This window comes from Centruroides vittatus, unplaced genomic scaffold (genome assembly GCF_030686945.1).
Source record: "Centruroides vittatus isolate TY-2023 unplaced genomic scaffold, ASM3068694v2 contig_5, whole genome shotgun sequence".
NCBI classification, from domain to species: Eukaryota; Metazoa; Arthropoda; class Arachnida; order Scorpiones; family Buthidae; genus Centruroides; species Centruroides vittatus.
In genome coordinates, this window is record NW_027122286.1 from 2,897,821 (window position 1) to 3,138,188 (window position 240,368).

Sequence of the window (240,368 nt, forward strand, 5' to 3'; positions counted from 1 at the left end):
TTAATATTTAACAAATTTCAGAAACTTCTTACTTGAACAGTAACGACTTAATTTTGTCTTCAAATATTAAAAATAAATCCATCCATTAAAAATAAAGCCATCGGACGAAAAAATTACAACTTAAACGGTAATTTTTCTTCTTTTTAGAGTTAAATTTACTACTCTATTGTGATTTAGATAATTTCGTTCAAAAACGCGATTTTGATCGCAATTTCCGACTGGCGTCCTCTTAACCCATAAGTCCCGGTCAGATCACACGAAAATGCGGCAGATAGGAAGTACCCCGGGGGCACCACGAGGAGGTAAGGCTCGGAGCATTTTGGTTTCCGCCCCCATTTAGTCCGGAGAGACGCGTATTTCGTCTCTCCGCATTAAATGAAGTCAAACAAATAAGACGCCCGATTGTTATATTACATTCTTATTATTTGTGTTGTCGATTGTTTATTGTTTCGTCAATCGGTTTATTGATATTTTCACAGAAATTTTTGCTATTTATAAATCAAATTCTTCACAATTATATTATTAATGTATAATTAATGAATTAAATTATTGCAGACAATTTGTAAATTCGTTTTAGCAACAACATTCTCCATTGCAACTTTTTACTTATCCTGTTTTTAATTTACATAAATTCATAAACATTCACTTTTTCTAAACATATTTCTTGTCATTGTCTTAACGGTAGCCACAAAGAGTTAATTATTTTACAGAGAAATCTTCGTTTTTGTCATCTTGAAACACGTTGTTTTGCACGTGGAACGAACAAGGAGAGGGTTTTCTCGTGCGAGTCTTACATTTTAATAAAAATATATATCATTCGAGAGAGGGGAAAGTATTTTTACTTTCTCGGCTGTTACATATAGCAGCGAGAAAGTATGGCGATCAGTCAAAGAATGACCCATCAAGATTTTTACATTTTTGGACTCGGGGACCTTGAAATTCGGGGAGGGGGTTCTGTATGTATGGATGTTAGTGTGTGTGTTGTACGATTTTGTTCACCCTGTTTGAAGCCTAATAACTCTTGCGCTTTTTGTCGAAGATTTTAGGAATTTTGCAGGAAGAGTTCGTGTATTACGGGAATTGATTCAATTAAATTTTGATGGTTAATACCAAGTAGATTGTCCGTCATTTGATTTCTAACTAATTCGTTTTAGGTCCCAGTGTCCACGAAAATTTCCAAAATTTACAACTTTTTAGTCACTCTCATTGAACTGGAAAAATTTGTCTTTATTATCTAATATTGCGAAGAAATCAGTCTCCACTGTACTGGGCTAGAGATTGGTTCGGTTAAGTTTTTGTTTAAGTAAAATTCTGGCTCTTTCGCCAGGGTTTTATTTATTTCCCTAATTTCCTAATCTCTTAATTATTTAATTACTTCTTAAGTAGAAATAAGTCGAAACCGGCTACTTTGTACTTGAATATCTGTAGTCTTGGGAAAGACAAATTTTTATGTCAACCGATACATAAATCGTAAATTTAAAGAAAATAAATTCTAGAGCTTTTTTTGTATCTTGTTCGTCTCATTCATTAAATTTGGTTGTAAATGATGCTGCCAAAGTAACAGTTAATTTTTTGTACTAGAATTGTACTAGAATTATACACGTTTTTTCTGCATCCCCTTACAGATGGGACATACTAAATCCTAATATCACTGGTTTAACATTGAAATCCGTAAGTAATATGGGAGAGCAGAATAAACGCAGAATAAATATATCAAATATTTTAATGGATTTTTTTAAATGGATGTTTTAAACATCGGTGGACAAATTTTATTATTATATGAATGTAAAATCAAAATTAAATAAGAAATATTATATTAATTATTTGAGTTTTTTATTTCATCGTATTTGTAATTTATTCGTACTTTGTCACTGTAGAAAGGAGTCCACAAATCTAATTTTAAAAGGGAGGATTGACAAAAAAAAAAAAAAAAAAAAGTGACTTCCTGATTTAAAGCTTTTAAAAACTAATAATTAATTAATAAGATAAATATTCCTTAATGTATTATCCGCGAAACAGTGTTCTAATGGAAAACTACAAATCACCACAAAAGAGTTTCGAGCGCTTCAGGCTCGTTAGAAGTGCTTAATGAGCTAAGTATTCTTGACGATGAATTGAATGGCTTCCGGGCTCTGTGTAGTAATAATTTTAGAGTTTTGAATTAGTGTTTTTGGATAATAATTCTTGGAGATTCATATCAGTTTTAAATTAAAAGACATTATTCACACAAAAACAATCGTTATTCTTTTATCTATATCATATATATTTTTATTTACAGGTGCAAATAATCCATATACATTTTTCGAGATTATATACTTTTATGACAAATAAATATGAGGTTTTTAAATAATGAAACGATAACACAAAGAACCGAAAACACTATATACATCACATTATGCATAATATAATACAAAAGAAATATTACAATAGATTCGATAATGGCAAGATGATTAAGAAGATAAACTCTTTACAGTGCATCTTTTTTTTTTTAATATTGTTTGAGCAATTTATATATATATTTATATATGTATATATCAATGAATACACGTTGCGAATTTAATACTAAAAAATATATCACGTACTGTACGTCGTAAAATGTGCCATAAAGCTGCGCGGTGAGCCGTTTCTAAAATACTTCAAGTATGCATTGAAGAACTGTAGGGGGTAACTGTAACGAGGGGCATATTGCGAGATCTGGCATAATAACCAAATCCTTATTCAAATTCAAATATACGTGATTTAAATTTCGATAGACGATAATAACAACAACAAAGTATCGAAATAATATAAATGGAAGCCAACGTTTTTTAAATATTATTTCCGTTCGAAATTTTAATGTTCGTTCGGTCTTAATAAATTTAATTCAATATGTAAGAAATGCGGGTCTTATTCAAAAAATGGCCTAAAACTTTAGTTTTCTGTCGATACAATTTGTCTCGAGGGACCGAATATCTCAAACTAGAATCGCCACTTTGACTGTCACGCTTGTTAAATCATAACTGTTTTTTGTACTTTGTATCAACTTCCCTGGAGAAAAACTTCATTCTGAGAATAACAATATGTATTCTTGTAAGGTACGTACATTTTACTAATTTTAAAGTATAAAAAAACATTTGACACCATTCTTTAGAGGAACTTACATTTAAATTTTGTTATAAATTCTGAAAAATATTTAATTTTATGACTTGTGATAACCATTCTATGACCTACACAATGACGTTTTTAATAATAATACTAATTGCAAATCTATATGATGCATCAGTAACTGTTCTCCTGTAGAGAATAGTCTGTGCAGTTCCGATTTGAGCAATATCAGATGAACGATTCTAACAACCACGACTATAACAGACTGTTTTTTAATTTAAAATTTCAATTAATTTTACTTTGAAGTTAGCCATATCAATGTCAAGCTGATCCGTTTTTCTCCTATTTCGACTTACAAGATCTCTGGCACAATTTCGAACCACGAAGTTTTTACTCGTAAACTGACGGGGTTGGCTGCATAATTTAAAAATTCAAAATGTACCGTTCAACACGAGCTGCTTTTGTATTTTCCGTCACCATTTTCTAATATAGCCATTTTGACTGTTGGCGGCGAACAGGATATTCCGTTTCTACCTTGCAATTGATACCTGTCCTTCAACAGTGTCAGAGCAGTCATGAGACGGGTATTGGCAGAATCTAGACTCTGTATCTTCCTTTCCTGTGCGTCGATTACTTTTTGCTTGACGGCAATCATTTCTTGCATCTCTTGCTGTTCTCGACGGAGTTCCTCTTCCACAGTTATTAATCTAATAGAATGATTAAATATTAATTAATTGCTGTAATCTAATAAAGCAGACTCTTGATAACATAAAGTGGAAAAGACACAGAAATTTTCGAATTAATGAAATTTTTTAGTTACTGAAGCTACCGTTATTTTAATGAGATTAAATATATTGTTTGTATTGTGATATTTACAGACTTAAATACAGTATATTTTATTATTTTTTAGATAGGTATGTATATACTGTATATACATAATAATTAATTAAATATTTTTATATAATATATATAATAATTAATAATAAATACTTTTTTGCAAAAGGCGAGCCTTGTTACATTTTTCAGTAATGAATAGTTATATCTTAAAATTAATTAATTATTATATAAAATAAATCTTGAAATCGAATGATATAATTATTTTTATTTTTTAAGTACTTTAATGCTTCCCACAACCTCCAAATAATAATAATATATAATAATAATAATAATAATAATGCTGTGTAAAATATGTATTAAAAATTACTTTTGAATTATACAGAAATTTTCACAAATAGAAAAATTTATTAAAGTTTGTTGGAAACTGCTTAACAACAAGAACAAAAAAAGAAGCCTTTGAACTGAGTTGAAAATTTAAAGAATAAAATGAACTTAGATCAAACTTTTAACTTAGAGGTAATTTTCATTTTTAAATAAAACATGATGCACATATTATTGTACTGTACATTTTTATAATAAGATTTTTGAAAGCAAAGATGGTCAATACTCTGATCACTCAGTCTGGTTCTTATTTTAGTAATGAAAAGTCCTGCTACTGAGAATGCCCTTTCATATTCAATTGATGTGAATGGAATCATCTTTAATGCATTTAAGAGAAGACAGATGTGTGTTTTTTCACCTGTAGCCTGGAAGATTTCTAATTTGTTTTCGAGATATGTTGCAGTACTTCTTTTACTGTCTAGTTTTCTTGATTTGTCTACCTCGGCTGCTTTAATAGCGGCATCAAGCTTATAGCCCAATAATTTGACAACTTGTTTGGCTTTAATAATCAGGTTTATGAAAATCTTTATACCTGCATACTTCATACTCATTTGTATCCTTGCCCAATTTGCACAACCTGGCATAATGCAGTTATTGAAACTACTGGGCATGGTTAAAAATTAAGACAGCATCAGTACAATTATTCATGATATTACAGGTTCCGACATCTAAAAAATTTTCAGAGTCTTGCCACAAATAGGCTACATATTGATTATTGACAATCTGTGACATGCCATAACAAGCAAAAATAATTCTAATTTCTTTGAAGTGTCAACAATTTGTTGTACTTGAAAGAAATTAGAATGAAATCTAACTTCATAAACAATTTTCAATGAAACTTTGCAGAACTTCATTCCAAGTTTTGTCATTAATATTACATGTAATAACAGGTTCACTTCAAACTTGCATGAACCATCTTCAAAAACATGCAAAATCTTTTGTATGATTTTCTAATCTAAAGGGTGTAATCTATAATTTGTAGTTAATGGTAAAAATTGAACTGTTAAACCTTTTAGAATGGAAATAATAGAATTAGCACTGCAATTATCAGTAAAAAATAATTTTTCTGTTTTCAGCAATCATGAAGATCTATCAGTAACTTTTTCAGCCAGTTAGAAAAAAAACTCTAACATCATGTATACTTTCTTATTTGCTGCATATTATATAGCTAATGTCTTGGCATTGTGGAAACATAGCACTTTAAAGACTTTCCAATTAATAATGATAGCAGTGTTTTTTAATGTAGTTTTTGATATAGCCAACAGGTAAATAGGACAAAGATGCCTAATTAAATGGCCATTTCTATCACTACACCTTACAAGTTTTTTGTGTGAAGCCGTATAAAGTCAAATATATATTAGTGCCCACAGAAACATTGACAAATTTAAGAGAGCAATCTGAGTGAAATGTTGCAAATTTTAAAAAAAGAAAAAAGTTGTGTGTCAGAGCAAAATTCACAAAAATTCAAACTCAAAATATTTTTAACTTTCAAATACTTTAAACACATATTCTATTAACTTTATTCTATGATGAATGACTTTTGAATTACTTTTTAAAGTAACTCACAATAATACAGAGAGTTTGATAAATAATGGATATCTTATTATAGTATAGATTTCTAAATTTTATGAAAATCTAAAATTTATTGCTAATTTTTACATTAGTATTTAAAAAGACATTTCTTTCATCATTAGATGTACAGAAACTACAGGAGTCCTCGAATTTGAATAACTTGTTCTTTTGTATATAATACTTTGATACCTCTAGATATACTTTCAGCCAATAGAAATTTTGTGATATGTGGCAATACTTTCTGCCAGTTTTAGCTTCAGTGACATCAAAATCATTTGTGAAAATTCATTTTTATTGTTTTCTGTTCAAAGGTGTAACATTTTAATAATGTTCTCAATTACTGTTATATTCAAGTTATTTTAGGGTTATCACACAAACAGACTTGAGACCATTATTTTATTATAAAACTATCCAATATAATATGAACATCCAACTCTGACATCTAAAATGCATTTTGGCACTTTTTGCTATGCCTTCTTCAGTTAGATTTCTTATTGGAGTTTTACACAATACATCCAGACTCAATACAATATCCTTATGACAACATACCTATTGAGAACTAATTAATAAAATAAAAGGGATAAGAAACAAATTGGGATAAAAAGTGAGAGGCATATAATAATTTTAATAATGTATTACACATTGTAACATATTTGTTTTCTCTCTCTCTGTAAAAACAGAACTTTTCCTATCTCAATAAGACATTTATAATTTTAGCTCTCTGGGAATGGCACTCCCTTTATACCATACAACTATATTATTCAACTTTCATGCATATTTTTAGGAGCATATTAGATTCAAAAGTCAGGACTCTTTGTATTTTGTACTTAATAAATATGAAAGCACTTGTTTGTCTGTGAGATAATTTCTGATCATCATCTTCCATAAAAATAAAACTTATTAAAATAATTAACAAACCTAGTAATGATATTTTTCATCTGTTGATCTTTTTCATCCTGTTGTTTTCTTATACGTTCTTCTCCTGCCTCTAAACGAGTCTTCCATTCAGATACAACTTGAACTGTGATATTTTCCTGATGAGTCAATTTTTGTTCTGTATCTGATAATTTATTTTGAAGTTTTTGCATCAAATGTTTCAGTTTTTCTATTTCATGTTCATACTAAAAGATTAAAAAAAGACCAAAAAAAAACAAAAATTATATTTCACATTATATAAAATATCACAAAATATTGCAGATTATTCTTAATTAATTATTTTAAATACAGTAATACATATATAGTGTGCAATTAGCTAATTAAATTGGACATAATGCAGCTTTCTGAGTTAGCAATAAAATTTTAAATTTCTTGATTTAAAAAATTAAACTTACATTTAAGATTAATTTTTTTTAACTTTTAAATCAGAAAAGTAAAAAAATAACAGCAAATAAAATTCAGTTGAAAGTTCAAAAGAATTGCCTAACCTTTTCTACTCTTATCTCTGGAAACAAATATGAAATGTTGAAAATTTGTGAAGTATTTGAATGAATTTTTGATCATAGAGAGACAGACAGACACAGACTTAATGATCAAATTTGTTTTTGATACAATAAAATTTAATTAATAGCCAAAGAAATATTATCAAGGAGAAATGCCAGTTTAAAAAAAAATTAAATAATATCAATATCATATTTTTAATCTAATTTTTCATAATATGAGCAAAATAATTTAATGGATTAACATAAAACAGATTACACTATATTCTTCTACTTAAGTTTTTATATTATCAAATCAAATCTTTATTAGCAAAAAAGGAATAATTCCCTGTTGCGGGGGTAATACATAGATGAGAAATTCACAAAAGTATTAGAACAATTTTTTTGTAAATTATTTAACACATACAATTATTTTTATAGTAAAAGCTGTATAGACCTACCCTAAATGTATACAATAAATACAGTTCTATCTCAAGTATCCTTACAAGAACTACTACATTTTATATACTGTTATTACACATTAGGCTTCATTATTCGTTATCTTATATTTCTTTGCATTTCCATAATTTTAATAAAGTAATTGTACAATTTATAAAGATCTTTTTTGTTCAGGTTGTTTAAAATATTTCTAAAATCAAGAGATGAGTTACACTAAAATATCTGCAAAATGTCATGAGTCAACATGCTTACAAGCCCTTGGCAATTGTATAACAAGTGAAGCATTGAAAAATTCTTAGATTTACACCAAAAGCACTTGGTGTTTGAAAAATTAATATATAAGTTACAATAAACAGTTAATATTTGGGGGGTTGCAGTTGAGCTATTAATCTTTTCACATTAATGTTACTGATATAGTTATATACGGTTGAGATGATGGTGTATTTAATATATTTAAGTACCACCGATGATAGTTACTTTGACTTAGGTTGTCTTGGTCTTTATTTATGGATTGTGAAATCGCAGAGTCTACAAACAGTGTGTAGCCATATTTCTAATCTTGTATATTGTTTTTTTTAAACAAAAAATCTGACACTCAAAATGAATTCAAAATTTTATTAAACTTGGTTTCCCAAAGCTGCTTGGTTTTTAACTTTTTACTTTGTTTGATTGTTTCCTGGTGTAAGAAGGTTATATTGTTGTCACTTCTGAATTGTAGCCAGTAATAAAATTTAATTATACGTTTTAGAAAAAAGGGAAAAAACCAGATGTGATTGGTTTCATGGCGAATGACATAACTAGAAACAGTTCTTTCTAAATGGAATAATCTTCGGAGGAAATAGATATGAAAACATTCTAATTTATATAATAGTCTAGACCCTAAATAGGGCTTGCATAATAAATAATTGGATTTATTATTGAATTGTATAGTTTCATGTATATGTTCAAATTTGGTGTTTTTAAAGTTGAGCATAAGAACAGATTATCAATAGCCTGCTTCACTTTGTTATTTATGCTGGAAATATGTGCTTTAAAAGTAATACTCCAGTCAAATATAACTCCCAAAAAGTTAGCTTCCTTTACTGTTTGTAGAAGAGAATTATCAAGATATAGTTTAGATTCTTTTTCTGAAATTTTATTACTGTTTCGAAAAATGATAATTTTTGTTTTAGTAGGATTTATTGTTAAGTGAATTGTTTTAAAGTATAAATTCAGCTGGTTAATTTTTCTTTGCAAAGAGAGTTTAGTTGGAGCCAGAATTACAAGGTCATCAGCAAATAAAATGTAATGAAAGACCTATTAGACAAAATGTAAAATGAGGTTCAGCTTCACTCATGTTAGGCCACTTTCTATATTGATTTATTATTACCATTGTTAATCAGATTAAAAGCCACAGTTTAGTTCTAAGTAAAAAAATAGATTTAAACCATGAGTTACTTAGATCTTGTTTCTGCAATTGGTCTATTATGTTAATCTAAAATGTTAATTTTAGATTAACATAATAAACAACTAGGCAAGAATTTAAAACTTCAGACTAATTAGATTTACTAGAATCTAATTAGCAATGCACTAAAAAATTGTTCCCAATGTGAACTGATATTTATTCATATAATAGTTCAATTTGAGGTTAGGAAATTAATTTTTCGAGAAAAATATATTTTTTATTTATTTATTTTTTTCAAACTTTTCTATTACCTCTTCAATTGACTTTCCATTTGAACTTTCACTTTTTGCTCTTCTACTACGATACTTTAGCCTTTTCTGAGATCTTCTTGAATTTCGTTCATTTGTTGTATCAGTATCTAGTTCCGAATCTTCGGTATGACTAATTATATTAAAATAAATTAATTTTGTAGCACCAAAATAAAAAGATATATGTTTATATATATAGTTTTTTAAGCATACTTTTGTTTGTCATTATATTCTTCAAACTTTTTATGAAGAGAATAATGTTTTCTTCCAGTTGTACCATAAAAATGATTATTTTCATTGCGGTTGCACCTTCTGGCAAAATGAGGAAGAGATCGTATCTGTAGATGAGAAGAATGAGATTTGGTTGCTGCATGCATTGGACTGGTTCTTAGAGGAGATTTTACTGGATTTCTCCGTTCTCTCATTGGGGTAGAACCACAACTAGAGCTATCTGTAGAGGTACTGAAGTTGGCGGCAGTATCTATTTACAAGAATATTGTTTACTTTAAAATATAAATTCAGTTGAAATATATTTTTAGAATGACAACTAACCTGAACATATTTTATTCATTTGAACTTTTTCCTTATTGTTTTCATATTTTTCTTCTTCGCTTTGACTATTGGAAGGGAAGTGATACATTGGGTTACTGAAGGCAAGAGGAGGAGGAAGGCAAGTTGCTGGCTGATGAGATGTCTCCTGTTGAAAAACGGGGTCCACGGGTGAACTAGATTGGCTGTATGCAAATGATTGGTAGCCAGAGGAGGCCACTGTGGACAGCTGCAGAAAAGAACAAACGAATGGAGTAGAAGCAAGGAGAGATGCAACCTAGAGAAGGCAAAGACAGAAGAAATTGCATACGAAAGAAAGTTTGTTTTATTAGAGACAAAAACAAGAATATAATTTAGGATAAACATGACATGTGGGCAATTACAAATGTAATCTGAGATATTTCTTCTAAGCATCATTAATGAACTATCACTATTAAGACATAAAGAACTAGGAATAAGCAAAAGTAATTTCACTGACTATTTGTAAAAGGCAAGACAAAAACAGAAAAATAGATTTTTTTTAAACAATAATGATTAATAACTTAGAGTAGAAATATGTTAAGTTATTTTATCTAAAATAATTTTGCAAGTATCATTTAGTATTAATTTATTGAAGAATATCAAGTGAAATTAGTATGTAAATAATTAATTTAAACTCATAAAAGCTTTCATAGTAAATTCATTTTAATGTTGTTGAAACATTAATTATTTTTTTATTAATTTTGTCTCTTGAGCCTAATTACATTTTTACCATATGAACACTTATACTTCAGACACTATCCCATATTATTAGCCAATAAGAAAATATAATCATTTTATTTCATAATTACTAATTGCAATCATTAACAACATGGTGTCCCAAAAGTTCTTCTACAGTGTTAAACTTTAGTAACTTAAAATGTATAAATATTATCAACTTACAATAAACACCATTTGAAAACTCAGGTAAGCTTCATCAATCTCAAGTGTGATACATTGTTGAGATGATTTTTGAACTGCAAAAACATTCATTGCTGCTGCTTAATGACTGTACGTGTACTGTACATAATGCATTTGTAATGTTAAATTTAAAATTTAAAAAATAGTTTTGATGTGATCACACACAAAAAAGTCTAATGGCATTAGATTGGTGGACTGAAGTAGCCAGGCAGCAGCAGGCTCTCCTCTACCAATCACCTTTTTTAAGAATTTCACAAAACTAATCAATAAGCGATTTTATTACACTTTTTGAGTGGTGTTTATTGTAAGTTTAATAATTTATGATTATGATTTAAAAATGCTAGAAAGTTTAAAACTGTAAAAAACTACTGCAGAAAACTTTTGGAATACTTTAAATCTGAAATTATTCTATTTTAATTATATATTTTATTCAAAAAGTTAAAAGTTTATATTTAAAGTTTATATTAAAAACAGATTTTATAGTCTTGAAAATAAACTAAACAATGAATATACCAAAAAAAACTTTTTTAGTGCACAAATAATACAATATTAAAATTATGGATTTTATTTTTTATATAAAATTTTATTGAAAAACTAAGCTTATTTATAGAAGTTCTCATGTGAATGTAATAAAAACTTTAAAGCTAGAGATTTGTTTATAAATGAAAAGTTAAATTCCTATATACAGAATTTCATTTTTAATTCTAATCTTGTGATTTATAACAGAATTAATGGACTTCTAATCTGTTATTCTAAATAAGTAACTTTTTTATGAATAACAAATTACAATTCCATTCACTGTGTGTATAGTTTTTTCTTTAAAGCTCTTGTGGTTTAAGGACAGATTTCAGAACTGTTACCACATGCTCATTATAAATCTTAAAAATTCTCCATATATATTTTTCACTTCTAGTGAAATTAAAATATTTAAAAAAAAATTTTCAGATCTATGATTATAACTCTGTATTTTCTGTATGTAGCACTAAATTCATATATTATAACAAATAAATTATAAACCTATTTTAATATATATATATATATATATACACACAGTGGAACCTCAGTATACATCTGCTTTAGAATACGTCCAATTCAGAATACGTCCTGTTTGGACGAAACAAATTTTGCTCGGTATACGACTTAATTCAATTATACGCGCCATCTATGAACAAGTAGCACTATCGGTGTACTAGACCAGACTAAATGTTCACGGTCCCACAGTTTATAACTTTGTTAAATTTCTTCTGATTTTAATTTGTAAGTAAAATTTTATTATTTTTATTAATCATGAATTGCAAAAAGGCAAATGAAAAGCAACAGAAAACTAAAAAAAATGACTAGAATCACAATGAAACTGAAAAAAGAGATTGTTGAGAAATATGAAGGTGGCATGGGTGTTCGAGATTTAACTCTTGCATACCGTATTCCGAGAACAACGATATCGACAATCGTGAAAAATAAAGACATTATTAGATCTGCTGATGTTGCAAAAGGGGTTTAATCAATTTCTAAACAGATTATTAGTATTAAGGAGAGTTTGATTTGATTTGATTTCGATTTAATGATTTAAATAATATAATACAATATACTGTAATAACTAAAAATCTATAATAAAATTTATTTTTTTATTAATGTGCTCAAACAGTGTTTAAATTATTTTACAACCCATTAATATATCATATCAAGAGGGTTTTTTTTACATGAGAACGGATTAATCATTTTTACATTACTTCTTATGGGAAAGGTTGGTTTGGTATACGTCCTATTCAGTATAAGTCCAAACATCAGGAACAGATTAAGGTCATATACCGAGGTTCCACTGTACATATATATTAAATAATTTTTACATTTTAGTTAGCGTATATGTTTATGGTAAAGTGTCTGGTACAGATTAAGAGGAGCTTGGATTGGCAAGAGTACATTACAGTATATAAAAGTGTGTATATTCAATGTATACATACATTGAATATTCACTAAATATATATTACAGTAAAAGTACATTGAATATTCACTAAATATAAATATATTATATTTTCACTAAAAATATATAAAAACCATATTCAACTAGAACCTATTTTTGTTTCCAGTACTGTTTAATGATGGTTAAATGTTTAAAGACAAATGGTTTTGATCTAGTCGAGATCTTCTTCAGATCTATGTGAAATGGAATGTGACTGGATTAAAAACGTTTGTCTTTAAACATTTAATTATCATTAAACAGTACTGGAAACAAAAAAGGCTCTAGGTGGATGTGATTTTTATTAGTATTACTTTCATTTTTTACGAAGTTATTTCTCCATTCACTAAACGCAATAAGTATATACATAAGCTGATTATCATTATCATATATACAATATATTTTAAAATATTACTTACTTGACTTATAGACAATTGACTGTCTTTTATATTGGGATGATCATTTTCCCCTGATGAGGTCACTGCTTCATCTTCAATACTTGGCATCCTTTCTGGAAAATGGTTTACTGGAAGAGGTCTATGATTTCTGTTAACTGGAGATATCTTGCTAATATTAGATGGATTCTTTATTTCATTCTTCTCTAAAAAGTTAACTCTTTGAAACATAGAATTCTGTATGTGGACTAGTTGGCTTTTCATTTTCTGGGAGAAAACATCTTCACTGTTGAAATACTTTGGATCATCAGATTTCATTGAAGTTTTTTCTTCATGAAAATGATCAGAATTCAGAGCACTGAAGAGAACATAATCGTCAGCTGTAGACAGGTCTGAAGCTGGTTTCTTGCTACTACCCAATAAGTAAGTATTTCTAGAAATATTTACACCTAAATCAGTTACTTTATTTACTTCCTAATGTATATAAGGATGCCAATCTATCATTTATTGAAAATATATTTTAAATGTTTTATCAAGTTTAATTTTTGAACTAAAACTGCAATTCATTAATCTTTTATTTTAATTTAGAAAAATTAAAACTATCACCATAATTTATAATAAGAATATTTAGTTATGATCTGGTATTACATAAATTACAATATAGAATTTTTTTCAATTTGTTAATATAGTTCAGTAAATTTTGAATAAGTTAAAACAAGCTATTTTTAAAAAATAACTGGCATCCTTATACATGTTATCCAAGACATTAGGCAATTAGAAATCCAGGGGAGTTGTATTCAATTCTAGATGATAGATGTATGGTAAATATTTTCCAATTAAAATAATACTTCAAGTTTTATAATTTTTAAAAAAGAATCTGTTTAACTTCTAAAAACATTAGCTAAATTTATAATTATTATACATGGTGGTCCATTTTAATCAATCCACTAGAATAACTGGTGAGTCCTACAAAAAAAAATGCATTAAACCTAAGATGTTAAACTTTAAGGGGCCACAAAAAAGCACTTGGCCATCTATGATAAAACTATCATAGATGGCATTACAATCAGTGGAAATAGAGCCAACTTCATTTTCTTATATGGAAACTCTCATTTTGCATATTATGATTATGCATAAAAACTAACTATTATCTGAAACATTTTTCCAAAAGATGCACTTATCAGAAGTTGGGCTTTTCAACTTTTATACAGTCACCACACTGTATATGCATCTGTAGATATCTATGAAATATCTAGGAAGATATCTAGGAAGAAAAATGACATGAATCAGTACAATGGCCCATACAATTGCTGGACTGTTTTGACTTTTATTTGTGAGGATATTTTAAAAATGTTGCCTGTGAACAGGAACTAACAACTAGAGAATATATGACTGTATGTTTCTACAATCTGTTCAAATTCTTCCAATGGGAACAAGTCACTAAAAACTGTGAGACATTTCCAACTGACAACTCCACTTTCTTGAATGCATGTCTTTGAATAACATTTTCAATAGGAGAAAACTCTGAGAGACAAGGGAACTCATGTTCATTAAGTTCTGCTAAAGGGTTAATAACATGAAAAACTTCTTGAGAAAATTTAAGGTAACCTAAAGCTGCACTTGAGGAAAAATTTCAAAAACTAACCAAGATCAACATCATCTTTTTATCACAATGTAGCATGAGTTTTTTGTATCAGTTTATTATTTGAAGAATAATTCCACCAAATAATAATAGTTTCTTAATGATTTTTCTTACTTTTTTTCAATGAACTTCAGATTTTGTGTGCATGTGCACACACTGTGTGATGACTATCTTGTATTCTAAGATATCAATTCATATCTAAAAATAATGGCCGTAATAAAAGAATTATGTCTGAATTCTGTTATTTTCAAAAGTCTAAAAAAATTCTAAGAAGTTTTCATTTATATGTATTAATCAAGAAAAATAAATATAAAATATTGCACAAAAATGATTGTGTGTTAAGACATATTTGTGCAGCATTTTCATATACACCTTGCAAAAAGTAATGAGAGAAAATAATTTTTAGACTAAATATTGAAATATATCTAGTGTACATGAACTCAAGTCCATTTTATTGTAAAATTACACTTAAAATTTACATTATAATAAACTAATTATTGGATGAAATAAAAATCTGTATAATTTGTACATTAAGCTAGCTCTACTTATATATACTTACAGTATACTATATAATTTATTCTACCTCAATTATATAGTATACTACATAAATTATATAGTATAGTAATAAGAATAAATTATATATTGTAATGATATATAATTTATTCTAGATTTTCATTACAAATTTACTAATAAATATACTATATTCTAATCCATACTTAAAACTTCTTAATTGTGAGCTTTGTCTAAGACTTGCCATATAACAAATCCAATTTATTTCATGCTACTACATAATAATTGCAATTATAATAAGTTTAAACCAGAACTTAATTTATTATTGTTATCATACTATCATAATTTGTCACTGCATGTAAAATAAAACTGAAATTCTTACCGTGAAGATGGTGCAACTTTGTTAAGTGATGAGCAATTCTTCTCACTATTATTATTATAAACATTCAATGCCAATTCATTATTGTTGTTATTGTTGTTGTTGTTGTTATTATGATGAATGGAATTTACATTTGTTTCTTTAGATTTGTTTTCCAAAAACGATTGATATATCTGATTATTGTTGGAAGTTGATGATAACGAGACTGTTATTTTTTCTAAAATATGCTGAAGAGTAGCTGCATGATCCTGATAACACTAGAATAGTCAAAATAAAAACTAACTTAATTTTACAAACCTTTAGCTTTTTCAATAGAAGTAGCTCTACCTTTTGATTGATTCGAGGTACACATTCTATTAGAATGCCATGAAGAATAGATAGCTCTTTACCAAGATCAATATATCCTTCATATTCTGTAGGACGATAACATTCTTTGGCTATTGGACTCTAATAAAAAAAATATGAGAACATTATTACTAGAACTATTCAATATGAAGAATTAATAATGTATGGTAAATATTCAGTCAAATATTGAAGATTAATAATTGACTGACTATTTAAAATTGAGAATAACGCAAAAAAAAAAAAAAAAAAAAAAAAAATTACAAATTATATTGTGTTTTAGATATCTAATTACAGTAGAGCATCGTTTATCCAAATCAATTGGTGACTGGGGTTGTTTGGATAACTGATTTTTCAGATAACTGATTATGTACGAAAAAATATATTAACCTATCTGATGTTGAAATTTTACTCCATTGTGTGTCACTTCATGTTGAATTTTCGTTGATTTTAAGCCTAACGAAAATTTTTATAATAATAAATCAAAGCTATTGTATCATTAAAAATTATTTCTTTATTTTGTACAAACAAAATAAATATATTGAAAAATATAAAAACAAAAAAATTATACTTTAAAAGTTAATCTAGTATCAAAAACGTTTGATTCAGGACGACACAGTCCGACTGGAAAGCTTTTAGTTGACCGGCTTTCAGATAAACGACACTCTACTGTATTTTGTTTTAAAAAATAAAAGTGAAAAATTCAAATTTTTTCCCCACTTCTAAAAGTCTTTAGATTAAAAACATTGCTTTTGAAATTATGATATTTCCATTGAACTTTCTGTACTTCTAAAATTTGAATTTTAATTCTCTTGTGTTCATTTAATGTCTTACGTATAATATTTCATTATTTGCATATGTACAATACGTATGTTTACAGGTAAATCTTTTAACAATTTTAATGATCTATTTTCTTTAAAACAAAACTGAATTTTGTTTTAAAGAAAGTAAAATGGATTTGAAAAATTGTCCTAAAAAGTTTAGAATAATTTCTATAAACATCTTACAGATATTTGTCGCAGAAATGCCTTCATTGTACTCCATTCTCTTTCTACAAATTCATTCATGAATTCCATGAAACTTTCTTTTCCACCAAATCTATTAAAGAAATATAAAACATTTCATTAAACAACATGCTAACATATCTTATGGATGCAATGAAAATCTTGAAATTAAAATTAAAATTACTATAAACTAAAGCTATTATAATTGTCAATTCTTTTTGAACTCTAAATCTCTTTATACATATCTATCAATGCATTTTGGTTATGGAAAAAGATGCATAAAAAATATATGTATTAACTTACTAAGAGTTCATATTAGCATATTAAATACAACCAAAGTTAAAATTTTTTAGCAAGTCAATAAAGATATCTGATAGGACAAAAATGGTAATTTGCAATTCATTTGACATTAGAAAACTATAAATGTAATTAAAAAATAGTCTCAATTATTAGCTTATGATTTGTCAAAATTGAGCTATTAAACATTTCCAATGTCAAGTTCACTATCAGACAAAGATATATAATATAGATGCTTTTTAGCTGAATCTTTATTTACTTTAATTTGATAGACAATATATCTCCTAAAAAATAATTAAATGTAGACAATAACTTTTGTTGTTAGTGAAATATAATTTGTTATTCAAAATTAGAAACTATTAAATCAAATTTTAAAAATTATTATTAAATTTTATTCTTCCAATTCCTTTTTACAGAACTTCTTCGGAATTTACTTTTGGGTTTTGTATAATTTAATCATTTTTAATGTTTGCAATCAATAATAAATTAATAATATATACCAGTGGTTCTCAATCTTTTTGAAGTCGGGGAACACTAAACTTTCACATTGTTTTTTTGCGGAACACTAAAGTTTGACATTTTTTTTCCGTGGAGCAGTTACAATATATTAGCTTTAAAGCAGAGGTGGCAAACCTTTTTGAAATCAAGTGCACTCGGTCTAGTAGATGATGACATTGGCATTTGCTAATTACATTCCTATGCAAAAGAAAAATCAATACAATGTAAAATAATTTTTGTAACAATTTTTAATTATATATTTGTTTTTTTGCAGAACACTTGAAGTGGCTTCACGGAACACTTGTGTTCTGTGGACCATGGATTGAGAACCACTGATGTATACTACTATATAAATTTTTCCATTTAGCATATATGATGAGTGACTGGTTAATACACAGTTTGGACTACAAACAAATCGGACAACAAACACCTGACAGAACAAACACAAGAAGTGAGACTACATTTAAGATTTGTAAAACTATATTTTAATGGCATGTACATGTGGTTTATTGAACGAGACTTTTGCAGTTGTATACATAACCTCTTTTGCACTAATTAATTTCTGTTCTCTGAATTTTTGTGAGTGCTTTTCTGAACTTTTTATTTAAAAAACTGATAATATTATGGGGCCTAAAAAGAATGGAGTGTCAAACTGTGTTATCTATAGAAACTAAGCAAGAGATAATAGCCAAGGTAGAGAGTGGGCAGATGTCTGATATTGTAGGCAGATGACTTCAACAGGTCTACAGTAGATACAATCTTACCTAAGAAAGATATAATCAAAAAAACTCAAGCAGATAAAGGAGTAATCAAAAATTGCACCTGAGAAACAAAGATGTGTTGTCCATGAAAAAATGGAGAGATTGTTTTTAGTTTGTTATTACATGTAAATAAACATAGTAAGAAAGTATATAAAGTTTTATTTATTTTGGGAGTCTCCAGAACGAATTAATCAAATTCCCACAAAAATCTATAGTAAGTCAATAATCAGTTAATGAACAATTCGTATAGCAAACATGGTCTTTGAATGGATTATGTTCATTACCCAATCACTCACTGTAATATTGATATTATTAAAATGTTTTTATATCTTATACAAAAGTAAGTGTAAAAGAAAGTGATACTTAAAATGCAATATAATATCATCAGTGAGAAAATTAAATTAGCAAAACAATTTCAGATTTAGTTTTCTTTCCATAAAAACACAAAAAAATTATTTTAAGGTTTAGTGCTTTAATGATAATGTATAAAGTTTATATACAAAAAAATAATTTAAATATCTTATCACCTTGTAAAATTGGCTAATGTTTGAATAGTCTTTGCCACTAGAGTTAGATTACGTGCAGCTCGTCCTTGAGGATATTCTAAGGATATTGTAATGAAAACAGAAATATATAATAAACCATTTTATTTAGTTTAGTCATTAATAAAAGAACTTTAAAAAGTTTACCTTGTGTTAGATTAAAAAGACTTGGTGATAAAATTGCTGGACAGAGAAATCTCAAAAATATTGAAGCACTAATCAAATTATTGCCCAGTTCTTTCTTTCCCATAGCTGATAATCTTAATTGATATTCATGGAAAACATCTTGTAATTCTCTGAAATTAAAAAATTTTCTTTTTAATTTCAACTTAAAAAATAAATTTTTAAAAAAGAAAGAATTTATAATCATAAGAATATTTAATAGTTTCACTATTGTTATTGAAACCGATACATTTAAAAACTAATTAAAAGTGACTGCAAGACATACACTGAGATAACTATAAAAATTATTAAATTAAATACAACTATAAATATATTTACTTTGGAAAGTAAGTAGAAGAATTGATTATTTTCACCCATGCCATTTCAACAAATGTCATCAAATTTCCTTGTTGTTTTTGAAGCACAGTATTGTTGGACACTTTCATTGGATCAACCTAAAATTATTTTATATTTAACATTATTTAGAGCATAAATACTACTAGTTATCATATTCATGTGGTATTTAACAAGAAGTGTTATAAAAGTTCCAATAATGAATCAAAAAATCTAAACATGCCAAATAAATTTCTATCCTAATATTTTTCAAAATAATTATTGAGTTTCAATACACTTTCTCCAATTAAAAAAACATTTAGAAAAATCAGCTGCTTTCAAGAATCACAAAACTTTCTTTGATTCATCTTGTGTGAGTTCTACTGACTCAAACCATTTTCCTTTTAAAATTGGAACTATTATTCTTCTGCAACAATCCTATTCCTCTGATCAAGTTACTAATGACTTTTTATTACCCAAAGTTGAAAAAAAACTTTCAAATGAAAATGGTTTGAGTCAATAAAACTCATATATGGCAAATCAGAGAATCTGCAATTCTTGAAAGGTTTTTTCTAAATGTTTCCTGAACTGGAAAAAGGTGTATTGAAGTTTAGTGTGATTATCTTAAAAACTTAAATAAAAATAATTGAACACAATAATCTAATATTTAAGAATACTGGAAAATTTTAGAGATTATAATAATTAATTAAAGAGGTTGTAGCCGAAGTTTTCATCTCTAAAACGTGAACATCGAACATTGAGTGTTTCCATCCTGTAAGCCTAGAAGTTTGACAATGGCGTTCGAAATGTCATTGGAATCATGCTCGACATTCCAAATGCCATTGCCAAACTTCTAGGCTTACAAGATGGCGGCGCTCATGTTTTAGAAATGAAATCTTTGGCCACAACCTCTCTATTAAAATAAAAATTCAAGTTATATATTTTATATATCCATAAACTTTAGAAATAAAAATTTGATATGCATAAATTTTAAAATCATTTAAAATGTTTTGATACATACAATAATAATAATAGAATATATTGTGAGACCGTGGATTTGGCGGGAAAATTTTTGTAAAATGAAAGGAAACTTTCACTTATTTCGATCAGAATTTTTTGTAAACATCTTCCTTCAACTATCAACAGTTAGGTGGGAAAATTGACACTTAGCTGGCAAGAACTGCAAGTAATTGTCAACAACAGACTGCTTTCCCAGGCTAATGCTATAAAAGCTGGCGCAGCCAGAACTCGAGCGCGTCCACACACGGAAGTTATTCCTATGCTTGTGCCCATTGATCTCCATGTCAAGGAATGGAACTCCGTCAGAGAAGACATATGACCGCCATACTTCAGTTTACCGTCCGATCTCGCATAGAGGTAACTGTTAGAACTCTGTAAACTCTCTCTCCCCGAAGACAGAATTAAGCTTTAAGCATAGCTGTCCTTATTAGAATTGTAAACTTATATTTAATCGCATATAATCGCATTTTATCAAGTAGTATCTTAGATGCATAGCCTTGTAACCAATTTTGTTGTTAATCTAGTTAATCAATAAATGTTTTATTTGTTATACACCTGTCTTCTGTCAATTTAAGGACACCTGTCCACTTATTGATGCACTCCCCCACTCGTTTTTGCCCTCCTAGTCATCCAAAGCGACATCGAGATCGGGTTTCGCCAACCCGTGCAGTGTAAGTGGTCAGCGAGGGTTAACCCCTGACCCTCTGCTTATCTCACAATATTATCCTTTTTAAAAGGATAAATCAATATATTTTATATACACTTTTTATTTGTGTTTACTGTGATTTTAAAAGAATAAATCATCCACTATTATTATTATCATCATCATCATCATCAATCTTTATAATTGGAAATATCAAATATGTTTGCAAAAACATGTATATATTTAATTTGCATCATTGTTAAAAACTAATTTTTATAAAATAATCTATGATATGCACATGCATATTGTAAAAAATAATTTTAATACATACTTCACAGTCATCATTTGATTCAAGTACTGCTCTCAGGAATCCTCCTAATGTATCTTGAAGATACTAAAAATATTTTCTCGAGTTTAATTTGGATAAACTTGAAATATTTTTAAAATCAAAATACAATTAATTTGAAATACCTTTTCCCCTAATAATTTCATAAATGCTTCAGTTGCCTTAGTTGCCAGAGTATTGCCCCGAAAAGTGAGATGATGGTCATCTGACAAGATTTAAAAAAAGTTAAATATCAATATTAGATTAATTTACATAACTTTTATTTAATAAATAACAAAGAAAATCTCATTTATTTAAAATATGTAAACTGACATTCAAATATTTTTATAATTAACTCTAAAATATTGTGTCTTAAAATTTTAAAATGAAATACGGGGTCTGGCAGAAAAATGGACAATTATAAACAGACCGTTACTAACTTTTCAAAATATTCAAATGAACTTTTATGTAAAAGATTTTGTGAGACCCTGGGCTGGGATGAAAAACATTCTTTTAACCAGTTAATATATCCAAACAAAAACAAATCTCGATCTTTGCAATTAATTAAAATTAAGGAAACTAAATTATAAAGGAAAAGGGGAAAAAATTAAAATATTTTAATATTAAAACTACATGGTAAAAAGGGCAAAAAATTAGTAAATTAAATTTTTTATAAGACAAGACGAACAAAAAAGGGAATGTCAGTTAAGGTATAAGGTTTGTTCAACACCAAACAAAAGACTGCGTCAAATTGTATTAATAAACAATTGTCTTTCTTGGGAACCAATCTGGTTCAATTTTACCTGGTAACAGAGAGAGAGAGAGAGACCAATCCGGGACTGAGAAAGGGGATTTATAACCAATAAAGTGACAATTTTGCGAGATGAAAGCTATTTAAGTCCAGGCTATAAGAACACTTCATTCTTTGCCGTAGCATCTCAGGAGGCAATGTCCTTTGCTGGAGTGCTCCACCTTCGTCCTTTGCCGATGTATCCTTCAAAAGTTATAGACCTTCATTGAGAGAAACTTCTGTAAATCTGCATTCACCATACATCGTTTCCTGTTTGAGAACTGGACTTGACTACAACATCTAGCAGCAATAGGAAACCACCCTCATTGCTGGACTTTGCTTCTTTTGAAGATTACGCACCAAAGTATACAAGGACTTCAGCCCTTTGTGACTGTAGAACTTTTTTAAATTGTCTAATAAACGGGTTGTTTTGTTTGTAAACGAGGCATCGATCTGACTCAACTGCTCCCACGACATTGGACTGATGAGCAGTAACAGTCAGACGGCATAGAGATAATAATGATGTATTGCAATAATTGATATTTTGTTTTTTAAATTTCTTCTCCCTGGCCCCTCACAATTTCAAACAACATAGTTTGCTATTTATGCTTTGAAGATGACTCATTGTATGTGATCCTCTCTCATGCACAAGCACTATTTGCAACTTATTTGAGGCAGAACATGTTTCCAGTTTATTGAATTCATGACAAAGTTTTGCCTTAAAAAGTTTTACTATTTTGTGGACAATCTTCATATATCCCATTCTTTGTCCACAAAATATTGAAACTCTTAGGGTAACAATCCAAAATGCAACTCTATGCGTGATATACTTTAAAGATGTAAAGAGTATTTGCACGTGAATGAGGGTAACTTGAGTAATGCATCTTCAAAACATAAATGGCAAGCTATGTTGTTTGAAATCTTCCACATAAAAATTTATTTTAAAAAATTCAAAGATTAATAACTGTGGTTCTTCTGTCAGACCTTGTATAAACAATAATTTCAACATTGGATTTTATTAAAGTTCAGCTATAATTTTTCTGGTGATAATCAAGAGAAGCATAACTGCCCTTTAGTTCATTTAGAATCTTACAAAATGTTTTCTACTAACATTTATAAAGTTGAAATACTGAGATGCTGCTGCTTTTGTTATTGAAAAAACTTCTCTATCTAAATTTTCAAATTAAGACATATGAAGATGAAGTGTTTCAACTTAAAATGCTAGTGGAAAATAAAATATTTTTATGAGTTAAAGAGCTGTTGTGTTTCTCTAACTTGAAATGCAATCTTCATACACTAAGAAAAATAATATTATTCAGTGTTTCAGAATTAAATTGTATAGGATTTCACATTAATTATTAAAATGTTTATCCATGTCAATCTAATACAATTTGTCATTTCATATTATCACAATATGGATATTCAGACAATCTCATATCATCAATACTGAACTAATGAGATTTTCCTACTTATTATTTTCAAAAATACCTAATTTGTCAATGTCAGCCATCACAACTTCAGCAAGAAATTCTTTCGCCATGTTTTCTTTATGCATTATGTGCACTAGAGCAGTAGCTATATCTTCCTATATAAATTTTTATTAATAAATTTATTATATTAAAATATCAGAACATAAATATTTAAAATTAAAATACATACATTAATTAATTAAAATACATACCTTAGCTCTAACTCCAATAACAGGTTCCAACATTTCACACAATAATTTTCCCTCAGTTTTTAGATACTGAAAGTTTAAATAAATATTTAAATTATAAAAGAAGATGACAAATCAATATTTTTATTTCATAAATATTTGTGAATAAATTTTTTTTACATTTCAATTAAAAACAAAAAGATTATTCTTTTTGAAATTCTATAAACGAAAATGTTTCTAGTAGCAAAATTCAAATTTGGTATCAAGCAGAATATAAAATAATATATCAAAATTATTGCTGGAAAAAGTCAGTTTTCATATAACATAGGTAGAAAAATTGCTAGTGTACAACAATAAAATTCTAATTTTTGATAATTATAATTAACTTAATTCACTATTATTTTAAGTGATCATTTTAAGTGATCACTATTATTTTAAGTGACATTAATGATGAATAGCATAATAATTCAATATATTTTTTTAACATAACAATTAAAATTTATTTTGATTACTATTCAGTTCCATAGCACAAAGCTAATCACATACAGTAGGGTCTTGTTTTATGCAAGATTGCAAAAACACAAACCCATTTATATCAATGACAAATGGTTGAGTTAATATTTGGATGTACAGGGATAATTCTGATTTTTAATGCAAATACTTATTTTTTTTAAATGAAATTCACTGTGGAGTAAAAGTAATGATAGGAAGTAGAAAATTGCTTCTACTTTTTTATATCTTTGAGAGAAAATTATCTTTCCATTACTATGTTCATCCATATTGATGTGTAACACTCTTAGTGCCATTCAATCTGACTCTTGTTAATAAACCATACTTTCCCAGCTTTTGACAATCCAAATACAGAGAACAATTGACTATTACTGTGGTAAATATCCTGCTTTGTGTGTATTTTTCTAAAACAATATACTTGATATGGTATAATAAAATTCTGTTCTGTATATCCAGACACATTGGACTAAAAGGTTATGCAACCATTTACAATTAACTGAATGAGTATTTAGGCATCTGGGACTATTTGGGGTGGAGCACAAATTTATACAAAATTTTGTTTTATGCAATACTTACTAATGTAACTCCCATATTCTATAATGTAATATACTACTATAAGATTTATAGTCAATTGCTCTTGGACTGATTTCCATACTTTTGTTTGAATAAATTACAAGTTAAAAAATTGCAAGAGTTAAAATAAAACGTTCTTCATAACTTATACCAGTGTATACCTGCATTTCCAAAGTAGTATTGAAAATATAATATTATCAGTATGAAATTTAAGATATTATCTCAAACATTTTCAAAAAGTCTCATTTAATTTACATTAACAATTTATTGTGGAAGTAATTATAAAATAAGTGAAGCAGAATATTTGACACAAAAATTCATAAATTTCATGTGTCTAAAATTGTTGAAAGTAATTGTTTATTCAAAAGCATATTATTGACTTCCACAATTTCTCCAACATACATTTTTTACACATTTTTTTGTATTTTATTGATCTATGAAAATTAGAAAGAAATAGTTGAAAAGTTTAAGCAAAAGTGAATAAATTTATTTTTAAACAAATATTTATTTTTATTTAAGAGATATGCATTAATTTAAATATGGTAAGATTTTTCATGTTTTATAAGAGGCTCTGACAACTTTGGAAAAAGGAAAAGTTGTTTAAATACTTTATAACAAACTGCAAAATCATCCAGTAAATTGGTCCCATCACACAATCTGCATTGGCTTTCAAACTGACTTTTTTACAATAACCCATTGGTAACTGCATGAAAATATAATAATATGTTGTAAGCAACTGATCATTGTCAAGCTTATATCAGAGCACACTACACACATGTAATTAAATGTCAATTATATCTATAATAATAAAAATTACAATTCAAAAAACACCAAAAATAATGTAATGCCTTAATGTTTTATAAGCAATGTTTATCAATAATTTTAATCTGTTTTGCTTGTATTATTATATGCATACATACATACATAAAGAAGAAAGCATCTATACTCCATTTGATTATTTTGAATAAAATTAACATTTTTTCTTATATGTTAAATAAAACATAAAATGTATATTATAATACAATATAAAATTATGAATATATAATAACAAAATTATTTAAGTTCAATATGTATAAATAATGTATATATAATAAGACAATAATAATTATAATGAATACTAACATGCAAAAAATCTCTATACATTGTAAGAGGTAAAATGTCAATTGTCTGGAATCGAGATTTGATCCTTATAGAAGGACAATCCTTTCCACTATTTCCTTTCTCAGTGATTACAGGATACCTATTTTCCAAACCAATAAATTATTATATTAAGCTATTCATAAAATTCATAATTTAATCATTTACAGATAAAGACAGAGATTTCAAAATTTTAGGTATTTCAATTAAAATATTTTGCTTGATTTTATTATTCAAAGAGATAAAAAATCAATGGGATTGGGTAATATATCCAATTCTTTTTAATTTAAAACTCTAAAAATCTTTCTAAAACTCTAACAAATTTTCAAAAAACCTTTAGGTTAAAATTCAAGTAAATATACTCTTTTATACTCCGATTTTGAGTGAATTAACTAGCGTGCAAACAAATAAACAATGAAAGGTGCTATACTTCAAGAAACTTCTTATTTATTAACATCCCAAATGCATTTCTCAAAAGCCTCATCAGTGGGTAATTGAACCTCGGCAACTCCCACTCTCTCAATTACCCACTAATGAGACTTTTGTGAAATGCATTTGGGATGTTAATAAATAAGAAGTTTCTTGAAGTATAGCATCTTTCGTTGTTTATTTGTTTGCACGCTAGTTAATTCACTCGAAATTGGAGTATAAAAGAGTATATTTACTTGAATTTTAACCTAAAGGTTTTTTGAAAATTTGTTAGAGTTTTAGAAAGATTTTTAGAGTTTTAAATTAAAAAGAATTTGATTTTATTATATAATCTGTTTCATCTAAAAAGAATATCGATATAAATAAATATTTCATTTAACATTAATTTTGATTAGTGATGATTTATTGCAGATTTTTTGTCCTAAGAATCTACAATAAATCATTAAGTTATCCACATTATTGGACTGCAATTTGAAAAAATTGTAAACCTATAAATTTCCACTGTCTTCTGTCTGTCCATCAGTGGCGTGCTGTGACATTTGATGATAGGGAAGCTGTGTTTCTGTAAGAAGCCGACTTTCAGGGGCAATCAATCACTTGCGCGTCAGGGCCCGTTCGTATTCGTTTGTTCGATAAGCCAGTAAAAACCGTATACTTCTTTAAATGTATTTTTAATAGATTATCCGACGTACTTAATAAATAAGAAAGTTCAATATAATTACCTCCGTTATTAGATTCAATAAATTCCCTACGCCCTCTAAATGCCAATTCTCGCTTTGAGAAAAAACATATAACATCTATTAATTTAGATATATCTATTAATCATAATTATCTCGTTATAATTTTCAATATTTATTTTATATTGTCTACCAATGTTAAATTCTATTCCTCTTTGATTTCCAAATTGCTTCAATTTTACGAAAGAATCGTCATTCGTCATAAATTTTATCGTCAAAATGTCTAAATTTTTTGTTGACGTATTTATATTTAATTTAGGCATTGGTCTTTCTCTTTTAATAATGTTTTCTTTTTCATTATATGGTCTTGAGCCAAAACTTTTTTAAAATAAATTATTTAATCACTAGCCACAATATAAAGGCTAAAATTAAAATTATCAGAAAAACTTACTTGGTAAAACATAATGTGTGACGAATATACATACCTAGTACAAAAAATTCTTCAATTGTATGAACATACTTTTAATGAAACTTATAATTAAATATAACTTTGTGAAGAAACGTACATAAAAAGAACAAAATATTCTTTACTTTTTAAATCTTAAAACAATCCACTTAGTGAAATAGCTCCCTACGAGTGGCTAATGAATGGAATCAGAAACGGTCCAGGTTGGTGTGTCCGTGCCAAATCCCGAGGGTGCCAATACCGGTCAATGTCAAATGCCTCTTTTGTCGCGTCACTAGTATATATCAAAGGACGCGACGGGGTTGTAGATTTTAAACGTTTCTCACCATAGCTGTAAAAATCTAAATATGTTAAACTTAACAGATTGTCCGTCGTTCGTTTTCTAACTAATTCGTTTTAGGATCGAGTGTTCACGGAAATTTCCAAAATTTACAACTTTTCGGTCACTCTCATTGAACTGGAGAAATTTCTGTCTTTATTACATCTAATATTACGAAAAGATCAGACCCCACTGTACTCGGCAAGAGATTGGTTCGGTTAAGCTTCTGTTTAAGTAAAATTTCGGCTCTTTCATCGGGGTTTTATTTATGTTTCTAATTCCCTAATCGCTTAATTATTTAACTACTTCTTAAATAAAAATAAGTCGAAACCGGTTACTTTGTACTCGAATATCTGTAGTCTTGGGGAAGAAGTGGAAAGAAATTTTTATGACAACCGATACATAAATCGTAAATTTAAGGAAAATAAATTCTAGAGCTTTTTTTGTACCATTGTATGTCTCATTCATTAAATTTGGTTGTAAATGATGCAACCAAAGTAACAGTTAATTTTTTATCACTGTACTAGAATTGTACACGTTTTTTCTGCATCCCCTTACAGATGGGACATACTAAATCGTAATATCACCAGTTTAACATTGAAATACGTAAGTAATATAAGATGAGAAAGCAGAATAAACGCGGAATAAATATATCAAATATTTTAATGGATTTTTTTAAAACTCCTGTCAACTATACAGAACTATCGTAAAAACATGCCAGTAAATTCCTATCGGTTGGGTTAAGTTATAAATCTAGTCTACGATGGGCGACCTTTTTTATAACGTGGGCCAGAATAAATTTTATGTTTTTTTTTCCGCGGGCCGTAGTAGTTAATTGACGCTTTCTTGTGACTCGTAATTTTTTTAGTCTGCAAATATGAAATAAATAAATAAAAAGTTAATTACTACATTTATTTCTCTTATCGTTTTCGAAAATTACAAAGAATTGGAAAAATAACTATTAATTAGTTATTTTTCCAATTTAATAATCTATTAAAGATCTCGCGGGCCGGATAGAAACTTTTCGCCAGCCGTAACTGGCCCGCGGGCCGGGGGTTGTCCGCCGTTGATCTAGTCTGCTCATGATTCGCATAATCGGGCGAGGGTGGCCGAATATCTAGCAGGCGGCTAACAGCCCAGAACCGCTCCGGGATATAAAGTTGGACTCTTTACGCGTGTGTCGCTTCTACCAGCTAAACCGTGACGTTGGTGCTCTGTAAAGTGCATGCACCAATGCCTATAATCTGGCTGCTTGGAAGTTGACAGGCAGGTGGCTAACAGCCCACAACCGCTCCGGGATATAAAGTAGGACTCTTTATGTGTGTGTCGCTTCTACCAGCTAACCGGGTGAGGTTGGTGCTCTGTAAACCGCATGTGACAATGCCTATATAATCTGGCTGATTGGAAACTGACCCGGTTTCGACACTCCTTCCGCTACCGAATTATTCGAATATACAATGGCAATCTTATCGTTTTTTTCACATGTAGTATAGAAATTTGTAAAAGATGCATAATGCAGTTATAATAAGATATTAATTTTAATTAATGCAAAGTACGTTAAAATATGAAAATTTATATTTTATAAAACACAAGAGAAGGTCATTGGAAGGTGGAATCGGCGCTTCCATCGCTTCCAATGACGGCACGCCACTGCTGTCCATCTTTCCTTAATCTCAAGAATGGAGTTAGATAGATGAAAGATAAGACCAGATATGGAAACCTTAGGGGCAGAAGACCCCGATTAACTATATATGAACTTCTGATGCAAACCAGAAGTCATGTTATTTCAATTCAAAAATTTCCCCTCAAAGGTGTTAGATAGATGAGGATGACTGGCATGACACAATTGTCAAAGGAAAAGTATGATCTACAGGGGTAAGCCATTACTAATTTGGTGGAGAGCATATATTTTAAATTAAATAAATTAAAAATATGATTAAAAATTGCAGCCTGGCATTGTGGTGATGCTTTTTATTATAATATTTGTATAATATTATTTTTATTATTTTAATAAAAAGTAATAATAAATGTAAGAATGGATTTGAAAATATAATTAATGATAGCATATAATGTTATAAATGTGCTGCTGACAACAGCACACTTATAACATTAATTATAAATCTCTAGACTGTTTATATCTGAAGTGAAGAGTCTTCTTAGATGAAACAGATTTATGTAAGAAAAATATAGATGTAACTAAAATAAATAGGTTAATAATATTTATTGTAAAAAAAATCTAAAATAATGATAAATAAAATTAAACATCTGTATAAATAAATGTTAGGAAACTCACCATTTTTCTAATAAATGACGATTATTTACACTATTTACTGGAATATTTACAGAACCTAGTAAATAAATATAAAAATTAAATTAATCTATTTCACTGACATATTGATGACAAATAGCACAATTTTGATTATATTGATGTTTATATGTACAAGACATAATTATATATTTCAAAACTAATAAATTTATATTCAGGAAACTTGTAAAATTTTAATTCAAAATATTTCCTTTTCTTTACAGAAAAAAATATTGTTTTAATTATGTATCACCTATGAAGAAAATAAGAAACAAACTTGCCATTTTATTATAATATACTAAAATATTTTAAAAAGTTTTTTACTAATATTTCATTATATTAATAACAATATTGTTTTTTATATTTGTAGTCTTTTGAATTAAAATTAGTACAGATTGTTTCAGATATCATGACTGAGAAATGTGCAATACTAGGTTGGTGCTCTGGAAATTTTAAAGTTAAAACACTTCTTTTTGGTAATGAACAGTGACCTTTTCACTGTTTACCAAAGACAAGGTCGCTGTTTGTAGAGTGGTCCCTGCTACTGTACTTTTTAGCCTGGACAAGATCCATGAAACATGCTATACAGTAGAAGTTTGTTAATCCAGTCTCTACGAGACCAGTGTGATGTTGGATTAACCCAGACATTGAAGTCTTACCAATGCACACTGCTGTATGCTTCTGATTTGTTTACACAAACACACCTTACACTCACACACTTTATGATACAATGCATGACTATACTGTGTTAAGATGAATGTTTTTTCAAGTTTTTCAATCAATTAACATGCTATTGCAAAAATAACATTCACAATAATTCATGTGCATGTAATATTTATTTAGTAGACATATGCTGACTGTATACATAAATTCACAAAGTTTACACATGCTCTGAGTATGATAAACATGCTTTTACATGTACTACCCTCACACCAGTCTGTGAGAAAGAAAATACACTTCTTGTGTTCAGTCATGCACATTACTGAACACAAACAAATACTAACAAAGTAATGTTCATTCATCAAAATATAATGTAAACTATGTATAGTTTACAGAATTACATAAAAGTTTGAGGTCCTAACTATTCTTGAGATGATGATGATGATGATGAAACTGTTTCACCAGGCACCCTCTGAAAAGTAACTGGATTATCAGCTATTTTTCAGTGAATGCCAGATTATTAAGTGCTAGATTAATGAACTTCTACTGTATACATAAAATACAAATACACTAAAATGTCGAAAGTGGCAAAATCAATTATATTAAACTATAATTGATTAATTAATTAAATCAATTTAATTTATTTTTATTTAGTCACCTAGAGATTGCTGGTTTAAGGCTATTACTGTAAATAATTTCTTACAAAAAAACCTGTTTTAATAGAATAGTTTTTATGATCTTTTTAACTAGTTAATCTTTATATGTTGTTTTATTCCGTAGGTAGCAGCTGTTATCCACTAAATAATACTGCAGATTAATATTTCATAAGGAATAATATATACAATACCTTAGAAATGTCAAGCACAAAGAGTTCAATGATTGAAGGAGAAAAGAATAAAGATGCATTAGATTAGAATAGAGATGGCAGAATAAATAATTTGGAATTAGATAAGAATCATGACTCTACAACAGAAACAGAACATTTTTGATTCAAAATAAAAGCAATTTTTATTTTTAGCCTTATTACTAATACTACTACTAACAATAATATACTTCTAACATTTGGAAATATTAAAAATATATGAAAGAAGAAAGTTAAAATTTTCAATAAATATAACAATCTATGAAACTGCTTATGTATGTATCAGTGATTCTCAAAATGGGGATTGAAAACAATTTTAAAAGGATTGCTATAAAATTTTTAATAACATTAAAAATGTATGTATCTGTATGATTGGGGTCACAGAATTCTTAATGATTAATATAGGGGCTATGTAGACAAAAAATTAAAAAATACAAGATCGTTAAAGTGTTAATATATTGATTAAATAAGAATTAATTTTAATGAAATTTGACAATAAAGCAATTTATAAAATTTTAACCAACCTATTAAAAAATTTTTATCACGTCTTTTCTTCTTATCAGCTTCTCTATACAAAGTGACTGTTATTGTATTGACTTTTGGCAGATTGCTAAAATATTTTAAAAAGTTATATTTGTTAAATTAAATAATAAAATTAAAAAGTAATGGAAAAATCTATCTATATGAAAAAATAAAAATACTTTTTCAAGAAAATAATAAGTGAATGAATTTTAAAATATAATAAGAATAAAAATACCTTTCACTAAATGAAGCATATGATAACATTATGTAGAGATTGAAAAATAGTGATAAGAATTGAATTAATTAAATGCTAGAAAATATTTTTACTGTATTTAACATACAGGTCTATACAAGTACTAAAGGTTTTGCGATGCCATACAGCAATTAATAGGAAATATTATGCAATTTATCTCATTTAAAAGAAAGAAATCAATTAGTTTTATTCAGAAAAATTTTTATATTTCCAATATCCAATATTATGTTTCTTATTCTTAATAAGCTGCTTACAATACACTTTACACAACTTTCACTTGTTTCTTAATGACAAAATTTTTAACTAAAAACATTTTACAGATTACTTCCATTCAGAAATTTTCCACTGGATAATTTCTATAGTAATTTAAATTTAAAATGTTTTGAATAAATTATTTCTATTCAAAAATTTTTGCTTAGGACAATTTCATATCTATTTCTCTATATTTTGTACTTATAAATAAATTGATATTCCCTGAAAGAATAATTTTATTTTTTATTTTTATTTATCTATTTCAAATAATAATATTAAATTTAATTAGTTTTTGAATTTTTTTCAATGGTTTTTAAATACTAATTTTGATTATTTTATGAAAAATTAAAATATAATTTTTATAATTCAATATTTAATTATAAATTATAACATCTGAAAAAGATTCCTATTATAATAAATAATTGTTATTTTTTTATAAATAATTGAAAAATGAAAAATACAATTGGCATACTAATATTTAAATATAAAAAGTAGAATAAAAGTTGTAATTAATTCTAGTCATTCATAGATACATAATAAATATCTTTTAAATAATAAAATGATTATATACTTTTTAATTCTGATGAAATATTTATAATGAATGGGATAGAATGGTATTAATCTAATTGTTATGATATATAATAATATGAATCATATAGAAATTCCATTTTTAAGCAATAAGCATTGTTATCCCTTAAATTTACTTAGGTTTAGAAATATTTGTTAAATTTACTTATAAAAACTATTCTATAAATAATTAATATTGAAAACAGAAGGAACCATTTGCAAAAATTCAACTATATGTAATCTACAAGGTAAATAAAACAAAACTATAACCATATAAAAACTACCTGTTATTAATTTGTATGCCTATTTTTGAATTATAAATTGTGCAAAAAAGAATTTCTGAAAAATAACCTTTCAGCTTTCTGTACAATTATTAAATACTAATTAGAATTTTATACTAATTAGAATTTTGATAATAAATATACAATAAGCAAAGAAAATAAACATGTATAATTTTGTTTAGATGTTTATTATTTAAATAGTAAAAAATGTAAAATTAAAATAAAATTTATTTGTAAAACAATAAAAAACCAATATGGAAATAATATAGGTATGTAAATTAAAAATCTGCACAATTTTGGCAATTTATTTGGTACTTTTTTCTAAAAATAAATTTGAGAATGTACTAGTGCAGATTGTTGCTTGAACTCTGTAGATTTAAATTAACGCTGTGAAGGGCAAAAATATTCCAAATGTAAACAAATGGAGCAGTTTAATGAACAAAGAACTGTAGTTGACAAATATAAGGAATTTTAATAAGGATGTTAAATTTTACAAATATAAGGAAAGCAGGAAAAGTTTCACAGTAAGCATTTTTAAATATGGGGATGGCAAAAGGGACAGTTTACAGCATCATAGAAAGGATGGAAAGTGGTAAGACTGTTTCTAGATGTTCAGGAAGTGGGTGAAAGAGAATTAAAATGACAGGTAACAAAAGAAAGTCATTGGAAAGAGAGGTGATCAGAAAAGTTGGACAGTCACAAAAAGAACTTGAAAGTTTGAAATAGCCCATCAGTATGTTGAAAGCATACTAATCAAGCAAAATGCCTTTCAGAAGTGAAAGTCAGTCCCAAAATAAAAATGCAAAAGAACAATTTCAAAGCTTCAAATGGATTGAACATTGTTATGGACGATGAGTTGTATTTTACGTTTAATAGAAGCAAATGCACTGGGAACAACATACTACTGTAAGAATGAGTGGTTTGCCAAAAATGAAGGACAGACTGTACTTGATATGCTGTTTCAGTTCTGCTTCAAGTCCAGTCTGCCAATTTAATTCAGAGCCTTTTTGAACTATGATGGCTGGTATCAAGGCTGAAATTAGAAAAGTAGCTGATTGCAAGATTCCAAGCACCAGATTCCATAATTTAGAGAGAGAAGAAATTCATTTTGTCAATTTTGTGTTCATGAATGATCATATTGTAAAAATTAAAAAATTTGATTTTTTTGAGCAGATGTTTTTGTTTACATACCTTAATGTATATATTTTTCTTAATATTCATTTAAAAGTTTACAAATATAAAACTTACTTGAATTCAAAGTTTTCTCCCCAGAAACACATATCACTCTTTAATTTTGAAGAGGTACGAGCATATAATACTTTATCCAGATACAATTCACAAAAGTACCTAAATATAAATGTTTGTCCTATTATTATTATTATTATTATTAATAAATATTAAACTAAAAGTAAGTAAAACTTACCTTTTTTTACCAGACACGCCTTTAGCTTCAAGTATCCAAATTTTCAAGGAATTTTCTGTTCTTCTAACATTATCTTGATTTGGATGAATAGTTCTCCTGAGACTATGAATCAATCCATTATAATTTTTAAACATAACATATATAACAATAAATAGATTTAAGAAAAGAATTAGAATTAAAAGAAATGTGAAGTTTTCTGATATAAAATTTAATGAAAAATTTTAAAACTTTAAAACAATAATTTTATTTTAAGAATTAATAATTTTACAAATATTTTAAATAATCAATTTAAAATAAAATATTTGAATAATAAGATATATATGTATAGCATAATATGTGAAAATGATAGAATAGAATAAACAAACAATTCTGATAAATAAATATTAGGAGCCATATTGTTCTAATTAAGCATAAGATTTAATTATTGTTAGCAAAAAATGATCAAGAATTATTTGCTTACAACATTTTTTTTTAATTTAAAAAAAAACACGAAATATCACTCCAAAGGATTAGCAGAGAAAAGTTTTTGGGATAAGAAAAAATGTTATAACCAAATGAGACTAAAATTAATGATAAAGTATAGTCTCATATAAAATCTTCAATAAATAAGATAAAGATAGAAATTTGTTACGATTTCTTTCTATTAACCTCCAAAAGGTTTTTCCAAACCTGCTTCATATAAAAAAATGAAGTAAAAAACAAGAAGTACTTCTTACAACTACAAAAATTGGCAGAATGAAATGAGAAAAATCAAGTTCAGGTATCATTATATAATAAAAAGTCTCCTGAAAATTACTGAACAATATCTATTTCAATGTAAAAACATTACAAAAAAATAACAGTTGCACTTCAAGAAATGAAATTAATTTTGCTCAGAGATAATGACAAAATAACAATTGACAGATAACTATAACTGTCAAATTATTTTTGATTTTTAGTCATTCTTATTAATGTTATTTTATGAAATCAAATGTATTCACTGTTATATCTTTTACAGAAAATACAATAAAAAAGAAAAATCAGTAGCGTAGTCCAGATTATTGAAGACAATATGGACCAAGGGTATCTTGTTAATCAAAAATTTGGATAACACAGAATGTTTGGAAAATTAATTAATAAATTGAATTTGGATGCATTAATATGTATGATATACTTTTTATAGTATAAAATTTTAAATTACACAATAAAACACTTTTAATTTTATTCACAACTATATCTATTAAAGCCAATGTAAATCTATGATTACAACAAAAATTTCCTTAGTCTTTTTCAGATTTTACATTGTTGAAAGAAATCACAGACTTCTTTTTAAAACTTGCTCTTTTAAAAAAACTTGACCAGGAGATGCATCATATTCAAAATGAGCTATCATGCATCTTCTGGTGAAGATTTGTGAAACAAAGTATTCTTTCACAATTTGCTATGGATAATGCAGAAGCTCAGTTAAATAGGTTATGGTTATTCAGGATTCTATCATATTTAATTTTTTAAATATTGACTTATTTAATATTAGATAAATATTCAAAAATATATACATAATTTTTCATAATGATTCATTAACAGAAAAAATTTACAAATAGGAATGTTGCAATTTGATATTAAAATATGTCCTTTCTATTTGAAACTGCAATAAATAATTGTATATCTATAACTAAAATAGTAATATTCAAATTATTTCAATAATATAGTCACACACATGATTTTATTGTTGCCATATTAGCATTTTGACCATTTTTGCAAGTAATCTTAACATTGTAATGAGAATATCTTAAATATATTTTAGTCAAATAAAATACATTTTACCTTAAATGGTTTAGTCAATATTCTGTTCAAATGTTAAACTAAGTTGAATATATGCTAATTATTATAATTTGAGTTCTTGAGTACAAAATATACATAAAATAAAAAAAGACAGTCACAAGATATAGAGTATGCTCATTACTGTGCATATTTATTTCTAAAAAATGCTGTGTCTTAACTGAAGTAATCTTCACAAAAAGTAACTTTCACTTTATATTATTTATCTTTTTTCATGACATAATTATGAATCTTTGACTTCTAATCGTCAAATCTTGCCTCTCAAGTTTTGATTGTGGATTATTTAAAAACAACACTACACCATAAATAATCCATGAAACTATATAAACTTGAAAAAACGAAAGTGCAAAAGAAGAATGGCAACAATTCCATTCAAACAATTTCATATGGTACAGAATCTGTCACTGCTGTAACCATTTTCATCACATCTATAAGGACACAAAATTGAGTACAAAATATTACATTAATTTTTATTGCAAATGAATATGCAGGTTTAACAAGTTTTAAAAATAGTAATTCTTTGTTTCTTTGCATAATTTCTTATCAAATTATAAAGCTTCTAGTGATTTTAAAATTTTGCAATCACTTATTACTTACAATTAAAATATATATTAACTTACCTATGAACCCATTTATCCCGTTCCTCTGCAGTTCTGCAAGTATAATATCTAGTACCTCCATTGGAGGTAAGTTGAAAACAATGATCTTGTCTTAATAAACTACTATGTAATGCAGTAACTTGAACATCTCCCTGGGATAAATCTAGGGTTGCAAGAGATCCTGGACTAGATTGTAATAATGATTCATGGGATCTTGATGTCCTTAATCTAGATGGTGGAACACTGTAATAAAAATTATGATTTTTTTTAACATATATATTTTTCTACTTAATAATACAACTGTAAAAACATTATACAATAAAACAAACCTATCTCCATCCATAGTGGATCGTTTCCTCTCTAATTTGGTAACACTTTTTGTTCGTTTTAGAGGGTTGGTTTTGAAGGAACGCTTTGAGAAGAAATTCTATTAAAATAAAAATAAATTTACAAAATTGTTACTACAAAATATAAAATAATTGATTTTAAAAGAAAATACTATTTTTTTAAATGTAATTTGTACATATACAAACACAATGATTAAATTTTTAAATAATGGAACAATGTTATTTTTTTATGGAATGTAATAAATTAATCATAAGAGAATTATTAGTTTAATTGAAGTAATAAAAGTAATAATAACCTGTTAGTATTATAGTTGCATTAATCAATTTGGCATTAAATCATTTATAGATATGATATATATCTGTTCAAAAATACAAACTTACCACTATTCTTGAAGGTGTTGTATCCATATTTCTGGGACCAAGAATAGGAGTAGTTGGAGCACTGCCTCTACGATCTGAACATGCTTTCTCATAAGAAGTTTCTATATATCAAAATAACAATGATTAATAATCTCATAGTAAAAACACTATATTAAAACTTTATTCAAAATTAAGATTTTTAAAATAATATTTTAACATAAAAATGTTAGTCTTTAAAATTTTAGAATCTTTATAATTGCAATCCTAAAGGATTTTAAAATAAGTTTTTTATAACTCATCGTGGACTGCATAACTTATCAAAACAACATACTCAGAACACCTTATAGATTTGCAGCTGTGTTTATTAGGTACTAACGAATGTTTTCGATCGTATTTAATGACCTTCTTCAGGAAATATCAAAAAATCGAACACAAAGACAATTTGCAGTAACGAACAAGCGTTTGGAACGTTTTTTAAAAATATTCTAAAGAGAATTGCATGCACCATCTCTACATTGATGCGTATTAAATAACACAATACATGAGAATAAAATAAAAAAGTTAAATAAGTTTTTTATGTGATACTTTTCACTGATTTCTCAAAAATCATCTTAAAAGTCATGTAAATGATATAATAATTGGTTTTTTTAATTTGAATGAATTACATTATAGTGCATGATATATGAAATACTTTTTTCAATGATTTGTTATTATTAGTAAGCAAAATTAACTGAAAAGTTTCATATATTATTCATTCAGATATAGTGAATTTGTTCACATCCTATTATTCTAATTTATAAATTATGTACTGTACATATTAATACTTTGCCAGAAAAAACAATGTACATGGTTTATAAAAAAATGAAAATCAATTAATAAAAAAAATATATTTTATAAGTTATTTTATACTGATTCAAACTTTATTAGAGAAAATTATCTTAAGTTTCTTTTTAATAAAAACATTGTTCTGATCAATTATTACTGCAATATAGAATGTTCTTTAATTATATATATTTTGGGATTATTATTGACTCATGATGGAAAAAATGAATAAATGAAAACAACTGGTGTTAAGTAGACCAATATCTATTATATTCAAAGATATCATGGTCAACTACAAAATGAACTTTGTAAGAGATATGATAAGAGATACAAATGGCCTATATTGTGATAAATATGAGAGGAACATCACATTTCCAAACAAGGGCATGAATTACAACTACTGACACACTGTTCAATGGACTTCACACATTAACAGCTATAGTATATATTCTCAAATATTTTGATTTCTTTTGACAGACTCCTTGGAACAAGCAATTTAATCTATTGTTTCCAAAACTCATTTATGGAGGTCACAAAATCAAGAATCAACCACACATTAACTTCTTTAAAAATATAACATCATTAAACATTATCTGATATATCTTTCCTCAATGACATTATTACAAAACAAAGTGAGGAGTTGCTATATATAAGTATATCTGTAATTATTTACAATTATCATTTGACTTTTCTTTACAAACAGTAAACTGATTGATGTAGAAAATGCAACCACCAGCATTTAAACACAATCCAATTAGAATTGTATCTTGTTCATATGATTTAGCTTATATGAGTTAGCTATAAGCTAACTCATATTTGAACTGGTTTTATTATATATTGTCTCTTCTAACATTGCAGTTTCCAAGAATCTATCAATAACTTTAAGCAGACTTGTATAATTGTTATGATTACTTGACATCTTGTTTACACAGAATATAATTTTTATCATATGGCATATGTTATTACTAAATTAATATCAAAATATCAATATTTAAAAATAAATTTTATAATAAGAATATTAGCATTAGATGGTAAATATTTTATAAATAACAACTAACTACTATTTGTTCTTTTCTTTTATAGATAGACAGCTTAAAAATACAATAAAATTATTATAAATATAAATATTTACAATAGGAAAAACCAAATAATCAATCATTCGTTATTATTTTTAAGTAAGTTCTTATGGAAGAATGAAACAATAATAGAAATATATTACTGCTATTTTTAAATAAACTTTTGCATTCATAACATTACATACAGTATATATATATATATGTATGTATATGAATATAGGCTCTATGCTATATATAATTCATAATATACAATTTAAATCTTTAAAATATATAATTATGATGACACAAAATGGCTTTGTATATTTAATTTTTAATTAAAGTGTTCATAAATGTAAAGCAAAGTGATTTAATAAGCTCTGCAAGTTCTTGAATTTTTAAAAAATTTACATTAAAATCAAAACAAAATCTGTAAAGATAGAAGTTATATAATTAACAAAAATATTTTAATTCAATTCAATTCAAAATTTATTCGTAATAAGGCGATAGCCAGTTACAAAGGATGTTTTTGACAACAATAATTGTTATTAATGTTAAAAAATACACTAGCTTTAAAATCATTTCAACCTATACTGCAACTGGTAACTTTCTTCATACACATGGTTCTATAACATACAATACCATTAATTTATATTACTTATATATTCAATGAATTTGTTACATTAAAAATTTGTGGGCATATTTATATAGTCTATAAATTATGTCTATCTTGGCTGTATGAATATTTCATACATTGCTCTTTCATTAGTGCACCTTGTTAACATATGCAAGTCAAAATTGGGTGCTAGTTCCTTTGCATCTTTACAGCCACAAAACATGTGAAATTTTGAAATTATTTTTTGGCACCTTGGGCAAATACTCTTTGAAAACTCAATGAAATTATTATTAATTAATATTAATTCTTTGTTTATTCTGAGTTGTATGAAAAATCTTTTAACATTAAAAGCCAGGTTAGTTAACATGTAGTTATTAATAAATGGATACTCAAGAATTATGTTATACTAATCAGTTTTCTCTCTTGTGAATATGTCTTCTATGTCTTGTGATAAAGAGATTTCGAGCACATTTTGTATCAACATTTGGAAATGTTGTTCACTTATTTCAGGTAAATCTAGGAATATTTTAATAGAATATCCAAAGCGCTTTAAAATTTGTGCAATTTGTGACACCCAATTTTTGCTTTGTACTTTAATCAAAGATTTTCGATACAATTGGTATAATAATACAGTTGAAAGATTTCGAGCGTCTCTTATTTTAAATAAAAATTTCATGTATCTCCTTATTAAAGTAGCACTCAATTTAAACCTGCTTAATTCCAGTCTTAACACGCTACCTGGTGTGTTGTAATCCAGCAAAAAAATCTTGCGTACAAACCTATTTTGGATCACTTCTAATTTTTGAAAGTTCGTAAGGCTCCAAATTGGGGCCGCATAGCCAATGGAATTCATTATTATAGAGTTAAACAGCCGGAAATGAACCTGGATGTTCTTTATCTTTGCCCTGAAAAACAATCTAACCATATTATTTAACACCGTGTTTACACGTTTGAACACCTCCTCGTCTTCTTTATTTAGATTAACAATCCAGGTTTCCGTGAAGCCACATATTGTTTGAGATATTATATACTCTTTTACTGACTTTCTATGCATTTTCCCCCGGAGACCTTGTATATTCTAAAAACTAATAAATAAGTTGTCTCTAACGTTATTAGTATATCTTATAAATGCAAAATTATTATTGCTATCATCATTGACTCTATCATCCAGACTTATGATAGAGTTTTGAACCACTGTAAATTATTTCCAATTGAATCAGAATTAGATGTATTACACCTTATTTCCCCTTCCTTTCCTAACTCTGCAGTCAAACATCTCCTAAAAAATGATTTAATTGGATGATCTTATTTGAGGCAATATCGTACGTATATACTAAGTTATCTTTTATGTAATAATCATCTCGTACTATTATTTTTTTCTTGTTTAACTTTTCTAGTTTAATTCTGGCCTGTAAATGTTTTTTCCTTATCCTCGATCTTCTACATAAATCGGCAGTAAAAATTATTTTTTTCACATTCTCACCAACTAAATTCGGTTTCGTTCTCCAAAATTCTTTAAGAATTAAATTCCTTATATTTACAGACTCTAGGATTACTTTAACAATAGGTTTATTATTACTGCTATTTAATTTAATTAATCTTTCTATTTCAACATTTTTTAATTCTAATTCATTATTAATAAATGATTTTATTTCTTGTAAATAATCTAGTGTTGCGAATGGATAATTTATAATAATTATGTTCTTTTTAGTCTTTTCATTTACTAATTTGTCAAACTCAAATTCGAACATACCTTTAAGATGGTCATTAGTTTCCGATTTTTTTTCCAATTCTTGTAGCTTATATCTAATTTCCGACAATTCCTCTTTATAACACTTATTTTCTTCTTTCAATATATTTACCTCAGATTTAATCGATTGAATCTCGATATTTAACCGACAAAAATTATCCTGGATTAGCTCGTAAATAGATTGCAATGTATATGGAGATTTAACTGCAGTTTGTAATTCCGGTTCATTTACTGGTTCAAAATAATCACGAATTGTTGGTTCTTTCGTGAATACAGATGGTTGTTTACTCTCTTCTTCTATTTGGTGGTAATCTATACTTAAAATATCTACTTGTTGGTTTTCTTTCTCCTCGTCCTTGGAGCTTTTCTTCCGAGGTCTCCCACGCCCCTTCTTTTGCATATCCTGATGACTTATTTGTTGTGGGGAACAGGGGAGAGGACCTGGATTGGGCTCAACTCCAGCAATTATTAACAATGTTATAATCAAATCCAGGGATAAACCATTCGCCAATTTCTCTATTTTACCGTCGAACATATTCCTCTTCCTTTGACACAATTGTATTTTAGTATACTAAGTATCAGCTACTTTCAAAAGTTCACTCACACACCAGACGAGCAACTCACATCCCCATAAATATTTTAATTATTAAAATTTAAATAGATAGAATTAAATTTGTATGTAAATAAAAATAAAGTATACTATAACTATCATTTTAATTTTATAAATATAACTCTCTAAAGGTAAAATGTTTTCAATAGTAACAGTTTATGTATTCCAAAGAAAGGAAGATTTATTGAAAAAATACAGATTATAAAAATAGACATTGTTATAAGTAATTACTACTATATACATTCTGAATTTTATTTAATATTTATTTCTTTTAATTTTAAATAGTTATTTGCTGAAAATTTCTAGTGTTATAAACCTCACTTACTGTATATATAAATCACAACATGAATAAAAGCCTGAATGAACAAAATAATTGTTTAATTCAGATAACCAACACTTTGGCTGAAATAATTTTTTAAAATAAAAACACCTGGTCATCCTCAGTTTAGAAGAACTTTATTAATAGATTCGGAATTAAGTGTAAATTAGCTATCACCAAATTTATTAAAAAACAACAAATTCAAATTCAAATTTACATTTTTCTCTAACCTAGAATGTAAAATTTAGTTCTAAAATATTTAACTTGTAAATCAGACACAAGTACAGTACATTCTATTCTATTTTGTTAAAATATATAAAATGATTATAGTACACACACTTCCTTAAATAATTATAGTATAACTTAAATTTTGTTCTACTATAAGAATTTTTGTTGTAAATGTTTTATTTCTAATTTTAACTATATTTTATATCATTCTAATCTGTTAATTGAACTGATGTAAGTTGATGATAGTTGGTTATTTGGCCAAAAATTTATTTGCAATCTAAACAAAGTTACTTTGTTTATTTACCAACCTAGTGCCAAGTTTTGTGAATTTTAATAATGATTAAAACTTCCTGAAATTATAAACTTTTTAAAGTTTCCAAACATTTAAAACGTGATTTTATTGAGCTAACTAACCATTGATTTATGTATTAAATAAATTGGATTAAAGAAAGCCTGATGATTATCAAATATTTAAAGTTAGATTTTATCATAAATTTGAGCTTGGTAGTAGTAGTAGTACATTTTTCAAAGCCTTTTTTTTCAGTAGAGTTACTAATGAACAAACAACTTGTATTAAAATTACTGTTAGAGTAAAAGAGCAATTATCATATTAAAGGAAAGTTCTGTATGTTCAATATATACAAAGTAATCAAATATCTATTTTCCACTAAATTTTTATATATTACAAGTTTACATTTATTAGTAAATATAAACTTAAAGATGTGTTTTCAATTATATATTTAATTTTAAGGAACTAAATATTTTTGGAAAATGAATAAAAATCAGCCAACACTTAATCTATACTTTTAAAAGTCAGCATCATTATGAAATTTATTTAATAGAAAGTATAAACAAAGCTCTTTTTGTATAAAGATGACTTGTTAAAAATTATGCAACTACATGTACTTGAAACAAATGAACTGCTTTCTTAGAAACAAGATCTAACTAATGACCATGAAAACACTTAGGTCAGGGATACCAACTTAAAAATTTAATCCACAGTTAATGGAGGAAATGAAAAATTTAACCACAAAATATATATTTGAATAATAAAAAATATATTTTAACAATGAATATAATGGACAGATTGTTAATATATTAAAATTGTTCTTTTAAGAAAATGTTTCTTAAATTATTTTGCCATTTTATTAAGATGATTAAAATTTATAACTATTACACATCTTTTCATAATTTGTTCTATAAATTTTCTGATATTTATAAATTTTTCAGTCATATGAAAGTTTAAATGATAACTTGTTATAAAATTGAAGGGTAACAAGTTAACTACAAGTAGAATATTAAAAAGTTGAAAAAAGTTGTTAGGATAGAGAAAATATCTCCATCCTAACAACTTTTTTCAACTTTTTAATTAGAGAGTATTATTTTTGTCACTTAATAAAATTATTTTGTTATGTTATATTTCATCTTGTATTAAATTTTTAAATAATAAATAAAACACTAAATAAAATGAAACTTTGAGTTCATTTTCCAATATTTAGCTGAATATTGAAATAAAGAATAAAATACATAAAAAAATAGTTTATAAAAGTGAAATAATTAAGTAGTAGTATACTTTAAATTACAAGTAGATTAATTTTAAACTTTTATATTATAATGAATTCAACATTCTGAATATGTCATGACTTGTTCATAATATATTCATATTGTTTAATTTTGAACTATAAATATTTATTTTAATGAACAAATCTATTTAAACAAGTGAAAAGGCCTAATTAAATTGCAATTTTAGACCATTCTCTAAAATAGTAATTTATTTATTGTATTCAAATTTAATTCTAAAAATATTAACGATATAATTATCATTATTAATTTTATTATTTGAATCATTAGTATCACAATACAGATTATTATTCCTATAAGGTTCCAGACATTAAGAAAATGTTTAAAAGATTTTTAATATTTACGACTTTTAAATTATGGAATTTAGCTTTAGATATCAGAATTTTGCTGAAATTATATGCTTATAAAAATATATATTCTTTAGTGTAACAGTATATTTTTAAAATTAATATGCATAATAATAATTTTCTTTAACACTAAAATGTTCACAATATAATTAAAATATTTAAACAATTAAAAAAAAAAAAAAAAAAAAAAAAAAAATAGTTAGATCTGAAGTAGATTTACAGCAGAATTCATTCTTCAATAACTTTGAATTCAAATCATGATCATTTCTGGTTATTGGACTTTAATGAGAATTATGGAAGAAAGCATATTACATAACTAACAAATTGAATCACTAAACAAACTAGTTTAAACTCGTAACAAATTTACTTAAATGACAATCCATAAAATTTTGTATAGTTCAAATTAGTAAGTTCTGTTTGCTTTTAAAAATAATCATTTATTTCAGTATTTATAAAGCAATTTATTAATATTCCAATAATATCCAAGTTAAGCCATAGATTATAAATTATCCATAGCTATCAAAGAAAGAGCAAGATTCAGACAAAAATATAACCATTCACAAATGAAATTAAATCTTATTATAAGAAAGAAAACAACCTGATAACTTAGAACAGTGAATGCAAAAATGAGGAACATAAAAAAATTTTTGAAGTATGCAAGATAGATTGATATTTATTCTTGTTTGGTTTGTTCATTATTCAACTGTTTTTAAGTATAAAGTGAGTTCATAATGTTATAATAATAAATAGGTCAATTGAATAATTTTTTCTGATATTTAGATATATACGTGTTAACTTTATTTTAAATATAAGTACAGTAAAGAAGGGTTCATAATAATAAAATGAATCATTTATTATTATTTTATAATACTGTATTTAGGGATATATGTGCTAATTTTATTTTAAATTTAAAGGACTAAAATTTTTTAATTTATGCTATAAAGGGTGTGTTATTTTTTTACTGATGTAAAGATGCATGGTTAAAATTTGCCAACCACTAGCTTAGAACATTTGATATGTTATTGGATATGAGTTTGAAACCATTTGAAGCCAAATAGACTAAATTTATTGCATCTGGATCACCTATATTGATTTATAAACTATATAATTTTCAAATTTTTTCATAGTTTGTTACAACAAATATTTTTAATTTGTCAATTATTGATTATTAATTATATATTAAATTCTATAGAATGTACACCATATTATAAAGTAATACTTCCTAATACTTGTACATTTTCTTTTAACATCATGATAAGCATTTAATATGGTATTCTAATGTTTCTATATTGCACAAGCAAATTCATTAAACTGATCCAATTAAAAAAAATAATCATCATCAATTGACGTCATATACAAATTAAAAATTTTTTGATTAAATAACATTTGAAATGTAGGAGGATAGTATTTTTTTTTTTGTAAAATGATAAGGTCAACTATTAAAAGTTATCAAATATTTCATGGTTAAAACTATAAATTAGAATTTTTCTAAAAAATTAACTAATTTAATATTTTTTGAATTGGATACAGTAATATTTTTATACAATAATAGTCTTCCATTTAAACATTTAAGAAACAATTCATTAATATCCAAATACTATTGATATAACTATAGAAGAGCATCAGGAATAGGTTTGTAAATAAAAATTATAAGTCTTATTAGATTTATCTAAAAAAATAAAATTAAACATTATTTTATATCTTTATTATAAGAAAATCATATGAATAAATTATTAAATTGCAAAATTCTTGGCACCATATTGTAAAAAGTAGAAATCTATACTGCTTTTTCAGGCTATAATTCCTATTTTTAGCAAATAGGAATCCACAATGTAAATTTCTATTTTTAGTAATTATTATCACAAATTTTCCTTCTGTATTTAGCTTAAATTTTTTAGTTATAAAGGGGCATATGCTCTCCTCTGCTCCTGAATATTTCTGTGTGAAATTAAATTTTATTAGATTACAATCTTCAACCATTCAAAGAAAGAAATCAGGATTCTAATAGAAAATATAACCATTTACAGATGAAACTAAACCTTATTATAAAACAATCCCATATGATAGCTCATTGCTTAGAATATTTGATATGTTACTGATTATGAGTTCGATATCACTTGAAGCTAAATATACATGTTTCCACATTTAAAAAGGGCATCATTTTTATGTATCATTTTATACGGGCTAGAAGCCTCCAAACCTAGTTTAAATCATGATCCAGTTTCGTATAAAAATATATTTAAAATCCTAAAAACTTTAAAGATCCATCTCTAATTGATTTTGAGATACTCAACAAATAACAGGAACTAGGAAAACTAACGCTTTTTGTTTTGTTCTTGATAAGATAGAATTAATTAAATTTTTCTATGTTTAACAAGTTATCGATTTCGAATTTTCCAAAAAGATTTACTTTGTATAAGTTAAAAAAAAAAAAAAAATTTAAACCTCTGACGTCTGGAAGAACCGTTGATTCTTATTTTGTTCAACTACCGTCCTATTTAATCTATCTATCTAAACATCCGGTAATTTCATAACGTGGTATTATTAAGGTCTCATATAAAGTCTAGCAATTATTTCTGGTGCAATTACTTGTCTACACAAACTAAAAATAACAATTTATCCTCTGATCTCTTAACATGATTATAATTCAGCATCTAGATACTTTCATGATACAAAATTAAGTTGTAAATTAAATATACTTTAAAATTGTGCGAAATAAGCGAAATTAATGTCTGAAAACGGCGTCGAACGAGCTTCCAGAAACACCGTTATTTTTTCTTTTCCTTTTTTAGCGCTATAAATCATACACATAAGCAATGAGCTAATAAATTAAATCGAGTGACGTCACAGATTAGCCAATGAAGATTTACGTTACAAACTAGTTTTAAAAATCAATATGTCGGCTCTTCCGGAATAAAATTTATAAGACCGAATTTTTTAGTCTTTATATTTTATTCTTTTTTTCTTAAATATTTTAAAATCGATTGACAGAGATTTATTACATGCTCGAAAATCATTTTTCTTTTTTAAAAAAATCGATTTACTATTAAATCAATTGAAATTGTTTCCCTCTCTTACAACAGTTTCGATATGATCTGCCATTTTATTCAATTATTTTTGCCAGTCGCGCCCTTAAAACTGCAAAAATTGATGGGATAAAGTCCGTAAAAATTTTAATTTAGTTGCGAATTATTTAATTGGGTAGTTCGAAATTTTAAAACAATATGATATATTAAAAGATAAAAGAAAACTATAGTTTATACGTAGGAGAATCTTGACTAATATTTATTTATTTTTAGCCTAATTTATAGAATAACTAGAAAATGATATTGCAAAACTGATCACTTATTAACCTTAAAATGTGTTTACTTATGAAAGTTTTGTTGTTTAAAAACTTTTCAATTGACTAATTCTTTACAATTTTAAGTTTCTTTTTTTTAACTTAGAAAAAAAAATATAAAGAAATTTTTTCTTTCATTGGATTAAAAGTTGAAGTTGGACTTCTAGTTTTAATTGTTCAGTCCGAAATTTAAACGAATTTCGAAATGATCAAGTGTAAACTCAACTTCAACTTTTTATCCAATAAAAGGAAAAAAAAAAAAAATGCCCGAAACTTCGTTCAAAAAGTTAAAAATTATAAAGAACTGTCCACACGACAACAAAACTTTCGTAAATAAAACATTGCGTAAATAAAAGTTTCAAAAAATAAATATTAAAGTCGGAACTCTCTTATATAAAACTATGAATTGCAATATGTTTTTCTGTTTATCTTTTAATATCGTATCATGTGTAAGTTACATTACAGAATTAAACAATTTTATAAACTGTTTATAAGTTTGTGACAAGTTCCAAGTTACAGAATTTAACTTTTGTTTTTAATGTATTTTAATTAAATTAAAGCATGTGTAGATAGTTAAACGGCATATAAAAATAAGCGATTACGGATAATTATTAAATAAAACTAAGGCTGGTCGCTAAACATTTCAAATATATTAAAATTTTCCAAAATTAAAATTCTGATACATAAAACATGGGATTAACTTACAGCCAATTCGTCGTTAAAATTTCAATTTAAACCAATAATTCTTCACTTTAGTAAATACCATAATGATAAAACGATAGGCACTTTTAATCTATTTTAAATCTAATTTGCTGGGATATAAATTTGAATTTAAAATAATCACATCCGCTTTTAATTGCATTTTAATTCTAAAAATATTTTGCGCATAATTAAACGATTTAACAATTAAAAAATAAGTAACATCTCTCCAGAACTTTAAGCTTAAAATAATTGCAAATAATCCGTATCTCTCTACTTGAATTATGTTTAAAATTCATATATTTATTCAAAAAAGTTTGCCATATTTTTCTTTGTATTAATTAAAATTTACACTTATGAAAGGTTAAAAATATTGAGTTTATAATTTAATCAAAGAAATATTATTAACAACGTATTTTTAAAAATTCCATAGAACAAATTATCAATGTAAGGCATAAAAATAGCTGATATATCAAATCCTGCTTTATAGTGCTTATTGATAAAAGGTGTTGCAAAATTTTGCGTTATAAAAACCTCAATTTTATCAATAATACAACAATATGAATACAGTAAAAACTAATTTAGATATTAGAAAATATTCTTTGGATATGCGAAAGGTATCAGTACCTTTTGAATTCTCCGATAAAATATTGAATAGAAGCTTTACTATACAATGGCATTTTATAGATTGGTAAATTTAAAGTTCATTACATTAAAAGCTCGGATATTCCATTAAAATTATTTTTTCAAAAAAAGGAAGAAAAAGAAAAGAACATTCCTTTACTTAAAAGTATGAGTTATTTTAAAATTTTAACCTATAATAAAATCATATGATGAATTTCTTTACAGAATAAACACGTGTATATTTATACAAAAGTTATATATTTATATAAGCTTGTATTACATGTCTACAAGAAAAATTTAAAGAAAAAAAGACCGGAATTCAATATTTTTTGTTTTTAAAAACTACCAGACTAAAGGAAACAGTTTAAAGCCTTTAAAAATAAATAAAAAAAAGAAATAACAGTGAATAGTGGCGGATTGGAGTTTCTGCCATTCATCAAGGTGTCACATTATATAACTAGTTATTTATATATTATTCTAAGTATTTTTTCAAAACCAGAAACATGACTGTCATGTTGCCGAATCCCAGATATTTCAGCATGTAAGACATGTTCAAAAAGAAGAAGAAAAAAAAAATACTGAATTTTATTGACTTTAACTTATACCAAAAATTTATTTATTCTCATGAAAAATGTAGCAGAATAAAATTTGCAAACATATCACTTCTTACTTCTTATTTGCATATTTTTAAAATGCTTATTATAATAATTACGAAATTTTTCGTTTAAAATTTTAATTAATTAATTAATTAAAACATTTTTTCCTCTAAATTTAGTAAACCATCCAAAGTTATAATCATTTAATCGAATTAAATTTTCCTAAAATGTTTCTAGAATATTAACGTGACTTTATATTCATGAATTGCTGCTTTATTATAAAATTCACCCTCCCTAAACAAAGTTAATTCATTCGAGAGGGGGGAAAATTGTTTAATAACTCTCAATTCTATTGAATAAAAGTTTAATATAAGCTATTCAATACTCATTGTGATATTGTTAAATATACATATCATTTCATAACATTTTTAAAATATTTAATAAATGATGAATGGAATATTTCAAAAAATTCTCTCCACAAATAATTTTATTTTGTATATATATATATAAATTCCACGCGAAATTATATAATAGTAATAACAACAAAAAACAAAAAATTACCGTAAAATTCCATCACATTTACATTAAAATTTAAATGTCTATAGAATAAATATCTTTATTAAAATTTTTTTTCTTTTTTTTTAATAAAAAACCTTTGTTTTCTGTAGCACTGATGAGGGATCAGGACTCATAAAACTGGTCCGAAATGCATATGTTAAAAAACCAATAAAAGAGTTTTTAAGCCTGTTTAGCTGTAAGACAGTCTACCGTTATTCGGATTAAAGAGACTACCACCTAATAAGAATAAATATCATCTTAAAATTATATTTTTATATAAATTAATGATTAAAATATATATATTAAAAAATATAACTAGTTTTTATACATTAATTTATTAAACTACTAGTTAAAATATCTCAGAGAAGTAAGAAATTAAATGTATGTATATAGCCTACAGCATATATCTATACTTGAAAGTAAAATCATAGTACTAACCCGTTGGCGAGCGTGTTCAATTTACAATTCACGAAAGATGTTCAACTGGTAAACAAACTACAAGTATATATAACATATATAATTTTTTTCCTCTTGAAACAAACTAATATAGAGTATTATAGAGTTAACGAGTTAACCACAAATGAAGCAACTTTCTCGACTGCAGCAGTGCATCAATTACATAGTTAGCACTTACCTTCTAATTAGAGGAAACGAAAGTAACGGTTATTCCCCTCTAAAAAAAAAACGCGCGCGCCTCCGGGCCATATACCGTACGTACTTGTCCACCGAAACCGGGAACGGTAAAAGCCTCACGACGCAATCTTTACCGCAAGCAACAAAATTTGAGATAAAATTCTCTTGCTGTGCACCCGCCATCTGGTGACTGACGGGAGAACTAAGTTTCGCCGTTATTCGTGTTCCTCCATTGTAGATCATTATCACTTTTCAATGCTGTCATCTATTATATCAATTACGTAGTGTGGTCGGCCATATTCATGTTTACTTATTTGTAATTAATAATGAGAAACAAACATTCGTATACTAATCTTCCAAATTGAAATTCATTAAGCTAAATTTTCTGTTTATTAAAATTATTATTAAGTTAAAGTGAACTTTATACTTACGTCTGTTTGTATCTATAAATATTTAAATGTAGGCTCATTTAAAAGTATATTTTTAAATTTAAAATTCCTGTACAAATGTAGAATGAAAGAAATAAACTTTTAAAACCATAGCCTAACTTAAACACTAACCTTTTATTTTATATAATAATGTAAAATAAGTGAATAAATACGATATTCACATACGGTACGTTATTTATTACTTTTTTAAAATTTATTTCTTATATTCTAGAATTGTATACGAATTGGAGATTTTATATGAATAAATCTTCAAAAATTCCCATTTAAATACTTTAAAACAAGACTAAATTTGGTTTATTTAAAATTGAAAATATTCTTTTCGAATATTTCCAGATTTAATATCATTCGAATCGTATTATCGATTTTAAGTTACCAACAAAAATTTTAAGTGAGGCATTAAATTTTAATTGGGATGTTAAGACGTATTAAAATGGATTTTCTCATTCACGAGTGTAAAATATAATAAAAAAGAAAAGTTTATTAAATTTTATATAAATCTCAATTTATAAATAATGTAGGTAATTAGCGTGAGAGTAATATTAACTACTAAACCCCAACGTAATCCAACGAGTAGATCGCGAGCCCTATTGGTTCTAGATTAAATTTCTAGGATGATGTCACACCGAGAGAGGTGATCAGTAACAAAAATTCAAAAAGGGGGTTAAGAAAAGAGTTTTTTAACTCACGGTTCAAATGAAAAAGAGCATGTCATATTTAAAATGTATTTAAATTCATTCATAAATAACAATCATTTTCCATCGTATCGGCTATATATCAGATATAATTATATCAAATTATTATTATTATTGTTTAAAATATAACTTTAAACCATATAATGGTCAAATTATTCACTCGAACGATGATACAAGGTCAGAATCGAGTAAGGATCATTAGTGTTATAAACTTTGCAAACTTTAACAGGAACTGCACTTAAATCACGAAATTGGGTCAAAATCGATGGACCAAAACATCCTAGGTACCATTTTTAGAAGAAGTTTATGTCAAAGAGAAGAAAAAATAAAAACAACAAATAATAATACGACGCCCTTTAGAAAACAATACAAATTTAATATTATTCGTCGGCGGAAAACATTTATTTTTAGAAAATAAATTGTTAGAAACCATTAGGTGTATTTCCCTATTGAAATATACGCCCTTATTTTTCACAATATCATCATTAGAAGCTTCCAGACATCATGTTAAAGTAAAAATTAAAATCCAATGAATAATAGATGATTTTATAACGATGTTTACCAAAAAAAATTAATGGGGGCACAGAGGTCGGCGGGCCATTTGGCTCGAGCATCACATTTACGGAGCTTCAAAAAACCAAATGGCCTGGGCCTCTCTCAATCTCCGAGACCCTGATCCGAATTATACGATACTAACAAAAAACTGGCCAACCGAATGCGATAATTTAGTTCCGATTTCAAAAATTCTTAAACTTAAATTATACAAATTCAGTCTTACCATTTTAAAATTGACGTTTGTTTATTTTCGCAGTGAGGGGGAATTTCGATTTACGTCACAGATAACGATTAATTTTATCAAATCACATGACTATTTTTGTCTTAGATAGTTTATTTATCTTTACGAGAAGTTGAGTCTACAAAGGCCACATGTTAAGAAGGAATCAATGTAGAGTATATATATATATATATATATTTACATATAAACTGCTCTCTGATACTATACTTTTGTATTATAACAAATTTAGGTCAGTCGATAACAACATAAAAAAGAAGAGGTCATAAAGGTAATGAAAAAAAAAACTTACCAGTATCGCGTATCAGCGTGTATACAGAACTATTCATATAATTTAAGCATAAAAACTAAAGATTACCGGAGAATTTATCTTAATTTTATTAAAAACTTTCACTTTAAAGAGGATTTCTTAAATGTGTTTGTTCAAATTTTAAATAATTTATTTTCTAAAAAGCAAAAAGTTAAATAGAAAACTATTAAATAAAATTTGAAAGCTGGAGGGGTCGATAGAATAAAAGGACTTTTTTAGAGTAATGATTAAATTTTCATCATGTATACACTAAACTATAAGGTCCGTTTTTCACTTGTGAAACTTAAAATTGAATCGGAAGAAATTAATGATTGCTACACGGATCGTTTCTATTCTTCTCAATAAATAATGAATAATTCAATTAAGTAAGTTCTGCTGAAGTCATACCCGTATATTAAAAGTAAATTATTTCTAAGACGACTCATAAGTCATAGCAATTATACAGATATTCTTGGATGTATTAAAAGTAATTTTTGAGATTTATAATAAGGAAAGAAATTCGGAAAAAACAAAATTCTTATTAAATTATCATTTTTAATATATTCATTTAATATATATTCAAAAGTTTGCCACCGGTAATCCTATGAGAATTATTGCATAACGTTATTGATTTCAAATTTTTAACACTTTTTTTTTTACTTATCAAGAAACATTTCAAGATTTAAAGCATAAAATAAAGAAATAAAGCACAGCAAAGTAAAGGTATGTTATGAAGAACATAGTTTAGAGCAGGGAGCACAGTTTAGAACACGAAACATGAATAAAATAGTTTATATAAATTATACGTACTGTACATTAAAAATAAATAATTAAACCTGTCTTACGTTAATTCTAGTTTTTAGGAAAGCTTACTTTTTTTACTTAAAAACTATTTTTACATTTTATTTTCTTATATAATTCTTTGTTATTTTTTAAGGATCGGCATTATTTATTTTTCTGCCTGAAGAACAACGAGGAGTGGGAATCCTCTAAATATGAATTTCTACTGATAACAAATTGCGAAGTATAACAAACCGGGCGGCTTCTTGAAAATCAAATTAAAATGTTTTCTGTTTTATATCCGATTTGGTAACCATCCTAGGCATTTTTATTTATTTATTGTTTTATTAACAGGAAATATCTGTCGAAATATGATTCCAATAGGAAATATGAGAATTAAATCAATAATAAACAATGTTTTGCACCAAATTCGACAAACTTTTACAAAATAATAAAATAGAAAAGATCTTATTTATGTCTATTTATCTTCAGTGTGTATTCGTTAGTAATACAGATATCTAGTTTGTATTTTTGATGCGTTGCTTTCATGGCAGCAATGATTATTTATCATAAGAACAATAGCTAACTGCAATCATAAAAGTATCACTTCAAAAGAAATATACCAAAAATTGAATGTTTATTGCTACGCAACTGCATATTATTGCCAACTGTTGCGATGAAAACAATATATCAAAAAAGAAATATATATATCGATATGTTTTCAGATAACAAGTATAATAACATAACAATAATTTAAAAATTACTTAGTTAAAATTAATATAAACTTACATTCAACACTTAAACTATTAAGAATATAAATGAAGGATAATTTAGAGAAATCAGGACGCCTTAAAGAAAAATCGATGCAGGAAGGTTATCAATAGATTCTCCAAATATCTTATTTGATATTTGTTAATTATAATGCAAAACACAGGAAAATATTTGTATAATAATAATTATTATTATTATTTAAGCCTTATTTTCCATAAAATTTATTAACAATATTCCAAATGATGCGCTCATATTACCCAAACGTTTGGGTAATATGATCACATCAACGACAGTAATATAATGTGTCCAGGAATTTCGCCAAATATTTTGGAATCTAAAAAAAAAAAAATGTAATAAAATGAAAAAAGACTAGCAGAAAAATTCAATATTTTCCAACAACGATCAAATATTTGATCGTTACAATAGGGCATGCCATTTAATGAAATCATTTTATATAATTAGTATTACAATTATTTTTCAAAGAATCAATACGTCCCGTCATAGATTTTAGACTTATACAACATTAGTTTTATTAATAGTCTAGCACTACACAATGCTAAAATTATCCGAAATCGGTCTAACAATATTATAGCGTAGAGAGCGATTACAGATCCTGGAATTAGGGCCTTCCAGGCCTCTCTAAACATTCTTTAGTGTAATGTTCTCGACTTATCAAATCTCCCCTCTCATTATGCACCTGAAGTTACATAAATTAACTTTTTTAAACTTTGTAATTAAAATTTTATTATACTGTATACATTCCGGCTTAGGTACTATATAGATAAAGGCTCCACGGATATTTCTCTAGGTTTAGTCGTAATATATTACACTATATAACACAATACTGCATTGAATATAGTTTAACAGCATGAATAGAATTATCACTAAAAATAATTTATAATTTAATGATATTCTTGAGAAGTTTAATTAATAAAATAAATATTAATTTACATTACAGTCGAAATAATTACAGAGGATAGTTTGAATGTTTATTATTATTTGTAAACATTTTAATTGCTTAAGATAATAATGAATATCTTGATTGTTATATCTCAATTAATAATCTTAATCCTAATGAATAATATTCTAATTGGAGTTTTATAAATTACTAATTATCAACAAGCATCATAATTACACTGTTTATTATTATTAATAATTTTAAAAATACAAAAATTAAATAAAACAAATAAATAAGAAAATTAATCGATACGAGTGACGTTTCTGCCCATTTTAATCCCGACGTGTGTTGCCCATACTTTCCCAAAATGCAATTCTAATTACAATTTACTCGTATACGAGATGCACATAATTTATTTAAGAGATTGAAATTCGTAAGCCGTATTATTTCGAATATAAGATCTCCATTTATAAAAAGGGATTTTCCGAAAATAATTGGATTATTATTAGAAGAACGTCGAAAAGACGTAGGTGGACTTTTAAGTTCAGAAACAGATAAAACAAGTGTATTAAATTCGAAATATCCGACGTATTCATTACACGATTTTCTTTCTGTATGAAAACTCATGTTTTAACTTTTATGTTAAACTTTCAGTTACACCTAAAAAAAAATAAATAACCATAGCCTACTTATGCTAACCTATACTAAATAATTAGATAATTAAGTAAAAACTTTACTTAAAAGCTCTTTTAAATATAACTAATAACGTAAAACGTCGTCCTCTCATAGAACAATCACTCTAACTTAATAACATTTAAATTAAACACATTTTTCTCGCTAAAATAAATAAGATTTTAATCTAATTGTTGTGGTCATACTACTCTATGATATCATACCATTATCACGAGTGTGAGAACATTCTTATTCTGTGCCATTATCCCAAATTGCCTTAAATTAAAAATAAGTAATTCTAAATGATAATTCGTCGTCTATTATACTTCTGGGTAGGACGAAATTATTGCCTTGAGAAATATCGTATTAAAATAATAATATGATACTGTATAACTAATTATATTTTTTGTATTTATTTACTTACAACTTCCAGACATACTTTAAAAAAAAAAAAAAAAAAAAAACCTAACAGCGTCAACATGTCTCTTCCCTTCTTATTGAGGTTAATGTTTACAATGTAAGCTAAAGGTAAATTTGATATTACCACTGTACAATGCTGAGTTAGGAGTTTTTGGTTGGGAGGATTGAAGTCTCGTATATACCAAGCGATTCAACAATTTTTAAAGACCTACTCTTCCAAAATGAATATATTTTATACAGTTCTATTTTGTCACTAATTTCGATTTTTTTTTTAAAGGCAATTTTCTATACGGAAATGAGATCAAATATAAAAATCTATTAACTTTTATACAATAATTTTTACACTATTCAATTTTAAACATTCTATTTTTAATTTAATTCTAATCAAGCGCTTAATTGAAATTAAAATACTTTAAATCGACGAACCGTAAATGCATAGGCGCATTACTTCAACGAGATTAGAGGAAATTTTATGAATTTTACGCAAAAGAATTCTATCTGTAATTTAATAAAATCGAGTATAATTTTAAACAATTCGAATTCTCGATTGTTTCTTTTATTTATTTTTAAAGTCAACAGCGAGTAAGTAATGTAGTCGTTCCCAAAATGTCACCAAGGACAACTCGAAATGACCTCCTAACAGCTAGTTATGCGCTCTGCTTACATCACTAATGCGAGCTTTTTCTCGATGAAGAGGGTGGAAAATATTAAATAATTATTTCAAAAATACTTGGCGATTTTTTAAAATATAAATCTAGTTTTTATTCTCCCGATCTAATAATTATAAACGCGTTTTAAAAAATTTTCAGTCGATGCGCGACCCTAAATCAACGCATGATTAATATCTTTCATTACCTTTTTAGTTTTATTTTATTTTTTTTTTAATTATCCGTCCGAATGATTTAATGTCAAAAATAATTGGATTTAATTTTTATATTTATTAATTTTACAATTTTTAATAGCTTTACAACATCAGAATTACATTACAAGATTTAAAATATACAACAGATTATTTAACTTTAAACACTGTAGAAATGCATTAGTGGAGAGAGAAAAATCAATTAATTATCATTACCAATAATTTTAGAACAAAATTTTTAAGTTAAAAATTAAAATCGGGATAAAATTTCAGGATAAATTACACTATTAATTTGTATTTAATGTGCACGCGTGTAATTGTAAGTTTGAGATTTTTAATTTATAGTTTTAATTCGCATAAAAATAACTTCTGAAACTATTTATTACTTTTAGTTTTATTATTAGTATTGAATAAATTATAATAATTTTATTATTAAAATATAATATTAATATACACATGCTCTCTGAAGCACACACTCATACTAATAATTAGTTATATTCATTAGTTTTCTTATTAAAACATAATATAATACAATGTAATAAAATATATTAAAAAAAATAATGGTAACTTAAAACTATTTTTATTAAATATCTAAATTTGTTTTAATTATTTTTATATATTTTACATTAATTATGAGCTCATTTTTTATCATTAATAGATGCTAAACACTTATTTTTAATCTCGTTTATATTTTTAGTACAAACATATTCTAAGAAATATAACATCAAAAAATGCATGGAAGTATGTTTAAAACAGTTATTTTTATTTTATAAAATAGCCTAGTTAATTCTCATTGAAACTATACGAAGTTCATACTAAAGGCGGATATAAAAATAGATATGTTCGAACAATTGAATAAGGGAATTTATATTCATTCAAAAAAGGAACCACGTGAGCAATTTTCCTAATTTAAAAACTTTCACGTGGCACGTTAAAATAGTCGTTCCATTCTCTAATTTAACCTTTCTTTTTCTATCATTACATAAAAGAATTTACGAAAATTTAATCTACTAACTTTATTTTATTCTCTATTTTTTTCTGTTTCATTTAATAAAAACGTTATATACTATCACAGAAGAAAAGTTGCTTTATTCCATCTCTCAATTTTTCCTTTTTATTTTTTATTTTTGGATAAATATATTGATTCACGACTGAATTCAGCAAAACTAAACAGATGTTTTGTATAAAAGCAGATTTCCTAGCATAGACAAATGTATTTTGTCTACCATATTGAATTTTACGGTAGAAAAATTATGTAAATTTATAAGTGAATGTAAATTACTTACAAATTTTCACCAGTTACCATGTTTTTAATCTTAAAGTAAGATAAGAACACCTTTCAATATAAATTTTTTGCTTCACAACAATTGAATAAATATTACAGAAAATATTAAAATACGCTTGAATATCGCAAATTAATTGAATGTTTTCTATATATAATAGGAAAAATATTAAAAAAATTACCAGTAAAGATATATTAGTCATTGTATACCTAACACAAATGATTCACAAGCTATTATGTCAGAATTCAATTCAGTTGTTTCCTTCTAAGTAAGCTCTACATTATCTAATTTCTTCAATAGAATACTTACTATGAAGAAAACAAAGCAATAAATCAGATTAATCAATGTTTAGAAATAAAATAAAATAATCTCCAAATTACGCTACAAAGATAGTTTTCGTAGAGAGGTCCAACGCTAATAAAAAGTATCGGGCATGATTATCAAAACGTACGTGTTTTCCATCCCATCTCGAGAACTTTGATAATTATGTATCCTGGAGCAGATGTTAACCACGTTAGCCCAGGTGAAGTTATACATATGATAAAAAGAGAAAAATTATCTTTGAGCAGAAAGGAAATACAACTTCATAGCAATTACACGCTAGACCTCATACCGGGGGATTGTGCAACTATATACGTATAAGTGATCAGTCTAGCATGCAGCATACTGCTGATGTAATTACTTAGCAGTTATGCATTTTGATGATTTCATTTTTTTGAAAAAAATGACAACATTTAATTCTCATTTATTAGTGATATAACAAAATAATGATGAAACGTTATGCAAATCTGTCATATATTAAGACAGGAAAAAATCCTCTAATTTAAAGTATATTTTTTAAATAAATAATGTTTAAAACTTAAGGCCTGACACTTATTAGGATGATGATGGTAAACTGTACATTAAGTAATTTGCTAATTAATAACTCTCTAGTTTAGAATGACTTTATAAAGAATGGATTATTCATTCTAAGATCAAAAATAAAGTTTAAATTCCTAGGAACAAGTTAAGATTTAAATAATGATTTTTATTAATTTAATTTAATTTATTATTTGTTTATTTAAATAATTACAGATAAATATTTTAATTCTTTAGGAATATTATAACAAATGTGGAGTCTTTTCTTTTTTAAAAGAAAGCAATTTTATGTTTAAAATTAAAAATATCTTTTTAATAATTTTTAAAATTCTTTTATTTATTTAAATGACTTAAAAATATTGTAATAATCACAAAGAATTTTAATAAGCAGACGAACATTTTTGTCTTTTTTAAATAATTTTAAAAATTTATAAGAATTATCAAGAAGCTATTTTTAATTTTAGAAACACGGAAATGTTCATTCTGCTTAATAAAATTACTAAATAATTTAAAATTTTTTAAAAATCTTAAGAAAATTTTTTTGATAATGATTAAACTAAAATATAAAACAATACATAATTTCTAAATTATCTATACTTTAAGGACACGAAAAGAAAAATGTTTTTAAAACAAATTATTCTAAAATTTATATAATAACGGATCATTTTATTGTTTCCAAATTGAATTTTATCTTATTTTCTTCGTTTTTAAAGAAAGGGGTAAAGTTTATGTAATTTATTTGCAATGTTATATAATGGTATTTTACTAAATTATTTCTTTAAAAATAAAACTGTATAAAAAAAACCATTTCAATTAATCCAAATGCCTATGTTACTCTTTTAATTAAAAAGTAAATAAAAATAAAAGAAAATTTGTTAAAATTTCATTTATTAATAGAGCGCCTGCATGTTAGAATTCCAAATCAAAACAAATTTTAGAGGATGTTTTTAAAAATAAATAAAACAGAATAAATCTTTAATAAACAACGTCAAAGACTATTGAATGATATTGGCTGTTATAAATAGAAAATGAGGTTTGTTCCATAAATTTCGAAATTTTATTAAAGTAATTTCAGATCCGTTCGGAAATTACCAAAGTTTAAAAGAAAAAAGATAAATAAGTAAATAAATTTTAAAATTTTAACATTTAAACAAGAATTTTTGGTAAAGTTATTGATTATAACTTCACATACTTCTATCTAAAATTTTTTAAACTAAGCCTGTCGTTTCTTATTACAATAAACGATAATTTAATGTCGTACTACTAATGAATTCTCATTAAAATTTTTGAAAGTTTAAATTTTTTTTTTTTTTTTTTTGTAAAATTATGATTTTGGCCATATTAAATTACATTGCTTAAAATTTACGAACGTTTAATTAAACTCGAAATATGTTAATAATTTTATTAGCAAGGAAAAATTTAAGCACGTATATTAAAATTCTTACATAGCTTCCGTAATGATTCCTTCTGTCCGTTTTCCACTTACTTATATCCTTCGTTACCTATTGTTTCTGTATTTTTTCCCCTTTTTTTTTAATTAGTTCATGCGAAAACTGGGCTTATAGATTTGCTTCGTTAATTATTTGCTCATAGTTCCGCATGCGAATAAGTATTTCTTATCAATTTAACCGTTAAGATAAAAAGCATCCTCAGATAAGGAGAGTTGCGTTAGATGCTTGCCCCTGATTATATATAATCGCAGAATAAACATTTATAATGTCAAAATGACAACAGAAATTTCCTTCTTAGCTTTTTAAAATATAAAGAAGCTCATCTATTTAATTATATTTAAACTTGTGATACTTAATGCAGTTGTGCGGAGCACAGACAAACCTTTGTCTTTTATATCGTTTTTTTTTAAGTCCTGAAACATACTTAATATAAACTATTCATTTTCTATTATAGATTGTATATTGGAGAAGTTTTTGAACATAAAAATCTGGTAAGAATAACTCATAAAAAGCATTTAAAACATTTCGCAAAATGATATTTGTTTATTTGACGTCTGTACAAATAGCGCCTTGCACATCATTTAACTGTAAATGAGTCATCTAGTTAAGCGACATAATTAATATACTGTATACGCTACGTTGCAACACGGTAATTCTAGTTTTAACACTAATAAATTAAATTATGGTAGAAAGTTTAACTCGAATTTATTATTACAAAGCAGGATAAATGTAGATTAATAAGCAATCCGTTACTTTTATGAATTTATAAAACCCTTCCTCCTTATGATAAAAGCTTCTTTTCTAGAGTTCGTCGACGCCTCCGAGTGACTTAACGTTCGTAACTATATGTATATGTTGTGTATGAAAATTAAAGGCGTAAAAATTAATAAATTTCATATATATTTCTATTTTATTTATTTATATTTCGATACCTTTCATGCTTAAGCATCATCATCACTAGTTACGATGAGGAGCGACTGTGTAACGAATTAAAATATACAACTGTTAAAGTATACAGTGTAAGTCGATTCGAGTTATTATATCGTGAGGGTAAAGGGCAAAAAAGTAACATTTAACGATTGCCATAACTACAGAAAGCATAAAAATACAAAGGAGTATTCCAACCGTCCCAAATTCCGACCACACCCATTCAGAATAAACGTATGACCTTACCATTTTCAGAACTCCAACTACTTGTACACAACATTCGGGCAACGGACCTCGGTAGCGACATGACCATACACTTAAATAACAAAACAGTTAGACGATCGCGACTTAACCGTCACAAACCTATACCTGTTACGCCATACTTGTACCATTTCCATCGCGTGGGGGAGCCACTGACGTCACACTCGGCCGTTACTATGAAACTAACTTTTCCTAGTTTGTGCAGCTGTTTTATAAAATTAACAATTTCTAAAAATTCCCTCGATTCTATTAAGTAAATTCCCTTTAAAATTCGTCCGTTTTAAAACGTTATTTCTGCAAGAGAAAGTTTTTAAGAGGGTGCATTTTTTATTGCTACATTAAACTTTTAATTATGTGAAAAATTCAAGATATCGCTTTAAACACTTTCTAATTAATTATATAGTTTTTACGCTCGCATTTAAGTGAATATATGTGTATATTTTTGTTCAGAAAAAAATATACATATACTAAAAATATTCTTAAAATATTCATGCTTTTTCTTTGCTAACAGATGACGCTTTAGCATCTCCTCTATTTAAATTTTTAGAATTTCTCAAGACTTTTAGGCAACTTTTTTGACATCAGCGCATTTTGTAATGCCGTTCACAGCAGATTAAAGGGATCATTTATCTCGATTTTCGAGCCATTAAGTAACTATAAAAGGGACGAATTAAAGAAAATATTATTTGTTTGACCCACTTTTAACTTTCTTTTTTTTTTTAATTTAATCTTCTAAAGTATCTTTGATACTTCTGAAAAGGTTAAAAAAGAGAAAAGTAAAAAAAAATCGATATTTCGTTTCAAAATATACACATAGTGCCATCTATTAGCGAAATGTATAGTTAATATTCACTTACCAAAAATAGTCTGGGGTGGGTTCGGTTTCTTAAGCAATTTCCATTCATTTACGCTAACGAAAAATCATTACCGAATTAACCTATCGATTAAGGAATGATTAATTCCACAATCGATACTTAAATGTGAAAAACGACCAGAGTGCCAATTGTCCAAAGAAGCTCTTTTGTGCGAGTGAGGGTTATTATTTAAGAATTTCAGAATTTGAACAAACCAAGGTTATCTAAAATTGTCATTTCGATAGGAAAAACCTCCCACGTCGTGGATGAATGGATTGGTTTCGGTACACGCACATCCGTTCCGAAAAATTGCGCTCGATGGAGCGAATTTTAAGCACTCTGTATCGATGTCTAGGACACCCGAATTAGTGCTCGATATTTAAACCAATGCTCCAAATAACGTAAGCATATTTAAAGAAAATATTAAAATCCTTCAACTTACCGAACGAAGAAAATCGCAACAGTCTTTCGTCTCGAAGTGAAGTCGTTTCTGACAACTCGCTTTCCTCATCTTCTTCGGGGAGGGGTGGAGGACCCGATATATCGTATCCCCAACGTCTTCTAAAAGCTTGCCTACCTCCATCTAGTCTTATTCTCGGTAGATCAACAAAAAGTCTGTCTCCAATCTAGAAAATAGAGGGAGAAAAAAATTGTAAAAAAGCTAAGAAGCAAGCCTTAAGCCTCTGAGGAAGACGAAAATCAAGATTACACTTTATAAAATAATTAATATAGAATAAAACTATAGTGTTTGTAAATATGGAATTGTTTTTAAAAGATAAAATCGGAGAAAAATAATTTTATGAGATTAAGTGCAGCCATCTATCGGATTATAGATATATAAAAGGCAACTTATCAATTAATCGATTCTCGTGTAAAGAATGTATAAGTGATATATTTCCTCCCTCTTATAAATACTTTCGTGTAAGTTCAATTAACTTTTTAATTTAAAAATAGCGTATATACAAAACTAGTTTCAAGAAAGGAGGGGAAAAATTTCAAATGATATAACTTATATTTATAAGAAAGTTTGGATATAAAATAAGTACTGTATAATACAAAATCATTATAAAGTATACTGTACTAATATAGATATAAAATAGCTACAAATTAGTACAAAATCATTGCAATGCATACTAACGTAGGCACAAAATCATTGTAAAGCAAGCATAGTTCAATTAAAACACACAAAAAAAAAAAAAAAAAATATATTAAAATAGTTAAAGATAATTTATCATTATTAACGAATTTAAATTCCTTTTCATTATGAAAATATATTTTCGATTAAACAAAAAAATATTACAAATCAATTAATTTGAATAATTTCTGTTACTAAATATTCTTTTAAATCGATTCGAGCAAAGGATAATTTAATAAATTCTGTTTCGTCCTTTTAAAATTATTAAATTATTTTCTAAAAGGAATTTAAAAAATTAAAATAATAAATAAAATACTATTTGTTTAAATAAGAGATTTTGTAAAGTTTAAAAAAATAAACAAAATTTCAAATATTTTTGACATTTTTTTTTAAAACCATTCAAAAAATTTATTTTATTTTATTTTATCCAATTATATTTTAAACGATTTTCTTTTAAAACTGCACAAAAATAAAACTGCTGTTTAAATTGCCTTATAATTCTTGTATTTTTTGCTGATGTTTATCAACTATTTTACAACATCATTATATTATATACATTTTTTGTATTTATTTCCTGCTTTATCTACGGCAAATTAAAGACTTCGAGCTATAAAATGCGGAAAAAATACACAAAACTTCATTAAAATGATCAAATTACTCTCGGGCTTCGATATAACGCCATCCTAAATAATGTCAATGAATATATTCGTGCATTAAACCACCGAATTCCGTGACTCAAACACTGAAATTCGTGTGTACACCTCATTACAATACACAACTCTCTTTGTATGAGGTACTTCGGTTTAACGCCACACTCGATTTGATGCTAATTTTAGAGAGGAACCGAGTGGCAGCACTAAATCGAAATGTGACCGTAAAATTTTTAAAAATACAGATAAATTTGAAAGAACAAATATTTAAAAAATATATATGAAAGCTAATGATGAATTTACTAACGAGCGAGTAATGATAAATATAATTTATCATCGTTTTAAATTGAATACCGGTTGATAAATAAATAAATAATTTTTAAAATTGTTATCTTACGTCGTCTCCACGTTGCATCATTCAATGTAATTCTTAAATCAAACAAGCGATTCTAGGAAAAGTAATCGTTTGAATTTACTGTTTTAAACACATTTCTTCGGTAAACAGTGAACGTACTATATATTAGTGTAACACATGTTTAAAAAAGTTAAACCAATTTTCAGGTATTTCCCAAGATAAACGCTATTTTTTAATAGTAAATCGCGTATTGAATACGGTTCAATCAGTATTAAACACGTTTCATCTGTAAACAATGAATGTACAGTACATTAAAGTAACACGTGTTCTGTAAAAAATAAACTAATTTTCATGTTTTTTGCGAAGGAAAAAACTATTTTTTATAGAGTAAATCGGGTATTAAGCACATCTTGACCAATACCCCTTCCTTGTTGCTGTTTATTTTGATATTTTTTCTAAAAATCTATTATTAAACATACAGTAGAATTAGTATAACACGTGTTCTTTAAAAAATTAAACTCGTTTTTAAATGTTTTGCTAGAAAAATTTAGTTTTTTTAAAGTTGAATTGAGTATTAAAAATATCTCAATCAATACTTCTTCCTGACGAATTGCTGATATTTAATATTTTCTTTAAAAAATTCCCTTATTAAATACACAATAAAATGAATTTTTTTTAAAAACGCTTTTCATCAATGAACAATGAACATACAAGTTTTTTAAAAAAATTAAATCAATTTTCATTTTTTTATAGCAGAAAAGAAACCTACTTTTTAATAGTAAATTGATTACATACATCTCGATGTTATTTATCTTGATATTTTTTTAAAATCTCTATTAAATGTACTGTACAGTAAGGTACAATAAAATGAAACTATTTTAATCTTGTTCACCTATAAACAATGAATTTATGTTAACGAAACACGCGTTTATTTTTAAATAAAATTAATTTACATTGTTTTTCCTCAAAAAAGAAAACTTGTTTTAATAATAAATCGGGTATTAAACACACTGTAATTAAACAATACTTCTCGTGTTCTTATCTCGATATTTTACTATAAAAATCTCTACTAAATAAAATGAAATTGTTTTAAATTTCATTTATAAATAATAGATATGTGTTAATAAAACACGTTTTTTAACTGAACTAATTTTCATGTCTTTCCCCAAAATCTATTGTTTTAATAAAAAACCGAGTGGTAAACACATTAATCAATACTACTTCTGGTGTATTCATCTTGTTATTTTTCTTTAAAATACCTATTAATTGTAAAGGTAAAATAAATTAAAAGCTTAATTTTAAGTTCATAAAATGAAATTACCTCAATTTACATGTCAAAAATCTATGTCAAGTTATGTAAGGAACATCATTTACTCGATAAAACGGAACAATATTCCTCACCAAAGCAATTTCGTACAGGAAAACAGGAAATTAAAGAAAGATAGATAATAAAACAATAAATTGCAATCTCTTTTTCTTTTTCCTAGTGTATATCATCAGATATCGGATCTCATTTCCATGTTCTACTTTATGATCGTTATTCGAAGCATTCATTTTCGTTAAGGAAAGTTTGTTAAGTTAATTAATAAAATGAAACATTGAACTTTTATAGACTTAATCTACAAGTTTTTCAAGAGATTTTATTTTCTTTCCATGATAATTTCCCAAACGCCTGTCTACTCGTAATTGTTTCTAGAATATAAAATAAACCTTCGACATTGAAACTTGTCAGATAAAACACGAAAATCTTTATCTTTTGTTTGTAAGGCACATAAAAGATATCTTCTTTTTTACTGGTTTGTAGGCCTCTACGTTCGACTGATAAAGTACTGTTTCCACGAGGATTAAGAAAAATCAGATAATTCGATTTGGTATACTTAAATGGTCGCTTAAACACGTTGAAGTTATTTTAATTTGTCGAAGCATGTGTTTAGAGTGTGAAGCCACGTATAACTTTTAAAGGGTAACGATCTGTGTGCTTGATGTTCAATGCCACTCCCCCACTATCTGCATCGCATCACGATTCACAGTTGGTGACACCGGTCGTGAGAAGGAAAGAGTTTTCCCATGCCTCACTTCACAGTGAGGAGAATAATGACGTAGTTTGGTCATTCCATTCGTGCTGTGCTTGAACACCTATTCTAACAATAACCAAAATAATAATTTTTCACACTTCAGTTGTTTTAAGCAACTATCTCCGTCGACGTTCACAGTTTTGTAAATATTTTTAGTGTCAATTTATAGTGAACATAAATACGACTTTAAAACGTATGAAATAATACGGCGAGTGAAAAATACAGTAAATAACTCTAACTTTCCATAAATTTAAAACATTTTACTGCTAATTTATCAAAATTAAAATTTTATTGAATAATAAGACATGCATTCTCACACGCTTAAAAACATGGCTAAATAGTCATATTTAGCCATGTTTTTAAGCATTAAATCCTGTATTAGGCTAGTAGAGAGAAGCTGATTTCTAGCTCTAAATGTATTGCAATTGTTCAAATCCTTATCAAATAAATCCGTCAATAGTTGGAAGTTAGAAGATTGCCGAGTTCAAGAATATCCTAAATCAATTTATTCCATCAAAACGTAATGAAGATACCATAGCAACGAAAGTGTCCTGTTCAAAGATTCCATTTTCTTTGTTGTTCAAAGTGCATTGACTTGACACTCATTATTCTCATGGTTGAGAGTAGAAGAACCGGATGCTTGGATTTCAAACCTTCTTCGACAATTTCATTTCCATACAATTTTAAAAAAAGAAAGAAAAAACGTAATGAAATTAGCGGGTTAAAAATGTAACCAATCTCGTAGGAAAGACGTGAGAGGAGGACAAAGTTTGTCATACAAAATTACAAAACATTTAACATCTTCGGCATTTCTTAACGATTACTGAATGATGAAACATATAAATTTTAAGCTTAATTACCAAGTTTAAAATTTATGCGTTTAATTAATATAGGTGAGTGGGATGGTGTGTAAATGGTTAAAGTTACAGTAAAGCGTGACCTTTGAACTTGATGTATAGTATAATTAATGTATCAAACTGTTACATTATACGTGAAATTCGATATCGTCAATGTAAGATATTATAAATAAGAAGGGCTGAGAAGAAATGGTTGCCATGACTGACACACAAAAACTATGAGCGAAGATAAACAAAATCCATATTTGATGCAACGCAACACCCCGAAAACTATTAAAGTAAACACAACAACTTACATGCACTTTAGCACTTTTGTTTTTCAGCTTAACTCTGGGTATTTGAGAACAGAATCGCTCGTCTAAAACGTAGCCACCATTCCTTCTTTCGCACAAAGTCTCCAATTTCTGATCAGCGCTACACGTGCACATCATGCAGAAACGTCGAACAAGTGAAACAGCACTTTGCTTCTCCCTTGCCGAAACGGAAATGGCAAGTGGTAACACGTGACTCGAGGGAGGAGTCAAAACACCTTTCAACTCCTCACTTTACCTGTTCCTTCAATGCACTAGTTTTCCTCTTTATAAAATTATATCGTTTAATTTTAACACATATTTCGATCCAGTTTTATCTTTTTGAGATTAAAAAATAAATAACTTATAACTTATTCACATAAAAACAAATCTTGTTATTCCTGCGTTTGTGCGTTTGATTTAACGCTATTTTAACAGCAAACATTCGAAATATACTCATAGATTGTAAATTTATATATATATAAATCTCAAATAATAGTTTGATTTAATAAAAAAGTTGATAAATATTTGCAATTGTATGAATTTTTTCTGTAGATGACGCGAAAATAATCGATTTTTTTTACTTGTTAAATAAGTTGATCGATTTTAATCTAGTTGAAAGGGTTTAGTAGTGATCTATTTGAGAAAATATCAAATAAATTTAATTTCTTAATCTAGGAAAGGATAAAAAAAGTAAAAAAATAAAATAAAATAAAATGATTCGCAGCTTTTATCCTTGTTCCAATCTACCTTAAAGTTGAATAGAGTAAGCACATAAAAAATTACCAGAATAGGCAATTGAGCTTCAAAAAAATAGAAGTAGAAAAGTAATCAAACGATAAAAATCTTTCATTTCAGCCCAATCAAAGTTAAAAATTATCATTCGGCAGGCAATTTTATTTAAGAAATGACAATTACCAGTTTTGTAGGCAAGTAATTTTATTTTAAGAACCATTTTATCAATAGATCAGTTTCCTATAATTTTAATTTTAATGGTCACACGACGCTGAATATTCCCCGCATTACGTTTTAAAACTGGCTATCTTATCGGTTTTCATTAGTCCACTTACACACGTATCTCGGTCAATAATATGAAATGATAAACCAGTGGTAGAGTTGCGGGTCCATTTTTACTTTTTGAGACACAGAAATTGAAGGCGAAGTATTCAAACGAGGAAAAAAACAAGTGACAGGTCGATGTACTATTGTCTTCCATACAAAAGAACTAAATTTATCGAGTAAAGTGCTTTAATTACTATCCAAACCGGAAATAATAACAATTTCCTCGATACTACATCACTTAATATTGTTCTACTCTGATAATACTGTATATCGAGTACTTACAGAAAAAAAAATAATTTGTGTAATTTACAGTTTTAATTGTACTGTTCGGGTTGTTTCTTTCACTCATTTTTTGCACAATTTTCCATTACAAACCCGGAATAAACGCTAAGTTTGGAGAGAGAAAACTTCACTCTTAAATAGAATTAAGAGTAAAGGTTTCATTCTAACTAATTCAGTGAATTGATAAGTATTAATATTTAATTTATTTAAGTTACTGTTCGCAGCAATTAAATTATATTATATATCAAATATTACATTAAGTCAACGTTCGTAATATTATAGATCATATCGAGTAAGTGCCTATGGGTTTCGAATGGCTTCATTGTTTACATCAGCATATCGTGGTAAGGTACAGAATTATGGAACATAACATCAATTCAAACTTACTCGATTACATAAAACGGAAATGTATTATATTAATAATAGCCTGATCAAGTGAAGCCATTAAGGTATATTTAATTAGATATGGTATAGTTTCATTAGACTTTAAAATAAGTTTACATGAGTTTGTGGAGCTGTAAAAACACAAAATGTCCCTGAAAATAATAAAAATTAAGCCACTTTTCGAAGAATTTATTAACATAAATAAAATATAATATTAAAGTTTCAAGGCTGAGCTAAATTTTACAGTTGATTAGTGTAATGTTTATTAATAAAAAAAATCGATACTTTAAAATAGTAATTCTCAACCGGTGTACCACGAATTTCAGAAAAATCATTTTGATTAAAGTGCTAATTTTTAGTATTAATTGTATATGTTTTTATACAAAAAAAAAACTGTACATCTTTAATGTCACGCTTTGTTTTTACATATAATATGCGACATAGCTCGTCGGTTTGTTACCAAAAATTGCATATGCCACTAGTTGAAAACCGGTAGTTTAGAAGTATAATTTTCTTGAAACTTTATATTTTAATTAAGATTAAAAACTAGGTAATGGATGATGCAGTAGGTGTGCGCATGAAGCAAAAAATTGCTTTATATGCAAACTACATCAAGTTATTGCTGATATCTGATGAGCAAGCAATAAGTAGGTTTATAGCTTAACTCAGAATGGAACTATAAAAATGTATAAAAGAGTATTACGGGGTAAAGTTGCGAGTGTCATTAACACGAAAAATTCTATATTTATTCCAGATCAAAGGGAAACGAGAACGAATTAAAAAGAGAAAAAGATCAATATGTAACAAATAAAGTACAGTAAACTCCTAAACAAATCGTGTTGTGAATAATTAGCACATCTTCGAAAAGAAAAACAAGAAGTTAATTAAACATTAAGGAAGGATAATTAGCCTAAATCAAGGAAATTAAGCAACTTCGATAAAACATAATTTGAATAAACAGATAATTTTTATAATTGCCACACTTTATCATTTATAATTTTACATATTTTATAGCCAAGTGTATGAAACCATGAACTGTAGAGGTATAGCGATAATTTAATTTCTAAAAATTCTAACTTAACTTCCATTTCCTCGAATATTTTCGTTTAAGTTCTATCAATTCTGTTAAGTGCACGACAGATAAAATGCTGATAAGGCAAGAACAGATAGATTTTTCGAGTAAAAAACCACATAATGTTTAAGTAAGATAATCAAGAATTATCTAAAACTTAAGTCTCTACCGGTATTGACTTTAATTATGTTAAGAATTATGAGTCCTTAAAAGTTGTCGTTATTTTCTTTCTTTTTATAATGTACAGCTACCTATTGTCATACTAACAATACTTAGTTTTTTATACGGTGTAGCTATTTCCCGACCATTTATTAACCTTGTACACAAGGAAGTTACTGGTGCTGTTTATATATATATATATATATATATTATAAATGAGAATAGGCTACATGAGTTTTGACCTTAGAAAATAAAAATACCAGGCGCTAAATTAAAAAGCACATATATTAAATAACTAAAAAACGAAAGACACAATATAAATAATTTTCTAGTTCAATTTCATTATGTATAATTTCAAATTTAGAAAAAAGTCAATTTAAATTTAAAATAATTCTTCGGCCATTTTTTCTATTATAGTCATTGATCTAATCTATATAAGAACATTTAAAATTATCATCGAAGTTTTATGTAAAACTGGATATTTTATGAGCAAATTCTACAAATTCTGCTTCCTGGAAACATAAGGAAAAATTCTCTCTTTTTTAAAATTATAACACGAAATCCTTTCAAACAAATTACTTTCTCTAAACAAACAGCCCTTGATAAGTATCTAAAATATGTGCCACAAATTTCCTATATGAAAAAGTATTTATTTCACTTGCCAAATTAAAAAAAGCAAGTAAAATAACACGTTTATACGTCAAAAATGTACTTAAATTTCATTCTAAAAGGAAAATAAATGAAATTTTTTAAATAATATTTCCAATATTCCTGATTATTAAAAAAAAACAAAAAGGTTTACAACTTTTATAACCAAAACAGTCAAAAACTATAATAAAATACAGGCCAACATATTAAAAAAAAACAGATAAAAAATTATTAAAATTTAGTTTAAAATATCGAGATGTATAAAATGATTTCTCTTCTTAAGAGCTGTAACCTTTGTATCTAGTTCAAGTGGACAACAAACTTGCTGTTCAATTTATATAGTATATGGGTTATATTTATTGATCTCTCGCTGAAGTGCTTTAAGTATTAAGTACTTCATTTCTTCCCTCCACCAGCAGGTTAATTTCTTTCTCGAGTCCATTCAAACTGGTTTCTATGACTGTAATCAGGCGGAAGCCGGAATAGAGCTTTTAAAATTCATAGGTACTACTGTACCTACTTAAGTTTACTTTAGAACTAAGCTTGAGGCTTGAATGGGCGGTTTGGAGAATAGGAATTAGAGAAACCAATTTTATTCTGGCTTCTTAAATTAAACCTGTCTGGATGAGAGAGACTTTTGATGAAAGCCATCCGCCGGTTGTTGAACTGAGATTGACTATTTTCAGACTACTCTGAGAGGTCAAACTACTACCAGCCATCAATGATCATTAAGATCCTCACGTGTTTAAAGGTTAATACGATTATTGCACCCCTTTTCCAAAGAAAATCAGTACTGTCCCGTTGATCTTTTCTACTTTGCTTACCCAGAAATTAAGCTAGATACACCATAAACACCTTTGTAGAATAGGATACGGTGTATAAGTCTCTCAAATGAATTATTGGTTAAACGAGTTCAAAACAGTAATGTCCTTTACAGAGCACACTTTCCTTTTGTAGTTATAAGAGTAATTCTCCTCTTTTAAAAGTCATGGTTCAGCTCTTTTTTAAAGATGCTGCGGTCCATCTCTCCTTTCACAGCTTGTGCCTTTTCATAGACTTCATTTTCTTTTGTACTTCGAACAATAAACTCCAAACTCATCCAAAATGGTTCAGCCCTTATTTCGAGGGTGTAATTTCTTATTACGTCACACTTTTACACGTAATTAACCTGAATCATCCATTTATATAAAATTCAAACCTCTTAAAAAATAAAACCAAAGAATTTTACGTCATAAAAAGATATATAACGCCCCCAAAGAAGATGTAAGGGCCCGCCTATCATTCTAAAAACTTCGTTGGATTGATTTATAGATAGGACACAATGTTTTTCATTTACAGAAAGAATAAGAGCACGTGATAAAACACCCCACTAATCCGATAGACGATACAATAAGGTTAATAAGGCAAATGCTTACCAAAGATAAAATATCCCCCTCCAAATTAGTAGTTATTGTGTGTTCCTCGATTCCTTCCTTCTATCGACGAGATGAATTAAAATAAATAAATAAATGTAGAAAGTATGTTCAAGTGGCATTCTTAAAGGGAAATGATTGGAATTTCGCTCTTACTTTAGTTATAAAATAAAATTTTACAGTAAAATATATTTATTTTACCTCAGAAAAATACAAAATAATTAATATTTTAGTTTTATATTCTTCGGGTTTTTAAAAGATTTGTACATTTCTGTATACATAAAAGTGTAATTTGATTAGATAGAAACAGATTTTTTTATGTAATAAATTAAAATAAATGTACTGTATGTACAGTACATATACAGAGTTTTCTCATTTTCTCTGTACATAAAAACAAAATTAATTAAAATAGTTAAGTTATGTAAAAAAATTATATTTTTATTTATAAATAACAAGTTTATAATTTCCATTTAATGAAAAATATATGTTATAAAAAAAATTTAAAGTTATAATAATGTAAATTTTAAACAATATATTGCAAAACTTTGGTTAATCAATATTACTTTCGTTCAAATTTTACATTAATTAAAATTTAGAACTTACTTGAAATTTTATATAAAGCTCTGATTTTTAAAATTTAAAATATTTTTTTAATTAATGAAAATATTTTACTTATTACATTTCAAAAAATTTACTTATAATCAGTAAATTAATTTTTAAAATTTAAACACATTTCAATGGTGAGACAATCAGAAATAATTAAGAGTATAATTGATTAATTACTCATTTAAAAATTTTATTTTATTAAATAATGAAAGTAATAATTATAATCTTATATAAGTTTTCATCTAAGTTTAGATCTCATTATGGATACTTACAACGCTTCAAAAATTAGAAATAAACTAAATATAGGAAAGCTATATTGAAAAAATAATAATAATACTTATTTCTGTACAAAAATGTTAAAGTACTGAGAAAAAAAATTAAAATTTATAAAATTTTATAAAGTTACATAAAAGATTTTAAAAAGAATTTAATGCAAGTATTTATTTCAAGAACATATTAAAAAGCTTTTGGCAGATCAAGGCAATTTAAAAACTTCATAAATAAAAACAATGTACAGTACATGTAATCTATTATATATATATTTAATGTATTTTATAGATAAGTATCTTATAATATTTCTAACAGCAAAAATAGTCTAGATATGAAAGAAAACAATTTCTAAATGTTATAAAATCAAAGTTATAGAAAAATGAAATTTGATACTTTAAATGGGTATTATGTTTTGATAAAAGTATAGTAATATATTTTTAAAAAAAATTTTTAAAATATATATTAAATAAAACAAACAATATATCAATATATTCTGTATAAAAATATTAATAATTAACATAAAAATGGTATTTTTTTAGAGTTTAAACTATAGCTTGTTGAAAGAAAACACTAAAATAAGATTGTTTAAATCACCTACTTCCTCATCTCTCCTCCTCATTACTGTCATTATCATCATCTCCTAAACCTTCCAAGTGTACAGATGTAAAATGATATATTTATATATTTCATATTATACACAAGATAATCCAAAAGTAAGTTAACCGCTTTAAAACCAAAATTGTACCTTTCTCAAATAATCATATTTTTTAATCATGTTTTCATCAATTTCATAAATTAAAAACTACATTGTTTTTAATTCATTTTACAATTTACATAAATATATATTACAGATACATTTGTGTATTTAAATATAAAATGAATACTTGCATTTTATTGAATGTGTAAGTTGAAGAAGAAGAAGAAGGGGGGAAAAAGTGTGTTATGTGGAGTGAAATAGAAGAAAAATGTCAAAGATAAAATAAATATATATATGTATATGAATCTGGAAATGAGATAAAAAATCTACATGAATAAGAATGAAATGTGAAGATATAAAAAGGAAGAGATTATGATAGATGAACATTCAAAGAAAGGGAAAAAAGTGGAATAACATAAAAAAAAAAATACATTTGATAAATACTGAAATGTAAACTCTAGCCAGCCAGAATTTTAATATTACAATTTATATATTTATAAATAACACTCTTGTATTTTATAAATGACAGTTTTATTATTAAATCAAGGATTAATAATAAAACTTAGAATAAAACTATCATTTATAAATAATAAAACCATTATTTATAAATTTAATATTTTATACATGATAGTTTTATTTTAGCTTTTATATCCTGTTTATTAAAACCAGAATAAACAGTATAATAAAAATTTAAAAATCACACCTTTATTTTTAAACTTTTTTATTTATTAAATTAGAATTAATAATAATAATAAAATTTACTAAATCAAAGTATTATTACACATAATGATAAAATTTATTCTTATAAGAGAAATTTTCATAAATAATTTGTAAATTAAATAACGAAAAGTGCATTTTCTTTTAACTAGTACCAAAACTATTTTATATCGCATTAGCTCATTATTCTTATTCTTGTAAAAAAACAAATAAAGTAACAAGAATTTGTTGATTTTATTTATCTTAATCTTTCTGTTCACAAATTTCCATGAGAAATTTGTAAATAAATAAGTGGAAAAAAATATTTTTCTGTTATATTCTGTGTATCTAAAATTGGAAAACAATTATTTGGAATTCAGTAAGTACAATAATTGAATAAACAGTAATTTAGTCCTTCAATGGTCAAGTGACTTTAGGCCATCTGCAAATATCTGCATTAATTTATTAATCCAATTCTTGTAAAATAGTTAAATTGAATAAGTTATTTTAAAATATCATCACACGAAAGTAGGCTTATGATGATGGAATTTAAGATAAATTTTTATGGAAAATTTACATTTTTTTGTGTTATGTTCTACTTCTTTGGAACTAGTAAAGTATTTCCTTTCATTTGTACTATTTTATTTGTCGAATTCTTTAAAGGAAAAAAAAATTATGAATATTTTGCAAGGACATCCGGTGATTGATTTTGTATTTCACGTCCTAAAATGAATACGTATAGACATATAATTTTTTTTTTTTTTTTTGTTTTCTTTTTTCAATCTATTGCTATTATATGAAATCAATCTTCGTCCTTGAATATATTCATAGGTAAATATACATAATCTGTAGTGAAATTTTCTGTAAAATAACCTACACTCATTTCTTCGGTTGGATAATGGGTGAAAGTACAATCGTCTTGAAGTAAGACGCAATAATGCGGTTTCCATGGTAACCCGTGGTCTTGTTTCGTTTGGACTGGAACGTTACGCCATCTGGAGTTGGTTTGGTCGGTTACAGGATTTTCTTTATCTAAAAATAAATTTTTTTATTTTCAATTAATTTAAATTTTTATAGCTAAAAGAAAAAATATATGTATTATCAATATTAATATTAATATTAATATTAATATTATTTCATTCGTTACATTTAAATTAACTATGTGCAATACAATTATAAAATAAATTACATAAATAAGCAATTTTGTTTTAGATTTATTGTAATTTTTCCAAGAATAATGATGATGATAATAATAATAATAATGTTTTTAAAAGGCCATTACAGAATTTTCTACTTTACTGAAGATATATTTGAAAATTGCTTTCTTTCTGACCACGGGACCGTTATAATATTTTTTCACGAAGAAACCATTTCCTATCCATTTCTATCCATGCCGAATTTATTCAGCATGAAGGGGAAATTTCTTTTATTGAAATTCTAGGAATCTCACTGCATCATTTGATTCGGTGATTCTATTCTTTCATGGATCAAGGTTACAATGTGGCATGTAACACTCCGAATATCTCCAATCAAAAATTTTCTTCCTGATAAAGTAACAGAGATTCCTTTGCAATTTCGGATTTCTGTACATAAAATGTAGTATATTTTATTTTTCTTCTCAACTCTTCGCAAACAGCTGCTCTCTTTAGTAAATTTACTATACATTGCTTTACAGCTGCTCTTTCCTCAGGGCTATTCTGCTTACAAATATCGTGGTCAGCTGTTCAGGTGCAGCTGACACACTGAACATTGGTAATTATTATAGTATGAATAACCCTCTTCGTACGACTTTAGACACAATCAATCAAAATATTTTTGAATTAATTATTTAATATATAATATATACGGTAATTCTCAACAGAGGGCGATAATAATCGAACAAGCCAAGACGGAAGTAATGAAACTTTCAATATAAGATGGAGCCACTATCAGTTGTTAGGTATCTTTTTTTCTTTCCTAATATTAAAACCTTAATAATAAATGATAATTATACGTTATTAATTTATCAATTTGTTAAAGCATCAGTAGTAAATTAAATACTTCGTTTAATTCATAAAACAGTGGAATTTTCTTTCTTACGTCATCGATTGGTAAACGTGAGAAGAAACGAGATGATCTCGAGATCTTCCGGGTTGAAGAATGAGCACCTGCATTGATTTCAGATCTTTTTTTTTCGTACTAAACAATTATATGCGAATTTTCAAGTAAATATTTTACATAACAACATGATAAAAGAGTATTTATTAGTTGTACGAATAGTAAATATGCTAAACACGCCATCCTTCACGCTCCATTCAAATTGCTAATGTCATTGTACTGTTCTGTGTTGTGAACCGCATGACGTCATCACGAGTAAATCTAATAAAGGAACGGTGTAACATAAACTATGTATAACAAACTAATTATGCATAATTACGAGGCTAAATGCTTTTATAAATAAATATTTTAAATTCTACTTAAGTTTATATTTACAGTACGCTATAAACAGAATAAGATTTTTCTCTTAATTGCATAACTCATGCTTTAGCGTGTTTGAAATAAATTATGATACGTCACATAAATTGCGATTAAAGTTGTGCTTTAAATTTGTAAATAAACAAGCGACATTAAATTTTATTGGATAAGCATTTTTATTACTGTAAATTCCTAAACCCTGATTGGTTAATTTCAAATTCAAATTTCGAACTTACTCAAAATATTTACTTTTTCTTCCAAATTTTTAAATTACTGGAATATTCATTTGAATTTTTTAATAATTTGGTTTGAAATCTTTAATTGTTCAAACTTTGGGTACACAATTCTCGGCCTTCAATGGTTCAAGTCTCTAAAATGTTTGGCTTTTAATTAATCATCAGATACTAGATGATTAATTAGCAGCAAAATGAAAGTTGATAAATTAGTAAAACATAGTTTCAGAAAGTGTAATTCGCTTTATCCATAAATCAACTTTTTCCTTCATCGAAGTAACATAATTACGCCATGTTGGCAGATCACATGTTCATGCTTTAGGGCTTTAATATTTAAGGCTGTAAGTTTTTCAAATACTGTAATTATAATAATCATTTTATCGTAAAACTAAAATCAGAATCAATCAATCGTTTAAATGACATCTTTCGATTTTTAATATCAAAATTTGAATAAATGGTTCTAAAATGTAAATACAGTTAAATATAAATAAAATAGAATAAAGTCGCACTAATTACTTTTGTCCCACGAATTCTCTGGAATATAGAAAATTTTTAAACAAAATTTAAATTCAAATTTCATTATGAAGAAAAGTTTTGAAATCACCCAATCGCGTAACGTAATACGTAATTTCAAATTTACAAAATAAGAATGCGTGTTGATTACTTTGAAAAAAATACATTTGATTTATTCCTTTGATAATACAATAATTTACATTTAAATTACTCTTATTGTGTAGCTAAGAGCATTTATATATATATACAACTTGACAGCATGATGAGAGATAGATACAATCATTTCAATTGGTTAATTAGTTTATGCAAATGTTTATTAATTCAAATAAATAAACCAATAGCAGTCTATTATTTGAATATCTTTAAACCAATCATATATAGGAACTCGATTTTTAAAAATAATGAAGCAATTCTTTAAAAAGAAATTCAAACAAACTACAGAAAAATAATAAAAAATTGAAATTTAATTTAATTTTTAAATTGGGATTAATACGTTAAAATTGATTTTTTTTCATTTGTTTTTCAACGTAAATTTAGCAGATTAAATTTTTTTTAAAAAAATGTAAATTAAATTGTGATTAAATACGAATAAATTAAATTACAAAGTAATCAACAAAGAGAATTTTTTCGTAACAATTTTTACACAGAAAAACCTGTTTTAAAATAATAAAAGTAAGAACTAGTCGAGTTAAAGAAATAAAATAACGTTAAAAAAATCCAGTTTTCCTGTTTCAGAAAGGTAACGGTCTTAAGAACCATCACTTTTGCATCAACAGTATACAAAAGCTACTTGAATAACATTAATCGTGTTTACTTCCTGGTCTCGTTGAAACGGTAAAAGCATAAAAGTACTAAAAATAACTTTTTAATAAATTTAAATATAAGGATAAACTTATATTTCATCGCTCTATTAACTCTACATGTAGATCAAAAATTGCATTTCATACACTTATATAAATCAAATAAGATTCATTTAAAATTTAAAATCATTTTAAATTCTTCAATATTTAATTAAAATTACTTTAAATTCCATTTCATCTAATTAGGTTTAAAATTTTAGCCAATTGCAAAGACAACTTTAATTCAATTAACGGAAAATTTAAACCTTTTTGTATGATTGGTTAAGAGAAATTCAAATTGTAAACTGTGATTGGTTTATTGAAATTTTTAAACATTAGCGTAAAGAAATGAACCAATAGAGAAGTCAACTTATTTATTTTAAAATATTCTCGAATTTAAATCAAAAAGTGGAGATCTATACATCTATTTTTGGTGTATATTTTACTGAATATCCACATTCTAGAAGGTTTACAGTTGAATATGATTCACGAGATGATAAATGAACTATATTTAACTATAAAAATTCTATTTTAATAAATATTTTCTTCTCGTCCATGAAAGCAGCTGCTTTGAAGTATTTAAATTAATTACATAAAAAAATACCAAATTAGTTTACATTATATTATTAAATTATAAAGCACGATTATTTAAATTTTAAAATATTATTAGAAATTAATAAGGTTTTATATATTTTATAAATATATAATGCATGTAAATGAATTTTTTGTATATATTTTAATATTTTAAAAAATTTAATAATTAAATTTATATTCAATTGGAGATTTAATTTAAAATATTTATTGATACCAGAGAATTGTCTATCATGCATATAAATAAATAGATCTAATGTTTTTTCAAAAAGAACTAATTATTCTCAACTTTTATCGTTTTTCAATATGGCTCTTATTTGTTTCTGTTGTTTTGCGGGTGGTCAAACTTTTGTAACTAATAATAAATAAATTAAATAACTAAAAATGAATGATTATCCCAAAAAACGGCAGATTATTTTGAAAGAATTGTCGATTATTCCCGAAAAACTACTAATTATTCTGAAAAAAGTAATGATTACTCTAAAAGTACTGACTACCATTAACTATTCTAATACAAACCTCTAAGAATATTTTCAAAGATTATCGAGTGCTTCCAAAGAAAAACTCAGATTTAGCATAGCCTAGTCTAATTGATAAAATGAAATTAAACAATTTAAAAGTTAACATTTCTTCGCACCAGAGTATAACAAGGTAAATGGTGTTAGAAGTTTACTTAGCGCAACTAAATGAAAAATTAGGCCACATTTACATTAGAAACAAATTGCATCCTTCTGTGAATCCTGTGCCTGATGCAAAGTATTGAAGCGTATTAAGTACTTCACAAACACAAATTAAACTTCGTATACAAACTAAACAATGGCGATCATTAGCATTGTTTAAAGTTTATTGAAGCAAATTCCGTTTACTTTAATCACTCCCGATGTATTAAAGCAAAAAATAAATTCGATCTGGCAAAATTTTATTATTTTATACATAATTCTACATTACATAAAACAGTATAGGATGTAAATTCTGCGTTAAGTCCTTCCTAAAATATTAATTTTGAAAAATAATAATGTGTCACGATGCGGTCTATTCACTAAAGAACATCAAAACCGCTTATCAAAGTTAATCATATGGATTATATATAATGTACTGTACTTTAATGTTTCTATTTAGAACACATACGGACATACATGAATCAAAATTAATGAAGCATAAATCCAAAATTAAGCTTAAAGATTTAATTATCATTTCGTGATTGATACCACGCGAAACCACGAATAAAAATCGTTAAAGATCGGTTAGTTTCATTAATTAACAGTAAAATATTTTAGTTTATAAATTTAAAAAATTGTGTTTAAATCTTGTACAATATTTAACAAAATTTTAGAATGAATAAAATTAAATTTGCAGTTTTTGAAGTGATTTTTCAAAGAAGCCATAAAAAAAAAAAAAAGAAGAAATAGCTAAAAATCTTGTTGAATCATGACAGTTATTAATTGATTCCATAATTTATATTCTCCAGGATTCATAAACAATATTAATATATATAACGATGGCTGTCATTCCTGTACAAGAATTTAATAAAACAAATGTCGATTCCTCTAACTTATAAATGCAAATTAGCTCAAGGATCTTGATGTAAATCTTCAATGACCTGTATTAATTTTTAAACTTAGTACGTCTTTAATATTCGAGCATACAAACAGTTAAAATTAAACTAGAAGACAATGCACCCTGAAGTAGTTTTAGAATAATTAAAATCAAATAATTCATTGGACTTCGAGTGTAATATTTGTTGAAGAGTTGTAACCAATTATTCGATTCGAAGATTTAAATTTTAGGATTTCCAGAAAACTTCTGTCTTAAATTAAATTTAATATATTTAAATATTTAAATTTAATATACTTCTGAATTTTTAAATTATATAAAGCTCTAAAAAGTAAAATAAAAATGAGATTTACTGAATATGAAAACTCAATCTTTATCTATGTAAGTGAAAAGATATTCAGGATTTTACTTATAAATTACCAAGTTTTAGTTGTTATAAATTCATAAATTTGTGTAAAATCTTATTCATTATTAAGTTTGTATTGTTTTACATTGTAAATTTTAATAATTTTATGAAAAACTAAAAAAAAAAAAAAGTCAAGATTTTGATGAGAAGATTGACATGAAATTTATCTTGCAATATGACAAAATTCAAAAATTTTGTTAAATAAAACAAAGTACGAGGAAAATTAATTTTCATATGAATTATTAAAATCCTAAAATTACTTTTGTGAAAACATGACAAAATTTTCATAATTTTATAATTCTGTAAGTGCAAGCGAGGACCTGATAAGTTACATTTTTTGAAGGATGAGATCATAAACCTAGAAAAATCTGTAATTTTTTATTTATTTTTGTATAAACTTAAGATTTTACATAAAATAACATTGTATTGTACAGTATAGGCGATATTCTACAATAACTGCCATTTATTTTTGAATAATTAAATAATTCTGAAATTCCATCCTGGAAAGAAATCTTGGAACATTCACTTCTTTCATGTATCCCACAAAATACTCCAATATATATAAGTACGTGAAGAAGTACGCTTATTAATTAATCAAGAGCAAAGTATCTGAATATATCTATTAATAATACCAAAATTAAAAAAATGAAAAATTATAGGAAATTAAGGCAAGAGATCTACAAGATGATGGTTGATGGTTATAAATTGAATAAATATGAAAGAATTGGGGATCACACGTAAAAAAATTATATAAATCTATAGAAGTATTAAAATAATCTAGAATTCAAAATATATACATAAATTCACTTACTTAAGTATAAAACTTTAAATAAGAGGCTTAAAATCGATAAAAAAAAAGTGTCCTTAATAACAAATGTAGCAATAGCAGTTCAATTAAATCCAGGATATATATTCTGGTACAAAAATTTTCATACAGGAAATTGCGCTGTAAATTATTATCATTAGTTGTCTTCGGGTAATCTGCTTTTCATTTCCATTAATTACGTTTTTTATTTTTTGTTTTAGCTTTATTTTCATCGAGATAATCACATCTGTTGAGTTTTCTAAACAAAGAAGTTGGTTTAAAAATGCGGGGTTAACTTTAATGAATAGAAAAGATTTAAATTAATATTCTCGTATTTAATTAGAAAGAGAAGGAAAAATAAATGACAAAATGAAGATTTGAAACTGCAGATAAAGTTTAAAAGTTTAATGGAATAACCGCAACTTAACTAATGAAAAGTGCCAAACGTTTTATTGCGCCTCGTCCTTTATAGTGCTGCTTTAGATATCTTCCCCCTCCCAAAAATATTGAATATTCAATAAAAATAATTTATATCGTTTAAGCTGCGCGAAATAGTGTGTAATAAATCACAAATATTTTAGAAAATTAAAGGAGAAATAAAATAAAGGAAAAATGTATTAAAAAATCTGGATTCCTTCAATAGAATATATTCTATAATGGATACTTTCATCTATAGTAAACAGAAATCGTGAATTTTAGTAACAATGATTGATTGGAAGTGAAAACAAATAATAATAGGCGTGATTGTTAGATAGGCGAATCGTGTTTGATTAGTGGGTGAGAGATTCAAACAATCACAGCGTAACGCTTTTGTCTTGACAATCATATTTGTTATTACCTGTTTCGCCACAACTAATTATGTTACGAAAATGAAGAGTCCATCTATTTTACATATAAATTCTCTTAAATTTGCTTGTCAGATCTCCGTTTGTATGCGCTTATTTTCATTAATGTTTTTAGTCCTTTAAATATTATTAGTTTATTGTGACCATAATCTATTAATAAGGCTTATTATACTTTTATTTAGATAAAAGTTTATTCTTTTGAACCAAGAGAATGATTCAGTCTTTCTAATTTCATCCACAAGTTAAATCAGTATAATAAGTCCTATTAATAGCTTATTTTCATAGTTTAACCTACTGTTTTCCGAATGTATTATATAAATAGTTTATAGGCGTATAGACATATTTTGTTTACATAACTCAGACCTACTTGCAAAAATTACGAATTTCCTGGTAAATTTTGATATATTAGGCTACATCATGGGCACTGTATCAATACAAAGATTCCATTATGCGTCCTCATCAAGGTCCTTTTAGTATCATGGACTTCCTGCCACGTGCCCTCTCTATCTTCCTGCGGGCGGCTATGATCTAGCATTCTAACGTAACAGGCCCACCAATGGCCAAGTGTATAAAATCACTGAACACTGGTAGCTGGTTGTGGAATCATGTCTGTTCAAAAGACTGCCGCGTGGAGTTGTCCGGGCCTTCATGTGTCTAACATTTAAATAAGCAGGAACCAGTTTCCCATAGAACGACCTCCCGGGAGGCGTACCTTCGCACATCGCCAAAGTTTTGCGTTGCCTTATTCCATCTGATTGATAGGATCGATCAATCTAAAGTAACGACGTAATCTCACATAATAGTGCCTAATATAACCTATGCAAGATGCCTAACATTTTAGGTGCTATACCTAACACACTCATTGATAAAGTTACTTACAAAGAATTGTCCGAGTATTGCAAAACTGCGTATAGCTTTGTTTCAGACACATACGTCGAACTATAACTGTAAATGATTATAAGTGGCGTTCGATTGCATACCAGGTAATCTCATTAGAGTGTCTTAAAATTGCTACTCCAAAGGTTTTCAGAAGCTCAGTGTTCAGAATTTTCAGTACCTGTTGTTGGTGGTCTTCGAACGCCAAGCGTGCCTGCACGATGAGTCAAAGACGAAGTTTGGATACACAGTTGATGGAGTTTGATAAAGACTGCACCATCGGACTGAGGGAAGCAGGATGGCCGTTTCGCCGAATTGCCTACTATTTGATCTTTTCTGATCTGACTATGAGATGTTAGGGCAATGGACTCGCGAAGACACACATATACGACAAATAGTACGCCGTAGATAGAATACCAGGACAGATGATCGTCCGATTGAGTCAAGTACAAACAGCTGCAACGGCATCTTTGTCCATCATCCAGAGACAGGTGATAGCGAAGCTTCCACCTGTCTCTGGATGAACTTACCATTGACAGGCAACTAGCCAGAGGCAAAATAGCATGCACAGTGACTGCTACGCGCCCTGCCATTAGTATCCTAACATCGTCGGCTTCGTTGGTGCTGTGACAGAGAAACATGAACTACTATGGACTGACTGGCAGCATATAATCTTTAGCGATGAATCTCGGTTCTGTTTGGGAACGGACGATCACTGGCGAGGACTTCAATCCCATCTTTACTGTTGAGTGGTACATTGCAGTCCAAGCGCCAACGCATATGACAGCCGGCCACGCTTAACACGAGAGACATTGATGGCTCAGCGATCAAGAAATTCTGTGCCTTGATGTGTTGCTTTTCATGGCACGGCTGCAAAGAGCCCTTTTCCAGCAAAGTAATGCTCGGCCACACACAGCTGGACTCTATCATGAATGTCTCCGTCACGTTCCGGATCCTCTAGCTTCGGACATCTATGAGTGTAAAGGATCTGGACCATCAGTTGCAAAAAGTGGTCAAATCTATCGCAGGAGGGCATATAGTGTCTATATGCCTCCTCGTTCAAGCATATCATTGCATGTATCTAGATAACTGGAGGTCCGACGAGTTACTAAAGGTTCTTTTAAACTGTACAGTTACTTCATAAGAAACTGTCCGTTTGCTGGGATACTGAAATCATTTATTATCATCGTCACTAATAGTTTCACTCGATTCCTACGCCTCCTTAATGCGTAACTTTTTTTTTTTTTTTGTCAATGAGAATATCTATTCATGTAATACAAAATAAAAATCTTATTTTAAATTCCTGAAAATATAATTTGCTGTAAAGGTAAAATGATTTATAAGAATTTTTCAAATAAAAAAAGATTACTATTAAAGATATATTTTCCCATTTTTCAATTTAAAATGAATGAAAGTATTTTTATAAAATAATTTTTTTATATCTTAAATAAGTAACTACTTAAATCTTACACAAAATAAATATAAAGAATGTTAGAAATTATAATAAATTCTTATATTTTTCGCATAGTTTTTCAATAAAAAAAAAACAAACAAAATATTTTCAAAGCAACTCCATTAAAACAAAATTCATTTGAAATTTATTAGATTTTTTTTCAAACAAATGTTTTTTTACCTCCTTCATTTTTATGTTTCAAACATATTGAACATTTCTTTCATTTCAGAAATTAAGAAGAAAACAAAAAGCCATAATCCACAGCAACAGTTTTTGAAATTCTGGAATTTTTTGCTATTAATACGAAGCAATTTAAGCCACAAAATAATCATCAGAATTAAAATAATCTTATTTTTTCTCTCAAAAAATTCCCGTTTATACAAAATTTTCCAATTATATTACTTTGATTTTATATACTTTTATTTTTTGAACGACAAGATATGATTTAATTTCGTATCTTTACATTTTTTCATCGATAGCCTTCATTTTATTTTATTTTTATTCAAAATTTTTATATTTTTTTTAAATAAAAATTTCAAATATAACATTTGATTGTTATAGGCCAGGGATGGTAAAGTCCGCGTGCCATATTGTAAGCATACTTAGCTTTAAAGATGTTAATGCGTGCCAAAGTCTTAGACTTCGAATAATGATATTTAAAGAAATTAAACAAATACCCTTTAATTCGAATAAATGTTAAAAATCTGATTGAAAAAAAGGATGATCAGGTGATAAACAGAAAGGATGATTGAAAAAACAGAAATCATATGATACATTACGTGCCAGATGATTTCTCTTATGTGCCACTTTGGGCACGCGTGCCATAGGTTCGCCACCCCTGTTATAGGCAATTAAGAAATATAAATCAATGTGGAAAATCTTTTAAGATTCGTCATAGATCCAGATTCTCTAAATGTCACACACCAGAAATTCTTAGATTATAATAAAGAAATTTAATTTTTACAACGTTCCACGAAAGATTCATTATAATCTTTTATGTAGGATAATATTTTACTGTAAAACTGCATCAATAAAACTGTTTTTTTACTAAATAATAGGAAGAATCATTTTCTAAAAATGCAAATTATTTAATTGATGAACTTTATTAATCCTTTCTAATGGTTAGATTCATTACAGAACCGTCAAATTCCTTGAAAGTTAACTACCTGAAATTCTTACATTATAACAAAGAAAATTAATGTTTTCACAGTGAATTCTTAAGAGACTTACAATGAATCATGTCTATAAATATATTATTTACTTTTCTTTTTCTGATCCTCAAAAAAAAATCAACATTTTTATTGCGAGTCATCGTCAATTTCTTCTTAGCGCCCACCGACTTGTAGTTTAGTCAATAGTAAAGTCTAATGTAAACATAGGAAATGGCGTGACATCAAATATTACAAAATTACAATCGTCATAACTTTATCGATCTTGGAGGTAGATTGCAATTTTCACTCGTCCATTAAAAAATCCGTGTTACAATTAACAAAACCATTCAAAAATGAATTTTTTTAACATCGTATATGAGAACATATCTAGAATTATTTGTATTTTTTATAATGTGAAAAACATTAAAACAATTATAGAAATTTATTTTTTAGTACTGTTTGGCTTAAAATCTAACAATAAAACTAAATCATAATACGTATTTTTATTAAAAAAAATAACCTAAAAGTACACTAACATCTATCCATTATTTTCTCGGTTGTTATATATAACAAAGGAAAAGCATGGCGATCGGTCGAAAAATGACCCACACCCAAGTTTTTTACATTTTTGGACCCAGGGAACTTTGAAACATCGACAAATGCAAAAAAAAAAAAAAAAAAATATCGGGGTTTTTTCTGTATGTATGGATGTTAGATTGTGGGGGCACGATTTTGTTCAATCTCTTTGAAGCTTAATAACTCCTGTTCTTTTTGCCAAAAACTTCTGAAATTTTTCAGGGAGGTTTGTGTGTTAGGAGGATTGAAGCTATTAAATTTTGGTGGTTAAAGATCGGGGGGTGGGGAGATAAAGGGAGTCGTGTGTATCTCCAGTAGGGCCGGACATAATAATGATTTTACATGTTATTAACATTTACAATTTTTTATAAAACCCATCCCTACCTTCAAAATTAAGCTTTTTGACATTTTATAATAGTTAAAAATATAAAAAGTTTTAAAATAAAATATGATAACAGATGGCACCACCAAATGTTGCCGGAAAAGTTAAACAACTCGTTGCTGGCTTTTTTTTTATTTACGTCAAACCGCTTAATTCTTTTATGACTAGTAATAATTTCTATCTGTTGCAATATAATTGATGATATCAAATTTACAATAGTCAAAGTTTATTCCTTATGAAAATTTTACGCAATTAAACCCATCCAGTTCTGAACAGAGTATTACAGTAAGAACGTTAAAAATCTTACTTTTTAGTACGATTTTACTTAAAATATAACTATTAAACTGAATTATCATTCGTACTTGAAAATCTAAAGAAACATCCAAAATTACCTACTGTATTTACATCAAACTACTTAATTCTGTTACATATAGTAGCAGTTTCTGTTAGTTGCAAAATGCAATAATCTGAAGTTTAGATTCAAACTAATTCAAATTCCTAAATTAGGAAGCTATTAAGAAATTTTCTTTTTTTTTTTTTAAAAAATTAGCTAAAATATTCTAGCGAAATATAAAAGTTTACAAAGGTCAAGGTTTATTCTTCACCAAAACTTCTCATATCGTTACAGCGATAATCAAACCCATTCAATTGTGATCAGGGTGTTCATAATAGGAGATGAAAAGCATCCATTTTACGGATCTCCGCACCAATTTGCTCATTCATAGCCTCTCCAGTTATCAGCCAAAACTTACAAAAGCTTATAAACCAACATTAATCTACATGATCGGTTCTTATGCTGTGAGGCAATTGGTTCATTTATACAAAAGATGGTATTTTTATTCTTTAAAAATACCATTGTTAAGGAGATTTCTCTTCTCATATTATTTTTTTTTATTTTAATAAACTTATCAGTTTCGTTAATCTATTGTTAGAAGAGGTCTTTGTGCTCTTTAAAAACGATGATATGGGACAAGGCAAATAAATCAAAATCCTGTTCGTCGACAATTGTAAATCAGTTGTGAGATCATTAACTAAGATACGCTCTACGAATCATGCGAAACAACCAATTTCTATGGAAAAAATGCTGTTTATAATACATAAAACATATAAAGCATCCAATGATAAATTGAAAGTTGTTTATTTCCAGTATATAATTTATATATAGTAACTCAGTACATACGTACTTAAAAAACTTTCCTTTTTTTAAAGTCTATTAAATTAAACCTTTACGAAATTAATTACATTTAAACTATAGTACAGAAAAATAAAAAAATTTGTTTTTTAAGTGTCAAACTCCGTTTAGAGTGAAAATCATGACCTTGGAGATCGCCAGCTACTTGTTAGGAAATTTAGGGTTAATAACTGTTAATAATTTATTAATTTTCCAGTTCTTTTCGCATAGATTTTTGAGAAAAATTAAGCGAAGAAAAAGAAATTACTTCTATATTTTTCAATAATAATTCTAAAGTATTCTTAAAAAATTCAATAATTCATCTTTCGATTTAAAAAAAAACCGCAATTTCCTCAAATACTTCTACATCCAATAATACTTAATTATTTAATAATAATTATTGTTTCGAGTGCATTAGTACCTTAGTACTGTACCTTAAAGGATTCACAAGGGAGTCACTATGCACTAGTTAAGTAATCATTAGTAAATTGGGTGAAACTACTGCATTTTGTCTAATTATAAATGTCCAATATAGATTTTCTCCTAATGATCAGTTATAGGGTGATCCAAAAATCAGTTAATTATTGTAAAGTCCAAAATTGTTTTACTCAAATGCTTTATTTCTCACAAACTTGAAAAAAAAATTGTTCAATGTTTTTTTAAACGCTTATTCGAGCGATATACACGGTTAACTGTTATACGTTCATTATTTTAGTATCCATATCTTGACGTTTGTTCAATAATATACTATTACGTAATATTTAATTCATTACTTTATCAGAATTTTATTTTTTATTTGATTTTTTAAATAAATATTGCGTTTTTTTAACACAATATTTACCTTTCCTGGCTGGCTGACTGGCTGATATTCTACCTTCTTCTGGCTGATAATATGGTATTCCTGTCACTTGCAATTATTTGCATACATACATATAAATGATTATTATGGTTTAAGAAAGATACATTTACTAACCACAGGTTAAACTGGAACAAACCACTTCTCTAGCAAAAGTCAAATATCAGTTAGCTTCTAAAGAGATAAAGATCTTTCCACACATAACTGGGCAATGTGGTTTGCGTGATGTGACTATGTTGCAAGTGTTTAAAATTGCTACGTTTTGCAAATGTTCTTGGGTAAATCTAGTGTTTATATAAAGTACGTTGACATAAGAACAATATCAATGATAGAAAATGATAATGGGAACAGTCGCAATCATCTTATCCACTAGTTTCTTACGCTTATATATGAGACTATGTATCGTGGTTTCGTAATGTCTACAGTTTGAAAAATGATCTTTATGAGAAGCAATTACGTCGATGAAGTATGTTAATTTGCGTTATTTACCACTCAAGTATGTCATTTTATGATGTTTCGCTTGTTAAGATGAATTGTCTTGGTTTAATTATTGCTTTATTCCAACAGAATTGATGTACGGGGTGATTCAAAAGCCAGTTAAAGAGAAGACTAACAGTTTTTGATGAATGTTTTTCAATAAACGTGTTTCTAACTATTGCGTGATTTTATTAAATCATGTTCCACGAATTTTATGAAAGAAAAACATGTTGTTCTAAACAAACTTTACAATTCATATTCACAATATTTTGGAACCCAAAATTGGACCACCCAATATTTTTACATCTGAAATTTAATTTAAGTTGTAGTACGTTTCCGTTTGAGAATGACGTTCGATGTTTTGCAATTCACTCAACGCTTAGTTTTGATGAATGATTTTGCTACATGATCTTATTTGCAATACATTTGCACGAGAGTTTGCAATTTGATGTAATATGATGTATTGTCTCATTACTTACGTGGCATTTCTTCACCTATCGTCCAATACCATATATTTTTAAAAATATGTTCCTACAATTTTTTATGCTGATGACATGATTTCAAATTGCAACCATGACTCTTCGATAATAAATCATCATAGATAACCGAGCCAAGAACGTGATACTTCCTAGTATTGTAAAATGCATTCTGCTGAACTCTTGACATATTTGCAATGCTTAGTATTTTCGTCTACAATTCTTGTTTCTTACATATTGTGATGAAACTTTAAATAAGAACAAATGGTTTCTGTAAAATCTGTGAAGAATTCACTAAAAAATTGTTTTCTTAACATGTTTATTTACTTTTTGTGGATGTCTGTAGTATACATGACACTTTTCTTTCTAAGCGAGGAGCAGTTAATCTCATAATGGGCCATTTGACACGATGATGTCTATCCTGTCATTGTTGTTTTTCTTCATCGATTGTTTTCGATGTTGATTTATTACATAATTCCAAAGGAATAAATAGCCCAAGTACCAAAATGATCTAAATTTTTTTTATTCTATCATTCAAGTGTGATTTTAGAACTGCTGTAATGATTAAGGAATTTAAAATATACACACTCTGTACTAGTAAGTGCAGACAATAAAACACAAATATTTTTAATGTAGTAACTGGAACTAGATGTATTACGAACAAATTTAAAAGGTAAGCTACTTTCTGGCCAATTTTATTTTCTAAGTTAATAGAAAACAACTTTTTTGACAAAAAGACTATCCAATTTAACGACTTTATACGTATTTCTTTTACATAAAAACGAATTTCTAGTACTTCTTGTAGAAGCTTACAAGCATGTCAGCTATAAGAAATGTTGAAATCAATTTTATTATTAATGACTTACTTGTTAGTGCAAATCTAATAAATTAAAAATGCTTACTCCTAAGCAATAAAAAAATCGAAATTGTCAAAGTGGCCCAACTGTCAGCTGCAAGATAGGTATTTCAACTTTGACAATTCGTCTTTCTTTCGGTGACAAAGGAATTTTTATAATTACAGCATTCTGAATTATAAAAAGAATAGTTAATTTTTAATAGACGTGTCACGAACACTATTCATACAAAGAGAATTTTAAAAATCAATTTAAGAGATAGTAGTTACTCAGGCTTTCATCAGAGACCCATTTGGCACAGACTTCACTTTTACGGGTCTCAAAACAATTGTTACAAATTATTCATTCCATACATATTTTATATACAGTATTAAGGAGAAGAAAACTTTTATTTTCGCAAAATTTTATTATTTAAAAAAAATGTAATGCAATTTTTAGTGCTGTTTCGGTTTTTTTTTCTTTTAATATATTAGGGCCTCAAAAGGTAAATAGTTCGGGCCCTTCTTGACATATGGAATTTGAAAGGTCTACAGTTATTTACTTTTACTCGAAAATATAATTATTAAATGTGTCCAAAAACATGATATATATTTTACTTTCGTCCTTTTATTATTTAAACAAATATTGTTGAGAGAGATCCTAGGTTTTTACCTTTTTGAAGCTTTAAATAAACAAAATTCTGCTGTATTCAAGCCCTCTCACGTGGTCTCCCTGTGATAGGGCCTGAATAATGGTACTATTTTTAAAATTAATTTTTAAAACGCTCTTTATATAAAAATAATTCTGCAAAATTCATTAATTAAATTACAGTTGAGAACAATACAGTTGAATTTATTTTAATCCAAGTGATTTAATGCAAAATTAATAACATAAAACACAATTTTAGTTGCCCTAAAGTATAAAAGTAAAGAAATTTGGAACTGTAGTGATCCAATTTTATATTATTATCTTTTACTTAAACTTATGCTCTTATCTGTACTCATAAGAGGGTTTGTATATCTATACGCTAACTATCCATACTTTAAAAAATTATCATTAAAAAACATCAAAGTTTTTAATTAATAAATGGCGTATAAAAAATGAAACATTACTTTACTGAAACATTTAGGGCATAAAAATTAGGTATAACTGGACTAATATGGCGCCGTATAACCTACGTCTGTTGATTGATATCTCCAATTATGGTTTTCGTTACAAAGTAAACAATGGTTAAGCCAAGAAGTCTGTATCAATGACCCGGTCAAATCTCCAAGAAAAGTCAAATATAAACTTGATTTCTATCAAATTTTCTATATTTTTCAATGTATTATGTTTTAAAATTTGAGAAAATATAAATTTTTCAATTTTCTTAATATTTTTTAGCTTCATCAATAAATTTTGATATTTCTTATTAATGCCAAGTAGACTTAAATAGAATATCTATTGTAGAAATTACGCTCAATTAGATGCTTTCCTTGTAATAAAATTAATGTTTAAATACAGTATTAAAAAAAAACTCGTGGAAATTTAATAGATTTGAAATTTAATTACAAATATATGTTTTATTCTTTTAAAAAGTGTGTAAATTAATCTAGATTTCAATACAGATCAACTGATTAAAACTTAATTTCTAATAACCTAAAATTTTAACTAGTGTCTTTAAAACGAACCAAGACAGATGGACAACAGGGTCACTTCGCCCAAACCTGAACAGAGAGGCTCAAAATTTAGTAATTACATAAGAAAGAACGACACGAAAGTGACATAAATTAAAGCTTCTTCTCATAAATGACGAAATAATCTGTTATTATCCATCTTATTGATTTCAATCATATATTTTATGGCTCTGAAAGAAGAATGAGGCCCCATTTCGTCTCTCTCTCAGATCTTGATAAATCTACTATAAGAAAGCATACCTTAAGAGAACTGAAATATAATTGAAAGTTTCGATTGTATAAATTCATATAAAATGTCTTTAGATACAAACGGGCCCAGACAGAGAGGGATCACTTGACCTGGGCTTCTACTACAAAGGAGCCCCAAACTTTAGCCTTTTGCACAAAAACGCGACACGAAAAATCTGCGAAAATAACATTTTTACTTCTTTACTGATTTAATTGATACATTTTTATAGCTTTGAAGACTCACACTGGTGACTAACCTAGGCTCATTTCACCTTTCTCAGGCCGTGATATCAAAATCTGCAACACGACAAAAGGCCTTGAGACTAAGACCTTCACTAAAAACAAAAAAAAGAAGCAAACAATTACTTTAGCAATAGTTTATGGTATAGATTCTGATCATTTAAATGATAGAAAGATATATTAGAATAGCAAAAAGTCTAAAGGCGCATTGTGTAAGATATCTTTTTATTCACTTCGTTACAAAGAAAGGTAATTACTCGATTTATAGTCAAGATAGAACGATAACGCCCCAGAAGAAATTATCACACCCTCTCATCATTGCATAGTGAGATTATCCAGATTAACGTCAACCATTTATCAAAAGCCTGGCAGGGTTTATTATTAGAATAGTTGCACGTGTACACGAAATTATACCAGAATGCTACCAGAGTTAAGAGGTTCTAGTTATGATAGTTATACATATATATATTTTTTAATTTAAAATTTGATATAATTAATTATGTAAAGGAATCATAAAAATAAATTAGTTTTAAATTACAATACACGGAGATAATCCAAATTGAATTTAATGCTCTTTTTTGTGTCAGAATTGTTTTTTTAATCCATTTTCTTCCTTTATTTTTTTCCAATTGTAATTAAATATTTTAAAAAGTAAATTAATTTTGTTCATTTAGTTAAAAGATTAAAACAATTTTATTCTACTTCTTAATGAAATGATTAATATTTTTTTCTTTGTTTTCTAGTTAATTTAATATTGTAAATCAGAACAATAATGGTGTTTTATCAACGAGTAGCTCACGTACTACTAGTTGGAAATTGTTTTTAAAACAGTACATGATAATTTAAGGGGAAAAGAGCGCTAGATTCTCAACTATTCGCTGGAAATTTCTTAAATAACTGATAATTTAAAAGTAAAAAAAGTTATTAATCTTCCAATCAGTATGGCACAGCTATTTGTTAAAAATTGCTTTTAAAACCTCTAATTATATGCTGTGGAAAATTTAAAAAATACTAATTAATAATTTAAGGATTGACTGGTACTGTACAGTACATTAATTTCCAACAAGTGGATCGCATACTACTCAGTAGAGATTTAATGCTAAAAATGCTAATGAATATCTTAGGAACGAAAAAGGAATTAATTTCCCAATTAGTAGCTCGCGAACTCTCTTGAAAGTGAAAACAGATATTCACTTAATTTTTCTTACAATTTTATTCAAATTTATTTTTAAAATATTAAAATTTATTGTGCGAATTAATGTTGATAAATGTAAGAACAAAAGGATTTTAACTGTTCGGAATTAAAAATTAAAAATTAATTTCAAAAAGGATTCGAATGTTTGTTTTATCTGTTAATCAGTTTCCTGTCTGTCCATAAAACTGCGCACGAACTAATAAAATTAAACAGACTCATAATTTCGCATCGCAGCTCGTCTCTGTCTGTACTAAACCAAGAATCATTAAAACTCATTCTCAGAAAATGAAATTAGAGGGTGGAAATTTTGTATTCACTTCGTTTGTCCGTAAAGTACAACTAAACTAATGAGAACAGTCTCTGATAATGTGGAGAAGCATTCGTGGTGACTCTCGATGCAGTGGGCACTCAAGAGATTGAGTAAATCATTTATTATAATCAGGGCCGTCCAGAGGATAACGGGGGCCTGAGGTAAAATATATGTTTGGACCATACAGGAATAAGGAAATAAACAAAAACATTTCTTCAGATAATTATTTTTATAAAAAAATAAACTTGTTTTGTTCAAAGTTGCAATGTAACTTTACGATATTAATAGAGAAAATAAGACATCCATAATCTTGAATACCTGCTTTATAATATTCTAACAAACAAATAAATGTATTATAATTAAAGGTATAGGGGTCCTAATTCCTTGGGGCCTAGCACATTGTGCTCCTTCCCTCTCTTATCGCCCTTGACTATATTAAGGATTTACTGTAAACAAAGAATAGGAAGGACCAATTTTTACATTACAATAAAAATTCGTCCTTAAAATAATTGAAAGGACTGAATTTTTTCATTACTTTCATCTATCTGTCAGTCTGTCTGTAAGATTTCTAAAATTAAATTAGTGGGATTGATGAAAAGGAGTGTGAGAAACAAGTACGTGTACCACCAACTCTCACTTTATATGTATTCATTTAATTGAATGTATATAATCATCTCTAGAATTGAAATTTTGCATTCCTTTGTCCAGCTGTCAGTCTGTCTGCAAGATTTCTAAAACTAAATTAGTGGAGTAATGGAAAGGGTGTGAGAAACAAACACTTGCACTATCAATAAATGTGAAAGTATATATATGTACAATAAAAATTTATCCCAAAATAAACGAAAAAACACATTTTGAATTCCCTTGGTCCGTCTGTCAGTCTGTCCCATGATATTTCTAAAACAACTAATAATTATTATTATGCACTATTCTCTCAATAATCTCAGTTCATTCACTCTTTAAATCAATATTTGCAAAACCCAGACGAATTATTTATCTATAATTTAGACTGCTATTTATTAACAGATAATTATTTTTATAAAAAAATAAACTTGTTTTGTTCAAAGTTGCAATGTAACTTTACGATATTAATAGAGAAAATAAGACATCCATAATCTTGAATACCTGCTTTATAATATTCTAACAAACAAATAAATGTATTATAATTAAAGCTAATAAAATTTAATTATTTGAAGAGCAAGAACGTCCGTCGGTCTGTCGCCACGATTTTCATAAAATCTGATAAATTAGTTTACTGATTAAAAATCCATTTAGACAGATTTACGTTCATGACTTACATTAATTCAAAATCTAAAAAAAAAAACAGTTTAAAACGTCAAAACAGTTTTTGCATTTTATGACACAAATAATTTCATTTTTTCAGGACAGAATAATAAATAAAAGTTTATTTGAATCAATTGTAGCATTAAATAACGCCATTGACACGTGACATACTTTTAAAGATAAATTCAAAAATATATAAATTTTTTGTGTGTTTTTCAAGAGAAAAAATGCATATTAAACTATATCAAAGATTTATTCTGCTAAATTAATTCATATTTTTGGATATTTTTAGAAAAATATAGTTCAAAAACCTTATGCATATACATATTAAAAAAATCCAAATATTGGCCTAAATTTAGCAAAGACATTGTCATGCTATGCAAATAATAAACAAACAATATATTTAAAAAAAACAAACAAAATTTAGGTTATTTTTTCCTCTAGTCGATCAACTTTCTCCGAAACTTCTCTAAATGAAAGTCTAGCGAATGTTTTTAGAAGGAACTGAAGCGTGTGTAACATAATTATTGAGCAGAGATGCACTCATACGCATCAAACAAATTACTAAAAATACATTCAAAAATCAGTTTTGATTACAAATTTTTCTTTTTTTAATTTCGAAAACTTCAATAAGATATCGAGTTTTTGGAAATTGTTTGCCTAACATAACTGTAAATACGGCATTTGATGTTCTCACGTGCGAACAAAACAAACCAATTTCTCCAAGCTGTTAGCGAATTTCGAACGATCACATGTTATTTTCCCACACCACACACACACACACACACACACACACACACTTCGTAGACGCCATGATGACCAGACATTCGGGTTTCTATGGCGACACCAATAAATATAATCGATTCGAATTAAATTGAATAATGAACAATCGAGTATAAAACGTAAAAACTAATTTGGTTTTCTCGTGAAAATTTAATTAAATTAAATCTGTAACAAAAATGAACATATTTTGTAAACGTTTTCGTGGTAACGAAGGTTGAAACATTCAAAAATCTGGAATATTTTTATTACAATTGTCTTGAAAAAGTCCAAAAGCCTAGGATCTTTAATCATAATAGTAAAAAAAAGATTTTTACTATTAGATTTAATTATAAATAGATCTTGAAAACTCTAAATCGAAAGTCCTTTATTACACTTAAACCATAAAAAAATATCCTGAAATCTTTTTGTTGAAATTAAACTAAAAAATTTAAAAATAACCTGACTACAGCAGTCGCCTGATTCTTTAATTACGATTAAATTATGAAAAAAAGAAATTCAAAAACTACAAATCCTTAATTATAATTGATATTTAATTGTAAGAAAATGTTACAAAAATCCGGAAAATTTTATTATAATTAAATTTTAAAAAATCCAAATATCTGGAACTTTCATTACTATTAAATCTTGAAATTCCAAAAACCTTGAATTTTTAATTATAACTACAGTATTTTTACAATTAAACAGTGTAAACTTCAAAAACCTGAAATCTTTTATTATAATTAAACCATAAAAAATCCGAAAATCTAGAATACTTTATTTCAATTAAATTCCACAAACATGTAAACATTTACTGTAATTAAATGTTGAAAAATCCAAAAACAATTCGTAATTCTTGTAGTAATTAATCTTGAAAAATTCGAAATTCTAGAATCTTTCTATTACAATTAAATCTTGAAATAGCCAAAAACTTGGAAACTTTATAATAAAATATTCCAGAATTCTGTACTCCTCAAGATTTAATTTATTACAGTTAAATCTTAAAAAAACCAGTATCTTTCGTAGTAATTAATCTTGATAAATTCAAAAATTGTGATGATCTATATTCATTTTGGTGGTAATTTTTGAATAATCCAAAAGTAAATTATTAACATCTTAATTTTTGGATCAATAATTTCTTTCCTAAGACTACAAAATAACGAATTAGCGAAAGTGAAATATAACCTCGAGACAATCTAATGAAAGTAACCGATTTCAAAAGTAAAACGGAAGTCTGAAACAAAAATTCCAAGATATAACAACTGCAATTATCATAATTTCATGAAATTTTCCACAAAGACTCTCAAATTTACTGAAATATTATAGTAAAAACTTCTTCCAAAACACAAATCCATTACTTCATAATGGAAACTAATGAAAATACTTTCAGAACAAACCAGTATTAACTATTGTAAGATATTAATGAAACTTAAAAGCGTACGTCTGTGTGTATATGGATGTAACATCATAAAAACAAAAAAACCTCAACAATGAACACTACGTGAATAGATTTTATTAAAGTGACCATGAATGGAGGATAATAGTGAATTTGCCCAATGTTTATTTAGGAAATCACGCATAGCGTGCCACGAGTATGCTTTAAAGAAAAAAAAATTATCTAGTGTTAGCACTATGTCGAGGTCATACGTTTGAGGTCCCGGAAATGGGGCAGGTTGTTTTGCTTGTTCTCCTAACACCACCACCTGTCTGTATTTTCGTCTCTGACCTTCTTCTCACGTTGCATTGTTCATAAACATCCTTTCTTCGTAATAAAGGAGACAAAAAAAAGGGACTTTATCATCCATCATCATTGACGATAATAAGGCGCATTGTAGTTATCTAAAAACACAATTTAACCCACATATTCTTTATTAATTACCACTTACTATTATTATTTCTTCTAAAAACGTTACTTGAAAGCAACACTGTTTCGTAATCAGTAGAGGGTATAATGAATTCGTTATTCTTTCTCTTCTGATAATAACCATTCTAAAACATCTACATGTATGTGAACTTTGTTTTTCTCACACGAGAAATACACAGTAATCGATACCCATATATTTCACATCATACGATCGATGTGAGTGTTATTAAACTGCACATTTTATACTTAAAAAAATAACACTCCAATTACATCTTTAACCTTTATAACATTCAAATATATAAAAAATATTCGAAATATTATAAATAATACCTTAAATTTTTGTGTTAATATTTAAAAGATTTATCATTTAACAATAAAAATGTCAATAATTAAAAGCGTTTTTAAATGTAATTAATATATATCTTTAATATATATTTTTTACTTTATAAATATACACCTAAAGGTATACATCAAAGCATATGTATATCTAAAATGTATATGTTTAGGTAGACATTAAAAACATGAAAGGCTTTAGGCATACATTTCTACTTACATATGTAATACATGTACTTACAAATTTTGTAACTACAGTACATATAAGCTTCAATAGATCATTTTGATTCAGATTTTGAAGTATAATTCTTAACCATTTGTTTAAATACATCAAAAATGCATTTAACAGTATTAATAATTAAAATAAATTTATTATTTTAAATCATTTTTATAAAAATTATTATGCAATACATTATATTGTAAATATGAATAAAAACAAAACTGTTATGTTCGCTAAATTCACATTTTTCTATCATTCGAAATATTTAAGAATTGCTTTTATACCTAATTAATTTAATATCTGGTGCTTTAAATCATTTTCTGAAAGAGTTAGTCTACAAATTTAAATCTGTATAAAAATAGTTCCTTTGTGTTTGTTAAATTTGCATTTTATCGTTATAAATACATTTAAATATAAATTAAACCTGTTTTTAGATCTCATTAATTTAGATTTTACGCTGTAAAATTCTACCTATATATAAGCCCTATATGCTTGTAGGTGTTTATTTACACATAATTTACAACACTGTACTCAAGAGATTGAAAATGTATATCTTTGATGTATACCTAATTATAGTAATTTTGTAAAGATATACATTAATATATATCTTTACACAAGTATCATGTACATAAAAGGTATGCATTTACATATCAATACATTCGAAAATAACCTCTTTGCATTTACTAAAATTATATATTTTTGTCATTTTAAATAAAGTAAAAATTGTTTTAGATAAAATTAATTTAGATTTAAACATGTTTTAAATTATTCGCCTAAAGATTTAAAAAATTATATAATACAACACTTTATAATTTAAATAAAAATAACTCTTACACAATTGTTATAATTACACTTTTTGTCACTATATATACGCATTTAAAGTAGTTTAAAAAAAGGTTTTTAAACCTAATTAAAGCATAATCATAACATCAATTAAAGTGAGTTATTTATATTCCATCAACGAGACGACCAAATGGTGTAAGGACATTAGCAGCCATAGTGAGAATTCGTGTCGTTCGAGTCGAAAATGAATTGGGAAAGTGGCTTGCTCACCTTCTGTCACATCCGGTCATAGATTCACTCGGTATAGGTTACCTGACAACTTATAGTTCCCACGATGAGATTGTCTGGGTGATTCTCCCCTCATAAAATGAGGGATAGAGATTCCCAGAAGACATTATTCACAAAGGAAACAATTTTAACTTAACAATCTAACAAAAACTATCAATTAATTCAGAATATACGAGACAGGATAAAGGCCGAAATGTTAGTTTTAAATTTATAAGGTGAATATAAATTTAAAACTATGTTAAATATCTTGTGTTTTTTACACGTTAAATTGCGTGTTGAAAGCTTTAAATTTATAATGTTTTAGAATTTAGTTGCATTCTCGTGTGACGATTTTAAATCAAAAAGCATTGAAACTTTGGTTTGTCAGTCGATTAATTAGGAGGAATTTTATCCTGTTTTCAATCACGAAAATAATTTTTTGAGAGGTTTTACGGCCAGACATACAAATATATGGATGTAGCGAACATAAAATTCCATCTTTTTAGCTTTGTAATTTCGTAGAAAGATAGATTTTTTTTTTTTTTTTTTTTTTTTTTTTGTGTGTGTGTGTGTGTGTGTGTGTGTGTGTGTGTGTGTATAAGCTGCTAGAAATAATTTTTCAAGAAGAGATGTAATTAGTTATGAAATTATTTGGATAATCAGGTGTTATTGTATTTGTATGTCAAATACAATAACACCTGAAAGTTTTAACTCTAGCGATTTTTGTACGCAAAAACTTGTGATTGGACAAACAGTCGAGCAAAAAATGCATAAAATCTTTAAACTATTTAATAATAAATATTCTCAAAGATGTATCCAAAAATTTAATTATGAAAAAGAAAAAAGAAACGATAACACAAACAACACATAACTTAAAAAAAAAAAAAAATCATATACGTGGAGATCGCGACACTAACACAATAACTATAACAACAGGGGCGATGTAGTCATAGCAACTAGTTGTTATGGCAATATTTTATAGGAAATAAAGGAAGAAAAAAAGGAAGAACGAAGGATCAATTTACTGACTTTCAACATCAATTTAATATTTTAAAAATCCTGAGTTAGACAATTAAGACTTCAATTAGTAAAATTCGAGAAGCACTTTAATGTTCCCACTTAAGTAATAAATAAGGTGGGTTGCTTAGTAGTACATACTGTGAGAATTACGTCATTGTTTCCGTTGGGTCAGGAATTATGGGCCAACTGGTGACTCACTAAACTAACATTACATATTGTCTCTGGAGAAAAACTCCAATTTGATTGAGTAAGTAACTTCGTGCACTTTTTCTTCGGTTTAATTTAACATTTTCAATTTTGATGTTAATTTTTTGTAAAGATAATTTAAATTTATTTATTTTTTAAAATTTCAAACTGGATAAGGAAGAGAAACTATAGAATTCACAGTATTAAAAGACAATTATTTTTTTTTCTACCTAAAACATTCGTTACTTAATCAATTATTCTCTTGAAAAATTAGAGAAAAATTCAAAATATTCACTCTTTAATTTTCAATTAAGGAAGATAAATTATCGAATTTACAGCACTAAAACCAGTTTTTCTCTACTTAAATATCACTTCACAATTCAAATTTATTTAATCTTTTAAATAATTTCTTATAAATTATTATTCTTTTTATTCAGGAGGTAATTAAAATAAAAAGATTCACGATAACGAAATATATATATTATATACGAATGACGAAATTATATATATATATAAAAATCAAATTGACTAAATGACGTACAGCACATCTTTTAAATTATACGTAATTAATATTTTTAAAATAAATTATTGTATTTTTATATTGAAGTATTCAGATATTGCCGCGAATTCTTTCGTGGTATGACAATGATATGACATCAGAAAGAAATGATTATTTTCTTCGCCAATTACCATATTTTTTCACGAAAACTGGTTTCTTACTCAAACATCGTCAGATGATTTCATTAAAGTACGAAAGTTTTGTATAAAATAAACCTTTTAAAGTGTTCTAAAACAACTTCAATTATGAAAAAATATTTTGTATTTTTATTTAAAATTATTTTATTGTATTTTTAAGAGGCGTGTTTCGTATTTTAAAATTCAATTTAGTTCATGAAGAGGGAGTATTTTTTAAATATTTTTTTCATGTTCTTTTTATCTAAATTAGAATCTAAAGATGATGTTTCTGATTCAGTTAACTCGTCTACACTCACATTTTCTACGTCCCAGTTGTAGCTCCAATGGTACATTACTCCTTGACCTACTTACAGACAGGTAGACACGCCCGACTGTCACAATTTATGCGGACAATACTGTCATAAGTCGGGCAGGGATGACAAAAGTTTGATATTTTATATTCTCCTTAAAATAGGAACTATGTCATTACGAAATTTAAATCCTGTCACGTGACACGGAGCGTCAATCAAAATCGGCGATTTTTTGACAATTAAATTGGTTAAAAGATTTTAAAAATGGTATTAAATTACGTAGAAAAGACTACTTAATGATGGTAATTAAATGTAATAATTTTATTTAAGAATTACATTATATAATTGGCGAATCTTTTTTTATATTAAATAAAAAGGCTTATTAAATGAACAATATATAAATTCTTTAAATGTCACCTATAACAATCGATCAATTTTCGATACGAGGAATTCCACGTGATTATCGAAATTATGTCCATCTCATTGTTTACTTAATCACGTGACGCTAAATGTTCAATTTCGCGTAACCATAGCAACATCACGTCACCGATCTCGTGAGAAATCGAACGTTGCGAAGAGAACGAAGAGAGTATAAAAAAAGTAAATCGAAAAATTTATTCTGTGCAAACGATTACGTAATTCAGCTTTAAAATAAATGAAAATAGTTACTCGTATTATTATTTTAATTGAAATTATATTATTAATAATTCATAAAACTTATTTATTCAGATTGTTTTAAAACTCTGAATAGTATGACGTCATCACTAAGCCAACGAATAGTCTTTTCTTTTTAATTTAAATTTATAAAAGCGCTTTTATAAATTTAAATTACTTTATAAAGTTTAATAATAATAAAAGTTGATTTTAGTTTCTGTTATCCGAAACGCATTTAAAATTTAATTATACAATCGAACCTAACCCGAAACCTTCAAGCAAACCATACGCCATTTTGAACGTCGGAATGACGAGCAGAAGATTAAAACAGACAATAGGAAAGGAGACTCTGATCGATAAACTTTGATACGACGTTATTAATGTAGGCAATTACACGGAAGGGTAACTGAGTGTGACGTCACAGGACGTGATTCATCGATTTCACTCGAGGGAAGGGAAAGGGAGGAGGAAGAAGCTCGGGAGCATGCAGCCACATTATACAATGTGGTAGGCGCTATCACGTGATTGCGAGAGCTCTCGCCTTTTTCTCGCGGGATTTAGAGATCGAATCACGCATCACGATCACGCGATAAAAAATCAAGATGGCGACTTGTTGCAGTACATAATTGCGCCATGGGACTCATTTTTGTAACCTAAAACAGGAAAGAGTTTAAAGACGATTAAAATATCATCACGTCATAATTTGAAAAAATAACCAAATAAATGATTAATGATACAGAAACACCACGAAAAACAATTAAAAAAAATAATAATACTAATATCACTTAATTCTACCGTTTATCTCTTCGTACGTTAACTCAGTTCTCAAAACTAATGAATGATTGTAGGAAATTACGTATCGCGAATAGATTTTATCGCATTTTTTCAATCGAAACAACAATTTTAAAAAGTTTTGAGAATTCCACGCTTGAAATGAAACGAAATGAAATCATCTCTCATATTCACTGATGTATATAGTTCTCTCTCTCTCTTTCAGGTAAGTGACTATCTCTGTCCTTGACAATATCCTGTTACCTCCTCTTCACGCAAATAATACATCTAAAATTCGGATACAAATTTTTCAAGCATTCGCAATAGTCAAATCGCTCTATTATCCTAAGAATCCAATTGAGTAGTTTATTTTTTCTATTACATCTCGGAGTATCTGATTTTAATAAAGCGAAAAGTCCAATTGTGTAACGAGTCATATCACTACTGTAGTACGTTAACTCTATTGACTAATAAAATAAATTTCTACACAGATGAACAATTTGTGATATTTTAGTTTACGTAGTTTTGATTGAAGCTTCTGTTTTAATAGTCCATGTCTGCGTATTCGTTTCAACGGTCCATGCTTATCTCAATGTAGAATATTGAAAAAGATATATTGTAGTACATACTAGTAAGGACTACTAAAACAGATACCAAAAAGTATTCGTTTAGATCAGCGGTTCCCAACCAGTGGTCCGTGGACCACCAGTGGTCCGCAAGAGCTAAAATATGGTCCGCGAAAGATTTAAAACTTTTATTTATTTTAAATTATTATTTCCATATTGATACAAACTGAATTTAATTTTTACTAAAAATGTCATGTTTTCTATTATAATGGTACGGTTAAAGCAAAAGTCTTGAGTTTAACGATTACTTATATTAAAAGTTTTGATTAAAGTTTATTTTTCTTAAATCTTGTGGTCCCTGTTAACAACAATGAAATCAAAGTGGTCCCTGGTCAAAAGAAGGTTGGGAACCACTGGTTTAGATAGTCCATTGTGGAGTATTAGCCTCAATAATTCTTAATAAGTTATCTGTTTTAATATTCCATATCAGAGTATCTGCTTCAATAGTTCATATAATACTACCTTCTGAACTAATACAAAGAAATATTTATCTCGCTTCAGTAGTTCCTACTGGAAACGTTTTAATAGTTAATATCAAAGCACTCGTTTCTGAAGTCCTTATCGAGATACCTATTTTACTACCACATTCCACTAGTCAATCAAGATAAAGTACACTCTTGATAATCCGGCATACTCCCATTATAATATGTTTGTTTTATTCTTTTTTTTTAAATGCATAACACATACAAGCTGTAATATTAAATTTAATAAAGAATAAAACTTAGATACCCTATCAATATACATAATTTCACAACAAAATCAGTACAGATTCTTTTTGGAGCCTAAAGCCAATGAATGACGTTACCTGTCTCTCATCGGTACGTGGCTTTAGGCCTATACACTCTCAGTAATGCGGCATGTTCGCTAATCTAGCATCCCTCTGTGCAAGGAATGGCCAGATTAGCAATGCTGGTCTGGTGTATATGTTTTATTAACGCAAAGGCTCCAATTATAAATAGAAATTCATTACACTATCTACTGTATCTATTTTAGTAATCCATATAATATTAGGAGTCCATACTGTTTTAGTAATCGAATGGTCCAGCTGTTTATTAGACCATTTCGTAAGTCCATGTTGAGATAATTATTTTAATCGTCTATAGTTAACGGGCTATCAAAACGGTCACTCTTCCGGCCACGTGATTAAAATAAAAAAAACCAATTTAATTTATTACCATAGTAGTTGTAGTACTAGTACGGTTATATTTTACTATCGTAGAAGAAAACAATTAAATTGTTTCTATAATAGCAATTAAAAATTGCTGTTACAGTAACGATTTTAATAGTTTTATGTGGTTTATATTTAACAACAAAGTCTTTGTTTAACTTCCCAAGTTATGTGGAATTATTTTATAATACACTACGATTATAATAAGCTATACAGTATTTTACAGTAAATTAAGCACGGTATACCTGTACCGTATTATAAAATCATGATAATAAATTGAACTTAAAATATTACTCAATAATGACAACAAATCATTAAATGATACGCGTTTTCGCGACTTTACATTTAAAAAAAGAATCTGTTAAAGGCATGTAAAGACATGCAAAAACATGCTAAAATCACGAAAACTATAGAAGAAAATCTGATTTCGTGACAGTTTCCTAAAATAATATTAAAATTATGGTTAATAATGACATTAAATTCTCAATCTAGTGACAGATTCTCATACATTTTCAATGAGATATCACTTGTATATCATTACTAAACCAACATATTGCGGCATGCTTTCAATGTAACATAATCTATCATATTATGTTACTATGTTAATATTTTATGACAATATATTTTTAATGTCACACAACATCTCGCATAGACGAATAGTACTTTTACATCTACATAGCGGCTTACTAACTGGACCATGTTTCAATGAGCTTTAACAACAAAGTTTCAGAGTTGTTCTGCAAGTTTTCGAACGATAACAAAGCTCCAGTTACTCGAAAATCTCGTTACACGTTTATGAGTTACTGATATTCGAGCGAAGATAATACGTTGTAGAGTTAATATAGTATAATGAATCGGATTACCATATATAAACCATCATCATGAATGGCTTTCTGACATTATGCGCTACAGAATACTAGCTTGTATGGTACGATAGTTAACAGTCTTGTCCCCCATGTGAATCGAATAAAGATGTTTTCTCATCCGAAAATGTTAATTTGATAATTACTGTACTCATCTACACAGTAAGCAATCATTGTTAAGCAACACTAGAGTAAAAAAGTCACAACTCTTTGTCTTCTTATATCACAGCTAATATAGTATATGGCATCCGAATCGATAATTACATGCACTCGAAAGAATAATAATAATACTATTCAACTTTATCGATCTATTCACACTTTCGATCACATTTATCTTCTTGAAAACTGTTTCTAGAAACGTTCTCGACAATTTTTATTCATTTATTCACGTTTGGATCGACGAAACAAGCGTGAAATTAACCGGGGCTCGCGGCTTACCGGTTAGGAAGTTGTAATTTATATAACGTGCCTTTCGAATAAAGAATTGTTGATATTCATCGTGTCTTTTAATCCAATAAACATTTTGTTATCGTTTCAAAAGAGATCACTTGTCATAATCTGTACACTTTGACATTTTAATAATGAGAAATAACGTAGTTCTTGTTTATCTAGTTCAAACATCTCATTCTTCATTAACCAACCGTACAATGTGTGTGTATTTAGCTTAAAATGTATTAATGACGATTTAAAAAGATGTATTTCAAAGTTTTATATAATTTTTAATATATTTATGATTAAAATGTTTTTTTGATTTCAATAAAATATTCATCGACTCGAAGGGTATAATACACATTTCTAAATTAATTAGTGAAGTATCATGAATGTTATCAATCAAATTTTTTTATAACATTGTTACGTAGAGCTTCGTAGATTAATTTAACTAATAAAGCTGTCAGAAAACGGTTTATGCGGGAGAGGAAAATAAAATTTGCTGTAAAAATCGATCCAAATCACTTTGCGATCTTTTATTACTACAGCAGCACGAGCTTCTGCTGCTGCTGCTGCTGCTGCTACTTATTCAGGGGCAATGTTATGTCAACGGCAACTTTAAATGATGATTAATTGAAGGAATGTAAAGCGTTTCTCTCATAAAATAGCACCGTCACGTGACTCATTAGTACATTTAACGGAATTTCTGAGCGTTTAATATTACCATAATTCTATCTTGTTATAATAATATATTGACGAGAAAGATGTTGGACTTACAGTATGTGTTTCGTCACCTAATAATAGCAAATATATTTTTCTTCGCCTAACAGCACGTGTACCCCCTGTAAAACGTGTTGTAGTAGATTCACTTTTTTCAACACCTAATAGCATCTTTACACGTTACTCTGCATCATTTCATGTTACAACTGGAGACAAGTGCCACACTGTTAATACAACAGAAAATGAGTCTTTCGTATACAAATATACTGTAGACACGAATTGGTGTTATAATAGTAATAAGAACAAATTTTATGTAATATTATAGTAGAAAACAGGGGAGAGGAAAAAAACCCGATAAAATCCAAACAGAAGCGTGTGTTATACTCGCTAAATCATAAATATTTAAACAACCTACAAAACAATCGGTTCTTTGAAGAGGTACAAAAATCTCCGTTATTACCATACTAGAATATAAAATAACCAAAAAGACGATTATATCAGAAAGAATCATCTTTGTTACTATAGGAGCAGAGAACACGTAGAGTCCACAAGTTCCCCCACTTATCAATGATTTAAATCGCACCTCGACGTGACGCGACTGCAAGAAAACAAGCTCAAGAAGTGCTACGGCAGAGGTGTGCAAGTTACAATGATGATGGAAAAGATTGGTCACGTGACCGTCGAGAGACTTCCCAAAGAACCGACCTCGAAGTGTTCGTGCCTAAGCGATGACTATAACCTCTACATGTTTCACCTTTACCGCGCAATTCCGGAAACTCCTAATAAAGCTATTCTGATCACACGACTTCCGAAATCTATTCTGATCACGTGACTGTTATTCTTATTAGTCGCGTGACTATATAAAACTTCGTAACCCCGTGACTATCCTTCTCTTGTCTCGCTTATCCGGATTCATCTTCGAGTAGACGAATCGGATAATCAAAATATCTTGGCTTAATATAATTTTTATAGAATGGAACCTAATAATCTAGAAAAAATAGCCTTTGTACAGAGCGATCAATATAAAGTAGAGCAGATAATCTTCCAGATTATTTAAAATCAAAGATTCCCCGTAACGATTTATCTACAGCTTTATATAAAAACATATAATTAAAATTTTTTTTGGTGCCTATCTTCGTTAAACTGGCCTAAAGATCTATACAGGTTTACACGTATAAATATTTTACACACGTCTACAAACAGTAATATTCATTTTTTACTTTATCTATCTTTAGATATAACAATAATAATAATAATAATAATCCTAGAAGAACGTTTTAATAGTGATTATCCGAGCGTTACAAATTATAACTATTTATTCTAGAATAAGCACTTATTCTAGAGTATTCTTTGAAAAATGTTCTATGATGAATTTATTAAAATCCTTTTATTCTATAAGAATAATAAAATATAAGATAAACTCATTGCAGAATATTCTTGAAATAATATTTTATAATTAATTTGTTCTAGAATAAATTTAGAATATTACTCCAGAAGATATTCTAAAATTTATTCTCTAGATTCTAGAGAATACATCAACATCTATTTCTAGAGAATATCTTCGAATCTAGGAATGAAAAACAAAAACGTAACTGTTCCAGTATGAGTAATATCAAATTAATTTATTCTCTGGAATATTGATAACGGATCATTTATTTTCTAGAACAAATATTCTACGATCGCATCTACAGAAATCTTTAATAAATAAATAAATCGGATTAATATTTGAAAATCACAGCTTTAAATGGAAATTAAATTTTGAAGATATTTAAATATTTTTGATATAGTAGAACCCGCATTTACGACCTAATTTTATCACAAAAAAAAAAAAAATAAACGCCGTAAATCGAACTCAAATTTTTCATGCTTTGAATCATAAATTGAAATTCTGCTTTTGGGAATAAATTTTGAATCGTATAAAACCACATCGAAATGGAAATATAAAATTATAATTACAGGAAATTCCATATCAGTCGTAAGAAAGGGGGATTGTAAAGGGAGCGATCGTAAAGCGGGGTTCTGATCTAGCATCTACACACTTTAAATGTGCAGATAATCGATAAATCTGTACTTTGCAGATAATAATTTGTTATTAATATGTGAATTATGCATAATCTGTATCATGTACCGATATATAATTTGTATAATGTGTATTATGTAGCCTACACATTATCAAACGCGCTCTGGAGCAACATAATAATCTGCATAAAAAATAAATGAAGTTCAACTGGAGATAATGAAACAAAATAATTTTTCTTATAAAATCCAGAAAAACGAGAAATCCTATTAATTATCAAGATGATAAATCTTTACTTTTTCTCGAGAAATAATGAATATCTACAGATTTACAAAGCACAAGATAGTAAAAATCTCGTAAAAGACACGCCAAAACTATTTAGAATTCAACATAATCTATGATAATGAAATAGGATGGGCGTAAATTTAATTGATTATCCACAACCTCTTTTTCTTCTATTCGACCATTTTAAAATGCATGAGATTGTTTAAAGAGGAGCATCTAGAAAACCTCATAATTCACAATTTTTCCTTCTCCGTGTATAAAATATTATCTGGAAGCATTATCCATTATCATTATCCATTGGTAAGGTAAGAGTCGCCTGTCTTCTTATCACATTATGAGATGCTCATGATATAGGAACGAGGTAGGATTTTTATTCTTCGAGTTTAGAAAAGTGATGAATGGCAAGAATTAACTCTAATTTTTTATGATTTACTTAAAATAATAATAATAAAAAAAATGTTTTTATATACAAAAATTGCTGGAATTTCAAAAAATTTAAATGTTTTTAAAGAAAAAGTCTTAAAATATTTTTTAAAAATACTAAAAATAGAATAATTTCTAAATTTTCAATTATTCTCTGTAAGATATATTTAAATTCTAATTTTAAGTCCATATTTTAAATCATTCTTTTCAAATATACAAGCACTTTTAAACAAAAATTCAAAAATTATATACAAAAATCATTATTTTCTAAATTTATAAATAAAATAAAATTTATATATAATTAAAAAATTAAATTTTTTTATTGATACAATCAATGTCCATCTTTTTTTTTTAGTTGAAAACACATTAATAAATTTAAATACAGCAAATACAGAAATAATAATATAAATAAGAATTTAAATTTTCTAAATATAAATGCATAAATTAATAATAAATTATTTTTGTTATTTTTTTTTCAGTAAATCTGTGTAAAGATATGAATCTTTATAATGAGATCCATATCTAAAATAATTTCTCTCATAGAAAACCTAACAAAAAAAATATATATATATATATTCATAAACAATATAACAAATGAATTTTTATATATAATAACTGAAGAATATCATTTATTATATCATAAAAATATTTTTATGTGCATTCCAAATTCCAAAGAAGTCAAATTTTCATGTAGAAATAGAAGAAAAGTGATGTTTCATGTAAAATGTGCTGTTTAAAGCAAGGATCAGATATATAATAAATTATTATAGAATTTTTAAAGATTAATCATTAGAAATTTTATGATTTTTTTCTGTTTTATTAATGTTTACATATATATATATATAAATGACCTTAAAAAAGATTGAAGATGTAAAAAAAAAACTGGAGAATGAAGTGTAATAATATATTCGAGTGGATCCTAAAAAATGCCGACTTATAATTAGTATGTAAAGTATAAATATAGTAGATTGAAGATATGAAGGTACTAAAAGAGGAAGTGAAGACCCACCGCGTTAGCCCACATGCAGGGTGATTGAACTGCTTCTACACAAACGTTTAAAAAGTGTACTTACCGCATATATTTAACCATCCTTCTACTCTACAGGGATATTCGCATCTTTTTCTCGACATACCGACACAAATCTGTGAAGTTTTGATCGATTTTTTCGAATATTTTTCACCCTAAACGCTTCCCATGCTTTTCTGTACGGAAGAACTACTTGACTGATATAGTTCGCTTCCTCCACGCCAGGGGCAATAATGCTTCGTGACGTCATTGCCGCTTTTACGTCTCTCTGACGTCAGATCGATATTTTATTTATTTATTTATTTATTAAAACGATCGAAACGTGTTTTAAGTTATTCATTTTAAAATATTTATTCGGTAATAAATATAAAATTAATGAATAACTAAAAACCTATATTCAGATTATAGTTTTATATTATAAAAATTTAGTATTAATAATTGTTTAAATACTAATAAACGATCAATTATTAAAAAATTTAAAATGTATTTAAATTTTATGTAAATAAATTCAAAAGATTTTATTAAAATATTTAAATATATTTTAAAAATTTTAAAATTATATAAAACAAAATTTTTGTATATAAGTGGCACCATCTTTCGACTAAAACCGTCACTAAATATGCATGAATTTTGTTAAAATGTTAAAATTTGCTTTAAACATAATTTAACAAAATCAAAGTATTATCATTAATTAAATTATATTACTAAATTAAACAATCTAGGGCATACGGAAGATTTAAAAAGAAAGAAAAACAAAATTTATTTTAATGTATGGCAGACCTACTTTAAGAGTTAAAATAGGGCAAAATGTTCTCGAGTTATTTTCCTCTAGATACAATTTATATAGATTAATTATTAATTATAAATTTAAAATGAAAAAAACCAAATTATTTCTATTAAAAATAATAAGGAAATAGAAAATAAATGTTGATATTTATCTAATTTTTTCCTTTATTTATTGAGTAAAATGCTATTGAAATTTTAATTATTCAAGAAATTTTAAAAATTTTGAATAAAAAATTTATTTTAAATAATATAAAAAATAATTTACATTATTTTTGTACATTTATGGCCAAATTTAACCTTTAATATGGCATATAAAATGCACATTAATTAAGTTATTTTTATATTTATTAATTAAAATGGCCTTAATTCATTTTTCTCATAAAAAATATATTTAAAAAATTTTTAAAATGAGAATAATATAAAAATCTTTTCTGTAAGATTTAACATTAAAATTTTATTTTACAATATTCCAAAATAATAATAATAATTATTATTATTATTTAATTTTAAAATTAAATATTATATTTTTACATAATTATGATTTAAAAAATTGATTTAAGCTTATAACAATAATATGGAAAATAATTATTTAAGTTTTAATATATTTTAATGATCCTTCCAGTCATATATTTAATTTAAAACCTTTTTTTCATACTGAACTTTATAAATTAATATACGTTATTATAAGAAAATATTTTATATAAACAATAATTTGTTATTATTATTTTAATTACAGTATAAATAATATCAGTTTATTATTTAACTGTATAAAGATTTATCTTCAGTACCAGTATAAGCAAAATATATAATTCGATCTTCCAATCTTCCACTATAAATATATATATATATATTACATGATGTTGATATATTTAAAATTGATATACAAAAGACCAAATAGGAGAAGCTAGCAGGGCCGTTTGGGCTTGATACCGCATATAGAAGGGTCTCAAAATATAATATTTTATGTAAAAATGTGATAAAAGTTAAGTTATACTTTCATTTTGATAAACAATGAAAAATCTGTTTTTACTTATTTTATTCACATATTTTTTTGATTTTCTAAGAACAAGATTCCACATTTGTAGAGTAGGATCAGTCACCACGAATGTACAGTACATAATTATCAGCACAATTAAAGGCATATAACAATCAAATTGCTTAAAAATAATCCTATCATCTTCAGTTTTCCTTATTTGTAAAGGATTTATAAATTGCTTAAATGTTAAGGAGTGGAAACTTCAAGAAATGTCTCTAAATTACAAGTTTTTGTAACTGTTTTATCAGATATTACAACTATTCATCACTAATTACCTTGACAAACAAGTCACAGAAGCTAAAATTGAGTTTTTTCTTATCTTGAATCTTTCATTTTATTTGATGGACTAAAAAATATCAAATATCATTAATGGAAATGTGCATAGCAACTTACAGAAAAATATGTAATTTATTTTATGCATCAATGCTTATAAATTTTTGTAGTTTATTAATTAAGTTCCTTTACATATGAATTACTTAATATACAAAAAAAACAACTAAAAAAATTGATGATATAGTTGATAGAAATTTATTTCAACCATATCCATTAGAAATATATCATCCATATCCACAACTTTATCATCTAACAAAATGCTCTTTCAAGGGTAGCTAATTTATATCATTTGCAAAAATAGCTAAGCATAGCAATTACAATATCATGATTAAATCAATCATTGCTATCCTCTTTACATGTTCTGATGGATCATTTAACTTTTAAATATGTTATTTGTATATATTGAAATGAATTATTTTCCTTAATGACTGTTAATTTAGGTTTATATTAAGATTATAAATATCAAATAGTAATTACAAAATTGTTACATTTAATAATCTTGTTAAATAAAATCTTAGATTAGTAGTTGTACAGGTTTACGTGATCATTAAATTATCCTTTAATGAGGACGTTAACATCTATTGATTTAGTTGTTAGCAAGTACAAATGCAACCATCTTCTGTAAAACGATACTGATACAAAATAGTTTCTAAGAGGATTTAATTAAATTCTGTTTTTCAAAATATTCTAATTAAATCCTAGCTAAAATCTATAACAAAAATGATACTGGTACTTTGTACTAACATTTCTCTTATATTTCATAGATGACATTGATAAATGAATATTTGTATAATTATATCCAAGATATTTATTTCAATTTTTTGTGACATTTTAAGTATTGGAATTTTATTTCAACACTTAATATTTTTTAATAATGGAAAAAATATACTTACAATTAAACTTTAGAACTTTAATATTAATTTTGGTGGCCAGATGACAAAGCATAATTTCAACCTACTACTCTGGGAAGGCCTGGGTGTCCTGGTCAGAATCTCAAATCTGCATAGTTTTTTCATATACACTACTTGGCAAATGGTCATTGGACACATGTGGCCATTTATTTATCACTGTCCCCTCAATAATCAGTAACACGTCCACCCTTAACAACAGTAACACAATGGGGCATACTTTCCACAAGATCATGCAGTGCTGATACTGGTATATTCTGCTATTCCTTCTTCATAACAACAGTCAATTTGTGATGGAGTTAGACTGGTCCAGTCTGTCCAAGATGCAACACTGTATAATGTCCCAAAGAAGCTGAGATCAGGCCACTGGCTGGCCAGTCCATTCTTTGTGCATGCTCCTTTGCCCATACCTCCAACCTGTATGATTTGATTTAGTAATCAATGGCTGGCCATAATAACTTTTTGTAACATTTCTTTTGTAACATCCTAGATGAGACAGATGCTCCTGTGAACTGCTGAAACCTGAAGTGGATGGTTACAAAGCTTTTCATCCTGTATTTTTGTAACCTCCTTTCAGAGAGCTTTATGATCTCTGTCCACTATTAACATAAATCTACCTGACTCTAGTTTATTCTGGACATCCATCCATATCCATCTTTCTTTCTACATTCTACAAGGACATAGAGGATTTTGCATATTATAGCTTGCTTGCAATGTGACACCCCACAATCATGCCCTTTTGAAACTCCAACAATTGATAGACCATAATCACATCAAAGCATGTAGATTTCTATATTTACCATTGCATGCATGGTATTTATTAAATAGGAGGAATATATAATTTGCATAAATGCTCCAAATCACTATAGGCAAGGATGTTCAATGACTTTTTTCCAAGTAGTATACATAATCAAGTTATCATTATCATAAACGGTCTATTGGTGCCCATGTGGTAAATAACAATTATTTAGAAAAACATTATTATACTATCATTTGAAATCTTTACCATTTATAATGTTTTTGTCATCAGTTATGCTATTTGTAAATTTTATTTTATTCAATAAATTTGATAATTTTGGATAGTTTCTGTCCAATTAGAAATATTTGAGAATTTTCAAAAATTAAATCAAATTATATCAATAGCAAAACAATTTTCTAGTGATCTACTTGGTGAATACTAAAAAATCAATCAGTTTTAAAATCTAACAATTTACAGAAAATATTTTAAAAATCTTTAAGCATACAGAATCTATATTGAGATGTATTTCATAATTCAACAGAACTTGATAATAATTACCGTATTTTACGGACTATAAGACGCACTTTTTTCTTCGAAAAATTGCCTCCAAAATTCAGGTGCGTCTTATAGGTATTTTTTTAAAAAATTGCTTAAAAATTAAGGTGCGTCTTATAGTCCGTAAAATACGGTATAGCAATTTAAATTTTTGTTCCTCTTGAAACTTTATATTATATAAAGTGTTTATGTATATTTTTACATAAGTGTCTTTTAAAAAGGTATAAAATACATATACAGCATATATATCCTAATATATGTGATTCAAGAAGATAGCCCAAATGGATGGCTGAGGACATTTGAGAAGAGATGATGTTAAGTTTGGGGTCAAAGGTGAGAGAAGGGTGTGGAGTGTGGGGATGAAATTGGAGGGAGATGTCGAGTTTGGGAATGAAGTCAGAGTATGTTGTGAAGGGCTGTGATGAAGTTGTAGTTAGACTTAGCGAAAGTTGTAAGCAGTGAATAAAGTATTTTGTTTAAGTTTTGTTGTATTGGTTAGTAGCATAACTTATATAAACACATATATAAACCAAATGGACTTTAGAATCAACAAAGTTTATGAATTTAATTTTTTTAAAATTCATAAAAAAATTTTGTCATAATAATTTGAAATCCAAAATTCATCGTTATTTGTAAAGAAATTTGAATATTTTTCATTCCTTCTTTTCATTTATTAATGTCTATACAATTTTAAATGATTAAAAACAAAAAAAATACATTTTAATAGTTAAAAATAACATTTTTATGTAAAAACTTACAATTTACATTAAAATATAGATTATTATTATTTGGCATGAATAACAATACTAATGCTTAGTATTAAATGCTCACTTTTGAATCCACTTTAAAAACAATCCTCTTACAGCTATTGCTTCTAACTTGAGAAAAATGTTTATGCTTCCAATACGCATTTATGACAGAAACTTTTGTTAAATGCGAATTAGAATCTATAAACATTGATCTTATGTTAGGTGCAATTGCACTCCTATATAGATGGAGGTGCCTTTGGGATTAATGCTTAATGCTTTCTTGCTTGGCAAGTTTTGATTTTATACACTTAAATTCCTGAAATATTTTTACTGATTTCTATTGTATTAGTATCATCAATCTCGCCATATAACAAATTAAAAAGCTGTCAATAAGACAATCTGACTGACTGTCTCTTAATACTATCCAATATAATAAAAGGATGTGATATATTATACATACTGTATATTCACTCTTAAAAAGCTAATATAACAACTTTCCATTAAACTGTGTGATAAAAAAATATATATTTAAAACACAAATTATCTTTGTTATCAGATTATATTCTCTATTTCTAAAATAAATAATTCATTTATTTTTAATCAATAAATTACAATAAACTCTGATGATAATTAATGGGAAATTGTGCAGGATTTTCTGAGCAAAATCCAATTATGGTATTATATATTTTTTAACATATATAACAGAAATTAAGGCAACTAGAGAAATTTTTTTAACCTGAACATACTTCTCACTTTTTAATTTTAAATGATTTATGGAAGAATTTAAAATTGGATGACTATTGTTTAAGATAAAAGCAATGCAAAGCGATTTTTTAACTTCTCCTCAGAATTGCCACTGCCACACTTTTCTTCCGTTGAAGGAGCCACTTTATCTTCGTCACTGCTACTATAATCTGTTTCCTCATTGACATTTTCTGGATCATCTAATGTTGATTCTAGTTTCTTCTCACCTTGAATTTTCATAATTTTTCCAATGTCAGAATGGCTGAGCCAAGTAGCTGTTTTTAAAATATATTAATTAAGTTATTAAAATTAAAAATATACATTTAATAATTATAAATATATTTTCTATACTTTAAAGTAAATATCTAATAAAAGTTTATTTCAATTAGTAAATTTATCTATTATAGAGTTATTTTATAATTACAATCTGAATATAACTATTAACAGTATACATGAATACTGTAAATAATTTGCTTATTTTTTAAACAGTAAACATTATATAATTTTATTTTATAACAATTAGTCATAACGACATTTCTATAAAGTATACAGAAGAGGTCTGACAAATTGAAATACATTTGTATAAGGATTAAATAAAAATTCAAAGTTTAACAATGGTTTTTGGGCTAGTTAGTCCCTAGATTTGTTCCTATCCCTTATTAACTTCAGTTAAGTACAAAACATGTTACTGAAAAAGCCAAGATTCCAAACCAGTAAAAAAAAAACTAATTGCTTTAAATAACAAGGAACATTAGAAATATCTTAATTACAGTATATAATTCCATTCAAGATGGATGCTTAGGTAAGGTAGGTAAAAATTTTCTGATATATATATATGTGAGAATTCGAACCTAACGGCAAAATATAAATGTAAAGTAGTCTTTCTTCTTACATCAATAACCAAATTCCAAACCAAAAACAGACCCGTCTTAGGGGAATGACTGTATACGTCCCCTCCCCTCGAAACTCGAAACTGAGTCACACTCGGAACTAAAGACAAAATTCGCTTATTGGCGAGAAAATTAACGAGGGGACGAAATAAAAAGGAGGAGAGCACGGACAGAGGGGTCGTCGTTCGTAGCTCCCGCCTATAGTCGGACATTCGCGCCTTTACGCCGAAAATCTACGAAGCCTCTACGCCGCCGATTGGATTGACTTCCGAATAGACTCTGTTCTTGGACTTTGATCACCTGTTGAGGTATGACGACCACTTATTTGTAAACTCTCTCTTGGGTTCGAACTTTCCTATGTTAGTACATAATATCTCTGTCAATGTTATTCGGTGTAACTGTTCTTTATTGTCTCATAATAAACTCTGTTTGTTATTTTAACTGGTGTCATTTACTCGAATATCGTCTCTGTCTTATCAACGATCCCTCTCTCCTCCTCCACTCGCCTGACAAGTAATTAGTTCCAGACTGGACTGCCATCCTTGACAGTGGGCAGGCCTTAACCGACCTGTTAACCGAGAAAAAGGAGGTCCGACTGCGTCCGACCTCCCGGTGATCCCACATACATATATATATATATATATATATATATATATTTAAGAATTTAACATTTACTTTTCCAATATAGAATTATACAATGGCACTGTAGATATGAAACATAAATGAATTATAAATATCATTATGTATACATTTATAATCATCTGTTTAGCTATTGTAATATACAAATAGATATAAGGTTATATATGCAATAAATAATATTACTTACATTTTTGTTGACAATAATTAGGTGGATAAAATGCAAGGCAAAGAGTACGACCATCTAAAGTCATACGCAATAAATTATTGGCAGCTCTGTATGTATCAAGACGAGCTGCTCTCGAAGTTAAGAATCCTCTCTTCTCAGCCCAAGCTATAATTTAAAAAATTGAGTATGAATTTGCTTGAGTACAAAAATAATTAAACAACATACATTTGCTATAATACTTTTAATGTAAAACATCCTTTACCTTCACAAATATCATAGGCAGACCAATTGACTGTACATGCAGCAATTCCCTCTTCTTCTGGATGTTTTAATTTAAGTACACGTGGAATTGATATACGTTCAGCAAGATATTTTACTGATGTATATGGTTCTTTTAACTGTGCTACAGGATATAATCCAGAGAGAACCTGAAGTTTTATAATTAAATATTACTTTTAAATAATAAAATAGTTTTAAATTTTCAATTTAAAAATATTTTATCAAAATAATAGCATGTGATTACTAGGAAAAGACATAAAAAGCAATAAAATACACATAAATCATAAAAACTAAAGAACAAGGAATAAAATTTATGAATGGTGTATAATATATAAACATCAAAAATATAAAACTTATAAATTATAAGAAAAGAGCTAATTGCAGCAGAAAAATTCATGATAATCTTTAAGAACAGCTTCTGAAATGTGATGAAAAAAAAATTAAAATAAATTAATTTTTTCAAGAACAAGCAGTATAAAAGTAAATCTGCTTGAAAATCTACAAATTTGAAGTATTGAGTGTGTAAGGCTTTATTCAAATTTGTTACTAAATAAAAAAAAATCAGAAAGAAAATTATGGAATATAATATGCAGTGCAAAACTAGAATTGTAACTTTTCATTAAGAGTTAAGAATATACCTGTAATGGTTTTGGTATCATAGATGGAAATACCAATCCAGGACAATCACACAAGCGAACACAATCTGTTATGAAGATTGTCTGAAAATGTTTTGTGTGACCAGGTGTACGAGAAACACTGACAACCTATCAATTAAGAAAATTAATTAATTTCAACTGAATATGAAAGTAGACTTCTTAAAGAAAAATCATACCTTTTTACCAACAATTGCATTCAACAATGATGATTTTCCAACATTTGGATGGCCTAATTAAATAATCAAATTGAAATTAGCATGATAAAAATTTAAAATATATATTATTTTTGTTAATTTGATTCACCAACACATCCGATAGTCAGTATCCCATCTTTATATTTTCCTGATTCAGATAATGATGCACTGGCTGTATATTCATTCTTTGTACTAGAATCTATTGTCAAATTATCATCTTTGTCACTATCACTTTTTGATTCTAAATTTTGTTCTTCATCTTTAATTTTTTGATGCCAACTTGATAAATCCACTATAAAATATATCGATTTATTGTAGAATAAAGTTTTAACTATTGATTTTTACTTAAATAATTAATTTAATAACAGAATTAACCTGAATTTTGAACAATTTGTTCACAGATCCCTAATAATTCTTTTGCACCATCTATAGCCATGTGAAGTTTTCCTCTCCGACGACCTATAAAAACAACATAAATGGAATCATTTAAAGAAACTAAATACAAAATATACTAAATTTTTAATTCATTACCTCGCTTTCCAATGGTGTTAGATGCACCAGCATAAGATGCAAAACACATTATATATAATTTAGGAAATAGGGATTTCAAATAGTGTGTCCAAGCTATTACAACAGAAGCATCAACTAAATCAATTTTGTTTAACACTAAAATTACTTCTTTGTTTAATTCTTCAGTGGCATATTTATAAAGTCCGGGTGGAAAATGTATAATCTGTAAAATAAAAGAATTTAAGAAGATTAAAATTTAAGAATTAAAATTAAAATGTTCTTATTCCATTTGCTGTCCTCTTTGTTTACCAGTTCCAAATAATATAAACAGATTCTTTTCCAATTTATACAAATTAATGAACAAAACGAAAAATTATTTTACAGATTATTTACAGTTCTCAAACAATCACTGAACAAAACAAAAACTCTGGAGGAGAGATCCAACACTTCTCAAAAGTAACTCTCTTAGTTGGCTTTTAAAACTAACTCATCAATTCAAATCCTTACCCTTATCTTCTGTTACTGTTAAAAATTTATGTAAAATTTTTATTAGATAAAAGCTAATTTTCTCAATATAGATTTGATATTTTATATACCAAAACTTAACGAATCGGAAATATATTTTCATTGATAGAATAATGGATAATGTTAGGAAAGACATGTATTCATTATATAAAAAAACCTCATTTACTAAATTGATTAACATTAAATCAAACTGGAGGAAATAGACTGCAATTTCTCACTCTCTCACAAAAATCCTGGAATTAAATTGTTCCCTAACTATTACTTTTGAAATAAATTGTATTATATATTACATTTTAAAGGAATATTCATATTTTCAATTTATCTTTAATTATTAACATATATTTGAAGAATCAATAATCAATTAGAAATTTTTTTTAAAATTATGGATACATTTCTAATCTTAAACTTTAAACAAAAACTTGTGTACTTTATTAGTACTTTATTAATACTTGTTTCATAGCATATTTAATTATAAAGCAGAACGGCAAATATATGGATAATTAAAATATAATCATTCAGAGACTAATGTTACAAAACTTAAAAAAAATTTTAGTTAAAAATAAATACAATTAAACCTTAATTTTAGCAATGAGCTTTTCATCCAAAAACATTTAAATTCAATATTAATGAGATGAACCATTATTAAATATAAGTTGACTGTATTTAATTACTTTTCCATGAAGAGAAAATTAATTGATTACCCAATACACTAATAAAATAAAATATTCAAAGCATTTAATCAATTTTTCAGAAACTATAAATATTGTACATAATGTACACTTAAATAAAATAATAAATTTAAATATTACCAATAGAAGATTAAAGTTTTATAGATAATTAAACTAAATGTAATTTTTCAAAACAAAATTATATATTTATTTTAGAAGATTTTCATTTTATATAAAGTAATAATTTAAAATTATTAGTAATGAAATAAAGTATAATAAAAATAATACATATTTTTGTTATCTTTAAAAAAAAATCTATTATTATTTCTGCTACTTTTAGCACTTTTCTAAATTATTTAAAAATGAAATAAATTTCTAATTTGATTGAAAGACAAATCTCTTCTATGGTGAAAATATAGTTACAGTAACTGATATGTTTTAAAATTACTTTAGAAATGATTAAAACCAGTTACAAATGGTACCTGTTATTTGTGATTCAGTTGATTCTTAAATAATCTTAATATCAGATGACATAAAAATGCTGATTTTTTTTCTTCTATACATTATGAAATAAAAAAGAAAAAATAATTAAAACACAAAATTAAAGTTTTGTTCATAGAGATTTTTCCATTAAGTGCTGAAAATGGTGCCTTTATTATGAGAATGTTAAAAAAAAATTGTAATGTTTTAAAATGTATCAGAGACTTTTATGCCACCCTGTATATATATATTAGTTAATTGATGTGGCCACCTGTATATCATTGATCAATGATTAGAATAAATTTCAAACAATTTACCTGTAGATAAAATTCATGTTTTATAGAAGTATATAGGTTTGTTTAGATATTTTATAAAATTTTCCATTTAATAAATAATTTAAAATTTACGGTTTTTATTTTATCTCGACACTTTTTTAAAATTTATTATTGAAACTAAAATCTATAGAAGGATAGTTCTTAATGTTTTTAGTATTTCTACTTTTTGAGCTTATTTGTATAACTATAACAACTTTCTTTTAAATTCAAAACAATAAAAGACCTCACAAGAAACAGCAAGTTTGTACATTGATATTTCCCATTACAAAATGCTTTGTTATAACTTTATAGACAGACAGTTATAATGTTGTAAGTATAAAAGAAGTATTTGGATATAAGTTTACATTACAAAGTAAGATCATAATAGTAGTCAATTGGAACAGTCATTTTCCTATAATAAAAATATTAAAATGTAAGGGAATGTCATAACTTTATCAAATATAAAAACTAAGATAAATAATTCTTAATATTTCATTTACTGCCAATAATCAGTGTTAATAATTTATAAATTACAAATATAAAATTATTATTTTATAGCAAATAAAATAAAGTATTTTTAATAGAATGAAAAATATCAGCATTAAATAGTTAGAAGATAAAATAGATAAAAGTTATTTAATTTAAAATGTCAACATTGAATAGGTAAGTAGATCACAGTCATTGCACAGTTAATGTTCTATACATTTAACGATGATACATTTTAACGAATATCACATTTTTATATGTTTACTAATTCTCAATTTAATAATTACAATTATATGTTCATTAAAGTTCATGTGTAGATTCAAACAATGTATATGACATGCCAAAAACAATAGCCTCTGTGCATTTCATGCATGTATAATATTGCTTATTAGTATCATATGAACATCTTTCCACAATATACATATCGAATCATTTTACAAACTTGGCGCTCAGTTTAATGTATAATAAAATACTATATTTTGAAATTTTCTAACAATTTATTAAAATGTTATTGATCATAGATTCTTATAGAAGACATGTCTCCTAATTGAATAATTAGTGGACAAATATGATTATTAGTAAAGCTTTTTATTCCTAACTTTGACATTAACTGAACAGTAACTGTAAAAATAAAAAATAAAATAGCAAAATTGTCAAAATTGAATATTCTTACAGGATGTCTAATATCTGCAACAATCAAAATAATGTCAGACATTTCTAAAACTCTCCATAACTGTCTCCAAGTCTCTAGATTCATTTCAAAATAACTGATATTTCTTTCTTTATATTTAAATTCAATTTCTTCTAAGTATTCCTAGAATTAAATTAAGATTTAAATTATTGTTAAATGATGACAAGTATCTTTTAAACAAAATATATTTACTCGAAAATAACTTTGTTCTTTAGCTTCAAGTTCATATTTTGAAATAATAAAATCCCAAGCAGGTCGCTTTGGAATATCTATTTTACAATCTTTATCATAAACATCTTCAAAACTGACTTCTAAAACTTCCTGAAAAAATTTTAAATTATTATTAAATTATTATAATAAGAAATTAGTAAAATTAATGACAAGTTTAATATATTTTTTTAAGAATGTGTCAATTTTAGTTTAAGAATTTGAATTCTGATAATTTTCCTTTTACTTTAAGATATTAAAAAAGAGAAGATCTAAGAGAACTAATTTAATAACATTATAATTAGAGCAGATGCCTTGCTTTATAAGTAGAAGATTATAAATTTTCTATCATAACTCTATTAAATGTACAGTACATGTATATTTAAATACTACAATTATTATTGGTCATCTTTGTATGACGTTATGCAGTACAATTCAAACTGAATTTTCAGGGATATAATCTCAACTTATGAGACTAATCTTATAGATGGTTTATTTTAAGACAACTTTCCATGAATCAATCAGCTATTGAAATGAGAATCTACTGTATTTGATAAAACTGCATGCTGGAATACATTTGTTTACCTTTCATATATACATATTAATAATTGTTTTAAAAAATGATTTTCAGGGATCAGATCAATAAAATCAGATTTGTGAACCAGAGGTAATGAGGAGAAGAAAAAATAACTGAAATAAGTATTTTATTCACATTGAATGTAATTTGATGAAAGGTAAGGAACAATATAGTTTATTGGTTTCTGTTTTTGTTCTGGATTGACAGTTATAAAACTGAGATAAAAACAAACATTAAAATGTAAGCCAGGAGAAGATAATACCCGAAAATCCACCCAATATAAATAAATAAATTTTTTTTTTGAGATTTTAGTGACATAATTATACTATACAAAAAATTGTTTTCTACATACAAAAAAAAAATACAGGGGGGAAAAAACCAAAATATTAATTGCAGCTTAAAAGATCTAAACTTACTTCTAACTGATATCTAAAATTTATTCCTATTGGGGCCAAAAAACAAAGATACAGATTGGTTAGTATAGACTATTTTGAAACAAGAGAAGCAAGAAAAGAATGGTTGGCAGCACTTCCACCAGATCCTCTTCTTTTATCTCCTTTAATTCTTCTTCGTAAAAAACATAAAAAAAAGGGTGAAAAGTTTGATTGATACTTAATGACCATGTGCTACATGTGGCAACACACACATTAACAAGATTAAAGATGAAAAGAACCAACTTTTTTTTTTTTTTTTTAAATCACATCTAGGCAACAAACACCACTCTCTTCCTTCCCATCCTCACTCTTCAGGGCCCTCCTTGATCTGCCCTATTCTCCCTCAGTTCAGGACCTGTCCCGTGACCTATTTTTCAGAAGTGCTATCTTAAGCCAACCAATACTAGCCAAGAGACAGATACACCCAAATCAGAAATAGTAGAATTTTCTAGAAAAAGGAGGGGTTTAAGAAAGGAAAAGAATAGAAAAATGGCTTGATCAAGCTACAAAAGTCTACATGATAAGAATTATTAATGGAATAAGAATGAATGAAATCAGAAATAGCTTAAACTGAATGCTGTTATTTCCATTAATTTTATCACAAATTAGTTTTCCAAAATCTTATCACAAATTAGCAAACCAAACTCTTCAAGTAACTAGAAATTATTATGTCATCTGTTGATTGTAACACCAAAAACCTAGGTCATATAAATAAAATTATGTTAGATTTTGAGTAAATTAATTTACTTTCAAATACAGTAATTACATTACAGTATTTATAGTTCATAAACTAAATGTACAGTGCTTCCTGTATCCAAAACACAAAAACAGACAAATTTCTAGATTACTCAAAATTTTATTTATCCAAAAGGCCCCTTCTCCCATTAAGTTCAAATAATCAACTTTCCAAGTATTGTAGAGTACATGGAATTATAAAACATTTCAATTCCAACACAGTAAAAAAATTTCCAAATGATATCAGAATATGATGTAAATATTACAAATCACTCATGATATAAAATCATAAATCATGTAGTTCTAATAAATAGAATTCAAGAACATTTCTAAATAAAAAATTTCTTTGATAATTCAATTTAATAAAAACTTCTTATTGTTTAACTTAATTAAATGAATGAAAAATATGAAAATTGAAGCAATACTAAAATGTTGTTTTATAATTAATAACAATCTGTATCAAACAATCAAAATAATATCCAACATTTCTAAAATGTTCCACAATTGTTCCAAGTCTCTAGATCCATTCCAAAATATATCATATGTTTTAAAAATGAATAAGGTATATAATATTTTTATAGGTATAGTTATAAAAACAACTTTTTACTTAGTTTTTCTTCTATTTTTATGAACTTTAACTATACTTGTCATCCTAAAGTTTTATCAATAACATATTTTTACCATTTTATTGACAGAGGAAATTTTTTTGAAACAGATTTTGCATATTGGGATAAATGAGAGCCTCAAGATAAAGGTAAATGTTGCCAAAAGACTTTGTTATGTTTTTAAGATGTAGAAAGAACAAAGTGAGAAGACATGTTTTACTTTATTTTAGTGTTTCTTCTATTTTTGTATCCAGTAGTATAAATTTTGACGTATTTTAAAAGAAATAAGTTAAATTTTGAGGGAAATTTTGCTAAACAGTTTGATTTGCACTAAAAATGTTCATTTTAGTATTTCTGCTATGATTTGATTATGACATGATTGGACATCTTTCAAAATACTCAGATTTGTATACCACACTTCTTGAAGAAGTTGAGGGAAAAACCCAGAAAGAAAAAGACCAAAAACATGACTTGAATAACATTAGAAAAAAAGACAAAACCTTACTGTATGATCAAATAGCTGGCTATGAAAATGAAAATCTAGGAAAGTAACAAGCTGTCCACCAATATAAGGATTAAAGAGAAAGTGTTTTGCTAACTGAAATATCATCTGCGATTGGGATAAAGATATATTAGATCACAATAAAAGTAATAAGAAAATGTTAAATTTTATTTTCTACAACATCCGAAATCAAAATGTTGTTTTTTGATATTTTCACCTAGATTTCTGAATAACAATTTTTTATATCATTAATTTAGCAACATTTCTGATTTATTTCTACTAATATGACTGATAAAATCAACTAATTTAATTTTTTAAATTTTTTCCACAATAATGTATGAAGGATAACAAATTCTTTCTTTTAAGCAATCAATAAATATTTAATAGAATTCTGCATTGCATAATGTGTACTAGATTTAATTATATAAGCTCACTTAGTCTCCCCTTTTGTGTCATTTAAAATTAAACATGGAATGATTTATATGAATAATTTGAAATGATACAAAATATTTATTACAATAAATAATGATAATTTTAAAATAATTATAGCTTATACCTCAGGTAATAACTTAAAAGGAGTTCTAGCTTCTTCTTTTCTTTTTTGTATTTCCTCTTCCGATTCTTTCTTAAAACACATCCTAAATCTGCATTTTTAACAAAAGACAACATTACATATTTTAAAATACTTAAAAAAAATTTTATAAACTCATCAAAAACATAAATGCATACAAATAAAATTAAACAAAAGAATCATACAAATAAACAGTGTAAAAAAATACTCATACTAAGGTAAAAATCTAACAACAGTTTATTATTACAAATCACTTTATACAAAAGATATTTTTACATTATTATTTAAATATACAAAGTGGTCCAGAAATAACAAGGCAGTTATAATTTATTATTATAGTAGAGTTCCAATTAACCAGGTTTTGTTTATTCAAACTTCTGTATTACCCAAGATAAATTATAGAAGAGTACTTTGTCAACACAGATAAGAGGACATAGAGTAGCAGAGTTAATTTTATATATGTTGACCAGGTGAAATACTCAAAAGAAGCTCTGAAAGTTTTAAAATTAATTTATCTCAATCAACTTCTCATGACAACACAAATTTAAAAATTAAAGGAGATGTAATTATAGGTTTACAATTGCATTAATAGCGAGGTTGAGGCCGAAGTTTTAAACGTAAAAATGTCATATCAATATACTTATCAACTGTTGCCATTACAGATTTATTATGCTTTTGTTTAGTTTTAAGCTTTCTCTGTTTGAAGATGTTGAAATCTAAATAAACAAAGTAATTAATAGAATGAATGAAAACTCATTTAATACTAAAAATGAAGTAGATTCTCAATTCTTTAATGTAATGTGGATAACATGAGATGCCTCGGATAATTGAAAACTTGGATAACTTGGAAGGTTTGGTAAATTATTAAATAAATTGGATTTGATTGCATTAATGTACTGTACTGTACTGTACTGTACATAGTACTCTATTTTTCATTTAGGCTTGCTTACTGAACATAATGACTTAAATTATACAGCAAAACAATTATATTTAATAGCAAGGTTGAGGCCAAAGCTTTAAACGCGAAAACGTGTACGTCGGACGTGTGGCGCTGCCTTCCTGTAAGCCTAGAAGTTTGACAATGGCGTTTGGAAAGTCAGTGGAATCATGCTTGACATTCCAAATGCCATTGTCAAACTTCTAGGCTTACAGGAAAGTGGTGCCAAACATCCGACGTATATGTTTCATCCGTCCAGACATGCAGAGTAGCATACCACGTACACGTGGTATGCCACTCTGCATGGCTATTCTCCATACACCATTAAAGGCCATATATGTTATCTTTTCTCCACTCTTCCGCCATGTCAAACTTTTGCACCCAGGACACCATTTACAAAACCATCATGTATGACAGAAGACTAGCCACCCTGTACAAAGAAATATCCAGGAACAATAATTTTTGTTTAGCTTTCTGAAGAAGTCCCCCAGTTTTCACCCTCCTCTGCAATGCTAAAGACCGTCCTGACATGCACCTCCAACCAGACATCGACACTATCCCCATAACTGATCACAGAACCAACTGCAATTTAGAATACATAAGCGCTACAATTGGCCCTTTAAACACCTGCCTCAAAAAGCATCAGAAATCCATCCTGAAAGGATCAGCCAACACTGTGTTAGCTATCTTTGTCTCTGACCCCAACATCAATAAATGCGCATTTCAACTGGGCATGCCTCTTACATAGATCCACCTGAAAACATCTCAGACATTTACAGCAAGTTGAAATTTATAAGGCTGTCTGCAAAAATACTGCCATTAACTTTTGCAACATAGATTCCTTTCCCTGGAATGGAAGTTGTTCTGTGAATTGTAAATTCACTATCCTATTCCCTCTTCACACACATACAGCTACAGGGTAATTTAGCCTGATGATGCCTGTTCAACACAGGCAAAAACGTTAGTTCTATTCCCTTTTTTATGCTGGTATTTGGTTTTTATCAAGTTTACCCAGTTGTGAGTGGTTGTAAATTAAAACAGTTATTGTTTAATTTAATTTACTAAGCCTAAATTTTGACTTTTTTTTAGTAACTTCAATCACACAAGAATAGATTAATTATGTAGCCTTTATTGTATTTGGAAATGCATTTTGGGTTCTATTAACTCCACTTCAGTCCTTTTTTACAGATAATATTTGTTTATTTAACACAGATTGGTATTAAAACTGGGCAATGAAACTGGATATATTAAAAAACCTGTATATGGATAAAAGTACAATTGATAAGATTTAAAAAATCAACAGTGTATTTTTATGTTTTAATGGTTGTTTAAAACTTTTTAATTTCAGCCTTTTTTAAAAAAAGGTTTTTAAACCCAATTTTATATCAGTTTATTTATTTTATTTATTTAATTTTTTAATCTTATCTGTTTAATTGCCCACTTTTAATACCAATCTGTATTAAATAACCAGATACTATCTGTAAAAGGGACTTTAATGGGGTTAATGCAATCTGAAATGCATTTCTGAATATAATAATAAAAGTTTCACATTCAATTAATGTATCCCTGTGTGACTGAAGTTATTAAAAAAAAGCCAAAATTTAGACTTAGTGAATTAAAAGAAACTAGTAACGAAAATGACCAAGTAAAGTTAATGTTTAATACTCAAAGCACCTGTTAGAACTGATAACAATTATTGACAACTAATAACAATTACACATTATAAGTCATGATAGTACTAAAAAAGGAAACATACAAAGATCTAGTTATCCAAAAATAATGATAACAATAAGTGGATTTTTATAATGTATATTTTGGAACCTTCTAATTTTAATAATACAACTGACTGATAACATTCTCTGTAATTACAATATGCAGAATCTACATCACTTGATTTAGAATTAATATAATTATTAAAATTTAACACAAGATGACAACTAACAGCTTACCTTTAGTTTTCCTTGTTATTTGTAGATCATTTTGTATATTAGGGGCTGTTCATAAATGACATCCATAGTGGAAAGAAGGGAGAGTTATGACAAGTCGGACAAGGGGAGGGGAGGGGTTGAACTTCAATAGATATCTGTTTTATTTCATTAAGTTTTATACAGTTTATGCATTTTATTATTCATAAAGTGATAAAAGTTGTAACAAAAATTGAGTTTTGTTGAATGTCCAAAAAGGAAAGGGGTTATGGAAACTTGGACAAACTGGGACAATGGGGGAGTAGGAGTAAAAATTTCAAGAAAAATGCAGACAAAATTTATGGACAACCCCCTTGTCATTACATTACATTAATTAAAATATTAAAGTCAGTATAATAAAATAATTAATTTTTTAAAATAGATTTAATACCTATTAACCCTTTCTGTTAACTCTCTTCTTGGTTGTTCATTTAGAGCTGATATTTCTGTCACAACAGAACTTGTTCTTTCTGATATTTTTTGTTCAACAGAGACACTTGCTACATCTTTAGCAGGAGCATCAACAGCTACAAATGTACATATTCTTACTTTACCTTACATGTTTAAATATATACAGTACTAATAAAGTTTTCAAGTATACCTCCTATTTCACTCTCATTTCTTTTCCTCTCTCTTTTCTTCTGTAATTGAGCTTTCTTCTTTTTTCCACTAAATGCTAGTTTTCTTCCTCCTTGAGGCATATCTTATATAAATATATAATTTTATAATTACAACTGCATTAACAGTACTTTAATATCTGACTTTAATTTGTGTGAATCAAATTTTCTACAATATAAGTCTCAACTTTTGCCCATTACAAATGAACCTGACTAACAAAACTTGATTTCAATCCAGTCACAAGAGATAAGTTATAGAATATACTAAAAGAATTATGAAAATCTATTCATAATGCATCCATGAAGTATTATGAAAAACAAACTGTAGGAAGAAATCAAAGAAAAGAGATTGAGATAGCAGGATAAAATGAAAAATGACTGCAATAAGTTAAAAATATATTTCAAATTCTAAACTCTAAGTTTAATTATTTTATATGACAATGCATGGTTCACTATTATTCCATTGCTTTTCTTTTTCTAGACCTTGCTCTTCAAGTTTAGTCTGTCAATGAAGTTAAGAACAACATGAAAGGATTTGTAAAACCTGTTCACTATTATACTGAGTTTACAAAAAACTTTTGGTGATACTATCTGCTCCAAACAGATTAAACTTTTTCTTGTCTGACCAAATAACATGGTTCCAGAAGCAGATGGTCCACCAAAAGTGTAATTAAAAAAAAAAAGCAATTAACTCTAAGCTCTGAAAAATTTTCTTTCTTTCTGCATAACTGGAAATTGTTTATCATCCCTCAGGCTAGAAGAGGAAAAACCAATCAAATAACTTTTCTTGTGGCTGATTTCATCTCAAACAAATTAAACTGATTTTGTGTTTAAAGAGTTAAACCAGTGTTTCAGTGCAAAAAGAATTGGCAAATTAGTATTTATTGATGGCAGAATGAAGAAAGAAGACTACTTAAACATTTGGATGAGTCAGTTTGCAAAATGGAATAGGAAAATAACTGTTTTCCAAGAACACAATAATCACCCCAAGCATATGACAAAGATTATTACAGATTATTTTCAACGTAATAACATTTTTAAGTTTGATTGGTGTCCCCAAGCACCAGATGCTGATCTAATTGAAAATTTATGGAATGACAAGGAAAAACTGGATGGCAAAAAAGAGGCCAAAAAACATGACAGAGATGAAGTAACTCATACAAAATGCTTGGAAAACAACCAACCAAATCTTTGTGAAAAATTGGTAGTATCAATGCCAAAATAATGTCTGCCCATAAATGAAAGCAAAGGAGGTCCCACAAAATATTAAATTTAATAATTGTGAGAAATGTTCACTGTATAAGCAAAATTGTATGATCAATTTTTTTTTGCAAAATTTTTATACTTTTCTACATTTTATTTTTTCTTACACTTGCTTAGAATTGTAGTTATAAATTTTTGTGAAAAAAAATATTTCTTCTCTATTTTGGCTTTTTTAATTTGCTACATGATCACATTTTTACTGTTCTGGCTGTTATATATAACAAAAGTATGGCAATCAGTCAAAAAATGAACCCCAGACTTTTTGCACTCAAAGGACTTTTAAACATCAACAAATGCAAAAAATTTTGGGGGTTTTTTTCTATATGTATGGATGTTAGTGTGTGGGGGGCATGATTTTGTTCACCCTCTTTGAAGCTTAACAATTCCTGTGCTTTCTGTTGAAAATTTCTGAAATTCTGCAGGGAGGTTTGATTAGGAAGATTGATACTATTAAATTTTGGTGATTAAAGGTCAAGGGGTGGAGAGATAAAGGGGATTGTGTATCCCCTTTCTCCAGTAGGGTTAGACTTGATGATGATTTTACTTGTTATTAGCATTTACAATTTTTTATAAAATGCACTACTATCCTCAAAATTATGCTTTTTGCCATTTTATAATACAGGTATACCTCACCTTACATTGGTAATTGGTTCCAGAAGAGGCAACGTAAGTCGAAAAATGACGTAGTCGAATTTACTTGTGTAGTTACGACATAAGTTGAAACTACAGTGGAAAACGTCAATAATGAGCACTTAAAGACTGCTAAATAAGACGACGACACAGAAACACAGATGTTTTCACGTTTTGTTCTCTAGGATTTATGATTATATTAACATTTACTGTAAATGTACATATTTTAATATGATTTTATGTGCTTTTAACGCTTTTCTAGTGATATTAGGACTTCAATATTTGTGGCGGATGGATGTGAAGTCGAATAAAATGACTTAAACTTGATTTTTATTATTCCATATACTTTTTTGACAAATGATGTATAATCGAGAACGACATAACTTGAGGTATACCTGTAGTTAAAAAATGTAAAAACTTTTTAAATAAAATATCGTAACAGATGGCACCGCCAAATATTGCTAGGAAAGTTAAGCAACTTATTGCTGGATTTTTTTAAACATGACTTCAGAAAATGAAAATTTGTCATATAAACAACTTTTTGCTCATTGTATATTTAAATAATCATTTTCTCTCCATTACATACTTTTGATATAATTCATTGAAAAGTTACAGTTTGATTTAGTTGCAATTTGGCTCATCTTTTAACTCATAACTACTACTTCAAATTGTTAGTCATATGCATAGACTGGTACCCGCTTCCTATACATAGTAGTAACAGTTAGAACTGGCATATATTTATAGGCAAATTTCTTTCTTTTCGTCAGCTCTTCTATATAAACTGAACCAGCCAGTCTGTCTGAATTTTAAATAGGTTAAATAGCACCACCTGGTATTCTGTGCTGTCAGATTTAGATAGTACCAGAGCAGTATCTTAATCATTGATCTAATAAGAATTGTTGTGTTTGGCAAGGGCAAGCCACTGCATATTTTTTTTTTATCTGAGCATTACAAAATCTGATTAAGATAAAATAAATTTGCAACATTTTCTTACTTATTTTTAAAATATATTTAATTAGAAGTTGAGTAGGAAAACTTATTTGAATTAATCAGTCATTTATAGTTTTCTAACACATGTAATAAAAGAGCATACTTGGTATTTTCTAAATATAAGAGTACATATAGTATTTTTATATGATAATTTTCATCTGCTACTAATTGAAGAGATTAATTGCAAATATTAAGTCATGGAATAGCCTAATTTAAATACATACAGTAGAAGCTCATTTTAATGGATTGTTTGGGCTGTTGAAAATCATCTGTTGTTCTGAGAATCCATTATATTGCAAACAGCAGATTATAAAACAACAGAACCACAACCAAGAAGATATCCTTTATTTAACCCCTAATATAAGAAATACCTGTAGTTGAAAATATTCAGCTCTTCAGATCTCTATTCTTTATTCAAAAGAAACACCATATGTTACAAGATTGTACTGTATATTATGTCATAAGTGTATATGACAAAGCTGATGAAAGTTGTATTTACAGTAAGCACAAAAAGAGGCAAATTACATATACTCATTACACTTCACATCATGATTTATTAAAGATGTGCCATCTTGCTTTGTTCTGATGTCACTTTTCTGCCTATTGAATACAACTGCTTGATACAATAGAGTCCCGAAAACTCGGCACTCGATAACCCGGTAGTCCGGATAACTTGGCCACACTCCCACTTCTCCACCACGTGTCTGGCACATTATGTCCGATGCAGAAATTATTGCTGCTGTCACAGTTAATGAAAAAATGCCGGAAAATGATAAAGACGTTGACGTTGAGGATTCCACCGTACAAGCTCCTAAAATATCACATAGTGAGGAACTAAAGGCTGTCAAAACTGCCCTTTAGTATTTTGAACAACAAGGTGTGTCTGTAATGGACTTACTGTTCCTTCGTCGTCTTTGTGATGAAGCAGCAAAACGCAGAGTGCAGTGCGGAAGACAACAGGACATTATGCATTTCTTCAAAAAAAAAGTAGCCAGTTTTTACAAAGTCAGCTGGTTAATTTTCATTTTTATGCCTCAAAGTATTTTTCTGAGGTCTGTCTTATCAGATAAATTACTGTACACTGTGTATTCATTAATTTTCATTTTCACGTAGTAAAGGCTCTCTGCCTTCATAAAGTACGTACTTTTCCTTTGTTTAAGGGTATTTGGGCAGTTTATTCTCTGTTGTATTCTCAAGCAAACAATACATACAAGTACAGTACAGTATTTTCTGAGGAAACACTCGTACTTATTCTTTTTTTAACCCCATTCCTGGTAACCTGGCATTTTTACAAACTCGGCCATCCTTTGGTCCACATTAGGTCGAGTTTTCGGGACTCTACTGTATTAGAAATGCCATGTACAACCTTTTAGCTTACACTGAAACTCATCAAGAAGGTCATCATGACTTGGAAAGACTCAGTGGTCTCACTAAATTTTGGCACTACACTTGATACAGTGTCAGAATGTTCACTACATGGCTCCTCCTCAATTATATCAGCCCACCAACACTTGTACAATTCTCCAATTGCACCTATCTCTAGGGTTACCATATGTCCATATTTAGTATGGACAATCCATATTTTTAAGGCTCTTCTATGTCCATAACATACTTAGAAAAATACTTTTTAACTGATTAAGCAGTTAGCCTAATAGTTAAATCATAAGCACTTAGATTTAAATCTGACAAAAAGTACTAAATTTTTGATAATTATTATTGTATTTGTTGACTATGTGGCAACATTATATAAGCAAATGTAACAGCTCTGTTGCTTAGAGAACATGTGTGCATTCATTATAATGGTTTTTATAATTCAATAGCACTTGTTGTCTAATTGGTAAAATAGTTTTCTTGTATTTAAAATTGCATTCAGTGCCCCAAAGGAAAGTGTAAACTGAAACTTTATATTATATGTCTATATTTACAAGATTGAAAAATATAAATAAATTCCTTTTATTTTGCCTTGTTGTCCAAGTACTTTAAATGCTAATCTGTCTGTATTTTGCCTTCAACTGTTATGGTAACCCTAATATTTTATATTTAAAAGTACATTTTCAAGCTTCTCAAATTTCCAGAAACATCCAAATATTAACTAAACATTGAAGAAAAGCAAAATTTACAATAAATGGGGCTAGAAAAAAAATGTGTTATTCCAAGTTATGGATCTGATAAAAGAAGATATAATTATACTGATTTGGCAGGATCTGGGAAAAATTCATCATTCCATAATCCATTAAAACAAGATTTTATTGTATATATCAACGATACTTTAAATCAGGGGTGTCAAACTGGCGGCCCACAGGCCACATGCAACCGCCCATGCGATTTTTTGTGGTCCACGGCCACGATGCTCTGAAATTAAATAAAACAGCTTACGGATCAAGATTAACTGATAAACATCTATCTGCTATAATAAAGATTGTTCTCAGTCCTTGAATCCAGATATTGGAAAACTAGGAGAAAGATAGCACTAAGAAATTTCTGGTGAAAACAATTAATTTTAGTTTTATAAATATGTAAATTAAATAAATGTTTAAATAGAAGCAATACTATAGCAATAATATATTGTTGAGTTGAATTCACTGAACTACATAATATGTTTTAATTGCCCTATCTATATTCCAGCATTTTCACTTCAAATTATAATTTTAAGAAAATTTGTAAATGTGATGTGGTCCACGTGAATCTTACCAATCGCATTAATGGCCGTTTGTTTAAATGAGTTTGACATTCCTGCTTTAAACGAAGCTATGTAAAGTATTGTCCATCTATACAGTTCAGTGGCGTGCCGTGACATTTGATGACAGGGAAGCTGTGTTTCTGTAAGAAGCCGACTTCCAGGGGCAATCAGTTTATTGTGCATCAGTGATGGTCTAGGGTCCATTCGTATTCATTTGTTTGATAAGCCAGTAAAAACTGTAGACTTCTCTAAATGTATTTTTAATATCATAATTACATTCTGGGCTAAAATTAAAAATAAATTATAAAAACTTACTTGGTGAAATAAAATGTGCGGAGGATATACATACCTGGTACAATATATTGTTCAATTGTATTAATATACTTTTAAAGAAAATTATAATTAAATGTAGCTTTGTAAAGAAATGTACATAAAATATTCTTTACTTTTTAAATTTTAAAACAACCCACTTAGTCAAATAGCTTCAATACGAGTGGCTAATGGATGGAATCAGAGATGGTCCGGGTAGGTGTGCAGTGTGTGCATGCCAAATCCCAAGTGTGCTGATACCGGTCAATGTCAAATGCCTTTTTTATCGCATCACTAGTATATCTCAAAGGATGCGGCAGAGTTGTTGTAGATTTTAAATGTTTCTCACCATAGCTGTAAAAATCTAAATATGTTAAATTTAATAGTAAGTAGATTGTCCGTCATTTGTTTTCTAACTAATTCATTTTAGGACCAGTGTCCACGAAAATTTCCAAAATTTACAACTTTTTAGTCACTCTCATTGAATAAAGACAGAAATAATAAATACAGAAATTTCGGAAAAATTTCTGTCTTTATTATCTAATATTACGAAGAAATCAGTCCCCACTGTACTGGGCTAGAGATTGGTTGGGTTAAGCTTTTGTTTAAGTAAAATTCTGGCTCTTTCAGCAGGGTTTTATTTATTTCCCCAATTCCCTAATCTCTTAATTATTTAATTACTTCTTAAGTAGAAATAAGTCGAAACCAGTTAATGTCTTGAATATCTGTAGTCTTGGGAAAACAGTGGAAAGACAAATTTTTATGACAACCGATACATAAATTGTAAATTTAAGGAAAATAAATTCTAGACCCTTTTTTGTATCCTGTATGTCTCATTCATTAAATTTGGTTGTAAATGATGCTGCCAAAGTAACAGTTAATTTTTTAACATTATTCAAGAATTGCACACATTTTTTCTGCATCCCCTTACAGATGGGACATACTAAATCATAATATCACTGGTTTAACATTGAAATTTGTAAGTAATATAAGATGGAAGAGCAGAATAAATGCAGAATAAACATATCAAATATTTTAATAGATTTTTTTTTTTAAACTCCTCTCAACTATACAGAACTATCATAAAAACATGCCAGTAAACTCCTATTGGTTGGGTTAAGTTATAAATCTAGTCTACTCATGATTCACATAATCAGGCGAGGGCGGCTGAATATCTAGCAGGCAGGCGGCTAACAGCCCAGAACTGGTCCGGGATATAAAATTGGAAGCGTTATATGTGTGTAGCTTCCACCAGCTAAATCATGAAGTTGTGCTCTGTAAAGTGCATGCGCCAGTGCCTATAATCTGGCTGCTTAGAAGCTGACCCGGTTACCACGTTTCTTCCACCACTGATATTCAAATATACAATAGCAATCTTATCGTTTTTTTTCACATGTAGTATAGAAATTTCTAATAAGATACATAATGCAGTTATAACAAAAAATTAATTTTAATTAATTCAAAATACATTAAAATATAAGAATTTATATTTTATAAAATACAAGGGAAGGTCATTGGAAGGCGGAAGCTGCGCTTCCACCGCTTCCAATGATGGCACGCCACTGATACAGTTGTAAGATATTAATAAGTTATAATGCTTTATTAATGAACCAAATCAATTACATCTTTTCTATATTTCTACAGATATTCTTTGCTAAAATCTGAAGCCAACAAAGCTTTAAAGCCACAACATAGAGGTGTTACTCAGTTTACATATAAATTCTCCAAATATAAACTGAGCCATGGCCTTGAAGAGTTACTAAATAATTAAAAAGACATAAGACGTTCATAAATATAAAATAAACTACTTCAGTCATCATAGCAACAGATAGTAACTAAACATTATTCACTGCCTTGATTAAGATGTTGATCACGTTTCTTTCATTTATTACCATAGCAATGGATAGTAATTTAGATTAATTAAATTTTAAACCTGTACATTAACTTCTAAATATAGTTATTTTTGTCTCTTTATAACAAGAACTTAACTAAATTTGATGTATTATTTTTACGAATGAAGCTATTCTTATTAATACCGTATAATTTGGGTAAAAGTTTACATTTAACTGAGTTTATTAATTTATTATTTCATATAATAACGATAAACCAAACTGCAAATCCACGACTCACCTGTTTACATCTGACATTCAAATTTTAAACCACGTTCTAATTCATAGATATCGTGTATGAAATTATATAATTAATCAGCAATAATTTTTATTTGTTTTATTTTTAATTATTATATTTATATATTAACACTTAGAAATAATGATAATAAAATATTTTTATTCCATACAAACTGAGCATATCAAAATTTATTTTAAAACCCGTTTATATTGTTAGTTATTTATTTGACATATTTTCTTTGTTATATAATTTTTAACTAGTAAATAATTTTAAATCAAATTTATATTGTAAAATATGGCCGTTTCTCTAAGGTAGGAGCCACAGAAATTTTTCGGCTTGAAATGAACATTCTCCATATTTAGTCCGGTTGCTAGTATTTTTACCTACTCATTGAATGTTAAGTGTGTTGTGATATTTCATAAATAATAATAATAATAATAATAATAATAATAATAATAATACTGTAGTGTTGTTGAAAACACTACAAGAAATAAACATTGAGTTAGAAATCTCGAATGCTGTTGGGTAAAAGAAAAGGACTAAACATGGTGTCACTTTGCTTGAACATATGCTGCTCCTTATATATACAGTAGAGAACCGAAAATCGGAATCAATTGGGGACTGGGGTTGTTCAGATTAGTGATTTGTTTCGATTTCCGATTACGTATGAAAAAATATATTAACCTGTCCGATGTTCAAATTTTTCTCCGTTGCGTGTCGCTTCGCGTTGAATTTTCGTCGATGTTAAGCCTAACGTAAATTTTTAAAAATAATAATCGTGGCTATTGTATCGTTAAAAATTATTTCTTTATTCTGTACAAACAAAATGTATTGAAAATAATAATAATACTGTAATATTTTGGAATTTAATCTAATATTAAAAACGTACGAATGCAGAAATGAGTTACATACCTTAAAGTAGGCCTACAGTTTAAGAAAAAACGTCCAAAATTGTCTTTTGCTTCACAGCTGAGAGTCGCTTTTTTGCCGCTAAATCACGCACACGTCTTAAAGACAGCAATTGGATAGCATCACATTCTTCTTGCTGTTCTAACCATTTCAGAGCCGTCTCAAGGCAATGAAAAGCTTCCTCACTGGATGGTCCTTTTTCAGCATAGTCAGCATCATTAGGTTCTTCCTCATCATCGCAAGAGTCTTGGTTGTCGATGACACTGGCAATAATTTCATCGTCCGACAATACTTGATAGCCAGGGTCATCGACATCACACTTGAGCCAGTCTTGAATGTTTTCCTCATCACATTCTTCAAATCCAGAACATTCTTTAATCAGTCCAAACAGTTGTGATACAAATTGGCTGTTTGGTGGCTCTTCAGGTGCAGTGATAGACTCATTTGATGGTAGGAGCTTATTCCAAGCTGTTGCTAGTGTAGTGTCCTTGACAGTAGCCCAAGCTTCTGCTGCCATGTACACAGCATCCTTCAAGTTAATTTCAGTGTACATTTGCTTAATTGTTTTTCCATATTCTTCCCCAATCAGTACCATATGCAGCAATGCCTTTCTGTAATAACATTTGAAGCTTTAAATGACCCCCTGGCCCATCGGTTTGAGGAGTGAAGTAAGATTGGAAGGTAGATGTTAGGTGAAGTAAGATTGCTACTAGAGGTAGATGTTAGGTGCTGTCAATAAGGTGTTGTGTGCAACACAATAATTCAAATTTTGAAATATTGACACATGCATCCAGGAAAGAGACGGTTGAAATTTGGACCAAGTTGAGATGGGCTATTAGCTGGAGCGAACGTGAAGAGCTCGATCCAGTGCGGCTCATGATTGGCCAACCGCCGGACTTACAACAAATAGTATATAAGGAGATGCTGTGGCAGGAAAAAGGGTTGCTACAACTGTCTTGCAAGCTGAAGCTATGACTGTTGTGGAAGTGGTTGCCACTGAACGCAGCTTGTGAAGTCTTAAGGTGTCTTTCTGATGAACCAGAGAGTGGAAGACCTGAAGTACTTGAACTTTATGGTGTGCTTATCAACGGACCAGAAGCAGACATCGATATAAGAACCTTTATTTGAATTTTACTGGTGCCATTATTTATTAACTTATTAAAACACGTGCGACTAGAGATCCGGATGGCACAACGCGCTGATTGGTCAGCTGAATGACGTCAACCCACTGAAATAGGAAATGCTGATCGATTATATTTTGTGGTCCTCAGAACGAAGTCATGCTGGAATAGATTGTTTTCCTTTAGTTGTAATATGGAGCGAGTATAATACAGTACATATAACATTAATAACGTGCATTATAAAAATACAAAAGAAATCTTTTGTTCACATTTAAAATATATCAGAATCAATAGATTTTCTTTAAAGTAATAATATATTTGTACTTTTATTAAAGTGTTGACTTATAAGTTGGCAAACTACATTAAATTATTATTTTTTAACTATATGATTAATAAAACATGCAAGCTAAATTTACAAATTTACAGGAATGTTTTTAAAATGGCTTACTTTTACTTAAAAAAATTACTAAGGTTTATTTATTTCTGTTTGAACGAATTTTAACTTCACACTTGATCTTTATGCACCTCTCAACCAAATTATACATAATAGATCATTTTAATAGTGTGATTACTTTTATAAATTTAAATACCTCGTATGCGTGCACAGATAATAAATAACAGAAAAGTTATACTTTGTGACAGTTATTATTCATTAAAAGTTCAAAACAAGATGGAATTTATAATTAAGACGAGCCATTTTTTGAATTTGTCATATGCATTCGATTTAATTAGTTGAAACAATAAAATTAACTAAGTTTTGTATACCTCTGAAGAAGGAAATTTTCACAAATCTTGCTTAACAAATTATAAAGTTTAAATGTAAAAGTTATTGAAGAATTTTGAATAAAGACTATTCTTCATATATAACTCATATCAAAGAAAATTTTTGAAATGCTTCAGTTAGGATTGAGTTCTTTTGTCAATAGATATTTTTGTGCTTTTGAATGTCAGTTCAAAATCAGTGGGTTAAGAAAACACATTTTAAATTCACAGAAAGTTCATATATCTAGTTCCATAATATCTGTAAATATGTTTTAATTTGAAAAATGGTCATACAAATTTGACTAAAGTATAGTATTCCTGTATAAATTGTTGAACAATCAATAATACTGTATTTAAATTTCTTTGAATATAATAGTTATATGTTCTAAATAAGAATTTCCATAAAATACTTCATATTTAAATTATCATGATAATATTTATTTTACATTTCCATATTTCATATCAATATGAATGTCAGGAAAAAATAATGTTGCATTTGTACTGTAATATTTTCATAGTAAGCTATGTTTTAACCCTTTTTTTTGTTAAAATAATATTACCATACTAATGAATAACTATTTCTAGATGCCTCATATGTGCTGTATACCTGGTTGCTAGGAACATATAAAGTGAAGTGATATCCAGTGTCTATATTTATTTCCACAGGATTTGATTTGAAAAGCAAACCAATGGATTACAGAATTTGTACAAAAAATAAAACATTTTAAATATTAAGTTAACAATTATGCATTAAAAAGAATGAATTATGTTTAGGTGAAAATATATATATATATTAAATTGTTAACTAATCTGCCTTTCCAGTCAGGACATTCTGTTGTAATATTTTTTAAAATATTACATAAAAGTTTTCTGTAAGGTTAAAAATATATATTGTCTAATGAAATATGTACAAAACACTTAATTTGCAATTTAAATTTGTTGTTTTTGATGATTTTATTACAGTAAATGTACAAAAATGCTTTATTAAAATATGATTGAGTGAAAAGGTCTACCATCTTTAAAACTACTTGATAAAATAAATCAAATATGGTAGTAAATCCAATTAAATGTGTTCAATTTAATATCTATAAATACAAGCAAAATGTAAATGTGCTAGTATACATGATCATTATCAGTATGGATTTCTAAAACACTTTCTCCTTTATTCTGCATCATTTTCTGAATGTTTTCCTTTTGTGCTTCGCTAGGTTTCTCATGGAATATGCTGAATCTCTCTTCTTGGATTTCTGTTTAGTTGATTTGTATCTAGTTTGCTTTGTAATATTTTTATTTGCAGGTATATTGTTGCAGGTAGTGCTTGAATTAATGTTAAATGAGGATTCCACTGAAATTTTTCTCAACCAATCATTAAGGAAAGTGTTTAGCTCACACATTTGTATTTTATTGAGTTTTCTTTTTTTCACTATTGCATGAACTGCATTTAAATTTTTTTCCAATTCACAATTTCAGCCTCTGAGACTCGTTTTTTTGCTGCTAAATCTTGCACACATTTTAAAGACAGCAATTGAACAGCATCACATTCTTCTTGTTGTTCTAACCACTTCATAGCTGTCTCAAGGCCGTGAAAAGCTTCCTCGCTGGATGGAACTTTTTCAGCACGATCATCATCACTAGGCTCTTCTTCATCGTCGCAAGGGTCTTGGTCGTCGATGACACCGGCAATGATTTCATCATCCGACAATACTTGATAGCCAGGGTCATCGACATCACATTTGAGCCAGTCTTGAATGTTTTCCTCATCACATTCTTCAAATCCAGAACATTCTTTAATCAGTCCAAACAGTTGTGATACAAATTGGCTGTTTGGTGGCTCTTCAGGTGCAGTGATAGACTCATTTGATGGTAGGAGCTTATTCCAAGCTGTTGCTAGTGTAGTGTCCTTGACAGTAGCCCAAGCTTCTGCTGCCATGTACACAGCATCCTTCAAGTTAATTTCAGTGTACATTTGCTTAGTTGTTTTTCCATATTCTTCCCCAATCAGTACCATATGCAGCAATGCCTTTCTGTAATAACATTTGAAGTTTTCAATGACCCCCTGGCCCATCGGTTGGAAGAGTGAAGTAAGATTGGAAGGCAAGAAAACAACTTTGAACTTTCCATTTTCTCTTTCCAGTGAAATGTCTGAGGGATGACATGGGGCATTATCAATCAACAACAAAACATTTCCAGAATTCCCAGTTGTAAGCTGATGCATTTTGACTTCAGGAATAAATACAGTTTCATACCATTCTTTAAAAATCCTTGTATCCATCCATGAATTCTTTCGATTCTTGTAGGTAACTGGCAATTTTTTTATTCCCTTAAAGCACCGCGGATTTTTAGACTTTCCTATGATTAGCAAAGGTAGCCTGTGTGTTCCTGTAACATTTGTGCATACCATAACAGTGACGCGTGATTTGCTTGCCTTAAAACCAGGTGCTGACATTTCATTCTCAGAAATTACAGTTTTTGTTGGCATTTTCTTCCAGTACAAACCAGTTTCATCTGCGTTGTAGACATTGGTTTTTTTGTAGCCCTCCTTATCAATCATGTTTTTAAAACACACTTTCAAATATTCAGTTGCTTCAGTATCAGCCAACAGTTTTTCAGCCCGCATGTCCAATTGCCTAATTCCATGCCTAGATTTGAAACGCTTAAGCCAGCCATTAGTCGCTTTAAAATCAGCGTTACCCCCTAGTTTCTTGTTCATTTCAAGAGCTTTTTCACAAATCATAGGGCCACTTATTGGTTGTCCTTGGCTACGTACCTGAATGAACCATGTGTAAACTGCAGTGTCTAAATCCTGGTTTTCTGCCATTCTCATCGTTTTTCTGTGCAAGCTTCCGCCTTCACTGTCAAATACACTAGCAAATTTTTTAATGGCATCACTGTTCTTTTTAATCCTCGATATTGTGGCCTTTCCAACTCCATATTCCCGAGCTAAGGTTTCTCCACTACTACCACACTTCAACTGCTCTATTATTTTAAGTTTATCAGAAACACTGAGAAAAACGATTTTACGTTTAGTTGCCATTTCGAACTCTTTAACAACTACAGAACGATCTGTTACAAATAAAAAATTCACAGATCCAAAATTAACGTCCCCCGACGAAAACGGATTTCGATTAACCACGACACACGTCCCGAAACAGAGTCTTCCAAAAAACACTACACAAAAATGCCAGTGCTGCCAGCTAAAACAGACACACAAACAAAAAAAAAGTATTGGAGCAGCCCAAAACATAGCCAAAGATTGCAGCGCCACAGCACTAGCAAAAATTTAAATTTGCCGACCGAAAATCGTTCCGATTACCGGCGATTCCCATTACCGGGGTTCCGATTAATGAGTCTCTACTGTATAAGTAAAAAAAGTAAAAAAAGTTTTTTTACTTTTTCTACCTTGTGGATACCAGATGGCTTTTTTTAGAAAGCCCATTATGGGTTCGACCATGCCAACAATTTGTCTCTGCAGATGACTCAGTTCCCCATTCGGTTGCAGTCCAATCTCATTGAAACCTCCTACACCACTCCAAACAGTGGCGACGGTGAGTGGTATCAATGGCCGCTGCAATACTAAATATTCCTGACCAGATGCTTCAAAATGGTAAGGACAGACACAGAGGCTTGTAATGATGGCGCTACCTGATACGGATGGCGGATAACGATATCGTCGGTTGTGTGCGTGCTTGTCAAAGGAATAGTCAGTCCTCTCTGCTAGTGATTTGCTGAGGACGTCCTGAGCCTGGACTCCGTGTATGAGAGCTCTCTCTCGTCCATAGGTCCCAACACTTTACATTGTTGTCATAACGGCCTAAGTGGCGGGCTATTCGACGAGATGACCATCCCGCTTTTCACAACGATGATCCTTCCTCTCTCAAACTCGGGTAGTTGTTGATATGGTCTTCAATTGTGACGTAAAGACATCTCTAGTGATAAAGCTGTGCCTTTGCAACAGGTAAACTACAGACAGGATGTCTTTTGCGCGTTTTTTTTATAGGCAAGGGAGACGCATTTTAACACCCTCTGCTGGCATTACGCAATAAGCCATCACGTTATAACTCTAATCATTTTCATATCTGCTTGAGACTTATCTGCATACCAAGTTTCGGAGCGATACAACAAATCCTTTTTGATGCACTAATTTATATGGCAATGAGTATATCTGGATGAACTGTTCCACCGAAAAACCTGGGGCTTTTCGACCCGTTTGCATTCGGTTTAGGATCCTCCCGGAAAAATAGACTGCAACTTTAACCGCTTAGCCATCTGCCGTCTAACGCTCTTCGAATCAGCGCAAGGAGTGAAGACACGGGTATCGCACTATCACTCGACGAGTAAAGCACTTGTTTTAAACTTTCCGTCCTTTGGACACTAAAAGCCCTTTTTTTCCCCATGCCTATCGTGGGTTCGGTCATGCCTGCAATGGAACGGCCGGATGGTGAAGGACAAGTCTCTTCAATTCGTACTCAGTTTTTGCACATAGGCTAACTTGGATGTGCATATTACATTATATAGTTTATGGTTTTTAAATAACTTTTTTATTTAGGCTTTTATAAAGTGATAACATAATTTTCTTCAGTGTTTAAAAATAATAGAATTATAGAATAATAAAAATAATATTGTCGATATATTCGAAATAATCTCGGAAATTCTGTATTCATACATTTTATGAAACTGAAATTGATTGGTACACTATATCCAAGGGAGGAAAACAGTACGACTTTTATCATTGACTACGCTGAAGCACTCTCCAATTGAAATTAAAAATTAATTCTGTATATTGTTTTCAATTTATACGAGATAAGACCGGTAAATATATCCAATCGAACGTGATTTTCTTCTATAATCAAGTATTGAGAACTTCCAGTGCAATTTGAAAATCCAATTTTCCACAGTTTCCAATCGGCAAATCTAAAACACTGAAATGACGATCGTGCACGTGTCTTTAAAGCATTTTCGGTTGATTTTTCGCCTGATATATAAATTGAAATTATAAATAAGCAATCATCGAATGTTAAAAAATGAAAACAAACTTCCCTTTTGCATGTCTTGTAATCTGAAAATTAAAAAATTGCTAAAATTAATGATAAGTTTTTTGAATAATGAAGATGGATTTACACTTATCTTTTAATTGAGATCCTTTCACGTGTATAAAGCTTTACACTTTCAGATAAAGTAATCAAAACAAGAACTGAAAATGCATTCTTCACAATGAAAAATTTATAACAAACGAGGAGTAATTAATTGTTACTTTGGCTTAAATTGAGAAATATTGTTTCGATTTTAATTATTTTCTTTTGAGATAATTTAAATACGATACGAAACTTATATTAATTATTAGAATTTTAATTCAAATATCCGTAGAAATTCGACAGATTTATTATTACTGTATTTATTCAGTAAATGAAAATTTTATTGGAATTAAATAAGCATAAAATTTTCATATTTTTAATAACGAACTGTTCTTCGGCATGATAAAAGAGTGATGAATAACACCGCATTTCAGGAAAGATTTTGATATTGGGTCTCGAGGCTCTGCAACGTACTTTTATTTTTCCATTTTCTGACTCGTACTATTATGCAAAGCCAGTGGCGTGCCGTCCACGGAAGCTGTGGAAGCACCGTTTCCCTTGTATTTTCTAAAATATAAATAAATATCGTGCGATTATTTTCATATTTTAACGTACTTTGAATTAATTAAAATTAATATTTTATTATAACCGCATTATGTATCTTATTACAGATTTCTATAGTACATGTGAAAAAAATGACAAAATTGCTATTGTATATTCGAATATAAATTCGTATAGGGATAGCTGCCCAATGAAAGCGCTGTATTTTCGAAAACGGGACTGTTTCTACGGCCAAAATATTTAAATAGTGTAAAGCAGCCAGATTATACGCATCGGCGGAACTGAGGAGTAAAAGCCGGGACCATCTTCGTCCCTTTACCCCATGGTACTACCACCACGCCTCGAGCCGGCGTATGGAAACCCTGTTGGCCCGGCTGCGTACGGAAACAGCCCCCCTAAACGCCTTTTTATATTCCCGTCGGTTAACAGATACACTGATTTGCCCTAACTGCCAGGAGCAGGAGACGACTCTCCATTTCTGGTTGCAGTGTCCCCACTACGCCAGTACCCGTCACGAGCTGGGCTCGTCATTGAACATCAATTTGGATCATGTCTGCACTTTGCTTCCCATTTTGAGCCTCCGACCACAACCACTCCCCGCAATCACGTGATGGGACTCGAGAACTACGTCACTCGCACCGGTCGCTTCCTATGACCGAAAGAGGGCAGTCTAGTCGGAGAACGAGTCGCAAGGCTAGTATCTCCGTATTAACTTGAAGAAGAGATTGTACGCATTTTCGCATGCGCTTTACAGAGTACCAACCTCACACGGTTTAGCTGGTGGATGCTACACACCGGAATATCGTATAACGCTTCCGATGATTCCATCCAGTCTAACTAAAAATGCCTATCCTTCTATATTTCCAAATTGTCCAGCTTACATAAGCCACCTGCCAAAAGTAAAACCGGTGACAGTAGATGAGAGTAGAAAAAATGAGTAGAAAAGAATTAGTTGAACGTGATAATCAACCACAAGTAACCCAAGTATCACCTAAGCCTTTAGATTTCCGGTACAGTTCGAATAAAATAGATGAACAAACGTTTTCGAGTCTACCTCAAGATCTGCTTCAGGTTCACAATCGTTCCAAATGCTGTTGTTTTAAAATTTTAAAACAACAAGATTTGCAAAACTTTTGATATATATCTTTTTATTTGTTTAAAAAGTTCATATAATAAATTTAAAAGCTAATCATGCAGTGTTGTTCTTTATTTATGAAACTTTTTTACTTAAAAATTATTTAATACATTTATAACATTTAAGTGACAAATTGTAACTTATTGTTTCTTTTCTGTCGATTTAAATAAAAATGAAAATAACCAAAAAGCAAACTCGAGACTATGTCACATGCGCCGAGTGATAGACTTTCCGGCATATACATTACGCCAGAGGATGTAAGCTTCTTTGCATATTTAACGTGTATTCCAGTGTGTCCTTGCAGGTTAAACTCTCCGCACTCTGGGCACTAAGAGCCTTTTAGTAAACCCATTATGGGTTTGGCAGACCCACAACGGGCGAACGAATGTTGAGGGATGTGGCCTGACAAATCTATACGAGACGGCCGGATGGCCGAGCGCTCGGCCATCCGGCAGCCTACCGCTCTGGGGACCTAGAATCGCATCCGGACGGGTAGAAAAATCCCCAGGAATTTTTCGGGGGTGGTCCGTCTGGGCCCCGTCCCTCACCACACGACCGCCCCATTGTGAGCCAAGCCGAACTCATAATGGGCTTGCAAAATGAGGCCTTCTTTGCGACATCACCCTCCGAAAAATATGGGATTTCCCGACACGTCCGATTTGATCCAAGGTCCCCTACAGAGGTAGACTGCTACTAGTGTTATCACCCGTCCGGTTTTCACCCAGACAGTCCGAGAATTTCGTAGAAATTGTGAAATTACGATGAAACAAAGTTCTTGCAAATATTTTTATAAATATACACCATTTGAACAGCGAAAGACCTCACACTCACTGAAACTCATCTGCCATTCCGCCATGTTACTCTGTTTACGCCGACATGTGACGCGCAACCTGCCTCTCGACCCTTTTTATTTTTTGCTTGTACGTCCATACACGTCTTCTATGGAGCTAAACTATCTGTTCTTTCTTTCTTAATTTAGGTTACATACGTTACTCCTACGTAAGTCCCTAGTCCCTAACTGTAACTGATTTAAAACCGGCATGCACGTTATTCTTCGCATTGTAAAATGACATTGCGCATGAGTCAGGAACTTCTGTTCGAACAAACCTGACCTGCCGTCCAGGTCAGCGATTTTGTAAAGTTAGCAACACTAGCTGCTACCTATAACCGTTTGTCATAATATATGCCTACTAGTAGAGTACCTTTTTTTTTTTTTTTTTTTTAAACTCTTTCCGCCCTGTGGGCACTAAGAGGGCCTCTTTATGCAAGCCATTATGGGTTCGGCCAGGCCCACAATGGGGCGACCGGGTGGTGAGGGACGGGGCCCGACATATCAGGACGGACCACCCCCCGAAAAATTTCTGGGGATTTTTCGACCCGTCGGGATTCGAACCCGGGTCCCCCAGAGCGGTAGGCTGCCACCTTGACCGCTCGGCCATCCGGCCTAGTAGAGTACCTTGATATCTAGGTACTCTACCTACTAGTAGCCCGGGACGCCCCCTAGTGGACGTTCTAGAAGCATTACAAATTCCTACGCGGCACGTTTGATGCGCTTAATTAATATATGAAAGTTTTATGCTTAATTTTTAAAAATTTGATGCACTTAATATGTATATAAATGTGTACAATTCAACATCTTAAAAACTAAACAGATCCATACATTCGTTATTCCCCCGTAGTGCACGTTACAGGCATTCCGTGAGAATAATTAATTCCTATTACAAATATACTGAATTATTGTTATCGGTCAAATGAATAATAATTTATATTAATTTAAATGTTTGAAATATGACACACGATAGGGGTGCCTCTAGTGCTCGTTTTTGGCATAACGTTATACAGACGGACAGCGTTTAATGGTTTATATAATTATATAGATTGTAATCTATACCAGCTGTCTTTTTTATTTACTTGAAAATTTATCCTCTGCATTGAAATAAATAAGTTTATTCAGTTTATTCAGTATACCAGCTGTCACTAAACGGTGACATATTTGGACATTGATCAACTCACGGTTATGCAAAGTATTCGAAAGAAATGCAAAATCCTTGATTGGTTTTTTTCACTTATTGGAGGTTTTTTTATTCGAATATAAAACCAAACACGAAATGACTGTTATCAATACATAAAATTGTGCGATAGTCGTCCTTCCAGGATAGAGCCAAGAATCCATAAACTTATTTCAAACAAGCAAAAAACTTCACACTAATTTGTTATAATTAAACAAGTAAATTTCATATTAATAAAACTAATATGAAACTTTTATGATTGTTATTCTATAATGTTCGTATCATTAAAAAAAAAAAAAAAAAAAAAATTACGACAGTGTTCAGCAGGGTTCAAAATTGAGTTTTATTGTTCGTTAGATCAGAAAGATTGGCGACCACTGATCTATATCTTTTTTTTAAATGATATTACGTACTATTTGTTATATCTTTAATATGGTTTGTAAGAAATGTCACGAAAAACTTCTTGATACTTTTGAAATGTATTGTTTTTGCTATATCTCAACATACATTATTACAACTACCGTATTTTACGGACTATAAGACGCACCTTAATTTAAGCAATTTTTTTTAAAAAAATACCTATAAGACGCTACGGACTATAAGATGCACCTGAATTTTGGAGGCAATTTTTCGAAGAAAAAAGTGCGTCTTATAGTCCGTAAAATACGGTAATTTATAAATTTAAGATATTTGAATTTTCATTCTGCAAAACACATTGATAAGCTTTTAATAAAAAAATTTAAAATTTTATATAGCAATCTTTTAGTTGAATCAAATTGCTTGAAGCATTAATAAAAATGTTTCATAGTTTTTTCTTCCGAAATAAAGATAACCTATAGTAAATTTAGATTTATGTCCTTGCATATAGCATTTCCAATAATTGCATACTTCACATCACAAACAAGACAAAATAGATTCAACTTTCATGACATTATTGTATGCTTGGCTTTGCATTTAATCAATCCTAGTCTAAAACTATATTGTGACACCATACAAACATCTTTATTTATTAAAACTAAAAAATATTGACTAAATTTTTACTGTTATATTTCTACTCTATACTGTATTAACAATCCTATTTTGATTGATAGAATTGTTTGAACTATTTAAATAAAAAACTACAATAAATTTGGAAATAAGCAATAATTTGTCAAAATATTTATTATAATAATGGATTCCGTGGTCATTAAATAATTGATTCAATTATAATTACGGAAACAAAATAATAATAGATTTTTGGATCATCTGTTATTCAATTATATATAAAAAACAGTTCAAAAAATTAAAAAAATTAATGCTATATTTCAAATTAGGTCAGTTATTATAGAAATTAATATAAGGTTTAAATTGACTTTTATATATGAGATGAGATGTCTTTCAGATTAATTACAATTGCTCTTTGTAACAAATACCAATTTCTATTGATATTTCTAGATTTCTCTAAACAATAACAATCCACTATGATAATTGTACTAGTCTCATCATTTAAAATTGTAAATTATGGTTGTGGTATAAATAACAAAATTTAATTAGGTCAATTTCATCTTGAAGCAACCAAAGAAATATACCTGTTGACTTAAGACTATTTAAATTCAATAATAGAAAAGCTTGAAGAATATGATTTTTAAATGAGCGTTAAGATTGCAAATACAATAAATTCAAAGTAAATTTCAAAAACAAAACTTAATCTTAAAAGCAAAAAGAAAAAATTACTAAACATTAATAGTTTCAATTCATAATAAAAACCATATTTATAATAAAGAGAAAATTTTATTATAAAATTTGCATATTACTTGATATTTCTATAAAGTTGAATGAAAAAGCAAAACCACAGATATTTTTTAAAGGAAGATTTACAAAAGGCTTGATTATAACTTTACCAACATTATTTTGATCATTTTTAATGTTTAATAATTCTGAATAATAAAAACTGAAGGATATATTCATGAACTTCCTGAAGGCCTGTAAAGAAAATAGTTATTATTAATAAAATTTAAAATTTTAACAATATTTTATCAATGATTACAGTTAATTTATAGACAATACACAGTACACATCAATATAGGTAATGATGATGCACTCTATAATCATCTATTTTTGGACTGTTTAAAAAATTTGAATGTAACAAGCAATTATTTATTGTGACATCATCACAATGCCAGGATGCAATTTTTAATTTATTTCATTTAAAATATATGCTCTCCACCTCAAGTTAGTATTGTAGTGTCTTGCCCCTGTACAAGATACTTTCCCATTAGCAACAGAGTTATACTGGTCATCTATTAACTGCTTTCAGCATAAAAGTTTTAAATTGAAATGAAATGACTTCCAGTTTGCATCAGAAGTTCATATATAGTTAATCAAGGCCTCTTGCCCCTTAGGTTTTCATATCTGGTCTCATATTTCATCTATCTAACTCTACTTTCGAGATTAAGGAAAGATAGACAGACAGCCGATAATGGGAATTTATGGGTCTACAATTTTTCAAATTGCAGCCCGACAATCATGTTTATAAATGTGTGTTCATTACAGCCAACATGGAAACATGTGCATTAAACTTATATAGATTGAGATAACATTTGTTTCTGCATAGCTTTTGTATGAGCATTATATTACATATATAAAGCTCTTTTTCTGATACATTTTTCTTTACAAGCATGTAGGGTTTTATGAGAATAAGCATATCTCTCAATTATGTGGTTAGTAGACACATGTAATAATCAGCAAGAATTTTGTTAATGTTAATTGGGCAATGACTGTATTTTTATAAATTCTTCATGATAAAATTTCAAAATTAAAATATTTGAAAAAATTTCTCTGTAAAGTAATTTTACAATACTTACTTAGCCCATTCAACACTAAGAATTAAGTTATCATATCCAAATCCATTAACACTAGATATAGCATGAGCAGCATCTTCTCTTCTATGGAAATTAATAAATGCAAAACCCTGGAAAGCAAGAATAAATTTGCTATAATAATAAAATATCCAATATTTTAAATATAAGATTTCACTCAGTTTAACAGATATAATATAATAAAATTTCAATACATAAAAGAATGTTTATATTACTTTAGAGTGTCCTGTAGCCTTATCTTTAGCTAAATAAATTCTAGCTATGCTTCCAAATGGTCGGAAGAGTTCCTGCAAATCTGAATCTCGTACATCTTCAGAAAGATTAGTGACACGAATGGTTGCAGTCTCATCTAAAGTTGTTTTTGTAGTAAATTATTTATATTAATATTATTTTAACATTGTACATTATACAGTTTATTTAATAATTTCATTTACCACGAGTTCTGGATGGTGTCATGGATTCACCTCTTCTATTAGCACCTTCTCTCATAATTGGTGGTACATATTTCCCAGCCTTTACCTTCTCTTCTACTTGAGGACTTGGAGCTGCTGAAAAAGTAGTTTTATTATGAATATATGTTAGAAAAGAGTATAAACAATTTTATGAAACTTAATTATACCAGGAGTTGCTTCATCTTTAAGCAGATCTGGAAGTGCTCCTAATTTATCTTTAAATGGGCATTGAGTGGTCCAGTGATCTTCTTTACAGATACGACATTTTACCATTTTCTGTCCTCTTAACTTGGCAAGAGGATCTTCCTCAACTTGCTGTTCTTCCTAAAACATAATTTTAAAATTTCTTTTTTCAGTTTTAATTTTTGGAAATATATATTATAAACAATATTTGGTGTCATAAAAATAAATTTTTGTTCCGGTTATATCTATTTACCCCTTAATTATAATTAAAGAAATACTATTCTAAAAATTTCAAATATTTTATCATCTTTTTAAAATACTTTATGCTTCTTAAAAAATAAATCATTATAAAATTTAAAGATATACAATAAAACCTCAATTCATTGTTTTCATCAGAAGATATGAAAAAAACAATATGTGCAAAGACTCATTCATATAAGACAAGAAAAAAGCATTCCCATATGTATGTATGTATGTATTTACTCAATTAAAAATGTACACCAATGATATTTTTCCACTGTCAAGTCCAATCTTCATTTCTTCTTTTTAAGCATGTTATTAATCTTCATTTGTTAGTAACACTTTTCTTTCCCAATACAAACTATAAACTTTCAATATTCACAATGTTTGCTTGGTGTCTTAGTGATGTGATAAGCATACAAAAACATTTACATGGACTTGAAAGCATAAAATAGTTTGGAAAAATTTGGCACTGATTTGGAATCAGCTTTGTCTCACCATCATTCATTCCTTTCCCTTCCAGCACATTGTCTGGCAGGTAAGACATGGGCAAGATCTCACAGCTAACTATATACATTCTAAACTACCACTTGCTACACCAATTGCTATTACTACTTCCAATGCATACTAATATTTGTGTGTGATGTTAGGGGAAAAGCAAGTTTTAATTAAGAAACGAAAAAGCATTGACGATCTCGTTGTGGTAATCCTTCTTATTAAAGAATATATTGATCTATTACTTCAATATCATCATTCAATAGGTCATGGAGGTCGTGATAAAATGTTTCTTTTTGCTCTGAAAAATAAGTTATACATCCCAAGATTGAGGTATTTGTATTGCTATGTAAAATGAGCTTAAAAACAATAAGTTTGGAATTAACTTTCTTCAGAACTAAAAATTATAACCAAGTGATGCAAGAAAACAATAAATTGATGCAGATTTAATTTCCATTGTTTAAATAAGATTTCTTCAAAAACTCTAGAAATTGGATTATGTTCTGGGAAAGTGATACATCAAAAAACAAGGTTTCACTATATGAATAAATAAAACTATAATAAATTATGCTAGTGTAACAAAATATAACTGAACTAAAAGTTAAGATATTTTAAGCATATGAAACTGGATGGATAAATTCAAAACAAAACATACAGTATATCCTTTAATATGCAGCAGAAACTAAAAAATATTTTCAACTAATTTATAAATATTTTTCAATTAATAAGTCAATTGTGATTTGATTGTGCTTAAATCAATACATGTATTTTGATTTTAAAATCTTAAGAATATCATCAAATTCAAAAACTAAATTTTAAAAAAATAAAATGATTGAAGTTAAATTTTTAACTTGATTCTTAACTAAAACTGATTTTAACCTAAAGTGATTAAAAATTCAATTCCAAGATTTACTTTCAAAGTTTAAATTCAGCTAATTGCTGTCATCAGATTTAGCACTTAAAATTTTATGAGAAAGCATATATTTTAAAGTCTTTTAACATTATTAATAATCTTTATTTTGGATCATCACAATTTTTGATATTACAATGCATATATTGTATAAATTTAATAATTGATTGATTGATAATTATCAATTAAACTCATTCAAGGTATTCAAAAATAATTTTAATTAATATTTTAAAAAGTAAGGTGTATACATTTAGACAGTTTATGCAACTGGAAAAATAAAGAAACTAATTCCAGAAAACTAATACAAATTTCTATATCAACATATACTGAAACATAATTACTATATTATAAAATAATGAATTTAATTACCTCTTTATTTGTCAAAAACTGCATAAAAATCTCTTCTGAAACAATTGTGTTTGAAGGATTAGGACCTGGAGGATCATCTGCAGCCAAACCAAATTTTTTCCATAGCTGTTGAAAGAAACCAAGAAAACTTAATTAAAAACATTATAAATACAATTATTCACACACACACACACACACACACACACACACACACACAAAAAAAATTTATATATAATTACATAAAATTATTTTGACAATTTTTTAAAAAGTTTTATCTTATCATTTGCATATTCTTTTACTTATAAACTGCACTAACTGAGGTACTCGGCTTTGCTCAGGAAAATGATATATATGTTAGATGAACTGGAAAATCTGGCTCATTGTAAAAAGTGCCATCATTTTACAACAAGGCTAGAAAAAATTACAATTGGAAAATCATTTTCCATTTGTTATTCAGCCTGACATTTCTTAGGCATTTTGCAATCAGTCTACAGAGCTTTAAGCATTTAAGAAAGTGAATTTCAGTTTGTTCAATTAGCTTGATTGATTCTAGGCTTATTGTAATGTGACTTTTCTGCACCATTAGTATACTATCCCTTTCCCCTTTTTTTCTGTTAGTATGATTGATCATGTCTTCAAACACTTCTTGAAAACACGGCTTTGCCCAGATTTGATAACAGTTGCGGTTGCTTTTTTGAGTTAACATTTAGTAGAATTTAAGTAATTACATCTCATTTTGTGTGTGTGTCATATTTGATGAGACTATGTCTCGTCTAAAATCGTGCTTCTGTCAACGGCTGCACACCTTAGAGGTATGAAGGAGTACATGTCAGGAGTTGCAATTTGGCATGGAGTATTTGGTGCCCAAATCATGTGCACATAAAATAAACCGGACTTGCAGGTAGTCAGGAAACTGAGAACTGGGTCAAAATAAAATACAAAATGCTGAGACTGTTTCTACAAACAGGTGGGAGTGTGAGATTTGCACATGCATTGTTTGCGATCTCCAAGACATAGTTTCATCCCAAGAATGGCTTTGCTGTTTTACTTGTTGTATTTAGAGTGACTTAGAAATAGATAGATATAGAAATTACATTTGTTGGAGAAGAAAATATGCAGGATAATAATACTATAAATGGCTCCAAAGAAGAAGCATGTTGTATGAAGTTGAAATTTAATGGAAAAAAGAAAGAATACAGTAGTAATTAAAATACATTGGATAACTTCATGTGTAAACAAAGTGGTCTGTGAAATTTTAGACTCAAAAATCCCTAACAAGAATAAAACTAGCAAGTGGTATGGACTAATTAGGAAATACGATACAATGGAGGTTGGGAAAAAGCGAGTTGTAATTAACAAAAGAAAAAGCATTGACGATTCTGTTGTGGTAATCCTTCTTATTGAAGAATATATTGATCTATTACATCAATATCATCACTCTATAGGTCATGGAGGTTGTGATAAAATGTTTTCTTTTCTTTTTTTTTTTTTGCTCTGAAAAATAAGTTATACATCCCAAGATTGAGGTATTTGTATTGCTATGTAAAATGAACAATTCAAAGTCTCAACATCACAAAAACATTGTAATATGACCAATCATTATGAAGAATTTCAATCTATGGGCCAAAGTTGATTTCATTGATTTTAAATCTACTCCCTATGGATACTACAAATGGTTAATGAACTATCAAGATTACACAACAAAATTGTGTTCTTTGCCCTTTGAAAACAAAATGTGCAGCAGAAGTTATACTAAAACTGCTAAAATATTTTTAGACTTTGCTGTCATCCAGATTGAATGTTTTTTATCACTGAATATTATACTTTCATATGTCACTTGAATCATGGAGTTCTTTATCAAATTTCAACCTGGTCTCATGTTTCTTGGCCAATTATGGTGTCTTCTTGCAATAATTAAATTAGCCATGAAAGAATTTAACAATATCCTTACTACTTTTTCTTTCTACTTTGCATCATTAAAAATTCTTCAAATTTTTTATGAAGTCCACTTTGGTCTCTTTCTATTCTTGTAATAAGTTTTATAGCCACTTTTCTGAAAACTACACTTATCACAGACCACTGTACTACTACTCATAGTTTTAAAAATGCAGTATAATTTTAATTTTTAAATGTTTATGATCATCTTAAAAGACCTTCTTCAGGATAGAAGAAAACAAATTTCAATTTAAAAAAAACATGAAAGCTAGAATGTCCTCAGGTGTAAGTTTTCTTCTGCCCCAAAGAGGATCATTTAATATGATCAAAAACATTTGAAAATTAAAATTATACTGCATTTTTAAAGGTTTGAGTAATTGAGTTTTATAATCTACAAGATTGTGTAAAAAGTAAGCAATTAGCAAACTTTTTTACTGCACTTAATCTTTCTAGCAATGATTCTTTGGCTGTCACTTTGCTTGTAATAAGCCAATATAAGTTCCTTTTCCATGTTGTTCAATTTTCTTGCACTACACAAGATTGTCAAGCTTGTGTAAAATAATTGCATATAACACAAGTCATAACCATTACTATAAAATAATTTGTTTCATATCTTTGTGTTAATTATTGTTGATTGTGTTAATCCCTGATGATTTTTTTAATTTGTTTTGCTACTTATTACAATCTGCAAAGTGGTGTCAACTGACTTCTGCCTCTCAAACTGTACATAGAGTCCTGTCTCATTTATAGCTTTAAATATTTGTATACAATTATTCATTTCTTCAATTTATTACATTATCTATCTGTTTGTATTTAAATATTCAAAAAATCTGAAGTAAGTCAAAAAATTTGATATTGTCTCAATCTTATTTTTGTTACTGTGTGTAATAAACAAATTAAAATACAGTGGAACCTCACTTAACGAGCACCTTGCATAATGAGTGTTTTGCATAACGAGCAAAATAAATTGTGAAAAAATGACTCGCATAATGAGTGGCCAAGAGAGGGAAAGTCCCAGATTGTGTGCAAGCTCCATCTAGCACTCATTCAGCTAGCACCTTAGTGTCGCTTGTGATCACACATTTTTCCACTTTTTCCAACACATATATTACATATGTGTTGGAAAAAGTTGTCATCAACCGTATATCAATAATCATAGCCTGTTATATAATAAACACACCAAACGATATGCCAAATTCTTGAGCTATGTAAAGGCTATAATTTCATATTAGAAATTAATTAATTAAGTTGACTAGAGATAGGCAGTTATGCTGCCATCTTGTATTAAATTTAATGACCGATTCCAAATGAAATTCCAGAAATGTCTAAATTAAAAATTTATTATTTATAGTTATTAAATTTATTGCAAGATAAAAGCATAACTGCCTACCTCTAGTCAAATTAATTAATTTCTAATATTTAATTATAGCCATTGCATAGCCCAAGAATTTGGCATATCGGTTGGTGTGTTTATCAGACAAATTATCTGATTTTTTTGGTTTTCTGCAAATCGAATTCATATTTCAGGTTTGTTCATTCTGCACTAGAAGAAAAGAAGATGATTGACACTCCTTAACAATGTTTATTGTATAATTTTCTTTGAATAAACATTATACATAAAATATTTGAGTATATTTTTCGGCATGGAACATATAATATTTTACATTAATTTCTATGGGAAAAATTGTTTCGCTTAACAAGTGTTTCGCATTACAAGTAAGACACTGAAATGAATTATGCTCATTAAGCGAGGTTCCACTGTAATTAAAAACATATTTAAATATATTTGGCCACCTACTACTAACTGACTTCATCCAAAAGACCTTCAAAGACACAAAATTTCTCTATTGTGAGTAGTGCACACACATTTCAATTTTTCTCTGACTGTTAGAAGTATCTTTAGATGTGCTAATAATATCAAAAACAATTCAACATTTATATGAAATTTAAATTTACCTAATCCACAATAGTGTTTTTTTTTTATTGTTCTATCAGAACTCCATCCACTATAGGGCTTCACCATAGATTATTCTGTGGGCAGCCGTATCAAAATCAGATTATATGTACAGTAGATTCAAATGACATTTAATTACAAATGCAAATAAATATTCATTAAAAATATTTTAAAAGTGACCTCAAATCAGAAATTTTTACAAAACTGAATAACCAAATAACTTAGAAAGCTGTGTTAATACAATAAAAAGGTAATTTATTTGCTAACTAAATTAATTATAAAATAATAATTTCACCTTTCTTCTTGCAACTGTCTTTGACACTTTCTTGCATTCAATTTTGTAGTAACGAACAACCTATAAAAAAAAGGCACATGTAAAATATCTTTTAAAACATAAATTCAATATAGTCAATAACAAGCCCAAGTGTATTAATTCAGATAACTAATTGGATTTGTTGTGCTACATTTAGGCTAATATTAAATCAATTTAACTAAATAATTTGGCCTAAAGGTAGGAAGCTAGTGTGCTTACTTTTATTCACTGGACACACTAACTCTAAAAACCGATAATATCCATGTAATGCTAATTACAATTAGCAGTATTCAGTTTCCATTGAAATAACTAATGTTCCATATCCTCAAACTCATTTACAGTAATGATGTTGTCAGAACTCCATATGCCACATCCAATGATGCTTGTGACAACCATGGGAAGTAAGATAAGGAGATTTCCTCTGGTGAACTTCATCTAATAAATGCTTACTGGAACAAACAAATCAGAAATTACATCTATTACACGCCTTTAAAGTATCCAGCATACTGTTAAAACCTTAAAACGTTCTTATAATAATTTAACAGTATGCTGGATACTTTAAAGGCGTGTAATAGATGTGAACTTCATCATCATCCACTTCACTCAAAGACTTATGGGTTTAGCCAGTCAAAAACATTAGGTCTTTATGTATGTGCTTCAACACATTTTCAGTAAATAAAATGTTTTACTGCCTAAATTTGTTAGATTAACAGAATTTTTATAAAATATATCATTTTACTGAATTCATTGGGATACTATAAGAAATATATAGGGGAGACCAGGGCAACTTCGGCATGTTAAGAATAAGTTAAATTTTGTGTAATAAATACTGCTGTAAACTGAAATAAAAGCGTTGTTTATTGTCTACCAGAATGTACCCTTATCATAGAATTGGTTAAAATCAGTTTGGAAATAAAAATAATTATGATAATAATAACTTTATAAAGAGATAGCGATAAGCAACAGTAATGGAGCAAGATAGGGAGGTATATAAATTTGTGTTATTAACAATGTATATGTTGGAATTCACTATTAAAACAAAGAAATACTCTTCCAAAGACCTATTTAATATTATAACAACGAAATACAAGATCAAAGGCATATTTAAGTAAAGAAAATGTAAACAAAAATTAAATTCGAAAAAAATGAAACAGATGATAAATGAAAACATTCTAATGCAAGTTAAAAGCAATATAAAGTAAAATGAATTAGTGAACTCAAATAAACAGTAGAAGTGAAATATGCTTAACAGCAAATTGTTTAAGATAGGCAACACTGCTGAAGATGCCCCAATAGTGACGATGTAGAAACATTAAGTGGAACCCTGAGAATAGGATACTAAGCCATGATCTGGTCACGTGAATAAGTTAATGTTTTATCCTTCTAACAGGAAAAATAACTTTTGTTATTATAGAATTATAACAAAACATGCCAATTCTATATAAATGAAATTGAATGAAATAGACAACTTATTTGATATTTCAACTACACTTGTCGAAGAACAACACAGACACCACACTCAACAAGCCATCATTAAAATTCAACTGTCTAGCCTCTAAAGAGAGTCTCCTTTTATTTTGTTTCAAAGAAAATTTGATTGACAAACTTGCCCCAGTCTCCCCTACTTAATTTAAGTCAGTTTAACAATTTCTTTGCTTTAATATTGTAACTAATGACACACTTAGAAGCTTTTAATTACAACTATTTTAAGTTTTGTTTATTCATTATTGATGACTGGAAACTCAAATAATTAAACAATAGAATTCACAAGCAGAATTATTTTTTAAATATATTTAGAAAATAAACAATAAACTGATTTTTTTACATGTATTTCTATATTTAGTTACTTCTATCCTAAAACATACCAAATTATCAGTATACAAATGTTTCATTGTGCTATTTACTATATTTTGATACATATATATAAATTAAGAGATAGTGTAACAATCATTTACAACAATTTCCAATTTCTACAAAGCATGTTAATTTGTATGAAAACAAAAAACCAAAACTCAAGATAAGTTATATTAACCATTTGTGGAAAATAAATTCAGCATAACATGTTTATGTAATCAACATATTTTGTTTTAATAATTTATAAACAGTACAATTAATATTTCAATGTATTTATTTGTTATACAAGAAAAACTCTATACAATTAGCAATATAAAACTATCAGTTAAACAATATCATGGTAAGACACCTTTCAATTTCTTCATAATTGATATAAATATATTTATTATGTTAGTATTATGCTTTACTCACAGTTCCTTAATCATCCATCCCAATCAAAAGCTGAGATACAATCTCAAAAAGTTTATCTTATCATACTACTTGGAATTACTGTATTTATAACCTTAAAAATAAGAATATATGTTTTATATATAAGTTACTTACCTTAATCTTTTTTCCTTCATTATTAACTTTATATTCAGTAACTATTTTTGTATCTCCAATTATTTCTTCTCCAGCTGGTGGAAGTGCAGCTAGAAATTAAATAATTTAAATTACTAAAATCAAAATTTGTATTCCTGAATTATAAATCTATAACTATATTTATTGCTACTGCATATCATTATAAAAATTAAGCATGTTATAAACACATTAATTAAGATAACACTGCCATTACTTGTTAACACACAAAATAATTCTGGAATCAACTTAAATTACTGAATAATTCAGTTCAGTTTAAGGAATAACATTGCACATTTAGCTAACTATAACATTAAACAATTTAAAAGTTTTCTATCCATCATTCTCAAGAATCAAATTTATTTGAATATTTTAATAAAATAGTTGATTAATGTTATTAATATTTGAGAACTGATTGATTAGTTGTTGAAGTGATACATCAACATATTAAAGGCTATACAGTTGCCAATATGTTTTCTGAGAATGATGAAACTGTAATCCATCAAAGAGAGAAAAAAATCCTTATAAATAAGAAATTGGAATTTTGTTGTAAAAATTTTTTTAGAACTAAATTTTTCATTTGCTTCAGATATGACAAAAACAATGAATGAAAAATATAATTTAATATTTTTTATACTGTGTATAAAATGTATAAATATAATTAGGCTTAAATATAACTTATTATTAAAAAAAAAAAAAAAAAAAAAAATTACACCTTTAAACTCCAGCAATAAATTTAATAAAACAAGAACATTTTCAACCAGTTTCACTGACCTTCTTCAGTTACAATAGAATAATAAAATAGGAAGGTCAGTGAAACTGGTCGAAAGTGTTCTTATTTTATTAAATTTATTGCTGGAGTTTAAAGGTGTGATTTTTTGTGATCTAGTTCTCCAGTTAGTTCAAAATATATGAATATAACTTATTATTTGACCTAATAAGAAATAAAAGCAATTTTCTAAACAAATTTATAGTAAGCATAAAATTATATTTAGATTAAATAATAAAAATCAATATAATTATTTACGAAGGCTATTTTTTAAATAAGGTCTGTTTTTTAATAAGAAGAAAAATACTGTAAATATCGTTAAAATATATTTTTTTCCATATTCTACATACTTTTATCTACTTTTCTACATAATTTCCATTTTGTTTAAACATTTGTCATACCGCTCAACAATTTTTTGAATTCCAACTTCAAAGAAATCTGCCACCTGTCCAATCCACGACTGCAGTTTTCACTTCTTCTTTGTCGTTGAAATGTTGACCACCAAGGAACTCCTTTAAGTATCGAAACAAGTGAAAATCACTGGGTGCAAGGTCTGGACTGTGTGGATGATCGTATCGAGTCAAAACGATAAAGCACTGTTTAATCTTTTTGTTTTGTGATCGTCAGAAATCAGTCTTGGAATGCACCGAGAAAACAATTTTCGATAATTCAGTTTCTCCAAAACAATGGTATACAAAACTGATCTTGAAATCTGTGGAAATTCAATTACGTTGATAACGTTGATAACGCTGAAATCGTGAATCGTTGGTCCTCTCGAATTTTGTTATCCACATCATGAATCAAATCTTTAGATATCAGATAAGGTTGGCCAGGGCGTGGCTCATCATGCACATTAACTCACCCATCCTTGAACATTCTTACCCATTTTTGAACTTTACTATCACTCATAGCATTATCACCATAAACTTCACAAATCTGACGGTGAATTTCCGCTGCTGCCAAGTTTCTTGCATTCAAGAATCGAATAACAGATCGTATCTCACAGTCGGTGGGAGACTCAATTTTCTTAAACATTTTAAACTTCTACAGCTCAGCATACAGACAGACGATATAGCTGCAAATGGCATCAAAACGCGTGCCAAGCTTGCTCGGAGCAGAAGCATATGCATACTGCCGTGATTGCGCATTATTCTCACTTTCATTCACAAATGGACCTTGTTTAAAAAATAGCCCTCGTACATATAAAAGATTTTTAAAATATACTGTTGAGCTTGATAAGAATGAATAATCGCAAAGCCATTCTTAGCCTCTAATAAATAAAAAACTAGATCTGAACGCAGAAATGACAGCAACAAAAATAAGAGTCTATTTTACAATGTATAATAAATGCATGATTTGAAAGAAAATCTGAAGGACTGATAATTTCTTGCAAAAGAAGAAATTCTTATTCTTGTTGCTGTGAAATGTGTATCTAGATCTTCCACTTCCATATTTGTTGGCAATGGCTCTCTGACAACTTAATCATGTAATCAAGCCAAACATTACAAATCATCTGTTCTTGAGCTATTATGATAACTTAAAATTTTAAAACATCACATTTATTGACTTTTGTGAAGAAATGACTTTATTTAACACTATTTTTGACAAGTCTTGCAAATTTCTTTATTTTCTATTTAAACACAAAATGTTTTTTTTTAGGTAAAATGCATTTTGGATAATTTAATCATTCTCCAGTTGCAGCTATCGTTAATTAATCATTGGGCTGCTATTAGAAAAAATTATAGACCTATAAATTCCCCACTGTTGTATACCCATCTGTCTTTCCTTAATCTTTAGAATGAAGTTAAATAGATGAAATAAGAGTTTAGATATAAAAATCTTAGGGACAGGAGGCCCCAATTAACTATATACATACTTCTGATGCAAACTGGGATTCTTGTTATTTCAAAAATTTCCCCTGGAAGGAGTTAGATAACCAGCATGACTCCACTGCTAATGGAAAAGTATGATGTGCAGAAGCAAGTGTGAGATAAGCAGAGGGTCAGGGGTTTATCCTTGCTGACCACTTACACTGCACGGGTTGGCAAAACCCGATCTCGTTGTTGTTTTGGATGGCTAGGAGGGCAAAAAGTGAGTGGGGAGGTCGTCAGTAAGTCGACAGGCGTCTTGGATTGACAGGAGATAGATTAACAAATAAAACATTTATTGAATAACTAGAATAACATACAAGGTGATTACAAACGATTCTATGATACTATGCGGTTATATGCAAGTAGATATAAAGCTCTACAAGTTCTAAACAAACAGGTGGCTATGAGCTAAGCCTATTGCCATTGCAGGAGAGAGAGTTTACAAAGGTCCTAACAAAATACCTCTTGGTGTGAGATTGGACGATACAATTCGATGTATGGCGGTCGCCGACAATGTGGAAGAGTTGCTGTAGGTCTTCTCCGACGGGACTTCGTTCCTGGGCATGGAGACGGACACAAGTACAATAATAGCTTCCTATGCAAGCACGCTACGTTTCTGGTGGCGTGAGCTTTTATAGTGTTAGTGTGGGAAGCAGTCGGTTGTTGACGATAACTTGCAAATTCGTGACAGCTAAGTGCCAACTTTCCCACCTAACTGTTGACAGTTACTGGAGACCTCTGCTCCGTTTCTCTGTGAGGAGTTTTTTCTATCGATGATTGCTTACAATATTCTTGAACAAAAAATGAAAGTTTTCTTTCATTTACATAAATTTTCCCTCTAAAATCCACAGTCTCACACAAGCCACTACTAATTTGAGGTGGAGGTTCAAGGTTAAATTGAATAAATTAAAAATTGCAGCCTAGCATTGTGATGATGTCACAATAAGTACTTGCACATTTATTAATAAAGATTTCTAAATACAAACAGATATTTGTATACAATAATATAATCTTGCCAATTAATGCAGTAATAAATAATAATCAAAGTATAAATTAATTTGAACTAACAAATTCTTGCACTACATTTATTTTAACTTTTAATTACTATAATTTCCTGCAAATAACCCGCAGATTATCTATCTGACTTTTAAAGTCAATCTGAAAAGAGGTGTGAGTTATCTGTCAATTTTAAGTACTAATCCTGTTGTTATAGAGATTGAAAGATTGAACTAACATAATTTCTAGATATAGTTCAACAGTTTCTTTAATTAAGAAGTTTTCTTTAAAAAAGTTTTACATTTTTCAACATTAAAAAAATAAATAAATAACCGAGACAGCTATATAAAACATTTGTGATCTGTTGTCAGTCCTTACTTTGAGATGTTCTTTTGTTTATGATTCATAGAACATAGAACTTAAGGAATAATAGATAGGATAGTAGATATGGCTAAACAAGAGAATAAAAAATCTCAAAATGCATTCAAAGACCCAATAAAATATCACAAAGTGCCTATATTGGTAATCAGGTATACAGTATATGGCAATAAAACAGTGTCAGATTGCCAAATTGTTGGAAGTAAGAGAAATTCAATGGCACATAAATGAATTTGACAGCATAGAGTCAGCAGTTAATTGATGCAGCATAATAGAAGTTAATGATCATTGATTACCAGTGACAGTAGCATGCTTGATGTTTTATGCTACTGTCACTGGTAATCAATGTTGCCAAGTTGATGGAGTCCCACTAAAGTTAAGCAACCGTGAAAAATTTAGAGGGAGGTACAGTATCTTTCATGAAAAATTTTGGGGTACTGATTTTCACATTTATACACCATTTTCTTATAAGGTGACATGCCTTTTTAAACTGCCTAAGATGACAACCTAAAATCTTTAATATTGTGCCCAAGCTTGAACACATTCCAGCTTGGCAACAATATTGTTCAAGCATGGGCAAGTTTGAGTGTTTAAGCTCAAGATTGATATCATACCATATTTAGTGGAAACTTGAGTTTGAACTAGTGGGAAGCTTGTATGGCTTGGCAACAGTGTTGGTAGTACTCAAGAGTCTACTAGAGTCAGCTTACTGCATGTGTCCAACTAGGAAAGACGGTACTGTATATAGTTTTCAGCTGTTTGTCTCAAAATACTATCTTATCATTAAATGTCAGAATATGAAGTTTTTAAAAATTTCATTTTATATTTATAATGAGTATTTTCATACAATTAGAAGCAAAAATGTCTAATAAATGAACATGTTTCAGATGTTAACATACTCAACATTTTCATTTTTGATGCTCTTCTAATTCACATTTCTCAATCTCGTAACAAATGCATTTATCACTGGATGCATATTGATGCAACATCCAGTGAAATATACAGGCATGTCAGTGTCAATATTTATTATATTAAGAAATGATAGATTTATTTATAAATGAATAAAGTTTACATTAACAGTAAAATGACTGGATTTGATTTTTAAATATCCTAATTCCAAGTCATAGAAATCAATTTTGATGATGAAATTCATATAAGATATGGAAGGTAAAAGGAGTTTAAAGAACATTCATTTAAAGGAAAAACTGAATTTATTATTTAAGTCATCAACTTTCATTTCCTCCATATTATTAAGTTTGATAACATTAAAGATATTATCAATAGATAAAACTTTCTCTGCCAGTATATGAACCAGATGATAATCTCTGTAATAGTTCTCATCATTCTATTTTCTGTTTATAAAATCTGTTTTGAAAACAAAAGTACAAACACTGGATAACATGCACTAAACCTTATAAATAAAAAAATATTTCAATTGGAATCCCCAATTCTGCTGGAATTATTGAAAATAACAGGTTAATCCTCTTTTTGATAACAGTTTAAAAGAGTTAAGGAAATATTTATATCTTTGACATCATTTCAAAAAACAAGGGACATTGTTTACTGGAAAAAGACTAAAGACATTATAAAACAAAAAACAGTAGTCATATTTTTTAAAATAATTTCTTTTTATTTGTTACATTAATATGTAGAAAATAATACGCAGTTGCATTCAATTCAATATTCTATCTATAAATTCATCTGTTCCTATGCCATTACACTTATTTATTACAAAGTTAAGATGTACTGATTAATCATTTGCTAATTGTTTATCATAACAATTGGCTCCTACACTGATTAATTGGTCAAGTGACAATTTTAATTCTACAATAATCACAGTAATCAGTAAATAATTATCCATTGGAAAAATATCATTACTTTTTAAATTTAAAATTAATAAATTAATATTAAAAGAAAAGAATGATGTTAAAAAACAATAACTATTATCAATAATTCAGTAATCAGACTACAGTAAAAAACATGAACATTTCTCCATTTTTGGCACTACTCCATTCCTCTTTGATTTGTAAATGCTCCTGCCAGTAGTGAAAAGCCATTTATTGGCTACTGAGATATGTAGTGCTGAAAGGTTCTTTTGGGAAAGGGAATTTAATCCAGAAAACATTTTACCATTTTTATACCACCACAAAAGAGTTTTCTGTATTTTTATGGACAAACTCAGGTAACAGCAAATGTGTGCTTCAGCCCTTTTCAATATTTCTGTTTGTATCTAGGAACTGGGAACAGAATGAAGTAGGATAACTAAGAGTAGAAGTCTTTTATCGAAATCAAGTTTTCCAAGTCAAGAGACTGTTCCCCAAATCCCAGATCTGAAGCAATTTCATAAAAACATTCCCAAATATTGGTGATGAGGTTGTGACAGAATTACTGAAATTAGAGATAACAGTTTTTCCTGTATAACAATTGGTGTTAAAAAATGCTACTGCATAAGCTTCCTTAAAACCATCTCATGAATAATCCTGCTTTCAAAATAACCTCTTTTTACTTTCTTCCAAAAAGAATTTTATTTTGTTCCAAGATCAAAAATGTTGCAACAACAAGATTTCAATTAGATTTTCATTCATGATAATAGTAGTTCACCAAATCATTTAAATTACTTGCTAATGTTTGAAGACCGCTGATAGAGTCAATATCTTTCACTTTTGAGAGAAACAGCTGCAGTGCTTCCAGAACTGGTAACACCATTCCTAATTCCAAGTCATAGAAATCAATTTCAATGATGAAATTCATATAAAATATGGAAGGTAAAAGAACATTCATTTCAAGGAGAAATTGAATTTATTATCTTGCTAAGTCATCAATTTTCATTTCCTCCATATTATTAAGTTTCATAACGTTAAAGATATTATCAATAGATAAAATTTTCTCTGCAAGTGTATGAACCAGATGATAATCTCTGTAATAGTTCTCATCATTCTATTAATGGAGTTATTTTAACAGTGACTTCTTCAAATGATCTCAGAAGAATTGTTAATGTAAGAAAGTTCAAATTATCAACAGCAGTCAATGGATGATAATGTTCTGCAATTCTTTCTAACATGTAAAATGTGTTATTCTGTCTTGCTCAGATGTCCTGGTGTAATCTGTGATTGGGAAAGTTAAGACTTGTTTAAAGGTCATGAAATGTACGTTGGGCTGAAGAAGAATGATTAAAATTCATTGCCATTTTATGGTATCAGCTAGGATGTTTAAAATAGCTCTTTGAAACAAAATTGCATCACCATTGCAGAGTTGAAGAGTATAGACCTAGTATGACAGTCTGGAAAATCTTTTAGATTTGGAAATAGTTTGCTGCAAATGTCAGAAATCCAAATGCCCCTGATAAACAAAATAGAATAGACTTACCCCCTCTTAACATTTTCTGAAACTAGACAAAAATTCAATGGTATATGTATGGTATAATGATTTTTGCAAAGTACTTTGTTGATGGCACTGCATACTTTGGATGCACACCTGAAACCTTTCTTTTCTACAAATGAAAATGGTTGTATAAGAATTGATCAAACAAAACCTGTTTGTGCCATGTCACATGGTCTGGTGCAAGAGAAGGGGAATGACAACATGTGTGGCATGATAAGCATACACCAATGAATAATCAGGAAAAAGTTCAGTCATCTCACACATTTTGTTTTTGACAGAGTAATGAAAACATGGCCAAAGTTATTTGGAATCCATCCAAGTGGTGCCACCACTTTGAACCAACTATTAAACATGTGAGCATGCAATGGAAACACCCTGGCTCACCAACACAAAAAATTCAAGCCACAGGTCATCATAATCTTCCAGGCAACAATCTGCCTGGAAGGTTATGATGACTGAATTTTTTGACATTGTGGGGTCTTTGCTGGTGCATTTTAAAGATCCTGATGTGAGTGTGACCATAGGGCCGGTATCTCTTTGATACCACGTCAGGATGACACCACTGTATCCTTAGATTGATACAGAAAATCAATTGCGCGAGCGGTTACGTATGGGTTAGACCCGGAATGAAGCGAGTGGAGAGGATGACGGAAAGAACGCACCCAGAGATTTATATATAAAAATATACCCGTTTATTTTCTCCATAGGACTAATTAGATACAAGCGATTACTTTACAGAGAAACACGTGATAAGGTACATGGCTCACGATCCGCGAACATAAATTCTACGCGGATTAGAGAGAGAGAGAGAGCTTACAAATATTCGCGTGTAGGATAAATACCTCAAGATATGTAGTCGGATGTCGATGTAATAATCGATGATATCCTTATAGACCGTTGTAGGTGTTCGGGCTAAGAATAAATGATCTTATAGTAGATCGTCGGTAATGACTCTGTCCACTAACAGGTAATAGTTGTTCAGGTAGGAAGTGTAACGATGACAGTTCGGCTTGAATATAGATGATGAGGGAGGATCGGCGGCGACAGGTAACTATCCTTTTGAGCGCACAAACACACGGTCAGTAACAACTTCTTTTTCTTACTCATCGTACTCCCTTTTTATATGGGGAGGGAGTTTGCAGGCCCTTCTTTGATTTCGTCAGAAGAGATGATCTTCTTGGACCAATAAAATTATTGGTGACGTAGTCGTGTCACCGAAATTTGACTCATCTTAACAAGGAACTCAACTCGTGGGAATCGAGTTTAAACTGTTCTTATCAACAGAATTTATCAGTTGATTTCCCGTTTAACTAACCCTTTTTGGTCTATTTCGTTCCGTTTTTGTATAAAATGTAGAGTTTGTATAAAATATAGTTAAAAGATTATAAAGGTACATATAAATGATAAAGTTCACAATATCCCGATCGTCACATCACCCTGGGTTTTCTAAAATCAAGCTTGGTTTTATCGAGCAAGCTGGATTTTCACCTAAGGAATTGGTTTTACAGATTCGTTCCGGCTCTCTCTCTTTTGCATTATATCGCGATCGCGTCATAACGTCATATATGTTACTCTTTTCCGTTCGCGGAGGTTATTAATAAAGTACGGAAATTGGCAATTTCCTCACGATATTTGCTCTCTCTCTTTCTAGTAGAATAGTAAAAAAAAATAATAATAAGGAAGTCATGGAATAGGTTATCTGGAGTAAATATGATTTATTGATATATAAATGCTACATGCATAGCAAAATTATAAGGATAAATCGTAGCAAGAGCTGTATATGCATAATGCCTGGAGTCTCGTTGGTCGGAGTATTCTGGATAAAGGGGAAAAGTCGTTAGATGAAGAAGGTAACAGGACATATTATAATTTATATTAATAAAATTTTGATTTCGTAGCTATTTCGTTTCTTAAAAGGGATTAAGTTTACGATTTAGAGAATTTTGCGATTTAGGTTCCCCTTTTCGTTACCTTTGGGGGTTGTATATTGTTCCTGCTTTCCCTTGGTGAGCTAGCTTTCCTTTTAGGGATTCGACTTCGTCGTGGAGTTGGAAGGATCCAAGGTCGATCTTCCACAGGTCCTTGACTTCTTAAAGAATAAGAATGAGATGAAGTCGGTTGTTCCTCTTCGATAGTGGATTCTATTTCAGGTTCCCTTTCATCTTCAGCTTCCGATTCTGATTCCGATTCAGATGTAGGTTCAGATTGTTGTCGTGACATCTCGGAGAAAATAAATTCGTCCCAGGGGTCTAAATAGGAACATTCCTCTGAAAGAGATTGATTGATCGATGTGGTAGGGACAGGTTGATGTAGAGTGTTCAGCTCAAACTCTTGCCGCGCAATTGCGTGCTTGAGGCGATTTGCATGTACTTGCAGTCTTTTCTTGGTAGTTAGGTTTTCAATGATGAAGGTAACAGGGCTTAGTTCAGCCACGATTCGAAATGGCCCTGACCACCTCGGTGCCAACTTTCGTTTAAGTCCCTGAGGTACAATTACTTCGTTCAAAAATACTCGATCGTCAATATGATACGTAGGTATTTTGTGAGTTTGACGATGTCGTGTCTGTCTTTTTCGGGCAGCTTGTTCTGCATGTTTTTGTGCTACCTGATGAGCTTCTGTCATTCGGTATCTAAGTTCTGATGCATAATTGTCTTCAACATCGTATTTAGTTTTCGTGGGACTAGTTATTAGATCAAAAGGAAAGGTTGGATCTCTCCCGTATAATAGAAAGAAAGGGCTGTCGTCTGTAGAAGCATGTATAGTTGTATTATAAGCAAACAACGCATAAGGAATCCATTCGTCCCAATCTCGTTGGTCCTTAGCTACATAATGTGCAATGATATCGATAAGGGTCTTGTTAAATCTCTCCACTATTCCGTTACATGCAGGATGATATGCGGTAGTAAGAAGTCGTTTTATTTGTAATAATTCGCATACTTCCTTAAACATCTTAGATATTAGATTCGGTGCGCGGTCAGTAAGTAATTGAACAGGTGTGGAATGTCGTAGGACGATATGTGTGACAAATGCTTTCGCAATAGTTTTGCTCTGAATATTCGGTAAAGGTATGGCCTCGGCATAACGACTGAAATGATCGATGAAAACAAGTATATATTTGTTGCCATTTGACGTGACAGGTAAAGGTCCTACTACATCCATAGCGGTACGTTCGAACAATCGTGTTAGAGGAGGAAATAGCTGCAATTCCGCTTCTTGTCGTTTGTCCTTTCTTTTCATTAAAGCACAACGTTGACAGCTCTGACAATAGGTTTTTATATCCTGTTTCATTGTTGGCCAGTAGAACAGCGATTGAAGTTTTTGTTGCATTTTCTGTGATCCCAAATGGCCTCCAATAGGTGTGTCATGATGAATTCGTAAGATGTAGGGAATTAAGATGGACGGAATGACTAGTTGTTCTATGATTTCCCCTTGAGGGGTAGATTGTTGATGATACAACACTCCTTCTTCATCTAGGAAATAATGTTGTGTCTGATCTGGAGACGTATCGCTTTCTAGATGATGAATAATGGTATTCCATTTCTCTTCCTTTCTCTGAAATTCGCCAATTTGAGACTTTGAATAGATTGGGTCGAAGTTGTTGGCAGTCGAAATTTGTCGAATAGGAATTCTACTTAATGCATCTGCATTTTTATGACAACTTCCGGCTCGATGTTTGATATCAAAGTCAAATTCCTGTAAGAAAATGACCCATCGTGCAACTCGAGAATTTGAAGTAGAGTCTTTATTACTGATGAGCCATCTTAATGGTCGATGATCCGTTATTATAGTGAATTTTCTCCCATACAGGTATGGTCGGAAGTATTTGGTGGCCCAAACTACCGCCAAACACTCCTTCTCCGTAGTACTATAGTTCTTCTCTGGTTTTCTTAATATTCTGCTAGCATATGCGATAGGTTTTTCTCCGTCTATTTCTTCTTGAGACAAGACCGCTCCAATTGCTTCGTTTGATGCGTCTGTGGATAGAATAAAGGGTTTGGAAAAGTCTGGAGATTTCAAAAGAGGAGCTGAGGTGATTATTTCTTTGAGTCTCTCGAAACTGCGTTCGTGTTCTTCTTCCCATTGGAATTTGTTATCCTTTTTCAACAAATCGGTTAGAGGTTTTGCTATCTTTGCATAAGAATCAATGTGTCTTCGGTAGTAACCCGTTAATCCAAGGAAAGATTTGACATCGTGTTCGTTTGTAGGACGAGGGAAGTTCAGAACACATTTTATTTTATCTGGATCGGGTCGTATTCCTTCAGCCGAGACATCATGTCCTAAGAATTTTATTTGTTGTTGAAGGAAATGACACTTCTTGGGTTTTAATTTTAGACCCGCTGTAGCCAGTCTCTGAAAGATTTGTTCTAAACGAATTAGATGCGTTTGGAAATCGGAGCTAAAAGTTAGTATGTCGTCCATGTAAACTAGACAGGTTTTCCCCTTTAAGCCATGTAAGATAAAGTCTGCGGCCCTTTGCCAAGACGCTGGGGCTCCGCAAAGGCCCATTGCCATGCGATTCCACTGGTAATGACCATCAGGGGTTGAGAACGCTGACTTCTCCTTGTCGCGCAATCCTAATTGCCAGAATCCTGATAAGGTATCCATTGTCGAGAAGTATTTCGCCCGACCTATAAGACTAAGCGCTTCTTGCACCAAAGGTAAAGGATAAGGATCTGCCCTTGTCACTTTATTCAGCCTCCTATAATCTACCACAAGACGCCATGTTTGATCCTTTTTCTTCACTAACAAAGCGGGGGCTGACCAGGGAGATTTCGAATGTTCTATTATACCCTGTTCCAATAGTCCGTCAATGATTTTATTCATCTGTTCTCTTTGAGCATAAGGTATCCTGTAAGGTGGTTGATACACAGGAGAGGCATCTCCGGTGTTTATCTCATGTTCTACTACTGGACAATATCCCAAATCATAGTCATTCGCGGCAAACACATGCCTATATTGGTACAATAGATCTAATAAGGGACGCTTCTTGTCCTTTCCAATGCGGGTCCAATCGAATAGTTGACCGAATTCCTCTTTCGTTAGAGTTGCAGTTGCACTCGAATTCTGAGCGTCAGTAGATTTGATTGTGTTCGGGTTATCTTCTTCCTCTACTGCCTTGTGGAAGGTTCCTACACACTCGCCTTTGGATAATTTCCTTGGTTGAGTAGATAGATTCATGATTCGGATGGGGACTTGGCCTCCTTTTCTCGTCTTTACTAAGGAATCGACACCTAGGACACCCTCTGGATTAGATATTTCCGATTCTATAACTCCTATTTCTCCTCTCCGTTTTACTCCGGATATTCTCGCGGTAGTAATAATCTCTGTTCTTGGAGGAAGATTGCAGTCTGTTATCAAGATTACCTCTCTTGCCTGTTCTTTAGGAATAGGTTGTTGTGAAATATTAGATTTGTCGTTTTTCATAATTATAGAGTTAGTAGGAGGTCGTATAAACGTACCCTTACGAGTTCGTTTCCCATTTCCTCGGATTGATCGTGTTGTCTCCACTTCTGGCTTCCGAAAATCTATTTCCTCTCCTCCTGGAAGTATTATTTTCTCTCTTGCTAAATTTATGAGAAGTTCTTGGCCCTTAATTATATCTCGTCCTAATAGACCGTCAAAAGGATGAGGTATTTGATCGTCTACTACATAACAGGAGTAGTCGAATTGTAAAGGTCCTATTTGAAACCGGAACCTTATAGTTCCATACGTTCTGATGCCATGTCCCGTGACACTTTGAAAGAGTATTCTTCTTCCCCTTTCATTAAAATTGATTGTAGTTGTTTTCTTAGCGAAGGTTCGAGATATAAGTGTTACCGTGGAACCAGTATCTATCGCCAGTCGAGCTGGATAATCGTTGATTGAACAACACAGACTAGGTTCTAGATTATCGCCTATCCTTCTAGCTCCTATTCGATTTCGCACTCCCAATTCATCTCCTTTTTCTTGTACATCTAAAGTCATGGTCTCAGATCGGATATTTTTTTGAGGTCGACGTGTGTGTGTATTATCGTTCCTCCATCGCCTATTATTCTGTCGCCAATTCATTTTGTTTATTCTCCCCTGTGGTGGGTTTTGAGTTGGCGCTTGAATTAGATTAGGTTGGAAGTTGCCTCTTCGTCTGCCTGGTAGATTGTTTGATCGATACGGTCGGCTTCTGCCGCGCGCTCCCCTGACAGATGAATCAAATCGAGAATACCCATGTCCTCCTCTCGAGGAATAATAGTGTCTTCCCCTGCTTACTGGATGTGTGAATCCACGCCGCTGATGATCCTCCTTTAATTTTAGTTCGTTTAATTGGCTTTGTATGTTAGCTAACGTCGCTTCGAGGTTACTTGTGCGTTCGTCCTCGGGACTGGTTATTGCCCCGACTATCCCTTGTGATTTCCCGGTCAACTGCTCTATAGTTTCCTCGCTGATTGCCACTTTAACTGCTTTATCAAAGGAATCTGGTTCTCTGGACATCACCCGTCTTTTAATTCTATCGTTGAGACCGCTTAAAAATTGGGCGAGTAGCCGCTCGTCTCGCTCTTTATTTTGGCATCGCTTGATTATTTCTGTTTCGCGAGCATCGGCCCCTGTCTGTTCGATTATGGTCTCCGATACTAGGCCTTGCAACCGAACTGCGTACGTCTGTACGTCCTCGTCGCGTTTCTGAATGCATGCATGGAATTTCTGAAGTCTAAGCGAGTATGGTTCTTTCTCAAAGCGTAAGATCATTTGTCGTTTGAACTCCTCGTATGTATCAATTGCTCGCATTCGCGCATCCTTCCATGCGAAATCCCTCGCTATGCCCGTTAATTTTAACTTCGCGACGCCGAGACTTTGTGCCTTAGTCCATCCAGTTAGTTTTGCTATTTCGTCTAGCGAGTCAAAGAAGTCCCTGATGCGCAATCCTGATGTGTCGCCCGAAAATGAGGGGGTTAAGGGAATCATTCCGGATAATCCCGAAGGTGCACTTCCTCCCGGATTCTCTCCACCTTGAGCCTCCATTCTTTGTTAGACTATTTTCTTCAAAACAAAATCCCACTTCTGACACCACTGTGACCATAGGGCCGGTATCTCTTTGATACCACGTCAGGATGACACCACTGTATCCTTAGATTGATACAGAAAATCAATTGCGCGAGCGGTTACGTATGGGTTAGACCCGGAATGAAGCGAGTGGAGAGGATGACGGAAAGAACGCACCCAGAGATTTATATATAAAAATATACCCGTTTATTTTCTCCATAGGACTAATTAGATACAAGCGATTACTTTACAGAGAAACACGTGATAAGGTACATGGCTCACGATCCGCGAACATAAATTCTACGCGGATTAGAGAGAGAGAGAGAGCTTACAAATATTCGCGTGTAGGATAAATACCTCAAGATATGTAGTCGGATGTCGATGTAATAATCGATGATATCCTTATAGACCGTTGTAGGTGTTCGGGCTAAGAATAAATGATCTTATAGTAGATCGTCGGTAATGACTCTGTCCACTAACAGGTAATAGTTGTTCAGGTAGGAAGTGTAACGATGACAGTTCGGCTTGAATATAGATGATGAGGGAGGATCGGCGGCGACAGGTAACTATCCTTTTGGCGCACAAACACACGGTCAGTAACAACTTCTTTTTCTTACTCATCGTACTCCCTTTTTATATGGGGAGGGAGTTTGCAGGCCCTTCTTTGATTTCGTCAGAAGAGATGATCTTCTTGGACCAATAAAATTATTGGTGACGTAGTCGTGTCACCGAAATTTGACTCATCTTAACAAGGAACTCAACTCGTGGGAATCGAGTTTAAACTGTTCTTATCAACAGAATTTATCAGTTGATTTCCCGTTTAACTAACCCTTTTTGGTCTATTTCGTTCCGTTTTTGTATAAAATGTAGAGTTTGTATAAAATATAGTTAAAAGATTATAAAGGTACATATAAATGATAAAGTTCACAATATCCCGATCGTCACATCAGCATCAGTACCAACTGCTACAATGCAACATTGGACAAGCTGCATAAAACCTTAAAGAACAAGGGACTGGGCTTGCTATCACATGGGATGATTTTGTTCCATGACAATGCTTGACCGCATGTTGTGAACACTGTACAGGATGATTTAGCGTGAACAGGTTGGGAGGTTCTGCACCACCCTTCCTATAGCCTCAATCTCTCATTGTTTGACTTTCATTCATTCAGACTTTTAAAAAAAAGTTCTAAAAGGACACTGCTCTAACTCTGATGTGGAAGTCAAGGAAGCAGTCACCCAATGATTCAAAGACCAACTAAACATTGTTTTTCATGGATGGTATCCATTGTCTCCCCAAGCAGTGGGAAGCACATCTAAATGCCTACAGTGACTTTTTTAATGAACAAGTCTATTCTGGCTTCCTCATATATTGCTTTGTTTAACTATTCCATACTAACAAATATATGTTTTGTTTTCCTTAATAAATTTACTCAAATGGATTTCATTTGATCAATCCTTGTAAGTATAGTGCCATTATTTCTATGTGACAGTGAATATTCACTGCCCTTAGATTATTTATGTCCCAGAGCAGCATTCTTTCTATAAATTTTAATGTGATGGGTTGAATCAAAGGCATTCTGCATCTGTAGTTTGTGTGGGGTTTGCAGTCTGTTCAGCTGATTGACTTGGACCATTTTTATCTTACTCTATTACTGATGCTTTTGCTGTTTGAATTTTCAGAGGAAACAAAGCTCTCTTTGTATTGAAGAGGATGTGTTCCTTTTAGATGGTTAATTATGCTTGTAGTCATGAGTGAGCCTTTTTCTTTGCTAACAGTATCTATTTATTTATTGCATGTACAAAAGGAAATGTCACAAGACAATTGATATCCTCTCCCATAAATAATGCCCATAACAAGAGATTAAAATACAAATAACAAAGAATAAAAATCAATACACATGATAAAAGAATATACATAAATAAAAACAAAAGATTATATATTGTAAAGTAACCATTTAAAAATGTGTTTAAAATGTAGAAAATCTTCATGTAGGATTGTTCCAGACAGCCCATATTTTGAACAGACCAATAGAAAAATGATCTCAGAAAAATAGAAAATCTAAAAGATAAAGTAAAAAAAAAACGTTTGGTTACGAGTAACAAGTGACAGAACTCTTAGATACAGCCAATCAGAATGAATGGAACCATAGAAGTATTTCTCTAAAAGTAAACAAAGTATTTGATATAAAACAGAGTTCCCAATTCGAGCCTAGCCAGATTAGCATTAGGCGTAAAAGAAAGGTGTAGTAAAGGAAGTATCTTGTGAAATAATCACATTTTCTTTAGACATAGTTTACATTTGACTTTTTAGAATACTTTTAATCTTCTGTAAAATATTTTCATACTTTATTTCATTTTTAGTTGATGCATCAACATCATTTCATAGAGAAAAACTCAAAATTTGTCAAAAAAAGTAAAATATAAAATGAAAATAAGCTGAGAAATATAGAATTGATCAAATCACATGCGAAAATACCACTGAGATACAGTGTTACATAAAAGAGAAAAAGGTCAATGGCTATATTTCTTTTAAAGCACATTTACATGGGTTGATTCAAGTCAACCATCAAATTGAAGGTAAATAAAAAACAAGTTGAATATGTAAACTAGTTTCCAATATGGTTGTTTGGTGGGCTGGTTCAATTCAGAATAGAAACCCTTTTTACTTTTGCCAAATGACCATTACCAAAAGCATGTCAAATGGCCTTGATTGAATGTATAAACGATTCCAGTGACAAGAACCAACAGATTGAATGTGTCTATTCTACTTTGTATAAAGGAAAAGGTACATTGTTCTATCTGAAAAACATGTTGACAGAAAATATCATTTAAAATGGTAGAAAAGCAAACCCATTCTGATATGAGTAAATTTTAAAAATTTATCAAAACTACAAAAATAACTCTTGCAGAAGACATTTTAATGCACTAAAGACATTGATCCAACATCCGTGGACATATTCAGCAGTGTCACTTATTCTTTTTTTAAAAAAAACATTTTATATTTACTTTTGTACTTTATGCATTGCACAACAAATTATTTAATGAATCCTGAGGAAGATCTCCTAAGTAGATCGAAAACATTAGAGGTTGCAATTGATTATTGAATTTGCAATTAATTATCCTGAAATTTCGTTAAAGGTTCAATTCGTTGCTATTTTGTAAATTATTTGTACTCCCACAGTTACTATTTCACTCAATGCTGTTTTGTTTTTAATTCATCATACAACTTACATCAACCTGTAAAAATGTGTCTCATTTTTCTTCAAGTTTAATTTACGTTGGGTCAATTCCAATCAAATGACTAGCATTGTTCATGTAAATGTGCCTTCAGTTAAAATGACTGTGAATCTACATCAAATGTGTCACATATATATATAAACAATTACACATTGTATTCTATATAATGGTCTATGTAGCCAGCTGTTGTGTTTGATATATATCTCACTTCAACAAAGTAGAAATGTCCATCATTTGTCCATTACTTCAAAAATTTAATCAAGAATTCCAAATACTTTCAATATATTACATACAACAAAATTATAAATCAAAATTTAGTTGTATGCTGCACATACTTTGGTTATTTCTCAGTTATTCGTAAAAACCCTTAATTGTTAGAAATTTATTGTAACTTTTATCATATTTTTATTTCCTGAAATATTAAATGTTTTGCTAGAAGTCACTTTGGTAAGATTACAGCTCCGAAAAGTAGTTGAAACTGTATCAGAGCAGTGGACCATGCTCATAAAAATTAAAAAGTCAAAGAAATTGATGGTCTACACGTGACCTTTTACAAGATATAGTCTCCTGAAAATCAGCATATTAAACATGCGAGGAACTTAACGGAGAATGCCGCACAACTCCAAAATATTCAGTGCAGTGGCATTTCTCATGTTTTGTGTGCATTTAGATGTCTCCGGTAAAGTGAAAAACAATTGATTGTTAGCAGTTTTGAGAAATAGTTCCAGATTTTTAAAATTTTAAATTTTACCCTATTTCTGAGTATTTTCAAAATTCCAGATAGGCAGATTTCAGGGGCTATACCTTACAAAGAATCACATGTAACCCATTGGTTCCTTTTGATTTTTTTACTCCTATGGTCTATAGCTCTGATAAGGTCCCAACAACCAAAGATCTCGGTTAATGATAAAAATGGACGGCAATAACTTAAATATATCGTTGAATAAATAATATAAGTAATCAATATTGATTATTTTCTTTTTAATTAGATGAATTAATGTGTATTTTAGAAAATTTAACACCAACACATGATGTAAATATAATAAAATATGATTAATTTTCATTCAATAATTCACGTGTTAAAAATTATATTGATATAAATTACCTTCTCCTTGTTCCACCTGATCTGCCCAACTTGGTTTTGTCCTATTAATAAAATTTATATAAGTTACTTTATATTATCTGAAATTTATTAAAATATGACTTTAATATTCGTTCCATATTGTATACTCACTCAACGTCGGTCGACACCATCTTGTCTCTGTCGATTGAATAAAACTGCCAGATGACAATAAATGCAAATAAAAAAAATAATTTATTAAAACTCAAAATAATGGCAAAGGTGTTAATTTTTAATGTTTTATTTTAAAACATTAAAAATAAAAAATTATTTAGAAATATAATAGTATTTATAATTAGAAATGTTTTTATTTATTTTGAAATTTTTGGGCTTTTAAAATTCTATCCTATTCGTCAGTACTACATTTACTTAATAGACCGGATGGCCGAGCGGTCAAGGTGGTTACCGCTCTGATGGGACCCGGGTTCGAACCGGACAGGTCGAAAAATCCCCAGGAATATTTCGGGGAGTGGTCCGTTCGGATATGTCGGGCCCCGTCCCTCACCACCCGGTTGCCCCATTGTGGGCCTGGCCAAACCCATAATGGGCCTTCTAAAAGAGGCCTTCTTAGTGCCTACAGGGTGGAAAGAGTTAAAAAAAAAACAACTTATACAATACAATATATTTCGACAAGTTTTCATTTTATTATTTTTCAAAATAGTATTATCAAAAATGTATTTATCATTTTATTCATTCTTTAATTTTTAAAATACAATATCTTGTAGAGATACTGCATTTATACAGTATTTAAAAAAGTATATACAACTGCTGTTTGCATGATTTTAATTAATGTATACGTGCTGCAGCTAGATGCTTGTTTTATTTTGGCTTATCAGGGGGCGTGAATCCTGATAATTAAATATAAAACCACTAGATCTGGTGATTTGGTGAAAACTAGGAAATAGCCACTATGTTGGTGGAATTCAAAAAATTTAGTTTTATAAATGACTGTATTACAATTTATATATACTGTACATATATTTAAGGTTGGAGTTATCCGGTCGTGTGATAATAGTGTGCAAACTGAAGACATTATTTCAGACCATAAACGGTTGGACATAAATTTTTTTAAATATTTAATCCGTGCTAATAAACTATTATCGAAAACTATACACATTTCTCCACTATAAATGTTTTGCTTTTCGAAAAATATTTTAAAAAACAACGCTGTAGCGTTAAAATACATATTTTTTTAATTTAAAAAAATTAATATGGTGTAGTATAATTAATAATTAACATTGCCAGGAACGTTGAAAAGGTTTTAATTTTCAGTAATACCACAACGTGGGTTTTGTGTATTATTTATAATTATTCGAGCTCGACAAGCTTTAAATTATTCGAATTTGATTCGAAATGATTGATATTCGCACAGACTTACTTAAATATTTCTATGACATTCAAAGATGTTTTTTCAACTGATTTGTCGAAATCGCGCAGTTTCGAAAAGTGCATTCAAGCAATATTGGTACGGAGTGTCGAAATCTCGATTAGCGATCCGGTGTAGATAGCTAAATCAGTGCTATGCTTGCGGGAACTCGATCGCTTGCTCGTGTGGTTTTCCGCAACAAACAAGTGTTCGTGCATGACGTCATTCGAAGCATTTAACACAGCCAGATTGTATCGAAAGCTTGCAGTACCCAGTTAGCATACATGTATTGTGTACAGGGGTGGATCTACAGGGCAGAATAGGGTTTAAGCCCTGGGCCTCCAGTGTCAAAAGCCCACAAAAATTGAATTATTATCATAAATTTTTAATACTTTTTCATTATAATATATTTCGCATATTTCATGTGTAGATATAATGGGTTTTATAATAGTCCATACTTTTTTAGTCACACCAAATAACGTTTCTGCCTATTATTCTTATCATAACTTTCAGCATGCCCAAAAATTTTGGTCAGGATTCGTCCCTACTCTCAGGTTTTCGCGCTACTTACTGTTTACAACTGCCGCGCGTTGACGCTTTCGTTTTTTAGACGACATTAGCCACTTTCGTGCAAGGATGTGTTTAGACCAGCGGTTCCCAAAGAGTGCGCCGCGGCTTCCTCACAGGAGCGCCACGAAATGTTATAAAATTTTTATAATTTTACTTAATTTAAAAAATATTGGCTATTTCGCAAATTGTACTTGTTAGAATTTGACATAGAGCGTCTTGAGAAAATCTGGATTTAGCGAAAGCGCCGAGAATGAAAAAGTTTGGAAACCACTGGTTTAGACTGTACATGAAAAATCGAGCAAACGGGCATCTTCATAGACTCGCCGATAACCTTAACTGAAACCGTGAAAACATTGACGATTTGCGAAAAATTTTCTTAACAAATTGGTCGTTGCGTTTCTTTAAAGATCATTCTCCTAACTAACTACACATATATTCTGCTGCTACGAAAACCGGAAAAACTTGCTTAGAACGACTATCCGCTAGCTGCTAATGTAAAAGCAACGACAAATGATAAAAGAGTTTACACGTTAGAATAAATTATTACTGGCATATTTGTTTTCATATAAAAAATATATTGACAGTCAAAACTTTCACTTAAGCATGCGGCGCATGCTAAGCAAGCCCAGAGAATTCGCCCCTGCCTGCGAGTCCATGCTTAACCATGCTCTTGAAAGCAGACATCAAGAAACAGCAGACGTTGACTTTTCGAACAAGTCCAGATCCGTACATTGTCGACAATATTCTCATTCCAAAGACACTTTCATTTATCTTCCCCCGTTCCTCAAACGCGACCATGATTCGAAAATTTCCAAGTTTTACACCAAGACCGCATCACTCAGCTGAAAACACGAAGATAATCGATTGCAACTGTGAAAACGTTACTTGGCAGTAGATAATGAAAGATTGCAAACGAACTGTAAAGACGTTCTGATATCGGGGGCGTAGCTCAGCTGGTAGAGCGCTCGCTTTGCATGCAAGAAGTACCGAGATCGATATATCGATACTCTGCGTCTCCGTTCAATTGTAATCTTTTTTTTTCCACTATGCTTCGTCACGCATGGAAACGTGGTAGTCACGTACTGTACATTGCTGCTACCGACTTTATATGGACGGTGTGCTTTCGAAACGATATGAATTTCGGGCACACATTTTGGCGAACCGAAAAGTTCCAAAGTTGCAAAACGGAATTTTTTCGAGACAGATTTTTGAGAGTCAAGTTTTGTTTAAATTTCAGAGAGAATTACTTGATAACTTTAGCAAAAATCTGAAAAGTATTTCGTTAATTCGATCACATCGTTTGAATAAACGATATGATCGAATTCAAATATGATGTAATGAGATCGGCAGACAATTTTAGAAAAAAAAATGAGATTTAAAATATGTAAAAAAAAAATTAATTTGGAGACGCCGAGTATTGATCTCGGTAAGATTTCACACCAAGCTAGCGCTCTACCACTCGAGATACGTCCCAGGCGACCAATTAGCTAAAATATCATCTATAAATAGTCCACATAGGCGTTTGTAATGCGGTTGCAAACGAAAAACATCACTGGTAATAAAGTAGGTTACGCGCTCTTTGCGATCGGCTGCAAACGTCAATGAGAAACGGTTCGCTAACCATTCTTCCTGAATACTTTCACTACAGCTTACAGCGACACGTCGGATGTTTATAAAATTATACCGGGTAAGTTTGACAATGGCGTTTGGAAAGTCTGGAATTTCACTGACTTTCCAAATGCCATTGTCAAACTTCTAGGCTTACAGGAAAGCGGCGCTGAACACGCATTTAAACGCGTTTAAAACTTCGGCCTCTATCTCGCTATTAAGTACCGAACACGTCTATCGCACTCCGATTGTAATGAAGTGAAGTGTATACCGATTAGGGTTTCTCGTTTCCCGGTCTTTTGCTTGTCCCGGATTCCGGGATAAAAGTGAACTGTTTCCCGGGATCCCGGAAAATACCGGAATAGAATTAATTATTTTTAAGATATACAAAATATCTTGAAATCAAATGATATAATTATTTTTCATTTTTTAAAGTAATTTAATACGTTTCCAACCTCCAAAATCGTATTAATAACGCTGTGTAAGATATACATTAAAAATTATCTTTGAATTACGTAGAAATGTTCACCAATAGAAAAAATCTATTATAGTTTCCCGGAAACTGCATACAACAATAAAAAAATGTGACTTTGAATTAAGTTGAAAATTCAAAAAAGAAATGAATTTAGATCAAACTTCTAACTTAGAAGGTAATTTTTGTTTTTTAAATAAAACGTAATATAAAATATTATTGTAAATTTTTATAAGATTTTAAAAAGCAAAGATGGTCAATATTCCGATCACTCAATCTAATTCGTATTTTAGTAATAAACAGTCTTGCTACCGAGAATGCAGTGGCGTAGCGTAGTGGGGGCGGAAGGGGCGGCCCGCCCCGGGCGGCACTTTTAGGGGGCGGCAAAATTTCACAATAAATACACAATACACATTACACCTGTACAATACACAATAAGGTTGATTGTTCTTTGCCGAAAAGTTCTTAGAATTACTGTATATTTTAGTCTTTTGAATTGAGATACCTAAATAAGGGGGCGGCGAAATTTCCCTCCGCACCGGGCGGCTGACACCCAGGGCCGGATTTACATAGGGACATTTGGGGCCGGTGCCTAGGGCCCCCACAAAACTATGTTTAAACATAATTTTTTTCATTACTGCGACAGTCTAGTGTGGCCTAATCATGAGGGCCACAGGCAAAGAAAACCAAACCCGGGAAAAAACCTACGAAACATCGGAAAATTTCGGGAAAAATTTTACATAGGTATTTTTCAATTAAAAATAATTAGTTTTACACAATAAAATATATGTATGTTTACAATAACCTTATTTTTAAATGAAATTTACAACTTCCTAGCTGAAATCTAGTTGAAAGTACAGTATTTTATGTAAATTTTTTAAATCATCAAATTTGCCTACTCTTAAATGGGGGCCCCCACCGAATTTGTGCCCAGGGCCCCTGGTTGGTAAATCCGGCCCTGCTGACACCCACGCTACGCCACTGCGAGAATGCCCTTTCCGATTCAATTAATGTTATTGGAGTCGTGTTTAATGCATTTAAGAGAAAACAGATGTTATGTGTTTTTTCACCCGTAGCCTGGAGATTTCTAGTTCGTTTTCGAGATTGTAGTACTTCTTTTGTTCTCTAGTATTCTTGATTTGTCTACCTTGGCTGCTTTAATAGCGGTATTAAGCTTGTAGCCCGATAATTCGACAGTTCGTTTGTCTTTAATAATTAGGTTTATGAAGAAAAACTTCATACTTGCAGACTTTGTACTCGTTTGTATCCTGGCCCAATTTGCACAACCTGGCGTTACGCAGTTATTGAAGCTACTGGGCATGGTTAAAAACTAAAACAGCATAATCACAATTATTCCAGATATTACAGGTTCTGACAAGTAAAGAATTTTCAGAATCCTGACACAAATAAGCCACGCCTTGATTATTGACCATTTGTGACATGTGTAAGTTCGCCGAAATGGGGGGAGTTTTTATTCCCAACCGTCGGGATGGCTAAGGGCTATACGCATGTGGGTGGCGGTTTTGAGGAGGCAGAAAAACAAGCGTTTCACATAGAAACCGTTTATTTTAGTCGAAAATGCTTACATAAATTTAGCAATGGTCCTTGAGTTCAGAGCTTTAGGTTGTTTTCGGTTTCGGTCTGGTCCTACGCTGGAGGGGCCCCGTAGCAACGTCGAGTTAAAAAGTTCGAAATTCTGAAGAGACAGTGCACAAAAGATGAACGGAAACACCACTATTGGAGGTAAATGAACACAACAGGTAGTCTAGAGGAAGCTCCTTCTGTCCTTGACATCGGAGGCTTTATAATTTTCTCGGGATCGAATCATCACTAATTGGCTAACTCTTCTCCTCCTCGCTTCCCAATTGGTATCCCACCTGTCTCCAGGTGTAAATGGAGCTTCGTTAGGTCGCAGGAAAGGTCGACAAGAGAAGGTTTACCCGACACCGTCTTTTAGACTATGATCGCGTTTAATTGTTGACTATGACACCTACGCTCATTTTGATATTTTTTTCTTTCTAGTTTCGTTTTGCTTTCTAAACTGCGTCTTAAATTTTTAATATTTTTTTTTTCTAAATTTTCTTTACCTAAAATTTTATTTTTTCCGTTACTCTTTATGAGCGTCGGCATCAAAGTCCGGTGTCACCGACTCGACACTTATAAAAGTTATAATCTTGGGGTTTGACTCAACAAACTTGTACATATCCCCTTTGGGGGGCTATTTCCGGGCCTCACACACGCCATAACGAGCAAAAATTTAAAAAACTAATAAGTAGGTTTAAAATTAATAAATACAAATGTATTCTGACAGTTTATGAGTTAATTATACCTTCTATTTGCAAAATTTCCTGAACTTTAACACAAAATAAGAAAAAAGTGAATTTTTAAGAACTTTGCGGGATTTCCCGGGATAAGAAAAATTTCCCGGGATATTTCCCGGGTTAAAAAAACAACCGGGATCCCGGGATCTCGGAATCCCGTTTGAGAAACCCTAATACCGATGCACAGATACCGGTCGCGGTACTTGTCGTTAGCATCTTTTAGAAGGGTGGAACGGAAAAACGAATTACTTTTTGTGGTGCCAAAAAAATTATTCCTTGCAGACGTTTTTAAAAATAACAGGAGCAAATGGAGACACCGAACATTGATCTCGATACCATTCGCATGTGAAGCAAGCGCTCTACCGTTTGAGCTACGTCCTCGCTGTCCCTGAAATTTCTTTCACATTCGAATTCACTTCGGGACAAGAGTGAAACCTAACATCCAGAATGAACGAATTTTTTTAAAACGAGAATGTCAATTATCGGCGTGATAAAATTCGGCGCCTAAGGTTGAATAGAAATTACTTTTGATAGTTTTTGCTTTTAATATAGGGGCGGCCCTAGGGCGATGCGAACGGTGCGACCGCACCAGGCGCCGTCATAGGGGCGCTGAAAATGCAACGATAGATCGTCTGCGCAAAAAATAAAACTCAATCACCTTATTACTACTTAACCTTACCCGCCAGCGGCCGGATGGCCGAGCGGTCAAGGTTAGCAGCCTGCCGCCCTGGGGGACCCGGGATCAAATCCGGACGGGTCGAAAAATCCCCAGGAATATTTCGGGGAGTGGTCCGTCCGGATATGTCGGTTCCCGTCCCTCACCACCCGGCCGCCTCATTGTGGGCTTGGCCGAACCCATAATGGGCTTGCTATAAGAGGCCATCTTAGTGCCCACAAGGCGGAAAGAGTTACAAAAAAAAAAAAAAAAAAAAATCTTACCCGCCAAAATAAATTCTATACAACAGTGGAGCTAGGTTGTGCGCATTTCAAAGGTTTACACATTGCTCTCGAATATCGATTCAGAATCATATGACGATGATTCGACAAGTTCATCAAAAGATGAAAATGAATTTGTAGAATTTTTTAAAACAAGTATTGGAGAAAAATTTATCTTCGTTTAGTTTATACTGTGAAATCAATAATTTCGTAGCATTTATTGCCATTTTCCATGCTGTCTTGCCTTATCTGAAATTTGGGACAACATGGCTTTCTGATCTTGGTCGTTTTGTGTCGCGGAAACAAAATGTTTTATTTTCTCCAAATTTTTAAAATCGCCACATTCGTCACACGATACAATGTATCCGCCATCTTGTAATTCAATAGAACCGCTGTAACCGCTTTGTCACCGTGGTTACTTCGATAAGTACCGCAGTACCAGCGGTGACGTCTAATAATGATTTTTAAACTCGGTTGTTTATTTAGGTTACATTTTCTAAACGCCTTGGTAATTTACCAACAGTTACCGGTAACACCGGTTACAATTTCCAAACGCCCCCCTTGAGTTATAAGTTATCGCTTGGATCAATAGCAATCGCATCTCAGATAAGCAGCAAACAATATACTGTATTTATTTTGTAGCATAAACTAAATAAAATCAAAATATTTTCTTTTTTTATGAAATATTAATTTTCTTAATGTCATTTTCTCATAAACGACATTAAGAACTTTATATAAAAAAACGCGCATTTCTCAATTTATTTAACTTTAAACATCTTAAAATAACTGAAAATTTGGTGAAAATCTGGCGACGTCGCGTCCGTCTTTGGGTGATTTTTCAATTATTTCATCTGGCAACACGGAGCGGTCGAGTCTCACATGCTATTTGGTGGTTATTTACATTGAAGTTTTGTTGGACTAGGAAAAAAAAAAAAATGGTAAAGAAAATTTTAGCAGATGGTTACGAAGCATTTAAAAAAATTATAGCTTCTGAGAATGAAAATAGCGGAAATATTTATGTGCTGTTTACTGGTTCTAAAGATAAAAATGGAAAAAGTTGGTGTCCGGATTGTGTGAAAGGTATAAGTTTTGTTATTCTGGTGAAAGTTTCGATAAAATTCTTAAATGGTACAAAAATTTAGAATGTGTGTCTACTGATAGAATCCATCTGCATGCTGCAAGGATTATAGATTACACGAACTGAAATTAAAATAATCCACGATTCTAGGAGTAAGGGTGCGACTATGCAGACGCGAGCGAGCGAGAATATGTGGCGAAAAGAAGCGAGACGCGATAAATATCAAAACCTGTCAGATATGTGCGAGAACCAGAAATTCGCTCTCGCCAGCGTTATTTCTCGCTTCTCGCTCGTGCGTGGTTTTCCTTTGCGAAAACTAAATCGCTCACAACCTCTCACTCACTCTAAATTCGCGTCTGCATAGTCGCACCCTAATTCTGTTTGATAGAGGAAAATTCAGGGATGAGTGAAGAAAGCATATTCTTCTCCTTAACCAGGAATTATAAATAAAGTATAACAAAAATATATTTGAGGATACTATAGATCAGTGTTTCTCAAACTTTTTGGACCACGATCCCCCTTCTGCACTTAAAAATTTCAAAGGACCCCCGAAGAATAAGTATGTGTCAAAAAACATCCCGGAGGGAGGGGTTAGGCTCGTATTTAAATATTTATATTATTTTTATTATTTATATGTGCAATTTATTTAAGTAAAAATTATTTTATATATTTTTTATTTCTATTATTTCTAAACATGAATCCATAGTAAATTTATAAAATATTTGAAAAAATTGATCTGGCATCAATTTTTCACGACCCCCACTTTGAGAATCACTGCTATAGATTATCACCTATGGAATTTCAGGGCTTTGGGTATATATCTGAACTGAGTGGTCCGAGACGAGTTCAACGATACCCTAGTTTTGGACCGGAGACGAAAAATAAGAAAGTTATCATACTTTTTTAATGCTCTCATGCAGATGGCACCGTAGTTGCTAGTGATGCCATCTCGCGGTAAAGTCTGCAAACAAATTAAAAAAAAAGCACTCTGAACGGCAAGAAATTGCACGAACAGTCGAACGCCAGTTCCTTTTTTTTTCCTTTTGTTCAAGCATTGTGACTCCCGATTGCAATAGCGCGGTCATCTCGTAGTACTAGCCGACCGCAAGCGATAACGAGACTGAGGAGCCGTAGCCCCCGAGGTCAACAAGTGCGGGTGTGTGCAAAAAGGACTTAACTTGAACTGTAGATGATCAGTGTGCTTGTGGATCAACATCTGCATTTGTTGAAGGTATATATGGCTGACTTGCCGGACTGCCTGTTAAACACGCGATAGGCTTAGCGGAGAGAGTGATGCGACTCCCGGTCATTGCACGATCGCCGAAAAAAGTATGATAACTTTCTTATTTTTTGCCTCCAGCCAAAAAGTAGGGTACCGTTGAACTCGTCTCGGTCCTCTGAGTTCAAATATATACTCAGTCCTGAAATTCCATAGGTGGTAATCTATAGTACACCCATATATTTTTCATGTGCAAATCTATAATCTCCAAAAATTTTTCACATATATATCCATTGGGTATATAAATATGATTCTGTCCTTTTTTAATAGATGGCATTAGTAGTACTATAATACTTGCATGCAACTGAATCTGGGAACAGTTATTTGAAAGGTTTGACAGCATTCTTTAAAAATAAGTATGAGACATCTGTTTAAAGTGTAAACAATAATTATTTTTTACCTGATTAAAAATGTTGAGTTTTGTGCCAGAAAAACAGCTTTTGTAGGAAGTTTTACTTCATTATTTTATTGCAAAGAAAACTGCAGCAGAAACATAGCATTTGCTATTGGAAATTTGCAGTGAATGTGATCTATCAAATACAACATGCAAAGAGTGGTTTCAATGGTTTAAAAATAATGATTTTGATACATGTGACGAACAGCATGGACAACCTCCAAAAAACTTTCAAGATGAAGAATTTGAAGCATTATTGGATGAAGATCCTTGCTACACACAACCTGATCCTTGGGAATTGTTGTTGCTTTAAATGTTACTCAATCATGTATTTCCGAACATCTATGTGCAATGGGAATGGTTCAAAAGCAAGGAAATTGGGTCTTGAATGAATTGAAAGAAAGAGACATTGATATGTTAAAAAACCACATGTGAATTATTGCTCCAAAGATTAAAAGAAAAGGCTTTTTGTACTGAATTGTTACTGGAGATGAAAAATGGATTCACTTTGATTATCCTAAATGACCAAAGGCATGGGAGTGTCTAGGTGAACCATATTCATCAATGCCAAAACAGAATATTCATGGAAATAAAGTTATTCTCAATGTCATTCACATTAAGTAAAGTTATGTTGTGTATCTGGTGGAACAAAAAGGGTATAGTATACTATGAGCTGTTGCAACTAGTCAGACAATCATTGCTGAATGTTATAAACAACACTTAATCAGATTGAACAAAGCATTTAAGCAAAAACATTCAGAATATGCCAAAAGACATGACAAGGTTATTTTATGTAGATGTTGTAAGACCAGTCAAGGAAACTCTAGAAGCACTTTGCTGGGATGTATTGCCCCACATGCCATATTCACCAGATGTACATCTTCAGATTATCATTTGTTTTGATCCATGCAGAGTGACCTTTCTGGAAAGCAGTTCAGATCTTATGAGGATATCCAAAATTGGGTTGATAACTGGATTGCTTCAAAACAACCAGTCTTTTTCCTTCATGGAAAAAGACTGGTTGCCTGACAAATGGGCAAATGTTGTACTTCTGATGGAAAATACTTTGAATAAATCTTTCTTTCATTTTAAAAACAAACAAATGTCTTATATTTACTGAAAAAAGGCAGTCATATTTATACACCCAATAAGGTACAGTACATCTAAATGACAAGTATATAAGATTATGTCATTGACTTAGCTGCTTATATATATTTGCACCTGGATATGCCACTGTTTTCTGAGATGTGTCTTTTGAAGTGCCAAATGAATTGCAAAAGTTGAATACATAAGAATGAAAGCAAATTAGAACATTATTTTAAAACAATGTTTAACTAATGCTTTATATTTTTTACAAAAGGGGACCGAAAAATACACGAATGGGCCCTTGTTCATTATTTCAAAATGAGTCCATGGATCTTCTGTAATTTTTTCTCAACATGGCCTAATATATGTAACAAGTTGATAAGTGCAGTAGAGTTCCTTGACTCTCAATAACTTGACATTCCATAAGACTCGTGGTTCAAAAACAAAGTAATTTAATTTATACCACTATTTAACAGTAGGATCAAATACTTTATTGTTCTACACTGGTGACACTTGATAATAGCGTCAATTCCACATGTTAACAAAGAACTATGACATGCACTTTATTCTGATTAAAATAAACAAAGCAGAAAACTTGAGACATCTAATTTTTCCATTTTCTCTAAACTTTCATTATGGAGCATACCACCTTTTATACTTGAACCCTTTAAATGAATCCACTGCCTTGGACAAGTCTGGTATCCTATCTCTGAATTTTCAATAAAGTAATACTAAACCATTAAAAGGAAGCTCTTTCAGGTGAATGTTGAATTAGAGCTTAAAACTTTGTTCTTATCTAATTTAGGATTGGAATGATGATTCTATAAGCCATTAACTTCACAATTATTTGTATGACCTGCTAGACCAGGTGAAGCAAATTATATAGAATGGTAGGATTGATGGAATACAGCAAAGCAACACATGGACAATCTGTCAAGGGGAGATGCTTCCTGGGAGGACTTTCTGAGGGAAACTGGCCTCTATTTAGATAACAGATGTGTAGAAAACACTGAATTTTCCACATGGCCAACCTATTGATCAGGCATGAACCTGTGAGCAACTATCAATGTTTAGAGGTTTTATCCACTTAGTCACTGGCGAGTCCAAGAGGTAATTAAATATCATGATAATGAAGATTATTTTTATCAATAAAATGATTGAGACAAAGTGCAAGTTTGCAATGACAAAGTGCAAATTTGCAAGTTGTAGCTGTTTGTGTATTAAAAATGAGATTAGGCAAATTTTCAACAGCAGACAAATGGGTTCCTATATTGTAGCCAGATCTTTTCTGCGTGTACCAAATCATATTCTTAAACTATGATGAATAAAATTAGTTATAAACACCTGGATGCATTCTCATGATGACTTTGGTCATTCAGCTTTAGTAGCTCACTGTTGTCAGGTTTTTTTCTGATTTGTTCAATTTGCAAATATAGTCCACACCCCAAGGTTTCCCTTGGAGTGTGGACTATATATACTCGACACATTTCCACACCCCAAGGGAAACCTTGGGGTGTGGAAATGTGTCGAGTTATCTGATGTGACGACTAAAGTGAAGTTGGAAAAAAAACCACAAAACTACAATTAGGAAAATACAGTAGTGCGTTAAATAATAGTATAGGCTTACAATACATTGTCTCCTCCATTTACAATTACTCTGTAGATGAAAAACTGAAAAATTCATTTAGTGTTGTTTGTTTTGAGCACTTAACTGTCTCGACTTTCTTTTTCAATGATCACGAACACCTTGAAAACATCATTTTTGCAATTGTCAATTGTTGGCAAGTAACGTCTAAGGATTCCTAATGCCTCTAGTCTGAGAAAATGCAAAATTGGATTCTGGTGTGACGTTGATGTAGATTGTATATTTTCTGTTTGTTTATCTGTTATTATTTTATACATAAAAATACATAAAATGTTAAGGCATTTTTATTAATATGTATATGTATGCATATATATATATATATTAATAATAATTATATATTAATAAATAAATCGACTCCCCCTCCTGAAAAAAATGAGTTTGCATCACACATGTGGAGTGAATTCATTTTTTCAGGAGGGGTGACGACTTATCAGAGTGTGGGACAGCAAAAGTATGTCGAGTTAAACGGTGTTGAGTAAACCGGAGTTTTTTAACATTAATGCCTATGTAAGTTGGCTGGGACCACAGAAAACTGACTACTTAACCGATGGTATCGAGTTATCCGGGTGTCGACTTATGCGGACTCGACTGTATATCTGTTTGGAATTTTCAAAATTGATCTAGCAAAGGGTCATGTGAACATTTGCAAAGTTAGTAGCTTGTGGAATCATCTTCCCTCTCCCAATTTAGGTAAGGATAGAAGTTTCAAGCCCCAACTCAACATTCACCTGAAGGGGTTTTCTTGTTAGTCTCTTTTTGGTCATTGAATGCAAAAATATCTTTGAAATTGAATACATTCAGATTATATCTGATGTTGTGATATTTTGAAATCCACATGTGAAACTATTGATTTAAATCTTACTTTCAATAAGAATTTTTTTATGCATTTTAACAATAATTTTTCAATCTTCTTATAATGAGAAGTATTTCCTATGGGGATACTATAGATTACCACCTATGGAATTTCGGGACTTTGAGTGTATATATGAACTGAGGGGACCAAGATGAGTTCAACGATATCCTACTTTTGGGCCAGAGACAAAAAATAAGAAAGTTATCATATTTTTTTTCTGTAATCACGTGATGATCAGGAGTCGCGTCGCTCTCTCCACTAAGCCTATCGTGTGTTTAACAGGCAGTCTGGCAAGTTGGCCATATATACCATCAACAGAGGCAGATGTTGATCCACGAGCACACTGATAGTCTGCAGTTGGAGTTAAGTCCTTTTTGCACACCCTTGTGTTCCTTGACCTCGGGGCCTAGGGCCCCTCAGTCGCCGAGACGCTTGCTATCTCTTCCGGTCGACTAGTACTACACGCTCACTATCGCAGCTTGTCCAACAAACCTATCCCTCCGGGAGACAACCATAGTTTGACGTCATGGTTTGCAGACTTTACCGCAAGATGGTGGTAGTAGCAACTATGGTACCATCTGCATGATAGCATTAAAAAAGTATGATAACTTAAAAGTATGATGACTTTCTTATTTTTTGTCTCCGGTCTAAAAGTAGGGTATCGTTGAACTCGTCTCGGTCCTGAGTTCAAATATATACTCAAAGTCCCGAAATTCCATAGGTGGTAATCTATAGTACAGCCTTTCCTATTAAATCATTAACAATGATATACAAATTACTGGAAAATAATTTTCATGTTGAAAAAAGTAAATGTACCTATTACAAAGGTATAATGTTTATATTTTGCAGTAAAGCACAGTAACAAAATAAGTAAAAAATTCAAATTTGTACAAAGTTCATACAGTAAAATCTGTCTGACAAAGAACTTGAATAAAACAAAAACCTGCCTAATGAGAGAAAATTCTTCAGAACAGTGATTTCCTGTTAAGAAACACCTGCCAAACTAGAAAAAATATTCAGTACTCTGCAATTCCAGTTTATGCAGGTTTTACTGTACAGTAATACCCCGAGTTACGTAAGTAATGCAGACTGCAAACCTTTACATAACTCGAATTTTATGTAAGTCAAATTTGTAAATTGCTTAAGTGTAATTAATAACTCAATACTGTATTTATTATTATATGTGTACTATACATATATTATTTATTTAGCTGATCCTGTAATAGAAGAAGTATTGAAAGACATTCCAGAGGACATAACTTTCATAACTTGTACAGTTGGAAACAGAGAAGTGTAAGGGCATTTTTGTTTAAGAACAGTTTTAAAATTTTAAGAAAAAAATACAGGTATACCTCATACAACATGGCACTTCTACAACACAGTTTTGTTCTAATATGATTGGAAAATTGGGGAAATCCCTTGTAGACATAGTTTTGGGACTCCTTTGTACAAAATTTTACAATTTTTAAGTCTAAACTTCAAGTTTTTATATTTTTTACTCAAGTAAGCACGTGCGTTGTCTCAAATTTGCCTATGAATTTTAGAATATTGACATTTTCAATTTGTTTTGTGTCTTTTGCCAGGTTTACTTTAATGAAAACTGATAGTGCACTATTTTTCTTCCTTGTTACCATCAACCAAATGTCATTGTCATTGCTTTCTTCGAATACCGAATTGTTCAAGTTGGGAACTGTTCGAATACTGAGATACTGCTGTATTTCATTCATCATTTTTATGAATGAGGTAATCATTTTGTAGGTAAGTAATACCTATGGTTAAAAAAGTTTAATAACATTTACTTAAAAATGTTTAAATAAACTTTACTAAATATGAAGATTAATGTACAAAAAGAAAACACAGTCTTAAGGGCTAAAGTCTGAAAGTAATGACAATGACACCTGGTTGATAGTGCAATATTTTTCTTCCTTGTTACTATCAGTTTTCATTAAAGTAAACCTGATGAAAGACACAAAACAAATTAAAAATTGTAATATTCTAAAGTCTGGCAAATTTGAAACAGCACATGTGTTTACTTGTGCTGGTAAGGATAGAAGGTTCACTGTTGTTAGGTTGAGTAAAAAAAATATAGAATAATGAAATTTAGATTTAAAAATTGTGAAATTTTGTATGGAGGATTTACAAAACAGAGCAAAACTGGAAACCGTGTTGTAGGGGGATTTCCTCAATTTTCCAGCCATGTTAGAGCAAAATTGTGTTGTAGAAGTGTCATGTTATATGAGGGATACCTGTACATATGTATATATGAAGCATGCAATGCCATATTGTTATAAATGCAAAAAATAAAACAAACTTTTCAGGAGAGGAAAAAACACTTTTTCTAGTGAATGAGAATTCATTTCAATTTTAGAATAAAGTGGTAAAAACTCACTAGGTTGCAAATTCTCTGGAATATCAAAATGATGTAAATATAAGCTGTAACATTTTAAGAACTTTAAACATTATGGCTTCACATAAATTCAGCTTCAAAATATAGCCATTTACAATGCTAATATTGCCATAATATTTTTTTGCAGCAGAAAACATCACGTTTAGAATTCAATTCTTCAATAAAATGCATTTAGAGAAAAATGGCATTTACAATGTTATAGCATTGCATGCTTCTTATATTTTACCAGTTCCTGTTATAAAAGTTGTAAAATCCACTGGCTGTAATGTGTTTTAGGATGAGAAATACTATTTTATAGCATATGTATATATAATGATTTACAATATTGAACATTTTAATAACTATATTTTATTAATATTATGCTAAAAAAATATTCATATTTGTTAATGTCAGTATTTGTGAATTTATTTATATTTCTTTAAATTTATGAAAGTTTAGTATTAAAAGAAAATTGGTGTTTAAACTATTCAAATTTCTTTTGAAATTATAGTTGCTATTAGTATTTTTATATATAACACTAATAACTAAAGCACTCCCAAACAACAATCTTCATTAAATCTAACAGTCACAAATATTCATGTTTGAAGTGAGATTTAACCCTATAATTTGAGAAACTAGAAATTATTTATTAGCATATTCTGTATTCGGAATGATGATTAATAAAATGGCTCTGTTTGATTTTATTGATTTATTTTTAATAGTCTTCCTCAGATGTATAAACATACTAGAATAACTTAAAAATTTATTCTTATATTTTATTTGTATTTAAAAAATATGCATGTACAATACTTAGAAATTGTTAGTTAATTTATTTAAACATTTATGTAGTTGGAAAGATCCAAAGAACACCTTCCGTACTGATCAAGATCTGAAACTTAAAAGTGTTCCAACTTTGATAAAATGGAATACTGTAAGTATAGATATACAGGGTGGGCCAACGAAAACGAAACGGCAGAGTGTTCGTGTTCGTCCAAGCAAATCGCTTGGACAGGTCGATTTTATTCTCGAGGGGACATCTTTTGCAATAAAGTTTTTGCGAATCTGAATATTAACTAAACAAACATTTTTTTCGAAATAAATGTTTGTTTAGTTAATACAAAATAAATGAGCTTTTAAAATTTTTTGTTGTCTGTTGTATTCAGAATCGCAAAAAGTTTATTGCAAAAGATGTCCCCTCGAGAATAAAATCGACCTGTCCGAGCAATTTGCTTGGACGAACATGAACACTCTGCTGTTTCGTTTTCGTCGGCCCACCCTGTATATAAGTTATACTGTTGTTTTTTTAATATAAGTTCTTAAAGTTAAAACTTTTAATGAAAATTGTTAATTTTTCAAAGTTAATTAAAATGTGATGTAAAAGTTTACACCAAAGTAAAGTATAGAGTAATGTACAGACTCCCCACTCATGAATATGAAGAATTCCTAGAATTATATACAAAAGTCAAGCAATCAAGTTGAATGTTATGGAGGAGTTTTGTCTCAGAAAGATCAAAAAAAAGTTTAATTATAAAATCTCAATCTTGTTGAGGTAGGACAATCTTAATTTTTTTTCAGTGAATATGTAAACAGAAAGCATAATAAAAGATTAAAACCATAGATTAAACAGGAAACGTACAATAAAAATTAATTTTTATGGATGATTTTAATATTTTTGAAGCAAAACTGGTAGAAAGCATCATTGAACAATGGTCCTTTAAGGTTGACCTAGACTTTTCTGTGTAAAAAATTGAAGACTATTTGTAGCATGATAAAACTTACAGATGGTTACAATCCTTCCTGAATATTCTGCATCTAGCATGACATATTTGGTGAATGCACAGCAGTTGCAGTGGTCATTGTGGCAAGCCGTGTGTTTGTAGCTATGGAACAGAAATGCTTAATCAAATTTCTTGTGAAGGAAAATGTTAAACCATCTGAGATTTTGATAAGATTGAAAGCATAGTATGGGGGACAAATGATGTCCTGGCAATGGTAATAGTTTGGCAAAGGATGAGAGCTGGTGACAAATGAACCAATGAACAAGGTTAGACAAGTCACATCAATAAATATTGCATGTATTGAGCAAATTATCCTTGAGAACTGGCATATAACAATTTAGGATATTGCAATTGATGTAAATATCAGTGTTGGCAGTGTTGAGAGACTCATTCAAAAACACTTACGGCTGATTGCACAGACAGCATTTAAACAGTGATGATGGTTTAAAGATAGTCTAGACCACAGTTCAGAAAAATTTTGTTGCAGAAAGATTTCTTGTTTTCCACAGTTTAGACGGCAATTAAAAACCAGTTATTTGGCCTACTTTCTAGACTCACTTGATAGTGGGTTTAGACAGCATTTTAATTTGAGTGGAAAGTCATCACATTATTTTGTTTGTTGCAAAGTTTAGATAAAAATGGATATTGTTCATTTGATAAATGTTGTAAACTGGTTGAATCAACAAAATTATTCATTAATTAATTGCTTGGATTGGAAATAATATAATTAAATATTTAAATTTGTTTTAATTTTTTCAATTCTGATATTCAAACAGGTGAAGACTTAAGACTACAATCAAACCAGATGCATTTATTTGCAATTCAAGTATCATGTTAGTTATAAAATGGTAAAGCATTTCGGGGTCATTATTGTTATAATCTCCTTGTCATATCATTTTGTTAAAGAAACAGAAGACAATTTTAATAATTACAAAAACCTTCTTACAGAAATAAAAAATAAAATATTTAAAATTATTCATCTCGAAAATTACGAAGGGTGAGAGTAATACGATATTGGAATAATCCTTAAAAATCTGTTCTGAAGACAAATTCCAAATTCAGTATAAATTTTCTAAATCTGGATTTGTTCATATTTTAAATTATATTGGCTACAAAATTAAACATTGAAATGGAAAAGGTTTGTCATTAACTGCTGAATAACAGTTGTTGATGGTCATAAGATTTTATACTACCGGAAACTTTCAGAAAGTAGCTGGCGACCCTATTGAAGTTTTTCTGATGTTACATGAATAATCCAATTGGCTGAATGACTTCTAAAAGAGGGGAATAACAGAAAAAAGTAATAGCCAACATTTTGCTGAACACTGTCTTCACAGCATCTTTTGTGAAGACAGTGTTCAGAAATAGATGATCGTTGTCTTTGAAACACATTTTAAACCATGATTCAAGTAGCCAATATCTCAATGCCATTTGACTGCAATCATCATTTAATGCAAACTCTGTCCCTGCAATTGGTTGTTACTCTTTTGCAAAGTCTGTGCAAGATGGGTTCTTTGACAGCTAATATTAGATCAGAAATAGACATGCATGAAAATTTGCAAACAGCTCTTGAATCAGTTTTGAGCTTAAGGTGATGAATTTCTGGAATCAATCATCATGAGTGATGAAACATGGATCCACCATTTGACACCAGAGACTAAAAGAAGCAGTATGGAGTGGATATATAAAGGTTCCCTGCCACCCAAGAAAAGCAAAGTGCAGCCGTCTGTTTTTGGGAAATGTCTTCTAGGACATGCAAGATGTTATCCATATGGATTTTTTTGGAGAAAGGGCTCACAATTAATGCCCAGTATTACTACACATTGATGAAAAGTGCAATAATACTTGGTATGAAATGTCATTCTTCTCATGATAATGCTTAGCCTCATACGGCCAATTTGACAACATAAACTCTGGCTGAAATGCACTGGGAGGTTTTGCCCCATGTCCCTTATAGTCTAGACTACTTAGCCCCAATGATTTATTATTTTTTTTTGGGTGCCTTAAAGATCATCTTGGAACTTAATTTTTGGACATGCCACATATAATTTATGAGAACAAGTTGCTTAAGGGTTGAGGATCATCTATATTAAAGAAATTAGAAATCAAACAATAATGCCATCACAATTTAATGTTCTGTTTCATACTGAGGCCAAGAAGGCTCTTTAAAGATTCAACTATAACAGGCAATTATGCTTTAGACAAGCTATGTCAAACTCATGGCCCAGCCAATGTTTTTAAGTAGGTCTGAGAGCACTATGACAATAATAATCTTGTTGTCTGATGCTTTATGCTACTATAACCAAACCAAGACATCAAAACACATATATGTCTATATATCATAATGAAATTTTGTTGGAGTGAAGAATAATATATATATAGACTCTTGCTAATCTGTCCATTCCTTTCACAGAGGGATATCAGATTACTGAGAATGAATAGGCCATGAATGATGTAACCTGTTGCCTTTCCATACTGATTCTTTTTGCAGATAGACAGGCAAGTAATATGGTTTATTGCAATATTAAAAAGAGAAATGAAACCTGAGTAAACAGGAAAACCGAACTAACATTTTTGTGAAAATGGAAGTACATAGGCAGTCACACTGAAAGTATGCCAGAAAACTGAGAGGCTGGATTGGCAAGAATGTACTATATGTTATATGCCTAAGATTATTAGGGTTGAATTATTTTATTTATGTGCTTTCACAATTATAAAAATTATGTTATTTTTAGAATGTTTAAAATCATCAATTTATTATGTGAGAGTTCAAGCTGGACAAAAAGAGATTTTTTGGGTGAAAATTTACTTTTTGATTTTAAAACTTGTTATAAGATTTACCCACAATTTTTAAAATTGTAAAGGATATGATTTTATTCCTCAGTGGAGTCACTTCCCTTTCAAGATGATACATCAAATGTGTCACCAGGAACTTCGTGACAAGAAATTGTTATTGGACATAGGTGCTGCAACATTGCCAAAGAAGGGCAAGGGAAAAAAGAGGGAGGACCCCCAATAAAAGGCAGTGATGAATGAAGACAACAGTTCGTCCAAGAATTCACCACCATCGAAAGTTTACCCTAGTCAGAGTTGCCTCAACGATCGGATACTTTAGTGACCTTCCTCCATCCTTAGTGATTCCTCTAAGTGAACTCCATCAAAGTGAACTTCTTGAAAGGGTGAACTCATGCTAAAGTGAACACTTTCCATCTAACAGTGAACTCCATCAATCCGGCATTGCATGGTATCTATATAATTTATATGTAAACTCTCTCTCTCCAACTTCGAACTTGTGGACTAGTTAATATCCAGGGACGAAACTTTAAATACGAGATATTAACCTTGCTTGTATAAAATTTGGTATTTACCATAAATAATGTAAAATTGTTATTGTTAGATTTGTGTTTGATGCACTTCTTCAATCCATACCATCTTTTGAGTTGGAACTAAGCGACTACAATTCGACCGCTCGCACTAAAAAGACGAAATAAGCAGCCATCTAGGTTTCTGAGTCTACCTAAAAGACACAGTGGTGTCAGTTGTGACGAACTAGTCATTGCAAACGTGGTGACGATCCTTTGGTCCCATGGTGCCGAAGCCTAGGGGGCACTTTGCACATTGTCACAATTATATTTTCATAATGATTTCACCATTTTGTTATTTGCCAAATGATTAAATATTAATACTATTATGTAATCAATTCTGTCTCATCATCAAAGACCATTTTTCAGCAGTTAAAACCATCTCTCTTGACTTTTATCAAAAAGAAACATTTTTAACAGGTTGAGAAATAATCAAGATATGTTTTTTTAACTGTTTTTCTGTTGAGTTTATGTTCAAAGATTCAAATTTTATCTGTATTTTCAGATTGTTTTTGTTGAGTTAAAAGAACTCATCTTTGTGAAGGATTATGATAAAATGTTAATTTTTACTTTCATGAATAACTTAATGCTAGAACATAGTACAGGAGTTTTAAACTTTAAAAGTTCTATTGCACTTGATTATTATTGACAGAAAATAATAATGTTATTGTTTAATGTATTTTAAAAATACAGCAAATTTTAAAAATTTAAATACAGTATGTTAAGTTTATTTTATATTTAAGACAACAAAAACAATTTTATTTAGTTTATTTGTAAGAAAAACAGAGACAAAACAAAATGTTAAAAAATTACTTAGTTATTTCCAAACGTTTAATGAATAAAAATATTCAAATTCTCAAACTGTTGACATATTTTTAAAATCTATTTTTACAATTTTCTGGTCATTAAATAATAATTTGGCAACTTTAAACAATTTTTTTAATATTTGAATAAAAATCTTTGTATTTATCAAATGAAAAAATGTTTCAACTGTTTTACAGCCAAAGAAATTGGAAGAACAACAATTATTTGATAAGGATATTGTATCTATGATGTTTGAAGATGACTGAGGTATTAACAAGTGAATATATCTGTACAATTATAAAATATCTTTTTATGAACATGTAATTGTAATTTGACAAAATAATAATTTTATTAATAAAAAGCATGTAAACATTTTATATAATTTTATTTTATTTATAATTTATAATAACTTAGTTGTATTGAGAATCTATAAACTGAGTTGCGATATAGTTAAAAAATATAGTATGTTAGATTTTTCGTCAGAACAAGTGTCCATTCTAAGAAGTTTTTCTGTAAGAAGGGTTGAGAAGAACATAACTCATATTGCATCAAATAGCATTCAGAATACAGTACTTTACATCAGTTCCATATGAAATACTGTAATATATACCAAGTGGCCAATTTATTATAACCATCTACTCAGTACATTGTTGGGCCACTTTTCACTTGCAATATTGCTGCAATTCTCTTTGGCATGGACTTTACAAGAAGTTGGTAAGTTGCTGGAGGAATATGACACCATATCTGATAAATTGTATTTTCCATTACACTAAGAATGAATGGTTATGGATCCAGCTGCCTGATGCTCTTTTTGACCTCATCCACAAATGCTCAATTGGATTGAGATCTTGGGATTATGGAGGTCAACTAAGATCAGCTGTAATATGATGTACTGTTGCACTTCTGTTGGACTGGACAAGTCTGGCAATTCTCCTTTCAGCTCAAGCAACTAGGAATCAAGGATGACCACATGCCTTACATTGAAACCTGCTTTTTTGTTTGGTTGACCATTCTTTGTACACCTGAAGAACAGCTGCTTTTGAATGCTTCACATGCAAAGCAGTTTTGCTGATACTCGTCCACTGCTTCTAGCACCCTAAATCACTCCATGTTCAAAGTCTGTTAAATCACATCTTTTACCCATACCTTCACATGCAATTCCCTACAACTGCCCGTACAATCCAGCAATCCCTTTTTATACCAATCTTGTTTTCTGGTGACAACAGAGTGCTATCATAGCTGATTTGTGTAAACTTTGCAGATGGACATAATAAATTGGCCACTCTGTGTATATCTTGACATAACATTAATATATTATTGGGTTGTTCGGAAAGTTCGTAGCGATTTTTGATAGCCGACAGTTGAGACACCGATTGACGCAAAAATTATTAGAATTGTACAAACCAATGAATATTACGATAAATTACCCTTGAGACGCGTCCGTTACAAAAAAACCGTTAAGATTATTCAAATAGCGTTTAATTTGGCTCATTGCAAAAATGGATGCGAACAACGTGCATTATCGACACTTGTTTCTTTTCTTTTTTCATAAAGGCGAAAATGCTGTACAAACAGCAAAAAAAATATGTGATGTTTATGGTAAGAGTGCTGTGCAGAATCAACTGTTCAAAAGTGGTTTGCAAAATTTAAAATGGGCAATTTCAGCCTTAAAGATGCTCCTTGCTCAGGAAGACCTCCTGTTATTGAAGAGACCCGATCAAAGCATTATTGGCTGAAAACCCTCATTACACAACTCGAGAGATTGCAGACATAGTGAAGTCATCAAACAGTACTGTATTTCAACATCTAAAGAAGCTCGGATACGTGAATCGTTACGACATTTGGATCCTCACGACTTAACGGAAAAAAACTTATTGGATCGCATCTCCATTTGTGATTCTCTTGAAAGACGAAATGAAAATGACCCTTTTCTGAAGCGTTTAGTGACAGTTGATGAAAAGTGGATCATTTATAACATCAGCCAAAAACGATCATGGGGTAAGAAAAATGAATCACCGTTAATAAAAAAGGCCGGTCTTCATCTAAAGAAGGTCATGCTCACTATCTGGTAGGATTGAAAACGAATCCTGTACTACGAGCTGCTTCCACAGAATCAAACAATTGATTCTGATAAGTATTGTTCCCAATTGGATAAGCTGAACATGGCAATTAAAGAAAAACGTCTGGTACTGGCCAATAGAAAAAAAAGGGCATTGTGTTTTACCAAGATAATGCCAGACCTCACACGTCTTTACGAACACAGCAAAAATTATTGGAACCAGGCTGGGATGTTTTACCCCACCCCCCTTACTCACCCGACCTTGCCCCGTCGGACTACCATTTGTTCCATTCTCTACAAAATTCCCTTCATGATAAAAACTTTCATACTTTGGAAGCTTGCAAAAACCACATGGATCAGTTTTTCGCGGAAAAAACTGGAAAGTTCTACGAAGAGGGTATCATGAAGCTGCCCCATAGATGGCAACACGTCATTAAAAACAATGGCGCAAACATAATGGAATAAAAGTATATTTTTAGTTTTAAAACAATTTCTTTTATCTCTCTTAAAAATCGCTACGAACTTTCCGAACAACCCAATAGATTAACTGAGTCAAGCTTTTGCATGAGAAAGAAGCATTAAATTCTGTCCAATAGAGAAGTATCTGAAAAATATTAATAAGTACAGTATTACAATTTGTGTATATAGTGACACTTTTAACAGAAACTTTATTTAGTCTGTCAACAAATTCTATTTATGCTGACAGACTTAGATACAAAAGGGAGATCAGCAGAATCATTTGGATAGAGCTCCAGACAGAGGTCTCAAGATAAGAAATATAAGAATGTAATAAAAGAAATAAGATATAAAAATTTGTTAATTTTATCAATGATCATATATTTTCATAGCTTTTTGGAGAGGACACTATCTTGCCTTTATCAGTCCTTTTACAGTGATAAATATGACGAATTAGTTTCTCCAAAAATTCCAATAGATAATTAGATAAACATTTCTATAAATTATGGCAAAAAGTTTTATGATTAATTTTTGGCAAAAATTTGTTTTTATTTTTCAGAAACTTAAATTTTTTAAAGTATTTTTTCTCCATATTTTAACTAAAATTTGGAATCATCACCAGAAAAAGACATTCAAAGTGTCTAGTCTTTTATTAATAGAAATGAGAAATTTATCTGCAAATATGTATAAGAATGGAAATTTTATGTCTAAATAAAGATCAAACCATTTCATTTTTGAATAAATTTGTTGTATTTTCCAAAAAAAAATTTTTGATGTTGAAAAATTTCCAATTTAAATTTTAAAAGTCAGACAGTCATTATTAATGTAGTTATCATGCTATCATCCCAATTTTTAGTATGTTTAACATGAGATAAATGGCAGTTTGAATAATACAATTATCATTGACAAATCAGCAGTTTTGAATTCTTACTTAGAATAAGAGAAAATTTTAAAAATATCTTTTTATTTGAAACGTCTACATCAGGGTCATGTTTTACGCGGGACTGATATACTGTATGCCGATGTCAAATGTTTAGGTTAAAAAACTAAAAGTAAAATTTTGGCACTATATAACAAAACCGAAATCACAGCAAGAGGATGAGATGCATGTATTTTTTCTTTTGTAGTATTCTTGATATTATATAATAAAATTTTGCTCTGTATATTCAGAAATATTGGGCTGAAACCTTTTTACAAAGATGAATAGCAAGTAAAACGTTTTAAACCTATTTTTAACGTTTTTCTGACATGCAAGCATTTACAATTGGTTGCATAAATGTCTAAGGCAATTATCTGGAACAAATTAGAATGGAGCATAAATTTATGCCAACTCGTTTTACGGGTACCTTATGAAATGTGTAAAACAAAATCATACTATAATTTGATTCATCCTCAAAAATTAAGTAACTATGCATGTTCGATTGGCTAAGATAATATATTTTTATAACAGTTTGACGTTATTTTCTAAACTTGTTCGTTGTAAAACTGAGGAGACGACATATTCATATGTTTGAAACCAATCGAATATTATACTCTCCAATTAGAGACGGATCTAGAAGAAGCAATAATCCCCTTAAAATAAAGCAGAACGATTTTTTAAACGAATTTTCTAGTTACTTTTCCAGCTGTTATATATAACAGAGGAAAAGTATGGCGATCGGTCAAAAAACTACCCACCAGGATTTTTACATTTTTGGACTCTGGGATCTTGAAACGTTGAGAAATGTAAAAAAAAAAAAAAAAAAAATTAGTGTTTCTGTATATATGTTTGTGTATGGGGGCATGTTTTGTTCACCCTCTTTGAGCTTAATAATTCCTGTGCTTTTTGTCGAAAATTTTGAAATTTTGTAGAGGTTTGTGTATTAGGAGGATTGATACTGTTAAATTTTGGAGATTAAAGGTCGAGGGGGTGGAGAGATAAAGGGGGTCGTGTGTCTATTTCGATTAGGGTCGATTAATGACAATTTTACTCGTTAATAGCATTTACATTTTTAAAAAATAAAACGTATCCCTACCCTCAAAATTAAACTGTTTGCCATTTTATAATAATTAAAAATATAAGTTTTTTTTAAAATAAAATATCATAACAGATGGCGTCACACGCATTTATTAAATGTTGCCGGGAAAGTTAAACAACTCGTCGCTGGATTTTAAAAATTATTTTATAAACATTCAGACTGAGGGGTAAACTTATTTGCATTTTAAAATTAATCTATAAGACTAATTTTTTAAAGTTATTAAGAAAAACATTCATGAAATTTCTAGATAAATCCATGTCTCCAACTAATCAGTCAGTCATTTGTTTTGCCAGAATAGCATTTTTTAAAAGTCAATTTGACGTTACTCTTACTTTTTTAAAAATAATAATAATGTCTAAAAGGACATCAAATTGACCTGAAAGTGTACACTATCCTGGCAAAATGAGTGCACACCTGACACCACTGACATCTAATATAGATGAGGTCACGCCTAGACAGATTAGTTTTCGACATTTTTGATTTATTCCAAGTGAATAATTTATCAAATATGACACTAAATGTTTAAAACTAGTCTTCAGTTTTTCGAGATCCAAATCTAGTTTAAGACTTGGTGATTCTGAGTTCTTATAAAATCTCTATGAACAACGTATAGAAATTTAGATTTCTTAGGATCTCTGATGAAAATCCATCGTTCATCAGAGACCATATGAATACTCTGAATATTCGATTTCTGTAGTGACTTAACGATCCTATAGTTCTATGAGATGTTAACAGAACTACAGCAATTATCCCTACAAGTCACTTTTTTAAGAATAGGTTCTTTGATAAAGAAGAATGAGATTTGTAAGCGTAAATCTTGGAATTAGACTAATATATTCTCTTTAGACTAGGTATAAAATTCGTAGAATTTGTTTTAATTGTACTTAAATTAATTTTCATTTTTCAATTACTTTAAATTTTTAATATTTAAATTAATTCAATATTAGATCATTTGAGAATCGTTATTTATTAAAGTGGAAATATAGTCTAATGCTTTAGGATATTTAAAATATTTTATACTAATTTTAAGATATTTAAAAGAAATATAGACAAATATTTATTTAATAAAAAGTTTATAAAATGTATTAAAAATTAATTAATTAATAAATTTCTTTAAAATAAATGAATAACAAAAAATATTCTAATGCGATCATATATGAAAACGCTTGCGAATCGATGCATTCAAGGTTACAGGTTATTTAGCGGGAAAAATTATGCTAATTTTATGCGGGTTTTTCGATTCATATCAAGTGAAACAATTTTTCAAAATAAAATAAAATAAAATGACATAATTTAATATAAATATTTTAAAATTTTTTTATTAATAATTCCTTAATGGATTACGTAGACAAATTTTGATAAATAGGCTAATGGTTATAATTTCTCAAATTTTGCACCAAATTTTTAAAAGAATTTTTGATCATGAATTAGTTCAAATATCTTTTTAAGATATATATAAATCCTATAACTATGAAACTATATTTGATTCGTTACGATAATAATAATAATATTTTGCATTTAATTCAAAGATGGATTTAAGAACAAATCTTAGGGAACGATTTTTAATTTGTGCAATAAAATAAAACTTTTATCGTCTTAATAATTGCTTAAAATAAACTGTAAACTTAAATAACATAAAAATATAAACATTAAAGAAATGATGAAGTTCTTGTTAATATTAAAAAGCTTTACGGAGACGTTACCCCTACACTCCTTGGATTCGTCCTTGATCTGACTTAAAATATCCTTTTCGCATTATGAAACATGCAAAAAAGTTTCATTTCAGGAGAGTTCACTAGTGGCCAAATAGATAAAACCACTAGATCTGGTAATTGGTCGCAGTTTTCCGGGTTTTCGTCACGTGTCTAGCATCAAGATAAGGATAGTTTCTTATAGAAAGTCTGTTCGAGAGGTAGCCCTCTTGGCAGATCTGCCTAATTCTATCAATTAAGTCCAATGCATTTTAGTAGGCAAGCATTTTAACAGGGAGCAGGAGAAACCGGAAGCATTCTTACCACTATAAATAAACGAAGAAACCATATGATGGAACATCTACTAAGACACTCAGACAGAAGGTGTTATTTGAAGAAATGATACAGAGAAAAGCGGCAAGAGGACGACAAGAATGGAGTACTGGGACATAGTGAAAGGCAGAACACATTAGGGCAAGATTAGGCAAATAGTACTAAATAGAAATGAATGGTGGACTTTATGCTGACCACAAACTCCTGGGTTGAGGAGAGAAGAAACTCATTCCATCTTGCAGTCACTAAGAGGCCTTTTTTTTTATTTTCCTCATGAATACAGCTAGATTTTCAAGCTCGGAGTCGACATATCCGGAACAACCCAGTTATGAAAATTTCAAATTTATCTTTTTTTAAAAACTTTATGCTCTATGGGCACTAAGAAAGCCGTTTTTAGCAAATACATTATGGGGAGGTTGGGTGGTGAGAGACGAACCCGACATATCCAGACCATCTTCCCGAAAATGGGGTTGTACGATCCACCAGAGCAGTAGACTGCTCTTAACCGCTCAGTCATCCGGCCAAAATATGTTTGATGGTACTTATCAATAGGTACAGTATACTTAAATCCTATTTAGAGAAGATGCTAATTTACTTGGTAATATGGCAATAAATCCGTATATGTGCAGCCAGTGGCTAGCTTGCTCACACATCTAAGTTGATCCAGACTTGAAACCATATCTTGTTATGAAATTAGAACAAATTAGTGCACATTTTCCCGCAAAATAGCATATGATCCTGTGCACATGGATTCGCGAGAGTGGTGGCTTAGGATATTTTTTTGAGGTTAATTTTTTAAATGTCATTTGTATCTGTTAAGGATTTGTATAACGTTAATCAATTATGAAAAGTTAAATGTTCTATTTTTATAATTAAAAAATAAATTAGTCAATTAATAAATTAAAAACTGAATATAAATAATATATATAATTCTTTTTTAAAAAATTCTTTCATTCAAAAAATATTTAAAAAATATGTAATTATAAATTTTTAAGTAACAAGATTATTTTAAAATATACATTATACAAATTTATTTACTAATCAAATTTATTGTGAGCGAGCAATTATTTATTGTGACATCGACACAATGCCGGGCTGCAATTTTTAATCATATTTTTAATTTATTTCATTTAAAAGATATGCTCTCCACCTCAAATTTGTACTGTACTGTAGTGTCTTGCCCTGTATCATACTTTTCCATTAACAATAGAGTCGTGCCGGTCATCTATTAAAACCTTTCAGGGAAAAAATTTTTAATTGAAATAACATGACTTCGATTTTCACTGAAAGTTTCTATATAGTTAATTGGGGGCCTCCTATCCTTAAGATTTCTATATCTGGTCTTGGATTTTATCCATCTAACTCTGTTCTCGAAATTAAGGAAAGACGGACGGACGGACGACAGTGGGAATTTATACATCTACAGTTTTTTTCAAATTGCAGCCCAACAAGAGAAAATTAAATATTTAAATTTAAAAATATGTCTTTGTATACTTTTAGTACAATAAAAAATATTAAAATATTTAAAAAACAACATATTTTTTAGTGATTTTAATGCTTGTTTTGTTGAAGTTTTTTAAGATGATTTATATAATTTATTAATTTATTTCTCTTTTATTTCAAGAAAATAAGTTTTTAATGTAAACTAGATATTGACTTTATTTAGCATTATTTATACCAATGTTTTTACTATGAATTTTATTGATTTTATTACATACTAGCTGAGGTACCTGGCTTCGCTGGAGAAAATGATATGTTATATAAAGGTAATACGCTCGTATACTCATATAAAAATGTATGTACGGAAAAAGAATGTATACTTATAATAAACTTATAATATAATCGATCCACCAAAAATAATTTTATATCGAAATTTACTCTAAATGCATTCTTAAAAATATAGTCTGAAAAAGATTCAGCTGTTCTCACGTGATACGAGAACAGACATACAGAAAGACATGAATTCGAATGTAGCCTATATCCTTTTCAGGACTTTTCTGAATATATGAACATATTTTCATAGCAATCAGCTCAGCCGTTCTCACGTGATGCTCGAACAAACGGACAGACCAGAAAGGCAGACGTGAATTAAATTATATATATTACTTTTACTGATTACTAGACCCAGATAGAAGAAAAATGAATATAACCGCTTGGGCCGGGTTTTGATGCAGTTAATCTTAAAATTTGTTTTTAAGCAGAGGAACTCCAAAATTTAATTTTTAAGGCTAAATTTTAGAGCCCCTCTTCTTATACACGAGTAAAACAGATGTCTTTTAATTATTATTGCTGCTATTCATATATTTTTACGGCAGTTGGAGAGCCTCATATTTGTGACTGATTCAAGTCCCATCTCACCTTTCTCAGTTTTAGGTATTATGCATAAAGTTAGAATATACCTTTATAAATTTTTAAAAATATTTCAGATGTATCTTTACTAAGGTTAAAAGTGTATACTCTTCGTGCATTGTTTAAATATAGTAATAAGTTTTTTAAACTTATCTATTGATTAAAAAACATAAAATTATCTTAACATTTAACAACTTGCCATAAATTATTTAAACATCGATTAGCTTAATTGGTCATCAATAATATTAAATACAATAAAATCAAATAAATCTTTTGCATTTTTTTTTGTATGAAAATAATTTAAGAAAAATAAATATTCAAAAACAGAAAAAAAGGCAAAATTTTAATACAGGAACAAAATATTTACAAATTTAAAACATTTTACATAAAAGAAAGTAATAATAAACTTTAAAATGATTGGTTGAAATTTAAACAAGAAAAATGAAAAATAAACCTATCCCACCTGTATCGAATGAACTCTTCCGTAAGCGGCACTGCATTGTGGGTAAGACATACGTAGAGAAGCCAACACACAGGAACTCCGTCGAATCTAATTTGACCTATAGAGGAGCAAGGTCGTGGCATCTCTCGCTTTTTGAAAGATGAGCGTAAGTGACGAAAGCCACTCGTTCCTTATCTCACAAATCCGCTAGCTATAGAATTTCCGTAATTTACAATAATCTATCTTAAAATAATATCCTAAAATCCTTTGGTTCCCATTTATCCTCCTCTTTTTTTATTTATCTATTAACCTTTGGTATTTTATCTGTGATCGATTTAATCTGTGTTATGCAGGTAAACGCGATATTGCTATAAGTGAATGGATAACAGAGATTGTTAAATTGTTTTTAAATATTTTAAACTGTGATTTAATAGATTATTTTAGTTAGAACGTGTGCCATACTTTAACGAAACAATCCCTCATGGCTGGGTTATAATTAGAAATGATAGAAATTGTATACCCTCCAGATAGAACACCCTTTTGAACCTTTAATGACTACAACGTTAAAAAATATATATATCAGAAAATATATATATATATATATATATATATTTATATTTATTTATTTATTTATTTATTTAAATATAAATTTCTATTAAATGCGTAAATGTTAATAAATTTACTATGTAATGTAATATAATGTGGTTAAAAAATAGTTTTTCTTTAATTAAAAGATGAGGAAGGAAAGAGGAAATTAATTTTTCTCTATTGAAATCTTTTGATATTGACCTAACAAATGTCATTTCCTTATAATGGTGATATTGTACTGACGTCATTTTTCATTTTTTTTAAATACTCATAAATTGATATTTAACAATTTCAACATTTTTATTTAAAAATAAATACGAAGCCATTAAAAATTTCTATATTTTAATATAATCATTTTTTATGGTTTGTTACTTTTACTGATTTAAATTTTTTTTTCTTTGAAAATTTGTACGGGTAGCCCCCGGGTCTCATTCATTGGTTGAGAGACTTAATATATTTTTGAACGTTTCTAATGATTGAAAATTTAATTATAAATGTACTTTGTATATGTCAAACAATAATATTTTCAGATAACCTTGAATAACAATATAATAATTAAACTAAAACTGTAGTATGCAATTCTCTTCGGAATATTACATTGTCACGTGATATTAAATTTAAAAACAGAAAATAATCCTTAATATTAATAATTATTATCTGGATAGTAACAAGTTATTTTAAAAATAATTTTTATTGTTAAAATTTAATAATAAGTTGTTTATTCATTTTTTCCTTGATTAAAAAAATTCAAATTTAACTGTATAAATTTAGAATCGTATTAAAACTGAAATACATTATAAAAAATATATATATAACTAAAACTTTTTCATTATTTACGAAGCATCTCATATTCAAGTAAATTCAAAAATTTTTTTAAACGTCTCATATTCTCATTGCAAATTTTTAAAATTGAAGTCATGTGACCTGAGCAGAAAATTTGAATCACCGTCACGTGACTCTAGCGTGTTTCCATGGTTTGAATTTATAGTACTGTACATAACGAATTTTTGAGTTTAAAATGGGCGTTATTTGTAGTAATGTGAAAATTAAATCATTTAGAAATAATAAGCATTCTGTAAAGCTAGAGGTAAGTATATTAAGTGCGACAAACTATTTAAAACTCGTACAATTTTTTTCTATAATGCTTGGATTAATGAAGTGCTAAATCGATGAAAACATTAAATATCTATCAGGTTCTATTTTTAAATATTAACATCGTTAAAAATAATGATGTTTTTGTTTTGACATCTGCTTCGAAGTTTTGGTCTCAAGATAATTTAAATGATACTGTACATAAACATCGATAGAAAAAAATTATTTGCTTTTAAATAAACCAATTGAAACAACGAAACACGATCACATGATTTGGAAGTAATTGCGTATTTTAAATTTATTTTAAAAGAATTTATTTTTCTTTTAAATTAAAGCACGTATGAGATTTAATTAATTTTATCTTTATTTTTTAATATAAATAGAATAATAAATTTAATAAATTATTAATGGCAACTCTCAATTTGAATTTAGGATTCATTGAAAGCACTCAACGTTCCTGTTATATTTGTGATAGGTAAGTTTATAAATTATTATTATTATTATTAAAATAAAATTAATGAATTATCGAACTTTAAAACTTTAAAAAATAATAATAATACGGAGACGATCGTAAATTGCACACTAACGCCATCTTGTGACAATAATTTTACTTTTGCAGGTGGGCCAGGATCTGGTAAAGGTACGCAATGTGCACAGATAGTGGAAAAATACGGATATACACATTTATCGACGGGAGATTTGTTGAGGGAAGAAGTCAGTTCTGGTTCTGATAGAGGGAAGATGTTGAATGAAATTATGCAAAAGGGAGAATTAGTCCCTCTTGTAAGTTTTTAACTCGTTATACTGCATATTTGCATGTGTAAAACACATATTAAGTGCCAATACTTCCATATAATTATTTGCTTCACTTGAATATTAATATATTTATTTCTATGTTGATGTAATGGATGCATCTAACATCTGAATGCAAATTAAATAAAGAATTAAAAATAAAAATCATACTTTTCTATTTTATATATAAAATAGTGAATTATGATATTTTTAAGTATATATTAATCACAGAATGATTCAGTATTTTTAGTAACTTTAATAAAAATAATTTTAAATTATCCAATAATTAAAATGTTTATCTTAATTAATAGTAAACAAATTTTGCATAAAAATATGCAAACATCTTAATTTATCATAAAAAAATTAACATTACATAACATATAAGTTTCGGATATTTCTATGTACTGGTACAAGACATTTTTCTGAAGATACAGATTTATTTATTTATTTATTTATTTATTATTAATTCTACAGAGTTGTCATATTTACCGGTACTCTAAAGTAATCGGAAGTGATTATATATTTTTTTAACTTAAGTTTGTTTCAAAATAATTTAAGGGTTTGGTATATTTATATGATCAAGGATATTTTCAGGAATTTAGAATTAAATAAAAATTTTTATTTTTTTCTTAAAATATCAACGAACTTTTTAACGGTCGAGCGATTGTATGAGGCCCGGAGATAGAGCGGATCCCTTGTGCCTTTTCATTTGTTCAAAAAAAAAAATGTTTTCTATTAATGATTTTTTTTTAATAAATAAATAAATATATAAATGTTTTTTATTAATAAAACGCACTCTTAAAGATTTTATTTTTTTTGTTAGTAAAACAAAAATTTATAAAGATAGTAACCACTACGAGACCTCAAATTTTATAGAAAATCCCCAGTTTCTCTCGCTTATGACCCTGCCTCTGAATTCCGCGCGATAAATATCAGTCTGTGCGCTAATGCAGAATTCCGCGCTTAAATTTTACGTGCGAAAATATCAGTGTGTGTGCTCTCAGCGGCCCTGTTCCTGCCGTAACACCTAAATAGAAGCCAGTTACATAGGAAGTCCTTCCGGAAGGCGCACCCTTGGCAGATCACCCATATGTTGTTGCCTTACTCCATCAAGCCAATCCAATCCTTTTTAATGTAAATATTAAAAAAACATCCATTTTTTAATTTATCGATTATAATAATCGATGTAATAAAATATAGCATTTGATCTTATTATTAAGGATTATACTTGTTAGCTTGAAAGATAAATTATTTCTGTTCAATAATACATTATCTGATATATTTAATTAAATACAATGAATAATACAATTATCTGAATATTGCAACTTGGAGGTATTTCCTATTTCTTCCTTGTTTCTTTTATATTATGGCTTAAAGGATAGCTGACATTTTCTTTCATAGCTAAAATGACCTTGTCCATAGCCATCTGAAGTAACCTTGTCTTGTTTTTTGTCAGAATAATGATTGCTTAAGAGCAGATACAACCTCCCCTTCGTTGTTCTCTATATATTGCTTCGGAATATTGCAATCGAAGATTATACTATAGTTAATGGGTCGCTAACAGTTGCCATTATCACTTCTAAGACTAGTGTAAGATTACATAAAACGATTGAAATATGTCAAATTTGGAGCGTAAGCTACGAGTTAGTTTTCAAGTATCACGGTAAAAAATCAGAATCGCTATATAATTCAGATTTAATGACAAACTATTGATTTAGTGATAAATCATTAAGATGAACAGTTCACGTGTTACAGGAATAATTTTTTCCTCCATAATTACGTAAGAACATGATTGTTTTAATGTATTTATATAAATACGTAATTCAATATTGTGAATCGATTGACGATCAAGTCGTTGCGTAATTTGAATTATCTTTTTTTAGAGAAAGAAAATAATCAAAGCATAGTCTTTTTATTTAAATTTTATATCTTAATATTTAATCCATTGTGACATAACATGACAATATATTGTTTTAATGTTTTTCCTCGTATAAATAATGTTTTTAATATGTCGTATTGAAAGTGGAGAAACATACTTTACCTCATACACAGACGTCGCGACAAACGTACATTTTATAATATATAATTAACAAATATTTATAATTTTTTGATATTTCATTGAACACTCAGAAAATTGATAGATTTCAGCTGAAAATGATAATACTGTGCTAATATTTTTCACATCCACGCTAATACGCTAACAGAGTGCTTGTTTTATAAATAAATATATATTTATATTTTTACTAACTATAATATATGATTTGCCAAGAACAATAAATAATATAAAAGGTTGGCCTTCTTGCTTATATTTGTCGATGCAGATGCAAATAATAAGAAAATTACGCGGTTTACTTCATTTAAACTTATTTAAAGTTATTCGTTTGTTTATTAGTGTAAATAGTGCTTTTTAATAATGATTTTATTTTAAACTATATTTGCAGAAAACGTAAACATTTTTCTCTAATAATCCCGCAATATTTGAGATACTATCGTTTTTGAATTAGCTTTTTTGCAACAGATTTTTAAAGATGTACAGTATATCATTTCTGAAACAGATTTTATTTTCTCTTTAAGTAAAATATGCTACAAAAATGTTAATCGAAACATTTTGGAACAAACACTTTTATTCATGGCGCACTCTTTACGATCGGTGTATTCCTAAGTTAAGAAAATTTCTAATGATATTTCCTCTTTTCAAACTTTTGTGATTTCGATTAATATGTTAATATTGCTTTTATTTGTGTTAATGTTTGTGATTGCATAAAACTTATACTCATAACTTAAATACCGTATATAGAATTTTGCAATTCAAAGGTAAATCGTATTTAAATGTAATACTGTATTTATTTTATATTCCTAATGAATGCAAAAATAAACTTGCTTAATATTACAGAAATTTGTTGCCTCAATAAAAATCTGTTTTTCCCCCTGGAATATAATGATTGATATAAATTAAATGAATCAATAACCAATACTTCTTATCCGAATGGCGCCAACAGGTCGATCGTTATCGGCGAATTTATCTCCCAAAAATATTTTTGATCAGCTACTATTTTTTGGTATAATTCTAATAGTTATATAAATAGGACAACAATTTGTTGCGAAAGATTTAGGAAAATAATAATCTGGAGAAATATATATGGAAGAAAACTGTCTGAACTTTTGGAGAGAAGGATTGTCTGAAAAATAACCTGAATAAATTGTTTTAGGTAGAAGTGTCTCGGGAAGAATTGTCGGGCATCAAGTTCTTGGGGAAGAATTGACCGATCAATAGGAAATCTAGATCTTTAAATCTTTGCTTAGGGTCTAGCGCTTTTAGAAGACTCAGATGCAGATAAATATATATTTATCGATGTGCGATCTGGATCCAGCACTCGAAACTGCTCGGCAAGAGGAAGGAGAAGTCCTATACCCTGGTTCCGGACCGGAATCTGTATAACAAAATTTCAATTATAAAATCTAGAAAATCAATTTACATAATTTCAGTGCCTAGAGATAGAGACAGAAATAAATATTAAACCGAGAGGATCATGAAGAAAGGATAGAGGAGACCGGGAATTCCTAGCCCCAAGGCCCTGATCCTGATACTGTCCTTTACTATCAATAGCTAGGATCTTATATTTTAATTTTTTTAAGTATCGTGTGATGCGGGATTTACTCTTAAAAGGATTTGCATAACATAAAACAGCTACTGTTTTAAAATATCGTAGCTAGCTGTCTGCATTATATACTATATAAAACCATCTGATTTTATCCATAATGACATCTTACTTTATTGATCCACGAAAGGTGGTTTTTCTTTTTAAACACTTTTAATAGGACGCTGTTGCTTTTAATAGGATGTTTTAATGCATCTCTATACGTAGCTATCTATACAAATTAAATACGTGACAATGAATTTAAAACCAAAATTTTCTTCTTGAATAAGCTGTATGTAAAAGCATTGGCGAAAACAAAATTTACGCTATCTTATAGCAGGATAGCCAAGATGAAACATAAAAATTAAACTTTTAATTCCGTGTAAAACTAAACGCCATGAAAAATTTAATAGTATAGTTTTACACAGAATTTAAAATTAATTTAAATTTCTCACTTGATTTTAGAAGAATAAATGTTTTTACCAAACTTTTATGTAATTTTTGACGTCATTAATTTTTAGATACAGTAGAGCGTCGATAAGTGGAACCAATTGGGGACTGGGGTCCTTCCAGTTAATGATTTGTTCCAGTTTCCGACTTTGTACGAAAAAATACATTAACCTGTCCGATGTTCAAATTTTTCTCCGTTGCGTATCGCTTCCTGTTGAATTTTTCTCCGTTGCGTGTCGCTTCGTGTTGAATTTTCGTCGATTTTAAGCCTAACGAAAATTTTTATAATAATCATCGAGGCTATCGTATCGTTAAAAATTATTTCTGCATTTTGTACAAACAAAATAAATATATTAAAGAATATAAAAAACATGAAAATTATACTTTAGAAGTAAATTTAGTATCAAAAACATTCGATTCAGCACGACACAGTCCGACTGAAAATCGTTCCACTTTCCGGCCATTCCACTTATCGACGCTCTACTGTATTTTAAGTATAGTATTATGCCAACATATGCTACGATTGATTCATTGCCATTACTAAATTTATATTTAATTGCTAAATATCGAAACTTATAAAAATCAATAATAATAAGTATTAAGTTTATAGGCTTAACTATAATTTTAATTTAAATTCATTTTAAATTAAACTTTCCTATTTTAACTTTAACTCATCTTATCGACCTATTTACAAGTCAACTCGAATAAAAAAATACTCACGTGCACACTAGACCCGAGGAATGGTCTTGACTCCACCTTTACAAGAATACCAGTTAAATTTCTGAGCCATTCCGAGATCTAGGCGCACGTGTTAATTTAGGGTGGTCCAGAAATTAGTTAACCATTGTAAAGACTAAAATTGCGGCGTTCTTCAAATAATTTCGAACTTTGAAATTTGTTTAAAATAAAATTCTTCTCGTTTAATACACAAATCGCAACGTTTTCAACAAATGAAATTTTTAAAGTCCTTTTGAAAATTTTTTTGAGCGATAGCTAATTTTGGATCATCCCAAAGCTAGATTCTCAAGTATTGAATAATTATAAGAGTATAATAATAATTATATACTATATATAGAATTATTTAAATTGAAATCTTTTATTCATTTTTATAGTCTTATCGAATTTCATTACATAAGTATATTGATCATTGGATGTATTATCGATCTTGGATATGGTTTTGAGAGTCTATAAAATAATCTTATAAAAATAGATTTTAGACTCCTCTTGTAATTAATTAAGCTGTAAATTATTTAATTGAAGTTTAGCTTAAATTAGTAGCTGTAAAATCACAACGTTTCCAGGAATATATATGTTTTTAATTTGCTTGAATTATATAAAAATTAAATAGAATTTAATAAATTTCAATTTTGTTGTTTAAATTAATATTGATTAATTCAGAAAAATAAAATAGGAATCGATTAATTTGAATTTTTAAAATTAAAATGACGAAAAAATACGATGATAATCAACAGATGGCACCATGATCCTTGTACTCTGTATAGGAATAGGAAAACAGTATATGCTCTTAGGGAGGTGAAAGGGAGCAATTGCATCTCCTGCTACTACTAATAAATATATATATAATTTTTGTAAATAATTAAAATTTGTTTATATTTAAGTGTAGAAGTAAACTAAAGCAGGTAGACGCCTAAGTATAAATTTAAACGATGGAATCCGTAGTTTTCAAATAAATACACTTTATTTAGTAACGTAATAAAATATGATTTTTCCCTTTCACATTCATGTGAAAGTAATGATTAATGATTCAATCTGTGTGAGTGATTTGTTCAGTGATAACATGTGATTATTATTTATATAATAGATTTGCTTACTATAAATCAATCATATACAAGAATACATATAACTTTGTGTATTTTGCGTTGCAGTTTTATTCAAACAGAATAAAGTTTTTGGACTGCAATTTGAAAAAATTGTAGATCTATAAATTTTCACTGTTCGTCCGTTCTTCTTTCCTTAATCCCGAGAACGCTGTGAGATGTATGAAATATGAGAACAGATATGGAAACCTTAGACGCAGGAGGCCCCGTTTAACTATATATAAACATCCGATACAAACCGGAAGTGAAGTTGTTTCAATCCAAAACTTTTTCCCCGAAAGTAGATAATAGATGACCGGCACGACGGAAAAGTATGATGTACAGGGGCAAGACACCACAGTACTAATATGAGGTGGAGAGCATATATTTTAAATGAAATAAATTAAAAATATGATTAAAAATTACAGCCTGGCATTGTGACGATGTCACAATAAATAATTGCTCGTTATATTTAATAATCAAATATTTTTTGTTTTTTAGTTGCATCACCTTGTTAAATTTCTGCTGTAACTATAATAGATGAAATATAATTCTTACGCAATGCATATAGTAATAATGGAAATATATTATGACTCCTGTACTCTGTTGTTTTGCTATTATATTAGGAATAACATAACATGATTATCAAAGGTTAAAGATTTTTATCAAAGCAATCTCTATAGTATATGTCGTTTTCTATCTTCTGTAGCAAGTCTTGAAATGTTCTACACGTCAGTTAAAACTTTTAAAAAGTAAAAATTGCGATTAGCAGTTAAAACTATACAAGAATTTTATATTTAAAAATTGATACAATTCACTCCGAATAAATTAAGAAATTAAATGAAAAATAAAACTTTTCTTAACGTTTTTTAAAAGATATTTTTAAAACATTCATTAAGTAGAAAAATGCTAGTCTGATGATGTTTTGAAAATTTGTTAGGAAATAATTCGTTTTAATCTTATATTAAACAGCTGAATAACGCTGATTATTACAAAATTTTTTAAATAAATAAATTGTATGCCTATAAATAATTATTTGTAAACATACTTTATACAATATATTCAATTCAATAATAGAGTTAGTTTTACACGCAAAAATACTGCTGTTTTTATATAATTTATAAACAAATAACAGTAATAATAATTCATTAAAATAATTATATTAAATTTATTATTATTACTACTAATTTTGAATAAATTAATGTAATGAATAATGAAAGAAATTCATTAGATATATATTATTATTATCAAATTAGCCTATTTATATTAATTAATATACAGGATAGTCAAAAAGTCAGTTATCCATAATAAAGATTGATTAACTTTTGAAATATTTTATCACTGACAAACTTGTTAGTGATGTAAACTCCGTCAATTTTATATACCAAACATATTCCAACTTCAGTATTACTACAACTCGTATTCGCACTTGAAAAACACACACACACAGAACAAAGCACCATTAACTGACTTTGGGCGACCCTGTAGAAAATTTTGGAGACAAATTATCATTCATATATTTAATGGAAAATTACAGGAACAAGTGTTATTACTTCTGAAAGATGCAATTGTGAAACGTTTAAATACATCAAAGGGTTTCTTAATAGACGGTTATCCAAGAGAGGTGGACCAAGCTATACAATTTGAAAAAGAGGTAAGCTTAATTATTAAAAAAAAATTAACAATAAAATTTTTATATTAAGCTTAATAAAATATTTTAAAATAATTTTAGGTATGCAAATGCGCTTATTTATTATTTTTTGATGTTTCTGACGATACGATGACACAAAGATTATTAAAAAGAGGAGAAACTAGTGGCAGAGTAGATGATAATGAAGAAACCATTAGAAGTCGGCTGAAGACATTTCACTCACATACTCAACCGATTTTAGATTATTTTGGCGAAAAAGTTAAAAAGGCAAGTTTATTTATTTTGAAATATTAAGAGATTTATTTTTTCGAAATTTATTGTAAAAAGGTAGTTACTGTATTTTTGTCTTTTAATTACCGTACTTTCTTAAGTATGTTTAGGATAATTTTGATTTACTAACGTACTCTGTAACTTACATGCTATAAATTAGTATTCAGCTATATCTAAGCATATTTCACTGATTCGAATTTCTAAATTTTCTTTAAAAATATCAAAAATTAAATTATTAATGAAAATAATTTGAATATGAAAATCAGTTTATTTGAATTCTCAAATGAACTGTGTACAAATTATTGATGAAAGTACACAATTCTAGTGATAATATTTATTATGCAGATAAACATGGAATTTTAGAAGTATTTATCAGCAAGTGACTTGTTTTTTAACCGAATTTTCGATGTATTTTACAGTTAACTACAGTATATTAATAATTTTTAAACCTTACTGCTTTCATCTTCATTATGTAGGTTATATTAGTCATAGATTAGTAACAGATCAGACGTTTTCGACTTGATATAACTTTTGTATATAAGTTATGTACTATCTAATTAACAAATACCGATCAGTACAGCAAAATAATCTATTTATCATTTGAAAATTTTGAATTAAAGCAAGATGGCAGTATCGTGACGTAAAGCGGAACTAATTTTCGAAGATAAATACCTATTTTAATTATTTATTTAAGTCAAAATTGTGATATTCCACATGAATAATTTGCTTTGTTTGACTATTTGATGACAATTGCCAATAACTTGCGATGAAACTGTTTCTCTCTGTCATTCACGTGCCTAAATTTACTTGAAACTTTGATTGCTGATTTCAGATTGCCAGTTATAAACTTTCGAAACGATAGATATTATATGTAAAGTCAATCGTGAACATCTCCATTCATCTGCATATGAAAATGGTAGGTGAATCGAAGTAAATAGTGTAAATAGATGTACTAAAGTTCTGACGTCATGAGAGACTCAAATTTAAATTAGATCAAGAAGTTCGTGTTATCGTTTAATAGATTGGAAATCATTTTCCTTTCCGCATTGTCTACTGTATAAAAAAAGTACTGTTAAGAAATTCGTTCCCATTGAACTAACTGTGAATGATCGGTAAAGAGTGAAATTATGGCTAAAATTATAACCTTTCTGTTTCGAGAGGATTTTGTCTTCTATAAATTATTGTATAAGCCGAAATCCTAGCAGAAAATCGTGAAAATATTTATAAAAATTGTATCTTTGAGAATTATTAAAATCTGCATTTTATAATGATATATAATGTGCTATCCTGTTTATTATTATCTTACCAAAGAGGAAAAAAGTGTAAAATAAAGAATGAAGTTTGTCTTATCTGGCACATCGAATCAGTTGAGATATTTCTTTAAAAATATGTATTATAGTCTCAAATTAAACTAATGTTATAAGCTATATATATACTTATAAGTTAATTTATAGATACTAATTATAGTAATCAGATATACAGACAACTAGACAGTAATTTTCTATTATGAATACATTCAGAACTGTTATATATACTGTATAAATAAATAAATCAGTTTTTTTTAAAGCAGTTAAAACTATAGAACAGTGCTTTGTTCAACGTCCTTTTATACGCATTGCACTTAAAACACTGGCCTTTCATTAGAGATTACCAGCTGCTCCCAAATATAAAAAAGATTTTTTTTTTAAATCCGTTGCTTACATCGCAGAAACATTTAAAAGTATTTTTTATATAGTGTTCATGATCTTTATTTTTAACTATTTTTGTGATGTGTACAAAGTAAATTCAACAAGAAATCGCCATTCTTCAGTGCTTTGTCTTTAGTTTTTACTTAATATCATCCTAAAATCTATCAATTTTGTACACATTTTATGCTTAAAAGTCAATTTACATTCGTTCTTTGTCTGTTACTAATCGCACACTTGTGCGTGATTCACTAAATGGTCATTGACATCATAAAAATTATATTATACTGAACATATATTCCTTATATTCTAAATATTAAACATATAAATATTCATTTCATATCAATATCATCTTATTTTTGACTCGAACAATAAAAAGTAATTCATTAAAATTGAAAAAGTAGTATAGTGATTTTTTTTCTCTTGATTTCTTTTGAAGTAGATTTTACGAGTTAGAGTAATTCTAGACAGATTAAAAATATATAGAGCTATAAATAAGAACAAATTAATACAGTTCTATATAAATCTGTTCTTTCTCATTATTTTGATATACTTTTAAAGGACAAATTGTACAATTGTCAAATAAATCGAGAACATAAAAGAGAATTCTAGACGATTAAGTTGCACATCGAAGGCTACCTTTCACAGATTAAACTTTATTAATCCTTACAAATCGTTCGCTAGAACAGTAAAAAAACAAATAAATAGAAGTTAACTTCTTTTTTAATTTAATAATTATTATTATTTCGTGTAAAATTTGTATAGGCTACGTGTATTTTTTCAAATAAAACCTTTCATATAAAAATAACATTATTTTTAATGAAAATTTATGTACAAATGTTTAAATAAAAAATAAGACAAAATTATTGAAAATCAAGATTTTTATATTCTAAAAAATAAATTTTTTTTTTGGATCCTCTTATTAAATTTATGAAATGTTTTCAATTGCTATTTATTGTTGAGGGGTTTTTTTAAATCGAGGAACGATTGCATTAAAAAACTATTTTAAACTCTCTTTTTTTTTCTTCTTAAATAAAGCATTTCATTAATTCTTTTGAATTTTTCTATTGATTTAGTATTCTTCGGTATACGCAAATTATATACAGTAAAATTCGTATGTAGCGCCACCATTTCTTTACCTTTAAAGTTAGCACTACTCAAGAAACTAGAACAATAAGAACTTATAAAGTGATGAGAATCCATACATAAATTTGACACTGTAATATGGTTGCTGTCTGTTGGTTTTTGTATATGAACGTCTCTTTAATCCAAAACTATGTTCGGTAGACTATCTCACAGCATTACGGTTAGAAACATCTTTATTTTTTTAAAAAAATCGGATTATATATGTATTTCGGGTTGGTTTACATTCCCAATCCTTCTTCAGTGCATAAATAGGCATAAAAAAATCTTTCACAATAATTATATATCGGTAAACGTATATAACAATAACATTCTAGTGTTAATTCCCGTACACTTAAAGTGGCTGGATACCATTTCATTTTAGTGAGAACATTATGGATGTTAATATAATGTGACTCAACGACAACAATAAGTTTTATCTAGTATTTCTATTTCATTCGAACAAACCCTACAAGAACATAAATTTGAGTTTGAGGATTTGGAAAATTGTGTGATTTGGTGACTTTGTGGTTTGTTAATACAAAACCGTGCATTTAACAATTAATATACTGAAGGGTTCTCTAATAATTATAAGGAAGATCCATTCTTTGACGGGGTGGCGCCATTTAGGAGGGCACTATATTGAGGTTTAACTGTGTGTAAAAATCTGTGAATTTATATCAATTTGTTAGAGCTCTAAATCAAACAGATAATTATTATTTTAATAATTTTTAAAATAAATTTCTAGTTTGTCAACAAATAGTTTGATTAGGATTCCAATTTTATTTACAACAAACGTTTTCATAGATGACGAAATTTCAATATTACATTTGTATGGCAAAGTAAATTGTGTTTAATTTTCCGAATGTAATTAACTTTAACTATGTAAACGCTTACGTGATTATCTGACAGTAATGGAAGTTGAAACGTGATTAAAGTTTCCACAACATGGCTAACCGACTTCTTTCGTGATTACTGACATTATTTCTTCTCGTAAATGCAATTTTAAGCATTCATATTCGGGGGGGGGTAATCATAAATATCCAAGATTAATTGATCCAAAAGTTAATTACTTCGAATAATTAAGTCAGATTATTTTGACATATCGTAATATTTGGAACGGAAAATAAATTAATTTTCTAATATTTAATCGTGTAAACGATGAAGTGAAGTAGTTGTATTAAATAATGAAGTGAATCACAATTTAGTATGCTGTATAAATGTAACATTATTATCAACATATAATAGTTAAACCGTATTGTATGGGCTATAGTTAAACTGTAGCCTACACAGCAAAGCTTGATTCTAAGCTAATATAAAGTTTGAAGCAAATTCTACTCTCCAAGAGTAAACATGGGGTTTGGATACAATTTCCTTCTGTTATACATACTTGGAGATTGCTATATACATTTTTTGAAAATTAGCAAAATAAACAAAATATAAACATTGGTTACAGCGTCCATACACCGTAGAGTAAAGGTAACAAACAGCAAGTGTCAAAGAACTTCCAATGATATTCGTGCAGACGTCCCATTGTTAACGGCTTCATAATCTGAAAAGTTTTTGGTGATAGCACATACATTTTCAATATATTTCTAAACTTCAACATTTCCCATTAGGGCAAAGCACATCGCTGATTTAAAATGACCCCAAGATTTAAGCCAGATGAGGTCATAGAGGGAGGTCTGAATATCAGAGAGTTGTTTCTGAATCCATATTTTTTTGGGAGTTTGTTACTTCTGAAGTGCACTTCGCAAATATCTCCGGGATCTTCAAAAAGTTGAGATTTTAAATAACTTTACGCGAAACTTTTATTATCCAATAAGTCTTATTTACTTTTATTATATTCTATACTAAAAAGCGCGTTAAGGGATTAAAAATATATAAAGTTTTTATAACAAAATCTCATAATAGATGGCGCCACATACAATACAGTTATTTTGTTTAGTAATACAAATGTTATTTTTTAAAACAAAATCTCATAAAAGCCGGGAAAGTTACCCAACTCGTTGCTAGATTCTTTTTTAAACAAAAAGGGCCTTCCTATATAAAGTATTTTTTCATTATGCATGTCGTATCCGTCACTGTTCTCAGAAGTAACAAAATACTCAAAACATTTCTTTAAAGTTTGTGACAGGTTCAGAATCACTTTGTATATTATAATCCTAATTATGCGAAATTATAATGTTGTTCTACAAAATATTTATTTCAGCAATTCATAGCAAAGATTCTTTTTTTTTTTTTTTTTTTTTTTAATTTTGTTAAAACTGGACTGTAAACTTAATTATGTAAGTTTACAGTCGCAGTCCCACGAATGTTAGATTAATTCTTCTACAGAAATTGATTCTGGTTAACAACTTAATGAAAATTTAAATATTAATATCTACTATTAATCATTTATATCAATATTTTTTCAGTTAATGTGCCAGAAGATTGATATTATGTTTTAGGATGATTTGGTGTATAACCAGTATGAATAATTTTGTTTTATAAGAAGTTAGAATATAAATGATCGAAATCATTAATTCTTAATCATTTCTCTTTGTAATTTCGTTCAATGTGAAGTGTAACACATTTGTCAAATCTGGACGAAGAAGAAAACACTGAAAAATGCTAACTTGAATTAGGCTATATAAAACATTACAACTAATTAGATTACAAATTTAAGCAAGATTTTGGATCTCTAGGAGTACAAGGATTGTTAATATGGAGCACGTGCCTTGTTAATAGGCGTAGCACTAAGGCATAGTACATAATATGAATGCTCATAGTGATACATAGTGATAGAATTTAGACTATGTCTCATTTCTATGCATTCATATGCTACCCTTCGTTTTAAATGAGACGTAGGACTAAATATTTTCATATATAGTCCTAAGTGTAAAAAGCTATCATATACATCATTAAAAGAGGCATAGTTCTGTGAATTTTACTGTTACATATTATTAATAAATGAGAAAATACCAATAACCAATAATTCGTGTTTCTTATATTAATTTTTACTAGAATATTAAATTTAAAATATTTTATTTTTCAGATCAAAGCGGAAGGATCTCCCGACGACATTTTTAAAGAAGTATGTGCTTGCGTGGAATCGTATAAATGTTGATGCATATCAAAAATGTACATAGTTTTTAAACCAAAAAATTATCGTTATTAAATTAAAAACTGAAGGGTTGTTGTTTAAAAATTATACTCTTTTTTTTCTCTGTTAATGTTTTGAAAAATTTGTTGCATTATTCCACATTGTTAAATTGATTTAACCAATAGTGTCTGTTTAGATTTAAGCTTTTTATTGTTAATAAATCAAAAATCATGTTGAAAATTCAACTAAATAGTTTCAATTTATTCCTAGATTTAGATGTTATTCTTTATAGGCGTGTATTCTAAAAATCTACACAAATTTCAATAGCGTTTTCAACAACGTACCATAGCTCAAGAAGCGAAAGTCTGAATAATTGCTTACGCGCACGAGCCCTCGACAATCTTTCTAGAATGTTCTTGGGTCCATTTATCAAAGTTTACGTAAATAACGTTCCATTTTAAAAATAAAAGGATTAAATGAATTCGATCGAAGAAATGCAATATATATTTATATCGAAAATCGCGAAAATGGGAAGTCTTTCTCAATTAAAAGGGAGTTCCTTAGGTTAAAGTGTATAGCATCGTTTCAAGAGTGGAGCGAGAGAACTTGCAGAAAAAAGGAAGTGGTAGGAAGAGGAGGAAACTGACTGAAAGGAAGAGGAACCAATTGGAAGAAGCTTTGGGAAAAGTTGGACAAACGCTTAGAAAATTGGAAAGTTTAAAATTTCACAAGAACATATTTGCTGGATCCTGAAGGAACGTCAAGTGATTCATGAAGCTAAAGTCTGCTCTAAAATATACTAAGGATGGCCGATACCGATACTATCGATATTTTGGGCAATATGATTAACAGTATCGATTAGGTTGGCAGATTGTGTGATTTGTGCGATTTTAAACCGCTTTGGGCGATTTTAGAGTATTTTTAATATTTATGGTCTTTTTTTTTAAAAAAAAAGCATAAAGAAATTTGTATAATAATTTTTTTTATTTTACTCTCACGCTGTAATGCATATTTAAAATAGTAATGTTAAATAAATAAATAAAAACTTATTTTAAACGTTATTATTTAAGCAGTGTCGATTTTTGGCGAAATTCGCACAGTATATGTAAATCGCTGTAGGATTATTATGAAGATATATAAGTTGTAATGCAGGCAAAAGGAAGTGAACAGCTTTGCTAAAATGCTTTCTTGTCAAATTGACAGTAGTTAGATCTTCTAATAGCATAGCAATAGCATGAAGAGATATATGCTAAGATTCTTAATATTGCAGTGAAATACTTTACAATTGTCGGTATTTCGGTAACAAATACAGTGAAAGACTCTTCAGCAAAGCAGGCAATATAATTTCGAAAAGAAGGACCCGACAATGCGAGTTCAAAAGCATGATTTTTCCTTTTGTCTCGTTTTGCCTATTTATAAAAAGCAATGAAAGTTTTGTAATTTGTGTCTGTTAATAAATTCTATTGTAAATTTTATTCCTACGGCTTTATTATTCTTTACGTTTGCTTTGTAAATGCTTCAGCGGTATAAATTTTTCTGGTTGACTTTTGAACCAATCAAAAATCAGAAGCTGAAAACATCGACATTTTTGGAAAACACGAAAAATCAATAATTTTGCTGTTTGCATCGATACCTTAAACTTTAAGGAAAGTCATGTGCACAATACTAATAAAATATTGATGCTTTAAGGCTTAAAGCGTCAGTATTTTATTAGTATCGCAAATAAAAATACACGACGAAGCAACTTGCTTTACAAAAAAAAATCCTCCTGCAGAAGCTGCGTGATAAAGTTTCGAAGGCGTCAATATTGATGTTGTTATGGACGAAGAATCCATATTTCACTTTTGATGGAAGTGAGTGTGCTGATAACAATCACTATTTCATCGAAGAAGGGCTAGATGTGAATCCTGAATTCAACGACACTGGTAATCAGTCCAAAGGATCGTTTACGAGCCTTCGTTGTCTCGTCACGGCTCTCCGTCAACAAAGAAGTGTATGCCAACGAATTCATTCAGAAGGTGCTAGTATCCTTCCTAAAGAAATACTACCCTGACCAAGGATATGTTTTCTGGCCAGACATGGTACCGCTCATTATGCACACGAGTCACGACACAGTTGTCAAATTGTACATTACTGAATTCGATACATATTTCGAGAGGCCAACGTTCTAAACATTCCGCAACTGAGACCGAATGAGAGATTTTGGTACCAAATGAAGCAAAAAGTTTATGGAAATGATTGGAAAGCCGGATCTGCCAAGGAGTTGGAGGACGTGATCAAGGCCAAATTTCGCCACTTTAAAGTTGACCACTTCCTGAAGTTAATGGAACGTGTTAAGACTAAAGTTCAAATTACAGCTGATCGCGGTCCTGATAATTTCATCTGAACGTTGAACAAACAATAGGCACCCTCCAAAAAAAAAAAAAAAACTTATTTTAAAATAAATAATGAATTTTAAACAACGAAATTTCTTCAGATTTTTAGGATACACGTTCTTACTTTTTAAATTTTAGTGTGTTTTTTGTTAAAATTCGATTGATTTTTAATTAAGTCTAACTGATACGAATGCTCTGTTCCTAGGCATTAACAAATTTTTGTAAGAAAAATAAGAGAATCAACGGTAAGGAACGGTTTGTAATTAATTCAACATGGATCACAAATCAACCACTGTTCAAGCTAACCAAAAAAAAAAAAAAAAAACTCAAAAATACTCTCACGAACGACGTATCAAAGGTAATTTTACAAAATTTAATTGTTTCGTAGACTAAAAAAATCTAGAAAACAATGTTCAAAATAGTAAATAATCTTATTTTCAAACTTAAGTTGTTTTTAACTTATTAGCTTTTTAATAAATAACTAATTTTTTTGTAAATTTATGCAACGTTTATGACATTCACCCATCCATTTAAAATATTAGTTCTTAGGTTTCGTATATGTGTTTATCTGCAAGTGATCTTCAATCAAGACGCTACAAATAAACTTAAAATTTAAATGCTTAGCCGTGACGAATGCAATAGATTGTATAAGGACGAGGAAATGGATTGTTGTATGAACTGTCGATAACCTTTGTGAAACCAACAGTGACAACAGGTTTCATATGAGCAGTTCTGCATATTACCACACTAGATGAAAAAGTATTATTTTCTATTTAAAAAAAAAAAAAAAAAGTATACAATTGCAATCGGAAATAGGCTATAAATGACAACCCGAGGAAGTCCTTATAAAATTATACTTTTTGAGATAGTAAAGCGGAAGGTAGTTAGTTTATGAATTATTTCAATTGAAAAATTAAGCTTAAAAATTCTTTTTAAACTTCAAGTGTGACAAGAGAATGGAATTCGGAAAATTTCCGGATAGTGTGGAAGGTTTGGAAAAGATCATAAATTTGTATGTTTGTTTATACATACATTCAAATCTCGCTACCACCAGTTAATGCCACTCTCGTAGTGCCAACGGACACTTGTAAACAGACATTGTATATAAATAATAGAATCCTTCAGTATTACTGAAGCTATCATGATTTTTGTATTGCAAACGACGACATCGTTAAATCAAGTAACTTTCAAATTGTCAAACTCAAACTTATGTGTAGACCTCATTATTATGTATAATTCTTACTGTTTGATATGCTTCTATTTAGTGCCAATCTCAGAAAAAAAAAAAAAAAAACAAATTGTAACGCTAAATCGAAGCTTAGTTGTATGTATATGAAGAGTGAGGGAAAGTCATTTAACAGTTAAATGTATTTATTAAAGCAAGATGAAACAAAAAAATCTGAAATAGTCACATTTTGCATAGTTAAAATTAGTATACAAAAGTATGTAAATGCTGGTGGTACTCTGCTTCTGTCTTTCATCCTTAATATTTTTAGAATAATTGTAATACACATCTATATTTAATAATAAAAGTAAATAAAAGAATTAAACCAGTAACAAAATTAGATATAGAAACCAACCATTTAAGTGGATATTCAGCATCGATCACTGTCAAATGACTTTTGTCTCATCCTATATAATATATAATTATATATAACTTACATACATAAAGATGCATATATCTCTTTATATACACTGTGTATATACATAGCATCCACTCTACACACTACATTCATGCACTCTTTCATTCAAATTTTTACATAAACACTAAATACTATACAGTATATGTAAATATATTTTATTTAAATTTTAATATGAAGAAAATAATTGCATTAAATTATAAAAATGTAAATAGTTATAAATTAAAAAGTAACATCCAACATACACAGAATTTCCCTAAATCATTTAAAGTATAGAAGATTTAATGTAAAAAAAATTAAAACAAATCTAAAAATACACAAAATTGTATCGATGTAATAATTAAAAAGTTAATTATATATTTTGATTAATTAGATTACTATTCCTTTTAATTGATTACATAAGATTTAAAAAACACGGGATACTAATATAAAGTCAATATTTATTATACTGTATTTATATATAAAATAATTTTATAGATTTTATGTGTAAAATAAGAAATAAAAAATACATTTTAAATAATTTTTATACCTATAAAAATACTCTTCATACAAAGGGGACTGCAATTTGTACGGTCTGAGGACTACAACATGATATATTATGTCTTTCAAGTAACGAGTCAATAAACAGCAATAGTTAAAATTGTGTTCTTTCAGCCTATAACACTTTAAAGATGCTTAAAGATGATAACTAAATATAGTTTTATACGAATGTTTAAGTTCATAAAATTGCAAATCTTACAAATATAACATGGCACACATGATTGCCTTTCTCAAGTTTTTCCTACTAAAATTAATTTTGATATGCATGGATTTTAATTGTTAAATAGTGTGATTAGTCCAGGTAGATTGAATTTGAAATATTTTAGTAAATAGATTTGAACTAAATCTGATACAATGATGTACCCTTGATCCGATGACCTCATCCCAAATTTCATCTTCTAAACCTTTTGTAGTCCGAAGAGGATAAACAGGATATTCATTGTTATCCAAATAGTAACAATAATCCCGCCTTTGTTCCAATTCTCTGTTTGTTCTAAATACTGTATTATGAAAAATTTCACAAAAATGTGGGTTATAATAAAAAAAATTTAAATGTAATTTATATTCATAATTTAATGCTTTAATTTTTATAAATAATAAGGTAAATAAATGCAAAAGGTGCATATTGTTGAAATTGTTTTTAAAAGTATTTTCAATGGTTATATAATTTTGATTTAAAGTTAACTGAAGTGTACATGCAGAATTATAACCAATTTTTATGAATATTAATTCAAATTATTATAATAAATTAATTTATATTTAAATTTTCACTCGATTTAAGCATAGATTTGAGCCAAAATTAATACAATGACATATATGGAAAAAGCTTTATATATTGACGATGTTAAGGATGATCTTTATTTATTGATGGTTTGCAAAATGATCCTTATATATTTAAGCATCTTTCTGTAGCGGTAGCAAAATCACTGAAGAGAGACAAATGTTACCATATTGAAAGCTTTAATTACAAATTTTTATGAAAATTATAATGTTTAAACGCATCATTTCAATTTACTTAACTGATATTATCATAAAAATAAAAAAATATATATTATAAGTAACTTTCAAGCAGTTTAAAACGCCTAGAAGTTTGATTTTTTCCCTATACAACTTCATAAATAGTGAAGACTTTTTATATTTAATTTACTCAAACTTAATTCGTTTGATGTTGAGAAATATACTTCATCAGCAAAGTCTTAATTATTCAACCAATTTTAAGTCCTCGTATTTTTATAATTTTGAATTTCATGCAAATTTTCTGGATATTAATGGACGATCCAACTCTAATTACAAGTATAGTACATTCTTTATTTTTCATTAAACATTCAGAAAGAGAAATCTAATTCCTTTTTCGTTCTTTTTTTTCATATCTTTTAAACAATGAAATAGCTTTTTCTTAAATGACGAAGTAGCCGAGATTCATGTTTCATAGGGTTAATAGTCTTTCTACCTTCTACATAATTATCTGTCAAGTTCTAGTTTTGTGTTCCACTTTCATTTTCCCAACAAAATTCTGTAGATTTTCTTCATTTTTTTAAAGTAAACTGTTCAGCTTAAGAAGACAATTTGGAGTCTCCGTTACATTCATCTTTATCAGTGCGATCAATAACGTTATAACGTTATAACTGCTTTCTGTATCACAGATAATGGCCTTCTTCTTTCTTAGATTTATCAATGTAATAATCGCTAACGTTACCTTTTGGACGTTCCATTGTGCACAAATTAAAGATGCTCTCAGATAAAATACAAGAGAATCTGTGCTTAGTGGCACTTCAAATCATGATCGATTTAAGTTAAAAATTCATAAAATAAGTTTTTGAAATTGCTAAATACCGAATATATTTTAATAAATTTATCAATTTTTAATGCCAAAAATCAGAGTTATATATCATATTAGTTATTACTTCACGATCGGGATCGGTAGATGGCAATCTGCAGGATGCGAAGGTCTGTTCGATCGGTTGAGTCAGTACTTTTTTAAGTAAATTTGAAATTATTCTTTAGAATTTTTTATTGTAAAATGACGTCAAATTGACGTAAAAATGTACACTATCTCAACCATCGAACAGACCTATAGTGTTAAGTAATATTACAATATTTTACTAGAATACAAGTTTAAAATATTGATGTAAAAGATCACTCGCGGTAATTTAAACTGTCAAAAACTTTAAATCTAAATATGAAATTATCATTTTTCAATTTTGTTAACATAATTTGCGATATTTTATAACATATAACATATAATTTTCTTATTTAAAGTTACTCTGTAAAGATTTATAAAATGGTTGCCCTTCTCAGTAATATCATGTTCTTAATGTACTCTTAAAAAAAAAAACAAAGATTTTCTCTTTTAATTTCAATAATGATGATGAATACAGTGAGTTAATTTTTCCATTAAGAAAGGATAATGAAAGAATTTCTAAATATACATTTTACAGCGTGTATGAAAATTCATACAGTCTTCAGAAATTATTAGGCTACCGAATTCTATATGAATCTTACAAAGTCGTGTAAAAATATCTTTAGAAAATTTATTTGTTATTCCTCGATAGAAAATTAACTTAATTTTTATGACGACGATGTATTCACCATTATAGGAACAATTATAGCATATAATCCCATGTGTATGTATAAATATATGTGCGTAACTACAGATATACAAAGCTTATGTGTATGATACAGATGTCTGTGTGTATATAGGCTATATAGTTTATATAGATATTTGTATAACTTACTTTATTCAATAAACTTATAATAAAAAGTGAAAATTTCGAAGAATTAGTCATTTAAAAATTTTTAAATTATTAAAGTTTTTAATGATTTAAATATTTAAACCATTAATACTTTAAATATTCCGTGCTTGGAATTGAAGATTATCGTTTAGACTCTTAATTTCCCGATTAAAAGATTTTAATATTATCAAAATAACTTAATTTTTTTTTATTTTAAAAAATAAATCATTAAATAGTTTTTAAATTGAAAATATAACTATTGATTGAGTATAGATGTAATCTAGTCTCTTGAAAGCTATATTTAAAATAATTTATGGTTAATTAATATAAATAGAATATAAATATATTAATTGCGACATAAAATATTATTAAATAAAATATATTTATCCTATATTCTTGGTATGTTAGAAAATTATAGTGTATACTTCAGGGCCATATAATTTAGATTAGTACAATAATAATGCTTTATTAATTTAAGACACTTATTTTAGCTAGGGCATATCTGAGAGGTCGAGAGAGGCCCGCGACGTTCCCAATAAATTAAAACCATCGAAACGGTATTAAAAATTATATTATATACTTTAAATAATAAAAATTTCACAAAAAATAAAGATTTCTTCACACAAGAAAACTCAATGGAGTGAATAAATTTGTGACTGTGAGGGCCTCATAAATGTGGGCCCTACCAAATGGTTCTGCTACCCGCTGTGACAGAGATGCACTTAGCCACTTGCGGTAATTTTGTTTTCTTTTTTAGAACAATACAAAACATTCTACACAGCTTGAAACAGATAAAAGAACATCGTTCATAAAGGAAAAAATATCTTAAAGATAAATCACATTTAGAGATACATATCAATAGTATATTTATTTTTTTTTTAAATATATATGAAGTTTTTGTTTCATATTTTTATATGCATTAATTAAATAAAAACAAAGCAATCACATTAATTTACATGATTTTAATAATTCGCTGCAATTAATTAATCAGTACAATTTCTTCCTTTTGATATTTAATAGTGTTATACTGTATAATAGATAATTGGATAACTGTTAAATTTTCTATTGGCTATTAATATATATAAAGGTCTATTGGCTATAGGCCAATAGACCTTTATATATATAGGCCTCAAAACCAAACTTTGGTTTTGAGGCCTATAGTCAATAGACAATTTAAAAATTATATTGTTTAAAATATAGAAATTTGCATACATATATCATATGTATATAAAGTGTGTAATTAATATATTGGCCTAGAATTTGTATATAAATAGTGGCATTTTTAGATTGCGTGAGGCCCTAGACAAGCATGACTCGCAAGGCCCTTTTTTATATAAGTTTATATAATGTAAAGCCTATACGCCGATACGTGATATTTTAGATCTGGATAAACTAATACTAGCTAACACCGAGTAGCGACAAGTATAAACAGTATTTGGTGTATCCGAAGCCCTAAGCAAAATAAACATTTTCTACGCCTTAAAACCGGCACTGTAGATAAGGCCATATGTTATAGTTAACTTATATCACGCTATCTAGGGTATTTGGAGGAAGAAATAAGCAAAGGAAATATAATTTTCATTTATGATCAAAATGGTAAGCGCAATAATAGGTGATTA

General features: G+C 29.0%; 6 protein-coding genes across 16 annotated transcripts; 2 read left to right on the top strand and 4 right to left on the bottom strand.

Annotated features, from left to right (window-relative positions):
- Positions 1-2,239: 2,239 nt before the first annotated feature.
- Positions 2,240-114,244, bottom strand: raskol (Ras GTPase-activating protein raskol). Of its 9 annotated transcripts, none has more exons than XM_067273892.1 (27): positions 114,099-114,244; positions 78,105-78,259; positions 65,020-65,203; positions 38,567-38,667; positions 38,168-38,265; positions 37,860-38,081; positions 35,422-35,523; positions 35,247-35,345; positions 32,648-32,733; positions 30,590-30,644; positions 26,391-26,508; positions 24,210-24,275; positions 24,017-24,113; positions 21,885-21,964; positions 21,745-21,807; positions 19,757-19,872; positions 19,403-19,551; positions 19,241-19,316; positions 17,161-17,251; positions 16,139-16,258; positions 15,815-16,068; positions 13,305-13,713; positions 9,993-10,266; positions 9,654-9,921; positions 9,444-9,573; positions 6,793-6,995; positions 2,240-3,791 (listed from the first exon to the last, which is right to left on the bottom strand). In XM_067273892.1, exons 1-27 carry the CDS (start codon positions 114,154-114,156, stop codon positions 3,530-3,532), a joined length of 3,936 nt encoding a protein of 1,311 aa, XP_067129993.1. In that variant the 5' UTR covers positions 114,157-114,244; the 3' UTR covers positions 2,240-3,529. The 9 variants fall into 9 exon arrangements, with proteins under 9 accessions (XP_067129993.1, XP_067129997.1, XP_067129992.1 ...); XM_067273896.1 differs by lacking the exon at positions 114,099-114,244 and adding an exon at positions 80,431-80,516 and having other exon boundaries at positions 9,993-10,137; XM_067273891.1 differs by lacking the exon at positions 114,099-114,244 and adding an exon at positions 80,431-80,515.
- Positions 114,245-119,127: 4,883 nt separating this feature from the next.
- Ns4 (Nucleostemin 4) lies at positions 119,128-141,539 on the bottom strand. The gene is made up of 14 exons (XM_067273902.1): positions 141,482-141,539; positions 133,534-133,635; positions 133,324-133,459; positions 130,017-130,104; positions 126,593-126,721; positions 126,383-126,523; positions 123,258-123,459; positions 123,102-123,185; positions 122,836-123,018; positions 122,709-122,761; positions 122,515-122,640; positions 121,860-122,025; positions 121,619-121,762; positions 119,128-120,177 (listed from the first exon to the last, which is right to left on the bottom strand). The coding sequence occupies exons 2-14, from the start codon at positions 133,631-133,633 to the stop codon at positions 119,963-119,965; spliced, it is 1,767 nt and encodes a 588-aa protein (XP_067130003.1). The 5' UTR covers positions 133,634-133,635; positions 141,482-141,539; the 3' UTR covers positions 119,128-119,962.
- A 3,859-nt stretch (positions 141,540-145,398) lies between these two features.
- LOC136978233 (jerky protein homolog-like) lies at positions 145,399-147,649 on the bottom strand. The gene has a single exon (XM_067273901.1). It carries the CDS (start codon positions 147,582-147,584, stop codon positions 145,782-145,784), a length of 1,803 nt encoding a protein of 600 aa, XP_067130002.1. The 5' UTR covers positions 147,585-147,649; the 3' UTR covers positions 145,399-145,781.
- Positions 147,650-154,867: 7,218 nt separating this feature from the next.
- LOC136978222 (eukaryotic translation initiation factor 3 subunit G-like) lies at positions 154,868-184,144 on the bottom strand. Of its 2 annotated transcripts, none has more exons than XM_067273880.1 (10): positions 184,101-184,144; positions 183,972-184,012; positions 165,203-165,291; positions 162,788-162,847; positions 158,625-158,729; positions 156,595-156,751; positions 156,410-156,520; positions 156,191-156,324; positions 155,961-156,067; positions 154,868-155,079 (listed from the first exon to the last, which is right to left on the bottom strand). In XM_067273880.1, the coding sequence occupies exons 1-10, from the start codon at positions 184,118-184,120 to the stop codon at positions 155,061-155,063; spliced, it is 843 nt and encodes a 280-aa protein (XP_067129981.1). In that variant the 5' UTR covers positions 184,121-184,144; the 3' UTR covers positions 154,868-155,060. The 2 variants fall into 2 exon arrangements, with proteins under 2 accessions (XP_067129981.1, XP_067129980.1); XM_067273879.1 differs by having other exon boundaries at positions 156,410-156,523.
- Positions 184,145-192,127: 7,983 nt separating this feature from the next.
- LOC136978239 (thioredoxin domain-containing protein 17-like) lies at positions 192,128-206,306 on the top strand. Its single transcript, XM_067273908.1, has 4 exons — positions 192,128-192,339; positions 198,806-198,887; positions 200,830-200,911; positions 206,122-206,306. Exons 1-4 carry the CDS (start codon positions 192,195-192,197, stop codon positions 206,188-206,190), a joined length of 378 nt encoding a protein of 125 aa, XP_067130009.1. The 5' UTR covers positions 192,128-192,194; the 3' UTR covers positions 206,191-206,306.
- A 9,014-nt stretch (positions 206,307-215,320) lies between these two features.
- Ak1 (Adenylate kinase 1) lies at positions 215,321-231,712 on the top strand. Of its 2 annotated transcripts, none has more exons than XM_067273885.1 (6): positions 215,321-215,438; positions 217,385-217,427; positions 217,572-217,735; positions 225,187-225,303; positions 225,382-225,567; positions 231,415-231,712. In XM_067273885.1, exons 1-6 carry the CDS (start codon positions 215,433-215,435, stop codon positions 231,484-231,486), a joined length of 588 nt encoding a protein of 195 aa, XP_067129986.1. In that variant the 5' UTR covers positions 215,321-215,432; the 3' UTR covers positions 231,487-231,712. The 2 variants fall into 2 exon arrangements, with proteins under 2 accessions (XP_067129986.1, XP_067129985.1); XM_067273884.1 differs by lacking the exon at positions 215,321-215,438 and adding an exon at positions 216,782-216,947.
- The last annotated feature ends 8,656 nt before the right edge of the window (positions 231,713-240,368 follow it).

What these genes read in the sequence shown, in the direction of transcription:
- raskol (XM_067273891.1), bottom strand. Translation starts at nt 80,494, where the DNA reads ATGAAATTTGAATTTAAATTTTGTTTAAAAATTTTCTATATTCCAGAG. An exon ending in TGTATAGAGATTTTTTGCAT is followed by an intron (nt 24,276 to 26,390) that starts GTTAGTATTCAT and finishes TTAAACTTTCAG; the next exon opens with TATCTAAAAACTGAGGGAAA. An exon ending in GAATATAATGACAAACAAAA is followed by an intron (nt 9,574 to 9,653) that starts GTATGCTTAAAA and finishes TAATATAATTAG; the next exon opens with TCATACCGAAGATTCGGAAC.
- Ns4 (XM_067273902.1), bottom strand. Translation starts at nt 133,633, where the DNA reads ATGCCTCAAGGAGGAAGAAAACTAGCATTTAGTGGAAAAAAGAAGAAA. An exon ending in AAGAACAAAGTTATTTTCGA is followed by an intron (nt 126,524 to 126,592) that starts GTAAATATATTT and finishes ATTTAATTCTAG; the next exon opens with GAATACTTAGAAGAAATTGA. An exon ending in TTGCAGATATTAGACATCCT is followed by an intron (nt 123,460 to 126,382) that starts GTAAGAATATTC and finishes TTTATTTTACAG; the next exon opens with ATTATACATTTTCCACCCGG.
- LOC136978233 (XM_067273901.1), bottom strand. Translation starts at nt 147,584, where the DNA reads ATGTTTTGGGCTGCTCCAATACTTTTTTTTTGTTTGTGTGTCTGTTTT.
- LOC136978222 (XM_067273879.1), bottom strand. Translation starts at nt 184,120, where the DNA reads ATGGTGTCGACCGACGTTGA. An exon ending in ATGGTGTCGACCGACGTTGA is followed by an intron (nt 184,013 to 184,100) that starts GTGAGTATACAA and finishes TTTTATTAATAG; the next exon opens with GACAAAACCAAGTTGGGCAG. An exon ending in AGGCTACAGGACACTCTAAA is followed by an intron (nt 156,068 to 156,190) that starts GTAATATAAACA and finishes CTTGCTTTCCAG; the next exon opens with GGTTTTGCATTTATTAATTT.
- LOC136978239 (XM_067273908.1), top strand. Translation starts at nt 192,195, where the DNA reads ATGGTAAAGAAAATTTTAGCAGATGGTTACGAAGCATTTAAAAAAATT. An exon ending in GTGTCCGGATTGTGTGAAAG is followed by an intron (nt 192,340 to 198,805) that starts GTATAAGTTTTG and finishes TTATTTATTTAG; the next exon opens with CTGATCCTGTAATAGAAGAA. An exon ending in CTTTGATAAAATGGAATACT is followed by an intron (nt 200,912 to 206,121) that starts GTAAGTATAGAT and finishes ACTGTTTTACAG; the next exon opens with CCAAAGAAATTGGAAGAACA.
- Ak1 (XM_067273884.1), top strand. Translation starts at nt 216,879, where the DNA reads ATGGGCGTTATTTGTAGTAATGTGAAAATTAAATCATTTAGAAATAAT. An exon ending in CTATACAATTTGAAAAAGAG is followed by an intron (nt 225,304 to 225,381) that starts GTAAGCTTAATT and finishes AAATAATTTTAG; the next exon opens with GTATGCAAATGCGCTTATTT. An exon ending in TTGGCGAAAAAGTTAAAAAG is followed by an intron (nt 225,568 to 231,414) that starts GCAAGTTTATTT and finishes TTTATTTTTCAG; the next exon opens with ATCAAAGCGGAAGGATCTCC.